The sequence below is a fragment of the Desmodus rotundus genome, chromosome 12 (genome assembly GCF_022682495.2).
Source record: "Desmodus rotundus isolate HL8 chromosome 12, HLdesRot8A.1, whole genome shotgun sequence".
NCBI classification, from domain to species: domain Eukaryota; kingdom Metazoa; phylum Chordata; class Mammalia; order Chiroptera; family Phyllostomidae; genus Desmodus; species Desmodus rotundus.
In genome coordinates, this window is record NC_071398.1 from 35913195 (window position 1) to 36199544 (window position 286350).

General features: G+C 45.0%; 5 protein-coding genes, 1 non-coding gene and 2 pseudogenes across 12 annotated transcripts; 4 read left to right on the forward strand and 4 right to left on the reverse strand.

The window, feature by feature from the left end:
- Positions 1 to 2819: 2819 nt before the first annotated feature.
- On the reverse strand, positions 2820 to 3769 carry LOC112320043 (large ribosomal subunit protein eL34-like; annotated as a pseudogene).
- A 7424-nt stretch (positions 3770 to 11193) lies between these two features.
- On the forward strand, positions 11194 to 65181 carry RHPN2 (rhophilin Rho GTPase binding protein 2). 2 transcript variants are annotated; one of them, XM_024577547.4, is made up of 15 exons: positions 11194 to 11333; positions 23974 to 24089; positions 38772 to 38900; positions 41287 to 41362; positions 47072 to 47149; positions 47501 to 47625; positions 49554 to 49720; positions 51587 to 51774; positions 52177 to 52333; positions 53807 to 53926; positions 55292 to 55486; positions 58128 to 58204; positions 58718 to 58864; positions 59149 to 59304; positions 63854 to 65181. In XM_024577547.4, the coding sequence occupies exons 1-15, from the start codon at positions 11265 to 11267 to the stop codon at positions 64115 to 64117; spliced, it is 2064 nt and encodes a 687-aa protein (XP_024433315.1). In that variant the 5' UTR covers positions 11194 to 11264; the 3' UTR covers positions 64118 to 65181. The 2 variants fall into 2 exon arrangements, with proteins under 2 accessions (XP_024433315.1, XP_045041287.1); XM_045185352.3 differs by lacking the exon at positions 23974 to 24089 and having other exon boundaries at positions 11213 to 11333.
- On the reverse strand, positions 46838 to 46963 carry LOC112320281 (small nucleolar RNA SNORA76). The gene has a single exon (XR_002976413.2). It is a non-coding gene; the product is annotated as a small nucleolar RNA SNORA76 (small nucleolar RNA).
- FAAP24 (FA core complex associated protein 24) lies at positions 65178 to 70621 on the reverse strand. 2 transcript variants are annotated; one of them, XM_045185353.2, is made up of 5 exons: positions 70571 to 70621; positions 70273 to 70389; positions 70015 to 70154; positions 67680 to 67832; positions 65178 to 66380 (listed from the first exon to the last, which is right to left on the reverse strand). In XM_045185353.2, exons 2-5 carry the CDS (start codon positions 70376 to 70378, stop codon positions 66132 to 66134), a joined length of 648 nt encoding a protein of 215 aa, XP_045041288.1. In that variant the 5' UTR covers positions 70379 to 70389; positions 70571 to 70621; the 3' UTR covers positions 65178 to 66131. The 2 variants fall into 2 exon arrangements, with proteins under 2 accessions (XP_045041288.1, XP_024433250.1); XM_024577482.3 differs by lacking the exon at positions 70571 to 70621 and having other exon boundaries at positions 70273 to 70562.
- A 215-nt stretch (positions 70622 to 70836) lies between these two features.
- CEP89 (centrosomal protein 89) lies at positions 70837 to 155758 on the forward strand. Of its 2 annotated transcripts, XM_053914503.2 has the most exons (20): positions 70837 to 70998; positions 74683 to 74789; positions 81494 to 81652; positions 84672 to 84858; positions 91503 to 91608; positions 100229 to 100257; positions 101000 to 101042; positions 104065 to 104283; positions 105665 to 105807; positions 110532 to 110582; positions 110735 to 110818; positions 113036 to 113139; positions 115599 to 115714; positions 118563 to 118743; positions 130381 to 130548; positions 131142 to 131283; positions 135061 to 135150; positions 146650 to 146819; positions 154511 to 154605; positions 154824 to 155758. In XM_053914503.2, the coding sequence occupies exons 1-20, from the start codon at positions 70960 to 70962 to the stop codon at positions 154877 to 154879; spliced, it is 2289 nt and encodes a 762-aa protein (XP_053770478.1). In that variant the 5' UTR covers positions 70837 to 70959; the 3' UTR covers positions 154880 to 155758. The 2 variants fall into 2 exon arrangements, with proteins under 2 accessions (XP_053770478.1, XP_024433246.2); XM_024577478.4 differs by having other exon boundaries at positions 70838 to 70998; positions 154511 to 154861.
- Positions 155759 to 163896: 8138 nt separating this feature from the next.
- Positions 163897 to 188542, forward strand: SLC7A9 (solute carrier family 7 member 9). 4 transcript variants are annotated; one of them, XM_024577670.4, is made up of 17 exons: positions 163897 to 163981; positions 164437 to 164513; positions 166263 to 166575; positions 166855 to 166941; positions 167570 to 167682; positions 170024 to 170171; positions 170465 to 170707; positions 171089 to 171214; positions 171459 to 171558; positions 172541 to 172585; positions 173092 to 173215; positions 173999 to 174102; positions 182330 to 182426; positions 183417 to 183566; positions 184489 to 184663; positions 186453 to 186565; positions 188139 to 188542. In XM_024577670.4, exons 5-16 carry the CDS (start codon positions 167596 to 167598, stop codon positions 186515 to 186517), a joined length of 1464 nt encoding a protein of 487 aa, XP_024433438.1. In that variant the 5' UTR covers positions 163897 to 163981; positions 164437 to 164513; positions 166263 to 166575; positions 166855 to 166941; positions 167570 to 167595; the 3' UTR covers positions 186518 to 186565; positions 188139 to 188542. The 4 variants fall into 4 exon arrangements, with proteins under 4 accessions (XP_024433438.1, XP_045041506.1, XP_045041507.1 ...); XM_045185571.3 differs by lacking the exon at positions 188139 to 188542 and having other exon boundaries at positions 163898 to 163981; positions 186453 to 186845; XM_045185572.3 differs by lacking the exon at positions 188139 to 188542 and having other exon boundaries at positions 163898 to 163981; positions 166389 to 166575; positions 186453 to 186845.
- A 940-nt stretch (positions 188543 to 189482) lies between these two features.
- On the reverse strand, positions 189483 to 256055 carry TDRD12 (tudor domain containing 12). Its single transcript, XM_053915818.1, has 31 exons — positions 256032 to 256055; positions 251550 to 251708; positions 250488 to 250624; positions 248506 to 248625; positions 243926 to 243981; positions 242369 to 242454; positions 237331 to 237520; positions 224149 to 224246; positions 223287 to 223363; positions 220380 to 220460; positions 218869 to 218929; positions 218406 to 218513; positions 215769 to 215954; positions 214114 to 214270; positions 213266 to 213393; positions 211760 to 211951; positions 211388 to 211516; positions 210276 to 210393; positions 209543 to 209682; positions 209202 to 209422; positions 207275 to 207374; positions 202195 to 202382; positions 201247 to 201457; positions 199514 to 199606; positions 197273 to 197445; positions 192120 to 192235; positions 191100 to 191160; positions 190892 to 191005; positions 190651 to 190804; positions 190500 to 190566; positions 189483 to 190079 (listed from the first exon to the last, which is right to left on the reverse strand). Exons 1-31 carry the CDS (start codon positions 256053 to 256055, stop codon positions 189988 to 189990), a joined length of 3837 nt encoding a protein of 1278 aa, XP_053771793.1. The 3' UTR covers positions 189483 to 189987.
- On the forward strand, positions 226921 to 228490 carry LOC139440414 (ribosomal L1 domain-containing protein 1-like; annotated as a pseudogene).
- Positions 256056 to 286350: the final 30295 nt, after the last annotated feature.

A 286350-nucleotide genomic window follows, 5' to 3' on the forward strand; every position in this document is an offset into this window, starting at 1 on the left:
GGGTACTTTCTCAGTGAAGCCTTCTCTAACCTTACTTTAAAAACAATCTCTTTTTGCTACACCTTCCTTCCTTGCCCTTACCCTACTTTATATTTTTCCAAAATACTTATTATCTTTAACACACTATATAATTGGATTTGCTTTATTATACCTAATGTCTTTGTCCATTGGAATGCAAGCTCCCCAAGAACATAGACTTGGGTTAGGTTTTCTTTTCTTTGCTATATCCTCCGAGCTCAGAATCGTGATAACCAGGTAGTAGGCACTCGAATAATTTTGAAAACAAGAATGTATACCTAGTTAAATGAGTCATGGTTACATGACTTTAAAAAACAGAAGTTTTTTTAAAAATACAGTTTTTAAGACATAGTCTCAGAATTGTTTGACAAGCCTCCCATCAAGAAGTGGAGTCTAGCAGTAGGTAACACTGGGCAGGGGTGCGTTATTGAGACACAGACCGCTGTGTGTTAATGAGTGGTAGTGGGTGAGGGGTGCCTGGAGAAAACAAAGTCATTGTTCCCTTCTTTGAAGGAAAACTAAAACCTGAAAAAAAATTGTTCAATAAAAACGAGGTAGAATTTCATTGTCCCTAGATGCAAGGGTCCAGTTCCACTGACAAGTGAACAGTGGGGACTCAAAATTCTGAAAACATTTGGGGAAAGGGAAAATTGGCTTTGTGTTAGCTGGCAAATGTTCCAGTGGGGCTTTTTGTTTTCAGTGGGATGTGTGATGCTGTCTGTGCACATATGGGCTGGAGTCTCTGCTGAGTTTATAAAGTTAAGGAAAGAGGATCAATGAAATCTTGATTTTTGTTATTTATCTCAGTAAAAGCCCACTGGGACTCCAAAAAAAAAAAAGTGGCATCTATGTCCTCTCCTCTTGAGTCTAGCCACTATAACCACTTGACCAAAAGAATGTAGTGAAAACACAGGGGGCGAGGGGAGGTCGAAGAGGGTAAAGGGGGGATAAATGCTGTTGGAAGGAGATGTGACTTGGGGTGATGGTGAACACACAATACAATATACAGATGATGTATTATAGAATTGTACACCTGCAACCTACATAACTTTGTAAACCAATGTCACCCCAATACATTTAATTTAAAAAAAGTTTTAAAAAGAATATGGTGAAAGTGACAATACAACAATTCCCACATCCAGCTTTTAAGAGACTGGCAGATTCCATTTTCTGTTTCTTGGGATGCTGGCTCTTGGAATCCAACCTCCTTAGTTCCAACAAGATAAAAGGAACTGAAAAACTCATTCTCTGGGGCATTTGAGGTCTTGCTTCCAGCAATTGTCCTCATTTTGGCTCAAATGAAATCTTACAAAAAAAATATTTGTAGGTGTGGACAGTCTGACATTTGTACAACTTGAACACCAAGTGCCCTTCCTTTCCTAGTCAGTTATGCAAGAAGGTGCAAGCCTCAGAATCGTATGAGGAGACTGCCCATAAGAACGTGAATTTCTTCCACATGGTCCATGTATCAGTGCCGTGTGCAGTGGTGACTCATGGCACATTAAGAAACCCCTTTCTAGCTCTGGCTGGTGTGGCTCTGTGGCATGAGTGCCACCCTGGGAACCAAAAGGTTGCTGGTTCGATTCCTGGTCAGGGCACATTCCTGGGTTGTGGGTGTGAGGGATCCATGTATCTTTCTCTCTCTCTCTTTCTCCCTCCCTTCCCCTCTCTCTAAAAATAAATAAATAAATCTTGAAAAAAAAAGGGAGAAAGAAACCCTTTCTATGTGCTTGGGAATCAACTTTGCTTATTTGTTCATTGTAGTTTCCTATTGAAATATAACGTGTACAAAAAAGTGCACAAATCATAAGTACACGGTTCTTTTCATTGTCACAGAGTGAACGCACCCACGTAACAACAAGCAAATCACAAAATAGAAAATGTCCAGAATCCCAGAAGCAATAATACCAGAATGGACTGATTTTGTCTGTTTTGTACTTTTTATAAAATGGAGCCATACAGTACTTTGTCTGGCTTCTTTTGCTCAACAACGTTTTTTGCGCAAATATTTTGCTCAAAACATAGTTGTCACTTATAATAGTAACGTATTCATTTTCATTTTCATTTTGTAAACGTTTTTATTATGTCAGTATGCCATAATTTATTTGTCCATTCTATAGTCAATGGTGTCAGGGAGGAAAATTCTTCCTCTACCCCTCAAAGCTCTTCTGTCTGATCTAATCAAATTAACATGAGGCAGATTAGCAGGAGAAAAACAAATTAAGGTTGAATAAGATCTGTATCTCCTGAATATATGGAAGAGACCCAGGAAAACTGAGTAACTCACCAAAATGCCAGAAGCCATCACCTTACGTACCACCTGCAGCTAAAGACAAAAGAAGAGCCCTGGCTGGTGTGGCTCAGTGGACCCAGTGTGAACCAAAGGGTCACTGTTTGGATTCCCAGTCAGGGCACATGCCCGGGTTGCAGACCAGGTCTCCAGTAGGGGCCACTAGAGAGGCAACCACACATTGATGTTTCTCTGCTTCTCTTTCTCCCTTCCCCTCTCAGAATAAATAAATAAAATCTTTAAAAAATTAAAAGGAGAAGGTGTTTGAGGTGGAGTTGGTTATGGGAGGTTACCAGAAAAAGCACAGGAAGCAAGGATAAGATTGCTCGCAGACTTAAGCTCATGCCTTCTCTATTGAGAACGAAGGCAAGACTAGTACATTGAGGGACACCTCCACAAACGGGGTTTTCCCTTATAAATGTAAATGTCTTTTTACAAAGGGTAACTCCTACTTGTATTTCTGAGCTTCTCCCACGTCCTCTGTTTCTTAAATTACCCAGCCTAAAATAATCAATATCCCAAAGAGCCATATTTTGGGGTGGCAAACTCTGCTCTCCCCAGTCCCACCTTCAAAACTTCAAATAAGAATTTTCACATTTCAGAAGCCAGGTTAATACATTGTACTATATCTCATTAAACTAGTTTCAGTCTTTTTGTTTGTTTGTTTTATTACTCAAAAGAACTTTGTTTTTTAATTTAGTTTTCTGACTCTAATTTAGTTTTCTGTGCTTGTGCCTTCAAAACTTTCACAATGAGTGCTAGCTGGTGTGGCTGAATGGATTGAGTGCTGGCCTGCAAACCAAATGGTGGCCGGTTCGGTTCCCAGGCAGGGCACATGCCTGTGTTGCGGGCCAGGTCTACAGTAGGGGGTGCATGAGAGGCAACCACACATTGATGTTTCTCTCCCTCTCTTCCTCCCTCCTTTCTCCCCTCTAAAAGTAAATAAAATCTTAAAAAAAAAAAACTTTCACAGTGATTTTCTGCTCCTCAATAAGGAAAGCATGCTTGATCCTATCTTGGACACACTTAGCACACACATGGACCTACTGACATGTATTCATTTTATTTATTTGTATTCACTGATTTTAGAAAGAGGAAGGGAGGAGAGAGAAACATCAATTTGTTGTTCCACTTATTTGTGTATTCACTGGTTGTTTCCTCTATGTGCCCAGACCAGGGATTGAACCCACAAACTTGGTGCATCAGGAGGATGCTCTAACCAACTGAGCTACCCAGTCAGGGTTGTTTTTTCATTTTAGACAACCTCATTTGAACTTTAGGTCTCATGGTAGGAACTCCACAGAGTTGGTTTAGGCACAAACTACATGCAGATTTTGGTGCTTTCCCGATCTTCTTGGTATAAAGGTAAACAATTTTATTACCAGAGGGTTGGGACAGCCTTCTTCTGTTAGAGGCTATATTGTAGGACAGCCTCCACCAGTATGTCAAACGCTGGACCATTCCGAGTGTCTGCAGAAACCATCCCCAGAGAAGAAAAAGGGAAGAAAATAAACAGCCTCAGTCTGAAGAACAGGTCAGTTTGAGTGTCCACCTTGGAACATGCCCGTGCCCTTCTCTGGGGCACACACTTTTTTAAACAATGGGGGTCCCCATGGGGGCAACTGTGCACAGCAAAACCCCTGAACCTGTCCCCAAGGCCCTCTTTCTCTGACTTTTCAGTGAGCCAACAGCAGCCCACCATGGCTCTCTCCTCCCTTCCTTGTTTCACTGTCCTCAGATTTAGTAAATGTACTCTCAAAAAAAAAAAAAAAAAAAAAAGAATAGGTCAATTTAGTTAAACAGTTGTGTCTCATTTCAGGAGGCAGGGATGCAGGTTGGGCTGCTAAAGTTAGGCCTACACTGTGTAAGCAAGCAATCAGGTGTTTAATGAGAGGCATTTGTATGGAAACAAAGAAAAGCAAAAGTTAGTGACCGAGCCAGACTACAGTCCCACTTTCTGAGTTCTGATGGCAAACAGTCCAGAAGATTTCTAGGTCAGGGTGGTAGGGTGGTAGCATCTTTTGTAGTTTGAATGTCTCAAATGATGTCATTGGGTATTCAGGTTAGCTCTCTAAGTGGCTGACACAGCAACAGGCATCTATGAGCTGTTATAGTTACTTCTTTGAAGGTTGTGTGGAATCGTCTAGCTGCACTTTGCAGGGTTTCAGGGAAAGGGACAGTTTTTGTTCCCAATGATTCCAAGTGAAAGGAAGGGAGAAATTTGGAAATATTAGTTTGGAGAGTTACAGCCGAGTATTTGAGGAAATTGGAATTCCAGATCCAGTCCAGTTTACAGATAAATAACAAAAACCTTAAAGAAGTAAATAGGACTAGAATTTAATATCGTAAAGTAGTATTGAGTCATACTTTTCTCTTTAAAATCACCCTCGTTTTTACTAAAGATAGCCAAATTAAGACTAACTTATTCCTCTGACCAGTGTGGCCCAGTTGGTTGGGCATTGCCCGGCAAAGCGGAAACTTGCAGGTTGGATTCCTGGTCGGGGCACGTGCCCCGGTTGAGTTCCGTCCCCTGTTGGGGTGTGTATGAGAGGCAACCAGTTGATGTTTTTCTCTCACCTCGATATTTCTCTCCCTCTTTCTCCCTCCCTTCTCCTCACTCTAAAATAAATACGTAAAATCTTTACAAAGATAAATGCTAGAAACTAACTTAAGAAGATACAGACTCCAACCTTCAGACACCCCAGCTCCGGGATATTTGCTGGCCTTCAACTGTGCCGCCGGGATGACATGAAGTCAGGACGACGCACACCGGACCATAACCTGCCTTGTCGGACTGGCCTGTGCCTGTCTGCATGTAGAGAACTTTTCAACCCCCTCCCTTGATTTCTTTGTTCTGCTTCCCCTCTCCCTCCTTATGAAAACCTCTGTTTACCTGCACTGAGATGTTAAGATGGGCCCTGGCTGATGGTGTGGCTCAGTGGATTGTGTGTGGGCCTGAGAACCAAAAGGTTGCTGGTTCGACTCCCAGTCAAGGCACACCTGGGTTGCAGGCCAGGTCCCCACTTGGGGGTGTGCGCGAGAGGCAACTGATCGACGTATCCCTTGCAGGTCGAGGTTTCTCTCCCTCTTCCCCACTTCCTTCCCCTCTCTCTAAAAATAAATTAAAAAAGAGACATAAGTCCCCCATCTTCCAGATGGCTCTTATCCGAACAAAACCACTTTCCTTTACATCAGCACCTGTATCTTGAGTATTGACTTTTAAAGAGGCAGGCAGCCCGGAGGCCTGCGTTAGGTTACAATAAGATAGTCTGAAATTAAACCATTTTAAGTCCCTGACAAAAGTCAGCCTATATCTTAATAGAGCCTGTCTTGTCTCTCTGCACCTATGATAACACACCTTTGGAATGTCGAGGTAACTTCCCTTTTTCCAAACCCCTCAGGCACAACCACCATTATTATTTTTGTCCTGCTCATTGTTGACTAACCATCCTGTACCCACCTCTGTAAAAGAAGTATGTGTCTATCATTTTACTCTTTTATCCAACCCCAGAGGTTCCCCTGCTTTGCTCTGCTTTCTCCCACCTCTCTCATCTATCACCAATGAATTTCATGTAATCTCCTTATGCCTCCTGTTTTGATTGTAATCTATAAAATAAGGTGCAATACTGCCATTATCTGGAGCATTTTCTCAGTCTTTTAAGGTTTTGCTTCCAGGTAATTGTCCTCAGTTTGGCTCAAATAAACTCATAAAAATTCCTACAAGTTTGGATATTTGCTTACATTGATAGATTACTCATGCAAACTTAATGAGATGTTAGGGGAAGTCAGCCATTATTTTAAGTTATTGTTTTTATGGACAAATTTATAAGCTTAGGTAGAATTGAAGTATTTTTTTTTAATTTATTGAATTTAGAGAGCAAGAGGGAGAGAGAGAGAGAGGAACATCGATTTATTGTTCCACTTATTTATACCTTCATTGGTTGATTCTTGTATGTGCCCCTGACCGGGGATTGAACCTGCAACCTTGACATATTGGGACAATGATCTAACCACCTGATCTACCCGGCCAGGGCCAGAATTAAAGTATTTATATCATGTTGATACCTATGAAGATACGTCTGTTTTTGTGAAATCAACAAACTAAATTAGCTTTAATTTTGAATATTTTTCCCAAGTCACATGAACATGAGAAGCATTTAGCTTAGGCTCTATATTTCTGAGAATTTTAGAATACCTAATTCTTAATTTAGATAAGCACTTGTTTGTTTTTAAGCCAAATAAATAGAGCTCTTTTACAAATCAGCAATACCATCTAGAGGCGGAAAATAACACACATAACACACACACACGTAGTCACACAGGAACATACAAACATGCAAACAAGAGACCGCGTGACTTCCGTAAAAGAAGTGGGATTTGTCCAAATGACGTTTCTCCCCCCCTGTTATTTATTTGTTTGTTTTTGAAGATTTCATTTATTTATTTTTAGAGAGAGGGGAAAGCAGGGAGAAAGAGCAGGAGAGAAACATCCATCCATTGCCTCTAGCACGCCCCCAGCTGGGGACTGAACTGGGGCTTGGCCAACCATGCAGGCCTGTGCCCTGACAGGGAATTGAACTGGTGACCTTTTGGTTTGCCAGTCAGGGCCCCCACACCCTTTTTAAAAATAAAAATTATCTTTTGGAAATTTGCAGTTTAAAAAGACAGCCTAGGTGAGAGTATCAGATATTTATATCCCCAAGTCACAGGGAAAGAAATTCAAGCTCCTCCTAAAAGGGTATTGAGACGAAGGGGGGAGATTTAGAGATGGTGAAAGGTTCCGTGCTCCTCTGTGGCACCATATAGCTTTAATTTCTAAGAACTTTTTTCATAGAAATTGCAAAATTGTGTCTGTTATCATGTCAACAATAAAAACATTTAAATGCAAAATCATGTTTATAATTTACAATGAATTTCATTCACTTAAGGATTACCTTGTAATTTCTGCTTTTAATTTGGTAAATTTTAAGAGGTTCTCCAAGGGAGGGTGCATGTCAGGCTGCTTCCCTGTTAACCCAAAACAAAGGCCAAAGTAAGGAGCCAATAGGTATTAATCTGAGAGCCAGAAGAATAGCTATTGAATTAGTGAGCACTGATTCAGACAGAAACCCAAATACCGTTTCAATTAGAAGGGAAAGTAGGGGTGTTTATGAGAAAGGGAAGTGGAAGAATTACATCAATAGAAGGAAAGCACTTGTATAGGTGCGGATAAGCTAACGTAGTGATCCCAATTCTAAAGAATGTTTTTAATCTTCAGTTCCTAGTCATGGTATCTGCTTTCCTGTTATCTTTGCGAACAGTTTTTTGGAATACAATGGCTCTTTAGGGCCAGTCCAGAGGTTATTTTGCCCAGTTTCAACATTCCGAAGGTTTGAGGAGTGAGGTGCGTGAGGCAGTTCCTCTGGGATGGCACCTCGGACTCCATTTTAAAGTGGCTCCACACACATTATTTTTCACACCCTGTGAACAAAGTCTGAGGAGGTGAGACTTGCATTTTATTTGGAGGAAATTCGTCCCTGGAAAGTCAATTTCTGGCCTCCGCCAGGTGGGAACAGAGCAGAGCAGCTTGACAAAACAGTTGTTTGCAGTTGAGATTTTATGCTTTGCCCATCTCGGGAAATCCCACCCCACTTTTTTTGTTAGGAAGACAGGGGCTCATGGTGCACTTGTAACACATGTCACCAGCCAGGTCGACAAGTAGGAAATTAGATGTTACTCTCCAGCAGCAGCTGTCATGCTTTTTATTTAGTTATTTTTTAAATTAAGTTTTAAATTTTTATTAATTTTGAGCCAGAGCTAGCGAAAGAGAGAGAAATGAAGGGAGAGAGAGAGAGAAACATCAATTTGTTGTTCCACTTATTTATACATTCATTAGTTGATTCTTATATGTGCTCTGCTCTGGAACTGAACTCACAACCTTGGAGTATAGGGACGACGTTCTAACCAACTGAGCTACCCAACCAGGGCTTATTTTATTTTATTTATTTATTTTAGCAGCTTTCATTCTTGGTTACAGCAGGATCGGAGATATGGGGTCAGGCCTGTGGGCTCCCCAGCAAAGAACCATGAGAATATCTAGTCCTGCATAGCCCAAGGAGTGATGCGTAACTGGCTCGCTCACACAGTCAGGAGATGCCGCTGGGAAACAGAGAAGAACTCCCATTCTTTCAAAGATGCTCAGGAGCTAGTCTTACAGTAGACTGATATGTCTGTTACATTATGTATCCTTCCTTCTCTTGCTCTCCCTTTTTAATCAAAGGAGCAGTTCAAGAAGGAAATGGTGTCAGTCTAGAATAAATAACAGATTTTAGTTTGTACTGTATTAACTTTCCCCCCTTTTTAATTTTAAAAATGGGAGAGAGAGAGAAACATCGTATGTTGTCCCATTTGTTTATGCATTCACTGGTTGATTCTTGTATGTTCCCTGACCCGAGATGGAACTCCCAAACCTAGAGTATTGAGAGGACACTCTAAACCAACTGACCACTTGGCCAGGGCCATCCCTGCATTAACTTTTATGTGTATCTCCCTATATGGCAAAGTACTGCTTGTTTTCTGCTTACAATTATGACATAGTTGTCTTTTAAAATAAAGTTTGTGCCTTTACCGGGTAGTTCAGTTGTTTAGAGCGTCATCCTGATAAACCAAGACTGCAGGTTTGATCCTAGTCGGGGCACACGAATAAATGAAACAACAAATCAGTGTTTCTCTTTCTGTCTCTGTCTCTCTTGCTTTCTCTCCCTCCGGCACTCCCTCCCTTCCTCTATCTCTAACACCAGTAAAATAAAAAGTAAAATAAAGTGTGTTTAAAGTGAGCGAATGTAAAGATGATTAAATCAACAATAATACATGTGACACATACACATAGGAGACAAACTGTAAAGGTGATTGGAGCTTCAAGGTGGTAGAAGATGAAAAAATCTGAAGCTGACAGGAAATGACTGGAGTCAGCAGGCCCGAATTAAAACTGATCTCAGTCACAGAGCCTTCGTCTTCTCAAATTCAGATTATTTAGTTCACTTACTTGCAGATGGGTCTTGAGAATGAAACATTCCATCTATACACATTCTGGCTGGAGTAGAATTCCCATTGATACCTTTATTAGTAGCAGTAGTAATAAGTAGTATTACAAATGTACATTAAATACACAAACACTAACGGAAACTGTTGAGCAAAAAGAAGGTTTTAAGTAAACTTACGATTTTGTGTTGGGCCGCAGGCCACCAGCCAGAGTCACGGTTTGGACACCCCTATGACCCACCAACCCAGGATTCCCCAAACGGAAACAACTGATTTTAACTCCCCACCCCGGGGGCTGGTACTTTTACAGGGCAATGGATCAATTATAGAATGACTGACATGATGACATTAGCTTGATACTTTTGACCCTAAGGGAGAAGGGAAGTTTTTGCATCTGCTGGAGTTTCCCCATAAGCTTGTTCCCGTGCTGCGCTGGTTAAAACTCTCCAGCTTCTTTCTTAGAATTAAGACAGTTCTTTCCAGAAACGCCTTTTCTTGTGCAGCACCTTGGAGTTGGCAGTGACAGGTGGATTTTTTGGACATTTACTTGGTTGCTGGTTCTAGGCTGTTGCTATTATTTATTTTAAAACTTTCAAACAACTAATGCACCTCCTTTTAAAATTTTATATAGTTTTATTTTTATTGTTTACACTATTACAGATGTCCCCATTTCCCCCTCATCCCCCCTTATTTTATTTTTTAAGAGAAGTAAACGCTTGGCTTGTTTTAAAATTAACTTGTTTTGTTCTACCTGTGGTATCTACCGCGACCGCCAAATGCAGTGGCAACTGCACAAAGGCGTCCCTCGGTTGGGGGAAGGGTTTTGTGACTGCAGGCCGGCACCCAGGAGGGGCCTGGATTCGCGGGCGGGGAGCTTCCGCCTTGGGCCCAAGGTTGTGGGACCCTGTTCTGTCCGATCTGTCCCGAGTGTATCCGTCAGCCGTGTGTGTGTGTGTGTGGGTGTGGGTGGGGGGCGTGGAGTGGGAGGGCGCCTGAGAGAGGAACGCGAACCCCGTCCCCGGAGCCCGCCTTTGGCTAAGTCAGGCGCGTCTCTTCACCCTGCTAAGAGCGTTTACGCGCACTTGCGTTGTAATACTTTCGACTCGCCAGGCAGACGGTGACCCCGGCCCCATTTTGCAGTTGAGAAAACTGAGGTTTTAAGTGGTGGTTAAAAAACGTGCCGAAGGACATCCGCCGAGTCTCGAGCACAACACCCTTTTGCGGGATCCCTTCGTGGGCACACCCCGCCTCCCAGAGCTGTCTGCATCTCCCAGCCGATCCGCCAGTCTCCGCAATGGGGGTGGGTACAGCGAGTTCACCGCCGCGCCAACGGATCTGAGTCACGCAGCCAAGACCCTCGGTGGTGCAGCCAACTCTCCCTCGGCGTCGCGGACTCGGCCCGGGGGTCCTTTCCGTCGGCAAGCTGTTCCGGACCGCTCAGCCCAGAGCCCAGCGCTCCAGCAGCGCCGTCGACTGGGCGTTGGGTCTGATCACTGCCCTCTGGAGCCTGCGCTCCTCCGGGGAGAGCCGCACGACTTTACTGAGCTCCCTGCATCTGCCCCGCGGCTCCAGATGAGGGGCCGGATCCCAGGCCTAGCCTAGCCGCAGACCACCCCGCCCCGCCCCTGAACCACAGAGCTGAGACGCGACGCCCAGATGAGTCCCCGGGTCTCTGAGAGGGAGAGCTTGGAGCGCAGGGGTCCCAACTCTCCGCGCGGCCAGCCACCAGCCCGGGGCGCCGGCTCCGCCCGGCCAATCAGGAGCCGGGGCGGGACCGGGGGTGTGGTCTCGGCTGGCCCCGCCGCGTCTCCAGGGCCAGTGGCCTGGGCCGGGGCGGGGCTGGAGGTGCGGCGCGTGGGCGGGGCGGGTCAGGGCGCCCTCTGCGGCCGGAGCGGCTGCCCAGCCTCAGTCCGCTCTCGGTGCCCAAACCGCCAGCATGACTGACGCTCTGCTGCCCGCGGCCACCCAGCCTCTGGAGAAGGAGAATGACGGGTACTTTCGGAAGGTACGTGGCTTCGGGCGGGCGGCGAGCTGCGGGCTGCAGGCTGCGGGCTGCAGACCTCCTTTCCACCCCGCGGGGGAGGGGGCTGGGGGGCGTGAGGCCGGGGTGGACCAGGCCAGAGCCGGAGGGAATGTGCTGGCCTGGGGCGGCCGGGGCGGAGGCTCGGGTGAGGACAGGTGGGGCGGCCGCGTAGAGCAGGTGGCTTCCGGGGCTGGGAGGGTCGCTTGGGGCGGCCCGCGCAGGTGCGGGGAGGATGGGCCGGGAGGGTGCCCCTGGGGAAGGGACCCGGTCCTCCGCTGCGCTGCGCGCTAGGACCCGAGCGCTTGGCCGGGCCACGGCTGGAGATAGAAGGACCACCCCAGGGGGGTTGGCGGTCTTCTTTTGCCTCTAGAATGCTTCCAGTATCCGTTTCTTTGATTTTTTAGAGGGTAGGAGAGAGCTGCTGGTGGGAGGTGACCTCGGGCGTCGCCCTGCTTCTCTACCCCAAGTCGCCTTGGAGGGGGTGAGCGCGGCAAACTGTGTGATTTATTTGGTTGTTGGAGAAACCCGGGCCGAGTGCAGGCTTCGCAGGAACGTGGCTTGTCCAGGAGACCCTCGGTATACACACAGGCCTCTCGCCCTGGAGATGAGTCCGCAGTCCAGTCCCTCAAAAAAGACCCCACCCCTCGGGGTGGGGTGGGGGGGGCGTTCGGGTGCCCGCAGGTGGCAAGGCCTGGGCTACAAAGATGCTTTTTGAGGCTGGAGTCACAGTGACTCCTGCCACTCTTCCTCCCTGCAGGTCCCTGCCAGTCTAAAAATAGCCTTTGGAGCTTGGCCAGGTTTGACTGTATGGGTTGATTGTAATTGTTTTTTTATTTTTAATGAGATACATGACCGAAAGTGTAATAATAAATAGGGAAGTGAAACTGTTTCCACAGAACAATCAATTCTTAATTGTTAAAAGCCTAATGATCCAGTGGTAAATGGACTTGGCATCTTCCTTCATATTCCTTGTGAGGGTTTTGCTCTCTGCTGAGGAGCAGTGGCCCCAGGGGATGGTCGGGAGGAGGGGAATCTGGAAACAGGTGAGGACAGAGTGGAGAAAAATTTTTTTAAAGTGAATTGCTTTTAGCATTAAAAAAGAAGTTGTTTTAAGGTATATTTAAGTTCAAAGATGTCATTATGGAATTACAGGATTATAACTTCTAATTATGTGTGGCATTTGGGACAGAGGATCACAGGCCATGGAATTGCAGAAGGAGGCAGGGCCTGGGAATCACTAGATCTTGGTCCTAGGGCCTCAGAGCCTGACTGCCACCCCCACGAAATTGCTCTGCAGCCTCCAGCAAGTTACTCCCTCTTTCTGGGACTTCATATCCTCTCTGAATTGTATCTCTGAACAGGCGGAGGTCTGAACCTACATCACCTTCTGGGGGAAATGACCAAGGGAGGGGCAGAAGAGATGGAGAACACCTGTGCGGGTTATGTTCCCAAGTCTTCCAGAACAGGTTTTCCAGGGGGAGGATGTGCACAGGAAAGAGTAGATGGCCAGGGAGCCGTGAAAGGATGTGGAGTTGGATGTTTTTTAGATGCAGTTTCTATGGTAGTGGATAAGAGAATAATGGGTGCAGACTACGATGAATCACTGGTTTACAGTGAGAAGCATCTCTTTTGAAAAGGAGACCTTGTAATGATTATTGTGCTACATCATACAAGTCCAAGGAATGTTCTTTGTATGAGGAAATAAGAGGTGCTGAGGTTGAACCCTTCCTGATACAAATGCTCCTTTGAATGAAAGATAGAGAGGGTTGAAGAAGGGGAGATAAAGCACATCAGGTAGGGGGAACAGCATGGACAAAGGCGTGGGATTGTGAACGCTTGTGGTGCAGAGGGGTAAGTGCTTCCTGGATACACAGGAAGAGAGCTGGGGATCCATCAAAGTGTTTAATGCAGGAAGAGGCATGTGAGTTCATGTCACAGAAGATAACTTTGACAGCTGAGTTGTTGTTTGGTGGGGTATTGAGAGGCAATGGTGGAGCCAGGCAAGGAGGAATTAGAGTTGGGAACCGAGGGGTTAGCCCACTGTGATCTCCATTTTCTCTACCCTTCCTACTCTGATGCATGGACTATTGATGACTTTTCAGTCAGTTATATAAAGTGCTGTTTATACCACTTTGTGGTAAAGTGCCTCACCACCCATCCTACCTACCAGCTTGCACCCCTACCTCAGACTGGAGGCAGTGATCGCAGTGAGGAGGCTGAATGAGGGCCTGAATAACAGCAGTGTCTGCAGGGAAGGGAAGAACTAATGGACAGGATATGGTCGGGAGATGGTGTTGACAGGAATCCAAAATATCTCCTAAGGTGTCTGAGTGGATGGTCATGTGCCTCACTGACGTGGGGGACCAAGGTGGTGGGTGTGGGAGCAGGTGGAATTGAGGCCTCCATGTGGTGGTCCCAGTGGGGAGTTCATTCCATGGACCTGGTAGGCCTGAGATCACCCTGGCTGGAGATGTGGCTTCTGGAGGGGGGCAGGAGGGGGCACCGGTGTAGGATATTGTGAAAAAGGACCCAAGACAGAAGGGAATAGTACCTCCACTTAAGGGACAGGCAGATAGATGGGAGGCAAACCAGGAGGGTGGCAGCAGTGTCGAGGAATCTGAGAGAAGGGAGTCTTTTTATTTATTTATTTTATTCTCTTCCAAGGACTTTTTTTTTAATTGCTTTTAGAGAGAGAGGAAGTGGGGTGGGAGGAGAGAAAGAGAAAGAAACATCCAGTATGTGCCCTGACCAGGAATTGAACCTACAACCTTTTGGTTTATAGGACAATGCTCCAACCAAATGAGCCACACCAGTCAGGGACTGGTCAGGGCAGAAGAGAGTCTTTTTAGTGGAGAGGTGAGGTTGATAAGTCAGAAGACTTAGTCTTTTAAGATTTAGGATTTAGATCTTTGGGGGTTGTTAGTAAATGAGTGGGTGGAGAGTTGGGACCAAATATTTGTGTGGCAGTTGCAGGGGGAAAAGGACAGAGAAGATAGCTGTTCGAGGGAGATGGGGTTAGAGAAGAGAGAAGAAGGCAGGTTTGTTTTAGAATGAGGAAGTCTAGAGCCTTTTTAAAGATGAAGATGAAAACATTGGGTGGGCTGGGTTTGCTGAAGATTCAAGGGGTAGAAGAGAAGCTGTGGGGGGTCCCAGGAGGAAAATGGGGAGGCCAGGATTGGAAGTAGCTGCTGCATTTAGGCTGGGTGAGCCAGCCGGGAGTGGTGAGGACCCTTCAGGCTGGAGGTGCAGCCAGAGCGTCATACAACTGCTCCCCGAGCAGGCTCCCCCGTTCTGTCCTTGGACTTTGGGGATTTTGCTCACCCTTACAGGACCAAATTAGTTTCTACTAAATTTGAGCTTCTCTTTCATCCTGTTGTCTGTATCCTACTTTCCTTCCCCTTCCTCTTTTCTTGAAAATGCCATTCTAGCCCTGGCTGGTATGGCTCAGTGGATAGAGTGCTGACCTGGGAACCAAAGGTTTGCTGGTTCCATTCCTAGTCAGGGCACATGCCTGGGTTGTGGGCCAGGTCCCCAGTAGGGGGCGTGTGAGGGGCAACCACACATTGATGTTTCTGTCCCTGTCTTTCTCCTTCCCTTCCCCTCTCTCTAAAAATAAATAAATAAAATCTTTAAAAGAAAAAAGAAAATGAAAATGCCATTCTGCTCCATTCTTTCCAAAAGCATTTATTGAGGGACAGCTCTGAGCCTGATGCTTGAACCAGCTTTGTTGCTTTAGTCCAGAAAGCAAACAATGGGGAGGGGGATGTCCACAGTCCATATGTACAGCTTCAGGTCTGTTTTGTGTGACTTGTACATGCAATGAAGACTAATTGCCTAGAAGTCCACTGTGCTGGCTGGGCCTGGTACATGAGTATGTGAGACAGTCATTGGCAGAGAGGGAAGCCCACTGGTAAGTCAGGGTCTTCTTGGGCTGTGCGTGACTTAGCTGTAAGAAACCAAGGACATGACACAACTTAGCCCCATGTCTGGCGTGGGCACTCCCCAGTACAGACCCTGGCGTCCTGGGCTGACACCACAGGGGTCTCTGGATTAAAAACAAAAAATAGAACACTGTCTGGTCTATGGTAATATGTCTCCGTCTTCTCTGGTTTCTCACTGTTTTTTCTTTCTTTCTTTCTCTACATTTGTAAGATTAGTACTACAAATTACTTTCTTAAAAGAACGACCAGTGGAAATGGAGCTGCTTTTTCCCCGGATTTCTATGCTCATCCTAATGAAAGTCTTGGAAGAACATGTGTTCTGGCCTGTAGTCAATGCAGAGTAATGCAGGCTTCTAACACACTGCATCCTGAGAGCAGGGCCCATCTCCAGGGCTTTCCAGGTGTTGTGGTCCCAAAACCCGAAGTAAAACCTGTTTTGGGCCAAGAAAAGCTAGAGAAAGCCGTTGCCTAGGCCTGCTGAAAGGGCCGAAATGAAAGGGTTCAGCACTGCGTGGAAGGAGAGCCCGCACAAAGTGCAGCGTTGTCAGGCCTTATCTCTGCCTGTCCTTGGGGAACGCTAATGACCCGAAATGAATTTAGCTCCATTGTTTTTGCTCAAGAGCTGGAGGAGAAGTTGTTTTTCGTTCGCAGAACCTCCCCGCTGGATAGGGCCCCAAGGTTCATGGTGTCCTGGTTTATGGCCACTGTTTGCGCTGTGCCTCCTGCAGGCTCCAGCACAGAAGGCAGGAGAGTTTTTTTTTTTCAAACCCAGAAGCTTCTAGTTCTTTCCCTGCACCATTCATCTTAGTGGGGTGTAACTTCATGTGATACATGTGTGTGGGGAAGCCTGCTGGGCCGATCCGCAGAGCACAGATACTGGGGGCTCATCAGCTCCAGCTTTACTGGGTGGGGATGATGTCCCTCCAGGTATTTGAACCCATCCCCTCGGAGCCTTGAATCCTTTCCCTTGGAGGGGGGGGGTGGGAGGCGGAGGGAGGATGTGAAGGGTTGTGATGCCGTCTCCTCCCCACCCCAGACCCCATGTGGTCAGAGACAAGTTCTAAAGCCCAGACTGCATGCACCTAGGCTGACCATGGCCTCGGTGACGGTCTGCCTAGGTGCACTGGTGCTCACCGACAGCCCAGAGGTGTGTCTGACAAATACCTTCTCACAGTGTGGGATCCCGGCCAGGAGGGGTCCCCTGGCAGAAACAGAATTTTCATGGTGACTCAGAGGAGAGTCAGTCTGATGAGCTGTAATACTATAAATGTCCCATGCTTCCTGGGGCTATTTGGACAGATTTCAAGACACCACCTGATGACACCGAGCATTGGCTTTAGGCTGATCACCACTTCCTCGTTTGGCTCAGGTACCAGAGTCTCGTGACACAAAAGCCTACGTTGGCGGTGGCCACAGAGCACAGTGAAACTGCAGGTGTAGCCCAGCCAGAGGACTGAGTGTTTGTCACAGCAGGCAGTGAGGAGTGCCAGCAGGAGCCAGGTGTCCAGCTCGTAGTCCCAGAGACAGAGAGAGATGCAAGTCCTTCTAATCTGGGCAGACCCACGAGCTCACTAGGGCTGGCCGTAGGCCCTCAGAAAACCCCCGGGTTCAAACTGGGATGTAAGAAGAAGAAAGGCAGGTGATCGAAAGCCACTTAAGAAGTAGTTATCTGTAACATAAATAGCTGCAGAAAAGGTCATTACGGAAGTGTACAAAACACACATCCAGCCCCCACCCCACTCCACCCCACCCCACCAGTCACCCTCTAGATAAGGACTCTTCACTGCTGGTGAGTAGTGGTTGAAGTAAGCAAGCCATTAGTTGGGTCTGGAAGTACATTGATTCATGGAAGTTTTAGTGATTGTAAATCTCTGTTATTCATTCGGCATGCTGAAAAATAACTGAGTGGCATGCGGTCGGTATTCACGAAGATTTGTGGAGCGGGCGGAAGGGAGCCTCTAGTCAAAGGTTATGGCTGAGTGCAGATCTGTATTTTGGGCGCGTGGGTTGAGGTGCTGGAGGCGGCACCTGGACCTCGGCTTGCAGCCCTGATGGAGGTCCGGGAAGGGCAGGAGGGCCCTTGACAAGATTCATGTTTTAAATTTTATGGATGTGCAAAAGCTGTCTTCTGTTCATCCAGCCTGCCCTGAATCTCTAGTGTGAGGTGAAGAGTTAAATGATATGTATGTGTGTATTGCAAGGTATTGCATATTATTTCTGTGTTTTCTGGTTGACGGCATCTGGCTAACTCATAAACAAACAATTCTGTTTTCCAGTCTGGTGTTTGAGTGAGGAATTTTGTAAGTAGGAAGGAGTGAGAAAGGTAGAGAAACTGTCTGCACTAGAGAAGCAGCAGAAAGCACCCGCTCTCCCGTGGCCTGTGTGATGGTGTCTAGCCAGGAGACCCTGCACCGCCATCCCTCATCAGTCTTACTTCTGGCCTGGAGACCCCAAGTTCGCACCGTGTCCTCAGTTTGCTGCAAACACACCTACATGTATGGGCTTTGTCTGTGGCTGCATGTAAGAAGGACCCCACTGGTTCTCCAGGTGGGGGTGGGGGTACCAGGCGCCAGGTGCTGCCCAGAGCGGGTCCCCCAGCCTGGGAGGAAAGACTGATCCATTCCTTCTGTGTCTGCCCTCCCGGTGGCCTGGCCAATTTACCTTTTCAGAGCCAACCTCTGCAGGTGTAAGTTAAGTATCCTTCTCTTTCTTTCAAATCAAGTGCCTCCAGTTTTTGCCGAGGTGCTGTCCCTCAGTATGTTTCCCAGCTGAGCAATCTGACTGTACGCTAAGGGCGTGCAGGTGTATGTTGACAAATACCGTTTTCACTCTAGGCGGGCTTATTCTAAGGTAGGACTTTTTAAGTTGCAGGTGCCAGAAGAATCCAATCCAAAATGGCTTAGGCAGATAAACACTGGTAAAGCCTCACCAGAATGAAATTCTACTCACACTGAAAAGCAACAAACTACTAAGTGCAATAAGCCAGACACGAGAAAATACGTACTGTGCGATTCAGTATATGTGAAGTTCTAGAACAGGCAAAAAGTCTATGGTGATAGAAACCAGAGTGTTGGTTGCCTGGCAGTAATGGAAATGCTCTATTTTTTAAAAAATTGGGGCAGTGGTTACACAGGTTTATACATTTGTCAAACTCAATGAACTATACTTAAAATCTATGTATTTTATTATATTTAAATTAAAGCTCAGTTTAAAAAGTGAATGCATTGGCTCCTGGCCCGGCTTGATCTAGGGCTCAAATGGTGCCATCAAGATTCAGTTTCTTAGCTCTGTTCCCCTGGGGTGGCTTCATTTCTGGGGAGACACTCCCCTGCTGTGGTAAGGTGGCTACCACTGCCCAGCCCCACGCCCTGCAAGGTTCACAGCTGCCAGGGAAAATGAAGCCTGAAGGGTTGTGATTGTCCGATGTCAGGTGCTCACCCTGAACCCTTGATCATCCAAATGCCCAGGCATGAGTCAGGTGTTCTTCCCCTTGGAAAGGAGGTGCGGGAGTATGGATTTACCACGTCTCACCATCCTGGGCTGTGAGGAGGGAGAGTGGAACACACGCCACTGTGCCCAAAGGATATACAGTGATGCTGGGCAGCCCTCAGCCAGGGAGCCTGTGGGGGTGTCTGGGTATTGGTAGGCGAGCTGCCCCAGCATTCCCACACATTCCTGCTGCTCACATTGCCTCACGGCCCATCTTAGAGTGCCAGAATGGACACAGGCTCACGTCCCATGCCCACCCTTACTGCCTCTACTTAACCTCTCAGTAGCTCACTTAACCTCTAGGCCTTAGAGTGTGGGATCTGAGATTCTGGGTCCACATCAGCTGTCTGACACATAGGAAATGCCCACAGAGCTAGTGATGGAGCTGACGTTTCACTTGCCCTTGAGTGTTGGCTGTTGGACCATCCATCCTTCCATGTTCTGAAACTGATGCAAATACCTGAACTTTAGTGTGGTGAGGGAACCGACAGACCCCACATGGGGGAAGGACTCACCTTCCTGTCAGGCTTGCAGACAGTGGTCCTGGAGGCCAGGACAATTCAGTTGCCCCTTCCTGCTCCAGGTGCCCAGGCTAAGCAGGTGCTGCCCTGGCCTCTGGCACAAACCCAGTTTTAGAGCAGCTCTACATCCTCTTGTAAACCAATCAAGAACTAAGAAGTGGGCAAGGACTGTGGGTTCCTGCCAGGAGAGAACCTCTGGAAGGGGCCAGTGGACATGGATGGCTAAACAGCCTCCGGTGACCTCGGGGGGTGGGTCTGTCTTGCTGTCTTGCCCAGATTCACTTCTCAAGGCTCCAGGAAGTTTCCCAATAACCCTTGGGCATTTCTGGTGTCTCCAGCAGGCCCAGTATTCTTACTTGTCAGTAAGAAGTAATTTCATTTGTGTCCAATTACTTAGTCAACTCTAATCCTAAACATTCCAACGTCTTATCTAGAAACTTGACCCCACATCTGTGGGCTGCTTAGGGTGTAGCAATTCCAGGCCAGCCAGAAGTTGGGTAAAGCATAGGAGCAAGAAAAGTTCTTGTCCAGGAGCTGGAATGGCTGCTTATCTTAGCTCTGGGAACGTACATAAAGGAATTACTTATTAAAGCTTCTCTGTCAGATGGAACACTGCTTTGATGAACCATGTAATCTGCGTCAGACTGAACTATCCCTCCCAGTAATTTTGGGAAGTGGCAAAGGAAAGAGGCTGGCAATTATTTTAGCCCTTTAATATTAAATTAGCTTAATATTAAAGATAGTTTACTCACATCTGAAAAAAGACAATTAGTTTTTTGATTTTTATTTTAAATCAGGAATCACTTAACAATTTGAAAGATACTGACTTTAAGATCATTCCAACTCAGGTTCTGAATGTCTGTGCACTTTGGAATTGGAGGGCTGCGTAGGGGACAGGTTACGGCAACAAGCTGGGAAGTGAGAATGAATAATCTTTGTGGGAGGAGAAACATAACTTGTTTCTGACTTACTTGTCCAAAGGCCACTGATATGGGGATCCCTGAGAAGGTCGGGGCTGTAGATAAACCACTTCGCCCTCCTCCAGGTGGAGGCCGTGGGTGTGGCGTGGGCAGAGGTGGGGGAGGCTGGGTGTGTGCGGACCTGCCACGGCAGTGACGCAGCTGGAGAGAAAGGGCGGTGCTCTCACTAATACTGCCCACCAGCCACTCCCAGTGCCTCACCACAGCCCATTCAGTGGGCAGAACCTCAAGATAAGCTTCAAAAAGGAATGGAGCCTTCACTCAGATCCCAGGGCTTCTACCTGCTGGGTGGGACGCAAACTTTTATTTGGATCTTAAACTTTTCAGAATGAAACATTGTAATCCAAATATCCCAGGAAATAATGGACAGAACAGATAATTCATTAAGAAATTCAAGCGATCAATAATATGTGAATAAAATGTTTACCTTCACTAATAATAAAGGCAGATTGGAAGCCTGGGGTACCTGTTTTGGCACACCATCTTGGCACAGGCTCAGTTGGTGTGGCTCAGTTGGTTGGGCATCATTCCGTAAATCGAAAGGTTCCTGGTTCAGTTCCCAGTCAGGGCACAGGCCTGGGTTGCGGGTTCAGTCCCCAGTTGGGGTGTGTGCAGGAGGCATCCGATCAATGTTTCTCTCTTGAATCAATGTTTTACTACCTCTTTTTCTCCCTCCCTTCTTTCTCTAAAAGTAAATAAGTAAAATTATAAAAACAAAAACAAAAACAAAACAAAACTTGGCACAGATTAAAAATAATACTTTCAACTCTACAAATAAGTTGAGACAAATAATCCAGTTTAAAGATGGCCAAAAAGCCCTGGCTGGTATAGTTCAGTGGATTGAGCGCAGGTTGCAAACCAAAGGGTCGCTGGTTCGATTCCCAGTCAGGGCACATGCCCCGGTTGCGGGCTATGCTCCCCAGTGGGGCCTATGTGACAGGCAATCACATATTGATGTTTCTCTCTCTCTTTCTCCTTCCCTTTCCCTTTCTCTGAAAATAAATAAATAAAATCTTTTAAAACAATGGGCAAAAAATCTGAATCGATATTTCTCCAAAGAATGTACACAAATGGCCATAAGCATACAGAAAGATGTTCAACATCATTAACTCTCAAGGAAATGCAAATGGAAACCACAGTGAGATGACCACACCCTGTAGGTTGGCTGTAATAAAAACGATGGACAATAACAAGTGTTGGTATGGATAAATTGTAACCCTTATACACTGTTGGTGGGAATGTAAAATAGTGTGGCCATTCTGGAGAACAGTGCGGCAGTGTCTCAAATGGTGAAACATAGAATTAACCATATGACACAGCAGTTCTACTCCTAGATATGTAGCCAAGAGAAAGGAAAGCATACAGCCACATGAAAAGTTACCCATAAATAAGCAACCCTATTCACAATAGCCAAAAAGTGAAAGCAGATGTCCATCAGCTGACGAACGGACGGATAAATGTGGTGGATCTGTACAGTGGAGTGTTAGGGACAAAAGGGAACGAAGGACTGACATGCTAGCCTCAAGGATGACCCTGGAAAACAGGATGCTAAGTGACAGAAGCCCATTACAAAGGCCGCATTTTGTATGATTGCATTTATATGAAATGTCCAGAATAAGCAAATACAATGTCCAGAAAGTATCCAGCCACGCGCTATGAAAAATAGAGACTTTTATTGAAGAAGATACAAGAAACATTGTACATAGGACATCAATGCCTCAGTCCCCTCCAAAGTAGGCACCCTGGGACCTCACACAGTTCTCCCAGTCGCCATCAGCTGCCCTGTCATGTTTTCCTGCACCTCACTGATGGTCTGAAATCTCTTCCCTTTCAAAGGTGATTTTAGTTTTGGGAAGAGTCAGAAGTTGCAGGGTAACAGACCTGGGCTGTAGGGTGGCTGAGTGACCTGGGCGATTTGCTGTTTTGCAAAAAAAATTCTGCACTAGGTGTGATGCACGAGCAGGTACGTTGTTGTGATGAAGTTGCCTATCACCAGTGCCATAGCTGCAGCTTTCTGAATCGTCCAAATACCGGTAGTTTCCATGGACAAATGTTCAAACTTAATACAAAATTTGATACAGATTTGTTGCTCTACTTGCTCAGCCACTTTGAATGTAACAGCCACGCAGTACACGTGCTCACTCAACGGCGTCTACTGTCCCCACTGATGAGTACAGTGAAGTCGTCATTGTTCACACATGTGCATTCCAGTCCACTCTCCTTGGCTGCCAGGTTCCATCCATGTAGCGCAAACCCTCAAACTGTTCTCGTTGTATTTAACAATGGCCGGAATTTTTCTGGACAGACCTCACACGTGCAGACACAAAGTAGATTAGTGGTTGCCCAGTGCTCGAGGGAAAGGGGACAGGGAATGGGGAACGCTTTTCTTTCCTGGAGAATAATTGGGCTCTGGTGTGTGGGGGCCACTAAAGAGGTTAGACCCCATCACACTACCCTAGAAATAAACTTAAAGAAAAAACTTGAGGTTTATAAAGCTTCATGTTTACAATTATACATCAAATAATTATATAATAGCAGATGCTTGGATACAATCTAACTGTCCAATTATACGGAAATAGTAAATCCTAAAAACGGAGTAGCCCTGGTTAGAGCATCATCCCGATACACCAAGGTTGTGGGTTTGATCCCCTGTCAGGGCACATACAAGAAACAACCAGTGAGTGCATAAAAAAGTGGAACTAATCAATGACTCCCTCTCTCTCCCCCAACTCCCTTCCTCCCTCTCTAAAGTCAACAAGTTAAAAAAGAGGGAGCAATATTATACAATCGTTAAAACCATTGTTTTGAGGGGCATTGCATAATACAGGAAATTTCCGTGACAGACTATGAAGTGAAAAAACATAACCTTCATGTGCCCTGTGAGGAAAGGGTTAACACAGCAGGCCTGAGGCTGCTGTCCTTGGGAAGGCCCGCTGGAGAGGTTGCTGCCTCCCACCCCTGCCCTGCCCCCAACCGGGCTCTTTGCAGTGTCGCCTCCTTCCCCTAACTGATAAATCTGGCTTACAGTGCCTAGACTGATGGTAAAAACCACGTGGTTTATAATGAACACCTGCTTGCCTTCTGGAAGCCTACACTTTTGGAGTTTTGGTATGTGCTGGGCAGGAGGGTGTCTTTACGATCAACCCCCAATAAAACCCCTGGGTGTTTATTCTCAAATGGGCCGACCTGGGCAGAGACATTGCATCCCTGGCGCTGGGAGGAGAGTGTGCTGTGCGTGAACTCTCACGGGAGAGAGCAAGCACAAGGAAGCCTGCACGTCGATTCCTCCAGAGCCGCCTGTGTCTTTCCCCCATGATCCATCCGTGCGCCCTTACTCAGCGGTGGTCAGAAATCTTAGCCGCGACTGCAACTACATGCTGCGTCCTGTGAGTCCTAGCGAATCTCTAAACATGGGGCTCATCCTGGGGACGCCGGCACAGCCGCTGATGTGGAGGAATAACATGTATATAAAATACATGGGGAGGAAGGAAGCCAATTTACAGTGGCTATTCTGGAATTGTGTTATAAGTAGCTTTAAAAAAAAATACTTTCCAGTATTTCACATGTTTTCCATGTTGTTACTTTTATTTTTAGAAAAATTTAGTTTTAAAATCATTTTCTGTTACATTAAATGTTGTCATTGATTTTAGAGCAGCTGACCTCTGACGGGGCATCTCTCCTTGTCCCATAGGGTTGTAATCCCCTTGCACAAACTGGCCGGAGCAAACTGCAGAATCAGAGGGCTGCCTTGAACCAGCAGATCCTGAAAGCCGTGCGGATGAGAACTGGAGCAGAAAACCTTCTGAAGTAGGTGTCTGCTGGCTCCACGGCCTCGGCTGGGAGCCTGGCCTCCCCTGAGGCCTGCCATCTATTTCCTAAACTCATAGGCCTGCCCAGTTTTCTGTCCATTTCTGAGTTTTAGCTTTGGGTTTCCTTCTCGTTTCTGGCACCTGGAGCAGGCCCTTGCTTGGCTAGAACTTGTTATGTTAGATACAGGTATTTCACCCAGCCTGTCCATGTGTTTGGGCACACAGGGCCCTGGGGGGTGTCCAATTATTGTATTCATGTTTCTTTTCCCTGCTTTCTGGGGGATGCGTCTACTTTCCTTACTGCCTAGCACTGTGCCTGGTCTAGAATCTCTATTAGTGAATGCGTGTTGAATGTATGAAGGAAGGGAAGGCAGAAAGGAGGGAATGGGGGTGTTTCTATTGCCAGTGTCCATCCCTCTAAGGAGAGGGGCCATCACAACCCCACACTCCTGGAGCACTTGCTTGTTATACTCTGGTGGTAAAACGGTTACTTATCAAGCAACTCAGCGAAGCCTTCCCTGTACACAGGCAGCTATAGCCCTGTCCACACCCTGCAGTGTAATGCAAGACCATGTGCCAGCTTCCTGTTCTGAACTTCCTTCAGGGTTCTAGGGCCAGTCCTTGTCAGCCCCGTGCCGCCTTCTGTATCTGGGAGTTGAGGCAGGCCCCATGCCTGCTGCCCAGGGAAGTGAGGCAGATGCCTCCCGGAGCCTCCAAAAGAGACATGGAGTGCTTGTAGGAGTCGGGAACCCGGAAACCTGGCAGGGAATCCGGGAGCCTGGCAGCATGTGGCTGTGGGTGTTCCCAGTGGTTCAGCCGTAGGGAGACCAGATGGCTCAGAGGTTGTTGGGAAAAGCAAATACACCCAACAAGGTGTTTATAAAGGAGCCACGATACTCTGGTAGTCACAGATACGTGTGATTGGCTGGACCAACTCCTCCACATAGGGGCGACTCACCTGAGCATTCAATAAACAGGAGGCAGGTTTCTGACCGTGAACTTGGGCTAAATTCATTTCCGAATCATTCTGCATTTGCTCCTCAGGAGAGGTCTCTGAGATATTAAGTAGGGAAGTAAAAGGTGCAGGACAGCATGCTGTGTGTGTATTTTAAAGGACTTGAACATGTGCTTTCGTTTATGCACAGACTATTTCCAAAAGGGATGAAAAAAGAAGCTGTTACTAGAGTTGGCTCTTGGGAGCAAGACCAGGGTTGGGGGGAAGGTGACTGTCCTTTTCATTTTACTCCCTTCAGTGTTTGAATGTTCTTTCCCAAAGTACACGAGCTACTTTCATTTATTTTTATTGTGGAATACCGCAGAGGCTCAGAAGAATCATATACCCGCCCCCGAACCCACCACTGGGTCAGGAGCGACAGAGCTGTGCCTGTGTTGGTTCTGTTACTCGTGGACTGGCAGAGGGCACAGGTCCTGGGGTGGCCAAGTGTCGGGAAACCTCTTCTCCAGCTACTTCTGTAATAGGGCGGAAGGGAGGTTGTTACTGGAGGCAACTGGGAAAGTATTGTAACACTTCACCTTTTAAAATGTTGCACAGTGTTCCTGTCCCCAGAGAAGGCTGGGGACTGTCCGGTCCATAGCACTGTGGACCGCATGCGGCTAGCGCAGCTCCGGAGAGGCCTCTGTTTTCAGGAGTGCCCACCATGTGCTGGGCTCGAGGTGCCGGGAAGGCCGCAGGCACGGTCCTTTGGTATGCTGTGGCTGCGGGTTTTGATTGACACTCTGACAGGCCATCGCTGTGGCCCAGGGGACAAGTGGGCAGCCCTGACTTTGTGGCTTCCCCAGAAGTGGGCTAGAATTGACTTGCCTGTTCATTCACCCCACAAATTGATTTGTTGAGCACCTACTAAGTGCCAAGCAATGTCTGAAGTGCAAGGACAAGGGTGCAAGCAATTCAGGTGAGACTGCTTTTGCGATGCTTGGTCTCTTGAGGGGGGACCCTAATGCCCCAGGAAGCAAATCCGATCGTGTCAGGAGGTGGTGTGTCTAGGATGTTGGTGGAAGGGAAATGTGATAGAGGTGGCCATGGCCTTGGAGACACAGGGTGGTCAGGGAGGCCCTCTCCGACCGGGGGACTTGGTGTTTCTAAGCTGGGAACCAGGCCAGTTCTCTCTGTCTCGCCCTGTGAATAACACCAGCAAACAGCCTCTCAGAGGCCCCTCGGCTGCGGCCCCTTGTGCAGTGGGCGGGGGTTGAGCTGGCGGGGGCTGAGGCAGAACGGTATTGTTAATGATTCTCACAGCGACCAAAGGTTCAAAGTGCCCCTCTCTGCAGAATGTTGTCAAAGGAAACCCTGCAGGTGTTTATTAATCTGACTCCCCGGGCACCAGTGGTTTCCCCCAAACAAGCCCGGCAGTCAGCTAAGCCGACTCTAGCCCTGTGGGTGTGCTGGGCTGTGGGTTAGGTGGCTGGCCCTGCTGGGAAGGGGTAGGTTCAGTTATAAATTGGGCACTGCTGCATGTCTGTCTGTTGTTGGTCTGTTCTCAGGTTCACACATGACCCATCACAGCCCCCAGATGAAGGCAGACCAGTTGGAGTATGTTTGGGGGCAGGACGTTTGGGAAGGTGTCCCCCAAAGTGCAGAAATGCAAGGGTCCCAGTCCTTACCTGCATTGGGAACGGGGCTTTGAGGCTGGGCAGGCACTGTGAGGAGCCAGGTTTTATACCCTTTCAAGGTCTTCTCTGATCTGTATCAGCCAAGAGTCCATGAGCTTCCTGGACTTTGATTAGGAAGATACTGGCTATTTTAAATACGCTTTTACAGGCTAAGCAAGGACAATATTCTCTCTTTTTCCTGCTCCCTTACCTTCCTTGAGAAAAGCTGGGGTAAAATGTGATGATGTTTCTCTGAAACGGAGAAGGTCTTTGTGAAATTTAAAACAAATTGCCATATAGTTCAGCTTTAATTGTTTCTTTGAACAAGGGTAGGTAAGTCATTTACCCTCTTTGGGCTTCATGGTCCCTCTCATACTGGTAGCTGTTGGGCTGGAGCAGGGTGGGCCACTCTGAGGCCTACAGGGTCCTGGTGGGCATGGAAAGGAATGAAGGGCTGGGACTGGTGCTGTGAGACAATAGGGAGTGGTAGGGACTGTGGCAAAGTACAGGACATATGTGTTCTTTGGAGGGGACAGCTGCAATTTGCTCTATGTGGAGGGCAGAGCCAGGGTTGCCAGGTCTTCACATTTTTGGGTCTTTTAGAAGAAGCTAGAGATCTGACCTTTTTAAAATTGTTAATCTTCTAATACTTGAATTTTTAAATCCTGGCAGGGGAGGGAAAGTAACACCCCGAGAGCCAAGTGGACCAGTCCCACAAATCTCTAGTGTGTGACCTCCAGGCCAGAGCGTCATGAGGCTCCAGGCTGGGGCAGCCTGGGCTGGCTTTGGCCACAACGAGAGTGACTTGAGGTTCGCAACTGCTCACACTGTCATTTCTGCACGGACCCGTGTGTGTCTGTGCAGTGGGGTGGGCGAGCTCTCCACGCCTCTGGGGCCTGCTCCAGCTCTGCGAACTGCCTCCCTCCATGAGAGGTGAGCTGGGGGCGGATGTCCCGTCCCACTGGCTGATTTGCTGCCTCAGCCCGGCGCCCACTTGAGGGCCCCAGGCAGCACGGGCTCCAGCCTCCCTGAGTCCCTGGCAGAGCAGGAAGTGGGGTCAGATGGATTAAGGCCAAGCTGCTCCACTAAGGCCTGTGAAGCTGGTGCAAGCCTGTGGTGCTTATTCCTAGAGGGACAATTTCACTAAAAGATTGGAAAAAATGACACTAAAACAAATGGAGATCTATGGGTTGGAATGCAAAATTCACGTGCATTTTTAAAGATAAAACATGGGGATGTTCAAGAAATTTTGGACTTGGCAGAGAAGCCTTCATCACATAGGGGCTTCTTATGGTGGAAAAGGCCTCAGAGCTTTTTGAAAGGAAAGGAAACCTCAGTTCGTGTAGATGTGGTCAGTAGCCCCAGGAGACAGCGGCATGTGCTTTCCTTCCCCTCTTCACACTCGGTGGGTTGATCACTTAGACAAAGTTGCACACCGTCTAATCCTGACTTTTGCAGTATGTGCCTGCTCTTCATGAAAAACCCGAGGGAGTAGGCCTTCTCTCGGTGGTCTAGGGGGCTGTGGAGACTCTCGCAGGGAAGGGCTGAAACTCATGCTGCCTCATCCCGGTTGGCCTCAGGGCCTCTTGGCTACCCGACCACGGGGGCCTCAGAAGATGTGCGCAGCCAAGGCAGAGCTGCTCCAGCACGCCCTTAGCAGCCATCCATTCTTACCTGGAAAGGCAGTTCAGGTGCAGGCATCAGTGTTGAGGACGCCAAGGCTCTGGTCTTAATTCCTAACTTGAGCTGATTCTAACCTTGTCTGTTGCCCCAAGCTACTCCGCCAGCCCGGGCACCACACTGAATTCGTGTACCTTACTGAAAACCCGCTTTCCGCCAAGTACTATGAATCAGTGAAAAATCATTACCTGTTCTAGAAACAGCTCAAACTCTATAGTTGATTTCTGAATCATCAGTGTACTTCAGTGACTTTCGACCAGTGTGCCACAAGAATTTTTAAAACATGCAATTCCTGACTGTTTAGTCAGGGGCACTGACCTCTATTCCCTTAGATTGTCAAATAAAAAATGGCAACAGCCAACAGAACAGTAGCCATCCAGTTTGGATGCCCTGTCTTGAACCATAAATATATAGGGCATATAATATAGTTGCATCTTATTGGTCATGTGACATAATAAGGTTGTGTCTGATTGGTTAATTCTTGGTACCAGAAATCCTTATATGCAAGTATATACACCTGCTTTCTAAAAAATCCACTTTAGCCCTGGCTGATATGGTGTAGTCAGACTCAGGATTGAGTGCTGTCCTGTGAACTGAAGAGTTGCTGGTTCAATTCCTAGTGAGGGCATATGCTTGGGCTGTTGGTGAGGTCCCTTGTGGGGGATGCACGAGAGGCAACCACACATTGATGTTTCTTTCCCTCTTTTTCTCCCTCCCTTCCCACCTCTCTAAAAATAAATAAATAAAATCTTTTAAAAATGTTTGTAAAAAGGGATAAACCTACATAAAAAAAAAACACTTTGGAGCAAAAAGGTGGTAATCACTACTACTATTATTATTTTTGTAAATGAATCAAGATTATACCTATTTTTTTGTCAGATTGACAAAATTATAACTTTTTTGTTGCCACAGAATTTTAGTAATTCATTTTTGTGTGCCATGAGATGAAAAAGCTTGAAAATCATTGGTCTGCCCAAAAGTCAACATTGTGGAAACCAAGTCCTGCCTGGCCACCAGCCCTTTCCAGAGTGACCCTCACAAAGAAGTCTAATTGTTGCCAAGTCGAGTGGGAGGAGTTGTGGCAAATAAACATGTAGAGGTGGAAAAACTGACGGCAGTTCGGAGGCTCTCCAGGTGTTTGGACAACGGTCTTAGGGTCTAAATTGTTATGTTTAAGTTGGACCCATTCTGCTGCCGAGAACCAGTCAGCAGCCGCCCCTCCATCTTTCCCCTAACCCCGCTTTTGCTTCTAGAGAGGAGTATTTATTCTGCCATTTGCTCTTTCGTCAGCTGAAATTTTATGAAAGATTCCCTACCACGTGGAAAAGACTATGGCAGGTTCCAGGAGAAATACGAAGAAATACAAGGCTTGTCATCCAGGAGACATGATTGTTTATCTTGCCTCATTCCAAAATGGGTTTGAGGCACCTTAACATACCTGTACATGTGAGATTAAAGTGGGAGTGAATGAGAATGTGGGGGCAGAGGAAGAAGAATAAAGAAGAGATTTAGCCAGAAGTAAGGGTAGTATATGCTACAAAACCCTGAATACTTTATTAGACGTGGGCCACAGTTTGTCGCTGAGCTTCCTGGAAAGCGGTATGAAGGAGGGAATGTGTTCTGGGACACATTCTATACCCATTAGCCAAAAGCAGACCAGTTGCTAAGAAGAAGCCATTCCCAATACTGAGGCCTGGGAGAATTTTCTTCCAAGCATCCTTGTGGACATTATCAGCTAGTAAATCAGTCATATTCTCAGTAACGTCTCTGTGGTACAGGTCTTACAAGTGGCAGGCAATGAAATTAATTCAGTGGGTTGCTGTCATGGTATAATGAAACGTGAATATTTGGTCTTCGTGCCTGGTTCCTGGCACAGAGCTCCTAAAAGCCCTGGAATCTGCAGTGTCTTTTGTACGCCAATGAGATGACTCGCGGTGGGAGGGGGGCCTTCAGGAGGGGGCACTGGTTGCCAGAAAGACCAAGCCTGAATAGAGGTTGGAAACTTTCAGTTCTGGACCTTCTGGGAGCAGGAGAGGAGCTGGAGATTGAGTTCAATCAACAGTGGTCCATGATTTAACCAACTGTGAAGCCCCCATAAAACCCTAAACAATGGGGCTTGGGGACTTCTGCGTCGGTGAACATGTTGAGGTGCTGGGAGGTTGGTATGCCCGGAGAGGGTGTGGAACCTCCAGGCCCCTTCTTGGCCTATGGATCTCTTCCCTCTGGCTGTTCCTGAGTTGTATTCTTTAAAATAAACCACGTTAAATCTAATTAAAGTGTTTTCCTGAGTTCTGTGGGTTGTGCTAGTGAATTATCTAACTTGAGGAGGAGGTATGGGAACCCTGATTTATAGCTGATTGGTCGGAAGTATAGGCACCCTGTACTTGGAACTGGTGCCTCAAGGGGGATGTCTTTTGGCACCAAGCCAACAGCTGTGGGATCTGTGCTAACTCCAGGAGTTGGTATCAGAAATGAATTGAATTGTTGGGCACCCACTTGGCGTCAGAGAATCAGAATTGGAGAGTTGCATACACTGTTGTGTTTAATAAAACAAGCGATCAGAGTAGAATAGGCTCTTGGCATATATCACATGTACGGCAAAGGATGGTTTTGTGAGAATTTCATTTTAGGGGTGTGTACATGTACTGCATTGAGATATAAATGTATTTGTTACTGGTGATCACGGCCAAAAAAGTCCCCAAACCAATGATAGTCACCAAGCTGGGCTTTCAACAATTCATTGCCTGGCTGGGGGAAGGGGTGCCCAGATGCCCTGGGCAGCAAGAGGGCAGACGCCATCCTATCTGCAGCCAGGGTCAGGTGGCTCTTTCCGAGGGGGCGAGGCAAAGTCTGTTGGTTGGTCAAGGAGGAGTTCGGTGAAAGGAGGGGGAGAGAAGACATATAAATACATAATGGAGAGAAACTGATGGGCCCAGATAGGTAGCGATGCAGACGAGCCGCCCCACTGGGTAGGGCAGACCGTAGGGGGAAGGTTAGCACTTTGCTCTTTGAAGGATAGGTGAACAGGTGGTGAGCAAAGCGGGCTGATGGAGGGGGCTGGGTTTTCATCAGTGAGAAGGGGGAGGTGGTCGGGTACCATCTCTCTGGTTGGAACTCTTGGCTGATGGACCTCAGACATCCTCATCCATGAAATAAGCAGAGATTCTAGTACTCCGTCTGAGCGGTGACTCGAGGCCCTGCCTGGGTGGTTTGTGGAAATGAGTGCAGCAAGGCGCGGCTCAGCACTTGGTTTTCATTGACACTTATTTTTACAGCGATTCCTCACCTGTAAAATGAGGGAGCACCTGTAAGTTCTTCAAGTCTGTGTCCAAACCTCTGCTGCAGAACTTGGGTATAGCTCTTTCCTTGGTATTGCTTAACACCATCCATTCTGTGGGTGGACCACATTTTGCATCTCTGTTTGCCAGTTAATGGGTATATGGATTGTTACCACTTTGGGGCTATTATGAATAATGCTACTATAAACATTGACATACACGACTTTGTTTGGACATATGTTTTCATTTCTTTCATATAGATCATAGGAGCAGAATTACTCTGTTAGATGGTAAGTTTATGCTTAACATTTTTAGAAACTACCCAACTGTTTTCAAAGCGGCTGTGCCATTTACATTCATCAGTGTATGAGGGTTCCAGGTTCTCTACATCCTCACTAACACTTGTGATTGCTGTCATTTTTTTTCTTTACTTTTAGAGAGAGGGGAAGGGAGGGAGAAAGAGAGGGAGAGAAACATCAGTGTGCAAGAGATACATCGATGGATTACACCCCCAAGTGGGGACCTGGCCTGCAACCCAGGCATGTGCCCTGACAGGAATCGAACCGGTGACCTTTTGGTTTCCAGGCTGGCTGGAAACTGAACACACCAGTCAGGGCAATCTTCCTTTTCTTAAATAAGGCCATTAACATTTCATGTAATAATGGCTTGGTGATGATGAACTCCTTCAGCTTTACCTTGTCTAGGAAGCACTTTATCTGCCCTTCCATTCTAAATGATAACTTTAACTGAATAGAGTAATCTTGGTTGTAGGTCCTTGCTTTTCATCACTTTGAATACTTCTTGCCAGTCTCTTCTTGCCTGCAAAGTTTCTTTTGAGAAATCAGCTGACATGGAAACTCCTTTGTAGGCATTTCTCTGTTTTTCTCTTGCTGCTTTTAAGATTCTCACTCTATCTTTAACCTTTGGTATTTTAATTATGATGTGTCTTGGTGTGGTCCATTTTGGGTCCAACATGTTTGGGATTCTCTGTGCTTCCTGGACTTGTTTATTTATTTCCTTCACCAAATTAGTGAAGTTTTCTTTCATTATTTTTTCACTTCAGTTTTCAATTTCTTGCTCTTCCTCTTCTCCTTCTGGCATCCCTTTTGCTAGAAGGAGAAGAGGATGTTGGCACTTTTGGAGAGGTCCCAGAGTCTTCTTATATTCTCCTTGTTTTTTTTTTTTTTTAAATATATTTATTGATTATGCTATTACAGTTGTCCCATTTCCCCCCCACTCCACTCCATCCTGCCCACCCCCCTTCCTCCCACATTCCCCCCCTATAGTTCATGTCCATAGGTCATACTTATAAGTTCTTTGGCTTCTACATTTCCTACACTATTTTTACCCTCCCCCTGTCTATTTTCCACCTATCATCTATGCTACTTATTCTCTGTACCTTTACCCCCCTCTCCCCCCCCCACTCCCTTAATGACAACCCTCATGTTCTAGTTGTTTGCCTAGTTTGCTCTCGTTTTTGTTTTATGTGTGGCCGTTAATAACTGTGAGTTTGCCGTCATTTTTACTGTTCCTATTTTTGATCTTCTTTTTCTTAGGTAACTCCCTTTAACATTTCATATAATAAGGGCTTGGTGATGATGAACTTCTTTAACTTGACCTTATCTGAGAAGCACTTGATCTTCCCTTCCATTCTAAGTGATAGCTTTGCTGGATACAGTAATCTTGGATGTAGGTCCTTGCGTTTAATCTTGGGTAATGTAATGATGATGTGCCTTGGTGTGTTCCTCCTTGGGTCCAGCTTCTTTGGGACTCTCTGAGCTTCCTGGACTTTCTGGAAGTCTATTTCCTTTGCCAGATTAGGGAAGTTCTCCTTCATTATTTGTTCAAATAAGTTTTCAATTTGTTGTTCTTCCTCTTCTCCTTCTGGCACCCCTATAATTCAGATGTTGGAACGTTTCAAGGCGTCCAGGAGGTTCCTAAGCCTCTCCTCATTTTTCCAAGTTCTTGTTTCTTCATTCTTTTCTGGTTGGATGTTTGTTTCTTCCTTCTGGTCCACACCATTGATTTGAGTCCCAGTTTCCTTCTCATCACTATTGGTTCCCTGTACATTTTCCTTTGTTTCTGTTAGCATAGGCTTCATTTTTTCATCTGTTTTTCAAATAGATTCAACCAAGTCTGTGAGCATATTGATAACCAGTGCTTTGAACTGTGCATCCAATAGGTTGGCTATCTCTTCCTCGCTTAGTTGTATTTTTTCTGGAGCTTTGAAGTGTTCTGTCATTTGGGCCATTTTTTTGTTTGTTTGTTTGTCTTGGCGCGTCTGTTACTTTAAGGGGCGGAGCCTTAGGTGTTCACCGGGGCGGGGTAATGCTGGTCGCTGTGCTGTGACGCTGTACGTGGGGGAGGGGCCGAGAGGGAGCAATGGTGCCCGCCTCACTCTCCTCCGGATTTCAATCTTTCACTCCGCTACCCACAATCAAACTGGGCCCCTCTGGTGCTGGTTCCCGAGTAAGTGGGCCTGTGCACACTCCAGGCCCCTGTGGGTCTCTCCAACAACCTCTCCTGTGAGGCTGGGAGTCTCTCCTGCTGCTGCCCCAACCCCCAGGGGCGCTTTCACTCAGAGGTTTGAGGCTTTATTTCCTGGAGCTGGAGCCCTGGGTTGCGTGGTCTGGCCGTTCGTCAGGTTTATCTGTGGGCGAATGTGGTGCCGCAGGGTGCCACCCGCCACTCTGCCTGCCCCGCTCTCCGCCACTCTGAGTCCTGCCCTCTCGGTTTATCTGTGCAAATGTGGGGCCGCAGGGTCTGCTAGTGCTCGGACTGCCTGCGCCATTTGTCCCACACTCCCCCAGTCTCAGTCCCGCCACAGCCACGCGAGTCCTCTCCACCCCGGTGCCCGTCTCCGCCCCTCCTACCAGTCTGGATGAATGTTTATTTTCTATTTCCTTGGTGTTGGTCCCCCTTGCTGTTCGATTCTCTGTCAGTTCTGGTTGTGCGAGGAGGCGCAGTGTGTCTACCTACGCCGCCATCTTGGTTCTCTGTCTCTCCTTGTTTTTTTTAATTCTTGCTTCTTTCAGTTCAGGTTGAATGTTTATTTCTTCCTTATTTTCCAAATCATTGATTTGAATCCTGGCTTCCTTCCTTTCACTGTTGGTTCCCTGTGGATTTTTCTTTATTTCACTTTGTGTAAACCTTCATTTCTTCCCTTATGTTTTTGCCATACTCAATAAGTTCTCTGAGCATCCTGATCACCAGTGTTTTGAACTCTTCGTCTGATAGGTTGGCTGTCTCTGTTTCATTTAGTTCTTTGTCTGGGGTTTTGTCCTGTTCTTTCATTTGGGCCATATTTCCTTGTCTCCTCATTTTGACAGCCTCCCTGTGTTTGTTTCTGTGTATTTGGTAGAGCTGCTTTGATTCCCTGCCTTAGCGCACCTGTTAAGTTGTGTGGGGCAGAGCCTTAGATGTTTGCCAGGGCAGGGCAACCCGCTTCACTGCTTTGTGGCTCTGTGTTGGGGGAGGGCTTGGAGACGGGACTGTGCTGCTGCCTGGCTTCTGGTGGTTTGTCCAGCACTCACTCCACTTCCAGTCCCTTCACCCACTTCCCGTATGCGACTGGCTCCCTTTCAGTTGTTGCCCAGGTGGTGATTCCCAGAGTGGGTGGGTTTGCGCTCACTTTAAGTCTGTGCGGGCCCTTTAAATGGATTCTCCTGAGAAACTGGCAGTTTCTTCTGCAGCCCCAAACCCCACTGGTTTTCGCAGCCAGAAGTTATAGAACTTTTTCTTCCAGTGCTGGAATCCTGGGCTGTGTGGGTGGCCTGGGGCTGGGCTCATCCCCTCCAAAGGTACCTCTCCCAATTTTTATCCACCACACTTGAATGTGGGACTGCCTCTTTCCCTGCCACCGCCACCTCTCCAGGCCACACTGAGTCCTCTCTGCCCTGACTCTGCGTCTCCGCCCCTCCTACCAGTCTGGATGAATATAGCTTCTTCAGATCCTTGGTTGTCAGACTTCCATGCCGTTCAATTTTCTAGCAGTTCTGGTTGTTTTTTGTTTTGAGGCTAGCTGTGATTCTTCTTGTGGTTGAGTGAGGAGGCAAAGCATGTGTAGCTGTGCCTCCATCTTAACTGGAAGTCTTGAGCATCATTTCATATGCTTATTAGCCTTTCTTCTTTATTATATATCTTCTTTACTAAAATGTTTATTCATGTCTTTTGCTCATTAAAAAATTGAGTGTCTTTTTATTATTTAATGAACAGAACTCTATATATACTGATACAAATTCTTTATCAGATAAATAATTTGCAAATATTTTCTCATAATATGTGGCTTATCTTTTCTTCCTTCCTTCCTTCCTTTTTTAATTTTTTTTTTATTTTTTACAGTCTTTGGAAGCACTGAAGTTTCAAAACTCAACAGAGTCCAATTTATCAATTTCTTTTTTATGGATTGTGCTTTTGGTGTGTAGTTAAGAATACTTTGCCCAGCCCAAAGGCGTGAAGATTTTCTCCTGTGTTTTCTTCCAGAAGTTTTTGACTTAATATTGGTGTGTGGTAAGACACTTAAATTGAGGTTTATCTTTTACCTGTTGTGGAGAAAAGAGGTATCATAGCAGGCCTGAGATGCCTAATCTTGGAAAGGCCTGCTTGCAAGGTGGACCTGTGGCTGGTGTCAGGAAACGTAGATTTCAGGAGAGTTCCCACTATTCCCAGAACTGGTAAGAGGGGCTCATTGTGCTAAACTGTTCATATAAATAATGTGACTTAGCCAAACATCTTTCTTCTGGAAGTCAAGCATTTTAGAACATGCAGGCAGGGGTGCCTACCTGACCAGGCCCTAGTGAAAATCCTGGATGCTCTGTCTGTAATGAGCCTCATTGGTAGATGCCATATTACACGTATTGTCGTAACTCCCTGCTGGAGCAATTAAGCTATTCTGTGCGACTCCCCCGGGAGAGGGGTCTCTTAGCCACCTGTGCCTGGTCTCCTCCAGACTTCACCCCACACCTCTCCTTTTGCTGATCTGCGGTGTGTCCTTTTGCTGTAATAAATAAGAGCCCTGAGTACAACTATCTTCTGAGTCCTCCTGGTGAATCACTGATCCTGGGGGCGGTCTTGGGGACATGGACATGCCCAGGAGTGTCCAATTGCTTCAGCACCATTTGTCAGGAAGCCTGTCTTTTCCCCCTGGAATTGTCTTGTCACCTTTGTCCAAATCAGTCGACCACAAATGTATGGATTTATTTCCGGTTCTACTCAGTTCTACTAAAGCCACGACCACCTTGTACTGACTGCTGTGGCTTTATAGTAAGTTTTAAATCCAGATGGCGCACGTCCTCCAACTTTGTTCTTTTTCAAAATTATTTCATTATTCTAGGTCTTTTGCATTTCCATGTAATTTTTAGGATCAGCATGTCAATTTTTACCAAAAAGTATACTGGGTTTTGATTGCAATTTTGCCATGTTGATAGAAAACCATTAGCAGAGAAGTGACAATAGTGAGTCTTCCAATTTATAAACATGATACTTAATGTCTCATCAATGTTTTGAAGTTTTTAGTATATAAGTATTGTGCTTTAAAAAAAATTTATTCTGAAGTATTTTATTCTTTTTGATGCTATCATGAATGAAATTGTTTTCTTAATTTCATTTGAATATTGTTCATCGCTACAATATAGAAATAAAATGATTTTTGTATATTGAATTGTATCCTGTGACCTTGCTAAATTTATTAGTTCTAGTATTTGTTTCATGGAGGCCTGTAGATTTTTCTACGTACAAGATTATGCCATCTGTGAATAAAGGCAGTTTTACTCTTTCTTTCCAATCTAGGTGACCTTAATTTCTTAAAAATTTTTTTTTTTATCTTGAGAGTACTTTATTAAAGCTGGGGACAGGAAACAAGGAAAGGTTTAAGATAGAAGAAGCAGCAGGAGAGGCTCGGCAGGGCTGGTTTGGCTCACTGGGAAGTCAGGGAAAGGGCTGTGCAGACGGGTTCAAGGGGTCAGCCCAGGATGAGCTGCTGCCGCCCTTGCTCCCTTGGTTACAAGTCTCGTGGGGTCCCTTAGAGTGTAGGGAGATGCACACGTGAGAGGGAAGAAAGGCTTGGGTGTGCTCTTGAGAGGGGAAGCCTCTCTCATTTCTTTCTGTGCCTTCTTGGCACTGGCTTGAACTGCAGTACAGTTTTGGGTAGAAGTGGCAAAAGGAGACATCGTTGATCATTCCTGTTCAGAAGGGGGAAAGCATCCATCTTTCACCATGAAGTATGATGCTTGCTATGTGTTTTCGTAGATGCCCTGTGTAAAGTTTTGTAAATTCTTTTATTCCTAGTTTGCTTAAAATTTTTATCACAGATCTGAGTTGGACTGTATCAACTACAGGCGAACCTTGTTTTATTGCTCTTCACTTTATTGCACTTCACAGTTGTTGCACTTTTTACAAATTAAAAGCAAGACCCTCCACCACCAAAAAGGTCATGACTCGCTTTGCTGAGATACTGGCTTTGTTGTGGTGGTCTGGAGCCGAACCAGCAGTATCTTCAAGATATGCCTGTACTTCTTCTCGCACCTATTAAGGTGATCATGTATTTTTTGTCTATGGTTATGCCACATTAATTGATTCACAGATGTTAAGCCAACCTTGCATTCTTGGATAAAGCCCTCTTGGTCATGGTGTATAATGATTTTTACATGTTGCTAATTTCAAGAGCTAATATTTTGTTGAGGGTTTTCTGCATGTTTACTTGGGAAGGATTTTGGTCTGTCAGGTTAATATTAGCCTCACAGAATGACCTGGAGAGTCTTACCTCCTCCTCTGTTCTCTCATCCATTTCCTTTTAAGAGGATAATTTATGGTCCTTTATGGGTGGCGGGAACAGTCCTCTATTCTCTTCACAAGGCTAATTCTTTGCAGAGCTGTCTTAGGATTTGTGCTTGGCAGCTCAGCGTCATTGTCTACATCCCAGGTCCAATTACTGGTAGGTGTGGCTCCAAATGGGGCAGGTGCCTGGCATCACTGAGACACCTCATCTGATCACATCTGGCACTCACACCTGCAGGTGGACCGGGAGAGCTTCCCTGTGAGGACTGGGGGTTCTGCTCACCAGGCAGCTGGGATACCTGACTGAGGCTGCTTCTCTCCCCGCTCTCTTTTAACAGAGCAGCCACGAACCACAAGGTACGTGAGCAGGTACGCCTGGAACTGAGCTTTGTGAACTCAAACCTGCAGCTGCTCAAGGAAGAGCTGGAGGGGCTCAACATCTCGGTGGGAGTCTACCAGAGCACAGAGTAAGTGGGGGTGCACTTCTTGCAGGTACTTTCTGAGCCCCAGCACAGGCCACACCAGGAATGGTGCACAGGTAGCCCCAAGGGTGTGGCAGTCCCCACTTCGGGAAGTGAGGAAATGATTAGGCTTGGGGTTGAGCAAGGTGCCAGGGTGGACCTCTGGAATTTGTTGCGGACACCTGGAGAGCTGGACTTAAAAAGATACATAGTTTTATGGGAGAACCGTGTGGCTGGGTCCAGGCATGGAGATGGCATCTGTCTCCTGGCCGCATGGCTCAGCCATAAAAATGCCCTGGGAGCACCTCCGTGGTTAGCTTTGAGAGCCGACCTGCCAGGCGGGGCCAAAGCTGCCCGCCTTCTTCCCGCTCAGCCTCACCAGCACACACAGAGCCTGGTCTTGGACCACTTTGTTGATTGAAGGCAAAAATGTCTAAACTGCTTGTATATCAGGGTTGGGGGGCTCACGCAAGCTCCCTACCTAAGGAGAAGGTACAGCTGCAACACTTCAGAAAGGCTCATTAAATATTTGAGGAAAGGATGTTTTCATTGCGAAGCGTCCCTTAGAGACTGTTTGTGGGAGGTGAAGTGTTGAGGTGTGGCCCTCAGAAAAGCTCAGGGGGTCTCCCACCCCAAGGTGGGAAATGTCCATCTTTAAGGAGAAATAACTTTGAGAAGCTTCAAAGAAGAGTTTACCTGATTTTCTATGTGGGGAAATGAGACTTCTCAAAACGTGGGGAGCCCAGGGAAAGCTCAATCAGAAAATTGCTCCCTGCGTGAACAGAAGGATGACATTTGAGAACCTCCAGGCATCTTTGGAATGTGCTTTTCCCAATTGTCCCCAACCCTGTGTACGGCATCCTGATTGTCCCCAACCCTGTGGACGGCACAGGTGTGTTTCTCAGAGCCAGAGGGGTACCCTGTGATACTTCTGCTCTTCCCCTTGTGCCATCCGTGTGGGCTCCCAGTGCGGTTTTGAACACCTAATCAGAACAAGTGAAAGCTTTCTCCCAGCCTACACTCTGGTATTAAACTCCAGTGTTGTGCCCCAAAGGTCAAAGGTCCTCGAGGAGGCAAGGCAGGGGCAAACTTTGGTGATAAATGGAGGCTGTTTCCCACCCCAGCTCAGGGATGTCCGCTGTAAAGGCCTCCCAGACACATGCAGTTGGGGCCCCAGTGTGGTCACAGTGTGGCTCTAGAGTGGCCAGTCCATCCCCAGGCCATTGGGAAGAAGGGAGAGAGATGTCCACGTTCATAGTGCCACCTTGCATTTGAATCCACCCCTTCCTGTTTAAAAAGCAGATTGCTTATTTCTTAGCACAGTTAATCTTTAAACACTTCTGTGGGGTAGACAAGAAAGAAACAATCTCGTGTGCAGATGAGAACACACGGGGAGATCAGAGGTTAGTCCAAGAGTGGGCGGAGTGTCCTGGCCAGGAGCCTTGGTTAGGAGACTGGCTACTCCTGGACAGTCACAGGGAGAGCAGACCTTGCCTCCAGCCCTGCGTGGGGCGGGGACAGGAGGGCGCTGGGGAACAGGGGAGAGGGCCATGGCCCATCCTCATCTCCTTCCAGCAGGGTCCAGCTTTCCCCGCGGCTTTGGGGAAGCCACGCACCCCTGTTGGATCTCACCTGCGCTGAGCACAGCCCTCTTGTTTTGTCTTCACCACAGTGGCAGTTTCAGCTTACAGACGCATTGTCCACTCGCCCTGTCTGCCAGCATTCCTGGCCTGCTCTGCTGGCTGGGCAGAGGTCTCCTGTTACAGGCCGGGGAGCTAAATCCCTGTTTGCAGAACACAGCCTGAGCCAGGTTCACTTCCTGTTGGCCCTGCCCCTAGGAAGTAGGCTCAGGGTACATTCCCAGGCAACCTGTGGGGTAACCAACTGGTTCCTGGGGGGCGAGGAGAAGGAAGGGAAGCAGCAGGCCAGGGCCTGACCCTGGCTTGGGGGCTGGGAGCACTTAGTTGTCAGATGGGGCCTCTGCCCTCAAGGCCTTTCTTCTGTAGGTGATGAGACACTTATGAGAGATACACCCAGAGGAGGAGGCAACTGAGAGCCCCGGGTTGGAGGGCTGCAGGAGGGAGGGGCCCAGGCGCAGGCCCGGGTGCACAGTAGGTGCTCAGCACAGTCACCGAAGGAAGGGTTGAGATTGGAGGGCTAAGCTAATCGGGATGGTAGTAGGCTTGTGTGTTAGGCTGGGACCCGGACCAGTTCTAGGACAGAGACAGGGATGTGACCAGAGTTGTCTTTATGGAAAACGAACTGGTGTGTGTGGGGATGGTGTCAGAAGGGCGTGGGGACCTGAGCCGGGCTGCTGGTGCAGGGGAAGGGGGACCGTGGGTGTGAGTAACCGGGACAGGGATGCTCATGAACGCTGCTGTGCTTCTTGTAGGGAGACGTTTACCATCCCGCTGATTCCACTTGGCCTGAAGGAAACCAAGGACGTCGACTTCTCAGTTGTTCTCAAGGTAAATCTCAAAGCTACGGGAGCTGGACTCACCAAATGGCCTTAGGCTCGATGGGCCAAGCGACAGTTGACTTCTGCAGGGTGACCGGAGCCCCCTTGACAGGCCACACGGGGAGCCTGGTGCACTCCTCTTCATTCTTTGGTCACTTTGAGGCTCCTCGGGTGCCTGGGGAGAGGGGTTGGAACCCCCTCCAGCCCACCCCAGGAGGCCAAGGCAAAGAGGGTCTGTGGTGGACATGCCTTGGAATTTAAAAATTGTATCCTATTTTAGTATAATTTTTTCTTAAATTTTTAAACTGATGTAGGTCATATTTTTGGAAGAATGACTAAATTTTTTTCCTAAGCATTTTATGAAAATTTCCAAACTTACAGAAAATAAAATTGAAAGAATTTTACAGCAAACTCCTGTGTATTCTCTACCTAGATTCTACCATGAGCATTTTACTATGGCCACTCTATCACATGCTTACCCATCTCTGCATCCGTTCTATATATTAATCCATCTTTTAAAAAAAACTTGATTTTAGAGAGAGAGGAGGGGGAGAGAAACGAACATTGATTTGTTGTTCCACTTTTTATGCGTTCACTGATTGCTTCTTGTGTGCCCTGACCAGGTGGGGAGTGGGGGATCGAGCCTGCAACCTTGGTGTGTCAGGTTGATGTTCTAACCAACCAAGCTATTGGCCAGGGCCAATCCATCTTATTTCTTTAGGCGTTTCAAAGTAAAGCAAAGGTGTTGGTTCACTCTCCTTACATACTTGAATAACTAGAGTTTATGGTTGTTGATTTTCCCCACCTAATTCCTGGGGATCTGGCCTCTGCTCTCTCCCATCCCCCCTCCCTTTCTCCCTTTCTTCCTTTCTCCTTTCCCCTTTCCTTCCTTCTTTATTTCTTCTTCTTTTTTTTTTTTTTTTTTAAATAATTGCTTTACCGAGATATAAGTTATATACCATACAGTTCACCTCTTCATTGGGAATGGTATCTGGCTTCCTCTTCACTGTGTGTGTCTCTGGCAAGCAGCTGACACCTGTAGGCCCACCTGTGCCTGTCACTGAGCTGCATGTTGGTGATGTCACAGGCCCTGCCTGGGGGACTGTGGCTCACTGCAGGGTTCAGGTGGAAAGTGGGAGAGATGCTCTGCTTGGAGGCAGCAGGAAATGCCTTGTCTGCAGGCTGGTGCCAGGAGAGGCCTCCTCAAGTCTGGAATGCCTTCCTGTTCCTCTTCTCTCCAGCTCCATCAATCTGTTTTTTATTTTTGTTGTGTTTTAAAAGATTTTATTTATTTATTTTTAGAGAGAGGGGAAGGGAGGGAGAAAGAGATGAAGAGAAACATCGGTAAGTGCTGTGACTGGGGACCTGGCCCGCAACCCAGGCGTGTGCCCTGACCGGGAATTGAACCAGCACCGCTTTGCTTCACAGCACAACACCTGACCAACTGAGCTACACCGGTTAGAGCCATCAGTCTGAGTTTTAATGAATCAATTCAACTTCCATTTAGGAGGAGAAAGTGGAGACGGGGTGGAAGGTAGTGCCTGCTCTGAGCTTTGCAGCACAGGCATGGTATATGGGAATTAATTCCGGCATCATGAAAAATGCTTCAAAGAATTATTTTTCTTTTTGTAGCACTCCTGTTAATTGACTCATTTTGGATTACTTTTAATTTAGAAAAGAAAAAATTATCATATGGCATTTTGGACACCATGGAATTTGTCCTTTTAAAAGCAATCTGTTAGCCCTGGCCCAGTGGCTCAGTTGGTTGGAGCATCGTCCTGTGCGCCAAAATGTTGTGGGTTCCGTTCCCGGTGAGGGCACCCACCTAAGTTTCAGGTTCGATCCCCAGTCAGGGTGAGTATGGGAGGCAACCAACTGATGTCTCTCTGTCTCTCTCTATGTCTCTCTCTTTCTCTCTATTCCGCTCTCCCCTCCCCCCCTCTCTCCCTCCCCCACCTTCTTCTTTCTCAAAAAGCAATGACCATATCCTCCGTTAGGATTAAAAAAAAACAAGCAATTGGTTAATGCTTTGAAAGCTTCTGCACTTGACTTCCATTCTGGAGCAGAGACTGAGGATTGCCTGACATAAGCCCTTTCACCCAGAGCCTTTTCGCTGCTACCTTGTTTAAATCTTGGTGTGGGTCCCTGGGAGTCTGGGGTTTGCTCTGGGGTTTGAGAAGCATGTTGGTGGTCTTGCAGGACCAGGGTCACCAGAGATTGGATAATGTGGGTAGAAAACAATCCAGGAGCCACAGCTTTATGCCAACTTTTCACAGGCTACTCGAACTTTTAGATGTGATACTTGTCACTGGCTTGTGAGACTCGGACATTGTGTCTGTGGAAATGTCTTTGTTGCTTTTGTAGAATAGTTTTCTTAAGATTTAATTTGTTGCTTGGTGCCAGAGCTGCAAGAGTCTGTAGGCTTTTTTTTTTTTTTTTTTCATTGTAAGCATTTTAAAGGGAAACTCCTGGAGAAACTTGGGGACTTTATGGGCATCTGTTAGGCTCCAAACGTGTCATGCACTGAATTCCACAGTAAAGCCAGTGAGAAAATCACGTGTTGCGGGCATGGCCAACTGCTATTCAGCTGAGGCTTCCAACCATGTCATTTTAGCTTAAAAGGGACTCTACAAATGTTAGTCATACAAAAATGAGAGCACTTGGGGACATTCTGTTTTCTCCCTTCCACGTTTGTGCTTCAGAGTAACAGGTGCTGAGAGTAGTTTGCTGACTTAATCAGGGCAATTCCAGTTGTCTTTCAAATCTGATGAGTACGTCGGGATGACGGTTAATAGTCCATAAAGCCTCACAATGTGATATGGTTTTATTTTAAATAAGTGGGCTTTAAAAATAGCCTCATTAGAAAGCATCTCAAAATACAGTCCCTTTCCAGAGAATTCAAGTTGTTTTCTTAAATTTTAAATAGAGCTTTATTTATTTTTCTGATTAAGAACAGTATTCCAAAATGTTCAGAATATACCAAGGTGTGTATGGCTCCCTCACAACCTACCACCTCCCCCACTGAGCTCTGGAACACGCTCAGCACTTCCTGTCTGGACACCAGGCTCTTCCCCTGGTCAGGAGCGCCTCACGAGGGTATGCGACTCCTCCCTTCGATGGGGCTCAGCGTGGTGTGTCTCCGTGCTAAAACCAGGTAGTTATTAATTTCCTTCACAGACATCTGCCAACTACTTGCTGTTGTCAGCAGCTCTCTACTGAGCATTTTTGCACACTTTGCTGAATGTTCCCTTTGGATACATTTCTGGGTGTGAATTTGGTAGGTCAGAGTACTTACTATATTATCTCACTTCCCACCAGAAATGGTCCTGCCTTCCAGTGGGTTTTATCTTCCTGCATCTTTGATTACACTCGGTATCACTCATCATTTCATTTTTTAAAAATTATCTTTTTGATTCTTGTGAAATCAGGTAAAAGTGATACTTTATTATATATAGTTTGCATTTTTTTGATCAGAAATAGAATTGAGTACATTCTCAATTGTATATGTTTATGTGCCCCTTCCATTTGTCCTGTTCAGAATGACTGTTTCTGTCCTTTGTCACCTTCCAGCTTTCCACAGTGTTGCTCTTATTACTTAAAACAGTTTTTCTTAACACGTGAAGGACAATAACCCTTGGTTATACGTAGTGCACATATTTCTCTCAGTACATTCTTTCCTTTAACTTTTGTTACATAAGCAATAACCAGTTTAAAAAGTTTATATATGTATTTTTTCTCCATATAAGTTTTATGTTTTTAAACTTATCAGTTCTTCCTTTTATAGTTCTGTCTTGCCGATATCTTCAGAAAGGCATTCTCTACAGCAAAATGTTATTAGTATTTTGGTATCGTTCCTCCTAGTCCTTTGTTTAAACATTTTTAACATCAAATCTTTAATCTGTCTAGAATTTGTTTTGGAGTAAACTGTGAGGTGTAAGGCTTTAACTTTTTATTTTCACCAAAGAGGCAGCCAGTTTCTCCTGAACCACATATGTAGAATCCATCTGCGGTGCTGATGGTGTCTCCTTCCCTCCTTTCCCCCACCTCCCACCATCCCATCATCCTTCATCCTGCTCTGTGCCAAGAGGCAGCAACAGGCTCCCGCTGTGAGGTTTCCTATTGGGTGTGGCCAGCGGGGAGGAGCATCAGCTGGAGATGGGAGGGTAGCATGTGAGGGAAGTTGGGCATTTATTCCTGGCTCCCTCACCTGGCTTCCTTTTGCATTCCTGTAGGGAAGGTCGCGGTGGCTGTTCAGTACCCACCTCAGGCAGCCACCTCTCTGGGTTTCCGAAGCTCCTTCCCCCCCCTCGACTCTTCAGCTCTGGGGTTCTAATGGCTCTGGAGGTCCCACGCCATCCACACCACCGTCCTGCTCCTCTTCTTAAACTCACATCAGTCACACTGTGTGTGCCTCTTCCTTCCTGCCTGGCCCCGTTGGATGCTTCAGCCTTTCCGGCTTCCGGGAGTTCTGGCTTTAGTTAGAGACCTGATTCTCGAGTCTGCCTCAGTCTGTTTGGGACCCATCTCTGGTTTCATTGTCCATTTCCCACTGTGTAATCCCTGTGCGTTTTAGCACTAAACAGAGAAAGCCTCCTTTGTTATTATGCTTTTCAAAAAGGTTTTAACTTTTCTTCCACATTTTTACTTTGATACTTTGTGAAGTTTTCCAAAAATAGTACTTTTGGGTTTTAATTGAAATTTCATTAGAATTATAGCCTAATTTGGGCAAAATTTCACCTTTATAATTTTGTACATTTTCAACCATGAATATATTTTTAATTGGTAATGTCAACAAATAGCACATTTGCGGGGGCAGGGACCACATCTGTCTTATTTAAATGATTTTATGACTTAAATGAAAGAATGAATTAATGAATGTCCTTCAACAAAGTTTAATAATTATCAGCTTAATTACATTATTTTTATCCCTAGAAATACTGTGCTTTTGTTGCTGTCGTGAAATTTATTATTCCTATTATATTTTTTCTCTTTTTCTTTTTAAAGATTATTTATTTATTATTATAGAGAGGGGAAGGGGGTGAGAAAGAGAGGGAGAGACACATCCATGTGTGAGAGACACATCGATTGGTTACCTGTCACACACCCCCAACTGTTACCTGGCCCACAACCCAGGCATGTGCCCTGACTGGGAATCAAACTGGCTGGCCCAGTTAGTTGGAGGATCCTCTCATATACCGAAAGGTTGTGGGTTCGATTCCTGGTTAGGGTATATACCTAGGTTGTGGGTTTGATCCCTGGCCGGGCCACACACAGGATGTTTCTGTCTCCCTTCCTCTGTCTCCAATATCAGTAAACATAGCCTCGTGTGAAATACACATAAACACAGTTCAGAAAATAAACCCCATCACTCAGAACATCACTGTAGTATACAATCTTCCGCAGGTTTCTATGTATTCTACATGTATTTTTATTTACTTACTTTTCTTTTTCTGTGCTTGCTTTTCTTTTCCTTTTTCTTTTGCCACCATGTGACTAAGGGCTACAGGGGGCGGGGTGGGGAGCACTAGGCCCCAGTTACGCGCGAGCACGTGCTCGGGCCCAGCAGCCTGACCCTGGCGCGGCGCCTGCAGCGGGGGCTCAAAGACAGTGCGCGCTGCGTGTGTTTTTAAAGGGAGCACAGGAGACATCACTCTTTTACCTCGTTATGGTTTTGAATGACACTCTCTCTCAATTTTATCTTATCCCATTTTCCTTACAGGATTTTATTCTGGAACACTACGGTGAGGAGAGCTACCTATATGAAGACGAAATAGCAGATCTTATGGATCTGAGACAAGTACGTTTCTGCAAGCAGCAGGGAGGGGCGGGTGGTGGCTGGAGCTCGAGTCTCCGGAGTATCTCACTATTGCACTTTAAATCTCATAGCATTGCAGGTGGTTGGGCTGTTTATTCATCTGTTCCACTTGTCACATAAGTCCACAGAAAGGAAGGGACCTGTCCACTGGCAGAGCTGGGGCTGGATTTGGAACGCCAGAGTTCATCCCAGCCTTTCCCACCCCTCCTAGAGTTCACGATGCCAGTAGCAGGGCCCCAGCTCCACAGAAAGACTGTGTGAGCACCTGCTCCCTTCCACTGCATCTGCTCTGTACCCGCCCACTCACTCCTGGGGTGGTTCCTTTCCTTTCAGGCTTGTCGGACACCCAGCAGGGATGAGGCCGGCGTTGAACTGCTGATGAGTTATTTCCTCCAGTTGGGCTTTGTTGAGAGCCGCTTCTTCCCGCCCACCCGACAGATGGGGATCTTGTTTACCTGGTAGGTGCCTGGGGTCTGTGAGGTGCTGCCCCACTGCAGCCACACAGGCTCCTCTGCGCTGTGGGGCCCCTCTTTCTAATTGTCCCCTTTGTACAGGACGTGTAGGTAAACTGGTGTTTGTGTGTGAAGGGGGCCCAAGGGGAGAAGGCTCCAACAGACCTTGCCTTTTTGCTTCTCAGAACAAGTGAGCTGAAGAGAGGAGGCATTTTTTCATGTTCATTTTATCATCAGGGCTCTGAGGTAGAACTAACAAGAAGCAGGATTCTTGTCCCAGATGTGGTGGGGGCAGGGAATCAGGTTTTGTCCCAGTGACAAGGGCTGCAAACAGAAATCAATTAAAAATGAAGCAGAATATCTGGTTCTTTCCAGAGCTGGTATTTTCTTTCTTCACTGATTTTAGAGAGAGAGGAAGTGGGGCAAAGATGGACAGAGAGAGAAACATCAATTTGTTGTTCTACTTATTTGTACATTCGTTGGTTGATTCTTGTGTGTGCCCTGATCCAGGATCAGACATGCAACCTTGGCATATTGGGACAATGTTCTAACCAATTGAGCTACCCAGCCAGGGCCAGACTTGATATTTTATATTTTCTTTTTTTAAGATTTTATTTATTTTTTAGAGAGAGGGTAAGAGAGGGAGAAAAGGGGGAGGGGAGATAACGATGTGCAAGAGAAACAATGATCAGTTGCCTCTCGTGTGCCCCCAACCTGGGACCAAACCTGCAACCCAGGCGTGTGCCCTGACCAGGAATTGAACTGGCTGCCTTTTTGGTTTGTGGTTTGACGATGCCCCCGTCCACTGAGCTACACCTGTCAGGGCCAGAGTTGGTATTTTCAAAGATTAGTGTCGTTTAAATACTTTAGAGATGCTCTACCCGCTGTCTGAGTGTGGGTGAGAGTAGGCGAAATCCCAATAGTAGGGATCATATTCAGGGTTAAATTACACCACAGGAGGCCCCTACGATGCCCGCCTTCTGAAAGGAGAGGCAGATGGCGGCCTGCCCTTGTGCAGGTTCTAAAGGTGATTTCACCTCAGTCTTGAGTTAAGGAGAAGCTCCATGTCTACATGCTGGTTGAAGTGTGAGCTTTAAGTCCTGATTCTTTTAGACTTGAGCCAGAATTATGAGGGGCTTGTAATTGCTGTATTTCATTTAGGGGAAGCCTTATATTTTTTGAGCAGTTTTAGGTTCACAGAAAAATTAAAGGGAAGGTGCAGAGATTTTCTGTAAACCCCCTGCCCCACTCACCAACAACCTCCCCCAACGGCAACACCCCCACCAGAGAGGCACGTTGGCCACAGTGGGCAGATTATCACCCAGAGCCCACAGTTGACAATAGGGTTCGCTCTCGGTGTTGTCCATTCTACATGGACCTGGTAACATATAACGACAGTACCTACTAATAGAGTGTGCAGAGTAGTCTCACTGCCCTAAAACTTCCGTGTGCTCCACCTATTTGCCCCTCCCCCTGCTCCCCTCCGAAACTTGGTAACCACTGATTCTTTTTCTGTCTGCGTTGTTTTGCCTTTTCTAGAATGTCATGTAGTCGGGACCATACAGCACGTAGCCCTTTTCAGATTGGCTTCTCTCACTTGGCCATATGCATTTAAGGTTCCCGCATGTCTTGTCGTGGCTCGGTAGCTGTGTTCTTTTTAGTGCTGAGTAATATCCCACTGTACGGATGTACCACGGCGTTTTCATCCCTTCACCTACTGAAGGACATCTTGGTGTGACCGCGTATTTTTGCCTGCGGTTGCGGATGCCTTCGGCACGGTCAGACCCATCGTCTTGTTTGGAAGTGAAACCCTTGTTGCATGTGCATCTTTGAATTTTACTGAAGAAATAAATTTTCATCATTTTTACCCCAAAATGGCATTAACTAGCCAAGTAATCTGTATTCTCACAACACATTGCATTTCTTTTAAATAGGTATGACTCCCTCACCGGGGTCCCAGTCAGCCAACAGAACTTGTTACTGGAAAAGGCCAGCATTCTGTTTAACATTGGAGCCCTCTACACACAGATTGGGACCCGGTGCAATCGGAAGACGCAAGCTGGGCTGGAGAGCGCAGTGGACGCATTTCAGAGAGCCGCAGGTGTGTCCCTGCGAGGGCTGCTGGGGTAGAGTCCCGGCCCTGTCAGTTGGCACTGGGTGCCTCCACCGAAGTGGGTCTGTGGGTCTGTGGGTCCTTCCCAGGCCCACGCATGGTCTCCTGGGCCTGAAAGGGCCGGGCCAGTTTCCAGTGCTGGTGTAATTTCCCACCAAGAGAACCACTTGCTGGTTTAAACCCTGTTGGCACGGTCCGGGTCTGGGTTATAGCTCGTGTACACAGTGAATCCTGTGGTTAACAATTAATCTTTTCCAAACGAGTGGCCTCAAGGATGGTAGTGAATGAAGTGTTCCTTTGAACACTATACTGAAGGACAATAAGTTTTTCCAAGTAGTAAAAAAGTAGGCTTTTTAAAAAATTATGTGTGCCGCATCAGTGCCCATGACTATTTATGCCTTTATATTTGCTGGTTCTGCAAAGCCTGCCTGCCCAAGGGTGCTGTTCTCAGCCCTTTGTCAAAGGACACTTAGCACAACGGGGGTCGGAGGCTTGGTGCAGTGGGTGGACCCGACGTGGCTCATGGGTCTCCAGGGGTCCTGCCTCACTCCCCTCCAGCAGGGCCTGTGTCTGGCATACTGGGGATGAACCAGTACGCTGATTCCCTGCAGGAATTGATTTCTTTCACTGTAAACCCTTTCCTGGACTCTTCATTTTGAGGAGTCTTGAGCAGGTACACTTTGTGACCTGTCTCTGAGATTAGAGATGTGGACAGAATGCAGCTTGAGAACAGAGTGGAGAGACCCAGAGAGGAGCACGCAGCCTGCCGTAGTTGCCATCCTTCTGCAAAGCAGTCTGTGCTTGGAGGCAAAACCGGGGGAACCAGTCAGATGGGATTCATGGTGGAGATTTTATTTTAGTTGCACGTTGATGTCTGTTTATGTTGCGACAGTTAAAGACAGTTAATTTTCTAAAGCGTAAAAAAAGTCAGCCGAAGGCTACAGCATGGAAATTTCTATTGGAATGAACTGAGCTGATCTGCCCTAGGGCCCTAGGGAAAAGCCCTACTTTTCTGAATGACCGAGGTGTTAAGTGTGAACCTGCCCCACTGAGAGGCCTCACTCATTCCCCCTGCCTGCTTTCTGCTCTGCCTGGCCACGTTTGGAATTTCTCAGTTGTCCCAGGAGAGATAGGAATGGACGGGAGCAGGCTGGTTTCCTTTCCTGATACAGATGTAAGTGTTTGGAGGAGAGTCAGACCTTTTAAACTGTGGCAAAAGATACATAATGACATGACCATTTTAACCATTTCTGAGAGGTCATCGGCATGAAGCACGTTCTCGGTGTTGTGCAACTCTCCCGTCCTCCCGAAGTGAGGCTCTGCTGCTGTTAAACAGTAACTCTCCACTCCCTCTCCCGCCCCAAGCTCCCACAAACACCATTCTGCTTTTTATCTCTACGAATTCCAGACTGTTCCAGTATCTCCTCTGGTGGAGTCACACTGTTTGTCCTTGTGATTGGCTTATTTCACTTGGCATAATATCTTCGTCCATATTGTAGCATATGTCAGAATTTTCTTCCTTTCTAAGGCTGAGAAATATTCTATTGCATGTTTATACCACATATTGTGTATCCATCAATCAGTCTGTCAACGGACATTTCCGTTGCTTCTGCCTTTTGGCTCTCGTGAAAGATGCTGCCGCGAACGCTGGTCCACACCTACTCGAATCCGTCCCTGCTGTCAGATTTTTAGTGTGTATACCTAGGAGTGGAATTGCTGGATCTTGCGGTAATTGAGAATCATGTTTTTGAAGATGCTCCACGATTTTGGCTTCAGTCAATTCTCTATATTTCTGAGCAGCATGGTGAAGTAAATATGGCCCCCAAATAATGTGCAAAAACTTTCCAATTGTAGGGGTTTTAAACCACCTGAAAGAGACATTTACTCACACACCGAGCTATGACATGAGCCCCGCCATGCTCAATGTGCTGGTCAGAATGATGCTTGCACAGGCCCAAGAGAGCGTGTTTGAGAAAATCTGCCTTCCTGGGATCCAGAATGAGTTCTTCATGCTGGTGAAGGTGGCTCAGGAGGCTGCCAAGGTAAGCCTTCCTGGTTCTCGTGACGTTCAGGGTGCGCAGGATGCGTCGGTACGGGCCACTGGAAGCAGAGGGGACGTCCCACCACCGCTTGCCCACGGCCTGGGCAGCATGCCCACCCCTGCCAGAGTGCTGGCTTGCACTCTCTTGGCAAGTACTAGTGTTTCAGATATGGATCGCCGACTCCATCTGCTGCTTAGCCTAAAACCCAGCATAATGACGGTTGCCTGATCTCCCTGTTAACGCCGACACTGACAGCATGAGGAACTCTTGGAGTCGCTCCCAGATTCTGGAGCAGCCTCTGGCAGAGGCTGCTGCATACAAGAATGGGCTCTTTTTCTGCAGCCTGGGTGTGTGAGGGCCCCTATGCCAAGCTCCCCCATCCCAACATCCCTTCTCTTACAGGTGGGAGAGGTCTATCAGCAACTGCACGCAGCCATGAGCCAGGCACCAGTGAAGGAGAACATCCCCTACTCCTGGGCCAGCTTGGCCTGCGTGAAGGCCCACCACTACGGAGCCCTGGCCCACTACTTTGTAGCCACCCTCCTCATCGACCACCAGTGTAAGGCTTGGGGGCTCGGAGGCTCTGGGCTTTGGTCAGGGCTGTGGTTGTCCTCTCTCCAGGAGACTCTGAGCTGAGTGGGAGCTGTCTGCTTGCCCGAGAAATGCTCACAGCCTGCGGACAGAGGTTGGGAAGTGCATGTCGGCCCAGGCAGCCAGGGTGGGATTAGGTGTTCTCTGTTTCCCCTGTGGTAGGAAGAAGGGAAGCATTACTTCTGCCCAGGATGCAGCAGACAGCCTCGTGATCTAGAACAGGCAAGGACCAGGGCGAGGACTCGGAGGCATTTGCCTCAGGTGCAGAATCAAGGGAATGCCCCCAAACTCAGCAATCAAGATAAAATTTTATTGTGACGTTTTACATGAATCAAAATTAATGCATTGGTAACAGTACTGTACTGAGCGACATCAGAGCCTGAAACAAACAAACAAAATTTAGATTTTTGTTAATGTGGACTTTTTGCATTGATTTTGATATTTAGAAACTTGTAAATTTCTTAACAATTACATGCCTTGATTGTTGAGTTTTTGTCACCTCCTTCAATTTTCAGCTGGAGGTAAGTGCTCCGATCTCAGGTCAGTGGGACTTTGGTTGTAATTAGTGGTAATCAAGACAGCTCCCAGCTTCATGGAAAGGACAACCCCTGGAGCCAGATTGCCTAGGTTGGCATCTCAGGTCTGCCATTTACTAGCTGTGTAACGCTGGCCAAGTTACTTAGCTGCTCTGTGCCTCAGTTTTCTCATGTCTAAAATGGGAATATGAAGGGAACCTATCTCGCGGGACTGTTGTGAAAACGGAGTGCCTGTGTGCAAAGCTGAGTAGTGCCTTGTATGTAGTGGGCTCGGCGCAGGTGTCAGCTGCTACTGCTGGTATTATTATGTAGGCTGCTTGGCGGGGCGCGTCGTGTAAACCAGTGGAAATACAAGAACTGCAGTAGAGACACCGGAGAGGCAGCCGTGGGACTCCCTGGGGTAGTCATGGGCAGTTTTTCATTCGAGTTGGACGTTGAGCTCTGAGGAGACCTTTTCCAGCTGGCCACGGCAGGAAAGGACAGCTAGAACAAGAACACTGCCTGAGCTCTGGGCGGAGGCTGAAAGTGTGGAGCGTAGTAGTGAGGGGTTTGGTGAGGTTAGAGGGGCACATGTGCCAGGGAGGGTGCAGACACAGAGGCCACCAGAGGCTTGAGGCAAGACTGTGCTAGAAGATTTGGGGAAATAGATGGTTTGGAAGGGGTGAGAGTGGGGCATCAAAGCCAAAATGTGAGCCTCAAGTGTACAAAGTCTTGTGGGCTGTGTTGCCTGGAGTGTGTCCAAGGGCAGGAAGGAGACATGTTATCCCAAGTGCCTTGTAAAACTGGAGAATAAAGGAACCTGAGGACATGGTTGAAAGAGAAGTCTCTAAGTGGGTCTGTGGCACTGTCTCCCAAGTCCTCACCATGGCCACGAGAAGGGACTTACCCTGTGGCTCTTGTTGCAGTGAAGCCTGGTACAGATGAAGACCACCAGGAGAAGTGCCTGTCCCAGCTCTACGACCACATGCCAGAGGGAATGACGCCCTTGGCCACCCTGAAAAGCCCTCACCAGCGCCGACAGCTGGGTGTGTATTGGCTCTCCTGCCCTCTTCCTCCTCGTGCCCCACTTGATGCCCAGCTGGTCCTGCTTACAAACAACCCAGATGTCTCCCCAGGGCAGGGCTTGGAGAGTTGGGGTGCAGAATCATTGTGGCCAATGCCTTCTAATCTCTACGGGCTTCCAGAGCTGTGCTCCCACGGGAACTGCAAGGGCCCAGGCCTCCCCAGTGGAGCTGGAGCTTTGACAGTCTTTCAGCATCTTTACTGTGGAAGGACACAGGGGTTCATTTTCTCGGGTCACACCTGAGAGCCGGTAATGAATTTCCCTGCTTTGGTCTCTGCCAAGTCTCAGAGTGAATAGCTGTTTCCGTGTGCAAACCTGTCCCCTCAAACTCCCATGTAGTTTCCCCATCTCAGTGATAGCAACTGCATCCTCCCAGGTCTGCAGGCCAGCGACCTTGGACTCACTCTGTGTCTCCCCACAACTGATTAGCAAATCCTATCAACTCTACCTGGAAAACCAGCCCCTGCCTACTACCCTCCCACCCCGGGCCAAGCCACACTCATACAGTGCTTGCTAAACTGATGTCGACTTGCTGAGACCTCATATGATCCTATGAGATAGGTGTGGCACGATCCCGTTTTCTGTTGCGGAAACCAGCCCAGAGAGGTTACACAGCTTGCTCAGCTTTTTGCAGTGGCCTCATAGCTGGTCTTCCTGCTTTCCTCTTTGTTCCTTCATGGTCCATTCACATGGCTCAGATCCCCTCAGCTCCTGCTCACACCCTGATGGGCTCCCACTCCTCCCGCCCCTGCTCCTCTCTGCCCTCGTTCCTTACCCTTCTCTGCCTAACCCCAGGCTCCGTGTTGCCATTCTCTCTTTCAGGAATGCTCTCCTGTCAGATATCCTCATGGCTGCTCCCTTACTTCATTCAGGGCTCTATCCAAAAGTTACCTGCAGAAAGGCCTTCTCTGATCGCCCATCATAGAAGAGCAGCTTTCCATTCCCAGTCTTTTCTCGCCACATCTGCTTACTCTGTCTCACATTCTCCGTAACAGGATTGCCCCATGTTCCATCATTGCTGCTTTGCTTGTTAATTATCTGTCTTCAGACACTAGCATGTAAACTTCATGAATGCAGAGGCTAGTTTTTTTCACTGCTTTATCTCTACTGCCTAGAACATTCAGTACATATTTGCTGAATGGTGTTTTATGGAATGTAAGTGAGATGTTGCATATGCATTTCAGAGGGACTTAAGCCGTCTGGGGAGAGTCTTCAGAAAAGAGAATGTCCACCTTTCTGGGCTGGCCCTTGGGCACTTTGACTCTCCTTAAGGTACTTGTGTTGCAGTTTAGGACATGTGTCACATGGTGGTGTTTTCTGTTGGCAGGCAAGTCCCATCTGCGCAAAGCCATTGCCCATCATGAGGAGTCCGTGCGGGAGGTGAGCTTATGCAAGAAGCTCCGCAACATAGAGCTGCTGCAGGAGGTGCTGGCCGTGGCACAACAGCGGTCCCAGCTCAAGTACACTCAGCACCAGGAGGATGATGACCTGCTGAACTTGATTGACGCTGCTGACATTATCTGTGAGTGCCAGGTGCCAAGTGTGCCCTGTGTGAGAGGCAGGGGAACTCGGGGTGCACAGTCATCATTTGCTTATTCTGTAGGGGCTGGGCAAACACTCGGGATGTGCTGGGTACCAGGAGAGGGCAAAGTGCTGCTCTTGCCCATATCCTTGTGCCTGAATCCAGGGGCGTCTTCATGGTCTTGTCCTCATCAACCACTTAGCGACTTCTGACTCCCCTTCTGCCCCTCGATACTCCTCCCTTGGTGTTGGGGCACCCTGCCACCTTGTACATTCCCACCTCCCTCCCTACCCCCTTTGTTGACTGTTCCTCCTGCCCAATCCCACCCACTCTTCCTGGCATTCTAAAGGGTCCACTCTTCCTGGTTCAGTTCCTCTAGATTCCTTTTCTTAAAGTCTCTTAGCTTCCTTTGGGGTTCCAGCCATCCCCTCTAGTCAGGAGACCCCTGAAACTACCTTTTACCTTGACATTTTTGCTACACTCCACACCCACCCACATTCCATCTGCCTTCTGGGAAACTGCACAGCTTGGGCTCCATGGTTTGAAAGCCAATGCATTCTTATTCCCTCTCCTAGGTTTGCTCTTTCCCCTGTTTAATTTGTCTTTTATTAGCACCAATGTATTCTTTTCTTTTAGGACAAAAATTATTTTATTATTAAATGAGAGGTAAAACTTTTCCTGATACAGTGGAACCAGGGGATGCAGGGGAAATACTTCAAAACCTAGCCCATTGTGTGTGTGTGTATGTGTGTGTGTGTGTGTGTGAGAGAGAGAACACTTAAGCTCTACCGTCAGAGCAAATGTTTAGTATACATAAGGTGCTGTTAACTGGAGTCACCGTGCTGCGTGGTGGAGCTCTAGAACTTACTCATCTTGTATAACTGGAGCTTTGTACCCTTTAACCACATCATCTCATTTGCCCTTCCTCCTGTTCCTCGCCCCAGCATTCTGCTCTCTGCTTCTATAAGCTGCACTATTTTAGATTCCACATGTGAGTGAGATTGCGCACCTGAGCCCTTTTTAAGGATTCCAAAGTGTTGAGCGTTGTCCTGGGTTTGGGAGCACAGAGGTGGACTGGACAGTTGTTGCTACCCTCAGAGAGGTGGCAGTCAGTTCTGCCCTGGAGGTCAGGAGTGGGAGGACCTCCCTGAGAGGTGACTTGACAGTGAGGAATGACTAGGATCTTTCCAGGAGTTAGGGGAAGGGGGTAGAGGATGGCCCAATTGAGGGAACCCCCTTTGACTATACCGCCTTCCATGCTACTTCCTAAATCCCTGTCCCCAGTCTTTGGAGTTCCACCCCCAATTTTCAGGGACCAGTTCCTCAGAATTAGCTAGAATCCTGGGCTTGTCTGCAGTAACCTTAGCTGATAGGATCTCCAAATGCATATGAGGTCTGCCAGGCACAACAGTAAGCACCATTTGTGTACAGAATCCTATTCAACTCTCCTTCCAACTGTATGAGAGAAGTACTGGTATTGTCCTTGTCTTAGGGATGAGACAGTCCTTGCCCCAGGTGACCAAGCTGATTGGTGGAATCAGGAATGGTGTTCAGGGAGTCTCTCTCACGGACACTATGGACACAACCTTGGCTCCCTTGTCCACACCATGTGCTCTGTGGCCAGGAGGTAGAGACATAACCTCCATCGAGGGAGGGAGACACGTGGCTTCTGGTGAGGTCCAGGGATGGTGGTACCATTCTTTCAGTGGATGAACAGCCTGTCCAAGCCCAACGCTGTCTCAGGCAGTTTGTAAGAAGCCACAGGGTCATCCTGTTACTGGAGGGCTGTGTTCTACCTTGGTGGTACTAGTTTGCTTCCTCAAGTTTTCTACAGATTGTATTTATTTATTTTTAGAGAGAAGGGGAGGGAGGGAGGAAGAGAGGGAGAGAAACCTCCATGTGTGAGAGAAACATCAATCGATTTCCTCTCATACACCCCTAACTGGGGACCTGGCCCGCATCCCAGGCATGTGCCATGACCAGGAATTGAACCAGTGACCAGGCCACTGCTCTGTCCACTGAGCCGAGGCTCAAGTTTTCTTTTTATACTGTTGTTCATGTATTCTTAGTCTGCTTTCTTAGTCTGCTCTGGGATCCTTTCTGAGAAGCCAACTAGCCTCATGGTAATGGTGGGTTAGGCCTGCCACAAATACGTGGAGATTTGAGCTATTGGCGTACACGATTTGGCAAACCCACTGCTTCCTGTGAAATCATCACTTTACACACTAATAATGAAAAGAAGCACATTTCTTCCAGGACTTTGTGCTGACAGACATGGTACTTCCTTCTGTAACAGCCACCTGTGCTTCCTAAAGCATAGGTAACTTCAGTGGAGTTTTACGAGGGCCAAAGGAAGTCCATTAGACTATAAATAAGCTACTTGAAGGCAGGGAATGTATGTCACTACTATGTCCCAGCCCCAGAGTAGGGTATGGCTCGTAGTAGGTACCCAAATGGAAGATACAGGTCACACTGGGCCGGGGGGTGACCAGTAGTCCATCTTCCGTACTACTTGTCTAAACCAAGAAGGAGCAAGATTTGCTTCCTCTTCCCTTCAGAGAGAGGATGTAGGCCTGCGTTTTCCAGGATAATTTTCAACTACAGAAACATGTTTGCTTTCCCTTTTCACCTTATTTTCTAGCTAAAACCGAGCAAGAGGTTGAAATTATACTGCCACAGTTCTCCAAGGTGACAGCAACAGACTTCTTCCAGAAACTGGTATGTTGGATGCTTATTACGTGACGGCCTTCAGGACAGTCTTTACATGTTGCAAAAGGCTATTTTTAGGTATTTTAGATTTTTAGAGATTTTAATTAAGACAATTTTTAAAAGATTTTACCTATTTTTAGAGAGAGGGGAAGGAAGGGAGAAAGAGGAGGAGAGAAACATCGATGTGAGAAACATCAGTTGGTTGCCTCTCGTATGTGCCCCAGCAGGGGACTGAACACGTAACCCAGGTCACTTAGTGGACCATGCCCAACCAACTGAGCCACACTGGTCAGGACTAGCTAAAAGATAATTTTATTTAAAATATGTTGGCTATTTTAGAGAAGTGGCAATTAATGTTCTCGTAGGACTGCTGTAGCACGCTTATCCCAGGTGGTGTCATTACCCCGGTCTCTGAGCAAGGCCGAATGAAGCCTGCAAGGACAGCAAGGCAGCATTTCCTGTAGTTTTCAGCTGCCTGGCTCAGCCTTCAGATCCTACAGCTAATCATGGCCTGTTCCAAAGGGCCCTTTGTCTATGTTTTCGGCTAACAAGAGATGGACACCTCCTCGAAGCATTCACTTCACTGCGGAAGAAGGAGACTTGGGGTTCACCTTGAGAGGAAACTCCCCAGTTCAGGTCCACTTCCTGGATCCGTACTCCTCTGCTGCGGTAAGTGTGTGCCCTTCCAGGTTGGGAGCAAAACTCACTGGCACCTTTGCAGGCAGTCAGGCTGGGAAAATACAAAGAAGTTGCGCAAGCAAATGTATTTGGGTGAATGAATTTAGGGTTCCTTTATGCAAAAGGCCTCTCATGGATGCTACATACCCAAGGAGAAAATGATTAGTTTATTGAAGCAAGCTTATGCAAACATTCATTTCGCTAATGAACTTGGAAACTGTTTCAGGAATTGAATGAACAGAATGTTGACCTTTATTTAAATCATACTTTTGTAGCTGGCAGGAGCCAAGGAAGGGGATTATATTGTTTCCATTCAAACTGTGGACTGTAAGTGGCTGACAGTGAGCGAGGTTATTAAACTGCTGAAGAGCTTCGGTGAAGATGACATTGAGATGAAGGTCGTGAGCCTCCTGGACTCCACCTCATCCATGGTGAGTCCTGACACCCTCAGCAGTAAATGGAAAAGTGGAGTGAGGCTGGTGTGAGTCCAGGCACGGAGATTTTTCCTGGGCCCTCTTTCTCCTGCCTGCAAATGACTGAACCCCTAATGGCTAAACATCCAAATATAAATGACTATGGCTTGTCATTGCCACAGTGAGCTTGGCTTGGGTGAGAGGGCACTGGAAAACTTTTACTTTTGATCCTGTAGGTAAAATAACCAATTGCTTTGTTTTTCTCATTATATCTTTTTTAATGACAAAAGTAATACAAACTCATGGTAGAAAAAAATATTGAGATGATGTGGAAGAGCTTGGCATGTTAAAGACCCTCTCCGTGTGTCAGAGACAGCATCTGCCGTTCCCTGCGATCTCGGAAAGTGTGTGATACCTGTGCAAGTTCATACGCACAGCTATGTCCTTTCTTCCCCGAGTGGGAGCAATCATTGCACACATACTCTTCACCACTTTGCTGCATTCAATAATGTGCCTTAGGCACTCCCCTCTGCACCAACATTCATTTATTCATTCAACAAATATTGATTGAGTATGAGCTGTGTGCCAGGCCCTTCTTAGGTGTTGGAGCTACAGCTGGAACTAGACAGATTAGGTCCCTGCCCCTGCAAAGCTGGCAGTAAATAAGCAAATAAGTGGTTGTGATTTTGATAAGTGCTGTAAAGAAGATAAAACGTGTAGTGTGATAGAAAGGCTGGGGATAGGGAGAGGCTCCTCTAGGCAGGGCTTGCACAGAGACGTGAATGGTGAGGAGGAACCTCTTGTATTTGAAGAGGTACAAGCAGGGCATGTGAGGAAGGGTGACCGACAGGTGCAGGGAACCTGTGGCAGGAATAAGCTTCCCCTGATAGAGAAACCAAAAGAGGGCCGGAGCATTGTGATGGCAGGAAATGAGGTGGGAGGGAGATAGGACCTCCTTGGCGGTGGTGGCACTTTGGAAGTCATTGAAGTTTTAAGAAGAGGAATGAAATGATAGGATGTTTATTTAGAAGGACGTCTGTGCTGGGAGGCTGGCCGAGTGGCAGCAGAGTAAGCTGGCTGTGGCAGCCATCCAGGCCAGTGACTTTAGGAGGAGTGACAGTGGAGGTGGATGCACCAGAGACAGACTTTGAAGGTAGAGCTGATGGAGATTTGTAGATGATTTGTGTAAAAAAGAGAGAGAGAGAGAGATGACTCCTGTTTTTTGGCTTGAACAGCGGCATCATTTTTGATGATGGTGGTGAACAGGGGTGGTGGAGAGGACAGAGAAAACAAGACTTGTGCTTGGACTATTGCATATGCCATTAGACATCCAAATATAAATAAATGTAAAGTAGGCCACTGAACGTTCAGATCTTCAGTTCAAGGGAGAAGTCGCAGCTATGCTGGAGAACCTTCAGCATAGAGATGGTACTGAAAGCTGTAAGAGACTAAGTGAAGTTGCCTGCGAGGGGCTGAGGGCTGAGGGCTGAGGGCTGGACTCGAGACACTGCAAGCACCTGGAGGTTAGAAGAGAAGCGGGTGCAAAGGAAGTTGCGAAGGCCAGTTCAGAGAGATCAGATAAAAAGGAGCTTCAGAATCAAGAGGAAAGTCCTGCCCAGAGAGTGGTGGGCTGTTTTGCATAAGTTAAGAGGTGAAGACAGGGAGGAGGAGCCGTGTCTATTATATTTGGCAGCCAGACAAAAGGACAAAAGGAGAGATGGCAACAGAACTCAGATGAGGGAGGGTTGGAAGCTGAATGGATTGTGTGATTTCACTGGTAAGAAATGTCCAGAATAGGCAAGTCCACAGAAACAGAATGTAGATTCATGGTTGCCAGGGGCTGGGGCTGGAGCGCTGGGGAATGGGGAGCGACTGCTCAGGGTACGGAGTTTCTTGGGGGGATGGGAATGTTCTGAAATTACGTAGTGGTGGTGGTCGCACAACTGTGACTACACTAAAAACCACGGAATTACATTAAAATAGTAGATTTTATGGTAAGTGAGTTACATATTAATTTAAAAAATAAAGAAGGCAAGGGGTTGTTCACAGAGTGCCTTGGAGAAGGGATGATAAGAAACGGTACTTTCCCGGGCACAATCCATAGAATTGCTGGACAAGTAAAGTCCCAACCAGAAACAGAAAAGCGGGTTGTCTGGAAGGTGGTGAATGACGGGCTGGAGTAGATGGCTTGCAGGGAGGGAGGCCCTGCCCCGCACAGAGACTGAAGACGCGTCGTCGTCCAGTCTGGCCCTGTCTTTGGAGGCGGCCAATGGATGCGATGGCTAAAGCAGATCAGACTGTCTGCATGTCAGTCCTGGCTCCGAGACCAGTTTTTGTGACCTCGGGCAAGGCAGGGAGTGGCCCAGCCTCAGGAAAGTGGGGAAAACAAGCGCCTGGCATGGAATATGTTTCAATTCAGAACAGATGTTACAATAACCATGATGTGGTTATTCATTTCCCCAAGGATTTTAGACAGTGTTTGAGCACTATTTTTAACTGCTGATCCTTTTCTTCAAATAAAACCAAATAATGAGAGTAAAGCTGAGTGCTCTTGCTGATTGCTTACCTGGTCCCCGCTCCCTGGAGCACAGTGGGGATCCCTGGGGATGCCTGTGGAGCACATTGTGAAAACTGCCGTGTAGGGGAATCCTAGGCTTAGGATCCAAAGACCTGGAATCAAGCCTTGTCTGCCATTAATAAGCTGTGTGACCTTCATTCAGCAGGTTAATACCCCTGCCTTGGCCTCAGTTTCCTCACCTGTGCAATGGAAGAGTTGACTAGGGCCATGGTTTTGAACTGTTCCGTAAAGCCCTGAGAGTTCCAGAGAGGTGCCCCAGGAAGGTGTGAGTGGGGAGCATGCTGGGTGAGGACAGGAGAAAAAGTAATGGGAGGAAGGGAAGACCTGTGAAAGGGAGCAGAGAATTAATTAGGGTGGCGGCTGGGAGTGGGGGGACAGACATAGGAAAGCTTTCACAGGTGGTGGTGGTGGAGGAGTGTGTCTAGGTAACACAGCAAGTTGGTGAGCTGGTGGGAAAGGCCTGGCGGGAGGAGTGCAAGGAGGGAATACCCGGAGGGGAGAGGGCATGAGATCCAGGTACACCAGAGGGTTTGTCTTTGGGACAGATGCAATTAAGTGTAAGGCAATGATATCAGGAGGGCCTGTGGGAGGCTTGATAGAGAGTCACTAAGAGAAAAGGAATAAAGTTACTAGGGAAATGTAGGAGTACCAGGTAATGGGGCGCCCAGTAGAGGTTTGAGGTCAGGGTTAGAAAGTCAAGTGAAGTCAGTCAGCTTAGTACATATCCCCCCTCCATCAACACGCAGCTGTTTGGATGCAGGCCTGGGGGGTGGGGGGGGGGCAGCAGATGTCGAACTACAGTTGACATTCATTGGTCGAAGTATGTTAAGAGAATTGAGGGTGTTTGTAAGGGAGGGGTTATTCTGCAAAATGGACTCTAAGCAGGTGAAGGTTGAAAAATGTTTGCAGGCATTAAACCCACCTCCAGGAGTTTTTGCTTTTAATGAGAGCACGCGTGTCCTGTAGAGCAGGTGGGATTAAGGAACGGCATTTTTCTAGAGAAGGGAGAAGAATTTCATCCAAAGGAGCCACACTCGAGAGGGACATCTTACAGTGAATACCCTCCTTTACTGGTGCGTCACTCAAATTCCCTGATTTGTATTATGGACAGTGTGCCCACCCCCCTAGATCTATGGCTTGCTGATATAAATGTCCTGATTAGATGTTCAAGAAACACTTGGTGAACGAAACCACCTCAATGGCAGGCAGATCTTACAAGCAGGAAGAACCCATGTGGCAGTGTTCAGAAAACAACTTTCTTCAGATTTCCTATCCGCGTCCTACAGTCCTTTAATAGCGGACAGTTGGGTTTAATAGGTCCAGGGTATTTGGGGAAGAGGATGACATTCTGGAGATGAACGGCGGTGATGGCTGAACCACCGTGTGAATGTATTTAACACCAGAGGACTGCGCCACTTAAATAGGGAAAAAAGTTCATGGTCTCCTTACCGTGGGTTCTGTATTGCCTTTAAAGAGAAGGAAGTTGAGCTATACCTAATGGCTCAGACTAAATTCCAAGACACGCTAAGTGAAGAAAGCAGACTGCAGACTAATCAGTGTGGCGGTGTATTCCTGTTAAGGAGAGACCCATGGTGACATAGACTTCTGCACATATCATTACCCGTATATGAACATTGTCTCCAAGAGTGTAACAGAAATGTCTACTCAGAAGGGCCTTGAGCCAAGGTAGGAGCAGCATCTGGGATTCACTGTATTTTCATACTGCTGACCGTGGGTATGTATTACTTTTTCAAATATAAGAACCTTAAAAACTGAGTAGTGTTCCTTAGCCTAAATTACTGCTATTGAGTCTATTCCTTAAAAATTGTCCTTGTTTAATTCTGTGTAAGCGTTAGTCACCTGAGTTTCAGAATTACATCAGTTCTAAAGAGGGTGCTGTAAGTGCACAATGTGAGTCTCAGACTTTGCAGTCACTTACTGGATATCTTGAGGGTTTCTAACACCCCTTTTCTTCCTTTTCTATTGCAGCATAATAAGTGTGCCACATACTCTGTGGGAATGCAGAAAACGTACTCCATGATCTGCTTAGCCATAGATGATGATGATGATAAAACTGATAAAACCAAGAAAATCTCGAAGAAGCTTTCTTTCTTGAGTTGGGGCACCAACAAGAACAGACAGAAGTCTGCGAGCACCTTGTGCCTCCCTTCGGTTGGCGTTGCCAGGCCTCAAGTCAAGAAGAAGCTCCCCTCTCCCTTCAGCCTTCTCAACAATGACAGTTCTTTGTACTAGTGCAAGGAAACAGAAACATTCAGGCCCAAAACATTTCCAGTCCCGACGAGGCCCTCATATTTGTGCCATCATGGAAAATTTCTTACTACTCTCAAATGCTGTTTTCTCACAGTATAAACTTTTAGTGGATGTCTTTATGAATGAAAGTAATGAGAAACCTCTAGAAATTTGTGGATGTCAGCATATTGCTGTAAGTTATTTATTATATAAAGTATTGTAAATAGGATAGGGATGGAAATATGGCTATTTTTGACAGCTACCATTAGGACTTTCCGTTACCATCAGAGTTCAGTTGGTGTTGCATACATCGGTCCTATTTGTAAGTTTCCAGGCCTGGGTAATATAATAGATCGTCCTTAACCCCGAACCCAGCTGAGCCCAAATGAAGGCAGGTCAAGGGACTCTAATGATGGAGGTAAATTAGTATTACTAACAAGTTCCAAAGAGCTGCTTTCTTTCTAAAGGGAATTCATTAACCTAAAATGAATTTCTAAGATTTTACTGTTATTTCTACATAATATGAATGTTATTTCCCGACAGAGTAGCATCACGTGGGCCGTGACTTATTAGAGAAAACAATTTCAGAGTAGCTTTTCTTCTAGTTACATGTCATTTATAAGTTGCTAACAGTGGCAAGGGTTAAATGAAGATGTATCTACAAGGTAGATAATGTACTGTTTGATACTCAAAACATTTTTCATTTTGTTTAAAGTAGAAAGCACATACTTGTATATTTTAAGAGTCCTTAAAATGAGTTGAATTTTATAAGGTAATGATGTAAATAATTCAAGTTTAAAGCTCTGACTTTTTTAAATGATTCTTACTCATTGATTTCTCATGCTATAAGTTGGATGATACTGTGATTCTAATAAGATTCACTGTTGACATAGTACAAATTATAAAGCTTAAAAATATAGCATTGAGATCTGATTTTGAGAGTTAACAAGAACTTAAAATATTCTCTAGTGTGAAATATCAAAAGGGAAGTAACGCCTCTGGGGAAGTGTATCCATTGGTCTTCGGGCCATTTTTGTATAAAAATTTAAATAAAGACATTCATTTGCCTGAGTTAATGTTTTTTTACTTTTTCACTTCTTTCCTTTCAAATTGTTTCTACCCTAATGCACAAATGATTTTATTGTTTGACTACTTTTAAAGTTACTAACATTTCACAAAACAGGACATTCAAGTTATCTTAGTATCTTTGAAAACATAGGGCATCTTTAATTGTATTTATTTTTGAGTGGGCAAATGTACTTGTTGATCCCCAGCCTCTAGGTCTTCTCTCTGGACCCAGCTGCCCCTGCCATTTCCCCGTGTACCTTCCCGTTGTGGGGCTGTACATTCACAAACACACCCTCACCCTGCTCCGCACACCCACGCTGGCTTTTCATCTCTCCGAGGGCACTCCACACTCCAGGCCTTCTCTGTTCAGATGTGCCCAATGATTATGAACAAACTGCAGCTACCGTGAAGGAAGTGAGCAAGGGAGGAAGTCTGTACAACGTTTATTTACACTGGCAGCAGCCCTGAAAGCACAGATATATTTAGACCAGACCTGAACAACAGTGGCTCTGCTGCCAGGAACAAGGGGCTTATGGTACAGTGCTTCATTGTAGGTTTGTTTCCTTTAGAAGGTCATATCAACCACCTGCAACTCAGTAAGACCTTTCCATGATAGATGCAGGTCAAGGTCACACATTCACATCCACCCAAGCTGGCTTTTTGCTAAATCTGAGAGTCCCTAATTCAAGTGATTCTCTTAGGAAGATCCCCACTGGCCTTTTTCACGGCAGCAGAGTCAGGGCAGCACCATCTGAGCCCACTGACTTAAATGCCTGCCCCCCTGCAAGCAGGGCAGGACAACTGGCAGATTCCACTCAGGCCTCGCCTCATCTTTCACTAGCTGCCGTGACAGAAATCATTCTTCCTGATTTTTAAATATAAAAAGAAAACAAGATCCTGTGTTCGTGGTCCAAAGGAGAAAACACAGGAGGTGCTATGAGGAGAGCTGTCACCTGGACTGTGTGAAGAACGCATGCACTTGCCGTGCCGCTGCACGCCCCATGACCTGCTCCAGTTCTTGGACAGACGCGTTACTTAGTAGCTGGATACTTGGGAACTTCTGGAGCAGAAGGGAAGCTTTAACTTTTCCAACTCCTGGGATCTGTTGCACAGTTCGAAGTAGGGATGGCTCAGAGATTCGAGCCTGTTTCTTCCTGAGAAAAGGGTTCTTACTTGGCTCTTTGGTTTGCTCTAGAACCTGAATGGAAATTAAAGAGCATGTGAGCACCCTCTAGTGGACTAACAGTCTTCTTAAAATTTGTTTGGTGGAAATGTTAGTTTTTCTCTGGTTCAGCTTGACTTACCACTACAAATGTTTTCACATGCCATGAATATAATTTTTCATCAGCAAAATTACTGAAAGATGACCCATACGACTACACAAAGGAGTAAGAGATGAAAAAAATAAAAACCTGGGTTTCTAGAATGCTTAGGATAAAAGCGATGAAAACATACTGTGAGGAATTCAAACATGTTCCTATGATCAATGAGGAAACATTTTAGTTGTATGAGGTTACATGATGCCTACACCTAAATTGGACCTGCTTGATAGAGGGTCTGCAGAGATCTTGCCGATCAAAGGAGGAACCCAGTCTCAGTTGCAGATACAGAAAAGGCAGGTAATAGCACTACATCAAGGGAAGTTAGGAATAATAAAACGAAGAAATGTGGTGGAGGGTCATGGAGGGATCTGTGAACACAGGACTGCATTTCTATTTGGGGGAAGATTTCAAATCAACAACAGAGTAACAAAAATTGATGCTTAGGCCTGGCTCCCGCATTCTGATTTTCAATTGGTCTGAGGTAAGGCTCATGTATTACTATTTTGAAAAGTTTTCCCACAAAATTCTGATGTATAGTCAAGTTGAATAATCTTATACTAGGTTTAAAAGCAACAGCATAAACTTGCACACAGTGCTGATGCTTAAAAGATACATGAGGCTGAGGCAAAGCAGCTGCTAGCTGACATTTTCACTGGTCTCAATACAGAATAATGAATGATGGAGTTATCACAGCCTGGTAGTTTAAAATCAAGCCTCCAACTTGTTCACTTTGTTATACACTTGCTTAGAATGGGTGTCAAGCTCAGCTGGTTGCAGAGGCAGGTTCTGAACTTAAATTCCTCAAAAACGTTTTATAACCCTGGCTGGTGTGGCTCAGTGGATTGAGCAACGCTGCAAACTGGAAGCAGGTTCTATTCCTGGTCAGAACATGTGCCTGGGTTGCGGGCCAGATCCCCAGTTGGGGGTGTGTAAGAAGCAACCTATTGACGTTTCTCTCCCCCTCTTCATCCTTTCTCCTCTAAAAATAAGTGAAATCTTTAAAAAAAGAAAAGAAAGAAAAGAAAAGGTTTTATAAACTAACAAAGAATGATTAGATTGGCTTGAGGGACTCAGGAGAAACCAAAGCAAGCAAGGACAGCCGCTGAAAGATCCGTGAAGGTCAGGTGAGAGTCCTCAAGGCAGGGCTATTGCGGAGGTGTAGAATCAGTACTTACTAACTGGACAATGAGGCAGGACGCTTCCAACTGGTTGGCCACTGGAAGCAACACCATCCCAAGGTCCAGCACAGTAAACTTCTGTACGGCCGGGAAGTACTGTTCACTCATCTGTGTTTTTTCAACTATTACTATTCCTTGAAGATTACTAGACTTCAAAGGAAAATAAAAAACAGTAAACCATTTTGTAACAAAATTCCTTTCAAGTTTAAGAAAGCTTTCACTCTGGCTTCCAGCCAAGATGGAGGCATAGGTAGACACACTGTGCCTCCTTGCACAACCAAAAGAAGGACAACAACAATTTAAAAACAAAAAACAACCAGAACTGACAGAAAATCAAACTGTATGGAAGTCCAACAACCAAGGAGGTAAAGAAGAAACATTCATCCAGACCGGTAGGAGGGGCGGAGATGGGCAGCCGGGGCAGAGAAGACTCGCAGCAAGGCAGCGGCTGGCGGACCCAGCGAGGTGGCGGATTGTGGAACAGGCCAGGCTGCAGTTAGCAGACCCCACAAGGTGGTGGCTGGCAGACCCTGTGGGCCCACTTTGGCGCATAGATAAACCGGGAGGAACGGCGGGGGAGCGAAAAAGACTGCGCCACCCAGGGCTCCAGCGGGGGGAAATAAAGCCTCAAACTTCTGATTGAAAACACCCATGGGGGTTGAGGCGGCAGCAGGAGAAACTCCCAGCCTCACAGGAGAGTTCGTTGGAGAGACTCACAGGGGCCTAGAGCCTGCACAAGCCCACCCACTCGGAAGTCAGCACCAGAGGGGCCCAATTTGATTGTGGGTAGCGGAGGGAGTGACTGAAATCCGGCAGAGAGTGGATTTCAGCGGTAACGCCATTGCTCCCTCTCGGCCCCTCCCCCACGTACATTGTCACTGCACAGCAACCAGCGTTACCCCGCCCTGGTGAACACCTAAGGCTCCGCCCCTTTATGTAACAGGTACGCCAAGACAAAAAAAAAAAAAGGCCCAAATGAAAGAACAGATCAAAGCTCCAGAAACAATACAACTAAGCAACAAAGAGATAGACAACCTATCAGATGCACAGTTCAAAACCACTGGTAATCAGGAAGCTCACAGAATTGGTTGAATTTGGTCACAAATTACATGAAAAAATGAAGGCTATGCTAAGAGAAACAAAGGAAAATGTACAGGGAACCAATAGTGATGAGAAGGAAACTGGGACTCAAATCAACAGTGTGGACCAGAAGGAAGAAAGAAACATCCAACCAGAAAAGAATGAAGAAGAAACAACTCGGAAAAATGAGGAGAGGCTTAGGAACCTCCAGGACATCTTGAAACACTCCAACATCCGAATTATAGGGGTGCCAGAAGGAGAAGAGGAAGAACAAAAAATTGAAAACTTATTTGAACAAATAATGAAGGAGAACTTCCCTAATCTGGCAAAGGAAATAGACTTCCAGAAAGTCCAGGAAGCTCAGAGAGTCCCAAAGAAGCTGGACCCAAGGAGGAACACACCAAGGCACATCATAATTACATTACCCAAGATTACACAGAAGGAGAGAATCTTAGAAGCAGCAAGAGATAAGGAGACAGTAACCTACAAAGGAGTTCCCATAAGACTGTCAGCTGATTTCTCAAGAGACCTTACAGGCAAGAAGGGGCTGGAAAGAAGTATTCCAAGTCATGAAAGGCAAGGGCCTACATCCAAGATCACTCTATCCAGCAAATCATTTTGAATGAAAGGGCAGATAAAGTGCTTCTCAGATAAGGTCAAGTTAAAGGAGTTCATCATCACCAAGCCCTTATTATATGAAGTGTTAAAGGGATTTATCTAGGAAAAAGAAGATAAAAAAATATGAACAGTAAAAATGACAGCAAACTCACAGTTATTAACAACCACACCTAAAACAAAAACAAAAGCAAACTAAGCAAACAACTAGAACAGAAACAGAACCACAGAAATGGAGATCACATGGAGGGTTATCAATAGGGGATTGGGAGGGGGAGAGAGAGGGGAAAGGGACAGAGAATAAGTAGCATAAATGGTAAGTAGAAAATAGACAGGGGGAGGGTAAGAATAGTGTAGGAAATGTAGAAGCCAAAGAACTTATAAGTATGACCCATGGACATGAACTATAGGGGGGGAATGTGGGAGGGAGGGGGTGGGCAGGATGGAGTGGAGTGGGGGGGGTGGAATGGGACAACTGTAATAGCAATATCAATAAATATATTTTTTTAAAAAAAGAAAGCTTTCACTCCAAGAGTACCTGGAATGGCCAATGGTTTTATATGAATTATTCCAAATATAAGACGGAAGGGGGTCTACAAGTCATTTTCAATGTCAGTTTCTTCAGTTCAGTACTTACATTTCTAACACGAACAAGCCTCTTTCGATAGCTATTTCCTGCCACCAAATCGGCTTCCTTGATATAAAGAATGCAGCATCTGATAGACAAGAAAAAATCTACCGGTGCCAGGCCATCCTCGAAAACAAGCTTAATTTTCCCTTAAAATGCACACAAGAAAAGTTCCATGAGCTTTGCATGAAAAGGCAGCAATTGGTAGACTTTTCTTAAAAATTGAGGTTGGGGAGAGAGAGTTTATGCAGAGGGCAGCCCACCGACCTTGCATGTCCTGTGCCAGCAGTGACCCACGCCATTTCTGATTGGCAATAATGTGCCCAAGAGGCACGTGCACAGGGCCTGTGCCATCCTCGGGGTTCCTTTCCATGGCGCCTTGATCTAGAAAGGGAAATACAAGACAGCATTTGAGCAAGCTGTCCTGTACACGGCCCCACATTCCACTCGGCTGGGTTTTTGGCAGGAGCCGCTCTACAGTGCTCTCTACAAGGCTGAATTATTTGCCAAAGTCTAAGAAACCAGGAGATTCCTGTCCTGGTAGCTCCTCCCTCATTCTGGTCACCTGCCTGGCCCCTGCCACCTCAGCTCTGTCCACGTCTTGGCTCCTCAATCCAGTCCTTCGTCTTGCCCGCCCTCCGCCTCCAAGGGCGTCAGATAGGCTAAGGCGTTAGAGATAGACATCTCCTCTGACCAATAAGAGAACGGGTGGCGTGAACAGTTTCCGCCCCGGAGGGAATTGGAGTGGGACCGGCTGGTTACCAAGAGCGACGGGTACGAAGTATCCTTGGCTCTAATTGGCAGGCGAAAAAGCAGAGCCAGTAGCAAACGTGGTTGTTGATGAGTCCCCTGAGTAGAAAAAGCGTCTGGGGCTAGGCCAGCGGGCGGAGGCCGGGTTGTAGTGAAGGGTTGCTGGTCGGTCCAGACACAGGGTGACCACTCCCCGCAGCGAAGATGCTCCTGGGGTTTCCGAGAGGCCGCAAGAGCCAGTTTGTAAGTAGATCCTCGCCCGGCCTGCGCCCGGACCTGGGGGCCAGGATTTAAGGGAGGAGGGCTTGGGATTTGGCCTGAGATCGAGGCAAGGTAGCGGCGGCACAAGAGAAAGCGGTTTTCCATTCAAAAAGCCGTGATATTTCGGGTTCTCTAGAATCTTTTATCCCAGGCTCAGCCTGAGTCGGACAGGAATCGCCCATTCTCCCCCACAACATTCGCTCCCGTTGTCAGGGAGTTCACTTCTGCCTGGCACAGACCTGCTCCACTGCTGGGTGTCCCCAGTGGGGAGTCATTCTTGATTCCTCCCCTCACCCACCACCGACAGCCCGTCAGAAAGTTTCATAGACTACTCACCAAATACATCTGGCAGCTGTCCTCGCCTCCATCCTGTCCTCCAGCATCTGCCTGGACTGAAACAGCAGCTCCTATTTCTCTGCCTTTTTTTTTTTTTTTTTTTTTTTTTTTTGCTACTTCCTTTAGTATCCTGACTTCGACAATCCATTAACACAACCCTTCCACACCCCACAATCAATCTATTGATCTTACCAGTGTTCTTACTGCTCTCCTTTCCAGCCCTAATTCTGTTTTTTAATCAAACTCTTCATTATTTATATATAACTTTCCTATGCTACATTTTACACTCCAGTTTTTTAATTTCAGTATGCTATTACAGTTGTCGAACTTTTCCCCTTATGACCCCCTCCACCCAGCCCAGGCCCCCTCCCACAGTCAATCCCTGCACCGTTGTCCGTGTCCATAGGTCATGCATGTATGTTTTTTGACTAATCCCTTCACTTTCAACCAGTCCCCACCTTCCTCCTCCCCTCTTGAAGTTGTCAGTCTGTTCCATGTTTCTATGCCTCTGCTTCTATTTTGCTTGTGATTTTATTTTGCTCATTATAAGTGAGACCATATGGTATTTGTCTTTCACCAACTGGCTTATTTCACGTAGCATAATAGTCTCCAGTTCCATCCATGCTGCTGCAAAAGGTAAGAATTTCATATTTCTTATTCCACAGTCAACCATTATAATCACTCTCCATACACTCCCCCAACTCCTGTGCTGCTATCTCTCTTGTCCATATTTACCTGGTGAAACTCCAAACCTACTTATATCCAGCTTTCCATAAACATAATACTTTAAATGCGGAGAAAGCATTTTGATAAGTGCGCTCGTGAACTCTGTTTCAAATACGAGTTGAGAAAACGTGTCGGACTAGGATTTCTGTTCTCAGCCCTCCCACCTGCGGCAGGCAGTTCAGACAGGTGGACTTTGAGAAGCAGCGAAAACATACTTATATTTTTGCGTTGCAATTTTGCATGGCATTATTGAGTTCCTGCTCTGTGTCAGTACCCACAATTGATTGACAGCCTATGGCCACACTGTCTAAGGATAGACAAACCCATAAGTAATTCAGCACAAAATGGTAATTCAAAAATCTACTGGTAAGGCGTGTTCTAGGGAAGAGGCAGCAAAGTCAGTCTGGAGAGCTGACCTGGGTCTTGGGGGTGTGGGAGGGATAAGGAAAGAGAATGGGGAGGGAGGCACCATATACAAAGGCCTGAAAAAGGCCTGGTGCACAGGCCTTTTGCTGTGTGGGAAATGGAAGGTGATTCTGAGTGCTAAGCGTTGAGTACATGTGTAGGGATGAGGAGAGCTAGCAGAAAATGAACCTGGTCCATTGGCAGGAACCAACAGAGAGCAGCTTAGCAGCCACACGAGACCATGCATCTGTCATTAAGAGAGTGAGGCTGCTCGTGAGGGGTTTCCCTGCTGGGTTGAGGCCAAGGCAGGAGGACCACAGTTCAGAAATTATTGTAGTGGTACAGTGAGAAATGTTCAGCAAACTATGGGAGATTCACTCTATCAAAAACAACCCCCACAAAAACAATGATAACAGACTCATGAGACCGTTCTGGAGGAGCTACTGGATACCAGCCCATGGGGATTCAGAGGTGAAGAAAACCCTTTTTTTCCCCTCCTTGGCAATCTCCCTGGTATGAGGGAGAAAGGCTGGGGAGTGGAGGAGGAGGCAGATATTAAATTGTCAAATTACTATTTATTAAAATTTACTTGTTTTTAGAAAGAGGGGAAGGGAGGGAGAAAGAGAGAGAGAGAAACATCAATGTGTGTTTGCCTCTTGTGTGCCTCCAGCTGGGTACCTGGCCCACAACCCAGGCATGTGCCTGACTGGGAATCAAACCAGCAACCCTTTGGTGTGCAGGCCAGCGCTCAGTCCCCTGAGCCACACCAGTCAGGGCAAATTGTCAGATTATTTGACAAATACAGGGTGGTTGGTGCTACACTGAGAGGGATACAACAGACACTGCTCTAAATGTCTGCTCTTGGGATTCGGTATGCAAGTGAAACTGGGGAGTTGGGAGGGACTACAGGAGACACCTGGAAGGTCTGTCCATCCCACACTCCCGAAGGGTCCCCAAAATTCTGACTCTTCCCCTTGATTGTACCTCCCTTGTCTATATGCCATATGCCTACCACTGCCTCATTAGTCTTTTCAGGGGCCAGTTTCAGTAGGTATTTCTCACTAGGCCACAGGATCCCCTTAGTCTGGTATTAAAACTCTTAAGTGGAAAGAATCCCCATTCTAACCCCCAGCCCGTTGTTCTAGCCTCTGTCTCTCAGATGTTTCTGTATTACAGCAAACTGGATATTTGTTATTTCTAGAGCACACCCACTAATGTCTCCCTTCATTTCTTTGTTCATGCTGGTCCTGCTTCCTAGAATGCTTTTCTTCATATTTCCCAAATACGAGAGCAGTGGCCATATTTGAAGACCTCGTCTAAATGTCTGGTTTTTTTCCAAGGGGCATAAGAGGTCCCCTCGCTTGTCCCCAGATCTGAAGGTCCCCACCCTCCCCCGGCCACTTCAGCATTTTGTCTTTATCTTTCCCTTGGCAGATTTCATAATTCTGTGTCATACAATAAGTATTTGGGTATTTTTCTTCTATTCTTCCTCCTTGAGGATGAGGACAGGGTTTCTTTATTGCTGTCCTGGTGTTTTTGCTGCCAGTAGATGTGAATGAATGAATGGCTGGTGCACAGAAAATGACTGGTCTCTACTCATAAAATTCTGAGAGACTCTCAGTTGCCTAAAGCAGGATTCCCCTACTTTCACTGTGTGTGGGAACTAGTTTTTGTTATTCTGCAACATCAGAACTACCTAAAATCATTATTAAGCCCTAATTTTATTAAGCCCAACACCAGGTGTTGGGCGATGTGCCAAGTGCTAGAGCTCAGGGTTGATAAAAACAAGATGGTTGCCTGCTCTCAGGAAGCTTCTGTTCTGCAGGGAGCTGGCAAGCGAGTAAGTAGGGTCATAAGAGGCAGTGCTATAAGACAAGTGAAGATGCTGCAAGGTGACTCTGGTTGTCAGGGAAGCTGCTCTGAGAAGGGAAGGGTGAGAGGGTCCCACTATGGGTAGCTGCAGTGGCACTCCCTGGGTGGGATGCTTGCCTGGCCAGATGGGGTTAGGGAATAGCAAGGAGGAGGAGCATGCCTTCTGGTGGGGCTAGATCTCTGGAGGGCCAGTGCAAATGTCCTTCTCAGGTCCAGGGAGGGGTGGTGGCAGAACCCAGGTGATTCCTTACACCAATGACCTGTTCTGGTTTATTTTTTTAATTTTTTTTATTGTTGTTCAATTTGTTCTGGGTTTTCTTTGTACAGAAACACATCATCCATGGCCTTCTACCTGCGGCCAGCATTGCACCGAAGCCAGCTGTGCCCCGGACACCTCCTCCCCGCAGCCCCAACCCCTCTCCCGAGAGACCAAGGTGAGTCTCAGGTGAGCAGGCACTGAGGTCACCTTTGTGCTCAGCCACCAAGTGGTAGGTCCTAGAACTATTCAAACACTGGCAAGATTATAAGTAGGCTGATTAGAATCATGTCCTTTGAAATATTTATCATGGTTTCATAATTTAATATGTTTTCTCTGTGGGATAATGGTCTGTCCCTTTCAAGTATGGACTTCTCACATTTTGTAATTAAATGCAGTTAATATTTTTAAAATATTAAAGCCCAAGTATTTGGGGTGATGGTAGGTTAAAATGAATTTGAATTGTACACATAATTTTCACTTTAAACGTAAGTCTGCCTTTCAAAAGAACTGCTTTGTAGGAAGGAAGGAGAAGTGGGTTCACTTCCCAGGGTCTGGGATTTGCCCCATCCTCCAGTGCTCCTAACACATCAGATATACGACTTTGGTTTACACTTAAGACCCCTGCCTGTACCCTCCATGATTTTAGACACGGGAGAATCTTAGACTATTTTTATCTGTAAGATACCTGGATATATGACTTGACTATTAACAATGAAAACAGACTTCTGGTCAAGATGGAGGTGTAGATAAACATGCCTTGCCTCCTTGCACAATTACAGAAAAAATTGCAACTAGACTATGAAACAAATATTACCCAGAAATGTCAGAAAATCAACCTGTATGGCAGACCGATGGCCAAGAATTTAAAGAAGCCACATTCATCCAGACGGGTAGGAGGGGCGGAGACGTGGAGATGCATGGAGTGGCGTGGAGTGGTGCAGAGACACAGAATGAGCTGTCGCATATTCACGTGTGGTGTATAAAAATCGGGAAGGGTGCCTCTGGAGTGAGGGATCCCAGCCCTACAGCAGGCCACGTAGCCCAGGGTTCCAGTGCCAGGAAGTTAAGTCCCAATAACTTCGGCTGGAAAAACCAGTGGGGGCTGGGCAGCAAAAGAAACTGCAGGACTCACAGGAGACTCCTCTTAAAGGGCCTGCAATGGACATAAGACTTACACAGACTCACTCCCTCTGGAATTCAGCACCAGGGTGACAGCTGGAAGGGCACCAGTGGCATATAAGGAGAAATTGAAGTGATTGGCATCGGGGTGAGTGCCAGGAAACAGCTTCCTCCCATGCAAAACTCCAGAGGCCAGGCAGCGGTATTGTGCCCTCTTTGAGCCCTCCTCCACATGGAGCCACAGAGCAGTGATACAGGTTGCCGACCCTGGCAAATGCCTAAGGCTGTTCCCCGTACAACTTACAGGTGCCTTTTCTACAATAGGCCACACTACTAAACAGGGAGTCAAAGCAGCTGTACCGAATACATAGAAACAAACACAGGGAGGCTGCCAAAATGAGGAGACAAAGAAATAGGGCCCAGATGAAAGAACAGAACAAAACTCCAGAAAAAAAAACTAAAAGAAATGGACATAAGCAACCTATTAGATGCAGAGTTCAAAACACTGGTTATCAGGATGCTCCAGGAACTCACTGGGTACTTCAACAGCATAAAAAAGACCCAGGCAGAAATGAAGGTTACATTAAATGAAATAAAGAAAAATATACGGGGAACCAAGAGTGGAGGGGATGAAGCCAAGAATCAAGTCAAGGATTTGAACATAAGGAAGACATAAGCATTCAACCAGAACTGTAAAAAGAAAAATGAATTAAAAAAAACAAGGATAGGCTAAGGAGACTCTGGGGCATCTTCAAATATACCAATGTCCAAATCATAGGGGTGCCAGAAGAGGAGGAAGAGAAGGAAATTGAAAACTTACTTAAAAAAATAATGAAAGGAAACTTGCCTAATTTGGTGAAGGAAATAGACATACAAGTCCAGGAAGCACAGAGAGTCCCAAATAAGTTGGACCCAAAGAGGAACACACCAAGACACATCATAGTGAAAATGCCAAAGTTTAAAGATAAAGAGAGAATCTTAAAAAGCATCAAGAGAAAAGGAGACAGTTACCTACAAAGGAGTTTCCATAAGACTATCAGCAGATTTCTCAAAAGAAACTTGGCAGGCAAGAAGGGACAAGCAAGAAGTATTCATAGTGATGAAAAGCAAGGGCCTACAATCTAGGTTACTCTATCCAGTTAAAGTTATCATTTAGAATTCAAGGGCAGATAAAAAGCTTCCCAGACCAGATAAAAGTAAAGGAGTTCATCATCACCAAACCATTATTATATGAAATGTTAAAGGGAATTATATAAGGGAAAGAAGCCCTGGCTGGTGTGGCTCAGTGGATTGAGCGCCGGCCTGCAAACCAAGGCGTTGCCGGTTTGGTTCTCAGTCAGGGCACATGCCTGGATTGCAGGCCAGGTCCCCAGTAGGGAGCGCTCCAGAGGCAGCCAGACATTGATGTTTCTCTCTCTCTTTCTCCCTTCCCCTTTTTAAAAATAAATAAATTAAAATCTTTTTAAAAAAGAGGAAAAGAAGAAGACCAAAACTATGAACATTAAAATGGCAATAAATTCACAACTGTCAACTGAGCAACAAGCAGAACCGAAACAGAATCAGATATGGGGATCATCTGGAGGGTTATGAGCTGGGAGGGGGAAGGGGGGAAAGGTGCAGGGATTAAGAAGTACAAATTAGTAGATTCAAAATGGACAGGGTTAAGAACAGTATAGGAAATGGATTAGCCAAAGAACTTATGTGCATGACCCATGGACATGAACTAAGGGTGGATAGGTAGAGGGAATGGGGTACTGGGTAGAGGGGGGCAAAGGGGGAAAAACTAGGACAACTGTAATAGCATAATCAATAAAATATATTTAAAAAATAAACAACAAATTTCATTCAAGGATAGTACCTTCTTTTTTAGTGTTCTTTGAAGTTAGAATATTGTATGTCTCTTGATTTAAAAAAAAAACACTGAAATATGTTTAGTGTTTGTTTTTTCCTTTAGTACGATCTTAATAATAAGAATAGCCATGTATTAGTATTTACTCTGTGCCAAAGACTCTCGTAAGTGCTCTAGAAGTATTATTTCATTTCCTCCTCTCAGCGACCTAGGAGGTCCTTTGAGCTCAAGTGTTCAGCATTTGCTTGAAGTGTCACAGCTGGCAATCAGTCTCTGCCGCGATGCACTTGAAGGTCTGTCCAGCTCTTCAGTGTGTGTGTGAACAACCATTAAGTAGCGTCATTAGAACTGAAATGTTTATGTAGCGGCAGCAATAGGGAGAGGGTCAGCTTTACATGCCATTATAAAGCGGAAGGACAAAAGAACATGTGTCCTGTCCTGCAAGCACGCTGTAGACTCACGAGAAAATCCCTGCAGTCTCCGTGCTTCGCAAGAGTATCGCCCTGGGTTGTAATCTTTATAAACCCGAACAACCAGCCTAGGTTTGGCGAACTTGGCATACTTCTAGATCTTCTTGTTTTTAAAAGACAACACTGAAATGAATCTTCAATACTATTCCATTTCATGTGTAGTATAACAGTACGAGCATCATAGCTATTTACCCCTGTTGCCTCCTTCTATCCTTTGTTATAAACATCATAGTGAAAATGCCAAAGGATTCTATGCGATATTATTACTACTTTTCATTTAGACAGTTGTTTTATCTTTTTAAAAATAGTTTCTTAAGATATAATGGACTACGATAAACTGTACAATTTAAAATTCAAATTGGTAAATTTTGACATGTTTATACCTGTGAAACCATCGCCACAATCAAGACAATAACTGTGCCCATCATCTCCCCAAGTTCCCTCGTGCCCCGCTCTGCCACCCCCACTCCCCGCCCAGCCCGCCCTCACCCCTGTTCCCAGGCAACCACGGATCTGCTTTCTGTCACGGCAGATTAGTCTTCATTTTCTAGAATTTTATGTAAACAGAATTACACAAAGTAATTAAGCTGGTGTCTTTTACTCAGTATAGTTATTTTGACATTCGGCCATGTTGTTGTGAAAGTCAGTAACTCAGCCTTTTTATTGCAGAGTAGTGTCCATTATACGAGTGCGCCACAGCTTGTTTATCCGCTCTCCCGTTGATGGGTATTTGGGTTGTTTCCAGTTTTAGGGCTACTAGAAAGGAAGGTGTTTGAACATTTGTGCACACATTTTTGCTTGGATGTGTGCTTTCATTTCTCGTCAGTAACTATCTAGGAGTGAAATTCCTCCATCATAGACTAGATATCGTTTCGCTTATATGCCATTCATTTGTGTTCCCACCAGCAGTGTATGAATTCCAGTTTCTTCACCTCACCAGCACTTGGTTTGGTCAGTCTGGTGTGTGTGGGGGGGTGGGTGTGTACTTGACAGTCAGCCGTTAGTTGTCATTCCCATTTACTGTCCGTATGATTTTTGAAAGTGGTGACAGGTGCTCAGGTAACGATGTACAGAGCTTGTTAGGTGAATCTTTGTCTTCACTGTGCTTGCTGGGCAGCCATACACTGGTAAGGTATGGAATAGCCCTTAGTATTTTGACCCATCCGCTTTGTTGAGCCTGGAGTCCATGTGCGTATCCGGAGTTCCTGTCTCCTTCCTGGCAAATGCTCGGATCCCTTTGAATGCCTCAGGGCAACATTTCCGGATGCTCACTCCATGGCTGCCCTTGGAATGTTGGTGGTGTGCCCTCTGGTTACCTCCTCATTGACGGCAGAATGGTCCCTCCTTCCTACCACCCTTCTTCATGGGAGGCATTCTGTCAGGCCCAATTTTTAAAAAATTTTGAGTAAACTGATGACATATGTTGCGAAGCACGATCTCAAATGCTCCCTGTCTTGGCCAGTGTTTTTAATTTGGGACATTCTAATAGGTGTGTAGTAGATCTCATTGTGGCTTTATTTTGCGTTTCTCTAATTACTAATGCTATTGAGCAGGTGCTTGTTTGCCATTTGTACATCTTCCTTGGTAAATGTCTATTCAAACATTTTGCCCACTTTTAAAAACTGAGTTGCTTGTGTTCCTGTTACTATATTTTGAGAATCCTTTATTCTGGATACAAGTTCTTTATCAAATATGTGCTTTGCAAGTATTTTCTCCCCATCTGTGACTTACCCTTTTATTCTCTTAAGAGTAATTTTAAAGGAACAGATCTTAATTTTTATGAAATTCAACTTGTCGATTTTTTCTTTTACAGATTATGATTTTAATATAGTATCTCAGAAATTGGTGCCTAATTCATGGCCAGAAAGATTTTTTTCCAGAAGTTTTATAGTTTTAGGGTTTATATTCAAGTATAATATCCATTTTGAGTTAGTTCTAGTGTGGTGCGAGGTATGGAGGTGTGGATTCAAGTTCCTTTCTTCTGATGTGGGTATCCAGTTGTTCCCGGACTGGTTGAAGGCTACTGTATTAGTTATCTGTTGGCCATGTAACAAATTACACCAACGTAGTGGTTTAAAACATAAAAAAACAGCAGTTTTTTAATCACACGTCTCACTATGTTCTTTCTTTAAAATTATTTTTTCTTCTCTGTATTTCATTTTGGTTATTTTTTATTGTCTTGCCTTTAATTTCATGAATATTTTCTGCAGTGTGTCCTATCTAGTGTAATTTTCATCTCCCGAGTTCAAGCCTTTTTTATACTCTTCCATGTCTCTACTTAGCTTTTGAACATACGGAATACAGTTACAATAACCGTCTCATGTCCGTCTCTGCTAATTCTAACGTGTTCGGTTCCAACGGGTTTTTGATTGACTCTGTTCATTATGGGTCGTGTTTTTCTCTCTTTGCATGCTGGTTATCCTTGATTGCATACTAGACATTGTTGTAAGCTTCATGTTGAACACTGGATATTTTTGTATCCCTTTAAGTCTTGAGTTTTGTGCTGGGACACAATTAAGTTACTTGGGACCAGTTTGATCTTTTGTGTCTTGCTTTTATGATTTGCTAGACGGAGTTCAGACCAGTGTTCAACCTGGGGCTATTCCCCACTACTGAGGCAAGACTTCTGGAGGACTGTACCCAACGTCCCATGAGTTATTTTTCCCGTGTGACTGTTGGGAACAGACACTGACCTCAGCCGCATGTAAGCACCTGGCACTGTTCCTCTAATCCTTACGAATGGTTCTTCCCCTGGTCTTGGGTAGCTTCCCCACACTCATGCACAGAGGAGCGTTTTGCTGAACACACAGAGGGACCTCCTGCAGTTTCCAGAGTTTTCGCTGTTCAGCTCTCCCCTTTCTGGTACTCTGCCCTTCAGAATCTATCTGCCTGGTATTCCTGGACTGTCTGCTCCTTCTACACAACTCTGGGAGTCTCTCTGGCCCCCACTCAGTTTCTCCTTCCTTTGCTGTGACCTGGAAATTCTCTCTGGCAGTAAGCTGGGCCATTTGTTAAGTCTCTTGTTTTGTTTTACATTTTCAGGTGGGAGGGTATATCTGTTACTCTATCTGTCCTATATTATAGTTTTGAATAATTTGCCTTTTAAAATCTTTTATGTATTCGTATATCTCCTTTTCTTTCATTCTGATCTTTTATTTTAATAGAAAAACCATTTAAATATAGATTCCCTGGATTAGAGACCTGGTTCCATCTCGTATTAGCTAAAAAATCTTGGGCATGTCATTTAATTTACGTAAAAGATGGAGGTGGCAATCATATCCACTCATACAGTTGATGTGCAAATGAAACGAGATTGTTTGATGGCACAGAACAGACAGCAGGCTGTGGTCCGTGGGTGTGCACTAAACATTGCAGAGTGGAAGCTATACCTTGACTAACTCATGGACCCTGACCATCTCACCAGGATGCTTTTGTCCTTAGATCTGCTCTGGCTGCGGTCATTCTAGCAACAACACTGACTGGCCGCACCGTCGCCCTTCCTCAGCCTCGTCGGAGATCCCAATCTGACAGTGACATGACCTACACTGAAAACGACAGCTTCATCAAGCCCTATGCCACCACCTCAGAGCTGAGGCCGCGGTAAGGACGGGATCTCTGGCTCTGCTTCCTCTCAGGGCAGAGGAGGAGCAGCTGGTGTGTGCGCATATGTGTGCTTGTGATTTAGGACTGGAGCTTAGTGGTCAGGTTTTCGTCACCGGGGTCAAAGGAACACTGTTCCGGGACATTGTTCTTGAACTGTATCAGAGTTTTCTCTAGAGTGGGTCTTGTTAAATTGTGGCTTGTGAGCACGCTGGTCGTTTTTATGGCAGCACAGAGCCGGTGAATTCAGTGCCTCTTTTAGGCCTTAGTAGGGGTCTCTGTGCCACAACCTAGAGGGTGAGAGTTGTCACTCACCACTTTTCATATACCTCCCCTCTGAACGTTCATATTTATTTGACCTTTGTTGGCATCTATACTATAACTTTCCTTCTTTAATGTCATTTCCTTTCTTGCTTGAGCTGGGTTAGTGCTAACATAGGGCTGGGGGGTCAGCAAGGCTTCCTCCTGAGGAAGAGGGTGTTGAGGGGACACCAAGCAGTTTACAGGAGTCACGTGGGAACAGCCTGAGGGCTGGGGAGATGGGCAGTGTGGGGCTGGGATGAGCTTTCTAGACCGAGCAAGAGGGGGCAGGACACGTGTGAGCAGCAGAAGCAGATGTTTGTGTCTGGGGGAACTTGAGCGAGGTGGGCGGTCATCTAAGATGGGGCGAAGCAGCGGGAAGGGGCTAGGCCTTTGGTGTTCGGCCTGGGATTTGGTATCGCCCTAGAAGCAGGAAGACACTGAGGGCTTTAAGGACTTGTGTGGGGGCGGAGGGAGGCTTGACCAGATTTGCCTTTTCTCTGTTGTGTTTATTCAATTTTGGGGTTTTTTTTTTTTTTTTACATACCAAATCCTCTGTATTTTTTGTGTAATAAGAGCTGTCAGTTTTGTCTTTGTAGTTTCTTTCCATCATAATTGTCAAATCTAGACAGGCCTTCCCTACAACAGCATGGTACAAACGCTCATGTGTTTTCTCCTGGGATGTGTTTATATTTTTGGTTTTTACATCTTATTTTCCTCGTGGTAAGAATTATACTTTGGGTGAATAAGAACTAAAGATGAGGACGCAACTCTAAAATGTACTGGAAAGAATAAGCAGATAAGACCATCAAATGAAAATCAGAAAGGAAGAACACTGACCCTGGGGGTAGGCTGCGTTAGCCCACATACCGTATTTTTTGGACTATAAGAAGCACCGGCCCATAAGAGGTACCTAGGTTTTAGAGGAGGAAAACAGGAAAAAAAAAACCCCACTCCACCGCCCCACGAGCCAGGTAAGCTGCATTCGGACTATAAGACGCACCCAGTTTCCTCCCAAATTTGGGGGGTGGGGGAGTGTGTCTTATAGTCCGAAAAATACGGTATATATTTTATGAGTTCTTTCTCTTTTTTTCTTTTTTGCTCTAGCCCTATTATACAGGGTCCCGCAGAAGTAACACCTGCTTGAATGTGGTTGGTAGGGTAATAATATGGGTGTTGTCATTTATAGTTTTAACTTGAACATTTCACCTAAAATGTCATATAGCATGCTTGAATGATAGATATTCTTATGTTACTGCATTACATGCTTATGATTTTGTAATAAAAGATTTTGCAATAAAAAGGGGTATTATTTGTGCCAGACCCTGTATTTTAAAACCTATAGTTGAAATAGTGAAAATAGAGGGGCTGGTTCAGTGATGCAGAGGTGTGCGTGAACAGCTGAGGGAACCTAGTGTTGCCAAGCATATTGAATCTCTAATAAAGGCAGCCCTACAGATCGAAGGGGAAGGGAGGATTCAACAGTATATTGATTAGCAGTTTTGGGGGAAAATCAGCTTTGAGCCTTGCCTGACTTATATACCAAAATAAATTTCTATTGAGTTAAAGGATTGATTTGTATATTTACATAAATAAGACCATGAAATCCTATTTGTCATATCAAATCTATTTACGCCTAAGCTAAGAATTGAGAAGGTTAAAATAAATTTTTAAAAATCATCTGTATGTTAAGTCCTGGTTGGTGTGGCTCAGTGGATTGAACACCGGCCTGTGAACCAAGAGGTTGCCAGTTTGATTCCCAGTCAGGGCTCGTGCATGGGTGTGGGCCCGGTCATGTGAGAGGTGACTGATGTTTCTCTTGCATGTCAGGGTTTCCCTCCCTCTCTTTTTCTCTTCCTTCCCTTATCTGAAAATAAAGTATTTTAAAAAATAAATAAAAATCATCTGTATGCTAAAAAAAATTAGTAGAATAGGAAAAAATATTTGTAGTAAATACAAAGGCAGGGTTTTAATACTAGAAGATAAGAAAGTTAATTTCAAATTGGAATGAACATACTAGAAACAAAGTAGGTAAGTGGACAAAGCAGGTAAATGAACAGAACAGACAGTTCACATTAGAGGAATGAAGGCTTGAGCACGGGTACATGGAAAAGTATTCACTCTCAGTCAGAGATGCAAGTTCACACAGTGAGATTTAAATTCTCTAGGCAAGTCTTAGAAAATTATTACCACTGCCGTCAGGTTGGAGAAATGACTTGGGAGGTGATTCTGTGTGATGCGCGTGTAGACCCATGGAGTGTTCGTACCACTTGACTCAGCGCAGTGCCATCGGCCGGTGGCTCTCTAGGACTGATCCCCACAGCAGAAGAGATTATTGCACACAGACGCCCAATGTACGGTTACTCACAACAGGGAAAATTGGGAGGCGGGCGCATGGTAAGGGAAATGGCTGACTAAACTGGTGGAACTACTCGAGTCTTTGTCACATCATGACTTTAAACAAAGAGGCAGATTGTACTTGTGTGCAGTGATAATCATTATAAGACCCTAGGTGAAAAACTAGAAAGAAATTTTAAGAGTGTACAGAGAGATGGGATAGTGGATGACTTAATCCTTTAGTTTCTATATATTTCGTAATGTAGTTAAAATACTTATATGGTGGGGGCTCAGAGGCAGTGCATTTTAATACGTATATATACCCTTGTGAAGTAAGTGGCTGGTTTAGTTACTTACTTTTCTCTTTAATGTTCTGACATAGGCCAAATTGGCAGAATGAGACAGGAAGAAGAACTTCTTTGCCATCCTTTGAGATGCTGGGCTATGGGGAGGAAGAGGACCCTGACTCGAGCCTGCCGTCCAGCTGCAAGGACTTGGAGGATGTCGGTGCTCATAAAGCAGAGGGAGGTCTCGGCGATGCTGTATATGCTGCACCACTCAGGAATCAGGTGCCTGTCACATGGCAGAATTGCGTCTGCATCTTGACATTAACCCATAGTAAATTGTGTATAAGTAAGGACTTTCGTTTCTCTCTTCTACTTTTGATGGCTTTCTTTTTTCGGCTTATTTTTTTAATGTGTCCAGTCTCATTTTCTATCTGGCTAGGTTAAAATTTAAAACTTTTTCTTTACCTTTCAAAGACAAACATCTTTACATGTTCAGTGTAGATTTTCATCTGATGCTAACTAATCCTGCTTTTTTCTTTGACCTCAAAAGATAATTTTCCTGTTACTTTTACAATATCAGTATACATAGTTGTAACCTTCCTTCAAATTCATGGCTGACAAAAGGAGTATTCTCGCTTGTCTCTATAGTAGCTGACACTATTTGAGTGGTTACCATTCAGTGAGTCTCTATTTCAGGCTCTTATGTGTATTTATCTCCCACTATCTCAGTGAGGTAGGCTGCATTTATGACCCTCTCACACGTGGGAAACCGAGGTACAGAGAGGTCGAAGGAGCCCATTTCTCCACCACTGTCCAGCTGCTCTGGTTTAAACTCTGTTCCTAGGGTTTGAAGACTGGATAGTGCCATTTCTTTAATTCAGCCGTCGCCCACCTTTTTGGCTCCAGGACCAATTTGTAGAACACAATTTTTCCACAGACTTGTGGGGCGGGATGCTCTCAGGATGATTCAAGAGCATTACCATCAAGCTCACCTCCTGCTGTGTGGCCCGATTCCTAACAGGCCCGGACTGGTACTCATTTGCGGCCCAGACGTTGGGGATCCTGTTTTTAATGGCAAAAGACAGCACCGTGACTTGTTTTTCCTTTCTCTTTTTCCACTATCACCATAATGTATGTTAAGCATAGTGAATTCACATACTGACTGGCAACATAAAGCTTTATTCATGTTGATTACTCTCTACTGTATTGAATCACATTTTAAATGGTCTTAGGGAGCTTATTTGGAGGAATCCATATGTGAGTGTTTCCTGAACTAACCATCACTTTCTAACATATATAGACCTCAGCACGCAGAGTAGGTTTCTTTACAGCAAGGAGCACTGGAACAGGCAGACAGCTGCCAGGACCCCAGAGGAGGGTCTTCTGCAGGGCTCTGAATTCCTGTTGCCCCTCAGTCTGCGCACTTCCTGGTAGTGTTTTGGACTGACACAATGCTATAGCCCAGTGGACAGAGCAATGCCATGGGCATTCAGAGACCTGAGTTCAAGTTCCAGCTTGTCTACTTCCCACTTGGACAATATAACTGTGGTAAGTCAGATAACCTCCCTGTGCCTCAGTTTCTTCATCCTGTATAGAACTATATTGGGGAGGAGGTTGTCTTTGGGCAGATAAATAATTCAACAAATGTTTATTGAACATCCAGTGAATACCAGGCATGTGCCAGGTGCTGCAGAAGCAATGTAAGACAGAGTCCATAGTCACACAATTAGTAGTAATCAATTACAATTATGAAAAGTGTTACAAGGGAAGGGTACAGGTGGCATGATACCCATGTGGCAGGGGATTTGACCTTTCCTGAGAGGACTGCTGAGAGTGACCGCGGAGGGCTAAGAAGGAGTTACAGCCTGCTTTACTTTGCAGTCACTCGACCTTTCTGCCTGATACCTTTGCAAGTTCGTTCTTTAGCCTTTGAAGTTTAGTATGTCACCAGAATTAATTGTGGTTCATTATTTTCTGTTACTTTTTCTGAAAATTATTTTATAATTTCATTCAGCAAAGGTTTTCATTTTTTATTTCCAGGGACTATTTCCTCCCCTATTTTATCTGTGACTACTTTGGTCATCTATTCATTCTGTTCTCCTTTGAGACCACTAGTTATGCATTTGTTGGGTGTCCTTTATTTGTCTTCCATGTCTATTATATTTTGTATAATCACTTGTCCCTCTTTTTTCTTTTCAATGTCATTTTATGTGATTTTCTTGTGTGCATCCTCCACATTTCATCACTTTGTCACTGTGTTTTAGTGCTTCTAGTGTAGCTTCTGCCTCTGTTGGTTTTATTTTTTTCTTTTGTTTTTTGAGTTCTGCCAACTTACTTTTCACATCTGCCTGTGGCCTCATCACTTCTCTTGATATCTTATGTCTCTTCTTTGGGGTCTTATGTCAGCCTGTGCTGTCTTTAATTTCTTTGAGAGTGCTCGGGCTGGACTGTGGACAGTGGAGGCAGGCTCTCCACAAGTGTCTTCCATCAGTTCCCCCTGCCTGGGGAGGACTGCTTCTCCTGGGCCAGTCCACACCCTTGCTCTCGTTGCACCCATCAGTGGACCTCTGTGGACCTGTAACTGTGACACTTAGAGACTTTGTGTTTTGGAGCATCTACATGCCTAAGGTCCAGCAGATTTTAGTTTTCTCCCTCTGTTCCAAATTTCATAGATTTGGCAAGTGTTTTTGCCAGTTTGTGGATTAAGACTATGGTTATTGACTAAGCATTTTTTCCCCCATTCTTCTGATTGATTTCAGTCAGTTTTAAGGGAGGAGACTACACGCCTGGTTACCATTTTCAAGTAGAAATCACCAACAAGACGTTACTGAAGCATTCTTGCTACTGTTTGTGGATTTGCAGGGCATCGTGTCGTGAAATGCTGTCTGTTCATTCACTTGTTCACTTGTTTATCCACCCACCCCGGGTTTATCCACCCTGCCAACAAACCCATATTTGAGTGTCTGCCGTAAGTTTGGGTGGAGACCCAGAGAGAAATTATTCATAGAGAGGTAAACTAGTTCTCTCTAGAAACTTCTGGAGGCCAAGGAATAGTGGGCATTCTTTTGCTGCTGTCGTTGAGGATTAGGAATGTTCCTTCTTTCTCCACAGTTAAAAAAATTTTTAATTTTCTTTTTGCACAAAGGTAAAACATGAATACACATTTCTTTTAAAAACGTTTGATGTCACACATAAAGCAAAAGCCCACCCTGAATCCCTGCTGTTCATATTGTAGTCTTCCTCTTCTCTCCAGAACAAGCCTCTGTGCTCAGTTGGGTATGTGTGTCTTTTTTTTTTTTTTTTTTTTTTTGCTGCAAATAAAGGAATAGACAAACATAAGGCTTAAATAATAGACATTTAACACTATCACCTAACAAAGTTAAGAGGTAGAAGATTCCAAAATTGCTTCAGCTGCCTATTGAAGGCTGGGGCCTAAGGTCCCCTTGGCTTCCTCTCCGTGGTCACCAGTGGGTAGGGCAGATCCTGGTCCCTAAGCTGAAGGAGGAAGTGGGGAAAGGTCCTTTTATCAGGATGCTCTGTGCTCATTAGGGAGAACATTTTTTCCTGAAAGCCTCCCAGCAGGAGGCTCGTTGGTCACGTGCCCATCCTTTGACCAATTGCAGCCAAGGGGAAGAGGATCATCATGATTCATCCCCTAGGGCTGGGCCCATTTGCCCCAAACAAAATCATCCTCAGCAAGGGGGGAGGTGCTGCTGTGGCTTGACTCCTGCATCGCCCTCCCGAGGTTTACGTATCCACGCGCACGTGCAGGGGGACATGCCCACTGTCAGTTCATTTCATGTAGGCTATCACTCTGCTCTACCAAGGCAAGCACTTCTGCGTGAGCTTGACCCCCGCTGGTAGCAGTAGAAGGCCAGGATAGCAAGTCAGTTGCCAAGCCGCCACTCCGGGCAATTTGCAGAAGCCACCAAGAGAGTGAGCTTTGCTATCTGTCATCTTTTCAGTGTTCGAGTGTCCCGCATGTAACAGGTGAGATTCACGAACCCTTAGTTTATTTACCCTAATGTACCAAGTCAGGGGAGGCCCATTATTTGTTGGGGCCCACAAGGACGCGGGGCAGGCCCGAGCAGTCCCCTGCCAGAGTGATCCCTCAGTTTACTGCACATTTTTACAACACTCTTGCCCGGACTTAAACCCACGGTGGAGCTAGCTGGCACCTCCTATTGCTCCACCTGTAATGACTGTGTGAGCACTCTGGGGTTCTTCTGTTAGTGTCGTTACTATGAAGAAAGATACCTGGGAAGGTGACCGTCCCCTTCTCGGCTGCAGCCTGCGCGTGATTAGGTCAGTCACTGCTGGATGTTGGTGGCCTGTCCCTCTCACAGTCACGAGAATCTGGACACTGCAGCTTCCGTGCTGTGCTCTCAGGTTTCCCCGTATCTTTTGTCTTGAAGTATTAGGGCGCTTCTGATGTCACAGAGTAAACTTGCATGTTTGGAACTTTATATGCATGAAATCGTAGAACACGTATTCTTTTGCATCTGACTACATTGTTAGATGTGTACAAACTTAAAACTGTATCTTCCCGGTAAATTGAATGTTCACTCACCACAAAGTGAGCCTCTATCTGTAAAAATGTGTTTCGCCTTACGTCTGTTCACCCGACACCCTCCACCTCCCTTTTGTTTGATACTCGCGTGGTCGATTTTTTCCATTCTTTAGTTTCAACTTTCTGTGTCCTTATGTTTAGCTGTGTCTTATAAACAGCATACCATTTTTTAAAAACAAGTTTTAAATATATAATTCACATACCATACTATTCACCTATTTAAAGTATGTATTCAGTTTAATGTAGCATATAATTTTGTTAACTGAGTTTGACAAACTTTCTTCGTCTTTTTACTGGACCATTCAGTCCTTTTGCATTTAATGCATGTAAGGATCCACCTGAGTTTGAATTCGCCATCTTACTTTACCTCTTCTGTTTGCCCTGCTGTTCTGTATCTCTTTCTTCCTCTTGCCTTCTGGTGGGTTGATGATTTTTTCAGTTCTATTTCTTTCTCTGTACTAGTTCGCAAATGACAGCTTTTTCTCTAATAATTACCACAGATACTGTAGCATGCACACTTTACTCTTTAAAATCTCAGTCAGTTCACTACCCCAGCAAGAGGATGAAGGGACCTCGAACAAGTGCTGTGGACAGGTGAGGGAAAGGCCCTTCCGTCACCACTGGCGTCCAAGCTGGGGCCAGGCTGGTCTGCCCTCCTTCCTCCTATCCTTCAAGGCCCAAACAACTGTCATTTTAGTTGCCAAGGTAATTTTTACAGTTAGAAGTATTTGGTGGTTTAAAAAATTAAAATGAAAACAATTAAATTAGAGTGTTGTTTTGAATAATGTCACAATTCTTTGGTTTATTTATCGATGTTGTAAATATACATGGAAAGTATATAAACCATAAGTGTACAGCTCAGTGAGTTTTTACAAAGTAGTCACCATCCCTATTTTTTTTTTTAAAAAGGAACATTATTAGTACCCTAGGAGTTCCTCTGTGTGGCCAAGAAAAGGTCACTGCTTCCCCCAGAGTTAACCACTGCCCTAACTCTGAGAGTAGATTAGATCTTAAAAAATAACCATAGATTCGTTTTGCCTATTCTGAACATTCTGTGAATTTAATCCCACAGTATGTATTCTTTGGGGTTTTTGAAAGTCTCCAGTTACTATGCATGCAGTAGTTGGCTCATTCCTATTGCTGTATAATATCCCATTGTACAACTATACCGTCTAGTTACTTACGCATTTGACTGATGATGGGTATTTGGTTATTTCCTGTTTGGGGCTCTTAGGAATAGTGCTGCTATGAACACTTGTAGATATATTCCCAGTGGGGTGTATAGGAAGGAGTGAAGTTTACAGTACCAGCCTTAGTAATAGTAGGTACCGCCCAACAGTTTTCCACAGTAGGGGATCTTTATGATGACATTTGAGACCCTTAGCACTTTTCACACTTCCTTGATAGTAGGGAGTAGCTTAATGTATCTCTGACAGGGTGAGTGAAGCATCTGGTTCTTAGGGGATGAAAACTGAGCGGTCATTTCTATCCTCTTCCTTAAATGATGAGTGGGAGACCTATCTGCCGCTGCCGAGCTGGGTTGCTTTGGAGCCACTCCAATGATGAGTGGGCCCATCGGCCTTAGCTCTTGGCTCTGCAGTGCTCCAGTGCATCTTGCGGGTTAGTGCCAACACCTCCCTGCCAGCCTCGGGAGGGCCCTTCTCTGCCTACAGCATTGCACAGCTAAGATAAGAGGATCACGTAAGTAAGATTTCAGTGAAGAGCCAGGATAGCAGAAGAGGCACCAACCAGAGAGCACCACAGTTAGCTTATTGGACGCTTGGGTTGCTTCTGTCCCCACTTCCCAGAGCCCTGGCAGTGAAACTGCCTGCTGCTCACCAGGGTGGTCCCATTCCTGGCCCACAGGTCTGTAACAGACAGCTCAGCAGCCCTGCCACCATTCATGATATCTGTATGCGAGATGTGCACAGGCAGTGGGGAGAGGGTTAAACGCCACAAGGAAACATTTCCAGTGGACTCATATAGCCAGTGAACATGACGGACCTCAACCCCACACAGTTGCCTGACTGTGGATTCTCACAGTCGACAGCCCTGGTCCCACATAGAGGTGATAACACAGCATCAGTACCAGGGTGGGCTGGTATTGAGTGCTATGCACAGCAGGCCAGGTGCAGCCCCTTTTTCTGGGCTGGTCCCTGGCAGGAAGGAGACAGAGAGGCTGCTGAAGCCGCATGGGTGGGTTATGAAGGAGCCCAAAGTTTCATCCAGCCCTGTCAGGCATGGTCCTTTCGTGTCTCAGAGAAGGAGGTGGCACTGGAGAAAGTGTGGAACAAGCCGTTTGCATTTACCAGGAGGAAATTTGCTCATATGTTTGTTCCTTTGTCTCTTCTAACAGAAGGTTTCATTGTCATGTGGGGTGGACACTGAAGATGAGGAACATATTTCTGAGCAAGATGGGTTTCCAGACTCACCTCTTATACCACAGTGCACACAAGAAAAAGGTAAAAAAATTTTTTTCAAATATTAAAAACTTTTTGTGGCAATAAATATTGGTTAACTTGGGGGAACATATAGCCATTGCACCTCCATCCTGTGATTCTGTTATTACAAGTAGGAGTATTTTAAATTTTACTTTCACTGAAGATTAGTTACTCTGAAGTCAATTGCGTGGATGTTAAGTCGTGCTGACTTCGGAGTCCATTTCGTCAGTTCTGTCAGCCCAGAGAGGGTTATGGCTCAGGCTCTGAGGCTCCACTTGCTCTTTTCCCCTGCTCCCGGGTGCCTGCGGTTGCAAGGGGCTGGCCGGTGCACAGCGGCCTCCACAAGGTGAACGATCGAAACTTCATGTCTTGTCCACCGTGCTATCTCCATTGTTTGGTTACCTGCCTTTTTAAAATCTGACGACACACTTCTGAATATCTCTCCTTGTTCTTTCATGTCCATCCACTTTCTAATGTCTGTGTTGCCTGTGGCCTAATGTGTCACCTATCAGTCAGAATCCAACCCGGAGACAGAAGGCACATGATAATTTGAACAGGGAAAGTTTAAAATAAAAAATTATTGACATAACAGGACTGCCTACTAAGGGGTAGAGAGAAGTCTAAAGAATACAGGAACAGCAGATAGAGGGAACAGCTGGCTTCTCCCTCTGCAGTTTACACAGAGCCCCCCCAGGGAAGAAACACATTTGGAGAATCACCCAAGGCTGAGATGCAGACACTGGAGAGGGTGCAGCTGTGGGCCACTGGCTGATGGAGAAATTAGCTGAGTGCTAACAACTCACCAGGAAGCTGTCTTCAGGGGGGTTGCCAGGAGAAAGCACTCATGGGGAAGTGCTGTTGGCCACCTACAACAGGGGAAGGAGGCAGGAAGAGAAGGAGGGAGGGAGGTAGCACACTGAAGTGAAGAACCCAAGCCTCTTCTCCAATGTCTTCCCCGCGCCCTCTATTGACGAAGCTTATATTGCGGCACCTGGCAAGTAGAAATACTGCAGTAACACAAGCAAGCAGTGAAGGCGGATTTGGAGCTAACAGGCAGTGATAACTGGCACACTTGGTAACATGAACTTGGAGCACTTCCGTAGTGATTTTTGCTTTGTTATGGCATTAAAAGCCTCTGGACACTTGTGAAAAAGGCCCCACACCCACCCCAAATTCTAGTTCAGTGACTCTGGGCTGGGGCCCAGAAGTCTGTAATTTTGAGAAGCATTTCACAGAGTCTGATGGCGATGATCCTTGGACAGAACATTTGAAACCCTGGTTTCTAGTGGTTTGGTTCTTGACTCTGTCATTTCCAGGTGACAAGATGCTTGGCTTAACCCCACCTCTACTTAGAGTGTGAATGCCTCTCATCAGATTATTATAAGGACTAAATTCAGTCACGTGGGAAGCACAGTGCCTTCCATAAATGCTAGCTGATAACTATCGTCTAAAATAATATCAAGCACTAAAGCCATCAAGCTTGGTGAGCCTGGTGCGCCTCTCCGCGCTCTAGCGGAACCCAGCCAGGAAGACCAGACACTGAAGTCTTTTGGTCCAGGTACCAGTCCCCTGGCCAGAGCTGCCAAATCCTTGCTGATGGATGGCATCTGACTCCCTTCCTTGATCCCAATAGTGCCCTCCCACTGGTGCTTTTCTTTCTCCTCCACAGCCAAATTTGCCAAAAGACATCTCCACACACCTTCTCCCTTTCCTCATCTGACGGTGACTTTTCCACCCACGCCAGTTTGGCCCCGACCCCCAGACCAGTGACCTTCATTCTGAATACAGTGGATGGCGCATTCCACACAGATGAGTGCTCCTGCTGTCTTAAAATAACCTCTCCTCTGGCTTTCTGAGATCACACTGTCCTTGCTTCCTCTCGCCTCTCGGGGGGCCCCTCTTCATCTCCTTGCAGTCCCATTTTCCTCTACCTGTCCATAAACTGTTAGAGTTCTCCGAGTCCCAGTCTAGGCCCTTTTCTCCATCCTTCTAAGTCAGGGGTGTCAAACTCATTTTCATCAGGGGCCACATCAGCCTCGCGGTCGCCTTCAAAAAACCAAAACCATTTCAGAACTGTATAATTGTAACTACTCCTTAACTGTTAAGGAGTTGAAATTATATTCAGCCCTTTGAAGGCAACCATGAAGCTAATGTGGCCCCTGGTAAAAATGAGTTTGACACCCCTGTGCTAAGTAATCACACCTGCCCCGCTGCTTCCAATACCATTTACTGTGTGAGGCCCAGGTTTCTCCTCTCAGCTCATGACTCCGTGTAACCAGCTGCCTGCTGCTTGATTCTGTCTATTGCTTCACCAGCCGGCAGATATATGCCTAGATACGGAGTGCCCACTATGTTTTGGCACCATGGTAGCAGCCAGAGCAGCCTTTTCAAACATGAATCTGGTGCTGTGCCTCCATGTACCCTCACATAGTTTACTTGGATCTCTTCATTGGTTTCCCACGGCAGCCAGACCTGGCAGGCCTAGGTCTGTGCATAGACCTGTACAGTTGATGTACAATAGTTTCAGGTTTACAACCCAGTGATGAGACATTTATATGACTTACTAAATGATCACCCTGTTAGGTCTAATACTCATCTGGTACCGTATTTAGTTATTACAGTATTATTAACTATATTTTCTATACTGTACTTCCCCATGACTATTTTGTAACTACCAATTTGGACTTAATTCCTTCATCTTTTTCATCCAGCCCCTCATTCATCCCCCCTTCTGGCAACCATCAAAATGTTCTCCATATCTATGAGTCTGTTTCTTTTCTGTTTGTTTACTTACTTTGTTCTTTACATTCCACATATAAGTGAAATCAAATGGTATTTGTCTTTCTCTGACTTATTTTACTCGGCTCAGTGCCTTCTAAGCCCATCCATGTTGTCACAAATGGCAAGTTTTCATTCTTTTCTATGGCTGAGTTATATAGTCCATTGTCTACATGCACCACTTCTTTATTTGTTTACCTGTCGATGGACACTCAGGTTGCTTCCGTATCTGGACCATTGTAAATAACGCTGCAGTGAACATATGGGTGTATAGGTCTTTCCATGTATTTATTTATTTATTCATTTAAAAAAATACATCTTTTCAATGTAGTGTTTTTTCCTTGGATAAATTTTTCCTTGGATAAATACCCAGAAGTGGAATTGCTGGATTCTTCTTTATCTCTTTTACAGCCTTTGTTTTAAAGTCTATTTTGTGTTTGGTATAAGTGTTGCTACCACAGCTTTTTTTGTTTCCATTTTCATGAGTACCTTTTTCCATCCCTTTACTTTCAGTCTGTGTGAGTTTCTATGTGGAGTGAGTGTCTTGTCAACAGTATGTATAGGTCTGTTTTTTATCCATTCAGCCACCTTTTGTCTTGATTGGAGCATTTAAAAAAAAATTTTTTAAGGTTTTATTTATTTTATTTTTAGAGAGAGGAGGAAAGAGAAAGAAAGAGAGGGAGAGAAACATCAATGTGTGGTTGCCTCTCACACACCCACTACTGGGTACTTGTCCTGCAACCCAGGAGTGTGCCCTGACTGGGAATCAAACCAGTGACCCTTTGGTTTACAGCCCAAGCTCAATCCACTGAGCCACACCAGCCAGGGCAGTGATTGGAGCATTTAATCCATTTGCATTTAAAGTAACTATTGAGCCTTGGCTGGTGTGGCTCAGTAGATTAAGTACTGACCTGGGAACTGAAAAGGTCATAGGTTTGATTCCCAGTTGGGGCACACGCCTGGGTTGCAGGCCAGGTCCCCAGTTAGGGGTGTGCAAGAGGCAACCAACTGATGTTTCTCTCGCACACTGATGTTTCTTTCCCTCTCTTTCTCCCTCCTTTCACTTTTCTCTAAAAGTAAATAAAATCTTAGGAAAAAAAATAAAGTAGATATGATAGATATGTATTTCTTGCGATAAAGGTCATTGATAGATATGTATTTATTGCCATTTGGTGTTCATATTTTTGATCTGTTTTTTTTTCCTCCTTCTTAAAGAAGACCCTTTAACATGTCATGTAATATCAGTTTGGTGGTGATCAACAATAACTGTTTCTTGTCTGGGAAGATTTTTTCTATGTCCCTCGATTATAAATGACAGCTTTGCTGGGTAGAGTACTCTTGGTTGTAGGTCTCTGCTTTGCATCAGTTTGAATATTTTGTGCCAGTCCCTTCCTGTTTGCAAAGTTTCTGTGGAGAACTCAGCTGACAGTTTTATGGGAACTCCATAACACGTAACTAACTGCTTTTCACTTGCTGCTTTTAAGATTCTCTCTTTGGGAGAAGCTGAAAGCTTCCAGAGCCAGTGGAAAAAAGAGAGGGTTGGCTCTCTCTAGCTGGAAGGCTCTCTGGCTCCTGAGGTGGGGCTCTCAGTCTCATGCTTTCAGGCTGTTCTTCCATGGATGATTGCGCTGCAGCTGCCTGCATTTGCCAGTGGATCGTATTTTCTATGGGTAGGAATTCTAGGCAAAGCCTAGGGTCAGGCTGGCCTGGCAGAGGGTAGCAGGTTTATTTTTTCGGTGTTTTCCAGGGAACAGGGTCTGAGGCGGAAGCCTGCCATTCTTCCAGAACTGTGTAGTTTTTGTATGTTATGTTGTTTTTAGTTTGTAAACTAACCCTATAGAAACCAGACAACTATAGAAACTAACAGGGAAAAGACAGGACAACTGAGGTATTAGAGTTTAGCCTTAATTGATAGGTTTAAGTGATTAAAGCTGTGACTTGATAGGCTTCAGTATCTGCTTTTGAATAAAGACTTCTTTCTTTTATCATCAAACCTTTGTCTCTGAAATTTTTGCCTCTGGAGGGTGGCAGGGGGCAGCAGAACCCAAAGTGAGGCTCGGTAACATCCCTATTTATTGCAGGGTAATTTACAGTAGCCAAAATTTGTAGGCAGACTTAGGACCTGTCAGTATAGGTCCTAAGAATTACAGGTCAGTACAGGTCCTCAGGCTTTTTTCCCCTGCCAGGGGAAAAATTGCCTGAGTAATTCTTTTTATGTTCCTTCACTTATTTTGTGTACAAACACAGTTTGTGGTAACAGCAATTACATTTGAAGTTTCCTTTTTTTATATAGCTGATTCTAATTTCCTACAATTTTGACCATTGTTATCTTAGTGATATTTTTAAAACACTACTTTAAAAGAAAACTATTGTTATTTAACCATTTTATTCCACATTTAACTCTCAAAACAGCCCTCTGAGATAAATGCTTTTTAAAATCACATTATTAAAGATTCTCTCTTTGTCTTTAGCCTTTGGCCTTTTAATTGTGATGTGTCTTGGTGTGGGCCTGGACTCTCTGTGCTTCCTGAACTTGGGTATTTCCTTCACCACGTTAAGGTAGTTTTCCATCATTGTATTTTCAAATAGGTTTTCAATTCCTTCTGGTACCCCTGTGATGCAAATGTTGGTACACTTGATATTGTCCCAGGGGCCCCTTAAACTATCCTCATTTTGGGGGGATTCTTTTTCCTTTTTGTTGTTCTGATTGGGTGTTTTTTGCTTCCTTCTCTTCCAAATTGCTGATTTGATCCTCTGCTTCATCTACTTTACTGTTGATTTATTTCACTGTATTCTTCATTTTGGTAATTATACTCTTCCTTTCTGACTGGTCCTTTTTATATTTTCTACCTTCATATTTATGTTTTTGTCTCTTTGTTGAGTTGATTTATTCTTTTCTAAGTTCGTTGAGCATTCTTATAACTAGTACTTTGAACTCTGGTAGATTGCTTATCTCCATTTTGTTTGGTTCTCTTTCTGGAGTGTTGTCCTGTTTTGTCATTTGGGACATGTTTCTTTGTCTCTTCATTTTGGCACCCTCCCTGTGTTTGTGTCTGTGTATTAGATAGAGCTGCTATGTCTCCCAGGCTTTGTAGAGTGGCCTAGTGTAGTAGGTGTCCTGTAGAGCCCACTGGCACAGTCTCCTTAGCCACCCAAGCTGGGCACTTCAGGTGTGCCCAGCCCCCTGCAGTGTGGGCTGTGTGCACTCTCTTGTTGTAGTTGAGCCTTGATTGTGGTTGTCCCATCAGTGGGAAGGATTGACCCCCCAAACCAATTGGCTGAAAGGACTGGCCAAGACTACAACAGATGAGTTTTTGTGCAGGGGCTGACCCCATGGAGCAGGACTTGCTTCAGTGGGGCTTTGGTGCCAGATGAGTCTGCCCCTTGAGTATGTCACTGGTGGAGGTGGTTGGGTAGTGCTCTGGTGTGGTCTGAAGCTGTCCACTGAATGTACTGGCTCTGGGGCCTCCTGGGAGGTTCAGGCCAAGGTTGGCCACTCCTTGCGTCATGCCTGGGGCCACCTAGCATGAACTACAGAGTAGTCTGCAGATGGTTGCCACTTGTGCTAGGCTTGGAGGTGCCCAGGAGAGGCTAAGCTGTGAACTGAGGCTGGCTACCCCTAGTGCCAGGCTTAGGGCTGCTTAGCAACAGGGGCAGGGCATGCTGAGGTCAGATGCTGCTTGTTTGGGGTTTATGAACCTTTGAGATTTTCACAAAGTTCAAAGTGTGAGCCAAGATAGGCTGTTTAAATGGAAACACCACTGGAAGTGGCTTGAGTGGGTCCAAAAGTTGGGTGGGGTGGGTGGAGTCTCAGGGCATCCAGAGAGGAGTGAACAGTGTGAGTCAGGTGGATGGAGACTCAGATACGGTGCTCACCTGCTGGCTCTGTTGGGAGAGGCATCAGCAAAGGAACAATGCCTTCTGCCAGCACTTCTCTCTGGGAGAAAGCTGCCTCTGCAGCCCTCACCCCAAAGCCAGACAGTTCAGTTCCTACCCCTATGTCTCTGACCCCTTTCGAGCTGCTGCCCTGGCACTGGAGCTCAGAGCAAGTGAGTCCATCAGAAGTAACTCCATGTGCGGGCCCTTTAAAAGGAGTGCCTGGGACCCTAGAGGCCCTCTGTCTCACTCAGCCACAATCCCCACTGATTTTCACAGCCAGAAGTTATGAGGACTTCTCTCTCTGGCACTGGAACCCTGGGCTGGGAGTCCTGGTCTGAGGCTGAGACCCCTCACCCCTTAGGGGGGACCTCAGAAGCTGAGCTATTCCTCTTGATTCTTAACTCCCTATGTCAGTGTGGGACCTGACTGTCCTGTATTTCTGTGCCTCTTACCAGTCTCCATGTGGCTTCTTCCCTATAGCCTAAGTTATAGGACTTCCGTTCAGCTAGACTTCAGGTGGTTCTCAGTGATGGTTGGTCTGTAGTTTAGCTGTAAGTTTGAAATGGGGATGGGAGGATGTAGGTGCTGCACTTACCTACTCTGCCATTTTGACTGGAAGCCTGTTTTTCTTCATTTAATTCCATGCCCTCCCCCAACTTTATTTTGTGAAGAATTTAAGGGGGACATAGGAGATTTCATTAAATATGAAAGCAGTAGATCTGCTATAGCATTGTAATATACCAAATCAAGACTGTTGTAATCGAGTTATTAAAAATGTAAGTTATTTTTGTATCAGTTTAAACATTGCTCATCAGAAATTTATTCAGCACCTACTATGTTCCAGAAATGATGGAGCCACAGGCTTTATCCTCACATTCTAGTTGAGAGGGAGGATAGGCCGCAGGTGAGCTGCGGGGCGGAGGTGGACACAAAGACCAGAGCGCCGACAACATCGCCTGACGGCTGTTGAAAGTAGCAGGGAGAAGGGGCGTGAGGCTGGAAGGACCAGGTAGGGTTTCACCTGATACCCCAGTCCAGGCTGCCACAAGACACTTAGCAAAAACAGTTTTATTAATTAATGAATGTCAACTTTAATTAGAAAAAAATTAAATTTAAAAAGGAAAAGGAAAATAAGCAATTTGGTAAAAGATAGTGGATTAGGTGAGTGTTGGTCAAAAATAAGCTCTTCATTGATCAGTTGTTCAAGTGTTGGTAATTGTAATCAACCGAGAAGTAGATTTATAATCCTGTATGCATCTTTAAGCATTTTTTCTGAATTTTCCTGAATTCTATTAAGTTTTTTCTACTTTTTTGCATATTTGTTTCTAATTTATTTCTTAGCCAGTTATTTCTGTTCTGCAAATTAATCATGGAAAGTTAAAAGCAACCAATTTCTAAAAAGTTGGAAGTCCAACTTTTCACTGCAACAAAGGGTATGGGCAAACTGGGTTGTAAGGTCGCCCACTTCAAGGAGGATCTTAATCACGAATGTGTATTTGTAAGTCGAAAATGAGTTACTGGGCAAGATTTGTTATCATCTGTGTCACTGGGGCAGTTTGCTTCAAGGAACAACTACTTTTCTGACAAAGTCAGATGCCACCTCCAGGCAGAGTAGGCCCAGCCCATTTGGGGAATGGCAGGTGGGCCGTGTGGAGAGAGCACAGGGGTGGGGGACATGTTGGGAAGTTGGAGAGGAGCCCTGCATGGAGAGGGCTCAGAGCCACTCTGAGGAGTTTGTCCTTGGTTCTCCAATCCTGTGAGCTGCTGAGGGTGCTCAGGAATGAGCAGCACAGACAATGATGGACAGTTCAGAGCGAGCTCCCTGCCTCGCTCCAGGACCATCTGCCACAAGACCTTGCAAACCCTGCAGGCGCGCCTTGCTTTGTTTAGCTCGTCTGTAGAAGGTGAGTTTCTGTGATTGTGCTCGCAATTGTCAAATGTCTTTATCTGTTTTTAAATTGTTTTCTTTTCTTTTTAAAATCAGATGGTGAATATTCTGTTCTGACTTTAAAGGTAAGATTACTTTTTTAAAACCTGGTTTTCTCAATAGATTGAATTTCCACCATAATTTTTAAACCACTTTTGTGATTTGTGGAGAAAAAACTTCCCTTAAGAGTTCTTTCTGATTGAATGTTTCTTCTTAAATACTTAAAAAACTTGAAGAAACTGATATTTTCCACAGTTTAAAAGTGAAAGTAATGTATTGAGAGTTTAGAAATCACTTACGTAATTTATGGAATGAATAGACAATAACTAATTTTCAAACATAGAAATAGTTCTAATTTAAATTTTGTGTGATGTCATAGGAATTTAAAAGTTAAACATTTCTCAGTAGAATTAATTTATAACCCCATCTACTTTTTCAGCAGAAAGTAGAAGCTTAATATTAGACTGATGCGTAATGGAAAAATTAACAAAAGTTCAAAGGTTTCCCTTTCTTCAAAGTTTTGTGTTGAAAAACAAGATCTTATATTCTTTTCTGAGCACCCTGAAAACATGCTTCTCTGCAGTTTATGGGGTCTTCTTGCACACCCCAAGGAGAAAAGGCCTGGTTGGAGTTTGTTTTGCACGTCTCTGCTCAGCACTTGCCGCCGTATCACATGGTTTAGCGTGTGAACTGAAGGCCCGTTACCTGTGGGACCTACATATAAGGACACAGCAACTGTCTGAACTTACAGGCAAAAAGGCAGAAAGTTTGAATAGAAGATGCTAAGACTCTCAATTTATTAGGCTCATGTTATTTCTCCCCACCCAGGATGAAAAACCACCATTATGTGGAAAACCTCCACCCTCCCCAGGTATTTACCTTTTGATTTTCATTATGATTGAAAAGCTTATAGTTTTATAGAATACACAGAGTAATCTCATCTAAAAGAAAGGTCTCTTCCTGGCTGGTGTGGCTCAGTGGACTGAGTGCCTGCCTGCGAACCAAAGGGTCGCCAGTTCCATTCCCAGTCAGGGTACATACCCGGGTTTCAGGCCAAGTCCCCATTAGGGGGCATGCAAGAGGCAACCACACACTGATGTTTCTGTCCCTCACTTTCTCCCCTCCCCCTCTGCTTAAAAATAAAGTAAATAAAATCTTTATTAAAAAATTAAAAAAATAAAATAAAGGTCATTTTCCCCCCTGTAAAAGCTGCCGCATCTGTCCCATTACTGGAATTGGGAAAAGGTTGCAACTGTTCAACTTCCACCTTTGCCTCAAAAGAGGGGGTCCAGCCCTGACTGTCATGGCTCAGTTGGTTGAGTGTTGTCCCACAAAGCGAAAGGTCTCCAGTTCAGTTCCCAGTCAGGGCACATGCCCGAGTTTCAGCCTGTCTCCAGTTGGGGTGTGTGTATGAGAGTCAACTGTTCAATGTTTCTCTCCCTTTTTTCCTCCCTTCCTCTCTTTCTAAAAATAAATAAAATCTTTCTTAAAAAATGAGAGAGGGTCCAAACATTCAAACATTGGATGGTGGAAGTATGTCCCCAAGGATGTGGTCAGATCCTGGGTGATGGTGGGTAGAGGGACCTGTGGGGTGCGCTTAGATGCTGGGAGGGTGGGTATATGCAAATAAGCGCTCTGCTCTGGGGCTTGGAGGCAGAGTGTGTGGTCTAGAGATGTTTGCTGATGTACTTTCCGTTTTGGGAGCTTCAGTAGCTTTCAAAGTGCATTTTGTAATTTTTGCCTATTATGCCTCACATCACTATTTGAAAACCATATTGGACCCTTTTCAGTCTGTCCTCCATGTGGGATTGACTTGACTCTCACCCATTCTTACTGTTTCTGGTGCTATATTGTGGGAGTTTGCTAGGGCTCTAACTTCTAGCCCACAGGGTCATTTGTCATTGTGTGTATTCTGCCACTCAGCCATCCTTTGAATTTATGTATTATTTAGGATGTTTACATGATTTCTATGAAGTATTGACAAGCATCTCTGAGAATATTAAGTATACTCATTCCAAAATCTTATAGTCTTTGTGCCAGCCACTCTCTCCTGTTAACTTGACTTTGGGGCTTCTCTTGGCTCAGACACTTGACAGTTCTTGGTGGTATGCCCGCCTTGGTTCCCGAGAGTCCCTGTTGGTCTGCCCGGGGATGCTGTATCAGCTTACTGCAGGCTTCTCCAATGGGGAAGCCAGCCAGGCTGCCAGTTTTACAGCCTGTTTCCAGTGACTGACGGGCCTTTGAGCCCGCCCTGCCTCTCAGACCTCAGTGCCTGTAGGTACTGCCTGCCAAGGGGCACGCATCTCTGCTGTCAGCTGCCTGGCCCGGGGGGGGTGAGCCCCATCTGGTGCTCTAGCCAGACTCCTCATCAGTCCTTTCTAAGCCACTTCAGTTCCCACTTCCTGCCAGGGCAAGGCATCCTCACCTTTTGTAGCTGACATCTCCTGACATGTTTTAAGCTATAGCTTCTGTCTTCAACCTAACCTCCATTGTATTCTTTCTGGGGTTCCTCGTGGTCCCCCTCTCTTTCTCAGTGTAGCTGTGGAGTTACTCACTTCTTAGCCTTTCCTTTCATGTTCTAAGGACCACATATATATGCATCAGGGGCCAGGGGAGGTTATCTGGAGTCACAGTCCCCTTCTAGCCCTTGTCTGTCCCCTGGGGTGTGCATTGAATCTACCTACTGTCTGGAGCCACCAGCCCTCGTACCCTTGTCAGTCCACAGAAGCTCTGCTTCTGTTTCCACCCCCAGAAGCATGCCCTAGCCAGGGAGCTCATTGTAGCTTTCACCTTTTTTGACCTCTCTGAGTGTATCTCAAAATGTAGAACATCACTCTCTGTTTTCTTCTTATCTTTCTTACTATTTCTTCTTAAAATCTTTTCTTATTGCTGGTTTTCTTCTCTCCCTGGTGCCATCAGGTCATGCCCACATGCTGGTGGCGCCCGTCTCTTCAGCTGAGGCTGCCTTCAGAGCTTTGGGCCCGTGTCCTAAACCAAGCTTACCTCCTTTGCTCCACTTGTGTTCTTTGTCTGGCTAAGTGTCTTCCAAACCACAGATCTTGTTGCTCATCCTTGATTTTCCTCTCCCTCACTGTCCACACCTAGGCAGCTGTTGAGCCCTGTGCAGTCTTATCCCTGAATCCTTCTTTCTTTTTTTTTTTTTTTTACTTTCGTATTTCCTTGTGATTTTTTTTCAATTTTTATTGTTATTCAATTACAGTTGTATGCCTTTTCTCCCATTCCCTCCCCCCACCCCAGCTGAACCCACTTCCCTCCCCCACCCCCACCATCCCCCCCGATTTTGTCCATGTGTCCTTCATAATAGTTCCTGCAATCCCCTCTTCCCACTGTCCCCACCCCACTCCCCCCTGGCCACTGCTAGACTGTTCCCAACGTCAGTGTCTCTGGTTGTATTTTGTTTACTTTTTTCTTTTGTTGATTATGTTCCAGTTAAAGGTGAGATCATAATGGTATTTGTCCGTCATACAGCCCTTCCTTTCTATCCCCACCATCGTGCTGCCCCTCAGAGCCCTTCTGGGCCGGGCCTCATTCATTCACTTTCTTTACTGCTGGCCTGACAGATTCATCTGATAGTGGAGCCTTGTGCTTTTCACACATTTGCCTAAAAGGCTTTCTGGCTCCTGGTGGCCTCCTCTGGTTCCTGTCTCCCCCTCTGTCACCTCTCTTCCTGTCATCCACTGTAGTCTCATCAGACCACTCATTCTTTCTCATACAGCCATTCTCTTTCCCAGGACCAAAGAACACAGCATGAGGCCTGACAGGAAGTGGTTGCACACATGGTTTTTCAGATGAGGTCTTGTGTAATGTTGATGTAAAATTGTAAATGTCAGTTAATATTTTAAAACGTTTTCCCTTTCCCTCTACCTTTTCAGATATAACTGGTAAAATACATCAACAATGGATAGAAATAACCAAAGAAAAGTTTGAGGAATTAAAAGAAGAAAATTTGCATGTGAACAGTACAAACCAAACCCTTATTTTTGAACTTAACATGGTAAAACACGAAATGAAAAAACTACAGTTAAAACTTAAGAGAATGCAAAAAGAAAATGGACAGCTGAAAGAGGCTGAGAAAGCATCCTCTCAGGAAGGTGGGGACAACTACATAGTTCTTTTATTAAAGGAACAAACAGGCATTACTCATTTTCTTATTTATTTTGAGAGTTAATATTTTAGGTTATAATATTTGTTATTAATGTTCATATTTTGTGTTATAATTTAGGTTCTTTCATTAATATCCTTATACTTGTAATTTGATTTTATCTGCTCTATCATTATTGTTGTGCTAAAGAAATTCCAATACTTCTGGATCCGATGCTTAGGAGAGTAACTTTACATATAGTTCATATCGGTTTTTATCCCACTGAGCAGCATATAAAGTGTCTTTTACCACATATTTACCAATGATGAGGATTATATTTTTCTTTCTAATTTGATAGCACAAAAAAGGGATCACATTTTAATTTGTATTTCTTTTTATTATTGATGAGCTTAGATATTCACATCTTTGCAGGTCACTTTATTTTTCATTTTTAAATTTTCCCATTTTTGCCCTGGCTGGTGTGGCTCAGTGGACTGAGTGCCAGCCTGCAAACCAAAGGGTCACCGGTTTGATGCCCAGTCAGGGCACATGCCTGGGTTGCAGGCCAGGTCCCCAGTGAGGGGTGCACAAGAGGCAACCACACGTTGATGTTTCTCTCCCTCTCTTTCTCTTTCCTGTCCCCTCTCCCTAAAAATAAATAAATAAAATCTTAAAAAATATCAATTTTCCCATTTTATTTTAAGATACTTGGCTTTTTCTCATGGTTTGTAGGAGCTCTTTATGTATTAAGGATATTAGCCTTTGTCATATATGTAATATTTTCTCTGTTGATAATTTAACTAAATCTATGAAATATTTTTTATGATTTGTACCCTATTTACCTGTAAGATTATATAAATATTTACTAATGTTGTCTCTATACATTTATCTGTCTATATAGGACTAATATTATCGCCTGAAGAGAGAGGTTGTCATTTTCTTCATATTTACTCTGCATATTTCTTGACTTATGTACATTTATTTCTAGATACTTTATATTATTTGTATTATTACTTTGTGGGGTCTATTTTCTATTATGTTTTCTAATAGGCATTGCTATTATTTCGAAAGGTTATTCTAATATTACATTTATTCTGTATGATTTGCAAGGCATATATTTAGATATCATTGGAAACAATGACTTTTCCTTTTCACTGTAAAGTTTTTATTTTGCCTTAATTAATTGTACATGTAAAAACTTCCACAAACTTCCAAAGTATTGACTACTTAGTATTAAAAAAACTTAGAAACTGTTATTCATTTATACCTATATATTTGTCGTTCAGTGCCTCTGTGAGCCTAAAAGGAAAAAGGGCAGACAGTTAGCAATTTATATAAACTCTTAATTAATCTGATACAAGTTCTTATAGTGTAATATTTTTTTTCAATAGTTGCTGCACCTGAGTTACTTTCTCTAAGAAAACAAACTCAAGAACTAGTGGATGAAAATGATGGGTTGAAAATGACTGTCCATCGTTTGAATGTAGAACTGAGCAGATATCAAACAAAATTCAGGCATTTGTCCAAGGAAGAGGTAATGTTTCCAATTAAGAAAAATTAGTTTCCAGATGTTTTTTTAGCCCTTCCTGTTAAATTTGATTTCCAAACTTGAGGGGGTTCATATGTATTACAAAATTTGGTGTAAAAAGACAAAGCACAGTATTTCTAGGGACCTTTCTATTTACTTCTTCCTTCCACCTCCTCCCTTCGTTTTCTCCCTTCTTCTCTCCCTCTCTCACTTCTTCCTTTTCTTCCTTCCTTTCTCCTAACAAAGGCAGTAAAGGCTCTTTATAAAAAAGTAGGACTGCCCTAGCCAGTGTGACTCAGTTGGGTGGAGCATTGTCCTGTAAACCAAAAGGTCATGGGTTCAATTTCCAGTCAGAGCACATGCCTGGGTTTCGGGTTTGGTCCCTGGTCAGGGGTGCATGTGCAAGGCAACCAATCGATGTTTCTCTCTCACATCAATATTTCCCTCCCTCTATCTCTCTCCCTCTCTTTTCTTCTCTCTAAAATCAATAAGCGTGTTCTAGGGTGAGGATACAAAAAAAATCGGGACAATACAGAAGTTTATGCAAAGTTAAAGAATGAAAGTCCATATAGCCGCTCCATTCTCAGTCCTGGTCCTCAAGTTTACAACTGTCATTTGTCCACTAGCTTGCAAAAGAAGGCAGACTCGTTTATACAAACCTCAAGTCACCTAACTGTAGTCAGTGGGGCTTGCATTTATGAGTCCCACACAACACAGGTTTACAGCAAACAATGAAACAATTTTTAAATGGGCTCAGCTACATACCCAGGCTCAGCACAAAGAGAGCAGGCAAAAATGACCATCTCCCACCTTTTTGCCTGAAAGAGGTATAATTGCATACTTTCCTAGCTGCTCCCTGGCTTCTAATCATCCTACATCTAGGTGCAGACTGCATTCGCCCTCACTGGGACACTGGTGGGTCTTGGTACACCCTCAACTAATGGGAACCACTAAGAACAAAGACAGTGGACAGAGGTTTGAAAGGTAACCAGGAGCTCCAACTGGGCTGATTGACAAGGTTCATCTCCAACAAGAGATCATTCATCTGATTGATGAGATTTATCTTTACAAGAGACCATTCTATCAAGCCTGGGAGAGGAGGCTGTAAAACCAACACAGAGGGTCAAGGAACATAAAGAAAGAAGTATGTTTCAAACAGAAGAACAAAATTAATCTTCAGAAACCAGTCTTAATGAAATGGAGATAAGTGATTTACTCAATAGAGAGTTCACAGTAACAGTCATAAAGATGCTCATCATAGTCAGGAAAACAATGCATGAACAAGTGAGAATTTCAACAGTGACAGAACATAGAAAAAGATACCAAACAAATTGTAAACCTGAAGAATACAATAACTCAATTGAAAATTTCAATAAAGGGGTTCCACAGCTGATTAGAGCAAGTGGGAAAAGGACCAGTGAACTTGAAGACAGAGCAGTGGTATCCATCCAGTCAGAGGATCAAAAAAAAAAAGAATGAAAAAAGTAAAGATAGCTTAAGGGACTTACAGAATACCATCATGCAGAAGAATATACGTATCACAGAGGCCTCAGAAGGAGAGGAGAGAGAGGGACAGAAAGCTTATCAAAGAAACAATGGCTGAAAACTTCCCTAACTTTGGGAAAGAAACAGACATCCAGATTTGGGGAGTCCAGAGCACCAAATGGGATTAATCTAAGGAGACCCACACCACAACACATTATCATTAAGTTGTCAAAAGTTAAGAGAGAATCTTAAAACAGCAAGAGAAAAAAAAACTCTTCACAAGGGAACCTCCATAAAACTGTAAGTGGAATTTTCAGTGGAAACTGCAGACCACAAGAGAGTAGGATGCCAACTAAGCAGTGGACCAGCCTTACAAGAAATGGAGTTCTTTAGGCTGAAAAGAATGGGTGCTAATTAGTAACAAAACCATATGACGTTATAAAACTCACTGGTAAAGATAAATATATAGTTAAATTCAGAATACTCTAATATTGTAATGGTTGTGGGTGTATCACTTATAACTAGTAAAAAGGTTAAAGACAAAAGTATTTAAAATAACTATACAATAATTTGTTAATGGGTACACAATATAAAAAGATATAAATTATGGTATCAAAAACAAAATGTGGGGTGGTGGTAAAAACATAGTTTTGTGTGTTTGGTGTTTACCAAGACCCACCAGTGTCCCAACAAGGGGGATTGTAGTGAGCATGTAGATGCAAGCTGATTGGAAGCGCAAAGTGAAGTCGTCATTAGCTTAAATGACTGTTAAAAGATGTTTTATGCAAGCCTCATGGTAGTCACAAAGCAAAAACCTATAGTAAATGTATGCAAAAAATAAACAGGGAATCAAGAATCACAGCATACCACTGCAGAAAATCATCAGATCACAAAGGAGGAGAGCAAGAAAAGGAAAAATGAAGGAAGGAACTACAAAACAGCCAGAAAACAACGAACAAAATGGTAATTAAAAAGTCCATACTTAATAATTACTTTAAATGAAAGCGCTAAGTTCTACAATCAGAAGACACAGAGTGACAAAACAGGTAAAAGAACAACAAGACCCAACTCTAGGCTGCCTACAAAAGACTCACTTCAGCTGTAAGGACACACTCAGACTGAAAGTGAAGGGGTGGAAAAATATGTTTAATGCAAATGGAAAGCAGGAGTAACTGCTTACATTAGACAAAATAGATTTTAAGTCAAAACTGTAAAAGAGACAAGTTTATTAAATAATGGTAGTTCATCAAGAGAATATAACAATTGTAAATATGCAGCCAATATCACAGCGCCTGTATATATATAAAGCAAATATTAACTGAAGGGAGAAACAGCAATAATAGTAGGGGACTCAATACCCCAGCAATAGATCATCAAAACAGAATATCTGTAGGGAAATACTGGACTTAAACTACATGTTAGACCAAGTGGACCTAATACAGAACTTTTTATCCAACAGCAGAAGAATATACATTCTTCTCAAGTGCACGTGGAACTTTCCTTAGGATAGACCATATGTAAGGTCACAAAATAAGCCAATAAATTTTAGAAGATTGAAATCTTATCAAGCATCTTTTCTGACCACAGTGTATGAAATTAGAAATCAGTCACAACAAGAAAACTTACAAACATGTGGAGATTGAACAACGTGCTACTGAACAACCAAGATGTATAAATAGCATTTGACAAAATTCAATGCCTTTCGCACCATAAAAACTCAACTTTGAGAAAGAAGAACAAAGCTGGAGGCATCACACCTCCTGATTTCAAACTATATGACAAAGCTATAGTAATCAAAATAGTATGGAACTGGCATAAAAATGGGCAAATCAGTGGAGCAGAATAGAGGGCCCAGAAATAAATCCATACATATGTGATTGATTTATTTTTGATAAAGGAGCCAAGGATATACAACAAAGAGAGGACACTCTCTTCAATAAATGCTGTTTGGAAAACTGGATATCCTTATATAAAAGAATCTTATGCCACACACAAAAATCAACTCAAAATGGATTGAAGACTTGAATGTAAAACCTGGAACAATAAAAGTCCTTGAGATTGGCCTTGGCAATGATTTTTTGGATTTGACAAAAAGCAATCAATAAAAGCAGAAATAACCAAATGGGACTGCATCAAAATGAAAATCTTATATAGCACATGTAACCATGAACATAATGAAGAGGCAGCCCATGGGATGGGAGAATATATTTGCAAATCACATCTTTGATAAAGGGTTAATATCCAAAACATACAAAGAACTCATGTAATTCAATAGCACAAAAACAAACCATTTTTTTAGTGGGCAAAGGACCTAAATACAACAGATATTTTCCAAAGAAGACATATAAATGGCCAACAGTTCACATGAAAAGTTGCTCAACACTATAATCATCAGGGAAATGCAAATCAAAACCACAGATACCACCTCACACCTGTGAGCATGTCAGTTATCAAAAAGACAGACAAGAAATGCTGGAATGGGTGTGAAGAAAAGGGAATCCTTGTGCATCGTTGATCGGAATGTGAATTAGAGTCACAATGGAAAACAGTACGGAGGTTCATCGGGAAATTAAAAATAGAACTACCATGTAATTCAGCACGCCCACTTCTGGATATATATCCACAGGAGACAAAATCACTATCTTGATACCATGTACACCCGTATTTATTACAGCATTGTTCACATTAGCGAAGGTATGGAAGCCTATGTGTCTGTGGGCAAAGAAAATGTGAGACGTGATTTATGATATATGTGTATGTGAAGGATTTGCATATATATATGATGTAGCATTATTTAGCTTTTAAAAAGAAGGCACCCCTGCCATTTGCAACAACATCGATGAACCTGAAGGGCTAAAGTGTGCTAAGTGAAGTAAGTCAGACAGATGCTGCATGGTATCACTTACATGTGGATTCAAGAAAAGAAAAGAGAATAGGTGAAATTTGAATATATTCTATAGATTAGAACATAGTACATCACTGTTGATTTCTTGATTTTTATGACTGTGCTGTGGTTGAGTGAGTGAAGGTTTTTCTTTTTAGGAATTATACACCGAAGTATTGCAGGAAAGGAGGCATTATATCTGCAAATTATTCTTAAATAATTCAAAAGAAATTTTTCTCATATATATGTGCCTACATATATAGATGCATAGATTGCTGATACATAGTAGACTAAGAACATCTAAGGCTTGCAATTTCAGGAGTGTTGTTTAATTTGTGTTCAAAATGTGTTTTGTTCTTAGAGTATGAATATTGAAGGCCTCCCGTCAGAGGGCCCTATACCACCCTGGTTGGTGAGTGAAAGTTATTTAATTTCAGGCCCGTATATTTGAATAGCTATTCATATCTGTTCCAGATTAAGTGTATTTTCTCATCTTTTAAAAAATGTACTGATTGTGTTTAGAAGTAAGAAATATACTAACTGTCTTTACCCCATTATCTTCAGTTGGATATAAAGTATCTATCACCCTTGCTGCTGGCTTATGAAGACAGAATGAAAGAGAAGGATGAGCTCATTGCCACCCTTCAGGTAAGTTGGCAGATGTCTCAGAAGAGGCAAGGTTTATACAAAATAAGACAATTTCAAACTTTGAAGAGACATTTTGAAGTAGATAGGCCCACCATCTAATAGGTTCTCAAATGTTTGGTAAAGGAAAGGAAGAAGGGAGTATAGCATGGTAGGAGGGAGGGAACGAAGGAAGAAGGGAGGCAGGATGGGGGTAATTAGTGGAGCAGGAGGGGGGACGCAGGGAGAGATCGGGGAGGCCTGGAGGGACAGGGTGGTGCTGCATTAGAAGTTTCACAGGCAGGCAGCTCCCTAGGGACTGGGGTCTCCATGCAGAAAAGGCAGCAGTGGGAGGCACCCCTTTCCTGGCACTCTGCAGCTGCAAACACCACTGTGAGAAGGGACACTTGGGCAGACCGGGGTAGGCAGTAGGCCAGGGGTGCTTTACGTGGACTTCTTAATTCAGTGAGGAGCCGACCCCAGGGAAGTCCAATTACTGAGCTGTTGGGAACAGTGTGGAAGTGAGGTTTTTATTCATTTCTGCCTTGTTTACCTCTGTTTTATGGGAATGGCTTCTGGCAGTGGAGCTCATTCTGATTACACAGGAGACAAGTCCACATGGGTGTTGTAGATACATTCATGCGTTTCCATGCTATACCCCTCCATGTTCCTCCGAGCGGCCAAAGAGGTCTCTGGAATTGGAATGATCCGGGGAGAGAAGTGTTGGTTTTTCTGGGATCCCCAGCTGGAAGGGTCTCTTAAGACCAGCCTGTTCTTACTACACTGTCTCATGTATATGGCCCACGTCATGCAGTTTTGAACATTTTCCTCTAGAGGATGAATAAATCTTATACTAATTGGTGAATATCAATCCTGATAATTAAGAAAATTATTAATTTAGTGTTCTTTCTAAATCAGGGGCCAGGAAACATTTTCTGTAAAGGGCCATTTAGTAAATAATTCAGGCTTTGCAGACCGTGCAGTCTCTGTTTTACAACTATTCAGCTCTGCTGTTGTAGCGTGGGAGCAGCCGCGGACCCGTGTAAACAAATGGGCATGTCTGGGTTCCAGTACAACTTCATTTACAAAACAGGCAGCTGGCCGGAGGGCTTTAGTTAGCCTGACCCTGTTCTGAAAAAGAGCCAGTGGACTGCCACCAAGTGGGAGTGTGTCTGAGCTGAAAGGTGAGGACGAGAAGTTACGTGGCATTGTTTTGAGTTAAACAGGTATAAGCATAAAGGTTAGCTGGGAGAAGAATATGTAGAAGAAGCATCTCAAAAAATATTGGTACCTAAGATTCTCACTGAAGGGCGGCACAAGACACGGAAGCTGGCCAAGGGCTGGCTGAGGAAAGCTGGGACGGAGGACACCCCGCAGAAGTGCCACAGCTGTACCCCTGAAAATAACATAAAATAGTAGTGAATGTTAACTGTAATTAAAATTGCCGTTAAGTGCCACGTACACAGACTTTGGAGTTGAAAACTGAGACCAAGCAACAGTCCTTGAGTTGGGGCTAATGACTGATGAAATTGTACCTACTGATGGCTTTAAGAGAGGCTTTCTTGGGAGTGTAATGAAGCCGGATTAAGAGATTTCAACCTTCACACTAACTAGTCTCTTGAAAAGTTCTTGTTTTTTTCTAAAAAGCTCCCTTTTATTCTCCAAAGTTATTATTTTTTTTTATTGATTTGAGAGAAAGAGAGAAAGAGACAAGGGTAGAAAAAAAAGAGAAACATCGATTTGTTTTTCTATTTATTGATACATTCATTGGCTGACTCTTGTATGTGCCCTGACCAGGGACTGAACCCACACCCTAGGTGTATCAGGATGACGTTCTAACCAACTGAGCTTCCTGGCCACGGGCTCCTTCAAGGTCTTTAAACAAAGGAAAAATTCGTGTTTACAAGTATCTCTTCTTTTCTCATGCCCCTTTTCTCTTTTCAAGTATTTGGCAGTTACACAAAAATGGTATGAAATTAGGAATTGAATGTTTAAAACCCGTGGTTCGGTGTCCCTGGTACTCAGCATTGTAGTTGTCTCTCCAAACTCACCAGACTGTGAGCTTCTTGAAAGCAGATGCTTGGTGCTGCTACCAAGTTTCAGGCTGCTGTTACTGGGAGACTTCTGAAAAGCCATTAGCATTTGATTTTAGCCACAGCAACAGCACTAGAACTAAGAGATATAAATGTGTGTGTGTGTGTGTGTGTGTGTGTGTTGCAATTTACATAACTTTTATTTCAGGAGGAAATGAAAACGTTCAGGATTCGAGTCCAAGAAGTGGTGAAGGAAAACAAAGACCTGCACCAGCAGTTAAATAAGAGTCGTCCTGTCACCACTGAGGAATGGCAAGTGGGGTTGGATTTCTGGTATTTTACTGATTTAAAAGAAAGATAATAGGAATAAACTTTATTTGGTCATTAAATACATTTTCTTTTTTAAACTAAAATATGTTAAGGGAGAGTTTCTAAGAAATTAGTAAGGTACAATGAAACTCTAGTAGTTCATTTCTAAACTTGCATTTTAAGATTAGTCTGAAATTCTAAGTAGGTTTTTAAACCTGAATTATATTTGCTTTCCCCACTTTTATTTCCTGAGGTTGTATTTTTCTAGGGTGCTTTCCCTACCCCAAACCTGTTGGGTCACATTCTTTCTGAGACCCCTGTGATTGCTCCAGGGCATTTAGAACAGTCAGCCCAGGATGAGGCCCTGCACAACCAGCTCCGAGGCTCAGCCGCCCTGCCCTGTCCTGTCTGTTCCATGCAGGCCTTCTATTCCCTGGCAGCCAAGTGCTGCCTCACTTCCACCCTGTGGCTCATACTGCTGCCACCCCTTGAATGCCCCATCTGCACTGCTGCTCGTACATTAGTCCCCTCTGCCCCTCGAATGCGGCTGGTCAGCAGTGCTTCCTATACGCAGAGTTAATCACTGTCTTCTTAGTTTCTGACCTAGCCTTAAACACACATGTTCTAGTACCTGCCGCACACCGGCAGCCTGTGTGTTCCACATTCGTCTTCTTTTTCTCCTTTTTGAGCTCCTCAAGGGCAGGGCCGCGTCCTGTTCATCCAGGCAGCAGCAGACAATGCCTGTTCAGTGAATTTGAGAAAGTAAACGTCTCCAGAAGTCTAAAGGGAATATCCAGGCAGGACTAAGCTAAGAAAGCAGAAACTATTCAGATACATCTTTTTTGCTTTGTGTAGGTATGGTATGTTTAGTATGTTTTAAGTATGTCAACATTACTGCAAAAACTTAAATATTTCCAAATGTGAGATTCAGAAATTTGGTAGTGAGTCAAAAGCATTCTTGCTGGTATGTCAGTTTCCCCTGATTTTATGATCACTGGTGTGTCAGCTGGGACCGGCCCAGGCAGCTGCTGGATCTTGGTGCACTGTGGCTTCTCCTGCTGAACTTGGATTTTCTTCTGTCAGGTTTCCTACTGTGTCTCCCTCCAAACCCTCCTTGAGTAGCTCCCTGGAAAGCAGGTCAGTTAGACTGGGCCTCTCGTGCCTCCACGCGTCCTTGTGAGAACCTGGCACCTCTATACTTTCTCTGACCTTGTGTATAGGTGTAAGTCAAACCTGTTTAGTTCCCCTTTTTAAAAATAATTTATGAGTATTTGTTTATTTATTTTATTTTATTTTTTCTTTACCATTTAGTCCCCTTATACCTTTCAGCCTCTCTGCAATCACCACGCTGTTGTCCGTGTTCATGAGTCTTTTTTCCTTTTACTCAGTCCCTCTACCCCTTAACCACCCTCCCCAAAGCAGTCTCCTGCTCTCTACAAGTCTGTGTCTATTTTGCTTGTTAGTCCAGTTTGTTCATAAGATTCCCCATATGAGTGAAATCATATGGTATTTATCTTTCTCTGACTGGCTTATTTCACTCAGCATAATGTTCTCCAGGTCCATCCATGCTGTCAACAAAGGGTAAAAGTTTCTTCTTTTTTATAACAGAGTAGTAGTCCATTGTGTAAATGTCCCATAGTTGTTTTTTTCCAGCCATCTACTGAGGGACACTTGAGCTGCTTCCGTAACTTGGTGATTGTAAATAATGCTGCAGTGAACATGGGGGAGCTTATGTTCTTTTGAATTAGTGTTTCGGGTTTCTTCACATAAACACCCAGAAGTGGAATTGCTGGGTCATAAGGCAGTTCCATTTTTAATTTTTTTGAGGAAATTCCATACTGCTTTCTACAGTGGCTGCACCAGTCTGCATTTCCATCAGCAGTGCAAAAGGGTTCCCCTTCTCCCCATCCTCGCCAGCACTAGTTTGTTGATTTATTGAGGACAGCTATTCTGACCAGTGTGAGGTGATACCTCATCGTGGTTTTAATTTTCACTTCTCTTACTTTTCCTTAAAATAAAAATACATAAATAAATTTTAAAAGAAAGACAGATCTTCCTTTCAAACCCAGTGAGCCATGTTCCCAGTGCTGTGTTTACTGCCATAGCCCAGTGGTGGGGGGATTGGAGTTCTGTGTAAATGAAACAGGACTGGCCATTTGATGATTGTTCGGGCTGGCTGTTGTATACATGCGAGTTCATCATTCTGCTCTTTCTGCTTTGGTATATGTTTGAGATTTTACATCTTGAAAGTTAGTAAGAAGTTCATGATTCAAACTGCATTACTGTCCTTTCTCCCAATTTAATGCCCATGGTGGGATTAACGTGTTAATAACATGGTTAGCAGTAAAACATGTACAGATACCCATGCCCTACAACATCGGTTGCTTTCTTTTAGACTCGGAGCGTCTCTGTAATCATCCAGCACCTGACTGGCAGTGTTTAATTCTGTAAATCAATTGTAGGCATCAGCTTCAGACTCAGGCGGAATTGGTTTTAGAGGAAAACAGGCTGTTGATAGAGCAGTTGGAGGTTCAGCAAAGAAAAGCCCGGGATACCCACCAGGAGCATCTCCAGGAAGGTGAGTTGTCCTTCCAGTGAGTAATGGCAATGCTGTGAAGTTGTCCTTATGTCATTTTAGACTTGCACCCCCTTTCTAGTAGGGTCCCCCCTTCAGATTGAAAATAGAGGAAATCATGTTTTTAAGAATATATTTTTCTTTACTGAAATGCAGCTGTTCATGTTATAACATATCCAGGCACTGTCCATAAGGAATTGATTGCTTTCTCTTAGACTCCACAGTGTCGCTTTAATTAGTCTGTGTATTTTGTAAATCACTTGTAGATGACAGCTTTAGACTCAGCAAAACTGGTTTTAAGGGAAAGAGCACCACATAAAGAGGAAAAATTATGTGAAGTGAAGATTTGAAACAACACAATGATCTGTACCTGAATGTTTGTTAAATGAATAAATGAGTGGAACCATTTGGTTTCTAAACAGCTTCTCTGTGCTCTTGCCCTTTCTTCAGAGCCGTGCGTGCTGTCGGAGGCAAACCTCTGTCAGATACTTTTGTGATCACCCCCTCTCCCTTTGTGTTGCCCCCTCTCCCTACGAGCCTCACAGTGTGTAAGAGTGGACTTGGAAGTGGGTCAGGTTAAGAGTCATTTCTTCTGCTTTTATTAAAACCAAAATTTATGAACAAAAAGATAATGGCATTTTTTCCTTTTGCTTTACTGATTTTTCTTTTCCGGTGAAGAATAATGCAGGACAGGAGGCTGAAATACAAGCTCTCTTGCATGAGCTGATGTAACCCCCACTTTGTTCTACTTTCTGCGCCTGATAGTTGAGCCACTCCCCCTTCCACACTGAGGAAGAGTTAGCTACCAGCCTCTGCTGTTGCTGAAGCTACTAGGCTAGCACTTCACTTGTTTCTGATGGCCAGGTCAGGTTTAACAGTGAGAGCGCCTCTCAGAGAGTCCGACAGGAGTTTCCTCCACAGGACTTCTCCACTCCCCAGTCTCTGCGCGGCACAGAAGTATGTGCTCTTACTCTGGCGTTATTGGCAGGGGGGAGGGGGAGAGTGTTGCTGAGCCTCCTATCTTCACTTTCAAGATTAGAGATAACAGGGAAAATTAATTTTATATTTACTAAGCTTACTTTTCTCAAACATAGCAGATCTGAACAGGTGTGAGGATTCTTCTGGTCATGTGGAGCAGAACCAGCCTTTTGGCCTTGATGATTCAGTCAACAGCCTATGTTATTTTTCTATTTCCCAAAAATACCTATTCATTTTGATTAACTAAATGGGTTTTTTTTTAATCCTTATCCAAGGACATGCTTATGGATTTTAGAGAGGGGGAAGGGAGGAAGAGAGAGGAAGAGAAACATAGATGCAAGAGAGAAACATTGATTGGTTGCCTCTCCTACACGCCTGACCCAGGACCAAACCCACAACCTAGGCATGTGCCCCAACCAGAAATCAAACCTGTGACCTTTTGGTTCACAGGATGATGCTCTGACCAACTGAGCCACAGTGGCCAGGGTGATCAACTAAATGTTTTTATGGAGTAGAAGTGTTTAAAGTTTTACCCTATCGTACTTCTATGTACTAGTTTCAACAGATGCCCAGGAAGTATCTTATTACATACTACTGTGTCACACAGGATGAAGTATTTATGATTTACTTTAGATACAGGACATAAAACATAAAAATTTAATGAGAAAGGGAAGAAAAATAATCAATTTGAGTCTTAGTTTGTGTTACTGGACAGTGTGTCCACTCAGCGCCAGCAGAGCCAAACACTAAACACGGAGAATTGCAGTGGGGAAAGGCTGTCCACTTTATTCAGAATGGCACCATCTAGGAAAAATGGGAAGATGGTGCTCAAAAGCCTGAGCTAGAAGGTTTACAGACAAGGGCTTCTATAGAGCAAAATCACAGTCGTCCTGGGTAAGGGATTTGGGGTCATGGGTCTCACTCATTGGTTGAGAGTGAGGTAAGGCCAGTAAATCATAAATTTAGATCTTAAAGTCAGCTTTGGAGTCCCTCAGTCTGGTTTCATGGGGACATGGCCAGAGGTCATTGTTCTTTGGAACTCAGGAGCTGAAACTGAGGCCACTGATGTTATCTTTAGCTTAATGGAAACCCCTATCTTGTGACCCTTAGTCAAGGCTGGGCCATTGTTCTGGCTGCCTCAGGGGGTTAATGACAGTAGGGGAAAGGGCTAAGGCTTGACTCGCATGCCCTGAAGAAACTGAATAGGGTGCCGGGTTCCATATGAGATCGACATCTACGTTAAATTAGGGTCCTTCCTTGCACTTGGCCGTGTTTGACATCCTTGAAAAGCTCGCAGTTTTAGGGACGACATCATGATGTGTGCTGCATACCTACACACGACTTAAGTCTTTGGAAAGTTCTTGAAAACTAGAATCATGTCTTACTATATGTTTAACAATTATATCAAGATATTGAACCTCAGTAAGAAAGTTTGTTTTTAGTTAATGCTTAATTATAAGGACAGCAATTTTTAAGAACAAGGCCTTTCATAGTAATTTATAAATCTCCAAAAGATTTTTAAAAGATCATTTTTTATGAGTTGCCTCTCATTAGTATTAACCTAGTAATCAATAATCATGTATTGCCCTGACTGGTGTGGCTCAGTTGGTTGGGTGTCGTCCTGTGAAATGAAAGGTCGCAGGTTGAATTCCCAGTCAGGACACATGCCTGGGTTACGTGTGGGGTTCGGTCCCCGGCGGCGGTGTGTTTGAGAGACAACTGCTCAGCGTTTCTCACGCTGATGTTTCCCTCTCCCTGTCTTTCTCCGGCCCTCCCCCTCTCTCTAAAAATAAATAAATAAATAAATAAATAATCACGTATCATTAATCAAGTTTCTTGTACCAAGTCTTTATTCATCTCTTTTGTTTTTCAGTTTCTAAACTGACTAAACAACTAATGCTTCTGGAGACTAAAACACAGAGCCAAGAAAAGGAGCTCACTAAAAGCAAGGAGCAGTTGGAAATTTTAAGCTCTGAACGCCAAGAACTGAAAACACAGTTGAATGGCAAAATAGCAATGAAAGTTCATGCTTCGATTGTAGATGAGTTGGAAAGGTAAGGGTTTAGCGTCTTTTCAAGTGTTAATGCGTCACAGTGTACGTTGTTACCTGCAGAGTGGGAAGAGATTGCTCTGCTTTTTTTCCTTTTAATTTTTTGTTCTGCCTTTTTCTGAGTCTCTTGGCTACATGAGCACAGGTGTTGCAGTCTGTGAATGGTAAATACTTTATTAAAGTAGAATACGGCTGTCCCTCAGGGCTACAGTCTGCACTTTTTATGTGTGTGTGTATAATTTTTTCTCTGCTGTACCAGCCCATATTGATTTTAGAACCAGAGATAATTTAAAGGAGTGGAAGTCTAGATATCCAGTAATAAGGAACTGGTTAAATGAAGGGATACAACCATAAAATGGAATAGAACACTCATTAAATAAGTAATGTCACAAAAGATTACTTTTCACACAAAAAAATAGCCTATAGTGCTAAATATTTTTTATTTGATACTATACATAAACTACACAAAAATGCCTTTCATTAAGTAAAAGACATATTTTAGATACAAGGGATTTTAAAAATATATTTTATTTATTTTTACACAGGGGGAAAGGGAGGGAGAAAGAGAGGGAGAGAAACATCAACGTGTGGTTGCTTCTCGCATGCCCCCTACTGGTGACCTGGCCCGCAACTCAGGCATGTGCCCTGACTGGGAATCAGACCAGCAACCCTTTGATTCACAGGCGGGCGCTCAATCCACTGAGCCACACCAATCAGGGCATAGATACAGGGGATTTTTTAAAAGTATATTTTATTGATTATGCTATTCCAGTTGTTCTGTTTTTTTCTCCCTTTTATCCTCCTCTGCCTTGTACCCCACCTTCCCTTCAGCATTCCCCGCCCTTAGTTCATGCCCATAGGTTGCACATATAAGCTCTTTGACTTCTTCAACTATTCTTAACCTCCCCCTGTCTATTTTATACCAATTATGCTTCTTATTCGCTGTACTTTTTACCCCATTCTCCCCCCTTCCCTGCTGTTAACCCTCCATGTGATCTCCATTTTTATGATTCTGTTCCTGTTCTAGTTGTTTGTTTAGTTTGTTTCTGTTTTCATTTCTTTTTTAGATTCAGTTGTTGATAGTTGTGAGATTGTTGTCATTTTACTGTTTATAGTTTTGATCTTCTTTTTCTTAGATAAATCCCTTTATCATTTCATATAATAAGGGCTTGGTGATGATGAACTCCTTTAACTTGACCTTATCTGGGAAGCACTTTATCTGCCCTTCCATTCTAAATGAAAGCTTTGCTGGAGAGAGTAATCTTGGATGTAGGACCTTGCCTTTCTTGACTTCGAATACTTCTTTTTCATCCCTTTTTGTTCTATTTTTGAAGCTTTGATCTGTTCTTTCTTTTGGGCCTTGTTTTTTTGTCTCAGTGCACCTCTTACATTGTAAGGGGAGGAGCCTTAGGTATTCACCAGGGCAGGGCAATACATCACTGCGTTTTGGCGCTGTGGGGGAGTGGTCCCAGAGGGAACAGTGCTGCTTGCTTGACTCTGGGAGGGCTTTCAGTCACTTCCCCCACTAACTACCACCTTCTGTTGCTGATTCCCAGGTGGGTGGGTTTATGTACGTTCTAGGACCCTGTGGGTCTCTCCAGCGAACTCTCCTGTGAGGCTGGGATCTTCTCCCGCTGACACAACCCCACAGGTTTTCACAGCCAGAGGTTTTGAGGCTTTATTTCCCCACACTGGAACCCTGGGTTGCATGGTCTTTCTTGCTCTCCTATTATTCCTCCGGGTTTATCTGCACCCAAATGTGGAACCACCTGGTCTGCCAGCCACTGCCTCGCCCACCTGGTCCTCTAGTCCCTGCCTTGCTGTGCATCCTCTCCACCCCAGCTGCCTGTCTCTGCTCCTCCTACCAGTCTGAATGAATGTTTCTCCTTTAATTCCTTGGTTGTTGGACTTCCATACAGTTCCATTTTCTGGCAGTCCTGGTATTTTTTGTTTTTAAATTTGTTGTCCTTTTGGTTGTGTGAGAAAGCAAAGTGTACCTATCTACCTGTGCCTCCATCTTGGCTGGAAGTTTGTATTATTTTTTTAAAGTCTATTTTGTTTATTTCTATTCTGATCTTTATTATTTTTTTCCTTCCTCTCATTTTGGTCTTTGTTGTTCTTTTTCAAGTTTCTTTAAGTGTAAAGTTAGATTGTTTATTTGAGCTTTTTCTTGTTTCTTGAGATAGGCCTGCAGTGCTATGTTTTTCCCTCTTAGGACTGCTTTCCCTGTGTCCCACAGATTTGGGGTTGTTGTGTTCTCATTTTTATTTGTTCAAGGTATCTTTTGATTTCTTCCTCGATCTCACTGGTTTTTTAAAAATTATATTATATTGATTATGCTATTACAGTTGTCCCAATTTTTCCCCCTTTGCCACCCTGCACCAAGCACTCCCACCTGCTCAGGCAATCCCCGCACCACTGTTCATGTCCATGGACCATACATTTAAGTTCTTTGGCTTCTCCATTTCCTATACTGTACTTTGCATCCCCATGGCTCTTCTGAAACTACCTATTTATGCTTCTTAATCCCCTCACCTCTTCACCCATCTCCCCACACACCCCTCCCACCTGGAAACCGTTAAAATACTTTCCATATCCACGATTCTCTCTCCGTTATTCTTGTTTGCTTAGTTTGTTTTTTAGATACAATTGTTGATAGATATGTATTTATTGACATTTTATTATTCATAATTTTGATCTTTTTCTTAAATAAGTCTCTTTAACATTTCATATAATAATGGTTTTGTGATGATGAACTCCTTTAGTTTTTTTCTTGTCTAGGAAGCTCTTTATCCGCCCTTTGATTCTTAAATTATAGCTTTCTGGGTAGAGCAGTCTTGGCTGTAGGTCCCCACTCTTCATGACTTTGAATATTTCTTGCTAGTCCCTTCTAGTCTGCAAAGTTTCTTTTGAGAAGTCAGCTGACAGTCTTATCAGAACCCCGTTGTAGATAACTAACTGCTTTTCTTTTGCTGCTTTTAAGATCTGTCTTTACCTTTAACCTTTAGCATTTTAATGATGATGTGTCTTGGTGTGGTCCTGTTTGCATCCATCTTGTTTGGAACTCTCTGTGCTTCCTGGACTTGCATGTCTGTTTTCTTCATCAAATTAGGGAAGTTTTCTATCTTATCTTTTCAAATAGATTTCCAATTCCTTGTTTGCTTAGTTTACTCTTTCTCTTCTCCTTCTGGCACCCCCATGATGTGAGTGTTGGAATGCTGGAAGTTGTCTCATAGGCTGCTTATCCTATCCTCATTTTTTTGGAATCTTCTTTCTTCTTGCTCTGATTATTTGTTTTTTGCTTATTTATGTTCCAAATCATTGATTTGAATTTGGTTTCATTCACTCTACTGTTGTTTTTCTGTAAATTGTTCTTTATTTCAACTAGTGAAATCCTTGTTTTCCATCTGGATCTTTTTGTATACTATTGAGGTCCTCACTAAGTTCCTTTGATGATGCGGATCCCGGCCCATGGGATCCGTGTGTTGTGGCAGCAATGGACAAATACACATGGACTACAGAAATCCTGTGTAGAAAAAGGGACAGCATGGCCACTCTCTAAGTGAGAGAGAGGGCAAGAGGGCCAGAGAGAGCCCAAGCCCTGCCTGGACAGGCTTTTATTGCTTTTCTGGGTACATTACATCGAGGATGATCCTCATTTACTATGCACAGGTTTGCTGTAGGTGATTACCTTTTACAGATAACAAAGAAAAGAATGTTGCTAATTACTTCAAAGAGAAGGATGTTACAGATCAAGGGGAAAAGTGATTGAACTGGTTACACTCCATACTTGGGAGGTTTAGCACAGACTTTAGGAAGTTAAAGATATTCAGTAAACATTTGCTGCCTCAATTCAGGGTGAGGGAGTTTTAGCAAAAGCAAGTCTCATAGCAGCCTAGGGACAATACAGGCCTGATTCCCCACGGGAGAACCTGTCCATGGGCGTGGGTCCTGTGTGCCGGACCTCGAACCCCACTGGCTTTTTCGAGTGGGAGCTGGACTATATTTCCCACACATGGAACGGTTCCCTATACTTCAGCATCCTTACAACCAGTGCTTTGAAATCTTTGTCTGACAGATTGCTTATCTCTGTTTTGCTTAGTTTTTTTTCTGGAGGTTTGATCTGTTCTTTCATTTGGACCATGTTTCTTTGTCTCTTCATTTTAGCAGCCTCCCTGCGTTTGTTTTTATGTATTAGGTAGAGCTGCTATGACTCCAGTCTTGGTAGCATGGCCTAATGTAGTAATATCCTATAGAGTTCAGTAGCACAGCTTCTCCTATCACCCAAGCTCGGTACACGATGTGTGCCCTCCATGTGGGCTGAGTACATCCTCCTCTTGTAGTTGAGAGATGGTGATGTCGGCAGATCATCGGGCAGGATTTACCCAGGCCAGTCAGCTGCAAGGATTGGCTGTGACCAGTGATCACCAACCTCTGCCCTCTGTGGAGGATCAGCTGTGCAGGGTCAGGGTGGTGGTACTCTGATGTGGTCTGTAGCTGTCCACTGGGTGTGCAGGCTCTCGGGTTTCCTGGACGGTGCAGGTCAAGTCATCCCCAGTCATCCCCGACCTGTGTTCTGCCCAGGGTCACCCTGCATGAGCTATAAAGCAATCTAAGATGGCTGTTACTTGTGCTGGGCGTTGAGATTTCCAGGGAAAGCCAAGCTGTGAATCTAGGCTGGCTGCTGCTAGTGTCTGGCCTGGAGCCATATAGCAAGAGGTCTGGGGGATTGGGGGTCACTGAGGCTGTTTGGGGCTTGAGAGGATTTGGGAAGTAATAAAGCATGAGCCAAGACCAGCCATTCATATGGAAAAGTCACTATTAACAGCTTGAGTGGGCCTGTAAGTTTGGTAGGACAGAGTCATATGTGATGTCAGTGCAGGGCAAATAGTGTTAGCCGTGTTGATGGAGTTTCAGATATGGCACCTGCCTGCCTGCTCTGTGGTTCTGTGTGGGGGAGGGTTCAGAAAAGGCACAGTGCCCTCTGTCCACCTTTATGTCTGGGAGAAAGCTGTCCCCTAGCTCTTGCCCTGATGCCAGACACTTCAGTTCTTCCCCGTATGCCACTGGTGCCTTTCAAGCTGCTATCCTGGTGCTAGAGCTCAGAGGGAGTGATTCCGAGGAAGTCTGTGTGTGGATTCTTTAAGAGGAATGCTTGGGACTCCAGAAGTTTCTTCTACCAACTCAGTCCCTGCTGGTTTTTGCAGCCAGAAGCTATGGGGACTATGTTTCTGGGCCAGGGGGCCTGGTGTGGGGCTGGGACTCCTTGCTCCTGATATATCTCTCCCAATTTTTATCCACCACAAGTAGACATGGGACAAGCTCTGTCCACATCTGTGCCCCTCCTACCATCTGGATGGATGTGGTTTCCATTCAGCTCAATTTCTCATGGTTCTTTGTAATGGTGGTTCTTTATTTTAGTTGTAATTTTGATGTGGTGTGCAAGGGGGTGAGCTGTGTTTACCTATCCTGCCATCTTGACTGGAAGTCGGGTCTTGTTTTCTTATCCGTTCAGATACCATATGTCTTTTGATTGGTGCATTTAAGCCATTTACTTTTAAAGTAATTATTGATAGCTATGTATCTATTGTCATTTTTTAAAAACCATTTACCTCTGTTTTTCTTTCTTTTTCTTCTTAAAGCAAGCCCTTTAACATTTGTTGCAATACTGGTCTGGTGTTCACAAACTCTTTCAGCCTTTTCTTTTTCTTTTGTCCTGGGAAGCTCGTTATTTCACCTTAATTTTTAAAAAATGTATTGTTTTATTACAGTTGTCCCAATTTCCCCCCATTGCTCTCCCCTGCCCTGCCCAGCACTCCCCTCCTTCAATTTTAAATGATAGCTTTTCTGGGTAAAGTAACCTTGTTTGTGGGTCCTTGCTTTTCGTCACCTTGAATATTTCATGCCAATCCCTTCTGTCCTGAAATGTTTGTGTTCTGAAGTCAGATGATAGTCTATGGGAGCTCTTTGTAGGAAACTAAATGCTTTTCTCTAGAGCACAGGTGGCAAACACAAGGCCTGCAGGCCGAATCCGGCCCTCTACCTTGTTTTATCAGCCGGGCACCTTGTTTCTACCTGGCGGCAGCACTGAGCTCCTTCCCCCTAGTTAAGGAGCAGCTACATTTATACAGTCCTAAAATTACATTCAGCCCTTTGAAGGCAACTGCAAGGCTGATGTGGCCCCCAGTGAAAATGACTTTGACACCCCTGCTCTAGAGGTTTTTAAAATTCTCTCCTCGTCTTTAACCTTTGTCATTTTAATTACAATGTGTCTTGGAGTGGACCTCTTTGGGTTCATCTTGTTTGGGACTCTCTGCACTTCCTGGACTTGTGTGTCTTTTCCTTTACCAGGTTAGGGAAGCTTTAAGTCATTGTTTTCAAATAGGTTCTTGATCCCTTGCTCACTCTTTTCTCCTTATGGTTTTCCCATGATGTGAATGTTGTTCTGCTTCATGTTGTCCCACAGGTTTCTTAAACTTTCCTCATTTTTACAAATCTTTTCTTCTTTTTTTTTTTTTTGCTGCACTGCTTGGGCATTTTTTTCTACCTTGTCTTCCAAATCACTAATTCTATCCTCTGCATCATCCAATTTACTGTGTATTCCTTCCAGTGTATTATTTATTTCAGAAATTGCATTCTTTATTTCTGACTGGTCCTTTTTTATGATTTCCATGTCTTTTTTTCATGCTGTTGCACTTATAATCATTACTCTAAACTCCATATCTGATTAATTGCTTGCCTCCATTTCATCTAGTTCTTCTTGAGAATTCTCTTGTTCTTTCATTTGGGGCCTGTTTCTTTGTCTTCCCATTTCGGCTGCCTCTGTGTTTGTTTCTGTGTATTGGGAACATCTGCAAGGACTCTCACGCAGACTTACGTCAGACGTTCCCTGTGACTGGCCCTGTGCAACCGGTTTAGAGTTATCAGCAATCCACAGCTTGTGGCTCCCTCGCTGGGCCTGGGTGTGTGCAGACAGAACCAAGCAGTGCACCATGGCTGGTTTTACCAGCACTGGGCCTGTGGGAGGGTCAGCTAAAGTCTCACCGCTCCCAGAGGTCCAGCTGTTTGCAGGCTTTCTGATAGGCTTAATCAAGGAAATAGCCTCCAGCAGCACTCTTCAGCAGCCCTGTTTAATCTCCACAGAGGGGCCAAGTAAGTCAGTAGTGGGGCTATTGGTTACCCCCAGGCTGATGCTGTAGGGAGGGGAGTGCACTGCCTGAGAAAGATGACTTCTGCAGTGTGGGGAATGACTAAGAACAGGAACTCTAGTGCCTGACCCTTCAGCTCTCTTTCCTGAGCCACCAAACCCAGACGCTTTTTGCATGGCTGTAGTCTGCTCTGCCCTCCCTCTGCCGGCTCCCAGGGTAAGTGGATACAAACAAAATTTTGTGTGTTGGCCCTTTAAGAGACTCTGTATCACTAGTTGTCTCTGCCTGGTGGACAGAAACCACACTGCTCTTCACTGGTAGTTATCCTTTCCCAGTTCTGGTGCTCTAGGCTGGGGAGCCCAGCTTGGGGTTTAGAACCTGTACTTCTCAGAGGGGACCCAGCCAGCCACTGAAATATCCCTCTGGAACTTCAGCTGCCACCAGAGGAGCCCAGCCAGCCCTCTCGTGCCTCCGTACTTCCTATCAGTCTCACTGTGGTGATGTGGTTTCTTCCATAGGTCCTGGGTTATGAGGCTCTGTCCAGCGAGTGTTCAGTTGGTTATTCAGGATGATTTTTCTCTAATTTAGTTGTAATTCCAGTTTGGTCCTGGGAGGAGGTGAGTGTAGCTTCCACCTACTCTGACACCATCTTGGGTCTCCCTCCACTGGTTACTTTCTAGTGCTATGTCCTCAAATTCACTGATTTTATTCTGTGGTAACTAAGCTGTTTTTATTCTCATCCAATGTATTACTTACTTCTCTAGAACATCCACTTGAGTCTTTTTAAAATTTCTATTTCTCTTATCACGCTGTTTTTGTCTGTTGTCTTGAACATATGGAACATACTTATAATAGCTGTTTGAAAACCTTTGCCAGTGCCATCATCTTCCTCACTCCTGGATCTGTTCTGTCGATATTTTTCCTCTTGATTATAGATCATATTTTATTGCTTATTTCCATGCTTGATTGGATGCTAGATACTATACATTTTGTGTTCTTGGGTGGTAGATTTATAGCATTGCTTTAAAACAGTATTAGATTTTGTTCTGGAGCACACTCAAATTACTAGAGAATAGTTGGAATCTTTGAAAGCTTGCTTTGGTTAGGAGAGACCCACAGCAGCCTTTAGTCTAAGGCTAGCTTAGCCCCACTACAAAGCAGTAGTAGCCTCTGAGCGCTCTCTCTAGTGTCTCATATCATAAGGTCTTTCCACTCTGGCTTGAGCTCATGTACTCTTCCCAGTTCTCTGTGAATTCGGGAATTGTTCTGCCTATTTGTGTTTTAGATTCTTTCCTAAGCCCTCGGGGAGTTTCATCAGAGGCCTGTATAGATCTGTACTGAGCCAAAGACTTGTGGGGACCTTCCTGCAGGATCTCCAGAGCCCTTTCTCTCTCTGTGAAACCCCCTCCTCTCTGCCGTGCAAGTCTAGCTGCCTTGCCCTTCCTCATCTCCGACCTCCGACTCCCTCAGCTCCACGAGTCAGCTGGGCTCTGGTCGGGTTTTCCCTCGCTGTGGACTGCTAGTAATCTGGAGCAACTGCAGCACTCACATTGTCGTTCCCTCTTCCCAGGGATCACGGTTCTGCTTTGTCTGTTTTCCAAAGTCTGAAAGCTGTTGTTTCTTATGTTGTGCCCGGTTTTCTAGCTGAAGAGTAAATCTGTGACTCTTGGCCAGAAGCAAAAGTGTTTGTATTTTCAACATTCTTCTTTAATTTTTTATCATTAATTCAGTTCAACAATTTATCCAGTGAAATAATAGTTAAATTACTTTTTCACGAAAGAAATGAATTCTGTATTTTACGTTTCTTAGTTACAATGGACAATCTCATGCATTGTTATGTATTTCTGCTGCACAAGACCACGTGCTGCCCTCTGCAGGTTTGGAACATGCAAGCCGCTGTTCAAACATGTTCACTCATCCCACACTGCACAGGTGTCATAGCAATGTTAAATTGCTCATAAAAGTTTTGAAGCCATTCTCTATGTTTCTGTATTTATCTTGTGAACAAGTGGAGACTAACCTCCATCTGAGGACCACATTTTGAGCAGCAGTGCCCTAGAGACTCCTGTGAGAGTGTGCAGGGTGAGTTCAGCAGGAAAGTGGTACAGAGAGTTGGTATACTGATACAATCACATATTTTACAGCCACACACATCACGAATGAGTGAGTTGGGGGCATAATGATGCTAGAATACATGTAGTCCCTCAGTACACCGATCATACATCTTGGTTCCCTTTACACGTACGGTTCCAGTACTGCCAAACCAAACTACACCACAGTGATGCACAGACATTAGGCGCTGACATTATAAAGAAGATTAGGGAGGAGTCCTGTGACGAGGCAGGACACACAGGAGCTTCTGGGTGTGGAAACTGTTCTGTTTCTTGACCTATATGGTAATTACATGGGTGTTCATTTTGTAATTGTTAAGATATTCATGTATCTTTAATATGTTTTATGTATATATAAAGTATATTATATATAATAATTATATATATATATCATAATTTTAAAAAGTCATGGTTTCTCACCAGAACTGAAATCAGAAATGGCTGGTATAGCCCAATTGGTTGGAGAATCCTCGTTCAATTCCCAGTCAGGGCACATACCTAGACTGCAGGTTCGATTCCCAGTTCAGGCACAAGCTCATGACTCCTTGTCTGGATGCATAAGATCCCCGGTCTGGGCACTGTCCCCAGAACGGGCCTGTATGGGAGGCAACCAATCGATGCTTCTCTCTCTCCCTTCCTGTCTCTCTAAAAGCAATGAAAAATATGTCCTTGGATAAGGATTATAAAAAAGAGAGAAAGAACAGTCAGTAGAAGTGTCCTCTGGGGAGTGAGACCCTAGCAGTGGACAACACTAGAAATTTTTTTAACATTTCTTTCAAAGCAATTATTTTTCCCACCAAATGGTAACTGTTAACTTTCTTCTTTGGTATGAATTATTTCCACCTCTGTTGGTTCATTTTGCTTAAGAAACAAATTGTTAGAAATATAGCTGAAGCACCTTTTAACCACTGTTCTTAGTCCCCACCCCCACTTTCCAAAAGCAATAACTGTCATAAACTTGGAACTGTATTTCCAATCTATTTTTTAATTTTTACATGTTTTCATGAATAACATGGTGTTTTTGGTGTGTTTTAAGTTTACATAAATGAATTCATGCTTCTAATATCTTGACTTTTTGCCCTCAATTTTTAAAGCAACTTTCCCTGTTGAAATAGATATAGAATTTATCCTTTTTAACTGCCGCGTGGTGGTATTTGATCATATGAAATACCACATTTTACTTAGCTTATCAATGGACGTTGAGACTGTTACTGTGTTTGCTCCTTTAAGCATTGCCAGTACACTTTCCTGTACGTGTCATCAGTTTCCCTAAGTGCACGCCTAGAGGTGGCATTGTGGGCCGGAGAGCAAGTGCGTTTTCTAGGCGTTGCTCTCTGAAGGGGCTGTGCGCACCTGCCAGCACCTTCCCAACATTTCGTGTTGTCTCTGGTTGCTTTTCATTCGGCTTTTTTTACTGGTTGATTTGGTTTCAGGTAAGTGTATTACTTTGGCAAAAAGTACTTTTAAAATAGAATTTTAAAATCAAAACAAAAGATAGAAGAAAAATGATAAATTAAAAGATAAATTAAATTAAAATGATCTTTTTGTTTAAAAACAAAAACAAAACCTTTTGTTTTTTGTCCAGGTATATCCTCTGCTCTTTGATTGACTAAAACTTATAAACTAGAAAGCAAAGGAAACCATCTGGAAAATTCCTGACTGGTTGTTCAGGGAGCGCACCCAGGCTGAAGTCACTGAACTTGTATGGCAAGTGAGGCAGCCCCCAAACACGTGCAGCCAGAGGCTTGTTCTCCAGCCAGCCCTCGAGCCAGGAACCCCAGCTTGTGCTGGAGAGCCCCCATCGCTCAGAGTGCTGGCAGCGCTGTGCACGTGGTTATTCCTGGTTATTCAATTCTTTCCCGGTTGTTATGTGAACATTGACCACCACGGCCAATGAAGAAGTAACTCCTTTCTTGAGCGTCATTTTGCCAAAATTATATGTTGGAATTGTGTGCTCTTCTTATTCTTTTTTTATTATAAGAACATGAAATTACTTTAGTGTATAAAATTTATTATAGAGTAGAATTTGAGGGGGAGCAGTTAAATAATTATGTAAAAATTGAGCTGTCTTAAATTCTTTCTGGAAGGAATAGGGCATAAATAAGTATATATACATGGACATAAGCAAAAACTGTGGGCAGAAAAAGAGGTTAAATCATTACTATCAAAGAAGTGTGTGCCAGCCACACCCTTTTTCCTGTTCTCTAGGAGCTCCGTCCCAGGTACTCCAAGGGCTGGGGTGGGGAGACGTCGGACAGAGGCCTTGTGAAAAAATACCTGCTAGGGCTGGAGGGCTGGGCTGTTTATCACTTGCCTGGCAAGTGGCTCCTCAGTGTAGCCTCCGTGTACTGGATACAAGCCTGTGATGTTTTTGTCCATCAGCCAGTTGCAGAAGGAAGACGACAGAGAAAGTGCTGAAATGGAAGAGTTGCTGGAAAAGGTGGCGGTCCTGCAAGTGCAGAAGAAGAGCCTGCTCTTGGAGAAGGACAGTCTGACAGCCAGAATCGAAGTGCTGGAAGCTGAGCTCGCACGGGCACAGAAAAGAAATAGGTTTTTATATATTTTTTTCCTTAAGCTTTTTTTAATAGTTAAAAAAAGAATTGGAAAATACTCTTTATCTTTTCTTTTTCTAATATTGGCTATAAAATAGAAAAAATAATTGACATTATTGGATATCAAAATAAAGTACAGTAAATGCTGTAGGCCACTAGTAACATGTTTCTAGTCAATAGTCCACTCACATACTGTTGACACTTAAAATGATGACTCTAAGACTCTGAAACTTCTAGGTGTTCTTTTCTAACCATTTCCTAAAAGTCTACTGTGGGATTGCTGAATTCCTTTTCAGAAGTGTCTTTCAGAACCTCAGCCCAAAATTTAATGGAATAATATGTAATTAGCCTATTAATTGTGTTAGGGCATTTTTGATTTCTATTGGCCTGACTTTGTGTCAATAATTATTCTTGGCTTAAAATTAAATTCAGTTGCCATTTCTCACCTTGAAACTTACAGAGTTAGGTGGCTGAAGAATGCCATTTAAGTGCTATGCTAACATGCTTGCTGCTCTCCCGGTGCCAATATTCACTGTGCCCTAGCCATTCAGGCTAATGTTTCTTATTTCGCCATTTGGTGGAACTCTTTAGGAGATCTCAAAAAAAAATTGACGTCCTCACAAAGCAGGTGGAGAAAGCCATGGAGAATGAAATGTCCGCTCACCAGCACCTGGCAAATGTCATTGGCCTGGCAGAGAATGTAACTCAGGAACGCGACACCCTTATGTACTTGGTAAGTTTCCTCAGCTACTTCAACTGCACTGCAAGCTAACCTGCAGGCACAACTTAGGAGGTTCTTTGTTTTTGTTTTTGTTTTTTACAAAATCATTCATAAACAGCTTTATCTTTTCAAATTTCAACAGCAAATTTTCATATTTTCTAAAATTTTATCTTTCAACCATGGAGGGAAAAACATTTTTAAAAAGGTGAACAAGCCAAAACTTGAAATAACAGCATATGGTATTTTAGAAGGTAAGCTAATGGAGTTACCCCATTTACCTGAGCAGGAACGGTAGTCACCGGGCGCTTATCACACATATCGTGGAACCTTGGTTCTCAAACTTAATTTGTTCCGGAAAACTGTTCCAGAAGTGATTTGTTCGAAGACCCAGCCTCCTTTATTTGTCAGCGGAGAGACATGTGACTGATCGATCATGCAGGCAGCAGCATGACAGGGTGGTCGGGGTGAGAATCGGGAACCTACATTTTATGGGACAACCGAGGCATTTTTCTGTGAACAACTTGGTCAGGAACTGAATTGTTCAAGAACGAGGACGTTTGGGAATTGAGGTTTGATTGCGTAGATACACCTTTATCTTCTCACTGCGAAGCTGAGTTAGTGTATTCCCTGTGTGAAGATGAAACATAGGAATCATGGGTTACATGGAGTGCATCCGAAGGACAGTTTAAAGGGCAGTGGTGTTCATGCCAGGTTGTGTCTAGCGCACCAGTCCCAAGGAAGGGCAGTGAGGAAATTACTGGTAGTCCTGGCTGTGGAGCTCTGTCCCGCCAGTGGGAGTGATGCCACAGGCATGATCCTCGGCATCTGCACATTAATTTTAGCAGATGTCTACAACAGGCTGTGCAGCGAGAGAACGCAGATGCTACGCCAGGCCGTATGCTTTGAGAGAAGTCCGGTAGGACTTACCACAAAAATGCTACAGTGAGCTACATATTCAAGTGGTGGGATTACAAGAGATTTTTTTTAAATCGTGGTAGAATTAAGAAAAAAATTTTTTTAATTTTATTTATTTTTAGAAGAGAAGGGAGGGAGAAAGAGAGGGAGAGAAACAGCAGTGTGAGAGAGAACATCGATCAGTTGTCTTTTGTATATGCCCTGACCAGAGACTGAACCTGCACTCTAGGCATGTGCCCTGACCAGGAATTCAACTGGTGGCCTTTTACTTTGGGGGATGATACCCAACCAACTGAGCCACACTGGTCAGGGCAAGAAATTTAAAAATCGTTTAATTTATCTGCATTTTATGATTTTTCTACATTGAACATGTATTGCTTATGTGCTTTTAAACATGTTTCCTGAAGCAATGTTGGTAGTGTAGGGTCAGAAGTTTAATGGATGTCATTACAAAAGACACCTGAGGACTGTCTTAAAGTTAGAAAATGGCGAACTTGGTAGTGACTTGGCCCTTCTCCAGGTGAATGAGGTGTGGAGAGTCTGTCAGGAGGTGTCACAGGCTTGTTCCCCTTTGCTACAAGGATTTTAAGTTCCTACATAGAAAAGTGCACACAGGCCCTGGCTGGTGTGGCTCAGTGGACTGAGTACCGGCCTGCAAACCAAAGGGTCTCTGGTTCAATTCCCAGTCAGGGCACATGCCTGGGTTGCAGGCCAGGTCCCCAGTAGGGGGCATGCGAGAAGCAACCATATACATTAGTGTTTCTCTTTCTCTCTTTCTCCCTCCCTTCCCCTCTGTCTAAAAATAAATAAATAATTTTAAAAGAAAAAGAAAATGTGCATAGGTTTTAGCCATTGTTTATACAAGAAGAAATATAAATAGTATCCAGCTCTTGGAGGGAAATGTTGATCTTTACCTGTGACAGAAAAAATTCTCATTTAGCCAGTCTTGAGGTACCATTCTATACTGTTTTATTACTGTTAGAAAAAAAAATTAATTATAATAGTTGCTAGTGGAGTGTGGTAAGCCTGGTTATACATTACTGGTGATTTCTAAGTTTTTCCTCAAGTCTTTTAGAAGCCGTTTGACAGCATGGTAGGAGCCTTAAAAGCAGGCAGACCTCCTGACCCAGTAGTTCCTCTTCTGAGAAGTCGCTGTCGCAGCCCCAGTGCCAAACTCTGGCATTCTCTGAAGCAGCGCTGAGCACCTTGTGCGCTGCCTCCTGGGCTTACGCAGCGAATGGTAGCTCCAGAGGCAAACAGAGAGCTTGTTGAAAAACATAAAGTGCCAAACAAACCCATTCGCCTAGCACACATTCATGGGGACCCAGCTGCCACATGTCATTGCCACTGTAAAGACACAGCCGTCCTGTTTGCAGGGCAGGACACATAGGACTCAGGCCCATGTGGGCCAGAGAGCAGCCCAGGCATCCATGATCTTCCATGAAGTCCAGATCTTCCCTGCCCCTCAAGTGGACCCTTCGGTCCACCCCGCATATTTGTGAGTCCAGGATGGAAATATAAATGGATTGTGGGGAAGAGGGGCGTAAGGGGGATAAATGGTAATGGAAAAAATACGATTAAAAATAAATAAGTAAAAGAAATATAAATGGAGGCCATATACTGTGTGGTCAAATACTTACAAGTTACAAATTATGACTTAACGAAATGTGTTTTCTCCTCCTGCGCTGACCTTTATTTATTACTATGGCCTGAAAGCCAGGCCTGAGTTTAGAGTCCCCAGACCCCTCAGACGTGGGGAAAGAAGCTACTCTCGTCCCACCCTGAGGGGTCTGTGTACACACAAGCACTGCTGTCCCCTTGGCCCTACAGGGTTCTTCCCCTTGGGAGCCCCGAGGCCAGCCCCTGTGGTAGGGGTTCAGGGGTGGTGCTGGCCGCCCCTGAGTTCATTGTCCTGAGACTGTGAGCCATGCACCCCCACCTTTCCTCTTCCTGGTCTGTGAGCTTTGTGAGAGCCCCTTGTGTCCTACTTCATTGATATTGGCATCTTAATTTCTGATCTGCCTATTGGATGGGTTTTTTTATGTGACTTGTAGCAAGTCGTTTAACTGTCTTTGTCTTATTTTTCCTTTATGATAATCAAATTGCCACTACTAGCCTACTTTAGAAGGAATGCTCCCTTTTACAACATTTGAAACAGTCAGTGTATAGTGCACAGTAGTTTATGTCCCGTATAGATATTAATCTAGGTAACTTAGTTTCAGATGACATCTGTCTCGGAAATTACTGCCTCTGACATTTGTTTGGAGAATGGCATTGTGCATTCATATTAAGTGACCCTTAATTTTGTAATTATTCAAATAAATCAAGTTAAAGTTTACTTGCATCTTGCACTCATTCTTTGGATATGATTGAAGGAATGCTGTGTTCCGTAAGAACAGAGAAATGTGCTAGAAGCCCTTCCAACCTCCCCCATGCCCCTTGTCCTGGGGGCACAGGCCTACTGTCTTGCCCGGGAGGGACCCAGTGTGCTGTACCAGTGCCAGCCCCTCTCGGCGGTCGGGCCAAGTTCTGCCCCCTCACAGGGAGTGGGAATCCGAGTGGGGGCAGAGCAGTGGGGCCAAGTTCTGCCCCCTCACAGGGAGTGGGAATCCAGGCGGGGGCAGAGTGGTGGGGCCAAGTTCTGCCCCCACACAGGGAGTGGGAATCCGGGCGGGGGCAGAGTGGTGGGGCCAAGTTCTGCCCCCTCACAGGGAGTGGGAATCCGAGTGGGGGCAGAGTGGTGGGGCCAAGACAAGTGGCAGAATTGTGATCATTTGTGAGTAGTAATAATATTCTTTCAGGAGAACTTTTTATTCTTTTAATTTTTCTGTAAAACTAAGAACCCATTATGTTCCTTTTCATCTTTCCCCTTAGGCCAAATGTTTAGAAAGTGAAAAACATGGAGTTCTTGACAAAATTGTAAAAGGCAATATTCGCATGGGAAAGTTAGAGGAAAAAGTCAAGGTAAGTGGTCATTTAGTTTTAAAAGCTTCCCTTTTCAAATGGGAACAGAGGCTTACTGGGTACAGATTCCCATGTTTAAGGAATTGATACATGTTTCATGTATCTGATGCTAGTCATTCAGAGAGTAAAGCAGTACAGGGTTTCACTGGCAGAAATAGTAGCATCCTTCCACTCACCAAATAAACTTCTCTTCATCTACACAATAAGATACAATGTAGATGTTTTTTAAAAAATGCAGAATAATCTCCAGGCTATATCCTTAATGTCCAGGCTTTATGATCAAGCGTAGTTCATTTGTTGGTTCAATTAGAGAGCAGCGTCGACCTGCCTCTCTCTTGTTTATTCATGATTGGCCCAAGAAAGCCATTCTCATTGTACCGACTCTCACACCTGACCATTCTCCCCGCCATCGTCTGCATTCTGACTGCCGTTCTCTCAGTGTGCACCCTCAGCCCCACCAGCCCCACCGATTTCTTATGGACAGAGACCAGGAGAGCGCCAGCAGGCTAGAGGCCTGAGTGGAGAGCAAGGAGCTCTGTGGATTTCGAAGAGGAGGGTACTCCGAGGGCATGAAGCTCCAAGTGTGGGCAGTAAGATCGAGGACCTCTGGGCTCAAGAGCGTGTATTCAGGACAGTGATTGAAAGTGTCTGATAAGTGGGTAAATAGCTTGATGACATTTGTTTGATATGTTGGAAAATTAACAAACCAAGACAAGCAAATGGAAACATTGGCTGGCTGTGTGTACATACTCATAGTCCTGGGTGAAATACATATATATTTATATGTATACATATAAAAATGTAAAGATATGTTGTGAGTCTGTTATTTTAGCAGCCATAAGGTTTAGTCCTGAATTATTTACTTTTAAAAACTTAAACAAAATTGAACTGAAAATTGCTCAGACACAAAAGTGTCCTAATGCAATGAATAGATTTTATTTTTCCTATGTTTCATACATACTGAGTGAAAGAAGCTCAACACAAGTAAGTGTCTATAATATGACTGCATTTATATAAAGTTTAACACAGGCAAACTTACACTGTGTGGTGCCTACATAGACTATAAACCAGAAGTGAAAAGTAAGGAAAGGATTCTATCAAAAATGAGATTAATGATCGTATCTAAGGGATTGGGACACTTGGGGACTTCCAGGTCTGATACTGATAATATTCTGTTAATGTTCTATGTATTAACTTGGGTGATAGTTACACGGTGTTTGCTTTATTATTATTAATTGTTCATATAGATTTTATAATTTTCCCCCCAAATATCAACATGTCACCTTACCAATGAGGCAGACTTTGACTACTTAAAATTGTTAGTCATCCATTCTTTCACACTCCTGATTTTCATTGCCTAGCTTTATTGTTTCTTCCAAAGACAAAATCACCTTTAACAGACTGTGTAATTTATCACATTTATTGGTTATTGTCTGTCTCACCTGACCATACTATAAACTCAAAAAGGGTGGGGATTCTTTTTTCCTCTTTTTATTCACGGACATATTCCAAGCGTCTAGAACAGCATTGAGCTCATAGTATTCAGTAAATTCAATAACTATTTGGGAAATTAATTAAATATGTAACGTATAATAATGTATTTTACAATTTTAAAAATTCAACAACATCAGAAGCAGTATACAAAACATTATCTCAACTCTGCTCAGTAAGGCTGGAAGAAATGCACCATACTGTTAATGATAGGATTCTGCACAGAAGTATTACGAGTAATAATGAGCAGTTACAGGTTTCTGTTTTTTTCCTGGTTGGCTTTTATTTCCAAAAGAGAAGGTCCGATCTTTGGGTGGTTGGCCATGTCTTGGAAATTCATCTCATTTTTGTTCATCTGACTAGGAATGGTAAAAAGGGCCCACCCAGCCACTCTGAGAGGAAACTTATGAGTTGGGTCCAGGTTAAGGAGGGCAAATCTCTGGGTAAGTGAAGATACCTGGGAAGGACTTGAGAAAATACAGAGGTGACATCTCATGAAAACCCTGTGAAGTATGACTTGTAAAAGTAAGGACATCACCTTGAAATCAGGGCTGGGATGATTTCTAGGAAACTCGGACTGCAGGAAGAAGCCCTTCTGAACATGGCTGGGTTTAGAGAGCCAGAGGAGAAGCTGTAAGAGAAGAGGTATGTAAAGCTTGGAAGGCTTCCCTGACCCGACCAACCAGTGCTCCCACCCTCCACGGAACCTCATCTCATCCCAAATGATCCAGTTGGGCATACAAAAATACCTCAAGGAAAATAGAGTAACTTCCCTATACATGATGAAAATGCATCAAAAAACATTGCCACAAAGGAGATCAAAATTATAACGTATACTCCAAAGTGGATTGATGGCAGGCAGGTAGGTAGATAAGTAAGTAGGTAGGTAGACAGGTGGTATGTAGCTAAAACTTAGGAAAGCAGTCAAAGGTAGGAAGAAATACCACAAAGCAGAAACACAGTACCCGAACGACATGGCCAGACGAAGGAGGATGTGAAATGGAACTGATACAACATGGGAAAGAAATAGAAGGAAAAGAGAAACCTTTTCAGAAATGTGGACTAAATTGCAAGGAGAATATGTTCATAAAAGCACAATGAGAGACATAAAGGATAGAGAGGAAAAAGGCGAACACCATGTTGCATGGACTTCCAGTCAAGATGGCAGCATAGGTAAACACAGCTCGCCTCCTTGCACATCCGCATCAAAATTACCACTAAACTATAGAACAACCATCATTCAGAACCATCAGAAATCGAACTGAATGGAAATCCTACAAGTATGGAATTAAAGAAGAAACCACATGAATACTGGTAGGAGGGGCAAGGATGCAGAATGGGCTGGTCCCACACCCATGTGTGGCAGATAAAAATCAGGAGGAATATCTCAGGAATGAAGGGTCCCAGCTCCACACCAGGCTTCCCTAGCCCAGGGCTCCAGTGCCAAAAAGATAAGCCCCATAACTTCTGGCTCTAAACACCAGTGGGGATTGAGGCTGTGGAAGATAGAAACTGCTGGAGTCTCAGGCAGTTCCTCTTAAAGGACCCATGCACACTTACCTAGACTTAAACTCCATCTGAGCTCTGGCATGGGGTCAGCAGATAGCAGATTAAAAGACATCAGAGTCAGACGTGTAAGAACTGAATTGTCCACCATCAGGGCAAGAACAGAACAGAGGGGCAGCTTTCTCCCAGACAAAAGTACTGGCAGAGGCCATTGTTCCTTTTCTGAGCCCTCCCCTCACAGAGCCACAGAGCCAGGATGTGGGAACCATATCTGAGACTCCATCAACCTGGTTCACACAATTTTCCTTGCCCTGGTGATTCCCTGAGGTCCTGCCCCAACCAACTTTTAGGACTACCCAAGCTTTTTCCAGTGGCTTTTCATACAAATGGCTTGTCTTGGCCCATGCTTCAGATTCTCCTAAATTCTCTCAAACAAGCAGCATCTAGCTTCAGCGAGCCGTGTACCTCTCACTCACTTGCCCCAGTCCCAGCACTAGCAGCAGCCAGCCTTGGTAGCCTTGCCTGCCAGCCTCTAAGCACACACAAGTAGCAGTCACCTGCAGACTGCTTTGTAGCTTATGCTGTGTGACCCTGACAGAACACAGTTGGTGGCAGACCTTGGATGTGCCAATGGCAATCAGGGCTAAACTACAACAGGGGGGTGTACACAGCCCACACCCTGGCTGCACCCTGAATACCCAGCATGGGTAATAGGGGAGGCTGTGCCACTGTACTCTACAGGATTCCTACTACAATTAAGCCACTCTACAAAGCCTGGGAGACATAGCAGCTCTACTAATACATAGAAACAAACACAGGGAGGGTGCCAAAATGAGGAGTCAAAAGAAACATGTCCCAAATGACAAAACAGGGCAAAACTCCAGAAAAAGAATTAAACAAAATGGAGACAAGCAATCTACTAGATGCAGAGTTCAAAACACTGGTTATGAGGATGCTCAAGGAACTTAGTGAGGACCTCAACAGCAAAAAAAGATCCTCAGAAACTAAGAATATTTAGTTTCCAGGGAATCAACAGTAAAGTGGGTGAAGCCAAGAATCTAATCAACAATGTAGAATATAAGGAAGCAAAAAACAAACATTCAGAACAGCAAGAAGAAAAAAAAATTTTTTTTTTAATGAGAATACTGTAAGGAGCCTCTTGGACAACTTCAGGCACAGCAACATTCGCTTCATGGTGGTGCTGGAAGGAGGAGAGAGGGGAAGAAATTGGAAACCTATTTGAAAAAATAAGATAGAAAATTTCCCTAACTTGGTGAAGGAAATAGACATACAATTCCAGGAAGCCCGGAGACTCAAAACCAAGATGAACCCCAAGAGGCCCACACCAAGACACATCATAATTAAAATGCCAAAGGTTGAAGACAAAGAGAGAATCTTAAAAGCAGCAAAATAACAAACAAAAAAAAAACAGTTAGTTACCTACAAGGGAGCCCCCATGGACTGTAGGCTGATTTCTCAAAAGAACCTTTTCAGGCCAGAAGAGATTGGCAAGAAATATTCAAAGTGATGAAAAGCAAGGACCTACCACCAACATTACTCTACTCAGCAAAGCCATCATTTAGAATTGAAGGACAGATAAAGAGCTTCCTAGACAAGAAAAGCTAAAGAAGTTTTTCACTACCAAGCCAGTATTATATGAAATGTTAAAGGGTCTTCTTTAAGAAGAAAAGATAAAAAAAATATGAACAATAAAATGGCAGTAAATACATATCTATCAACAACTGATTCTAAAAAAAATAAAATAATCAAACCAGCAGAACAGAATTATAGGTGCAGAGAATGTTTTAATGGCTGTCAGATGGGAGGGGAGTTGAGTGGTTGGGTGAAAAAGGTGAAGGGATTAAGAAGTACTAATCTGTGGTCACAGAATAGTCATGGGGATGTAAAGTACAGCATAGGGAATAGAGTGACCAAAGAATGAAAATATATGTATACATATATATATAACTCATGGACATGGACAGTGGTATGGGGACTGCCTGAGGGAGTTGGGGCACTAAGTAGAGGGAGCAAAGGGGAAAATTGGGACAACTGTAATAGCATAAATAATAACATACGTAAAAAATAAAATGAAATTTTAAAAATTAAAAAAAGAAAAAAAGGCAAAGACAAGAATGTAGAAATAGGAATGTAAGAATTCAGTGGAAAGTGATAGAGATCCAATATCCCTATTGTTAGAAAAAAGAAACCAAAAAATGGAACTTATTCCATTCTAAACCATAATTTATAAAAATTTTTCTGAGATAAAAGAAGCCTTGAATCTACATATGGAACGTATGGAAAGGGCACACTATGTGCTCAGGACAAACTGATCCAGATGGACCCAGAAGATTAACATCAAGACCTATGACTTTAAGATAAAGAATACTTTGGACACTCAGAAAAAGTCCAAGGCCTAAGGAAAGAAAACATGTTGGCATCACACTGTTCAGTAGCAACACTGAATGCCAGCGATCAGTGCATTGCCATCTGTAAATATTTAAGGAAAGAGAGTATGAGCCAAGGATATTTCCATCCCACCGAGCTGCTCTTCAGACGGTTTTGACCATGTAAGAACTTTCCCCTAAAGATCAATCAACCTGAGTTTAGCCAGTCAGGAAATGGTTGGGCAGACTTTGGAAAAGTATTAATAGTGAGAATATATTTAACTTAAAGCAGGGATAAGATTGGTGGAATAGAATGTAAATGTTCTCTGACAACGTAGAAATAATACAACCAAAGAAAAAATGATAGGTGAATGGGGAAGGAAGGTAGAAAGTAGAATAAACTTTCTGAAGCAATCAGAAAGTTTATTCTACTAAACTTTATTCTGAAGTTTAAACTTTCTAATAACCTGAGGCAAAGGATATCATTTAAATCTGAAAAATCAAATAGTAAGAGCTGAAGCATATTTAAGAGGGGAAGAGTGAAGAAAGGGGATAAGCTAATATATTACTTTTCATAGGGAATGAGTGGATAGTATCAAAAGTGAGGGAACTAAAGAGATATAATATAGAGGATAAGAACATAAGAATAAAAGTAACCACACAAATCAAGAGATTCATTCCTAAATAGAAGAACAACAGCAAAAAAGAGCCAAGAAAAGGCTACAGTAAAGTCTTTTAAAAGTTTGTAGATTAAATAATAAAATAAAATAAAATTGAAACCAAACAATCTGCCATAAATAAGTATAAATGAGCTTAATTTAACCATTAAAAAAACAATTTTTTTTAGATTTTGTTGTAAAGCAAAAACACTCTTCCATGCTAGAGCCAAGAAACAATCTGAAACAAAATGTTTCACAAACCTTAAACTAAAAGGATGAATGGAGATAATCAGATTTATGCAAAGAAAAAGAAAACAAGGGTGTAATCTTCACAACTGCCAAGACGGAAAGGCCTCATAATGTTAAAGGCTGCAGTTAATAATTAGTAGTTATGAACATTTATGTGCTAAATAACACAGCAGCAAATTTATAAAGTATAAATAACAGGAGATACAAAGCGAAATAGAATCTTCATAACATTAGGAATATGAATCCTCTTCTTTTGGTCCAAGGCAGATCAAGAAATTAAACAAAGTAACTAAGGACATAAAAGATTCAACAGCATAATCTGTAAGGTTCCTTTATGTGTGTATATACACAGAACTGTCACAAAAATTAATTATAAATTAGGTACAAAAAACCTTCAATAAATCAATAAAGTAGAAATAAGGCAGACAATTATTAATCAAAAATGTGAAAACCAGAAATTAATAAATAAAATTAGAAAGCAAAACTATGTTCTTTCACCTGGAAATGCAAAAACAATAGAATAAACCAATTCTTGGGTCAGAGGGGATGTCATGATTTTTTTACTTTGACTTTAAATTTTTAAATTTTGAATACCTAACATTATATTAGTTTAAGGTGTCCAATAAATACAGTAATTCAACATTTGTATGATCACCACACTAAGTTTAGCGCTTTGGAAACTTACTACAGTATTACTGACTATATTCCTCTTCACTGCTTTACCATCCCTCGCCCCCCACACACCTGCCTGCCCTGGCAAACACCCCTCTGGTCTCTGTTCTGAGTCTGTTTTTGTTTTTTCTTTTTTTTAGATTTCACATGTGTAACAGTCTATTTTAAGCTGATAGGTGTTTAAGTTCAAATGTATTCAAAAAGCACTACATTTTTACTCCCCCGTCCACTCTATGTTTGGACATCGTGTTTTCTTGTTTTCTGTATCCCCTGACTATTTATTGTAGTTATAATTTTGCAACATTGTCTTTTAACATTCATGTTAGCTTTTTAAGTGGTTGATTGACTATGCTTATTATATATTTGCCTGTACCAGTGAGAATTTTTCTTTCCTGTGTTTCCTTATTTCTGATTATAGCCTTCTCTTTCCTGCAAAAGACGACCCTTTAACGTTTCTTGTAAAGTTGGTTTAGTGGTAGTGAACTCTACTCTAGTTTTTTGCTTGCCTGTGAAACTCTGTCTCCTTCAATTCTGAATGATAGCCTTGACGGATACAGCATTCTAGGCCATTGGTTCCTTTTATTTATTTATTTTACTTTTTAAAATTATATTTTATTGATTATGCTATAACAGTAGTCCTGATTTTTCCCCCTTTGCCCCCCTCCCCACCACACTTCCTCAGGCAATCCCCACACCATTGTTCATGTCCATGGGGCATGAATATAAGTTCTTTGGCTTCTCTGTTTCCTATACCGTAATTTACATCCCCATGGCTATTCTGTAGCTGCCTATTTGTACTTCTTAATCCCCTCACCTCTTCACCCATTCCCCCCACAGCCCCCTCCCATCTGGCAACCGTCAAAACGCTTTCTGTGTCCATGAATCTGTCTGTCTCTGTCCTTCTTATCTGCTTAGTTTCTTTTTTTAGATTCAATTGTTATAGATATATATTTATTACCATTTTATTATTCATAGTTTTCATCTGCTTTTTCTTAAATAAGTCCCTTTAACATTTCACGTAATAATGGTTTGGTGATGATGAACTCCTTTAGTTTTTTCTTGTCTGGGAAGCTTTTGCCCTTCGATTCTAAATGACAGTTTTTCCAGGTAGAGCAGTCTTGGCTCTAGGTCCCTGCTTTTCATGACTTTGAATATTTCTTGCTAATCCCTTCTAGCCTGCAAAGTTTCTTTTGAGAAATCAGCTGACAGTCTTATGGGAACTCCCCTGTAGGTAACTAAATTCTTTTCTCTTGCTGCTTTTAAGATTCTCTTTTCATGTTTAACCTTTGGCATTTTAATTATGATGTGTCTTGGTTTGGTCCTCTTTGGGTACAAGTTCTTTGGGATTCTCTGAGCTTCCTTGACTTGTATGTCTATTCCCTTCACCAAATTAGGGAAGTTTTCTTTCATTATTTTTTTAAAATAAATTTTCAATTTCTTGTTCTTCCTCTTCTCCTTCTGGCATCCCTATGATTCGGATGTTGGTACATTTGGAGATGTCCCAGAGGCTCCTTATGCTATCCTCGTTTGTTTGTTTGGTTGGTTTTTAATTCTTTTTTCTTCTTGTTCTGGTAGAATGCTTATGTCTTCCTTATGTTCCAAATTATTGACTTGAATCCTGGCTTCATGCCCTCTACTGTTGCTTCCCTATAGATTTATCTTTACTTTACTTAATGTAACCTTCATTTCTTTCTGGTTTTTTTTTTTATGATATTGCCATACTCAATGATTTCTTTGATCATCCTGATCAGCAATGTTTTGAACTCTGCATCTGATGGGTTGGTTATCTCTGTTTCATTTCATTATTTTTCTGGAGTTTTGTTCTGTTTTTTTCATTTGGGCCATGTTTCTTTGTCTCTTCAACTTGGCAGCCTCCCTTTGTTTATTTCTGAGTATTAGGTAGAGCTGCTTTGACTTCCTATCTTAGTAGCGTGGTCTAGTGTAGAAAAGGCACCTCTAAATTTTGTTTGGCAGAGCCTTAGGTAAGTGCCAGAGCAGGGCATCCCACTTCACCACTTTGTGGCTCCGTGTGAGGGGAGGGCTCGGAGAGGGGACAGTGCCGCTGCCTGGCTTCTGGAGGTTTGCCCAGCACTCTTACCTGTTTCCAGTCACTTCACTTACTCCCCATATGCCACTGGTGCCACTTCCAGCTCTTGCCCTGGTGCTGAATCCCAGAGGTGGTAGGTCTGCATACGTTCTAAGTCCATGTGGACCCTTTAAGCAGAGTCTCCTGAAAATCTGGCAGTTTCTCCTGCCTCCCAAACCCAACTGGTTTTTACAGCCAGAAGTTATGGGGATTTATCTTCCTGGCACTGGAACGCTGGGCTATGCAGACTGGTCTGGGGCTGGGTTCGCTGGCTCCCAAGGTATCCTTCCCAATTTTTACCCACCACATGTGAATGTGGGTCCACCTGTTCCGCTGCCGCTGCCTCTTCACGCCACACCACACCACACCACACCACATCTCCATGCCTCTCTGCCCATCTCCACCCCTCATACCCATGTGGGTGAATGTGGCTTCTTTAAATCCTTGGTTGTTGGACTTTCATACAGCTTGACCTTCCGATGGTTCTGGGTGTTATTTGTTTTGAGGTCTAACTGTAATCCTTTCTGTGGTTGCTCGAGGAGGCAAAGCATGTTTATCTGTGACTTCATGCTGACCAGAAATCCCAAATATGCTTTCTGCCCCTTTCTCTCACTGTTGTCCTCCTGGAATCCCTGTAATGTGGATGAACATTTAATGTTGTCTTTTATACCCAGAGGCCTTTTATACCCAATACTATCCTCATTTTTTAAAATTCTTTTTCATTTTGCTGTTCCGATTGGGTGATTTCCACTATTCTTTCTTCCAGGTTGCTAATCCATTTCTTACTAACTAATCTGACTTCAGTTCCTTTTAATGTATGCTTTGTCTCTCATTGGTTCTTTATTACATTCTCTAACCCTTTATAGAAGTGCTCTCTGAGTTTCTTTCAAGTTTGTTGAGCATCCTTGTGACCATGTCTTGAATTCTTTATTAGGCAAATGAGTTATCTCCATTTCATTAGAGTTTTTCTCTAAATTTATTTTTAATTGTTCCTTCACCTGGGACAGATTCTTTTATCTCCCCATTTTGTTTGACTTTCTGTGTTGTTTCCTATGAGTTAGATGAAATAGCTTTTTCTCTTAGTCTGTGTGCCTTAGTCTGTGTGCCAGGTGTTTTGGGGAGGGCAGCTCTAGTCAGGGCAGGCACAGGCAGGCAGTGCCTGGTGGCCAGAAGGAGTGGTTCTGGTAGCGCAGCCTGGTGCATGAGTGCTTCCTTGCCCTTCTGCGGTGAGCAGGGCTGTGCAGTGTGGCTGTGCAGTGTGGCTGTGGGCAGGGCTGTGCAGTGTGCCCTGTTGCTTTGTTTCTTGCCTGAACCGGACCTGGGCAGGCTCCTCTGAGTGGATGTGTTGCAGTGTCCCACTGCCTCCCACTTTCTCTGGGCGGGGCAGCCCCACGTGCACATATAGGAGCTCCCCACTATTTTCACACTTTCTCTCAACGGGACAGCCTTGCATACGGGTACTACTGCATTTTGCTGGTTTCACACACTGAGCAAGGGGTGTCCTGCATGCATGTGCAGCCCAGTACACGCATGCTACAGCACCCTGCCACACCCACTGGATTCATCTCCAGGTGAAGGGGCCCCATGTGTGTGCGCTGTGGTGCTGACCTGTCCTGCTGGATCTAGTTCTCAGAGGGGTGGCTGGAGATAGGCTGCAGCAGCCCTGCAGATTGACCAGAGACCCTGGATAGAGCTCCTGCCCACTATCCACGTGCAAAGAAGACGCAAACAATGTTCCTCCCTCCTGGACAATTCCCTCAGCTCCTAGAGAGCTCCCAGGCTTCCCCACCCTTCTCTATGCAATCTTCCTCTGTTTGTTTGTTTGTTTGTTTGTTTGTTTGTTTGTTTTGGTGCAGAAGCGGTTCAGTTGGTTCTTAGTGTCTTACAGGAGGAATCGCGCTACATAAAGGTGTAAATTTAATGGGTCTGCAGAGAGAGTGAGCTCAGGGTCCTCCTGCTCCACAATCTTGGACTCACATCCAAAATGTCCTAACTTCCAAAGAAAATTGAATCCTTTTAAACTATTATTTATAATTTATGTAACAACAGTTTTAGAACTGCTCAGAGGGAAATTTGTAACCTTAAATACTATGCAATAAAAATGTAAGTAAGAAAATAAATGAATTAGCCTTTTATCTCAGTCATTTCTTTGCCAATAGAGTATGACAAATCTTTCAAAGTCCTTCTCTTTTAATTTTATTTATTGCGTATAAAAATGATTTATAGCATGATATAAATTAGAAATTTGGTTTTATTGTACTTGAAATTTATTTAATAGTTTACATGACTTTTACGATCCAGACTTGCCCGACCAGATCAGACCTGTCCAGGGCTTACGCAGCTCATTGGTCCCTGGCGGCCTGAGGAAGCAGGTAGGGAATGCACCCAGGAGGTTATCGAGCCTGCAAGCAGCCTCGCCTCACTCACAGAGTCCCTCCTCCTCCACCAGGGGTACAAGAAGCTGGCTGCACTGAAGCTGGATGACATTAGTCACTGTCTGACAGAACAGCAGAAGGACTTTGCTAACAAGACAGCTGAGTACCAGCAGGAGATGCGGCACCTCCATCGGATGCTGCAGGACAAGCAGGACGTCCTGGATGAGGCTCTGCAGCAGAAAAGGTCGGGCTGCCCCAGTCCCATATCATGTGTTCATTTTTTGAATGTTTGGTAGAATTTTCCAATTAAACCCTTTAGATCTATTTTGTTTATTTGATTGCTTACTTTTGTGTCTGCATTTTAGTTTTATCTGCATTTAATGTTGACCTTGATTTTTATTTGCTCCTTATTTTGTTTTCTTTTTAAAATTTCCCCCCAGCAACTAGCATGTAACGTGTAAGTTTAAGGCGCACAGTGTGAATACTTGGTCGGTGTATGGATGAAGAGTGACCACCACAGTCGAGTTAGCACAGCCTTCGCCTCACATAACTACATGGTGGTGGTGGCGTGTTGAGACCATTTCAGACCCACCCTCTTACCCACGTCCTTGTACACAGCACCGCGTTGTTAACTGCGGTCACCATGCTGTGCACTGTGTCCCCGCCCCTCGTCTTCTGTGATCCCTCCTTGAACAATTTCTGTTGTTTGAATATTGGGCTTCCTAAATCAGTTTAGTCCTCTGACTCTTCTTCCCTTTTTTCTTCTTTTCCATCCCTTTGATATTTTTGTTTCACTCAGTTTTGTTGGAAGATATTATTGGGTTGGCCTAAAAGTTCACTTAGGCAAGTTTCTTGCCAAGTTTTTTCCACATGACGGCTCTAGTCGTCCTTGGTTGTCTTCAACTTCATTCAGAACAGTCTTGTTAGACTGTGTTGTGACAGCTGTCATATCAGCATGCACTTTTTTAAAGCCTATCAAAATTGGTGAATTTTTGTGTAGCCATTTTAATTTTGAAGATGGACGAAAATACGCAACTGAAATGCAAAAAAAGAGAAAAGGTTTGTGCAACATACGGAGAAGCTGCTGGGACTGATCGAACATGTTAAAAGTGATTGTGAAGTTTCTTGGTACTATTGACATTTTGGCCAAATAACTCTTTGCTGTGGTGCTGTCTTATGCCCCACATAAATAACTAGAAGATGTTTAGCAGCACCCCTGGCCTCTACCCACGAGAAGCCGATAGTGGGAGACAGACAACATACTCAGAATATCCAAATCAATACAGCTATTGATGAAAATGAAAAATGTGTATTTTATTTTATGGAAAAATTAAATGAACTTTTTGGCCAACCTAGTATTAACTTTTGATTAAATGTTTTATTTCTTTATTTGTTTTCATCCCCAAGAACATTAAAATCTCCCTTTTTGGAAGACCATAATCATCAGACTAGAGAGGCATTGTGTTCTCTATGGAAATAAGGCACCATATCATTTATACCTTTTTTCTTTAAACTTGTGACAGAGGAGATATCACCAGTGTATGAGAAACATTGGGTAGTATCACATGTTTTGTGAAGGTGAACTTGGTGGTCCTTCACACTGCAAGTCCGCCTTTTCAGAACGGCCGCGTGCCTTTGACAGGCTGGAATAGAGACGGATGCTGCAGAAGGGTAATAGTGATGCCCAGGTGTGCTTTCTTCAAATTGTAGCAGGATCCATATGTCTGATGTCATGAAGAATGCAGTTATCTGTTTGTTTTCCATTAGTCAGATGTTTCTTAATGTCAAGCAAAATGAACTCTTACGTAACCAGGTTTCTGTGGTCACAGAAGTTCTTATCGCTGTGAATCACTTTGGAAAGAATTGAGCTGATACCAAGTTTCTGGCCAGACAGGAGGTTTGGAATTGCATTAATAGAATGGAATTTTGTGTTTCACTTTCTCTGCATTCCATTTTTTGCCCTTTAATTGTTTAAAAGTTATATAGTCTATTTTTGTTGTTTGAGTAGCTATCCTTAAAATTTCACCATGGATATTTAACATTAAAAAATATAAATTTAATCAACATCTCTACATTTCTCCCCCATGCAAGATCTAATGCTTTACACTGATTATTTCCCCCTCAGTTTTATGCTGTGATCTAGTGTCACTAGATAAAACTACATGAAGAGGATGCGGAAGATCTATTTTCTCGTTATTTTTAGCCACCCCAAATTAAATGTTAATAGTTTTTATATAGTTGTTTGTTTTGCTTTGCCTACAGTTTAACAATTTCTTTGCTTGCTAATTGTTAAAAATAAAACAACAGGCCCAAAATGGAGTTGCTTATGTTAAACCGCATGTCACCAAACCAAGACTGAATTTACAATTTCAGCTCTCCCGGAAATGGAGTCTTACAGGAACCACCTGATCAGCACTAGTCACGCTGTTGACCTGATAGGCCCCTTTCATCAAGGACGTAGCCTCGTGACAACCAACCCACACTTTCCCCTCATTTAACTTCCTTGTTCCTGCTAGTCTGCCTGTGAAGCCTCCGTCAGCTCTTTGGAGCCTTTCTATCGGCCAGATTGGATGCTGCCCCATTCAAATTGATTTTTGTTCAAAAAAACCTCAAAACTTTTATATGCCTCCGTTTATCTTTTAACATATTTTTTCTCAGACCTTATTTCCCAGATCAGTTTCCTTGTTACTCAACTACATTCTTTAGAAGTTTCTTTAGTGATAGTTAATTGGTAGTAAGCTTTCTTAGTGTTTGTTTATTTGAAAACACTGGCTTTTGACCCCATTCTTGTAAAATTGTTTTTGCTGAGTATAAAATTGTACCTTGACAAGTTTTTTCTCTCAACATATTCCATTGTCTTCTCTGTTTCATTTTCCTGTTATGTTTGTCATTTTTTTAAATATGGTCTACCTTTTCTCTTGCCTTTTTTTCTTTTTTTAAAGTATAGTTTATTGATTATGCTATTACAGTTGTCCCATTTATCCCCCCTGTATTCCCCTCTGCCCTGCACCCCCTTCCCTCCCCATCCCCCCCCCCCCCTTAATTCATGTCCCTGGATCGTACATATACGGTCTTTGGCTTCTCCATTTCCTATACTATTCTTACCCTCCCCCTGTCTATTTTGTACCTACCATTTATGCTTCTTATTCCTGTACCTTTTCCCCCATTCTCCCACCTCCCCCTCTCCACTGATAACCCTCCACTGATAGTGATCTCCATTTCTGTCATTCTGTTCCTATTCTAGTTGTTTGCTTAGATTTTGGTTTTGTTTTTTTAGGCTCAGTTGTTGATAGTTGTGGGCTTGATGTCATTTTACTGTTTATAGTTTTTGATCTTCCTTTTCTTAGATAAATCCCTTTAACATTTCATATAATAAGGGCTTGGTGATGATGAACTCCTTTAACTTGACCTTATCTGAGAAGCACTTTATCTGCCCTTCTGTTCTGAATGGTAGCTTTGCTGGATACAGTAATCCTGGTTGTAGATCCTTGCCTTTCGTGACTTTGAATGCTTCTTTCCAGCCCCTTCTTGTACATTTTTAAAATCATTTTGTTCATAGTTATTTTATGTTCTGTGTATGGCAATTCCAATGTGTGAAATTTGGGAGAGATTTAATCTGGTTTTGTTAACTTTTGCCCTATGTGGCTTATAGTCTTCTATGTATGGTAATTATTTTTTACTCTGAAAACATATGTGGTTGAATTTACTATGGAATCCTGATTGTCTGGATTGAGGATATTTTCCTCCAGAGATTTGCATTTGCTTCTCTCTGGTACCAAAAAAATTATTTCCAACCTGGAGCCACTTTTATTTTATTAATAATTTTTTAAAGACTTTATTTATTTTCAGAAAGAGGGGGAGGGAGGAAGAGAGAGAGAAACATCAACGTGTGGTTGCATCTCGCACGCCCCTAGCTGGGGTACTTGGCCCACAACCCAGGCATGTGCCCCAACTGGGAATTGAACCGGCGACCTTATGGTTCTCAGGCCTGAGCTCAATCTACTGAGCCACACCAGCCAGGGCCAGGGCATAATTTTATTAGTAGTTTTTAAAATAGACTATAGTAATGCTTTTGTAAGAAATACAAAAGGGTCTTTGATGCGGTGATATCAGCAGCGTGGCAGCATGAGAAGTTTGTCCAAATCTGTCCCCTGGAAGTTACAGTTCAACCCAGCATTCCCTGTTCAACACACAGACATGTCCGAGACATCACACAGAGACCCCTGAAGGAGGGAGTATCTAAGCGAACAGCAGAGACGACCAGGGAGGGGAGGGACAGAGACAGAGCCACGCACAGGCTTGCTGCAGCCTCAGCGAGCGCGAAAGCAGTGAAGAGCCGGGGTGCAGCCCGCACTGGGCAGACCACACCCAAGAGGCAGAAACACCAATCGGGCCTGGGTGGCTGGCACACACTGAGGCTGGGCCCAGTGTCGGGGGCAGAGAAATGGTGCAAAAAAATTACAGCACTCGAGCATTGAACAAAGGACTCCACACACAGATAATCACCCAACCCACACCTCTGTGGCCCCCCAGGCAACAAAATCTTCTCTCAACATATCGCAAAAGGGCTGGAAAAAACTTTCCAGCCTAAATGGTCTGTATTCATTGCAGCAAAAGCCACGAGGAAGAGCAGAACCGCAGACCTGCTTACTTGCTCCACCTTTCCCCCACTCATCCAGGCACAGCCCGTAGTAGCCTTTGTCAACTCAGAGCAGCCCTGCAGCGGGTTCTGGCCACAGGAAGGTGGCTCCAGGATCACAAAACACTGGAGAGGCAATACCTGCCACCCCATTCTATGAGACCATCATGACCCTGAACCAGCCCCTGGCGAGGACAACATACACAAAAAGGGAAATTGCAGACCAATGATTCTGATGCAAAAATCTTAATCAAAATACCAGCAAATCAAATGCAACAATACATTTAAAAAGTAAAACATCATGATCAAGCAGGGTTCATTCCAGGGGATAAAAATCGTGTGAGCACATCCATAGATACAGAAAAGTGTGTCTGATAAGATACTGCATCCATTTATGACTGAAACACAGTGAGTATAAAGTAACCCAATGTAACAAAGGTCATATATGGCAAACCCTTGACTAATATACTGAATGGTGAAAAACCGGAAGCTTCTCCTCTAAGATCAGCAATAAGACAATAACGCCCGCTGCCCCCAGTGATTCAACATAGTATTGGACGTCAGCGCCAGAGCAGTCAAGCAGAAAAAGAAATAAAAGGCGTACAAATTAGGAAGGAAGAAGTAAAATCATCAGTTTTTGCAGATGACATAGTTCTTTATGTAGAAAACCCTAAAGACTCCACCAAAAAGCTATTAGAAACAAAAAAATACAGTAAAGTTGCAGGATACAAAGTCAATGTACAAGAATTCATTACAGCCCTGGCTGGTGTGGCTCAGTGGACTGAGTGCCTGCCTGCGAACCAAAGGGTCACCAGTTCGATTCCCGACTGCGCACAGGCCTAGGTTGTGGGCCAGGTCCCCAGTAGGAGGGGCATGTGAGAGGCAACCACACATTGATGTTTCTCTCCCTGTCTTTCTCCCTCCCTTCCCCCCTATCTAAAAATAAATAAATAAAATCTTTTTTAAAAATTCACTGCATTCCTATATACTAACAAGGAAATTTCAGAAAAATAAATGGGGGTTTGGGGGAACAGTTTCATTTGCAATTGCAAAAAGAATAAAATTCCTAGAAATAAACTTAAAGGATGTGAAAGGCCTTTACACTGAAAAAAACGCAAAAGGACTTCTAGATACCCACAATGCCGTTACTGCATTTCTAGTGTACAGCTCACTACCAGCATATGTCTTTCTGGACTGCTTTCTGGCTGACTCTCTCTGCCCAATGTCCCAGTTGGTAATATCACCGATTTCCTCTTTGGCTGTGTCCAGTGTACTGTGCGGGCAGTGCACTGTCCAAAACCATCCATTAGGCTTTTTCCCTCATTGTCTCAAAAATGGCTTGTTACTCTTGGTGCTCTCCAGTCAGGGCCTGGGGGTGCCCAGTCATGGAGAACAATATAGACTCAAACTCCAGATGGGTTGGAGAACAGGAGATTCTTAGCCTCACAGGGTGGGTTTGCTTTGAAGGTGGGCACATTTGCCCCCAAACCATTCTTGCTGTGAGAGTCCTCCAGGTGCCTTCACTTTTCTCCCCAGTTCTGGAACACATAGTTCAGAGTGTATCTGGCAAGAAGAGGAGAAACAGGGATAGGAGAGAGTTTGGGGGTTTTGTCACCCCCTGTTTTCATGGGCCCAAGACCTCATCTTTACTCCATAGAAAGTGAGGTCCCTGGCCTGGGCTTTTGTCCTCAAAGCAACACGGACGTTTTGTTTGCTGACCTCTGTGGTTCCAGTTTAGTCCTCGATTCTTTCTCACGTAGAGATTTCCTGTTCTTCGTGTTGAGTTTAACCCTACATTTACCGTGATTGCTGTAACTTGTCAATCATCTAGGTGTGCTTATTGTTCTAGAAAACAGAAGTCTGGGATTTTTTTTGGCATGGTATACTTAAATGGGACCCAGCACTCACTGGGCTTCGTGGGACTTGGAAGGAAGCAACGTTCACAAGAAAAGTGAATACTGGCCCGGGCGGGTGTGGTTCAGTCGGTCGAGCATCCTGCAAACTGAGAGGCCACCAGTTCAGTTCCCAGTCAGGCCACATGCCTGGGTGGTGGGTTCGGTTCCCAGTCAGGGCGCATGCACAGTGCAACTGATTGATGTTTCTCTCTTGCCTCAGTGTTTCTCTCTCTCTCTTTCTCCTTCCTTTCCCCTCTCTAGAATTAATAAAAAAGAAAGAAAAATTTAAAAAAGAAAAGAAAACTGAATACTGAACAGTGGGCTTGTCACTGGCCTCCCTGAATCTTCAAAGCAGTACTGGGTGCTAACTGCACCGGTAACCAGTTTCTGTCAGTTCCCGTAGCCACCTGGCCGTGTGAATAGAGGAGCCGGCCTCCCCAGCGCTGCCGCCCTCCACAGGGCCTGCCCCTCCGCCCATCGTGAAGCTTGCTGTTCTCTCCCCCGTGGCCCCCACGGGGCTCATCATCCTGTGAAGCGGGGGTTGGCATCCTGGAGGATGTGGATACCTGGGTCTGCCATTTCCTCGGCACCCCACGCAGTCGTTCCGCAGGAAAACCAGCTTTGCTGCTCTTTCCTTTTCTCATAAGCCTGGTTTCCCTCTGAGCACTCACCCTCCCGGCACATGGTCTAGGCAGCCTTCTCTGTGCCGGCTGTGAGCCCCACTCCCCTGTGGTTCCCTCCTTACTCCTTACTAAATCTTTGTGTCGGGGCCCATAGGTGGCTGTATGGATGGGTGCCTGTGAAAGGTGCCTGAGTGTTGGCCAGGTCGCAGTGGGGACACGTAGAGGGGACAGAGGAGCAGCCTAGAGGGCCCCCGCCACATGGGTGCCCTTGGCCAGGCCAGTGTGCTGTAGGTCAGCACTTCAGTTCTTGTATGTCATTTTGTTTTTATGCATGCTGGTTCTATAGAGAAACAAAGGTATGTGCATCGATGCCAGAATAAAGGAAAAGGCAACATTGAGAGATGAAAAGCAAGAAATTTTCAGCCTGTGCCTTTCTATTTCCAGGGGATGCTTGTGCTTCATTCAACACTGGGAGTCTTTGCTTTATTAAACGGGTGTCCAACCCGCAGCCCACAGGCCACGTGCAGCCCAATACAAAATCACAAATTTACTTAAAACCTTTTTTTGCTCATCAGTTTTCGTTACAGAGTTTGTGTATTTGATGTGTGGCCCAGAGATGCCAAAGGGTTGGACACCCCTGCGCCTGATGGGTTCTGTTCTCTGGCGTAAAGCATGCTTCCATCTGAGTTCTTGCTACTTTAGGATTCGTAAGGCTCTATGAGTATTTTTTAATTGTGCTATTTTAAAATTTTTCCTTTGTTTTGTTTATTTCTGTCAGAGCAATGGAAGGGGAGCTTGAAGTTGTTTGGGAGTCTACCTCCAAGGAAAACCAAAGAATCCGAGAACTTCTGCAAGCCACCCTGGAGAGGACAGGTGTGTGGGACCACATCAGAAAAATCGAGGATCCCTGCCTCGGCAGCATCTCTCAGGGAGACGTGCTAGTTGGCTGCAGCTTCAGCTACTGCGACATGAAGCCGCCTCCCACCACCCGCCAGAGTCTGTGGGAGCCCCTGGGCTAGGGCTCCTCAGCCTGAAAGGTCTGCCTTTCAGGGCAAACTCCCACCTAATGCTGCTGTGTTTTTTCTCCTCAGGGCAAGGAAGAAATAAACCATCTCAGAAATTTAAAAAACATTTTGCTTTATTTTAATGGTGTGCTACTAAAGAGTGTCTCGGCCAGTGCGTGTCTTCAGGCCACATTGCCATGGAGACCCATTGCTCAGGGAACAGGAGACCTGATGAACTGGCCCTCCCTGGGCTCCTATAAAGCACCAGAGGGAGGCTGGGCTCTCAGCCTGTGTGCCCGTGGAGTTTGATCGGATGAGCCCGTCCGTGGAAGCAGCAGGGATGGTGTCTGTGGGTTAGCTCTGGGTGTCCTTTTATTGTTTGGTAGGAGACAAGGTGCTGGTACATGTGTGCCAGTAAGTTCTACAAAACCTGTTCTGCCTTCTCCCTCAACCTTTCTGTATCCTCCTGGGAAGGGAATTTTTCAAGGGTCAGATCATTCCCCTCCCCCTTTGAGAGCCCTGACTCTGAGCACCAAGGTGGGGGTCCCTGCCCACTGCCCGCCGAGACGGATGCCAGGGGCCGTGGTTCTGCTCCACTCTGTGCCACTTCCTCAGGTGGGCCATCCCAGCCTCTCAGGACCATTCGCTGGGACTTCCAGATGAGTGTGGCAGCTAACTGGGGCTACATGTCCCAACATACTGGAGGAACCCAGGGACATCAGGCTACAGGGGACCCGCGACAGTGGTGTGGAAGGGGAGAATGCTGGAACACATTTTCCAAACAGCACCCCCTCCTTGAGCTAAGGCCTGCATCGTTTCAGGTGAACAAATGGCCCTCGCATTGGTCCTTGGTCGTGTATAAAAGTTAGGTATGAGCTCTCTGATTGCTGGATGGGAAGTTGAGATAAAATAGCATAGATCTTTTACATTTTATTAAATTTGTTCAACAATTAAACAGTTGTGTTTTGTTATCATTTTTCAGGGATAGAAAGACTCACCAGGATTTAAAACCATGTATCAATCATCTCCCTAGGAGATACCTTAGCAAATAACTTTATTGTTTCACGGGAATTTGTGCCAACCGCCCAATAATCTGTACACGGGATGGGAGGTGGCAGCAGCCCCGCGGTCCCTCACCTCCGGACCTGTGCTCAGAGGGTGGCTTGTCTGGGGGAGCACGGCAGGGGTTACATCGCCTAGAGAACCACTTTTGTCGTCCCTGTCTTTTCCCTGCCTCCCAAGAAATCATTTTATTCCTTGAGAAGTGAACATTTTTACATTTCTGCTTTAAGTTTATTACAGATTGTAAATGTCCTTTGCAAGTGCAGTGAACCCTGGTCCACACGGCCAGGCATGGGTGTGCCACTGGGGCTCTGCCCGCCCCCTGCTCAGAGGCCAGGATGCAGAGGAGGGCGAGGCAGGCAAGGCTTCACGACCTGGCAGCTGCGGCAGGGAACAGACTTGGGATGCTTCAGGAAGGAACTGGAACGCCCTGGGCCATGCAGAATGGACGGGGGCTTGGGAGCTGGAGGAGGACAGAGGGCAGTGAGCAGAGGCAAGAACTCAGCAGCAGAGGAGGGGCTTCAGGCCTGGAGGTTGGAGGGGCCACGAGGCCAGACTGGTCCAAGGAGCTTGGACAACTGGGAAGGGCATGTGCTCCGGTTTGTCCTGCAGGTTTCCAGTCAGAGCTGGGCCCGGTTCCCTTCTTTCTTGGTCCTGGTGAGGCTCTGTATGGCCTGGGAAGATCCTGATCAGGTTGAAAGTAGCCCAAGGCAAGTAGTTATAAAAGGAGCCCCACTGCCTTTGGCATTACTAAAAAGCAGTTCCATGAAGGCAGGACTGAGTGGAGAGAGCGGGTCGGGGCACAGTGTGGGTGCAGGTTGGGCGTGAGAACAGGTGAGAGGCTGTCTGTCCTCAGTGGTCCATATGACCTGGGCAGAGCGGAAATGGGTCCTTTGCCCCTCGACCTGGGAGAAGAATGGGAGACACCACCCTTTCCCAGGAGCTTCATTCTCGTTAGAGCCGTGGGGTCATCTAACTCTGCAGAGAGAGGAGAAAGTTCTGAATTCTGTTGCTTCTGATTTGTTCATTCAGCCAATATGCAGTAGGTGCTTCTCCCTGCGCTGCTCGGTGAGAACAGCAGCAGCCCCAAAGGCAGACGCGTTACAGCCACCAGTGCCTGAGGGGAAACAGCTAGGACAGGGCCCCAGGGCTGTGAGCTCACCCCGCAGCGGGCCTGTAGTTACAGGAAAGCTGTTGTGCATTAGAGCCCGTGGGTTCGCCAGCCTGACTGTGCTGCTATAAATTTCATAAAGTCTAAGTACTGATTAGGCATTTCTGATGAAAATAGCACCAAATAGAAATGTGCTATAAGCATAAAATAGGCACACGATTTTGAAGACTTACTATGAAAAACATAATGTAAAATATCTCGCTAGTGATTTTTATGTTGGTTATATGTTGAGATAACATTTTGTATTTATTGGATTAAATGAATTATTAAAATTGATTTCACCTTTTTTTTTTCTTTTTAAAAAGTGTAGCCACAAGGAAAGTTTAAATCGTGTGTGTGTGTGTGTGTGATGTGCCATTGAGTCGCCTCTGACTCCTGGCAACCCTGTGGGTGCGTGAAGACCGTGGCGTCCTGTCCTCAGCAGCCCTGCGCAGCCCCTGTGGATTCAGGCTTTGGGGGTCAGTCCATCTCATACCTGGGCTTCCTCTTTCCCTGCTGCTTTGTTTCCCCAGTGTGTTTGTCTTTTCCAAGAACCCCGCCTTCTCAGGATGTGCCCAAAGGAGAATGGCTTCAGTTGTGTCATTTTTGCCTCCAGCGACGTACGTTCCTGCAGCGACATTTCAGGCCTAATGTGCCCTGGGACCCACATGTCTGTCTTTCTGGCAGTCCGGGGCACCCACGGAGCTCTCCTCCAGCACCCCACCTCCGGCTCGACCCTGCTACCAGCCTCCCTCCCTGTGCCACTCACATCCACACACAGTGATTAGGAATGCGAGCTTAGCCTTGGTCTCTAATGACACATCTTTGCTCTTTTTTAAAAAAGATTTTATTTATTTATATTTTTTAGAGAGGGGAAGGGAGAAAGAGGGAGAGAAACATAAATCAATGTGTAAGAGATACATCCAATGGTTGCCTCTGCCACACCCCCAACTGGGGACCTGGGCTGCAACCCAGGCACGTGCCCTGCCTGGGAATCGAACCACAGACCGTTCTGTTTCCAGGCCGGCACTCAATCCACTGAGCCACACCAGCCAGGGTGGCCTATCTGTGCTCTTGATGGTCTTTCCTAATTCTTCCACTGCTTCCCTTCCAAGTCAGCCTTCTCAGTTTCCTCGCTGTAGTCTCCATTTGAAGGCAAGCACAATCTGGCTCACGTTGTATTTCTCTAGTGCTCACTTCAGCAGCACATATTCATTCTATTCCTCTTGGGCAGTGCTATATATAGAACTAAATGTGAAAAAGGAAACTAAGCTGCTAGTATCTTATTTTTTGATTTGTGGAGGGAGGGGGAGGGAGGGAGGAAGAGAGAGCAAGAAACATCTATGTGAAAGAGAAACATCGATTGGTTGCTTTCCTTATGCACCCCAGGGGACTGAACCCACAACCCAGGCATGTGCTCTGACTGGGAATCAGACCAGCGACCTTTCAGTTCGTGGGACAATGCCCAAACAACTGAATCACTCTGGCTAGGGCATAAAATTAAGTTTCTAGAAGATAACTAATAACTTTGGGTCAGGGAAAGATTTCTTAAGACAAAAAGCTGTAACCGCAGAGGAGAAGAGTAATACATTTAACTACATTCATATAGAGAACTATTCACCCGAGTGGAAGGACAAGCCATGGAGTGGGGAGCAATACCAGTAGCTGTCAAAGGCCGTTAGTCCAGAAAACGTGAAGAAGTCCAGGAAGTGAAAGACAGACCTGTAGACAAACTGAGAGGCATGGACAGGCATGTCGCAGAAAAAACATGGACGCCACAATGCCACACCACTTAACCTGTTGGAAATGTAAACATGCTCAGCAAGGCCAACTTAGCAAGTTCGGGACACAATGTCATTATCGGCAGGATCGAGAGTGTGCATAGCCACTACCCCAGCAATTCCACTCCTGGGCGTACGTTCTGTTCCAGAGACGCTGGTGCGTGTGTGCACAAGCATGGTCAGGAGGGTGTGTTCGTAACAGCCAAGAAATGGAAGCCCCTGAAACGTCCTTGAGGCAGGAAGGTGGATGGCATGTGTAGAACGAAGCACACACTCAACAGAATCATTCTCAGACGGTGCCAACACAGTGAGTCTCAACAGAGTGCAGTGTGAGTCCGATTGTGTGATGCTCCAAGCTGTGCAAAAATAAGCAGCATGATTGTGTGTGGTAAGACTACACAGAAGCGCAAGGTGATCACAAATCGGAAATGCAGCTCCTGGTTACTCGGGAGGCATGGGTGTGGCTTGCCTTGAGCTCAGTGGTCACTGCGTCCCACTTACTGTTTTTGAAATACGCGTAGACATTGGATGATCTCTGCTTGAGCGCTTAAAAGAATGAGTCAAAATTTGCATAATAAAAATTCCAGTAAATTTTTGAAAAAGTAAATGGGCCGTGAGACTACAAATCAAAGGCAAATTCGGAAGCGTTGCTGTCAGGTGTTGGGGAGAAGTGGGCCAGCACTGAGGGTTCGGGGGGACTGTGGGAGACGGGAGTTTATGAACGACGATGAAAGAGCGTAGTGGGAGAGGGCAGGAATAGGGCTCCTGCTATGGCAGGAGAGGGGTGGGCCCTGGGGCAGTTCTGGAGCTGGGACAGGGGCCCCTGATCTGTGTTCCCAGGAGGGAGGGTGGATGCTTCCAGATTGTAGATGCGGAAGGTGAAACTCATGTTCTTCCATGGTCTCCACCCACACTGAGCTTCTAATCAGGTGAGGGGGTGGTGGAGAGGGGAAAGGTGCTTCACTGGGACATACAGGCCTGCCTGCCCCACAGCCCATCTGCGTGCTTCTCTCCAGTAAAAGTGCCCAGAAGGTGCCCTGGCTGGTTGGCCCTGTTGGTTGGAGCATCCTCCCGTGGACCGAAATTTTGCAGGTTCAATTCCTGGTCAGGGCACATACCCAGATTGCGGGTTCGGACCCCAGTTGGGGCACAAATGAGAAGACAACCAGTCGATGTTTCTCTCTCTCTCTGAAAGCAACAGAAAAAAATGTCCTCAGGTGAGGATTAAAAAAACGCCCAGAAGGTGAATGACTGCCCAGGTTGGGACTCTGCAGGCGGTACAGGGCGGGAGAGGAGGGCATCCGCCTAGGCGTGACCAACAAAGGCCACAGACAGCAGCGGGAACAGGCAGTGAAACCCTGCCCCTGGGATCCCCCTGCTCAGAGGCAGCCACTTTCCCCCCTCTTCTAGCTATTTCTCCTGCAATTACTCCTGCTATTCTTAACAAAAAGCTTGTCCATTTACTCCCCTAACCTTTCCAACAAGCCCTAGATTTTACCAATAACCCGGCTGCCCAAATTCTGGGGCAAAGTAGGGAGTGGGGCTCTTTTTCATTCTTGCCTCTCTCCAGTCTTCCACGGAGTCTGGGAGCACCGCAGATTCTCCGGAGAATAAACCTGCTGTCTCTGGAAGAAAAGAAACCAGGGTTAGCTGCCTTGTGTCACAGTCTGGGGCAAAGAAGGGACTGTGACCCAGCCCGTTTTCACCCCGCCCTTCTCCTCCTCTGGGGCTGAGACACCTTACTGACTGAGCCTCCCAGAGGGCCTGCAGGAGACTCCACCCATCCTCAGGGCCCGCGGCTGGCCAACACAGCCTGCCCCCTCCTGTCCACCCAGAAAAGAGGGCAGACATTTCTCACTGGGCCCACACCCAAGCGTCTCCAGTCTCGGCACAGGCTCCGTCCCAGCTCTGCTCTCCTGGCGCTGCCCTCTCCTTAAATGCAGGGTCCTCGGCCCTGTCTCTTCTCCCCCCACTCTCCCCTGGGGGAGAGCCCCTTCCAGCCCTGGTGACCTTCAGCGTGGCCTCTCCTCCCACCGCTGGGCAAGGGGCACACATAAGCAATTTAACTCAAGAAGGAAGGCATTCCATAAACACAGAGAGAGGATAATAAATGTATCACCAGCTCCTGATAATCAGAGGACAGATCTCCGCCAGGCCGCCCTGTGTGGCTGCGTGATTTGTGCTCGGGCCACAGGGACCAGCCGGCACCAGTGGGGCCGGAGCCCTGCCCCGCCTGCACTGGCCGAGTTGTGTGTGCTTGGGATGACACGCCCCGTCCCCCACCAGGCCATGAGGCCACAGTGCCGTGATCCTCAGAGGAGGCTTCTTTATAAAAAGGCACAGAAGTAGACAACTGTATTAATTGTATTTACTTTTTAAATGTAATTTTATCATCGCCCTGCATCTTCCTAATCCTCAATTCTGTCATGTTAATATTATTACTACTGCTGCTGCTATTTCATGTCAAGGGAACAGGCTTTACCTTTGGAGGCCCTCAGATGTTGGAAAGGTGTTGTGCTGTGTGACTTTGGGTCTTTGTTCTTAAAATGTTGGTCATGTCAGTCTTTCTAGAAGCATCACTGAGGAACTGCTGCCGGGCTCAGGAGCAGGAGACCAGCCGGGCCACCCACCCACTGCGCCTCCAGCAGCGCCCCGTCCCACCACCTGGGAATCATCAGGGAAATGCAAATGAACCACAGAGACACCACTTCACACCTGCTAGAGGGGCTGTCATCAAAAAGACGAGAAATAACAAGGGCTGGCGGTGTGGAGGTTTTCCTGGGCACTACGGGGGGACGTGCAGAGTTGCAGCCATTACGGGAAACAGTAAGGAGCGTCCTCCCTCAAAAAACTAAAAATAGAACTAGCACACGATACACCAATTCTACTTCTGTGTATTTATCCAGAGAAAATGAAAACACTAAATTCAAAAAAGATGGATGCACCTCCCTGTTCACTGCAGCACTATTTACAGTGGCTGAGACACGGCAACACCCTCGGGCTCCAGCAGTGGCTGAACGGAGAAAGAAAACGTGTTACAGCTGCCCTTTGGCACCCACCGGGGACGGGTTCCAGGGCCCCTCGGAAACCCGGATCTGTGGATGCTCAAGTCCCTCCTGTAAAATGGGGTAGCATTTGCACATAACCTACACACATCCTCCGGCGTACGGTAAACCGCCTCTAGATGGCTTATAATGCCTGACACGGCGTAAATGCTAACAGTCGTTATGCTGTATTGTTGGGAATGAAGACAAGGAAGGTGCGCCATTGCAGGCAGCGGTGTAACTGTGCTTCAAATGTTTTCTATCCATGGATGACTGTGTGTGTGTGTGTTATACATATATGTGTATGCATGTATATATACATATATACAAATACTACCCATGAAAAAAAGGAAATCTTGCCATTTGTGACAACATGGATGGACCTTAATGAGATTATGCTTAGTGAAATAAGTCTGACAGAAAGAAACAATTACATCTGATCGTCCTTATATATGTCTGGGGTGGGACAGGATAGTAAGAAGCTAGGAAGATTCCTTGGCAAGTAAAATGGGAAAACTGAGGCAGACGGCTGAAGGAACTGGCCGAGCAATTTACAGTTAGATACCGGTCAGAGGACAGAAGGACCCAAGTGTCTACAACAGGCAGACCTGGTGCCAGACCTCCCTCCGGGGCAGCCTTCCCTCCCCGCACATCGCTGGCCGTGCACTTGAGACCTCTGACTTCGCCTCCCCAGAGACAATGGCTGGGTCTCACTTGTGTTTCAGCTCCTGGCCCAGAAAAGCAGCAAAACCTGATGGACAACACCAGGACCAGTGGCAATGACTGGTGACCCCCTGCCCTGGCACCAACCAGTCAGTGGAGGCCACGACCCTGAAAGGACACCCCCGGAAAACTGATAAATATTCTATTGACACCCTCCCCTGAGACCTCCCCTAAAATCTCTGCCTTTGGGAAGAAGCTAAAACCCCTCAAGACAGAGAAGCCGGTTCAGGGTCTCTCTGGACCACCCCCATGCCTTATGCTGGGCGTGAACGTTTTACTTTCTGCTAAACTCTAAGGGTCCCCATTGCAACCAGGGGAGCAATGGGCAGAGGCAGCTCACCCCTGGCTCACCCCCTGAACCCCCCCTTTCCTCAGACTCTCCAGTGAGCTGACAGCAGCCCCACCACAGCTCACTTCGTTTCCACGACGTTTCTCGAGAGCCAAAGCAAAGCACCACCCAGGCTCTCTCCTGTCCGAAGCCCTTCCTGGTTTCCCTCTCCCCAGCTTTAATAAACGTACTCTCAGAATCGCCTGGACTCGTGCTCTGAAATCTTTCCTGCATGAAGTCAAGCTCCCACACACTACACGCCAGCGGGAGGCAGACCTACTCGAGGCCCAGGCCCTTTCCTGAACAGTGGGATTTAAACACACACACACACACATCCACACACACACCAAACAAACCACACTCATAGAGAACAGATTGGTGGTTGCCAAAGGCGGTTGGGGTGTGGGTGGTGGGCAAGTGGCTGCCAGGGTCCAAAAAGTACAACTTCCGGTTATAAAGTCAAATTAAGTCCTGGGGATATAACGTACAGCACGGAAAGTCGCCCCGTACACAAAAGGGGTGCAGGCTCGATTCTTAGGGCTCCCCGGTCAGGGCACACCCCGAGGTTGCACGTTTGGTCCCAGTCGGGATGTTTCTCTCCACTCTGATGGACGGCTCTCTCTCTCTCTCTCTCTCTCTCTCTCAAGTCAGCAAACATATGTTGGGATGAGGATTAAAAATATATATTAAAAAATACTAATGCTGTATTGTATATTTGAAAGTTGCTGAAAGAGTAGGTGTTGAAAGTTCTCACCACAAACAATTCTGTAACTGTGTGGCTGGCAGAAGTTAAGCAGATGTATTGTGGTGGCCGTTCTGTAATGTATACGGACACCGGTCATTATGTCCTGCACCTGACGTGAGTGCAATGCTACGTGTCGATTACATTTCAGAAATAAACGGGCAAAGTTCAGAGGTAGTATTGCACAGTTCCAATAGTTCCCAGAAGTAATAGATTTAGATTGTTTCCCAGATAAGAGCTTTTAAATTGTGTTCTCCTTGCAAATTGTTTTATGGTTAGACTGTTAAGTCCTTGACACTGAGAGACTTTGCTTATTCCGCACAGGGGCCTGGCCCGGAGCGGGTCTGCCTCGGGCCGGCCTGTAGTGTGGGGGTTCTTGACTTCGTGCAGGAAAGACTTCACTACACGTGTCCAGGTGATTTTGAGAGGACATTTAATTAAAGCTTCTAAAGCGTAGAAGAAGCAACAGGAGAGCCTCGGCAAGGCTGCTTTGGCTCACTGGGAAGTCAGGGAAAGGGCTGTGCAGACGGGTCAGGGGGTTAGTCTGGGACGAGCTGCCCCTGCCCATTGCTCCCCTGTTGCATGTCTAGAAGGGACTCCGCGTTTAGGAGATACTTGCTGAGGGGGAAGGAAAGGGAGGGAGAGGGGAAAGGGAAGGCGCAGCGTGCTGGGTCCTTTGTCTTCAAAGGCTGAGGGTTTAGGGAGGTCTTAGGTAGGGGAGGGTCTCACTAGGACATTCATCAGCTTTATGCTGATGTGCCAAAGTGAGACTTAGTCCTTTAACTTCTGCCGTCCTTGGGTGTGGAAGGTAGGACTTTGCGATTTACTGGGTGGCTATAAACAGCTTGGCCATGTGACTGTCTGTCTCAGTTTCCCGTTCCACTTGCCCTGGCTTCCTGGCCCGCCTCACACTGACTCCACACGTTCTTCCGGTGGGAATCAGGGAGGTAAGTGAGCACCTGCTGCCCAGTCGTTGGGGCCCCCAAAGCCCTACTGCCAGCACATACGAGAAGGAATAGAAGGCCGAGGGAACTGAGGAGCAGAGGGAAGTCTGAAAACTCAGAAGCAGGTCTGGAACAAGTTTCGGGCAGTAAAGGAAGGTCCAGCATCCGTCGGCATGTCTGGCTGTGCCTCTGTCATGGAGGGGGACTCGGGGCACGAGGCCGAGGGGCTGTGGAGAAATGGGTTTGCACTGCCGGGCTAGACACGTCTCTGAAAACCATTCCAGGAGAAGGGAACCGACCCAAATAAAAGAGGGTAAAATAAAATGCAGACAGTGTCGAGATCTTCAAGCTGCAAGCACCATTGCCATTGGAAAAAGCGCAGTTTGAAAGTGAAGGTCAAGAGCTTTAGCAGAAACTTATATAATGGAGTTTATGGGGGAAAATAAGGTAAAACTCCCTAGGAAATTAACTGTAAGAGGGAATTGACTGCAATGAGGTAAGACTTCAGCCACGAGGTAGAAGAACAAGACACAAAATGAGCCGCAGGTTTTGAAGAAGATTGGGGAGTGGGGGTTACGTATGTTTAAAACAAATCCAGAGTGTTTTCCTGGGGTGTGGGGAGACTTAGGATAAAATTGGTTGAGTGCTCACCCTGCTCGGGAAAAACAAAAAAAGGAGAAACAACAGCCCAAAGAAAAGAAATGCCTACAATGGACCAAAACTTAACTGAAATAAATTTCTGACCCTCAACAAAGGATCCTCACCCCCAGGTGACCCCAACTCAGGCCTTGACAGAGGCCCCAAAACACAGGGAGCCTCTGTGCTAACAGAGGCTGGGATGGCGTGGGTCTCCTGCAGTCCTCACGGGTCCACGGGGGCTGTGCCCCTAGCAGCCCCTTTTGCAGATTCGGAACTGGATGCTTAGAGAGGCTAGGTAACCCTGAAGTCACGTGCCTGGGGGAGGCTTCCCACCCACACTGTACCCTGCCCTCCTCTCTTGGGTTCTGGAGGCAACCTCGACACAGGGAGCATCCTGTAGAGGTTTGTAAATACAGGCGGGCTGCGTCTGAGTGCGGCTGTGGGCGGGCTCTCACAGGGCCTGCAGGTCCGGCCCTGGTCTCTGGGCTCCATGCTGCAGGTGCAGGAGCCCATGAATGAGCCCTCTGCTGGGGGCTCTGGCGTTGGTGGGCAGAGGAGCGGGCGCTGAGCAGGCGTGGCCTCACTCAGGGGCAGGCAACAAGCTTCCAAATGAGGGACAGCAGGCGTCCTCACTTTCTCCAGGTGGCTTTCAGAGACGGCCTTGAGAAATCTGCCCTTCTGCTAGATCAGCCTGTCCCAAAATGCCCCCAAAATGATCCCCAGAGACTCACTTAGCTCTGTTCTGTGACCTTCAGTCTCATCTGGATATTCTGAAGGCTGTTAAAGGTACCCCAGAGCACAGCTGCCCGGGAGGTGGCTGTGACAGCAGCAGCAATGCTCCAGGCTGGGCCCTCCATCCCAGGGGAAGGCCTTCTGTGAGCCAAGGGAGTACAGCTGCCTCTGGTGGGGAGGGGTGGGTCTGCTCCCCGCTGGAGGCACAGCAGGAGCACCTCTGCCCCCTCTCTGAGACCGCGGGAGAGCCAGACTTCTGGGGTCCAGGGCCAGAGCTCTGTGGCCTAGATGCGCTTCTTTCCCTGTCAGGGCCTCAGTTTCCCCATTAGGTAAGTGAGAGTGTGGAGCTGATGACATTTTGAGCCCCTTCCCACCCTGCAGCACAGCCGTGAGCACAGGATCGGGCTGCTTTGACAGCAGCACCATCGGACTGAACGGCCCGGCTCCAGGCGCAGGCGGCAGGGACCTGCAGGAGGCTGCATGTGCCAAACTCTGTTGTGGTCCCAGGCGGTGCCCAAACCCAGTCGCTGGCAAATGTGAGTGAAAAGGATTTGCCACCCTCTGGCCAGCTCGTCAGACCGAGGCATCCAGGAGAAAATTCCTGTGAGGCAGAGACAACATCTGTTCCAGTGGATGAGTTACAAGCTCCGGGGTTTGTGCTGCCTGACTGGAGTTGTAAATATGGCCTATTAAGGTAATAAAAGAGTTGGTTCCAAAGTTTATTTCCTCTGGTTCCAATCCTTAGAGAGGTTTCTTCTTACGGGATGTAGCTAATTTGGGGGAATCTAATTAAGGAAAAGAACTTGATCGAGACACGAACAAAACAGAAATGTCTCTGGAGAGAAATTGGCTTGTCTGACCCTCCCCTTTTGTTGTGGTGTATCCAAGCTTCATTGCTTTAAAAATAAAAGTGTTTAATAATTACCCTTGTTGACCTCTGTACCTTCTGGCTTCCTCCACTCCTGGGCACAAGACATGGCCATTCCTGGGGCACGACTGAGCAGACTCGGGCGCTCCTGCACACGAGCAGTTCCCTGGGCTCCGCAAAGCCAGGACGCAGGTAAGACCGATGGGTGATGGGCAGGCTCAGCCTTTCCTGGCCGGGGACTGGAAAGGACTTTATTTAGAAAAAGAGTACGGGACAGGCCCATCAACCAGGGAAGCCTGGAAGTGATTGTCCTCAGCAGTTTGTTCATTCCTTGCACCACTCAAGGGGAACATCTGCACAGTGGATCTGTTACGTGTGAGGTGCCTTAATCGTGGGAAGTAACGAGGAAAGCATTCCTTCCTCGAACTTGGTTCTACTAAGTATGTTCCAGAAATTTTACTATTAAATACAGTACTTCTTTTTGTTTTGGACAAAAATATGAAGCTGGGCCATGGAGGTAGAAGGACTTTCCAAGTGTGTCATTGCCGAGGATGAGGAGCCCAGAGGCCCAGGCGTCTGACTGCCCAAGAGCCCTGATCCTGAGGCCTGAACAGCACCATGAAACATTGTTATTCCTGGGACTGAGCAAATTATCCCTGATGGGTCGACACCTGTCCTTTCCTAAAACTAGCTGGTAATCTGCTTCTGGAGTCAGTTCCCACAACCGAGTGTGTTAGCAAAGAAGAGCTCTCGCTGAGCTCCCGTTTGCGTCCTGTCCGCTAGAGCATTTGCTGAATCAAGGCCCGTGCTCTCCTTGCAGCCTCCTAGAACTGGCAGGAGGGAAAAATGGAAGAGACAAGCCTGAGAAAACGGAGAGAGGACCAGAAGTCCATCCAGAGTAATGAACCCAAGACCACAAGTCTCCAAAAGGAGGTAAGGTGGTCCTTCCAGGCAGGCCCCTCCCAGGAGGGGCGGGGCGTGTTAATGGGGAGCTGCCCTGTGAAGTCCCCGCTGACCTCTGATTTGTAAAGTACATCTCTAAATGAACATGTTTTTTTGCACTTCATTTCCTTCTCTCTTACCAGTGAGCTCAGCATATTCTTGTGAAGTTAATACATGCGTGCTTCTGTGCACTGGACAAGCCTGGGTGGGGCTGGTGTTTGCTCAGCCCAATGTCCCCTTCAGGGACGTTGGGAGAGAACCTTGTCAGATTTGAGTCCCCTCGGTAGCATCTTCATCAAATATCTGTCCCGCTTATGTTGCAGTAGCTCCAGCGATAAGAAACTCCCACTCCTGCTGGGTGAGTCTGGTGGGGTGGTGACTCCGACGTGGGCGCCCGGTAGGTGAGCCCTCGGCGATGGAATGTAGTGAGGGCAGGACTTGGAGGTGCCTGCAGCCTCGGGGGGCCTGCGTCCTGTATAAGACGGCGCCTGCGAGGCGGGGGCGAGCGAGCAGAGGCAAAGGGGGGGTGGTGCTGCACACTGAGCAGCACTGGTCCCAGGTGGGTGGTGGCTGCAGGGGGCGACAGGGGGCAACAGGCTTCAGGCTCACAGGGTGGGGAGTGGGGCCCTGAGCCAGAAGATCGGGCGGCTGCCAGCGCGGTAGAGGCCGGCTGAGCGCTGGGCAGAGGCTCCGGGATCTCCCACTCGCGGCAGCACAGGGGACGGAGGAAGGATCTGGGGATTGATGGGGGTGGCATAGCCTGCCTGGGGGTTGGCCTGGGATCTAGGGTCCCCGGGAGTCGACTGAAAGGCAGCAACCCCCTCCCTTTAGGCCACGGAAAGAGCACAGCTGAGCTAACCCCAGCGAGTCCTAAACGCAGGCACTGGGGGTGAATCCAGACCTCAGCAGGAGGTGGATTCTGGGGGACCCGGGGCGTCCCTGTAAGCCGCCCACCATCAGAGGAGGGAAGCTGAGGCTGAGGCTGCCCTGGGAGCTCCCCATGGCCCGGAGGCAGGAAAGGCAGCTGACGCTCTCCCTGGGGCTCCTCCTTCGATTGTGGGTGTCCCTTGGTGGTAAGCTCTGTTCTCTGGGCTCTAACCCTGAGCGCAGCCTCTGCCCAGACAGGCAAAAAAAAGCATGTTCACCTCGGGCTCCAGGAATCAGGCTGGTGGCTTCTGAGGGCTGACGTTGAAAGTAGGGGCCTGAATCAGACCTTTTCTTCCTCTAAAAAAGGTGTTTTTCTTTCTTGATTCCTGTATAATTCACACACAGTGGAATGTAGAGATCTTCAGTGTGATGAGTTTTGACAAACGTATCACCCCCAGAAAGTTCCTTCCTGCCCCTTTCCTGGCTGCCCCTCCCCCTGAGTTCTATCCCTGCAGATTAGCGTTTCCTGTTCTGGAGCCTCATAGGCAGGGAATCAAACGCGTGTTTCTGAGCCGGGTCTTGTTGGCTGGAAGCATCAGAGGACGTTCACAGCCCCCCAGTGTTTCTGCCCCTGAGGCCTCCATTGCTCGCCTCTCATCCCACCCATGATGCCCCAGGCAGGGACCCCAAGCCCTGATTTCACTATGAGCTCTGGGGGAGAAGCTCCATTCTGCTCTGCCCAGCTAACAGGCATGCCCGTAGAGCTTTTCTTTTTTCCTTTTTTAAAGAGTTTATGTGTCAATTACAGTTGACATTCAACATTATTTTATATGTTTCCTGTGTACAGCGTAGAGGGTAGACATTTATGTAATTTACGAAGTGATTCCCTGATTAACTCCAGTACCCACCTGCCACCACAGTTTTTACAGCACTATTGACTACATTCCCGATGTGTACTTACATCCGCATGCCTACTTTGTAACGGATTGCCAGTTTATACTGCCTAGTACCTGCAGCCTTTCTTGTTGCGATTGTTTCCTAAGCAGCCTTTACCCTCAGAACCCCTCCATCCAGGGCGGTAAGGGCAGTGTAGGAGCATGGGAGCTAAGCCAGGTCTACCCACACTGGCCACATAACCCTGGGAAGGAACGTAACCTCTCTCTGTAAATGTTCTCTTCTGTAAAATGGGTATGACGTGGTGTTCCCGACTCATGAGGCTGTTGTGAGGGTTAATGCACACAGTGTGAGCAAAGCCCCAGGAGCAGCACCCTGGTGTTACTATGGCAACAGTGCTGGGTGAAGCCCTGGGAGAGGGCTTTGCTTGGGGCTGTGCTGGGGCACCGGATGGAGGGAGGGAGGGAGGGAGGGAGGGAGGGAGGGTCCGAGGAAGGGAGGGGGCTGGGACTGGCCATCTGAGTTGGATCAGGTGCAGCATTAACTCTCCTCTCCTCCCTCCACACCCAAGGTGGGCCTGCTCAGCGGCATCTGCATTATCGTGGGCACCATCATCGGCTCTGGGATCTTCATCTCCCCCAAGGCTGTGCTCAGCAACACGGGAGCCGTGGGGCCCTGTCTCATCATATGGGCGGCATGTGGGGTCCTCGCAACACTGGGTAACAAGTCTCCCTGGCCAAGTCTCCTGTGGCACGTGGGGCCAGGCTACCTGGGCTCCGTCCTGTGCCCAGGCCTCGCAGCTGCCGGTCCCTTTCAGTGCTGGCACGCAGTAGGTGTGAGCGAGGCTGCACCAAAATGCCCAACAGCCAGAGCCCAGCGTGATCCGATGAGGGAGCACCGTGGTGGGCCCCTGTGAGCAGGGCCCTGGCCAAACCCCTGGAGGGCAGGAGGGCTCTCTCACCCCGGCAGTGCCTCACCAAGGGCCTGGGGTCCCCTGCTCTCTGTGTTCCAGGTGCTCTGTGTTTTGCGGAGCTCGGTACGATGATCACCAAGTCGGGGGGCGAATACCCTTACCTGATGGAGGCTTTCGGCCCCATCCCTGCCTATCTCTTTTCCTGGACCAGCTTGTTCATCATAAAGCCCTCATCCTTTGCCATCATCTGCCTCAGCTTTTCGGAGTACGCGGCTGCTCCCTTCTACTCGGGGTGCAAGCCTCCCCAAGCTGTCATTAAATGCCTGGCTGCCGCCGCCATCCGTGAGTGCCCAAGCCTGAAACCCTGGGCAGGGGTCAGAAAAGCCCTGGCACAGAACAGGTGGGGACGCTCCAGCTGCGGCTCCGGCACATCCAGAAACTGGCCAAGTGGGCCTGGAGGGAGGCGGGAAGCGGGGCAGTGTCTGGCTTTGGCCCAAAGCCTGTCGCCCTTTGTCATCTGGGCTCTTTGGCTGTGGGAGCTGTGGGGGGGGGGGGGGGGGGCGGGTGCAGGCTGTCCAGGGCAGCACTGGGCTGGGGCCTGCCTGCTTCTTCATCACCCGCAGACGTCCAAGATCATTGTTAGCGGAGGTTGGGGGGATAGAAAGGAGGCTTAGGAACGGAGATACAGAACCCTGACACAGAATGTACCCCCCTCCTCCCCAGTACTCATCACTACGGTGAATGCGCTGAGCGTGCGGCTCGGTAGCTACGTCCAGAACGTGTTCACAGCGGCCAAGCTCGTGATCGTGGCCATCATCATCATCAGCGGACTGGTCCTCCTGGCCCAAGGTGACCTTCGGCGGTGGGGGCGGGGCGCAGTGATCGCCACACACACGGGCCTGATTTTCCTCTGGGGGTCTTACTGCTAAGCATGCCCCTGAGACAAAAACTCAACAGAAAGAATCTTTAGTTTCCCAGCTTTTCTGGGTTTGTTCAGTAACCTGAGGTCATAAATCTTCTTCCACATGGAGCTGATGCAAAGTCCCTCTCTGGTCAGCCGACAACAACTGTTTACTGTCTGGCTCACTTACAGGAAATACAAAGAATTTTGAAAATTCTTTTGAGGGCACGAAACTGTCTGTGGGAGCTATCAGTCTGGCATTTTACAATGGACTCTGGGCGTACGACGGATGGTAAGGCACGCCGGAGTCGGCATGTCTGGTTGTGGGTTCTTGAGGCTTTCTTATCTGCAACTGTGTGGGAAGCAAATCCCTTGCTGGGATTTGGTGGGACCCTTCGCATCTCCCTTTTAAGCGCTGCACCCCTTCTGTTCTCTTCGAACCCAGACACACCTGCCCCTTTCCTTTCCTCTTGTGGCACTAGCCCTTGACGGAGTGCCTGGGGGCAGGCAGCGGGGGGCCCCCAGTGCCAGAAGCTTCCACAGGAACACACAGGCTCAGCCCCTAGGGGCAGTCAGAGCAGCCCAGGCCCTTGACAAGGCGAGAATACTAGCAGCACTTCTATTTCCCCCTTGAAAATACAAGGTTCAGTCCATGAGACTCTGCTCACGACCTGTGAGGAAGGAGTGTGGCCGTCCGTGACGCTGGTCTCTCTCTCAGGCAAAGCACCCGCAGCATTCTCTTTTCAAAGAATTTTCCATTTTTTCAAAGAACTGTGGGGACCTGTTACTGCCAGTAATTCTTGAAAATTCACGTGGTTGCCATGGAGGGTAAAGACCAACTGACGGACGTGCAGACCTCTGCAGCCCTGGCATCGCTGGGGCCTTCTCTGAAGGAAACCACCACAGAGCCCTGGCTGGGTGGCTCGGTTGGTTGGAGCATTGCCCCTGTACACCAAAAGGTTGTGGGTTCGATTCCCGGTCAGGGCACATGCCTAGGTTGTGGGGACCATCCCCAGTCGGGGCACATGCAGAGGGCAACGGATCGATGTTTCTCTCTCACATCAGTGTTTTTCTCTCTCCCCCCCACTTCTTCTCTCTCTAAAGTCAATAAAAACATATCCTTGAGTGAGGATTTAAAAAAAGAAGAAATTACCACAGAATTCCTGCAGGAGAATTTCCCTACAGTGCAGAATCTTAAATGAGGCTGACATTTATTATTTTGTGTTTCACAATCTCAGCAAATTACGTTACTCATGTTACTTTTCTTTCTCTAGGAATCAACTCAATTACATCACAGAAGAACTTAGAAACCCTTTCAGGTGAGAAAGCCAAGTCAGGGCGGGAGACAATGGGCAGGCAGGCGATTTCTCTCCTCCCCAGCAAAAAGGGGACGGGCACCCACGGTTGCCCAGGCCCCTTCCAGACACTGAGTGGCCCCCTGTAGTCTCATTTCCACTCGTTGGAGTTCCGTTTGGTTTGGGTCGTGGAATGAATGGTTGCTGAGAGGAAGGAAGAACTCTAACGTCATCTCTGGCTTATGTGGCTTATAGACAATTCAATTTTACTGCCTGGGATGCAGAGAGAGAGAGAGTTCTTTCTTCTCTGAAGATTTCACATGTGCCTGCTGGGCTGTGCTGCTTCACGAGTGCCCCACGGGGTGGGCCTCAGGACAGGCGGCTGCTGCGTCCCCAGCCCAGCGGAGGGAGCAAAGGGAGGGCTGGTCAGGGAGGTAGGAAGAAAAGACTGAATGAAAGCAGCAATTTTGCGAGTCTTTCAAGGGGTGCTGGGGTCTGAGCCTGGCTCCCCGGGCTCCCACCCCTCCCAGGAACCTGCCCCTGGCTATCATCATCGGGATCCCGCTGGTGACAGGGTGCTACATCCTCATGAACGTTTCTTACTTCACTGTGATGACCATGACGGAGCTCCTGCAGTCGCAGGCGGTGGCTGTGGTGAGTGCTCAGGCCGCGGTGGGAGGGGGACAAGCAAGGCAGGACCCTCACAGGGGAGGAGGGGCTTAACGGGCTAGGAGATGGGGAAGGCGAACAGGTGAGGGAAGCACCGAAGACCTGCCTGAGGCGAAAGGCTGCCCAGCAGCCCACAAGAAGGTTCCCTTTTGGGCAGAGCAGTGGCCTAGGGCGGGGAGGGCGCTTTGACAGATGAGTGCAGGGAGAGAAAGTGCAAGGGAGTTGCTGAAGAAGGGACTCACAATAGTGCATGGGGGGCATTAAGCTGGGTAAGAAGGGAAGCGAGGGAGAGAGTGAAGGGTGTGAGAGACAGTGGAAAAGGTGGGTGGGGCCCATGTGCTGGGGGACTCAGAGTTGGGGCAGGACAGGAAATCAGCTGGGAACTGGACAACCAGGTGACAAGGATGGGGAACATGGGGAGGTGTGTTCACCCCTCTGAGGTGGGAGGGAGGACAAGGTCATTCTGACTGAGGGGCCAAGGCAGTGAGAGGCCAGGGTGTCCAAGGGATATGGAGGTGACAAGGAATGATGACAGGGAGAGGGGGAGAAGAGGTTTTGTTCCCATCAAAAGACACTGAGAGACTCTGAACAGCAGAAAAGAGGCCCCACTCTTCCCTTCTACTTTTCCTCTGCAGGAGGGGTCAGAGGCCACTTTCTCCCCGAGGGTGGGGGCTGGGCCCTCTGGGACAGCAGGGCAGCTTTCTGGGGACCCATGGCTCCCGGAGACCCATGCCAGACTCTCAGGGATTGTCGCATTTCTCTCCCCAGACGTATGGTGACCGAGTCCTCTATCCAGCCTCTTGGGTCGTTCCTCTCTTTGTGGCGTTTTCAACCATTGGCGCTGCTAACGGGACCTGCTTCACAGCGGGCAGGTAGGGACCCCCAGCACTCACTCCCGGGGACGGGCCACCAGAGCTGATTTGACAGTTGAGGAAGATAAGCCTCAGGGCCAACATCCTTAGGGCTCTACAGGCTAAACCCTTCCGCACAAGCAGGAAACCTGAGTCCAGGGAAGGGAGCGGAAAGCATGGACAGGCTTGCACACAAGCCCCAGACAGGGCTGGCCCTGCCGAAGAGAGGCCCACAGTTCCCCTTAGGGGGTAGCAGACTCAGGCACTAGGCAGAGTTTGGTGACACAGGGCGAGAGAGGGATTGGTTCACACATAGTACCTTCACTTTGTCCCTTTTTTCACCTAATGATATTTCTTGGTCATCATCTCCCGTTAATACAAACACAGTCCAGACCGGGGATTGGCAAACTTTTCCTTAAAGGGACAGATAGTGAGTATTTTAGGCTTACAGGCCCAAACTCTGTCTTTGCAGCACAAACAGGCAGTTTGCCACCCCCACCAACCCTCGTGATCCTCCCGGCCTAGAGAGAGTTAACAGCTGTGCTGTATCCTACTTTGTTAAAAAAGATTTTATTTATTTACTTTTAGAAAGAGGGGGAGGGAGGGAGAAAGAGGAGAGAAACATCAATGCGTGGTTGCCTTTTGCATGCCCCCAGTCGAGGACCTGGCCCAAAACCCAGGCATGTGCCTGGACCAGGAGTTGAACCGGCGACCGTTTGGTTTGTGAGATGACACCTAACCCACTGAGCCATGCCAGTCAGGGCTGTATTCTACTTTCTGAGGTAGCATAATTCAGCATGACCTCCACTCCTGGGCTAGGTGGCGGTTGTTTTCATACACACTGCTCCAGGGGATTCCTTTCTTTTTCTTTTCTTTTTCTTTTTTTTTAAAATTTTTATTGTTATTCAATTACAGTTGTATGCCTTTTCTCCCCATCCCTCCACCCCACCCCAGCTGAACCCACCTCCCTCCCCCACCTCCACCCTCCCCCTTGGTTTTGTCCATGTGTCCTTTATAGTAGTTCCTGTAATCCCCTCTTCCCACTGTCCCCGCCCCCCCGCCCCCGCCCCGGCTATTGTTAGATTGTTCTCAATGTCTCTGGTTATATTTTGTTTGCTTTTTTGTTTTGTTGATTATGTTCCAGTTAAAGGTGAGATCATATGGTATTTGTCCTCACCGCCTGGCTTATTTCACTTAGCATAATGCTCTCCAGTTTCATCCATGCTGTTGCAAAGGGTTTAAGCTCCTTCTTTCTCTCTGCTGCGTAGAATTCCATTGTGTAAATACACCATAGTTTTTGGATCCACTCGTTTGCTGATGGGCACTTAGGTTGTTTCCAGTACTTGGCTATTGTAAATTGTGCTGCTATGAACATTGGGGTGCACAGGTTCTTAGGGTATAATCCCAGCAGTGGAATTGCTGGGTCAAAGGTTTCTTTTTCTAATTAAAAAAGTTTTTTGATTAAAGTTGGCATTCAATATTATGTTAGTTTCAGGTGCACAGCACAGTGATTAGACATGTGTATAACGGACAGTGCTCCCCAGTCAGTCTAGCCCCCACCCGGCGCCACACGTACTTGCTACAGTGTTACTGACTGTATCCCTTCTGCTGTACTTCCCGTCCCTGTGACCACTTTGTAACTACCAAGTGGTACTTCTCAATCCCTTCGCCCTTTTCATCCAGCCCCTCAACCAGCTCCCATCTGGCAATCATCAAAATGTTCTCTGTATCCATGAGACTATTTCTGTTTTGTTTGTTTATTTTGTTCTTTAGATTCCACGTATAAATGAAATTAAATGCCAATTGTCTTTCTCTGTCAGAGTTATTTCACTCAGCACAGTACCCTCTAGGTCTGTCCTTGTTGTTGCATGTGGTAAGATTCCATTCTTTTTATGGCCAAGTAATATTCCACTGTATACATGTCCAACGTCTCCATCCATTCCTCTGTCGATGGACACAGGTTGTTTCCATATCATGGGTATTGTAAATAACGCTGAAATGAACACAGGGATCTGAATATCTTTTTTTGATATATTTATTGATTATGCTATTACAGTTGTCCCATTTCCCCCCCCCTTCACTCAACTCCATCCTGCCCACCCCCTCCCTCCCACATTCCCCCCCTATAGTTCATGTCCATGGGTCATACGTATAAGTTCTTTGGCTTCTACATTTCCTACACTATTCTTACCCTCCCCCTGTCTATTTTCTACCTACCGTTTATGCTATTTATACTCTCTACCTTTCCCCTCTCTCGCCCCCTCCCAATCCCCTATTGATAACCCTCCATGTGATCTCCATTTCTGTGGTTCTGTTCCTGTTCTAGTTGTTTGCTTAGTTTGCTTTTCTTTTGGTTTTAGGTGTGGTTGTTAATAACTGTGAGTTTGCTGTCATTTTTACTGTTCATATTTTTTTATCTTCTTTTTCTTAGATAAGTCCCTTTAACATTTCATATAATAAGGGCTTGATGATGATGAACTCCTTTAACTTGACCTTATCTGAGAAGCACTTTATCTTCCCTTCCATTCTAAATGATAGCTTTGCTGGATACAGTAATCTTGGATGTAGGCCCTTGCCTTTCATGACTTGGAATACTTCTTTCCAGCCCCTTCTTGCCTGTAAGGTCTCTTTGGAGAAATCAGCTGACAGTCTTATGGGAACCCCTTTGTAGGTAACTGTGTCCTTTTCTCTTGCTGCTTCTAAGATTCTCTCCTTCTGCTTAATCTTGGGTAATGTAATTATGATGTCCCTTGGTGTGTTCCTCCTTGGGTCCAGCTTCTTTGGGACTCTCTGAGCTTCCTGGACTTCCTGGATGTCTATTTCCTTTGCCACATGAGGGAAGTTCTCCTTCATTATTTGTTCAAATAAGTTTTCAATTTTTTGTTCTTCCTCTTCTCCTTCTGGCACCCCTATAATTCGGATGTTGGAATGTTTCAAGATGTCCTGGAGATTCCTAAGCCTGTCCTCATTTTTCCAAATTCTTGTTTCTTCATTCTTTTCTGGTTGGATGTTTCTTTCTTCCTTCTGGTCCACACCATTGATTTGAGTCCCAGTTTCCTTCGCATCACTATTGGTTCCCTGTACATTTTCCTTTGTTTCTCTTAGCATAGGCTTCATTTTTTCATCTACTTTTCGAACAAATTCAACCAATTCTGTGAGCGTCTTAATAACCAGTGTTTTGAACTGTGCATCCGATAGGTTGGCTATCTCTTCCTCGCTTAGTTGTATTTTTTCTGGAGCTTTGAAGTGTTCTGTCATTTGGGCCTTTTTTTTTTTTTGTCTTGGTGCGTCTGTTACTTAAAGGGGCGGAGCCTTAGGTGTTCACCGGGGTGGGGTAACACTGGTTGCTGCGCTGTGACGCTGTACGTGGGGGAGGTGCTGAGAGGGAGCAATGGCGCTCGCTCCACTCTCCACTGGATTTCAATCACTCCCTCCGCTACCCACAATCAAATTGGGCTCCCCTGGTGCTGGTTCCCAAGTGGTGGGCTTGTGCACGCCCTAGGCCCCTGTGGGTCTCTCCAACAACCTCTCCTGTGAGGCTGGGAGTCTCTCCTACTGCCGCCCCAACCCCCATGGCGCTTTCACTCAGAGGTTTGAGGCTTTATTTCCCGGCTCTGGAGCCCTGGGTTACTCGGTCTGCTTCGCTCCCTGCCGTTCGTCCCAGTTTATCTGTGCGCGAGTGTGGGGCCGCAGGGTCTGCTAGTGCTCGGACTGCATGCTCTGTTCGTCCCACACTCTGCCAGTCTCGGTCCCGTCATGGCCACGCGAGTCCTCTCCGCCTCGGTGCCTGTCTCCGCCTCTCCTACCGGTCTGGATGTATGTTTCTTGTTTATCTACTTGGTGTCGGACTTCCTTGCCATTCGATTTTCTGTCAGTTCTGGTTGTGCGAGGAGGCGCAGTGTGTCTACCTATGCCACCATCTTGGTTCTCCGGAATATGTATTTTAAAAAAAATTTTATTTATTGATTTGAGAGAGAGAGGAAAGGAGAGAGAAACATCTATTTGTTGTTCCACTTATGTCTGTATTCACTGGTTGATTTTTGTATGTGCCCTTTACTAAGAATTGAACCCTGAAGCTTGGCTCTGCGAGAGGACACCCTAACCAACTGAGCTGCTTGGCCAGGGCCTGTGACTTATTTTGGTGTGAGGTACAAATCTCTCTGCCTCCCCGCAAACACTTACCTGTTTCCCAGAATTTCTTACTGAACATCCCACCCTTCCCCCTGCTGGTTTGAAAGGCCGCCATGATCATCCCTATGTACTAGGTTCACTTGATGTCACCGATAGGTCTGGTCTGGTGCTGGAATGCACTCGTGCGCTCCACAGCTTCACTAATGTCGAATCTGGTAGGCCTAGCGCTCCCATGCCGGTCTTCTCCGCACCCGTTTGGCATTCCAGATGCTCTCACAATGATTTTGTCCCGATCCAAAAGTCCTATAGTATTTTGAGTGCGTGGAGTTTATATATCGGTTTGTGGAGAGCTGCTCGACTTTAAAGAGGGAATTCACAGCATCATCCTGAGTCTGCGTGCCCCCGCCCACGCCCGCCAACAACTCCTTTCCTCCTGCTTTCACTGGCTGTTCTGGGAATTAACTTAATGTTTTTATTTTTCAAAGTTCAAATATGGAGTTTTAAACCGATGGTCCTTTTTGGCCTTTGTATTCCTGGAGTCTGATTCTATGATACTGTCGTCGGGGTATGTGGTCTTTATGCTATGGCTTCCTCGTAAATTTTAAGACTTCCCTTACTGGCTTACTGCATTTTTTCATAAATGTTTCCTATGATCTTGAAAATAACATGTACTTTATTAACTTCTTGTGGATTTTATCAAGGTTTTAACTTGACTGTTGAACTCTCCTGCTATAATAGTGGACTTGTCAATTTTTCCCTTTTTGTGGTAGTACCTTCTTGGTAGTCTGTCCCTTTATTCGGTGCAAACTCTCCATCTCTTAGCCTTAAATGCCCTTTTGTCTGATACTCATGTTGCTCACTTTGCCACCTTTAGGCTGCTGTTTTTGGTAACATGTCCCATCCTTTTCATCTTCAACCTGTCACCATCATAGGGCTGTGGCTTGTGTCTTGTCTCTTTGAGCAAACCCCACCCGAGCGGCCCCAGCTGTGCCAGGTAGGCCCAGTCACACTTCATGTCACTGCTGCCTGAGCTGGGTTACTTTCTAACAAGTCCTTTGAGTTTTCTTGGTCTTTTAAGAATCTTATCCTGATTTCCCATCAAATTATTTTTCATTTTTTCCTTCTGCTGATATGGAAGTTATATTTTTACTCTTTCCACAATTACCCTGAAATGTGAATATGCAATAGAGTATCAGAATCCTCTTCCTGCTCCCTGGCATGTGGCCTACTGTGTCAGCTACCCCCATTCATAAACCCATCCCTCCAAAAAGTTTATCATGACAAAAATTAAAAATCCAATACTTATCTCCATGTCAATCCAAACGTGTTTTACTGCTGTTCCTTAACATCGTTTCTTCAACCAACATCTGCTGAGTCCAGTTTCTTTTTGTGTTGTAGACTTGTTAATAGTTTCCAATGAGGACTGAAGAATGGTAAATGTCTCATAGCTATTATGTACCTAGAAATACATTTATTTTGCCAAGTCTCTTTTAAATGTACTTTATTGATTATGCTATTGCAGCTGTCCCATTTCCCCCCCTTTATTCCCCCCCACCCTGCACACCCCTGCCCACCCACATTCCCTCCCTTTAGTTCATGTCCATGGGTCATACATGTAAGTTCTTTGGCTTCTCCATTTCCCATACTATTCTTAACCTCCCCGTTTATTTTGTACCTACCAGTTATGCTGCTTATTCTCTGTACCTTTTCCCCCCTTCTTCCTGCCCCCTGCTGATAACCCTCCCTGTGATCTCTATTTCTGTGAATCCTGTTCTAGTTGTTTGCTCAGTTTGTTTTTGTTTTTTGTTTTAGGTTCTGCTGTTGGTAGTTGTGAGTTTGTTGTCATTTTAATGTTCATATTTTTGATCTTCTTTTTCTTAGATAAGTCCCTTTAACATTTCATATAGTAAGGGCTGGGTGATGATGAACTCCTTTAACTTGATCTTACCTGAGAAGCACTTTATCTGCCCTTCCATTCTAAATGATAGCTTTGCTGGAGAGAGTAATCTTGGATGTAGGTCCTTGCCTTTCATGACTTGGAATACTTCTTGCCAGCCCCTTCTTGCCTGTAAGGTTTCTTTTGAGAAATCAGCTGAGAGTCTTATGGGAAGTTCTTTGTAGGTAACTGTCTCCTTGTCTCTTACTTTTAAGATTCTCTCCTTATCTTTATTCTTGGATAATGTAATTATGATGTGCCTTGGTGTGTGCTTCCTTGGGTCCAACTTTTTGGCGACTCTCTGAGCTTCTTGGATTTCTTGGAAGTCTATTTCCTTTGCCAGATTGGGGAAATTCCCCATTATTTTTTCAAATAAGTTTTCAATACTCAGCCATTTCCGTGAGCATCCTGACTACCAGTGTCTTGAACCGTGTGAGTCTGATAAGTTGGCTACCTCTTTGTCGCTTAGTTGTAGTTCTCCTGGAGCTTTGATCTGTTCTTTCATTTGGGCCTTTTTTTTTTTTTTTTTTTTTTTTCCTGTCTGGTGTGCCTGTTATGTAGTAAGGGGCAGAGCCTTAAGTATTTGCCAGGGCGGGGCAAACTACTTTGCTGCATTGTGACACTGTATGTGGGGGAGGGGTCTGAGAGGGAATAGTGCCTCTTGTTCAGCTGTCGGTTTTCTATCACTTTCGCTGCTACCCACAAGCAAATTGGGCCCTTCTGGTCCTGATTCCTGGTGGGTGGGTTTGTGTATGTTCTAGGACCCTGTTGGTCTCTCCACTAACTCTCCTGTGAGGCTGGGAGTCTCTCCTGAAACCACAACCCTCAAGTTTTTTCAGTCAGAGGTTTTGAGGCTTTATTTCCCTGTGCTGGAACCCCGGGTTGTGAGGTCTGTCTCGCTCCCTAGTTGTTCCTCCTGGTTTATCTGCACACAAATGTGGGACCCCTCAGGTTCTCCAGCCATCGCCTTGGCACGAGTCCTCTCCACCTGGTTGCCAGTCTTCACCCCTGTTGCCGGTCTGGATGAATGTTTCTTCAACTCCTTGGTTGTCAGACTTCCATACAGTTCAATTTTCTGGCAGTTCTGGTTGCTTTTTGTTTTGAAATTTGTTGTTGTCCTGTTGGTTGTGCAAGGAGGCACAGTATGTCTACCTATGCCTCCATCTTGGCCAGAAGTTCCCAGGAAAATGAGCTATTTTGCCAACAGTCTTGAATGATAGTTTAGCTATAGAGAATTGTAATCTGAAAATCCATTTCCCTCATCACTGAAAAAGTGATTTCTCATGTCTGCTATTGTTCTGACTGTCCTACTTTTGTAGGCTTTTAAATTCAGTAGCTTTAATTTTTTTCCTGTTCTCCTCCTACTGTAATATTCATATCTGGTTTGGCATGTTTGTATTTTCCTAGAGCTGGGTTCAGTTTGAAGGCATAGCTGGTCAATTCTGTAAAAGCTCTCCACTCTTCTCTGAATTTACTTTGCCCCATTCAATGTTCTCAAGCTTCTTCCTGTTTCATCTCTCAACTTCCTGTCCACAGTTTCCCATTTCTCTGCTTCAAACTTAGATCTACCTTCTAATTTACTTTTTCACTTGTATTTATCATTGTTGACTAAATTTTAATTACGGTAACTATATTTTTGGAAATTCCTTAGCTCTTCTCTTTTTCTCTAACATTTACAGCTTCAGATCACTGAACCATCAGTTCTGCTGGGCCACTGCTTGCAGCCGCTGACTTACTCTCAGCTTGCCTGCTTTTTTAAAACTCGCAAGTTCTGGATTTAGGAAGTGCAAGGCATCTCCGTGCTTGCTCCTGTCGGGTGCTGCAAGCACTGGGGTCGACAGGCCCTGGACTACTTTTCACATTTATTTCTTGCATAACTTTCATAACCCTGCTCAGGTAACACCACCCTGCTTAAAAGGGCCTCCCCAAGCCACACTACCCTTCCCCTGCCTTAGGTGACTCCGCTGCACCAGGATGCAGTCCTCGCTCACTCACTCACTCACTCACTCACTCACTCACTGCTCCAAAATCCACCCACCTCCAGAGGCCAGACTCCCACCTGAATGCAGCAGGGCCACACCTCAGGCCTTCTCTGTGGCCTGGCAGGGAAGCGGAGGACACTCTGGCCCGGGGACAGCACAGCAGCTTGCTCTCTCACCAACTGACTTCTGTGTTTTCCAGGCTCGTTTATGTTGCAGGCCGGGAAGGCCACATGCTTAAAGTGCTCTCTTACATTAGCGTCAGGCGCCTGACACCAGCCCCTGCCATCATCTTTTATGTAAGTAGGACTTCCACCATGAATGCACCCCCTTGCAGGCAGAGGCTCCCTCAGTGAGGGTGCTGAAGCAAACCTGTGTTGCTAAGCTCAGTGATTACAAATGACCCAGTTTCCCTTAATCCTCGACCTGAAACAAGTGTATTTAAAAAGGCTGAGACAATTCAAACAATTTACCTAACCTCTGCTTCTTGTTCTGAATTTATCTGTGACATACTGTCCCCTCTAAACGTCTTACATGTGCGCCCTGGGTCCCTGTAACAAAGCACAAACTTACAGGGAAGGAAACCAAGGTGTTTTCCAAGTTGGCACCGGCAACAGTTTCTCATTACGGTCCGATAACTTAGAAGTCGTGGGATCGTGGTGCAGTGATGGCCCTTTGACAACATCTAACTGGAGTTTCTCAGTGGGGGGTAGTCCTCGGTTGTGTGCGACTGTCTTGGGTGCCCCTGGACCACCCACCGAACCTCAGGGCCAGACTCCTCCTCCCGCCACCACAGAGGAGAACCACTGTCCTCTGCCCACCACTCCCCTTGAAGATGAGGAAACAGACCCAGCGTTACAAGGCCCTGGTAATTACAAGGTGCAGATAATGCAGGTCAAGACCACGCCTCGACAGCCTCAGTTCCACAGCCCAGGGCCCTTTCCCTGGATGAACACTCTCTGGAAGAAAAATTCATAATTAGGAAGCTGGTGCAATACACACACGTTTACATCACCCCCCCCCCCAACACACACACACACACACACACACACACACACACAAAACTGCAGCTTCAGAGTCACAAATTTTCCAAGCCCTTTCCATCAGGCTCAAAGAGAACGCCTGTCATAGCCAGTCTGCCTCAACATCCGGACAGTGGGACGCGAGAGTTCTCCTTCACGCTGAAGTGTTCACCCATAGGGAGAATGGCTTCTCCCGTCCTCTGTGACGCAATCAGGGTGGCGTTTTCATGTACCGATGGCCTAAGAATTCATTCTTCTGTCTGCTAGGGTATCATCGCCACTATTTATATCATCCCTGGTGATATAAACTCGTTGGTCAACTACTTCAGTTTCGCTGCGTGGCTGTTTTATGGCTTGACCATCCTGGGACTGATCGTGATGAGGTTCACAAGGAAAGAACTGCAAAGGCCCATCAAGGTGAGTCTAGTTCCCCAAACGTCGTGAGTGCCTTCGGTTTCTTGAAATGAGTCAGAGGCAACTGTTTAAAATTCCAGGGGGGTGCAGTCTCCAACCTGACTCTTCTCTGGAGTATCACGTTGTAGAGTGGAGTTGGCTCTTCAATTTATTTCATGTAGTTTACGACCCCAGCGGCCATCTAATTATTAATTTACTAAGTTATCAATAATACCTGTGACCTGTCTCTCTAACAGTCCTCGTATCTCTCAAGCATTGACTTTTCATAGACTGATGGGGACCCCAGAATTCTGGCCTAGGCCCATTCCTGCACACGTGACCACTCACAGTCACACCTGCAATCTGCTTGGCCTCCCTCCCACCTCCCTGCGAGGCTCAGGGAATCCAAACCTGGCGGACTGAGCGCCTATCCTGCCCCTCACTGACTGACTCAGAAGTGGGACAATCATTCATTCATTCATTCATTCAGTGCCTCGGATGTGGTAAAAAAGGAAGTGCCAGTTCCCAGTACCAAGTGTTCTTGCCTCCAGATCGAACCACCGGCTTACAGGAAATACGAGGGGGAAGGGGAGCGAGTTCCTAGGCAAAGCTAGGGTTAAAACATTGTATAGGGTGAATTCCTACAACAAATCCACAACAGGAAAATAAGGGTTAACAAAAAAGTCCTAATCAGTTAGATGTATACTGAGTACGCTGTAGGTACAATGACATGAAGCCTGTCATTTTCTTTGTATTCCAGGGAAATGGAAAAAAGGTAGATGAAATGAGATTGGCAACATTACTTCCATGTCACTGAAATGGGAGGCGGGGCACATGGGGTTTGTTCATTCTTCTTTCTGGATCAGTGTTTTGGTTTGAGTAAGAAATTTCCAAAAGGAAACGCGTGCACGTGGCCCAGTCTGACCCCTTGCTGCTTTGCCCCCAGGTGCCCATCTTCATCCCCGTCTTGGTGATTCTCATATCCGTGGTTTTGGTTTTGGCCCCAATCATCACCGAACCCGCGTGGGAGTACCTCTACTGTGTATTATTTATACTGAGCGGCATTATATTTTACTTCCTTTTTGTCCACTACAAGTTTGGATGGGCTCAGAAAATCTCAAGTAAGTATCAACAGCGGGGCAGCTCTGCCCCTGTGAAGCACAGACAGGCGTCCTGCAGCCGCGCCTGCCCTCCTCCTACCGGGCCTGTGCCGGGATCCCAGGCAGCTAGCGAATTTCACTTCCACCCTCAAGTGTGACACCTCTGGGGTCCTCCTGTGGCCTCTCCTCTGTTTTCTCAATTACTGTAACAAGCAGAAAGGGAAAGCACCATTTTGGGTTTTTTTAATTGTGAAATACACATAAAAATTACCATCTCAACCAGTTCTAAGCGCCCAGTTCAGTAGCGGTGGGCTCACACACACTGTGGGGCGCCCATCTTCGCAGCGCCACTTTCTGAGGCCTGACACACAGACATCATCTGAGAGGCTCACGAGCACTCCAGGGACACCCAGAAAGTGACAGAGTTGAGACAAGGGCCACGGCTCTTGTTTTGCACTCAGCAATCCTGGTTCCTCATCTATTTTAAGACAATTGTTTAAAAATTTAGCTACACAGCCACTTTCTCTTTTTGAAAAAGCAAGCTGTGGAGCCGAGGTACACCGAGGAGACGGCACTACACCGGTGTTCACAAGGTAGTGGTGTCTACAGCAGACGCCACCGCCGCAGGGGCCTCCCAGGCCCCGAGCACCCCAGCACCCTCACCAGGCCAGCGGTGATCCGAGGCCTGCTTCCTGGTCTCCCTCCCTGTAGCATGAGTTCCTAGAAGGCAGGAATCGGGCTGGATCTATACAACAGCCACTTAATATTGAATGTGATTAAACGTCTGCCTCTCCCTTTCTCCCTCAGCTTGCCTGGGGCAGGAAGTACAACCCTCAGGCACTTCTGTGTGGTCATTTACATAGTAGGTGCGCATATGAGGTAGGAAAGCAAAACCCAACGGGCAGGCAGTGGGGCTGCTCCGGAGGTGATTTAGATGGAGCCGGCAGGGAGCAGGATGCCTTTCTCCAGCTCCAGCCAGTTTCAGGCTCTCTCTCAGCCTGCATTTCTTCCTCTGGGGGATGAGGTACCACCACTTACCTGACAGTGGTGTTAAGAGGCGAGAGAGGATCTGTTTCTCGTTGATGAACGAAGTGAAACCCAATACAAACCGACAGCGCTATCGTTTCCAAGGACCGTTTTCCTTTCCTGTAACAGCTGCCCCGCCCCAGCCTCCTTACTACATCTCACCCTTAGCCGAGAGAGGGATTGCAGGCACACTGCAGTAGAAAGGAAAGGATGCATTACTGTAAGAAAAACAGCCATTTTTTCCATGCTTCTGAAATACACTTGGGGTTGATCATACTGACAGAATCTAGCCAAGATGACTTAGAACTTAAAGGCACAACATGTGTCTTTCCCCTTCTCCCCACTATTTCTTTATTTTTTAATTGCATTTATTAGGCTGACACGGGTTAATAAAATTTTTGAATTATGCAGGCTTTGGGTGGACAGCTCTATGGCACACATCTGTGCACCGCGTGTTCACTGCTCCGAGCCTCCTTCCATCTCCGTTTGCCCCCCACCTTCTTCTTCTTGCCATCAAACGTCTTCTCAGCTTTACAACACTGAGCCAGGTTGCTCCCCACAAGAACTGAGTAGAATTAAGCAGGTGAACAGAATGAATAATCTGCATTTTCACAAAACCACTGGAGCCGCCAGGAGGGCTCTGGCCGCCTCCAACCACCGAGCCCCCGAGCGCGGGTGAACGGGCCCCACACGGAGTGACAGCAATATCACCGTCACCAGTAAGCGTGGCAAGACCGATTTAATCAGTCTCCTGACCGCACCTTCTGACCGATCTCTGTTGCAGAGCCCATCACCATGCACCTGCAGATGCTGATGGAAGTCGTCCCGCCCGAGGAAGCCCCAGAGTAACTCGGTCGGTCTCCTTCGCCAAGGCCTGGCTGTGATGGATTTATTTTTGTAAGCTGTGTTTGTAGTTATTTCTTTCTGATGTTTTTAAGAAAAAATGTATTCAGATGTCTATAATACTAGTATTTTTAGATATTCTTAGTTCTCTGGGTGGGGGTTCTAGGTAGGAGGAGTGACAGGTGTTTGCTAAGTCAGCAGGCGAAGGTGTCACCAACAGACGGCAGATGGCTGGGGAGGAGGGGCCAAAGTAAAAACTGCCACCATCACGACAGCGACCCTTCAACCGGGAACACATCACACCTGCTTCAATAAAGGGCATTCTTTAAACTGAGTGACCAAAAAGGTATCCATATGTTTTACATAAAATTGGTGAAACTTTTGCTTTGATTGAAAACAGATTTTTAAATACTCAAGTACAGATGTTTACTACTTGCCCCGCTCCTCCCAAGACTACTGCCCCCCTTGGTCAGCCTGGGACATGCCTGGTGGGTCGATCCCAGGGTGAATGTTGGGGCCCCTGCTGCAGAGCTGAGCCCGGAAACCATGAGGTGCAGGGCAGCCTGCGGTCAGCACCAAAAGGCTCCCCAGCACCCTTCACTGGCATTTTGGTCAAAACAGAAATCACAGTGAATAAAATTCTAGTCTGCATTGGGTATTCAGCAAAAATACTGTCTAAAAAAGTGTAAAAAGTAACATTTCTGACAAAAAACTGTAATTTTATTGATACACTTCAAAAGTCATCACACAACTGTGAGCAATTTTAGATGAATAAAGACAAAGTACATTTACCTTGCTTTTCAGTACTTTTCCCAAAACATGGAATCAGCACATATTAATAGAACAAAAACCAATTCGTAACTGTTTGTATTTCCCAAGTCAGTGTCCTCTGTCCTACAAAGCTTTATTTAGAGCTTCAAACAGCAAACGCAAACATCTGGAAAAAGGGACGGAGATGAGTTTAAGGCACAGCCCTCCTCCCGGTACACTCACGCAGCTGCTTGTGCACCGCACAGGAGTGAGCGTCACATCTTCCTTGAGAGCATTAGCTCTTGGGAAACACACATTTGTGCACCTCTATTACTTGCTAGTAGTATTTGCTGTGTTTTACAAGAGAGACTGAATACAACTGAACAGAAACTGCAGGTGGACAACGCCCACAGGGCGAGCCGGTGGGGCTCAGGAGGTGGGCCACCACCCCAGGGCCTCCCCCAGCCGAGCAAAGGCTGTATCTGCAGAAAGCGACCCCTCGTGAGCACAGGAGGGGAGCTCTGCAGTCAAGAACTTTGCCAGCAAAGACACAGAGCTTCCTACTTCCTGAAAAGCCTGCCCGATTTAGCCAAAAAAAGGAAAATCACCACGGTGCTTCTTGTGCCAATGTAACACCTGCCAGTCCACCCCGAGTTGGGGCGGCCACAAGGACGTGCACCTGGCCGCAACAGTTCAGGCTGCGCACCACGTGCTCCCACCAGAGGGCGGCGTCTGACCTCCATCACGGAGCTCCCTCCCCTCCACCCCCACCCGGCAGGCAGAACAATGCCCCGGCCCAGAGGCGAGGTGAGGGGCTGGAGGGCTGGGGGTCACCTCCTGAGGATAAGCTGTGTGGTGAGCAGGTCTTATTTTCCAGATGAGGAAACTGAACCACAGTGTGATCCAAACCTGCTCATGGGACAGCCTGGTGACAAAAGTTTACCTCCCTTTCAAGCAGTGACTTATTCCTGGGACATCCACAAACCCGACCATCTGTGCTTTCTGGCTATGGAAAGAATAAAGACGGTGGGGGCAGGTCACAGCCGTCCTGGCCTAGCAGCGCGCTTTTCCGCTGCCAGGCACGGCCGCCAGCCACACACACACTGAGGGGTGCACAGCATGCACACTTCCCGGCAACTCTCCTTTCTCCCTTTTCCAACGAACACGAAAAGTCAGGCTCTGGGCACTCCCACATGTAAAGGGAACCGGCACTGCACTCCCCCCGACTACCTCATGAGGCTGGGTGCCACAGCCCCCGAATGGGGTCATGAATGTTTGAGGGGTCATCACCTCCAGGTGTCCTGAGGGTTACCTGCAGGCATCCACAGGTCCTTTTCAGTGTCCGCTAAAGGGAAACCTCTGTCCTGCGTGCCCAGGATTCTGCAGGTTCTTCAGAAGCAGCAGCTTACCTCCAGAAAGCCTTGGGTCTGCTGGTACTGCTGAGGCCACCCCTTTTATCCTTGGACTATCTTCATACGAAGTAAACCTACCCAGAGGAGCTACCGGTATCTTAATACCAGAGACAGTTGTTGAATCCCAACTAACTCATGGGTGAAAGGTCGAAAGGCTCTGTTCAACACTGCTGAGTACTGATTTGTAAGATGGAAACTTCGATTTCTATTCACAAGATGCTTTTAGGTATGTTATCAGGTTGGCCAAAAAGTCCATTACGTATTTTCCTAGTAGTGCTTAGTTGTCTTTAACTTTGTTCAAAACAATTTGGTTAGATTGTATTGTGTCAGCTGTCATACCAGTGTGAATTTAAAAATAAATCAAAATTGGTGAATGTTTGCACAGCCATTTTAATATTGAAGATGAAAGGAGATGTGCAACATTTTAAGCATATTATGCTTCATTATTTCAAAAAAGGTAAAAACTCAACTGCAACGCAAAAAAAAGATTTGTGCAGTGTATAGAGAAGGTGCTGTGACTGATCGAATGTGTCAGAAGTGGTTTACGAAGTTTCCTGGTACTACTGACATTTTGGGCAAATAATTCTCTGCTGTGGGGCTGTCTCATGCATTGGAAGATGTTTAGCAGCACCCCTGGCCTCTGCCCACTAGAAGCCAATAGCATGAGATAGCTGACATCCTCAAAATATCCAAGTCAATAAAGTTATTGGTAAAAATGAAAAATATGTCTTTTATTTTATGGAAAACACTATAAATGGGCTTTTTGGCCAGCCCAATACCCAACATAGGTTTAAATGAAAGAAACAAACAGACGAGCTCCCGACAGCACAGCGCATCATCTGCAAGCCACCGGGCGCTGTCACTGCACTGTCCTGACGGGCGGCACGGGAGGCGGCGAGCTGGGCTCCCATTAGACCACACTTGCTGTCTCTGCTCCCACCCGCCTTTCACAGTCTCATCTTCAGCCCATTTCTTTTAATTTTTATTTTTTTTATTGATTTGAGAGAAATATCCATTTGTTGTTCTAGTCATTTATGCATTCATTGGATGATTCTTGTATGTGCCCTGACTGGGGATCAAACATGCAAACCTGGCGAGTCAGGACAACGCTCTAACCAACGGAGCTATCCGGCCAGAGCCTTCAGCCCATTTTTAAACCGATTCAGAACTTCTGATCGTCACCAGTCCCAGTGCCACAAGACGACGCTCAGCAATAACAAGTTTTGAACGCCGCTGCTCGTTTTCTCAGCCTCCAGCCACACAGCGGTGCCCACTTCCGCTCGCCGGTCAGGCCCCAGGATTTGCTTCACCTTCTCATTCGCTCTCACTTCCGTCATCCTCCAAAGTTTGGTCACTGTCCTCAGTCACCTCTGCCACTTTGCAGGACAGGTTTTTAGCATGTATGACTAAAAGAGATATTATGAACATATGTTAACTACAGACTAATAGCGCATCTTTCTCCCTCCCATTATTTTGGTCAATGCGGAGAAAGTCTCTTCAGTTCTACTACCTCTATTTTGCAAACCATTTCATATGTTCATTATTTTGGGCAAGAAATGAGCAGATGAAATTTGTCTGCTTAGAAATAAATTTTTCTGCTAAGAAAGTTAGCTGTGAAAGTGTCATAAGAAGACATGTTTACAATGAAGAGCTGTCACCTCCTCAAGCAGGACGTCCGGCACCGAGATCAACCACAAGAAGAAAACTAACTCCTAGGGCTTTGCACCAACGAGTCACTTCCACCAAAGCCCCACTCCTGCATCCGCTGAGCGGCGACGGCCCCCGTGGCACTCGGGACCCACCGCCAGGCTGGTGCGCCCCCTTACCCTTGGAGAAGTGGCTCTCCTCTTCACATTCTTCCCAGTGGTCAAAATCAAAAGCCACATTCGGATTCTGTTCAACAGAACAGTTTACATTAAGTGAGAGAATACAACATACTCAGGCTGTTAAGACCGGCCGCAGTTCACGTCCACTCACCCTCCGTCTGAGTAAGCTGCGCCAAGGTTCCCTTCTCTCTTTCGCAAGAGTGATCACAGGTTCATCATTTTTAATTACACACGTGCAATCATCTTTTATTATGTTGGCCTGCAGCTCCAAATCAGCCAAGTAAAATTTCTCTCCTACCCAGGCACTAGGTTCATAAAAAGATATAAAGCCAGTTTAAAAAAAAATGTTAGGAATTATTTCTATTTTACTTTATAAATTCATATAAGCCTACCTGAAAATGACTCTATCTCTAAAATATCTGCATTTGTAATCTTTCACATTCCTCATCCGCATCTTCAATATGACCACGTCATCTTTTTGGAACCACTTTATCTGTGGGTGGAAGCTGGAGAACAAGAAAGAGGCTCCTGTGCTCGCCGCCCCTCACTCAGGGGCCAGGGAGGAGGGCAGACTGGCTCTCCAGCAACAGGCAGGCGTACCTTTTCAGAGGCTCTGTGGTTTTGCTAATGGAAGCATCTCCGGTGTTTTCAGGTGAAGTTTCTGCAAAAAAAGTCAAGTTTCCCGTAGATTATTTATATGGAACTCCATAACGTACGCACATTATGTGCTTTTTTGCACTCCATGCAACTTGTAGCTGAGGAAGTACTCTTTAAGAGTATAAACTTCACAGCAACCCAAGTATACAGTTACAAAGGAGAGAAAAAATTAAAATGCACATCACTTAGTAAAGTTAATTAAGAACAAGCTTTGACAAATACTACAATTGAACAACTGGGAGACGAAGGTTACGCGCTGAAGCGCGTTCGCATTACCCGGTGGCTGTAGGGAGCCAGTGCTCAGGGCCCTCTGCTCCCCTGGGCGGCGGGGGCCGCTAAAGACGGCCTCCTGCTCAAGGAGCGATACTAAACATAACATTTTCTAAAACAATACAACCAAATTTCTCAATCTGAAGTATTTGAAGCTTCCACCCAAGGATGTGAGCAAGAATGTTCATAGCAGCTTGAATACAATAATCAAAAACTGAAAACAACCACAACATCCATCAACAGTGAAGTGATAAAGTGTGGTACAGTCGTATCACAGAATAAACTCCGCAATGAAAAGTACCACTGCTACACAGTGACCTAGCTGACTTCCGCCATCATGCCGTAGAGTGAAGAAGTCACAAGGCGTACACTTTGTATGGGGACAGTCAACAAAACTGATGGGGACAGAAGTCAGAACAGGTGCTGGGGAAAATAGGCATATGTAAAATATCTCACGAACTGTGCATTTAAGGTCTGTGTACTTTCCTGGATGAACATTGTACCTCAAATAATAAAAATGAAAAAAGGTACCAAAAAGAAAAAAACACTGCAAGCCTATCTGTCAAAAATAGGAAGTTGGGTGGTATCAGGTTAGGTCACCTTCTCTATTAATTCACCTACAAGTGGAAAGCCTACTCATTAGAAAATTTCTAAGAACTAGTGATGCTGTTAACCATCTTTTAAGTAACCAACCATGCTTTTGGTTTTCTGCGTCTGTCTCCGAGTCAGCACGTCCTTCTGAACCCCTGTCCGAATCCTCCTGCTGTGTGCTTCGCAGGCCGGCAGCGTCTTCTGCTGACGGAGGCACTCTGCAGAGAGGAGGTGGAGGTTACCTCGGAAGAGGGAGGCACAGTCTGGCCTCTGCAGGGACTTGCTGGCCAGCAGAGAGAAGCTGGTAACCAACGGCCGTGACGTGCTCCCTACCACGAGTCAGACCCACGCGGAGTCGGAACGCATTCACAGACACCTGGAAGGCCAGCCAGCTGTTCACGCTGCACCCCTTGCCTCTAGCTCAGAGTAGAGGGTTGACATGTATTATCAGATAAATGCATTAACAAATTTACTAACGTAAGTTCCCTTTCAAACCATTTCACTTTGAGAATAACACACACTGCCACACACTTCAAACAGGCTAAAAGGGCAGAAAGTGAAAGCCACCTCCTTGCCCTCCTGGTCCCTCAGCTCCTCTTCCAAGGGATCCCGTTACCAGTTTGGGTCTGCTTCTAGAAAGCCTCTTTCTAAAAAAGCAAATATTGCCCCTGCAACTTTCTATCTCACACCTGCGTGCAGGTTTAAACACACGGAAACCTACTAAATTCACTTTTCTGCCCTCTGTTGTACTGTTCTGAATACCCAGAGAGTTGCTCCCTGGAGGACTGACGGCCTCCTTTCTCTAAAATTTTTAAATTGTGCTTCTCTTTTGGTTTTCTGAGAAGGTAATGACATTCATGTGGTTGATAAATATGAACATCTACACAGTGATGAATCCCCGTCTCACCTTGGTGCCCAGCCACTCAAACTCCACCCTCATGGGTGACAAAGTAATTCATCTTCCATGCACCCTCTGAGAGCTCTGGCCTAAAGGAGCAAACCTATGCAAACACGGTACAGCTGTGTACACCCCCACCATGGGGCGGGGTCTGTGTGTGGCTCCAGGGGACCCGACCAAAGAGCATGAAGCCTATGGCACGGCACTGCCCCAACGGGGGAGGGCAGACATGGCAGGGACCGTCTTCAGACCTCCTTCCCTCCCGGGGGTGCAGGACAGTCCCCCATCATTCACCCTCTTCCTCCACCATGGCTCTGACCTCCTTCATTAGACCCTCATCTACTGGGTTCTGTCCTTCCCTCTCATGCGCTTCCAAGTTAAGACTCTTCCAACACCTGGAAACCAGAGCCTTTCGGCAGTGTTGTCCCAAGTGCCGGGCTCACAGCGTCAACAACCTAAAATGTAACAGGCCCCAAACCAGCACCTCATCTCCACCACTCCGAGGGGCTAGCTGCTTCCAGACAACACCCTCTAACCGCCAACCACACCGGAATCCTCTCAGTCATCAGGGCGCAGGGTTATGGAGTCACACTCCTCCATGTCTGTCAGTCACTAAGCCCTATGGCTTCTGGATCTACCGGGTCCCCAGGATCCGTCCTCTCTCCCGGTCTGCTGTAAGAATGGTGCCCTTCCCCTCGCTCCTAATCCAGGTTACCGCCACAGTGCCCCAATCCAGATCCTGAAATGGAGTCTGTCTTCCAGGAGCGCTGCCTCTGCAGACTCCTGTGGTCCTCTGCACCTCTCTACCTGTATGTATGACCACAGGTGTGTGGTACTCCTGCACGGCCACAAAGCGAAGTGTGCACAGCCACCCAGCAGAGTGCTTTGTACAGAGCTGGGGCTCAAGAACTGTGTTTCAGATAACTGATCAATCCCGGTTTGATTAAAGCTACTAAGCTGTAATGACATCTTTTTATTATTTTTAAATTGCTTTTATTTTTAAGTATATTTTATTGATTATGCTAATACAGTTGTCCTATTCTTTTTTCTCCCCTTTATTCCCCTCTGCCTGGTACTCCCATTCCCTCCAGCATTCCCCCACCTTAGTTCATGTCTGTGGGTCATGCATGTACATTCTTTGTCTTCACCATTTCCTATACTATTCTAACCTCCCCCCATCTATTTTCTACCTACCAATTATGTTTCTTATTCCCTGTACCTTTCCTCCATTCTTCACCCTCCACTCCCTACTGATAATCCTCCATCCATGTGATCTCCATTTCTGTGATTCTGTTCTTGTTCTAGTTTGTTTTTGTTTAGGTTCAGTTGTTGATAGTTGTGAGTTTGTTGTCATTTTAATGTTCATAGTTTTTTATCTTCTATTTCTTAGATAAGTCCCTTTAACATTTCATATAATAAGGGTTTGGTGATGACGAACTCCTTTAACTTGACCTTATCTGGGAAGCACTTTATCTGCCCTTCCATTCTAAATGATAGCTTTGCTGGATAGAGTCATCTTGGATATAGGTCCTTGCCTTTCATGACTTGGAATACTTCTTTCCAGCCCCTTCTTGCCTGCAAGGTTTCTTTTGAGAAATCAGCTGACAGTCTTATGGGAACTCCTTTGTAGGTAACTCTGTCCTTTCCTCTTGCTGCTTTTGAGATTCTCCCCTTATCTTTAATCTCGGGTAATGTAATTATGTGTCTTGGTGTGTGCCTCTTTGGGTCCAAATTGTTTGGGACCCTATGAGCTTCCTGGACTTGTATGTCTATTTCTTTTGCCAGATTGGGGAAGTTCTCCTTCATTATTTGTTCAAGTAAGTTTTCAATTTCTTGCTCTTCCTCTTCTTCTGGCAGCCCTATGATTCAGATGTTGGAACATTTAAAGATGTCCCAGAAGTTCCTAAGACTCTCCTCATTTTTTTGAATTCTTGTTTCTTCATTCTGTTCTAGTTGAAATGTTTACTTCTTTTTGTTCCAAATTGTTGATTTGAGTCCTATTTTCCTTCCTTTCACTGTTGGTTCCCTGTATATTTCCCTTTATTTCACTTTGCAAAGCCTTCATTTCTTTCTTCATTTTGCAACCATACTCAGCCATTTCTGGTTGAGCATCCTGATTACCAGTGTTTTGATCTCTGCATCTGGTAGGTTGGCTATCTCCTCGTTGCTTAGTTATTTTTCTGGAGCTTTGATCTGTTCTTTCATTTAGGCCATATTTCTTTGTCTCAGTCCACCTGTTAACGTTGTAAGGGACAGAGCCTTAGGTATTCGTCAGGGCGGGGCAACCCACTTTGTGGTGCCGTGTGTGTGTGGGAGGGGTCAGAGAGGGAACAGTGCTGCCTACTTGGCTCTCGCCCTGCTTTCAAGTGATTGGCAGTTTCTCCTGCTGCCACAACCCCGACAGGTTTTTACAGCCAGAGGTTCTGAGGCTTTACTTTGCCTGCTCTGGAACCCTGGGTTATGTGGTCTGTCTCACTCTCCAGTTGTTCCTCCCAGTTTATCTGTACACGAATGTGGGACCAGCCAGTCCATCAGCCGCCATCTTGCCCGCATGTCCTGTTCACCCAGTTGCCCGACTCCGCCCGTCCTGCCAGTCTGGATGAGTGTCTCCTCTTTAACTCCTTGGTTGTCAGACTTCCACACAGTTCGACAGTTCGATTTTTCTGGCAGTTCTGGTTGTTTTTTTGTTTTTCAATGTGTTGTTGTCCTTCTCTTCGTAGTGCGAGGATGCGAAGCATATCTACCTACGCCTCCATCTTGGCCCAAACTTTTTTTCATTTTACCTCTTCATTTTTAAAAGACTCTCTTATAAGTATGAAGCAAATTATTTCCTGAATGTGTGTAGAAACCCACATGTATCCTAATCTCATAGGTACCCAGTTTTATTAAGATAGGAAACCCTGAAATCTTTAGACTATGAAGTATTTTCATATTTGCAGTATTTTTGAAATCCCCCTACTTCCAGCAGTTACTTAGGACTCTTTCCAGGTCACCAATGGTCACATCACTGAATCCACCAGTCAGCTCCCAGTCTGTACCTCACTTGGCCTCTTGCCAGCTCTGTACAGCCCATGGCTTGCCCTCTGGCGCACCCTGGACACCCCTCTCCCAGGCTTCCCTCTCTGCTAAGGGCTGCTCTCTTCCTAGGCTCCTGTCTATGTCCCTACAGCTGCCTCACCTCCCAACACCAGAGGCCCAAGGCAGTCCTGGGACCTTTACACTCACTCCTTCAGGGCCCTCGTCCAGCATCCTAGCTCTCCATACCTAGGAACCACTGACAAGACTCCATGGGACCACAGGCTCACTACTCACCACCAGCTACTTCTCACCGCCTCCACAAAACCACCCAAGGCTGGGCCACTGTCATCCTGCCTGCAACTTGGCACACCCTTTGTCCCCGACTCCAGTCTATTCTCAACACAGAAGCCAAGAATCTTTTATTTGTCTGCTCAAAACTCTCTCACGGTTCCACTTCCTCAGAGTGGGAGCTTAATCCCTGCAAGATCACAGGAGCCAACAAGATCCAACCCCCGGACTGCCCCATCCTCTGCACCTGACCCCAGGACTGCTCCCCGCCCCCCTCTGCACCTAACAGGACCTTTCTCAGAGTGACCTTCACAGTCTCTACTGCTGGTGGAAGAGGAAACTGGTACAACCAATCTGGAAAACTGGTGGGCAGTGGTTCTAATGACGACTCAGCAGTTCTATTCCATCAGAAACTCATTCGTACGTGCACCAAAACACATGCAGGAGGCTGGTTAAAGGACCACTGGGCATAGCCCCGAACTGGGAACTCCTCCCATCAGCAGTAGAGTAGGTGGATAAATTAGGGCGTGTTCGTACAGTGGAACGTAGTGCAGCAATGAGAATTTATGATCTACACCTACATACACAATACAGGTGGATTTCACAAATGATGCTGAGCTACAGAAGCCAGATACAGAAGAGACACGCTGCATGATTCCGTTCAGAGGACAAATCAGGGAAGAGCCATCTGTGTCGGGAGAGCACGGCCCCTGGGAAGGGACAAGTGGGCCCTGTGTCGGGTCCTACTTCTGAGCGGGGGCTAGTTTCTGGGCTCAGAAAACCCACCAAACTATACTTACAATGTGCACGCTTTTCTGCCTATGTGCCAGCTGCCAACAGAAAGCTAACAGAATTCATTCTGTAAGAAAGACACGGTGGGAGGCTGAAGTCTGGATAAAACAAGATTCCCAAAATCTTGGTAATGACTGGAGCTGGGTGATGGGAACGTGGACACTCGTTAAATGATTTACTTTAAAGAAATCTCTTTAACACTTTGAGATGTATTTCCACAGAACAGCTCTTCCAAAAGGGGAGACAAAAATCTACTTACAGGGTCTGGCTTAGGCTTTCTTGGACAGCTGGCATTTTCGCTCCTTCGTATAATTTTTTCAGTTCTTCTATATGTTCTGAATTATCAATGCCCATTCCCATTGACAAAATTTCAGTTCGAACATTGTAATCAATGACAGAAGTTTTCAAATTTAAAAGTTTCGTGATATGCACCTTGAATCAAAGAAAAAAATACAACATTTGCAGGAATCAAACTTCGAACTTTAAATGAACCCCAAGGACGCCCACATGGCCCATCGGCCCATCGGCCCAGCTGCCGTGCTCGATGCTGGCGGGCATGTGCCACAGCGTGCCCGGGCCTCCCACTCACATCCAGTCCACTTGGTGACCAAGGTTCGGCCAGAATCTTCCAGAGCCCAGGCCCACCTGCAGAAATATGATAGGTCGGGGTTGGGCCCAAGGTCAAATCCTGGAACAGAGCCCCAGACAGGAGCGCTCTGTAATGCTGTAAGCACACACATGAACCGTGGATTTTTCTGATGTTGCTGCGGTACTTTCACGTCTCTTAACGAGGAAGACCCCAGCGCCCGGAGTCTCTGGGTGCCTGGAGCGGCTCTCCGCCAAAGCCCTCAACCCCGAGTTCTGGACAGTTTCCTCCACTTGTCTTTTCTGCAACCGAAACATTCTCACCATTTCTATTTACACAAAATTAAGTAAAACACGAAATCTGCAAGTTGGATTCCTGTTAAAGGGAGATGCGCACCCAGACTGGGCATCTCTTCCGTGGCATGGGGAAGGTGGGCCAGGCTGGCACTGCCTGAGGCGCCGTCCGAGGAGAACCCTGGGAACGTGCTCCCACCTGGGAAGGGCCTTTCTCCACTCACGCCGGGGACCGAGCTGGTCCGGGTGGAGAAGGCCGCCAGTCTGCACTTGTGGAAGCATATTTGCCAGGGTTGGGCTTTCTTTTTTTCTTTTCTTTTCGCTTCATTCTCTTGGTTAATAAGTTTCCATTTTCTCTAATAATGTAGAACCACGATATTGACTATTACAGCACCAACGAGTAATCTCTACCTTCTCTTCTGAAAATCATTTTTCCTCTTACTCTTCAATCTCACATCCATCCCAAACTCCTTTTAAAGTTTTAAGGTGTTTCCAATCTTAAAAAAATAATCTCTAGCAGAAATTTTTACGAACTGAAGCCCTCTCAATCTTGCCAGTAATCATAATTGAAAAGTAGAGTTCCTGTGGCCCAGGCGGAGGGGAGATGGTGCCGGCATCGAGGGGGTACACAGAGACCCCGTATTTTCATGTCCTGGTCTCACAGCTCCCGACCCCCCACTGCCCCACGTCAGCTCCACAGGACAGGAGTCCCTGTTCGCAAATGGAACCTAAGTGTCCATACAGGTCTTACCTAGCACACAGTAGGCACTCAATTTTTAGTGACTGAATGAAATAGAAACTGTGAACATAATAAAACCTTTTATTTTTATCCTTACCTGAGGGTGTTTTTTGGGTTTTTTTTTTTTTCATTGCATTAGAGAGGAAAGGAGAGAGAGAAACATCGATGCAGGAAAGAAGCAGTGACTGGTTGCCTCCCGTAGGAGCCCTGAATCTGGACAGGGGACTGTACACATTCAAATCGGGGATCAAACCTGCAACCTAGGTACATGCCCCGAAAGGGAAGTGAACCCATAACCTTTTGGTTACGGGACGGCGCCCCAACTGAGCCACACCGGTCTGGGCCGATAAAACCCACTTTTGAAAGGCCAGGGACTGGAACCCCCAGCATCACCGACCATGTGCTGGGGCGTGAAGCATTGACAACACCAGACAGACGGACGGCTGTGCTGCTGCAGGGCTGTCCCCGAGCTCAGGCTTCCCCACCCGAGTGGACAGAGAGCTGCGAAACCCACCGAACGGTGCACAGCCAACACTTGGAAAGCGGAAGAGAACAGAGTTGTAAATGTCAGACTGCCACACGCAGTGAGGGCAGGGCCATGGAGCTCCTGTCCTGGCTGCATGTGTGAGTGAGTGTGCGAGTGTGTGAGTGCACACTCACGCCTGTTAGCACTGGGTTACAATGGAAAAGATTCCCTGAAACAAAAACCCACAAACAAATTTATGACCCAAATAACATGAAAAAAGCCCTCCCCCTAATTCAGAGCCCCAAATAACCCTCCGTTTATGCGCGGCAGAAGGAACGCAAGCAACAGGTTAAAACAGTTCGGATTACACCAGAGACCCAGACACAAATTTCTTTTTAGGAAAACTATATACTTACCATTGGATCAATCCAAACTGTATTTCCTAAAGTCAGTATCACTTTTGCATCATGCAATTTGCCAATAATTTTGTGATGAATGTATCTAGTAACCTGAAAAACACACTGAAGTAACTCATCTGAAGCTTTAAGATAATACCTTATTCTGTACATGCTACACAGTTTTGCAAAGAACTCTTCCAGGTATGGCAGTACAGCCTCACCCCACCCCAGGAGGCAGGTTATTCAGGCCCTCGGCCTCTTTTGTTGACGAGGGTAACTAACAGCGGACTCTGCAAGCACAGATGCAAAAGCTGAGTTCCAAGAACAGGTCCACGCCTCTGGACCCCTAATTCTGCGTCCTTCCCACCATGGACAGGTGTCCCCACCTCCTCTGTCAACTGTCCACCTGCCTTTAAGGTATGGACGTTCATTTCCTTGGAAGTTCAATGGGAGTGAAGTCCAAGTGCTGCACCAGGGGAAGAAGGCACAGCAACGGACCTGCTCTGCACCAGGGGCCCTGGTGCCATTTCCTGTGCCCTTCCTGAGTGCAGGGCTGTGTCCCCCAGCAGGGCTGCCGCAGGGGAGCCCTGCCTGAGCGCTGTTTCGGATATATCTCTACTCTGGTAGAGCCGGACAGGAGGGAGCTGGCTCCTCGTGACAGGATTATTTCCATCTCCCTTGAACTTTGCGAGTTAATTTGGAAGAACACACACAGGAGAACTTCCCCCATTTCTACAGAGGGCTCCTCTCCCACAAATACTTGTGGTTGACCATCCTGACGGCCGAATGCCTCCTGAGGGCGAGGACCACGGCTTTCTTGCTGACGGCCGCATCCCCAGAACACACGTGGCACCAGCACACAGGACCCTCAGGAAGCACTTCCCACGAGGAAACAAGACTGCTCCTTAACAAAGGCTATTTTCACTAAACTCACCACAGTAAGGCTGCACGTTCACCCTTTACTGTGGGAACAGTCACCCACGTATTTCCTGCATAACGTTCGACCTTGTGCATAACCCAAACTGTTTCTACTGTGCCAACTACAACAACTTATTTCATATCCTACTCATCAGATTGTACCAAGTGTGACCTTCCCTTGAGAGCCAGGACTCTCTGCCCTGGTGCGGAGGCTGCCTGTCGGGCCTCCACCCGGGACGGCCACATGAGCCCCCGCCAGCCACTCTTCTGTGCTCCCCGCCGTGGCCCATGTTGTCTTCTTTGCTCTAAGTGCCTCCGCTGGTCTACTTGGTGACATCCTAGTTACCCATCCCAAAGGGCCCCGAGGAAACGTCCCTTCCTTGGGAGCTTTCTGGACTCTGTCCTTACCCATCCTCCCAACCCCAGTGGAATTACCTGGCCTCTCCAGAAAGTAGTCATCACCCATGCCCCCCTTCGGCAGGGGTACCCATTTTGTAGGTGCTTATTATACTGTTTCTCCTTAAGTTGACAGCCAATTCATTTTATCACGACAGATATTTTATGCCAGCGCTGCTAAGTCTGCGAGTGCTGACATGATGGCAACCAGCGCCTGGAAGACAGCGGTGCCTGGTCCGCGGCCAGGGCTACGCAGGGCGGCTGTGAGTGCGCGCCCACCCCTGTAGGGATCCGTGCAGAAGGCGCTCACTGCTCAGGAACCTGAAGCATTTTACCCAAACTCAGTACTCTAAATTCAAATACACCACAATTCTTGTACATTCTGGGTTAAATGCATTCTAAAAGTCAACAAACTAAAAAAAGCCAAAATAACTCACCTTTGGATTCCATTCAATTTCACCGTCAGCAGGTTTCACTCTACAAACAATGAACTCCACTGCCTGGGGGGGCAGGGGGTGGAAATTTTCTGGGAGACGCAGCAGCTGGTCTCTTGTGACGAGTCCAGTCCTGCCTTCATCTATAAACTTCACCAGGATTTTATCCAGGGCCCAGCGGTCTTCTTCCTGGCCCATCTCCAGCACTTGGACTCTGGAGAACAGGGCCATCAGTTTAACAGAGATTCTAAAATGGAAATAACCTTTGCCTCAACTTACCCATTAAATGCTAAATATATAGTAAGACCCCTAACTGTGTAGTTGTGCTCCATACTAGAAATAAAAGAATGAGAGCCGTCAAGAGCTTACTTAGCAATGGCTTAAAGTACATCTAAGTATAAACAGAGTAAATATTTGACAACACCTTAAAAACTAATGTAGCAAATTAAAATCTTCAAGGTTCTCGATCTAGCCTACCACCAAGTGCAGGCCGGTGCGGCACTGCAGAGGGGCCAGTGCCAACAGGCGTGTGAGTCAGACGGCCCGGGTGGGAACACTGAGCCGTGTCCTGAGCTGACCTGAGACAAATCACACAAGACTCAGTTCGCTTATCTGCAAAACGGGAATAATGCGACACCGTTTGGGAGAATCGAGTTAAAGATGCATGTGCACGCAGCACACGGTGGTGGCTCCAGAATGCCGGTGTATACATGCTGCATGTCACCCATGCTGTGTGTGACCCATGCTGGGGGCCTGGGGTCAGGTTGAGTCCCAGGTGTAGACCTGTGTGCAGGGTGTGGGGTCGTGACCCTGCCACCACCCTCCTGGGAGGCAGCAAGCCTCACACGGCAACAGTGGGCCCAACGGACAGAGGTGAACATGGGGGCTCAATAGCAGTTAAAGTTACCTCATGCTTCCCAACTTTTCAAGATGAAATAACAGACATTCTACCTGTAAAAAAGTGTTTTTTCTGCTAATCCGTATAGTCCAAATTTTTCCACCTGTTCAACAGTTGTTTTATTACTGGCATCCTCAAAATACTCCTTCATTTCAGCATTAAGAGTCGCATAAAGATCCACATGCTTATCAACTACACGACCAAAGTAATTTGTCGCACTCACAATGTAAAAGGGTATTATCTGAAATGTAGAAACATATCCAGAAAATTACGTCACGCTAAACCCAAGACCTGTCTGTGAAAACCAGCACTTGACCTCAGAGCCCAAAGCACGTGAATGGGTGTTTAAAACTAAAGTAAGAAACTGGCCAAAAAACAAATGAAATAAAATAAAAATGTTACCATATCCACAAATAACGAGAGTTTTAACAGAAGTTTTTCTGGATAAATCTTATTACTTTAAAACTGCATTATTTCTTGTTAAGTGTTCTTTGTTTACTTTTTAAAACTGCACTTTATAAAAATCTTAAAATCGCACCCCTTCTCGTTTCTGTTGGTGTGACAACAGGCATTTGGCAAGAGCTGCTGTGTGCGAGGCACCCATAGGGCCCCCCAGCCGCCCACGAATGGACAGATCCGGCACAGCCACAGCATGCTCGAGAGGACGACCCTTGGCAGGCATGAGCATGCGGGGTTACTGGTGTGTGAGGGGAGCGCTGGCGTGCGTCTGTGTTAGCAAGTGTGTGGGGCAGGTATTCCAGGTGGAGGGAGCGAACAGTGGGTATTGGGGCAGCAGCCCTGGCTGCCCAGAGCGGAAGGAAGGAGTGAGAACGGGTCACTTGGTGGAATGGTGGACAGGGTGGTGCTGACTGGGAGGTAGGCAGGCAAGGCAGGAGCAAGGTCACCCCGTGTGAGCAAAGGCAGTGTCAGCTCTCACCAAGCTGACAGCCGGTGGCCCCCCAGCCCTCCTCTGTGGCCCCCTCCAACTTCACTGCCTGCCCCTCTCCCACTCTCACTGCCAATGAGCCTTGCACTGTTCCACAAACACTCCACATTAACTCCTGCCTCAGGGCTGGATCCTTCTTATCTGGTCCTCAGTGCAGACGACCCCTCCTCAGAGAGCCCCTCCCTGCCGAGAATTTCCAAAGGTTCCCTTGCCCCCTCAGCACACCCCTAGTATTTCACTGCCTTTCGTCCTCCTCCTAGCCCATCCTCCTTACTCCCCTGACTGCTGTTGACCACCCCTACTGGAACATCAGCAAAAAGAGGGCAGGTAACACGTTGGTCACCGTTCCTGAGCCAGGCATTTTCCAGCACCATGGAGAAAGCTGCCTAAGCAAACCCTCAGAGTGCCCTGGCCGGGTGGCTCGGTTGGTTGGAGTATCAGCCCATAGACCAAATGGTTGTGGGTTCGATTCCTGTCGGAGTGTGTACAGGAGACAACCGATCCATGTTTCTCCCTCTCTCTCTACCCATCCTCACTAATCCCCCCCCCCCACCGCATTCCTCTCTCCATAAATCAATAAACATCTTCAGGTGAGGATTTAAAAAATTAAGTAATTTTCAATTTAAAAAATAAATAAATCAATCAATCCTCAGTGCTTACTCAAGCCCACCTCTGCCTCTGGCAGGAGTTCAGCATTCCTTCCTGCCTGGCAGCTGACCCTGCCCCAGGAGTCTCCTGCCCTGAGGTTCAGAGGCCCCAACAGCCTGGCATTCCATTCGTTAGCCCACTTGCTGATGGCAGTCAGTGATTGTGCGGTAGTTCAGAGGATGAGAAAAACTCTCACGACAATGTTATGAGAAAGTAGGGCATAATAATACAGACCAATAACAAAATTTGTTTAAAGATGCACCATGAAAAATGACAGAGTAAATAAAATGCTAATGGTGATTGTTTTAGGATGATAGGAATAAAGGGGAAAGTTTCTTTTGCCCTGTAGTTCCCAAATACGAAGGCTGTATGTTAAGGAAAGAGGCCTCAGCACGCACAGGGAAACAGGGCGCAGGCCTGAGCTGGCGTCAGTCTGGGCCGCCCCCTCTGCACGTCACCAGCACATCTAAAGCCATAGTAAATTGGCAGAATGGAGGCCGCAAAAAGCAGCTTATGGACTGTGCTCTCACGACAGGAAAGCCTAAGGCCTCCAGACAGGGGAGGGTGGTCAGCTTGTCCTGGTTTATCTCATTCTGTCCCCGTTTCAGCACTGAAAGTCCCACACGCCAGAAACGCCCTCAGTCCTGGGCACACTGGGAGGATCCCTTCTCACCACGTGACCCCTTCCCCCCGCCGCCTGTTTTGAGTCCACTCTCCCCAGGACCCATGGACACAACTAATTCGATCTGTTATGGTCGCTGGACACAAGGCCAGGATACAAAAATTAGCTGCATTTCTAAAACAACTGGAAAATGAAGCTTAAGAAAAATCACTGACAATAGCATCCAAGAACATGAAATATTAAGGATAAATTTAACACAGTAAGTACAAGATCTGTCTCCTGTGAACTACAACACATTGCTTAGAGAAATTAAAGATGACCTAGACAAATGGAATAGCACTCCATGTTAATGGACTAGAAGACTCAGTACTGCTTCAATGTCCACGCTTCCCGTATTAATCCACAGGCTCAACGCAATGCCAGTCAAAAGCCCAGCAGGCATCTAAGCAGAAATTGGCAAGATGAATAGGGGACACTGGGAGGTGGGGAGGAATACAGAGGAACTCTCTGTATTTTCTGCTCAATTTCTCTATAAGCCTAAAACTGTTCTAAAACATAAAATCTATGAATTTGAGCAAGTACGTAAGAGCAGATGAGGAAAGACCGTTCGCAAGACCTGATGGCGTCACTGTCTGCGCAGGAAGCAGCAGAGGGAGGAAAAGAGCGAGTCCTGCAGACTCAAGGACTGAAGTCCCCAGGACGCAACAGGTACTCACTGAAGACACATGGGCCAGCGAGGCAAGAGCTCCTGACAGTGGGACGGTTTCATCTGCTCCGCTGGTGGCTGAAGGCTGATGCCCCTGGGAAATCTCCACACTGTTCATCCAGGGACGAGAGAGATGAACAAAGAGAAAAGTGGAAGAGGGGAACAGAGCCACGAAGACCCACAGATCTCAGAGACCAGGTCTCTGTCTTTTTTTTTTTTTTTTTTTTAACAAGACACGGAAACAACAGAAACTGGAACTCTGTGAAATTAGAAGTTACCCTAATCTGCAAACTTCCTTCTAAAATTTAAGGAAAATAAATTTTATCTAAAAATAATCAACAGTAGGCCCTGGCTGGTGTGGCTCAGTGGACTAAGTGCTGGCCTTCGAACCAAAGGGTCACTGGTTTGATTCCTAGTCAGGGCACATGCCTGGGTTGTGGGCCGGGTCCCTAGTAGGGGGCTCGCGAGAGGCAACCACATATTGATGTTTCTCTCCCTCTCTTTCTCCCACCCTTTCCCTCTGTCTAAAAATAAAGAAATAAAATCTTTAAAGAAATAAAAATGATCAATAGCAAAGTATAAGGGTCAAATCCCATATTAAGTTGTAATAGTAAAAAAGAGAATCAGGAACAGAGTAACAGCCTTTACAGTCAACGAAAGCCATTGGAAAGATGCGTCCACAAACAGATCAAACCGCACCTTCAATTTCAAAACGGGCTTTTAGCTTGTCAAGACAACGGTATGATGTAACGGAACAGCCCGAGTCAGAGTCAGAGAACTTCCCACTGAGGTGGCACAACTCAGGAAAGGGTCAGGAATTACAGCAAACAATCATTTCTGTAATGAAAACTGGAGTGGGTTGAGTGCTGGCCCTCCAAAAAGTTATGTCCTTGTGCAATCGCCCCGAGAACGGGTGCCTGCAACCTTATCTGGAAAAAGGTCTTTGCAGGTGGAATCCGGTGTCTCCAGACGAGGAGATGATTCGGACTTATCTGGGTGGGCCTGTTGAGAGCTAGGAAAGAGGGCTAGACAATTATAAGCATTGCTAAGCAGAAAACCTCTTGAAGGTCACTAGAATGGACAAGGAAGAGAAACAAATCGTCATCCGAAATAAGCTTATCAACAGGAGACAGACAGATGGTTCCTATCAACAGGAGACAGACAGATAGTTCCTCCTGAACCCAGAGCAAAATTCCTCCAGAGCCAAGAGCTATGCAGAGATAACAGCAACTCCCGCTTTTGTAACTTGTTTGCTTGCTTCTCACTGTATAAAAGAGCTAGCCTGTGAGCGTTCGGCGCGGCTCTCATCTGCAGCTCTTCAGAGCACCGTGTCTCTGGGACACATCGAGAGTCCGCCCCTGCGCAGGTTAAAAGAGTTGGCCATTAAAGTAACATCTCTGTAAACGTCCTGAAAGTCTCCGAACATCTGTTTCTTGCGTCAGTGGGTGCAACAGGCCCTATCCACCCAGAGGAAGAAGTGTCCCTTTAAGAGACAGAGAGGAGAACTGACGCAGAGACGGAGACGGACACTGGAGTGGTGTGGCTACATGCTAACACATGGAGCCGAGAGGTGCTGGAGGAGGCAGGGGAAGAACTGTCTGCCCCAGTCCCTGGATGCAGCGCCGCCCGCAGACACCCGCATTTCAGACCTCTGGCTTCCAGAGCGGTGAGAGGATCAATTCCTTGTTCTGAGTCACCCAATCTGCAGTATTTATCACTGCGCCCCAGAGAGCGAGCACAGCACAACAGGTATGCCGTAAGGGAAGGGAAGGTGAAAAGGAAGACAAACTCAAAAAGAAAGGAAGAAAGTAATAAAAAAGGATTCAAAATAAAGTGACAAACTCTTAACTCAGCAATTCTATCTGCATCTCAGCATTTTCCTCAATGGAATAACCACTGATTTTCTGAAAAGATTCACAGTTACTGCATTATTTTTAAAATTCCTCCCCCCAAAACCAACGTTCTTTCTGAAAATACAACAGAAAGTCCCCAAATTGTTGAAGGGGTTCATCCACTTTCCCAATTTGACCTTGGTTTCCTAAATAAACTGGGGGCCTTCTAAGGAGCATGCCTATTACCGGATTGAGTGTGGCACATGAATGCAGACCACTGGGGGTCGTAATCATAGTCCACTAAGATTTTGCTGCTTAAAAAATACGTTCACTAAATGACCATTCATCATTCCACAAAAGGGTCTTTAAGAGAACTTACTTTAATGTATCCACACGTTGGTACAGGCTGGTCGGATAACTTCCTCGGCATATCTATTTCTGGATTCACATGGTGTCGATCGGGACAAATCCTTTTGTCTCTGAAAAAAGGTATCTGGATTTTAAAAGCTGAAAAAAGTCAATAATTGAAATCAGAGAATTTTTACTTGAAACACTTTAAAAGTTAAGTGATCATATTAAATACTTCAGATGACACTAACAATACATAAAGAAGTATAAAAGGACCCTAAAATTTAATTAGTGCTGACTTAAGGACAGAGTTACTTCATTATTTCTTTAGAATTCTTAAATGCAACACATAAGTGAGCAAAATGGACTTCCAAAATAAAGACTGGATCAGAAACACGTCACCATAACCCACAACAAACCGGAAGCCATTCCTTAACCGAAACTTATAAATAGTTGAAGTTTCAGTTTCAAAAGTCAACGTTCTATTTAAAGGCGTAATGGAAACTGCTGACAATAAGCTGTTTAATGTTAACAAATTTAAAAAGTAAATGTTAACAGTTATCTTAAAATTAAATTCGGCTTAACAGACACACAGCAGATACCTACTACCCAGTCCCTGCCACCCCTTTATCAAGCAACGGCACGGCGTGTGGAGCAGAGAGGGGCCCCTATGGCCGTTAGGGCCTCCGTGTTCTCCAAACTGACTCACAGAATCCATGCAGTTGCTACCAAAGTTCCATCAGGGTTTTCCAACAACTTGACAAACCTGTTCTAAAATGTATATGGAGATGCAACAGGCTTATAATAGCCAAAACATCCTGGAAGAAGAACAAAGTTGGAGGACTTACATACCAAATTCCGTGACTCATTAGAATATGCGCTACAGTATTTGAGAGAAAAGGAAACTGGTGTAAGGATAGACAAACAGACCAACGTTACAGGAAGAGTCCACTAATGGGCCACGTACACCATCATCTGGTTTAAATTAAAGGCGCCAACTCAGTGAGAACACAATGAGGATTGAAATAAATGATGCCGGGGCAAGTAACCATCCATCTGGGAAAAGGACACCATGCCCTGGATCTCACGTTACACGCACCACTCAGGTCGGTGTGGACTACACATCTAAATGTGAGAGCTAACACTACAGTTTCCAGGGGGAAATGTAGAAAACTATCTTCAGGACCTACAGACACACAAATATTTCTTCAAGGATACAAAAAACAGCAGCCATAAAACACTTAACCACAATTTAGACGGTCTGCTCATCAAAACATTATTCAGAGTGAAAACACAAGCCACAGACTGGGAGAGGATATTCTCAATGCATGTATCTGGCCAAGCACTTGTATCCAGAAAAAATTAACCCTACAAACCAACCAGTAAGAAAAAGATAAACACTCCTTTTAACAAGTGGGCAAAGGACCTGAACAGGCAGGCACATCACAAAAAGAGGATGGACTAATGTCCCACAAGCAAATGGAAAGACATTCGACACCATTAATTATTAGAACACAATGAAAATCACAATGGTCTACCACTACACCCCGGACACTCAGTGTTGGTGAGGATATGAGGCAACTCAAACTTTCTCACACGTTACTGATTAAACCATAAAGTGGTCGACCACTTTGACAAAGTTAATCATATGTTTATCCCATGACCCAGCAATTCCACTCCAAAATATATACCCAAGAGAAATGGGTTCGTGTTTCCACACAAACATAGGTACAAGAATGTTCACAGTAGCTTCCTACATAGGAGCCCAACCAAGCTGGAAACCACCCACGGGTCCGTCAGGAGAAGATGGCTACACACACTGTGATACATGTATATTCTTCAGAGCTGGGTGCTGTCCTGCACGGATGCGTACACATGTAACAATTCATCCAGCTGTGAACTGATCGTCTGTGCACTTTACTGTGTATGTCAACGACAAAAGGGGGTGACTGGCTTACTTGCAAAATCCAAAAGCCTTAAGATATGGACAAAGAGGCCTTCTGGCTTTTTTCTCTTCCTTAGCTTCCAGAACCCCTGCAGTAAACTGATACAGCTCCGACGGGATCTTGGCATCCGCTCTTTCCAAGTAGCGCAGAACACCAACGGCATGGCCCGCACTCCTCTCCGTCAGCAGCAAGACAGATCTGGTTTTTGTGTCTCCCTGTTTTGCAGGAGAACCCTTAAAATCAGGGTGAATAAAGGAAGTGGGTCATCCATATCAGACTCAGGGCAAAACTTGTGGACTCCAAATTTTTTATTACACAGCAGAATATTTAAATGTAATAAAAGTTGATCAAACCTGTTCAGTTAAACTCTGAAAATGATCAGACATGCAGTAGAGGCGTTCACCAAAAACCTTGGGCGAGGCAGGGAAGCTGAAGTGAATGACCCGCGTGGCGTCGGTGATGGCCAAGAGGGGTGTGCAGTCGTCCGGCAGGGCTGGGGAGAAGGACCCGGCAGCGTCAGGCGAGGCCAGGGCTCTGCGGCACCACCCCCGCGGAGCAGTCTCAGCGACCGCGCTCCACACATTCCTCTACTGCAGTTCACATTTTAGATGCAAAGAAACCTCTTTCTCATTTTTTCCCAAAAATGTCACAACCCACAGTGATTGAATTCCAGGGAAAAGTGGTCTTCTTTTAGCTTAAAAAAATTGCCTCTTTTTATTACAAATCTAGGCTGCCCATGCCTATTTTACACTCTACACATTCTGACTTCTAACCTTAACAGTCATTTATGAGGGGCACAAGTGTACACAGGAATGGGACAGCGTCCCTCCGCCGGAACTGCAGGGAGACTGCTCGGGCTGAAGGTGGCCGCCTAATGACCTGGGGCCACGGGAGCACCTAGATCCACTTCAACAGTAACATTGTTATAGAGGTGAAGTTTCATTCTGAAATTAAGATGACTAATAAATTCTCCATAAACCTGGGAAATGGTAAGGAATTTGGAGACAAGGTCTCTAAATGAATGGAAACACATGATTCCTAAACGCTCAGCCTTCTCTAGATACGAGTAGAAATTAAAACACTTACCTAACACAATGTGAGAGCCAGAACTTAACTTCTTGTTCCACTGTTCTAATACACTTTTTAAGTCAAAAACCACTTCTTTATGCATTTTCAAGCAAAATACCGAACAGCTTTCTACTACCTAAAGACGGAACCAAAAGGCCAGTTCATAGTCAAGAACGTAAGCTTGGAGTTAACTGTTCTATCAGCAGCCAAGATGAGCCGCCTAAGACTATCTGTGAGGGCATTCTCTCACCGGTCAAGTAGTTCTTATGATTGTTAAGTTAGATAACCATATTTCCAAAGCTCCACAGTTTCTATCTAAAAACTTGCTTAAGTGAAACAAACATCCTTTTCCTTCCTTTCCAAATAATGCACACGCACACACTGTGTGCACACACATGCAGACGTTTGCGTGTACAGTGCACCCTTGAACAACACGAGTCAGGGGTGCTGACCCCCCCACGAAGTCAAAAGGGCACCTATAACTTTTGATTCCTCAAAAACATAATGACTAACAGCCTACTGTTGACCAGAATCGTTACTGGTAACATACACAGTCAATTAACATGCATTTTGTATGTTTTACGTATCGTATACTATATTCTAACAATAAAGCCAGAGGAAAATGTTAAGAAAGTCATAAGGAAAACGCATTCTCAGCACTGAATGTAGTCACTGGGAAAACCCACGTGTAAGCGGCCCTGCAGTTCACACCTGTGCCGTTCGAGGATAGCTGCGTGTGCACACATCCACCTGCGGCACTACTGCCTTTTTAGCTACACCTGCTAGGTCACCACTGCTCAAATGTGGAGGTACTACTGATTTTGTTATTGCATTTTGTATTTGGCCTCATTTCTACATTTTGGTGTTAATTTATATACAATTAGATTAAATAAATCTCTAGCCAACTTATTTGGCTTTTCTGGCTACATGATGATGTGTTTACTGTTAACCTTCTGTATTTTCTTAAATAAAGGGTGCAGAAGACGTTGGCATTTCTTCGTGAATAGGATCCTTTCATTGCTTTGCCAAGACTAAACCTGAAGCCCAGCTGAAACCTGAAAGGCTGCTCCACCTCCTTGGCTCCTCTCATAGTTTAAACAGTGAGAACATTTTATGCGTGGAGGGCTCACCTTACACACTGTTTCGGTTTCAGCTACAGAGCAGGTAAAGATCAAGGTCTTCTGTGCCTGACTGGGGATGAAATCAAGAGTTTGGAGTAAAGTAGAGGTTTTTTCACTTTCTAGGCAAAGATGTACAACCTAGTAATGAAATATAGAAACAATGTGATTTTTAAAATGTTCAAGGTGCTCCAGTTTTACTTTTCATAGATATGATTTTAATAGAAACGAATGTATAGGAAATCAATATAAATTTAAATTCACAATTACAGATTCATGTACAAAGTTAAAGCTTTGTAATGTTAATCTTTTAACATTAGTATTAATCCATGAAACAAAAGCTACCTGCTGGTGTCGAGGAGCCCACCACACCCGACGCATTACCTGCTGAACACTGCCCCAGAGCGCGGCCTCCTCCATGGCAGTGATGACCACGCAGGGCTCGGTCATGAACTCCCTGACCATGCGCTCCAGGTGCCGGCTCCAGCGGACGCCAGCTGCGACAATCTGGTGTGGTGCGGATTCCCTTTCTTCCACTTCCATATTTTTTTTAAAGTTATCTAGTATAGCAAACACCTAAAAAATTAGCATAGTTTCATTTTTATTTCAAAAGAATAATTCATTTGACAGAATATAACACATTCTGTTTTCAAAGTGGGGAAGGTCTTTACAGACATAAAAGTAAAGGAAAAAACAAAAAAGGGGGAAATGTTATGTGTACACGAAACTAAAATATTAACATCTGGGTAAATATGCATAACAGGTGTAACAAAGGATTAACATCCTTACACAAAAACTTTAACAAACTAGTTAGAAAAAGATAATCCAAGAGAAAATAAGTAATAAGCCAGCAGCTTTTGGAAGAATAGGAACAAGTGGCCAATATGTAATCAAGGGAATACAGATTAAACCAATCAGGTGCCATGTTTAATCATTAGACCAGAAAAGAAAGCTGGACCGAGGTGCCCCCTGCCGGGGTGCAGGGGTGCAGCATGGCAGCACACTGCCCCAGGGAGCATAAACTAGTCCACGTTTTCAGAGAGGCAACTGTACAATGCGGGACGCCAGTATTAGTTCTGCAATAAAAACTGAGATTGTAGAGGCGTTCAGAAACCCTGCACAGGCTCCCAGACCCAGTAAGTAACAAAGCTTGGACTTAAACCTGCTCCCAAATGAACACTCCCAGTCGTCATGTTACAATGCTGCCAACGAATGCCTGATAAAAATTCAGTCTTTGATCTGTGATCACCCTCCTAGGAATTTACGCCAAGGGAAATGTGCTAAAGAGATGTTCTTTACACACACACACACAAACACACACACACATGATGCTGTCTAAAAATAAAACGACCATAAAATAAGTTGTTCTGTCCATAGGGTTCAATGCCATATGGCCAGTAACGATCACACTGCAGAAGAGTAACAACACAAAGCTACTGACTGAAGAACTCAAGTGATAAATTCACACATAAAGGTGCTGACTTGGTTAATTCCCCTCTCGACAGACAGAGGAGTTACGAGAGACACACACTCCAATGCAGTAAAACAGGGATTCCCTCTGAGTGTGCGATTCCGGACGCTGGGGATTTTCAAGTGCTCTCCTCTATTTCTCGAAATTTCTAACATACAAATTGCTTTTATAATTTGAAAAATATTAATTAAATAATTTAGAAAACCTCCATAGGAAGAACTTTTGCTTTTCAAAGAAAACTCTAACACTGGGAAGAATAAACATTCTCTTTTTAATTATAGAAATTAAAGGGAAAACATTTTAGATTAATCAGCTTCTACCCCAAATACATATTCTTCTTGAATCCTAAAAACAGTGAAGACTTTAATTATGTATCTATTTCTGAGCAGTAATGACGACTAAATGGATGCCTTACTTACTTGTTCATTAGCTTCAGAGAGTAATACTTCCACCTCGTCCAAAATGAGGTGGCAGAGTCTAAGAAACAGCAAGCTTTGACATTTGAAAAGTCTCAAGAGGCTATGCGGTGTTGTAACAATTACATCACCTATATTTTAAAAGAAAAAACATTAACATCTTAGACTTCCCATAGGTTTTTCTAGCATTTCCTAAGACTTCAGATACTCTGTAGAAATGCCTTCTAAGAAAACAGAAAATGCCCTGGCCGGTATGGCTCAGCTGGTTGGAGTGCCCTCCCATAACTGGAAGGTTGTGGGTCTGATTCCTAGTCAGGGCACATACCGCCTAGGTTGAGGGTTCAATCCCCAGTCAGGGTGCTCACGAGAGGCAACTGACTGATGTCTCTCTCTCACATCAATGTTTCTCTCTCTCCCCCCACCCCACCCTTCCTCTCTCATGTCCTTGGATGAGGAAAAACAAAACTGTTTTTCTTACTCAGGTGGGCAGGGCAGAAGTGTACCTGCCCAGCTAACAACCCCTCTCATTATCTGATTAAATACCTGGGCTCCCACCAAGTTTTGCACTTCCTGAAAGACAGGGAGGGTTTTAGTCAACATCTAACAAACAGTAGGTGTTCAGTAGACAGTTGATAAATGAATGAAATCACGTAGTGTTCTTTTTCTCACAGAAGGAAGCCAAAATCAAACCTCCATCATCTACACCCATCGGTAATTAATGGGGGGCAGTCTGAACTAGTGACCGTCAGCTGCCGCCACACAGCCCTGTGCCGTCTGCAGCTCCCAGGCGTCCTGGGCAGGCTTCCACCGTGTTCTGCAGGGAACACCAAACAACTCTGAAGGATGCTTACACCCCCTTGGAAGCTTCATATTTTTGGCTTCGTCTTTGTGGATTCCAATGATTAACACCATAGGATGAAGAGGCCTGGAGGACACGCTATACTCTCCCAATAATTCAAAAATAAATTGGGCCTTTCTCCACCCAGGACACACGATGACTGCCAGAGGCTGCAAAGACAAACAAATTCACATAATTTTGGACAAAAGTTTGGAATCGAACACAGTACCTGTGAAGCATGCAGAACATCTCCTTGTACAGAGTAAGCACTACATAAATTTTTATCATCGTTACGATCACGAATAGGTCAGAAAGTATATAATTGTATTAAAATGGATTTAGACACATTGACTCAGATTTTCTGGGGCTTGAACTAAGCACTTCCCCAGTATCAATGCAGTTAATCCTTAATGCCCTCCTACAGGATAGGACCTCTCACTACCTCATTTCCCAGAGGCGGTGTCTGAGGCGCAGAGATGTTAGAGAGTTGCCTGAGAATGCACAGCTAATACTTGGTGGCAACAGGGTCTGCAATCGGGCAGTCTGACTCTGGGGCTCCTGCTCCTAAGCACCAGGGTGAACTAACTGCTTCCTGAACGGGGCTTTAAAAAGGCTAACATCTCTTCTGTAGGAGACTGCATTTTCTGCCCTGCACTATCCCACAGGTATCTCCTGAAGGTGCACAGCCCGCCGAACACCTTCCTGGACACCTGCCCTCAATGAACTGAAGACAAGAATGAGTCTCTGCTTTCCAGGTGAGTGCCAGCTTCCAGGTGTCAGGCCTAAAAGCAGGCTGACCATGGAGATGCAGAGAAAGCAGAGTGGACGCAGGAGACAAGACCTGGACATCCCTTCCTGGCCCAGCCAGGGTTCTATCTCCACACAAGCTGCATCTCATCCACATGGGCCAACTACTATCTAACTGAGGGATGTAAGTGTATCCATTTTATTTTATTGAATCAATATACAATAATTTAGCCAATGAAGATTTCCAAAGGAAAATCATTAAACCACCTAGCATAATTAGAAAAATAAACTAGTTATCTTATGCAATTCTAAGTATCTTTTTGCACTGCTAATTTTCACCTTATCCTGTGTGTCCTTTGGGCCAGGGTCCAAGCAAAGGCCTTACGCACACCAGCTCCCCTAACGGCCCAACCCAGCAAAGCAGAGGTCACCACCCACTACCATCTGGTCCCCACACCCCAGTTCTCTCCTCTCCATCACCCTTCCCAGCTGTTTTCAGGGAAAACCCACACCCTCGCCTCACTTCCTGTCACACTGGTCAGCTGCTAAGAATTTATCCCGGTGACTTTTGGTAAATTTAATGCTCCCAGTTGTAAAATGGTGAAAAGAATCCCTGGCCTGACCATCCCACAGGGTTGCCATGACTATTACATGAAATCAGTGAGGAACTTTTTATAAACTAAATATCTGTCTCTACAGGCCAGGTCTCTTCCAGCAGATGCACACAAGTGGGGGCCGAGGGGGTGTCTGTGTGAGGGAAGCAGTGACTGTGACATGAGAAAAGTTCCTCACAGGACAGTGGCTGTCCTGCCAGCACGAACACCACATGAGTGATGCAACCTAAGGTTTCCCGAAGGCAAGGCGAGAGACTTCCAGTAAGCATTCAACCCACTGCATTGTGAAACAAAATGGTCAACTTACTCCGTTTCTACTTGGTAATGACTTGTAGCAGCCCCCTGTCTGCAAGATCGTAAGCACTGGTGGAAGGTACAACAAAGGGTCATTTCCACACTGAGAAATGACAACCACATCACAGCCACGTGCTATGGGAGGCCAAGAGTAAGATTCAGTGTGGCTAGGTCCCAGAAACTTATTTCTTTGAAGAGCCTACAAAACATCAACAACAACCAAAAACCACGATAAAGTAAACTAATTTTTAAAAACCCATCTCATTGCTCATTTACCCAAACAACATGCATACATTGCTCAGTCTGGTATTTTCCAAGACCTAACTCTGTAAGCCCCACTGAATCTTTTCTAGCACCGAACTCCTGCCAGAAGGTGCTGGCTTTCCTGGGCTCCAAACTGAAGGATCCACTGACCAACCAGGTGCTTGCAGCTCACCACAACAAGGCCATGGCTGCTTCTCCTCCTCCTCCTGAGAATCTGCTGGGACATCAGTTTCACTTGTAAAGCTTTTTAAAAACATGCCTTTATTTGTTTATCTTCTATGTTACTGTCACTAAAACCTCCCTCCTAAAAGTTCAATACTGTTTTCCAAAAGGCTGACTCCATCAGCACCATTACCTCCATGTAGTCAGTCCCCCCTCCCCCAGGCCCTGAACCCCACTGCCATCAGGACTGACTCTGAGCTGCACCTGGTATGCAGCTGCCACCTGGGGGCTCCCTGCACCGTCATCGCCCTTTGTCTGCAACTCAAGCTGTCTTCTTTCTTGCCTACGTTCTTGTGTTGGGGGAGAACATATTTCAGTAGCTTCTTGACAAGGGAAGGGGTAGGAGGAAGTAAATCTGGGGACTCTGCATGCGTGACAGTGTCCTCCTGCTGTCCTCAGACCTTCTTGAGAGCTCACGTGCAGACCTCTAGGTAAGAGATAACGTCCTGACCCTTTGTGTGCGCGGGACCAGTTGCTTCTCTCCGGGATCTACCAGGATCGCCGACTCCCTCCAGTCAGGCGCTTCACAACAACGTTTACGGTCTCGTGCCTCGTTGTGCCGGGCCTGCCGTAGGTAAAACCTCTCAATCTGCACAGTCACGTCCATGAAGTCTAGAAATCATTCACGGTTACTCTTCTTCAAATTTTCTGCCCTCTCCCTTCCTTTTAGAAATCCCATTTCAGCCATCAGACCTCAGACTGACACTCAATTTCTCTTTTCTCCCCTATTTCCACTTGTCTTTTGTTCTATAACACTTTCTGTTTATTAGCTTCGGTTTGACCTCTCAACTCAGCTACCGATTTTTTAAATTTACATTAACATTTTGAATTTCCAAGAATCTCCAGTGCCCTGTTATCGTTAAACCGATACAGTGATATATCCTATCTCGGAGGACGTTTACTTTCCAATGTGTGCTTCTACTCCCTACATTGTTTACTTCAGAGTTTGTTTTGATCTCTTTTCCCAGGGGTGAGGGCTTTCCCCAAATACCCAACGGTCCCTGACGTTCTGCTCACATGGAGGAGGACACTAAGAACTGGCAGGAGATGTGTGAGCAGGGCACAGCTCAGCACCACGTGAGAGTCACATCGCTGCAGGAAGGAAGGGCAGCAAGCACACATTCTTACTGGGAGAATTCCAGACAGCATCATCTAAAGGTCATTTCTGCCCTAGTTGGTGTGGCTCAGTGGATTGAGCACCAGCCTGCAGACCGAAAGGCTACCAGTTCAATTCCCAGTCAGGACACATGCCTGGGTTGTGGGCCAGGTCCCCAGTCAGGGACTTATTGATGTAGCTCTCGCATGCTGATGTTTCTCTCCCTTTCTTCCTCCCCTCCCCTCTCTCTAAATAAATAAAATCTTTTAAAAAAAAAGACTGTTTAAAGGTCATTTCTAGGGTCTTTCAGTTCTCAGAAAAAGCCTCCAACCTCCTTCCTGAGAAACTGGCTGGCTATGGATGTTCAGGAAAGTGTAGAGAAGTTCAGACCCCCACCCACTTCACCCCTTCCTCAGGAACGTCCCTCACATTCTGCTGCCTGCTTTCCGTTGCCCCAAACTTGTGGAAGGCTCTTGTCCACTAAATTTTGCTCTCATTCTATCCACCCTTGTGGTTTTATCTTTGAAAAAATACTTTAAAACTTCTTTTGTATCAAGAGGGAAGTAAATAAGCATGTATGATCAATTTACTAAGTGAAGCCACAGGCCTATAAAGCCATTTGGAAAATAATGCTAAGAAGTCGGTATCATAACTGCCCTGGCAGCTTGTTGCTCCTTCCAAGCCCCTTTCCACAGGCCCATCTGAAAACTTATTTCAGAGAAGCACTTACAGTTACACAATGGTTTCCCCACAACACAATTATTCACTTGTAAGAAGTTAACCTGGACTTAAGAATAAATCAAAAATTAGGAACATGCATAAAGGACCCATGGGCATGGACAACGGGGTGGGGATTGACTGTGGGAGTGGGCGGGGCAGTGGGACAACTGTAATTGAACAACAATTAAAAATAATAATAAAAAGAATGAGTAGTAACAAAAGCTTAAAAGAGAATTTCAAAAGCAACGAAATTGTACAAATGCAACATTAAGAGAAGCGTTTATTTAAAATCCTTTTACATTCAGGCAGGTCAGTACTTCTTTAGTTCGGTTTCAGGAGCACTTTTACCTTTTTCAGGCCTGCCGACAGCGGTGACGTGTCGATGGACAGGCAAGGCTCCACCCTGTTCCGGAGCAGGGCAGAGGGCGGCTGTGTGCCCACCTTCAGCTTCTGCAACTAGAGAACACACACGTGAGCCAGCTCTGCCCTGTGCGTTAGCACAGAAGATCGGGAGCTTAATGGAAATGAAAAAAAGAAAAGGATTTGATTTCGATAAAAACCTAGGTATATATGCTTATCAAAAACCACCAAAACCACCAAAATGGAAGGAAGATCTTCTATTACCACCCCCCAAAAAAACCCCATTTCTCTAAAGCACTAATTCACTAGACAGTTTCTAAGAGGATGTCCTCAGGGGGGTCTCCAACCAAAAGGGTTTCTCTTCCCATCTCAAGTTTAGAAGGAGCAAGAAGAAGGATTTACAAAGTAAACAGTTTTCGTTTTTTTTTACTTTTTCTTAGCATTGTAATACCTGCTGCAGATCAGAGATTCCGTCAGTTCTCAGAGGATCAGGATTTAAAAACTGCAATAATCTGTAAAATAGTTAAAAGGATAATTTGAAGGAAAAAAAGAGTGTCTATTTCTTCAATTGAGTTATTGCTTTAATTCCTCCTCGCCCTGTGGAGTGAGGTAAAGTGAACTACACAGCCCAGAGCACAGCTGTGAAATCCCTGCTTGTTCTGCTTTGCCTTGTTCGCTGTGCTGCAGAGGCCACTGTGGTCCCACTGGTCTCGTGCTTCCCCCACCCCCGCCCCCACCCCGGGCTGCAGGCTGTGGATACAGAACCGCCAGTGCCAGGACTGCTTGCTCTGATGGCATGATCACCAGGTCGTCACAGGTTCCTAAAAAATCCACTGGCTCCTTCCTTCCTCGCTGTTTAATCTTGAACACTTCCTACGCTCCCTGCAACCCACAGTGGACTGATGTAGTTTAATCAGTGGGTTCTGAATAAAGGGCATTTAGCCAAACAGAAGACAAAATACAACCTTCCAAATACAAAAACATAAGGTAAAAGAGTTATCTCAGGGTTAGCTTACTAAGTAATACTTCATGTAATAAAAGAAAGAAACGAGCTCCCTGGACAATGCAACGTCTTTTGTTCTAAGGAAAATAACCGCTGTAGCGCCACATCTTTCAGGTATAGCGCAGAGGATGCCCTGGGAGGAGGATGTCGATCTGGGTGCCACCCAGACCTGTGGGCGCCACAGCAGCCTTCAAAGCTCCTGGCCTTGAAGCACCATGAGGCGCTCTGCTGGAGGAGGGACTGTCACAGAGCCAGTGTGGCCTCTGGGAAGCTAGGGAGCAGGATGACTGCGTGGTCGGCACCCTCTCCCTAGTCATCCCGAGCTACCCAGTGAAGAGCGTGACCTACAGCCATTCTGAACTGTCTCAAAGTCTCGGTCATGCTCGTAGCTTCAGAGCAGCCACAGTACTTGAAATGTAAGAGGGCTATGGTAAGAAATCTTAACTGTAGGTAAGAAAACATTGTGTGGATTGAACAAATATAAAATGAAGTTATTATTCTATGATTAACAACTTGTAGTGAATAATTTTTTAATCTGGCAGGACAAAAAAAAATCCCCAAGTTCCACACTGCAAATAATTAACAGTTTCTCCAGTAGGTGATAAAACTATTTAACATCAGAAAACCGGAAAGAAAACCACCACCACCCATATAAAATCAACAGCCCCACAAGATCAACTGTATCTAATTTGTTTCATAAAACCGGTCACTTCACCAAGAGAATCAGGAAGGGGAGTTAGGAAATGTCTATTTAAAGGGGAAGAGAACTTTCAACAGAAAAATCTACCCTATGTAAATGGAAAAGAAAACTAACTTCAAAGCCTACAGAAGACCCGTGTGTGTATTTTTTAATGGGAATGCAGGTTTGACATTTATAATGAAATCATACATATATTCTGCTTAGAATTTCATCACAATTATTTCAATAAAAAAATTTAGGCCAAGAAAAAGATTCATACTTTACACAGCCATTCTTCTCATTGTGTTCTTTCTTCTCGGCCCGTCTCAGTGGTTTCTCATCCGACTTCTCATGTAAAGCACTGGAAGTAAAAAACATTCATTCAAATTTCTAAACTCATTTACCCCAAGCCTGAAAAGATCTTTATTTCCTGGGACAAAACTTTCAAAGCACCGCTGAGGAACAAGCCAATCTGCACAAGTGAGTTTATGTGGGAATCGAAGCTGAGCCCGTTCAGTGTAAACACCATCTTGACAAGTTCTGGTGCTGGCCAGCAGGGAGTGAGCCCCCTAGAGCTCCCCCCTCCTCCTGATTACCACTAGAAACTCTGGGCAAGGAAAAAACTACAAGGGCCAGAAGTCAAGATGTGAAAACCAACCAAATCATGGAGATTTCCTAGGTTTTTACCTTCCTCCACAGCTTAGTGGTGAACTGAGGATGGCCCAAGACTTGGGGCTGTATGGGAGATACAGACAAGAAAAACCTCAGAGAAACCCTTTATTTCAAGTTAGAGAACTGGGAAGAGAAGCGTCATGCAGACTGTGGGGAATCTGATGGATTTTTCCTCTTTTTTCTCTCCAGGTCCTGCCCAGGACCAGCTCTGATCCTCATCAAAAAAATGAGGACAGGCTTAGGAACCTGCCCCACTGATAACCCTCCAGGACATCTTTAAACATTCCAACATCCGAATCATAGGGGTGCCAGAAGGAGAAGAGGAAGAACAAAAAATTGAAAATTTTTTTGAACAAATAATGAAGGAGAACTTCATTCATCTGGTAAAGGAAATAGACTTTCAGGAAGTCCAGGAAGCTCAGAGTCCCAAAGAAGTTGGACCCAAGGAGGAACACACTAAAGCACATCATAATTACATCACCCAAATTAAAGATAAGGAGAGAATCTTAGAAGCAGCAAGAGAAAAGGACACAGTTACCTACAAAGGGGTTCCCATAAGACTGTCAGCTGATTTCTCAAAAGAAACCTTGCAGGCAAAGGGGCTGGAAAGAAGTATTCAAAGTCATGAAAGGCAAGGACCTACATCCAAGATTGCTCTATCCAGCAAAGCTGTCATTTAGAATGGAAGGGCAGATAAAGTGCTTCCCAGATAAGGTCAAGTTAAAGGAGTTCATCATCACCAAGCCCTTATCATATGAAATGTTAAAGGGACTTATCTAAGAAAAAGATCAAAAATATGAACAGTAAAATGACAACAAACTCACAGCTATTAACCACTGAACCTAAAAAAAAAACAATAAAAGACAAACTAAGCAAACTAGAACAGGAACAGAACCACAGAAATGGAGATCACATGGAGGGTTATCAGTGGGGGAGTGGGAGGGGAAGAGGGGTGGAAAAGGTACAGAGAATAAGCAGCATAAATGGTAGGTAGAAAACAGACAGAGGGAGGCCAAGAATAGTATAGGAAATGTAGAAGCCAAAGAACTTATATGTATGACCCGTGGACATGAACTAAAAGGGGGAGTGTGGGTCAGGGGGATGTGCAGGGTGGAGGGGGATAAAGGGGGGAAAATGGGACAACTGTAATAGCATAATCAATAAAATATATTTTTAAAAAAGAATTCTTTGCAAACTGCAAAAAAATGAAAATTTTGGAACTGACAAAATATATATATAAAACAAAAAATTCACTGGATAAGCTCAACAGCAGAATGAAGATGATGAAAAAGTCAATTAAGAATAGATAAGCACAATTATTCATCTGAAGAATAGCAAGAAAAAAAGGCTGAAAAAACAAACAGAGCCTTAGGGACCTTTTGGACAGTATCAAAAGGTCTGACATTTGTCTCATCAATCTCAAAAGGAGAGGAGAAGAGATGGGTGTAGAAAAAATATTTGTAGGATAGCTGCTGAATATTCCCCAAATTTGATGGAAGACAGAAACTTACAGAGAACACTAATGAACTCGGAGCACAAAAACGTGAGAGCCATGACCCCAAGGCATATGATGAAAGGAGAAAGCCTTAAAGGCAGTCAGGGAGAACTCGACGGTGCATTTGCACTGGGAACATCGCAAGGGAGCCGCGTGTGGGGCCACGTCTTTAACGCAGGGGAAAACGGGTTGTCAGCCTGCAACTACACAGCTAGCAGATATATTTTTCAAACAAGAAGCTAAAATAATTTTTCAGACACACAAAAGCTAACGAAATTCATCACCAGCAGGCCCACAACACAAGAAATAGTAATGAAGTCCCTCAGGTGGAAGGAAAATGACACCAGACAGAAGCCTGGGTCTGCACAGAAAGCAGAGAGCATTCATGACATCTACTTAGGTACATATTTAAGACTATTTTCTTCTCATTTATTTAAATCTCCCTAAAAGATAACTGTTTAAATACAAATGACTACAGATTCTAACATTTATAACAAATGTAAAAATAAAATGTGTAACAAGACTAGCATAAAGTCCAGAAGGAGAGAAACGAAAGCGTGCTGTTTTAAGACCCTTCACTATGTACGAGGTGGTGCAATACTACATCCTGTCTGTGACTCCATTATCACCACTGACACGAATGTTAATGAGGGCAGGGTTACAGTCCGGTCTTTGATACTCATCCTCAAGGAGATAACCACCATCCTTTCCTTCCCACCAAGCGGCGTTGCCTCCTGGCCCACATCTGCCCACACCTCTCACCAAGACAACCTTGCTGGACCTACCTTGTGACAACTTTGTCTGACAAGGAAACACGAGACTCTAGAGCCACTGCCAGTTTTCGGTCAACTGTGCTGCTGACCAGTTATCAAAACATTTTTCTTAAATTATTGTATGTTTAACCAAAATTTCCAGGGCCAGTCAGTTTTTGAAATTGAATACTTTCCTACCATCGATCTCACACAAAACAGTATTACGCTTAAGATTCTAGCCACTTAACACTAAATTTGCAAATCATACCTGGGTGCTGGTATATCTGGATCAGCATATATGGTTATGCCTCTTTTTGCTGGCCAGTACACTGAAGATTCAACACACTGTAAAAACAAATTTTTCCAGAAGAAATATATATGCTAGAAAAATAGAGATTCTTGAGGGATCAAAATTCCAAGGGAATTTTTCTCATCAACAACCATCCCAGACAATTTTCAGGCAACACAGATGCGGAGAGACAAAGAACTGATGATACTACTGCTACACCCACTAGACTGAAGTGGCCACATGGCTGGGAGCTGGCATTCAGGTCTTTAAAATGTCCTGTCATTGCTTTCACCAATCTTGTCAAAGGGACTGGAAGGCTAGGTCAGTTCTGAACTTAACTATTATAGTGTCCCATTATCCCAGATTTTTACACCCTTGTTAAAATGAAGACAAATACCAGATTTGTAGAGGCCACTAGGCCAAGAACAAGGGCGGACCTGGAGTTCTTGTTCTTTTGAAATAGAGCAAAAAAGCAAAGTACAGTTTTTCATGAAAGGAACCACCATAGCCAAGGATTTTTTTTAAACAGAAAACATTTTTGATACCTAGATTTTAAAAGAGAATATTCTATTTTTCAAAAATTTTATTTATTTATTTTTAGGGAGAGGGGAAGGGAAGGAGAGAGGGACAGAAACATCTTTTTGTGGGTGTCTCTCACATGCCCCCTACTGGGGACCTGGCCCACAACCCAGGCATGAGCTCTCACTGGGAATCGAACTGGCAACCTTGTTTCCCAGACCGGCACTCACTCCACTGAGCCACACCAGCCAGGGCTAAAAGAGAATATTCTAAAATTAACATTACATGAACTTTATGTTTAATGAACATTTAAAAATACAACCTTATTTACATCTTTTAAAGAGATGCACTGTTGTTTCTCTTCAGATTTTTTTGTAGGTGAACCAGTGAAGGAATCCATTTTATATTTTATAGTTTTATCTGAAAAATAAAAATAGTAATAAAAGTGTTATTAATAAATGGTAAACAGGACAAAGGGATTATAATTAAAAAGTATAATCATAAAATCTTAATACATAAAATTATTATGGAATAGGGTTCTATATTAAATCTTGAGGGGATTAAATTTTTAAATCTTGTTCCAACCCTTATTAAAAAAATGCTTGCTCTAAAAATTCCTTTCCTGGCTTACTAAGCACTAAACATAATGTGCTGCCATAACGTGGCGTACTCTACTTTCCAAAGAGGGTCATAACACACCTCCTGACACACAAGCTCTCTGCCAGTGTGACTCTGACACTGCTCCCACTGAGAAATGAGCTCTATACTCCCTTCCCATGCGCGGGATGGGCTGACAAACAACACTGAAGTGGCATTATGTAACTTCTAAAGCTAGATCACAAAAATGTCATGTACTGTGACTTGCTTTCCTAGATGCTCACTTCTGAAACCTGGCCAACATGTTATGAGGAAGCCCACGCAACCACATGAAAAGGCCACTGTAAATATTTCATATGACAGGCCAAGTTGAAGTCCCAGCCAAAAGCATCAGCTGTCAGACATAAGACTGAGTAAGTCTGTGTGTATCTTTCAAATCCTGAGGTGGGTCTCTTGGGGGCAGCACATACATGGGTCTTGCTTTCTTATCCATTCAGCTACCCTCTGTCTTTTGATTGGAGCATTTAAGCCACTTACAGTTACAGTGAATACTGACAGGTACATATTTATTGTCACTTTTTCTTTTAACTATGTTTAACCTTCCTAAGACTCATGTCATTAACCTGAAATGGACCGTAGAACTAAACATAAAACCAAAAGCAGAAAACACAGGGAAAGGAAAGATCTCTTAGAGTAGACATAAAAGCATTAAAATAGAAACTTGGTAACTTAGATTGAGTAAAAACTAAAAATCTTGCTCTTAGAAATATACCGTTAATAAAATAAGCCACAGAGAGAATATTCATTCATGATACATGTATCTGGCAAATGACTTACTTCCAAAACATATTAAAAACTCTCAAAGCATGTAACAACAACAAAACCCAGTATTTAAAAAATGGCAGAATATGTGAACAGGAATTTCACAAAAGAAGATAGGCAAACTGCCAATAAACACATGAAAACATGTGAATCCTAAGCCATCGGGAAAATAATTTTCAATCCAGAAGTTAATTCTTGCCAACACACCTAGTGTACAACACTTGGGAGGCACAGTCAGGCACACGCAAAGTGAGAATATTCACCTCCCCCATGCCCTTTGCGTAAGAAGTTACCCGAGTAGTGCTCTAGCCAAAGACGCAAACCAAGGGAGGTGTCGCTGGGGATCCAGCACACAGGCTGCAACTCAAGAGAGCAGTGAGGAGGAGCCCCAGTGTTAGATGGGAATAAATGGCAGGAGGAAGCGTTCTGTTACAGGAAGATCAGACAATATCATGATAAGATACCACACATACCAGACTGTGTGAGGTTCAGAAAAACTTTGGTATTGAACCCAAGTCACCCATAACTTTTGGAGAAATAAGGATAGGGAAAACTGCTCATGTTCTTACTACACAGACATAAAGTCAGCCAAAATAAAGCTGGCATTTAATCAAATGAAGCAAAATCTCCAACTGAAGATGAACTGTGAGTGTCCCACTCCAGAGAGAGGAAAAACTGCACGTGTAATTCAGGTAAATGCTAACTAGAAGCAGAAGCCCTGAAGGGCTTGGGAGGAAGGGCTGGGGGAATGTTGGGAAGGGACTGGTTTGAGCTTCAAAGAGCTGGCTGCTGCAGAAAGCATCTAGACACTGCCACCCAGCTACTTCGCACACCGACTAGCCAGTCAGAATCTTCTGGGTTACAAACCATGCACAGCGGTACCTCAGGACTCGTTAATTTGTTCCGGAACTCATGGCGAGTGCCGAAACCGGTGAGTACTGAGCAGGTGATGAGTGATGACACATTTTCTCTTGCGGGGCAGCATGTGACTCTCACAAGTTCTAATAAATTGACAAGTTCTGAACCAGCACTGAGAACTGAAACTTTTTTTTCTCCTCAAATGCGACGAACACAGGGCTTGACCAGTTCTAAAGCCTATGAGTACCAAAGTATGGCTGCAATCTCCAAGAATGTACATTGGCTAAAAGAGGGATGTACCAAGAAAAAAGAGAACTTTGGAGATATAGCAGCAAAGATATTTCTCCTTCCAGCCAAGATGAAGTCACAGGGACTGAACTTGCCCTTCCAAACAGAAACAAGTGTAAAACCAAACTAAATACATGAAACAATGCTTTTCAGATACTGGCTATTGGCCAGTGTAGGACAGTGGTCCCTAAGAGATGGGGAAAGGGAATGAGTTACTATGATTGCCCCAGCTTACTGCCTGGGCAGAGCTTCAGGATGCAGAGGAGGGGGACACATGTGGAGCCTGGCAGTTTCCTTGAATCAAGGACACAGAGACATGGGGTCCAAATGCCAAGGGGGCCACAGTACAAGAAAGGGAAAAGCCACAAGGAGAGTGAGTTCCTCAGATCTACACTTGAGTTCTAATGCCCACTGAATCCAACCTCAACAGCAGGGGCCAGAAAACGACTTCATAAACAATCAGGCGTGTGCACAAAGAGTCAGCTGTGGGATCCTGCACGCGGGTCTGCACGAGGTGAGACACAGAGAGATGGAGGACTCGGCTTCAACTCCCGTCGCAATCTCAACCGCAACCTCAGCCTCCACCTCAGCGGCCCAAGCCGCACTGGAACAAGCTGGGAACGGGCAGATCAGAAAGGCAGTGGAAGCTCTGTTGGCACATTCCAGGTCCAGGAAAAATGCGAATGATTGCTTTTGAACGAGAAAGAAAATTTCTTCTTAATGGTGGGATCATGGAAAATTCCCAGTAAAGAACTAAGGGTCAGACTGTCCTTGCCTCATGGTATTTGATCAGATTTAGCAGATATCTGTTTGTTTACTAAGGATGAACCCAATGTAACACCTGAAAAGACAGATGGTTTTATAAGAAGCTTCTAAACAACCATGGAGTTAAAACCATTTCTCAGATTATCCCCTTCCGAACTTTAAAGAAGGATATTAAAGCCTATAGGCCAAACTCCGCCTCCTGGGTACTTTTGACCTCTTCCTTGATGCAAGAATCAGGCGGCTCTTACCCTCACACCTTGGGAGACATTTCTATAAGAGAAATAAAGTTCCAGTACCTGTAAATCTTAAAGCCAAGAATATTTCCAAGGAGATCAATGCATAGATAGGTGGAACTGTCTTAAACATCTCTAAAAGTGGTTCTTGTAGCACTATACACACCAGTCATACTGGAATGCAGGCTCAGCACATCACTGAAAATGTTGTTGTCACGAAAATGCTTTCACAGAAATTGCCGGAGAAGTGGGAGAGGGTGAAACTCTTGTAAGTGAAAACTGAGAGATCAGTTGCCTTTCCTGTCTTTTTTTCATTTGTCAGCAGTCGGGATGAAGCCAAAGGAGTGTGCACTCCTAGTCAGAAGAAAAAAGTAGCAAAGAAACAACAAAAGCGAAAAGAATATAATGAAAAACAAAAGAAGAAATGAAACAGAAGGCTTATGAAACAGGCTAGAAAGGCTACATCAGCCCCAACCACAGAGGAGGTGGCCCCTAAAACTAGCGGTGGTCCAGTAAAGGACCCTGGAATCCACAAGAAAGAGACCCTCAAGCCTGAGAAGAGCCCTGAAGAATAAAAGCCCCCCCCCCCAAAGTGCAAGACGAATCTGAAGAAGAAATTCTATTACTGGTTCCAACAGGAGAAACTTCCACCAAAGAAAACAGAGAAACACAAAAACATGCCATAGGGAAGAAGTCTCCAAAAAAGAGTCCTGGTCCCAACACACCTCGTGGGAAGAAGAGGAAGTCCATTCCAGTTTTGGAGACCCTGAAAGCAGCGGGGCCCAAGAGTCCAGGTAAAAGCCCAGGGAAGAAGCCAAGTATCAAAGAAGAGGTAGAGAAGGAGAGAAACTCTCAGTTGGGGAAAATAAAACCCAAGACAAAAAGCCAAAGGCCAAGTTCTTCACTACAGCTAATAAATCTGCAAGGAAAGCTCCCCACACCCCCAAACAATGGCCAAAAACCCCCCAAAGTGCTCCCGTCAACCTAAAGTCAGTGACTCAACCAGAAGGAAACGTCAGAGCTGCCTGGAAAGCTTTTGGAAAATACCAGGTCCTGTCACAACTTTCTCCAAGAGTGAGGCTGCAACTTACATGTGTTTAAACCCCCCCAAGTGACTCTGATGTATGTTTGTGGGTGTAAGAACTGTAGTTTGAATCCATGTTTTCAATTGCTCTTCTGTGTATTTGCCAATATAGTAGAAAATACAGTGCTTTTATTAAAGTGTAACATTTGCTTCTGAGTAAACTATTCCATATCTTGTTTGTTTAAAAAAAAAAAAATCAGACAGTAAGTTTTTTGGCTTTGTGAGTTTCTGTCACAACTACTCAACCCTGCCACTTAACATGAAAGCAATCACAGACTTAGGTAGACAAACTAGCACGGGTGTGTCAAATAAAAGTTTATTTGTGGATGCAAATTTGAATTTCTTATAATTGTCATATATCAGAAAATACTGTGTTTTTAAATTATTTAGAAATGGAAAAACTACTAGCTTACACATACGGGTTATACACAAACAGGCACAGGCCAGATTTGGCCTGCAGGCTGGAGTTTACTAACTCCTACTCTAAATAACGATACCCAAGATTTTTAGCTGGGCACCCAGCAATCCAAAAGGAAGGCAACATCCCAGGCCTTCCCCTCCAACTAACACGGCTACATGAGAGAGTTCTGGTCAAAGACACGGGAGCAGAAGCATTGTGTGTAACCTCTGGGTCATGCCTTCCTTTCTCCTTTACCCCATCCGACTGGCTAGACTGGAGACAATGTGACAGATCACCATGGGGCCCTGGCCGGCTGGTTAGAATGTTGTGGCCATATGCCAAGGCTACGAGTTTGATCTCTGGTGAGAGCACATATGAGAACCAACCAATGATGGAGTACATGCATGAACAAGTGCAACAACAAATCAAGGGTTCTCGCTCCCTCTGTGTGTGTGTGTGTGTATCAATAAATGTTAAAAATCCTTGAGGAACATGAGTACATCAGCAAAATCCAAAAATGACAGTGCCAGCAGAGAGGAAAAGCCTGTGCTCTGAGGACCTACCTGCACTTCAGCACATGTTGAATAATTAAACTTCTCTCATTTCAAAAGAGGGGGTGGGGGAGGAGACACAGAAAAAGAGAGAAAATGATAATGTATTCTGGGATTAATATCATATATAGAATCAAAACATATCACAACAATGAACAAAGGGGGGGAGAGAGGAGATGGAAGGACCTGAAAGCAGAATCATGAGTAACGATATGTGCTGTAAACCCTAAAGAAACCACTGAAAGCACAAAACAAAAAGTCAAAGCTGACATGCTAACAAAGGACATGTGAAAGAAGCACAAAGGTACAAGCATAAAATCCCAAAGAAGTCGGAAAATTAGGGGAAGGGGAACAAAGTACACATGGGTCAGACAGAAAATGAATACATGGTCATTTTAAACCCCAAAACTTCAATAAATTACATTAAATACAAATTATTTAAACAAGCCAATTAAAATGAAGAATAATAACTGCAAGACCCAGCTATGCCTGCCTGCAAGAAACACTCTTGAAATACAGAGTGTGAAATAGGTTAAAAGTAAAAGGACAGAAAGAAAGATACCCTACGCTAACATTAATCTAAAATCTGCAGGGGCTACATTAATGTCCGCCAAAGTAGACTTCGTCTCAAAGAATATTATCTGAGATAAACAAGGTCATTTAATAATTATGACAGAGATCAGTTCATCAAAAAGACATAAAAATTCTAAGCCTTTATGTTCCTAAATAACAAAGTTCCAAAATGTATAAAGCAAAACTGGTAAAACCGAGAGAAGAAATAAATTATACGGCTGGAGCTCTCAACCCTGCTCTCTCAAGAGAGCAGTTGATGGGAACCCAGTAAAGACAGAGACCTGAGCGACACTACCCACCATGTGACCCAGCAGACAGGCACAGACCACTCAACCCAACAACAGCAGAATATACATTCTTCTCAAGTACATACAGAACATTTTCCAAGAGAGACTATAATTTGGGTGTGAAAAATGAGTAAAGGAAACACCACTTAAAATGGAAACGGGATGCCTGGAGGGGACGCTCTCATGCACTACTACCTGACATCAATTACACACCCCACCAGAAAGAGACATCCATTACAGACCCCACCAGGAAAAAGCGAACGTACCTTACATTCCCATCAGGAAGTCTCTACTTCACTGCCCGAGCAGGAGGAACGAAGACTTTCCTACTTACCCAGCAACCAGGGCAGCCACTGAGCGCCATCACACTGCAGTCGATGAGAAGCCGTACCACCCTGAACTCTTGCTTCCCTAAAATGGACTTTCATTCAAAGCACCCTTTCCCAACTTCCTCATTTTTCTCTATAAAGTAACATTCCTCTCCTTTGCTTGCTGGACTTGTCTGTAATTTCTGTTATAGCATGCTTGGCCAGAATTGCTCTTCTCAAATAAACCCATTTTACTGGTAAAATAACTGGCCATTTTATTATTAAGGGTCATAATGGGTCATAATACAAGTCTCAATAAATTTTAAAAGATTTGAATCATACAGGGATATGATACCAAATTGAGAATCTGGAACTTGGAGCTGCCTCCAAGAGACCCATGCCAGATCAATAAATACATATGGACTAAGAGTAAAGGGATAAAAATATATATATTTCATGCAAATGGGAAGGAAAGAAAGAGCTGGGGTAGCAACACTTAATATCTGACAAAATAGACTTTAAAACCAAGGCTATAGTAAGAGACAAAGAAGGACACTACATAACGATAAAAGGAACAACCCAACAAGACGATACAACCCTAGCAAACATATACGCACCCAACAGGGCAGCACCTAAATATGTGAAGCAAATCTTGATGGACAAAGAGGGAGAGACCAGTGGAAATACAGTCATAGACAGGGATTTCAACACCCCATTCATTTCAATGGTAGATATTTCAGTCAGAAAATCAGTAAGGAGACAGCAGTCTTAAATGACGCACTGGATCAAATATATTTAATTGATCATCTTCAGAGCATTTCACCCCAAAGCAGCAGAATATATACATGCTTCTCAAGTGCACATGGAACATTTACTAGGATAGACCACATGTTAGGACAGAAAATAAGTCTCAATAAATTTAAGAAGACTGAAATCATATCAAGCATCTTCTCTGACCACAATGCTACAAAACTAGAGATCAACCACAAGAACAATGAAAAACACACAAAGCCATGGGAGCTAAATAATGTGTTATTAAACAATGAATGAGTCAACAAGATGAAGGAAGAAACCAAAAGATACCTTGAAACAAGTGAAAATGAGGACACAAGACTCCAAAATCTGAGGGACACTGGGAAAGCAATCCTAAGAGGGAAATTCACAGCATTACAGGCCTATCTCAAAAACAAGAAAAATCTCAAATAAACAATCTAACTTTACACTTAAAGGAACTTGAAAGAAGAACAACAAAAAAAGCCCAAAGAGAGAGGGAAATAATAAAGAGCAGAGCAGAAATAAACAAAATAGAGTTTAAAATGATACAAAAGATCAATGAATCCAAGAGCTGCCTCTTTGAAAAGATAAACAGGATTGACAAATCTTTAACTAGACTCATCAAGAAAAAAATTGAGGACTCTAATAAATAAAATCAGAAATGAAAGAGGAGAAATAACAACTGACACCAAAGAAATACAAAGGATTGTAAGAAAATATTATGAACAACTATATGTCAACAAACTGGGCAATCTGGATGAAATGGATGAATTCCTAGAATCATACAATACTCCCAAACTGAATCAGGAAAAATCAGAGAATCTGAACAGACACATTACACCTAGTGAAATTGAAGCAGTAATTGAAAAACTCCCAACAAACAGAAGCCCTGGACTGGATAGCTTCACAGGTGAATTTTACCAAACATTCTGGGAAGAACTAATACCTTTGCCTCTCAAACTATTTCAAAAAATTCAAGAGGAGGGAAGGCTCCCAAGCTCATTTATGAGGCCAGCATCATCCTAATTCTAAAACCAGATAAAGACACTACAAAGAAAGAAAAATGATAGGTCAATATCACTGATGAACAGATGCTAAAATCCTCAATAAAATATTAGCAAATGCATCAAATACAGCGATGCATCAAAAAGTAAACACACCATGATCAAGTGGGATTTATTCCAGGAATGCAAGGTTGGTACAATATTTGCAAATCAATAAATGTGACTCATCACATAAACAAAATGAAGGATGAAAACCACATGATTATTTCAATAGATGCAGAAAAAGCATTTGATAAAATCCTGCACCCACTTATGATAAAAACTTTCAGCAAAGTGGGAAGAAGGGAAACATACCTAAACATATTTAAGGCCATGTATGACAAACCTACTGCTAGAATCATACTCAACAGGCAAAAACTACAAGCATTCCCCTTAAGGTAGGGAACAAGACAGGGATGTCCATTTTCACCTCTTTTTCAACTTAGTACTGGAAAGTCCTAGCCACAGCAATCAGACAAGAAGAAGAAATAAAAGTTATCCAAATTAGAAGTAAAACTGTCTGTATTTGCAGATGACATGATACTGTACATAGAAAACCTGAAGATTCTACCAAGAAACTATTAGAACTGATAAATGAATTCAGCAAAGTAGCAGGATACAAAATAAATATCCAGAAATCAGCTGCATTTTTATATGCCAATAATGAACTAACAGAAAGGGAAATTAATAAAACAATCTTATTCACAATTGCTTCAAAAAGAATAAAATACCTACAAATAATTTAACCAAGGATGTAAAAGACCTGTACTCAGAAAATTATAGGACACTGAAGGCAGACACTGAAGAAGATACAAACAAGTGGAAGCACATATCATGTTCATGGGTAAGAAGAATTCACATCATTAAATGTCCATACTACCCAAAGCAATCTGTAGATTCAATGTAATTCCTATTAAGATTTCAATGATGCATTTCACAGAACTAGAACAAATATTTCAAAAATTTATATGGAACCACAACAGTCCCCACACAGCAACAGCAATCCTGACAAAGAAGAACAAAGTTGCAGGAATCGTGGTACCAAAGCTGCAGGTTCAACCCCCCGTCAGGGCACATACAAGAAGCAACCAATGAATGCATAAATAAGTGCAACAACAAATGGGTGTTTCTCTGTTTCTTTCTCTCTCTCTAATCAATTTTTAAAAAAGAATGGTTACTTATATAGGAAGACTGATCCAGTAAGTAACTATATTAAGGATAACAGGAGGTAGGAGTCTCCCAGTCACAGAAGGGAGTTACAAATTTGGAAAGGCAGAAAATTAGAATAAATCCAGCAGCAGGACTGCAATTGGAAGGATTGGTATGAACTGGTTTTCAGGCCAGATCACAGGTAGATATAAAATTGATACAATGCATGTATACACACACACATAATATACCCACACAGTCCCTAGCTCTGTCTGCTGAAAGGGTCTGGGAGCGACGACACCCAACAGCAATGAACACACCTGGCTTCTAGAAACTTGTATTCTCGTTCTCCATGAAAATCCCCTTCTCCACTGAAAGGAGCCAGGGCAACACAGAGCTCTACTTCAGGGTTTCAGGCAGGAATTCACACTAATACGGATTAATGAGCAAAGAAAAAGGAATGAGATGTTTACGTTTCATAGTAGCAGCTTACGACAAGTTTACAAGAGTGAAAGAGTGACTTTCGGTGGAGAAGCCTGGCAGGCACCACCTTAACAAAGTGACCAAAGTGTGGTCTGTCAGTAATGGGACAAACCGAAATTTTGTGCACCTGATAAGATGGAATGAGAACACAGTGTCCTTTTGAGGTAATCTAGCCAAAGATGCATAAAATTAATCCTATCATGACAAAAACATCCGTTAAAATTGAGAGACACTCTACAAAACCACTGGTCTATAATTTTCAAAATGTCAAGGTGAAAGTCAAGTGAAAGACTGGGGAACTGCTCCAGGCGGACAGAGACTAAAGAGATGTAACCGCTAAATGCACAAGTGATGCTGAGTTGCATCTTTTTGCCATAAAGGAATTGTCGGGACAACTGGCAACACCTGAATACTGTCTGAGGGTTCGGTGGTCACACTATGTCAATGTAATTTTCTGATTTTGATATATGTGTTGTGAGTATTTTTGAGAATATCCTTGTTTCTAGGAAAAACACACTCAAGTATCGGGGAAGGTATCTAGTCAGTAACTTATTCTCAAATGGTTTAGGAAAAAAAGTGCTTTGTAAAACTTTCCAACTCTTTGTAAGGTTGTGATTATTCTAAAATTAAATATTTTATTTAAAAATGGATGCAAACCCTGTAAAAGCAAAGACTTCACTCCCTCCCCTGAGGGTCCCTATAACAGCAGGCACTTGATGACTGTGGATGGGGCGTTGAGAGCTCCTCTGTAACAGGGGTCAAGATGCCGCCTAGACTAATCAGTCTAGGGAGAGCAAAATAATAATCAGGATTATTTTAAAATTTGGAGACAACTGCCAAAATAAATGACTAAGAAAACAGCCCAGAAAGGAGAAAATCACTTTTTATTATAGCTTTTCTGTATTATTTGACTGTTTAACCAAGTATTAAAAAGTACCAAACTTTGGCTCTGGCTGGTGTGGCTTAGTGGACTGAATGTCGGCCTGCGAACCAAAGGGTCACCAGTTCGATTCCCAGTCAGAGCACATGCCTGCCTGGGTTGCGGGTCAGGTCCCCAGCAGCGGGTGCACAAGAGGCAACAACACATTGATGTTTCTCTCCCTCTCTTTCTCCCTCCCTTCCCCTCTAGAAATAAATAAATAAAATCTTTAAAAAATTTTTTTAAAGTATTAAACTTTGATTGAAAAATAATATAAGGCAACTTCACAGGGAAGTACCAAAAATTTAGCTTAAAAGGCAAAAGAAATCTTTTCTTGGATAAATAACATTTAATAATTTCGGGTTTTTTTACAGACAATCCAGTAAAATCCCACATTAGCTCTCTTTTGTTTACCATCAACTGTTTCCTTTTCAAAGACATGCACAGTTGATTCCAACACTGATTGTAATACAGAAAAGTAGGACACAATGACTATCCAGCAATCTGGGGCTACTTAAAGTAATGATGACATACTAACAAAATGGAAAGCTGTGCAAAGATTAAACACGATGTAAATGCCTGGTGTTTTTCCTGCTGCAGTAAAAATGAAAGGAACACAAATAGAAAAGGTACATTCGCACCAGGGGTTCCTGCCAGCAGGAACTCTCATCCAGGACTCTACGGGAGGCACATCGGAATCGGGGGCGGGGCCACGGGCACCAGACTCGACCACAGGCTCTGGGCCGTGCAACCTCGGTACATGGATGGCCCACGTACCAATTCAATGGGACAGGAGTGATACCTCCCCATGTCACAGAGGAGGCAGTGGGACTGACATCCCGACAGTCTCACGTCAGAGCCCATATCCTTAAACCCATGTTATACCAGACACACTTGACCTAGAAGGAAGTTCAGCCACATATTAAGTGAAAAACACCACACAGAGGTATGTATAGTGGGATCCCATTCCTGCGAAACAAAAATTGTATGCACACCCTTACGTCTGGAAATCTATGGAAAATAAAACACTCTAAAATTTTAATAAACAGTTATTGAAAATGACAGGTATTTGAAATTTTCATAATTTGTATTTTTCTATGATGAGCAACATTACCAAATTAATTAAAAATAATTTTAAGTGTAGGGAATAGTTTAGTTGACTAAAGCTTTAATTAAGTTGAGGTTTACTTACTATGAACATATGTGAAATATTATACCCATAGGTATACATACACCCAATGCAGTAATAAAACCGTGCGGGAAGTACCACAGAGGGTGAGCCAAGCATTGAAGATGCCGGCAGTTTCACCCTTGGCCAACAACTCCAATTCATTTAACATCCTGGAGATACAAAATTAAAGACGGGGTGTTTCTGCCCTCATAAAGGTCTCTTTCTTATTTGTATGCTTCCTGTCACATAAAGCAAAAACCAATCATAAATACATATGTATACTCTGAGGGTAAAGAATAATCACTGGTCTACCTCTAGGCTGCAGTAAACCAGTCCTACTTGAACATGTACCTGTTATGTTCCTTACATCACAGTCAAATGTGGACCACAAGGCAAATCGTCTTTGTCAGCAAGACATCATACACTGGCTCCATTAAGTTAAGAAAAAAGAGAGTTACCACACCCCTTCTAAACAAGCCTTACAAGTTTCAAGTCACTAAGAGTGTTCTTTACGCTGCCTATGAAATGAAGTGAGCAGGGAGAACTCAGCTGGGATCAGGGCTGTTGGCCCTGGGTCACCCACAACACACTTGGGTCACGAATGCTGGAGAGACTGCGCCAGGAACCTTAGACCATGGGACTCTGACCGAACGAGTATGTTCCATAATTAACGCATAAAATAAAACCCAAAAATACAAATGTGAATTCTCTGGTATACTTCTGCACTCGCTTTTTACTGTAAGGTTACAGGTGACATTGCTTCTCAGCGAGGAGCAACGTGGGGGGGCTGAAGAAAACAACGTAGAGAGAGACACGTGACATTGTTTCCATGGCCATGACCAGCTCTTCCCACACTGTCGTGATGATAACTAGTTCTTTTTAAAAATATCTAAGACTGTCAACAAACAAAACCTTGTTTTGGTAGTATCTTTGAATTATGAACATGTGGATTTCTGAAAACATAACTCCACGTTAATAAGAAATTGAGAATAGTTTCCTCCTGTTCTCATAAAAACAAACTGTAGCAGCTTTAGCACCTCAAAACTTGTAATGAACTCACTAGGATTAAAAGTAAATATTAAATGCAGGGTCCAGGTCACTATCTCTGCATGGGGAAACATCCACACAACTTGTATCAAAACACTGAGATGCCTATAAATAAGTTCAAAGGAAATACACATTGGAGCAAAGCTACTCACTTTCCATTCCTTGAGAGTCGTTTCCTTGCAGAAACATTGGCCAAAGAGCAAGTGCCGGGTTGAATTTATTGGGAAAGGGTGCTGACTTCATATTCAAGCCTGGTTTCTCTGAAGAATCAAGGCTTTTATTCTCCATGGGTGGCACATAACAAGCGAAGTTCTTTGCGACCAGATCATCATTAACACAAACCTGTACAATTTTAAACATTTCATGAGTAATAAGACAAATATGGTCAAATGAGTGTTCAGAAAATATCTCAAAATCAACCACAAATTTCAATCTTCAGGAAAATGATTTTATAGAACATAATTTGGTAGAAATTGATTGCCTGGTTGACGCACTGGTGATGGTGAGCTAGATACATCTGACCAACCTTCCTGGTAAGAAATACAGTAAGAATCTGCATGAAATATAAGAAATATCTTCTGCCCTGGCTGGGTGGCTTGGTTGCTAGGAGCATCGTCCCAGGCACCAAAGGGTTGCAGGTTTAATTCCTGGTCAGGGCACGTGTCTAGGTTGTGCATTTGCGCCGCGGTCAGATGATCAATGTTTCTGTCACATCGATGCATCAATCTTCCTCTCTCCCTCTCTCCTTTCCTCTCTCTCTAAAATCCTCGAGTGAGGGGAAAAAAAAAAATATATATATATATATATCTTCTCAAAAGCACTAGAGAGCTAACATGACTTTGCCAGGCAAAGATCTGTGGAGAGGGCAAAGATAAAAAAACACAAATCATAAAAGGAAAAACTGATAAATCAGACTTTGTCAGAATTTAAAGTTTCTGCTGTTCAAAAGACACTTAAGAACAAGCCAAGGACAGAAGAAAATATTTCTAAATATTGTAACTGAATGTATGCATACCCAGAATAACATAAAGAACTCTCACCCTGACCGGTGTGGCTCAGTTATAGTTGGGGGTCATCCCACAAAGTGAAAGGCTGCCGGTTCAATTCCCAGTCAGGGCACAGACCTGGGTTGCATGTTTGGCCCCCGGTCCGGGCATGTACAAGAAGCAACCAATCAATGTTTCTCTCTCACTCATGTTTCTCTCCCTCTCTTTCTGACTCCCTTCTCCACTCTCTAAAAATAAATAAAATCTTTAAAAAAAATAGAAGAATTCTCAAAACTCATAAAGAAAACAAATAATCCATTAAAAAATGGGTGAAAGATAATAATCAAAACAGCATGGGGAAGCACTTTGTGAGGTGTGTAACTGTCTCATCACTGTGCTGTACACACGAAACTAATACAAAATAATACTGAATGAAATCTGTAAAAAACGTAAATTTTAAGCAGTATGGTACTGGCATGAAAACAGACATATGGGTCAATGAAACTGAACGGAGAGCCTGGAAATAAGCCCACAGGTGTAAGTCAATTAATTTATGACACAGGAGCCAAGAATATACACCAGAGAAAGGACAGGACTTTCAGTAAATGGTGGCGGGAAAACTGGACAGCCACATGCAAAAGAATGAAACTGGACCTCTATCTGTTATCATACAGAAAAATTAACTCAAAATGGAGTAAGGACTTGGATATAAGACCTGAAACTATTAAAACTCCTAGAAGAAAACCTAGGTGGGAAGCTCCTTGACATCAACCTTGGCGATGATTTTTATTTGACACTGAAAACAAACAAACAAAAAGCAAAAATAAACAAGTATGACTGTATTGAACTAAGAAGCTTGTACACAACAAAGTGAAAAGACAACCTACTGAACTGCAAATCATTTATCTGATAAGGGGTTAATATCCAGAGCATTTAAAAACCTCATGTAACTCAGTAGCAAAAAACGCTAAACAATCCAATTAAAGAATGGGCAGATCTAAGCACTTGAACATAAAAGGACAACATGGATGTATCTTAAAATAACGTTGAGTGGCAGAAACCAGGCAAAATGAGAGAACACCCTGGGACACGTCCCTGTGCCTCCTTTGACAACTGGAGAAGGGCTGTGGGGCCCTATTTCTTACTTTCTGGCAATTAGGACTTTGTGCATCCACTGTGAGTTCTCTCTGCTTAAGCCTGCCTTCTGTGCTTCGCCACCCTGCAGTAAGAGCAAGCTGTTCTCCACATACAGCCACACACACGGGAAGAGAAACCTGCTCTTGAAAAGCAAGCAGCAGCAGGTTAGCAGAGAGCTTGTTTAAAAGATGTTTTCACAAGACTGGTCCCACAGCCAACATTTTGGCATTTTTACCAGGTAGTAAAATAAGTAATGAAAAGTCACAGTAAAATGAACAAGAATGTGGGGGAACCCAAAATACAATACAAAAAGTAACAAACTTCACTAAAAATGAATAACATAATTGCTCTGAAGAGGTTGGGGGAAAAAAAGAACAAACCTGTTACTTTGGAAAACAGTGTTTTGGCTACATTCCGTAAGGCTTAAGACACTTATTTTTTCACAGGAGTGAGGGTTAGCAACTCTGAAATTACCCTATGTGAATACGAGGAGACAGATGTCAGGAATGAGGAAAGGGGAGGTACTGGACTGAAATTAGAGGTACCAGAGCTTTTAGTATTTGCACAGGTGGAGAGATCTAGAAACCAGAGTAGACGCATGTGCGAGCTGGTTAGCATCTAGACGCGGATCTCCCGCCTGGGGGCGGGCCTACAGTTGATGACGCCCAGCAGCATGAGCACCCATACGGCCCTGATCCTGACATCTAAACACCATCCGTCAATAAAAGCAGCTTCCTGGAGCAGTAGTTGCTTCTAGGCCTGGAACTGGAAAATGACCAAATGAGCCAGGAGTATGCTGTGCAACAGAAAGTAGAAAGTTTTCAACAATGATGGGGAATATAAGCTACTTTAAAAAAGCTCCTAATGGACAATTCTGTGACAATTTGAGCAAGAAAATGATAGTAATGGATTATACCACCCAGAGTAAAATAAATATTCAGGAGTCAATACTAAGATAAATGAATTATTGAATCAATTAATAAATGGGGGAGAAGGGATAGTTCTTCCTTATAGAATTCCAATTTAAAATGTAAAAGGCATGATAGAAATGGGCAAACACCACAAAAATAAGCTTTACACGCAAGGATAATTGACAGATATTTGCACAGTCTCAAAGTACCACCCCCACCCCCCACCAAGATGCTTAATCATCTCAGGAGGAAAAAAACAGTAACTCCTTAGAGGAAAAACCTAGTAGATACCACCTTATCCAGTCAATCGAGGCCAACATGACTAGTAATGAGATATACCGACATCGTGAACCTTCTCCTAGGGTGCACTGAGAAGGGTTCAATGTCGCTGCTGTAGTGTTCCTGCTACAAATGTTGAACCTCAATCTAATTAGAGAACAAACTGAGTGACAGCCTACAAAATAACTGGCTAATACTCTTCATAAGTGTCAAGATGAGGAAAGACTGAGGAACTGTCTCAACAGACTAAGGAGATGAGACAGTCATATGCGATGAGGGATTCTCGATCAGACCCTAACACAGAAAAAGGAAATTAGTGGGAACACCGGCAAAATGCAAATAAGGTCTGTATATTTTCTGAAAATAGTATTTTGTTGGGAACCGTCCTGCCTGGTTGCAGAAGCTGTAACCCCCCATAGCTAAGGCTGAGAGAGAGATCTTGGGACCATAAGCCACTAAGGAGACAAAGCTTATCTCCCTGGCAGGAGAACTGCCTCTGCCCACTTTACTTCACCCTGCCTGGCCCCCAGTGCATGACCGGTTAGCCAATGATGGGTAAGATTCCTCAAGGGAGGGACGACCTAAGACAGGCACAGTCACAAAGAGGCCCTCAGGGAAGGACTTGGGGGGCTACAGAAAAAGGGGGTGATGGACCCTGCCCCTTGGCTTTGACATAGCCTGAGTCCTCATTCTGTCTTCAAGAAGTCTCCTAATCTCTCAGCTGCCTTACTTCCCCTGCCTGACTTAAGCCTGAAACAATGACAGAGGGCAGTGCAGTCCTGTGCTGGAAAGGGCGGGTTCCCCGGGGAGATCAGGCCTAAGACAGAATGCATAAAACCCTATGAAACCTGCTTTGCTAAGAATGCCCTCAATTTTCTGATAAGGGTCCAAGCATGAAATGAGTTTGTTTCCCAAAGTTTTACAGCCCTTGAGCTAACTGACTCTGACTCAGAATAAGCCCTTGTAGTTCTTTGAATGTTACCTACTGTTTGATCCTTACTGCCTGACAATGACTGATGAGCTTTACCTGTATTCCTGTGCAAACTGAACCCAATAAAAGCCCATTGAGGAAAAGGCTCCTGGCCCTTCTCCTTTGAGAGACTGGCCACCTTTCCTCCCAAAGCAGATCATGTGTTGGTAGACTTATTCTCATCCGTGGTGGCCTGGGGGTCCCTGCGGGGGGGAGCCCCCCCACAGTATTTTATCAGTGTTAATTTTCTGGTTTTAATCACTGCACCATCGGTTTGCATGGTTAACATTAGGGGAACCCAGGTAAAGCATATACAAGATTCAGCACTATTTTACATCTTGTCTGTCATTGTAAAATTATTTCAAAATAAAAATTTTAAATAAATGGATGGTTTAGATAACCTGTGGGCTCCAAGCAGCCAGGTCGGCACTTCCACCAACCCCCACACAAGGTGCAGAGCTGCACTTGTACCACGCTTCATAAAGGTGAGCAAACATTAACAGCTTATAACTGGTATGGGGGGGGCTCACGTGTGATGCCCACTTCCTTTCTACTTACATTATCTGAATTTATGATGAGCACATATTACACACGATGAGAAAATTATGAAGGGGGGAAACAGTGAACCATATCAAAAGTATTTATAAAAATTATGGCCTCTTATGAGAAAATAAATTTCATATTCATCACTATAGGAATAACTTCTTGCCCATTACTAATTAAAACACTGTCTAAATAAAGCACTAAAGTAATGAAAAGAAAATAGTCTCACTAACTTCTGAACAAAGCCAGACCTTGAAAGATTAAGAAAATTTCTATGTGAATAACATTGTTTCCCTTATTCTTTATTACAATAAAAATTTTAAATAATGATAGAATATTTTAAAAACACAATTATTTCACTTACTTTTTCATTTTTTATAGTTACATAAAGGTAAACCTCAAAAGTATCTTCTTCCACAGCACATAATTTGGCTTCCACCTGGGTAGTTGCTAAGTGGCACAAGAGAAAACATAAATTAGCTGACATTAAAAGTATATTTGAAACAATTTGGCGATTTCCCACCTATTAATCTCTGCTAACCACTTAACAATTATCCAGCACCGCAATGTCCAATGTCTTCCTCCCACTGGTGGGCCTCAAGGCAGGTGTCTGGGGCTGGGCAAGTCGAGGTGAGAGCTCTCCTGCATGGAGTTGGCTTTGCATCCTCTGTCCCATCCACAGCCTCCTCCTCCTGCCACCCTGTGTTACCTCCTCGAGCACAATGACTCCCAAATCATTTCTTGTCAGTCTTTCATCTGAGTCCTCTCTACCTGCCAAATGCCCATGGAGCAGAGCTCTTAGCTACTCAGAGACTCACGCTAATCCAAACAGCAGCTCCATGTATGGGCACCTATTGGACATTATGCGAAGTCCTTTACAAATTTTGTTGTATTTTGTACTGTACTGTATTTGTACTGTATTTTGCCATGTAAATGCACACTTTTTGCCCAAAATTTTTAGGGAAAAACAAAGATGGGCATTATACATGGGTATAATGGTTACATAATAACGGGCATAATAATCCCTTGTATAAATCACACAAAAACATGGGTGAGCATCATACACAGTAAAACACAGTATTTCATTTCATTCTTACCATAAGCTTTGAGGGTCGCTGTACAGGTGAAGAGACCAGGCTCAGAGAAGGTCCCACAGAAGCAGGCAGGGCAGTATGCAAACCTAAGCACACTGCCTCTTCCAAACCCCTGTCTCCCAGCATTCCCCAATGGGCTCACAAGGGCCAAAACTCCAAAACCAGCAACCTCGCCCCCACCATCCCACTTCTCCCAGATACAAAGTGCCCAGTGGTTCCTTTACCCAGGCAGTGGGGCAGCAGAGGAGAAGGGCCTGGACCAACATGAACAGGCAACACCACAGGCATTTCACACCCACTACTCCTCAGAACAGCCCTAGGAAGCAGGCACAGTTACTTGGCTCTTGACTGCCAGGAGTTAGGACAGATGCCACAAATGAGACTCTACGTTACAGTCAACAATATAAAGACAGTGCACTACACAGGTCTGCGACATTCTATACATCTTGAATTAGAAATTATGATTACACAGTAAGTTACATTTTTCACCAACTGTCAGTTCAGTGAAATGTACGTACAGTTATTTTGCAGTGCCCCAGCTTCTATGCAGACTAAGAGGCAGGCACTGTTACTGGGTAAGGGTCCCTCAGCCAAACATCCCCTTTCTAACTTCACCTGTCAATTACTGATGTCCACTTGCAGCCCCCAAATTCCAGGGCTGCAGATTCCCTGTGACATTGGGGTGGGTGAAGCCCTAGGTAACTTATAAACCCATGAGGAGGCTCAAACAGCTAAGCACACACATCTCAAGCCCCTCCCCAACCGAAGGTTAAACCACCTTGGGCGTCAGTTCAAAGCAGGCTGCAGAGACTGCGCACTCGCCTCACCTTTTAGAATGTTCTGAAAGTACTGAATAGCTGCAGTATCCCACTTCTTGGCGCGTCTGCAACAGTGCACAATGCAACTTCATTAATAAAAATTGAGGTAGCACACTAACACCATTTTGTAAACCACACACTGGACATTCCTGACATTCCTGTGGAGCCTGTGATGCGGGTAACGGGGCGCATGGCTCTGGCTGTGCTCGGGTGGTGCTCCCGGCTGCACTGGCAGCAGGCTCCTCTCACCACTGCCCCCTGCACCTGTGCAGAGACTCGCCATGCCCACCACCATGGCTCCGTCTGTCCCAACACCATCGTCCCCAGTTACCTGGGACATATCTGCCTCCCCAACCAGAATACAAGCTCCCTGGGACAGGGGTCCTGAGTGTGCCGGGTTCGGCACAGGCTGCCACAGAGAAAGGCTCCAAACATGCTGGTCAAATGCACACGCTCAGCGTGTCTGTGGGAAAGCCAGCCACTGTGCCTCACGCTCCCCTCCCTCTGCCGCCCACGCCCTCTCCCTGTCACCCATTCTCTATCATCTTGCCCCTCCCTTTGTTTTGGAAAGAAAATCGCAGGAAATGCTGTAGGCAGTGGAAGGTCAGGAGGAGGTGGTATTTGGAAGCAAGGAACAAAAATAAAACAAGGTTAGAGTGAAATGTTTTGTTTCTCCACTGGCTTCATTTCTCAGTGATGCCACCACCATCCCCCAGGGAGGTTTCAGGTAATTTACATGAGCACGTGGCCCAGTGCCTGGACTAAAATATTATTTTTATTTTTACTAAGAAAGATACAAAGCATATTACTTCAAGAGAATTACAAGGGGTTTCTAAGAATAAGACAATGGTTCTAAAATCTTGCTACATACAAAATTACCTAATAAGCTTTTTTAAAAATAAAAAAGACTAGTAGCATCCTAATTTTAAAAAGGCCCACGAGAAAAATCAATTAGGCAATGAACAGGTAAATCAGTCTCTCTCACACGTAAATCAATAAGCTTGTGCATGTGTCTGAGTGTCTGTGTGTCTGTCTGACACACACCACACATGGAATAACCACGATGGGTACCCAAGTTTACAAGTCAGGAAAACACAAACTAAAACAAAGTATCATTTTCACCTAGCAAACGAGCAAAAATGAAAAAGGCTTTTGCCTGATGATATTCAATGTCGTGTGGGGAAAGTTGCATTTTCTGCACCCAATGATAGAAATAGAAATTGCTGGTCCTTTTGAGGGGAAATTTGACAAAATCTATAAAAACTGTAATATGCATATTGATCACATTCTAGATGAAGGACACATGTCCAAGAAGGGGATCAAAGCCCAATGAGATCACTTACTTAAAGCCCTTCACCTACGCTGAGGGTACCCCAGGGCTGGGTGTGTCCAAGGCTGAGAAGGTCCCTGAGGAGCCCTGTATGCTGGGAAAGGGGCAAGGCGGGGGGGAGGGGCAGGCTGCCTCTGAGGGAGAGCTGGGCATGGACAGGTGGGCACCTAAGTCACCCCAGGAGGGTAAGCAGTAGCTGATCGGAAAGAGGGACAAGGGAGGAGGCAGGGGTTGCTAAGTGACCTGGCAGGGTGCAATGGCCTCAGCACAGACAAGCTGGCTTGGTATCTTCCTAGTGCAGATTCCAAGGCCAGCCACAAGAGTGATGCATTAGAACCAAGATGGCAGCGTAGGTAGACACACTGCGCCTCCTCGCACAACCAGAACTGACAGAAAATCAAACGGCAAGGAAGTCCAACACCAAGGAAATAAAAAATAAACATTCATCCAGACTGGTAGGAGGGGCGGAGATGGGCACCGGGGCGGAGAGGACTCGCGTGGCCGTGGCAGGACCAAGACTGGCGGAGTGTGGGACGAATGGGGCAGGGAGTCAGACCACTAGCAGGCCCTGCAGCCCCACATTCGCGCACAGATAAACCGGACAACGGTGGGTGGGCGGGGAGCAAAGCAGACCACGCAACCCAGGTCTCCAGCGTGGGGAAATAAAGCCTCAAACCTCTGAGTGAAAACACCCGTGGTGGTTGGGGCAGCAGCAGGAGAGACTCCCAGCCTCACAGGAGAGGTCGTTGGAGAGACCCACAGGGGCCTAGAGTGTGCACAGGCCCACCCACTCGGGAACCAGCACGAGAGGGGCCCAGTTTGATTGTGGGTATCGAAGTGAAAGATTGAAATCCAGAGGAGAGTGAAGCGGCTGCCATTGCTCCCTCTCGGCCCCTCCCCCAGGTACTGGGTCACAACGCAGCAACCAGAGTTACCCGGCCCCAATGAACACCTAAGGCTCCGCCCCTTAAAGTAACGGACGCACCAAGACAAAAAAAAAAAAAAAAAAAAAAAAAAAAAGGCCCAAATGACAGAACACTTCAAAGCTCCAGAAAAAATACAACTAAGCAAGGAAGAGATAGCCAACCTATTGGATGCACAGTTCAAAACACTGGTTATCAAGATGCTCACAGAATTGGTTGAATCTATTCGAAAACCAGATGAAAAAATGAAGCCTATGCTAACAGAAACAAGGGAAAATGTACAGGGAACCAATAGTGATGAGAAGGAAACTGGGACTCAAATCAACAGTGTGGACAAGAAGGAAGAAAGAAACATCCAACCAGAAAAGAATGAAGAAACAAGAATTCGGAAAAATGAGGAGAGGCTTAGGAACCTCCAGGACATCTTGAAATGTTCCAACATCCGAATCATAGGGGTGCCAGAAGGAGAAGAGGAAGAACAAAAAATTGAAAACTTATTTGAACAAATAATGAAGGAGAACTTCCCCAGTCTGGCAAGGGAAATAGACTTCCAGGAAGTCCAGGAAGCTCAGAGAGTCCCAAAGAAGCTGGACCTAAGGAGGAACACACCCAGGCACATCATAATTACATTACCCAAGATTAAATGCAAGGACCTACATCCAAGATTGCTCTATCCAGCAAAGCTATCATGTAGAATGGAAGGGAAGATAAAGTGCTTCTCAGATAAGGTCAAGTTAAAGAAGTTCATCATCACCAAGCCCTTATTATATGAAATGTTAAAGGGAGTTACCTAAGAAAAAGACGATCAAAAATAGGAACAGTAAAAATGACAGCAAACTCACAGTTATTAACGACCACACCTAAAACCAACACGAGAGCAAACTAGGCAAACAACTAGAACAGGAACAGAACCATAGAGATGGAGATCACATGGAGGGTTGTCAATAGGGGAGTGGGAGGGGGGAGGGGGGGAAAGGTAAAGAGAATAAGTAGCATAGATGATAGGTGGAAAATAGACAGGGGGAGGGTAAAAATAGTGTAGGAAGTGTAGAAGCCAAAGAACTTATAAGTATGACCCAAGGACATAAACTATAGGGGGGGAATTTGGGAGGGAGGGGGTGGGCAGGATGGAGTGGAGTGAGGGGGGGGAATGGGACAACTGTAATAGCATAATCAATAAATATATTTTTAAAAAAACTTCAAAATAAATTTGATGTAAAAAAAAAAAGAGTGATGCATTCACCATCTCAAGGCAATTGTAGGCGATGGGAGTTGGAGGAGTGGGAACAGGAGGAACTCCACAGACCCCATGAAACATCCACAAGAGGGGTGGCTTCTGAGGTCAGAGAACACAGTGCAGCATCACCAGCATGTGCAAGCAGAGCAAGCTGAGTCAGAACCGTGCTCCTTCTGTAGCTTTTCTTCCCACGATGCCACAGTCCAGAAGGGAGAGGAAAGGATCCCAGGTGGAAGGATGGGGCTGCCCCTAGGACCTCAGGTAGTGTTCATTCAAGACAGCAAAGATCACAGCCACACCCCCACACAGTACCGCCCAATGCAGTGACTTGTTCTGTATAAATGCTGGCAATGGGGCCAAATACTAGGGGGAGAAAGCAAAGCTGGGGTGTACGTGATGTGTGTGGATGTGCATATACACATGTATACCTCTCTACATCTATATATTTTGTATGAATGCATCTATATTCTGATGGAAATGTACAGTGTGACGTGGTCTGGAAGCAATCTAGCTGGCTATTAAAAAAAGGAATGGTTAAATACAGCAAGTATGCCATTATATTCACCCATGGGAAAAACTGAAAAGTAGAAAGGAGTACTAAGAACTTCAACATACATTAAGTTAAATTTGCAAATAAAAACAGTGTGCTCGAATTTTCATTAAAAGCTCCACGTACATGAATGTGTATAAAAGCACTGAAAAAGGTCTATAATTTCAGAGCCTAAACAGGTCACAGGGGCCTCCCAGGTGGGAAGAAGTGAGGCTGGAGAATTCAACGGACTTTGTTTTAATGAGCCACATCCTACCTATTATTACTCTCTGCAATTAATTTATTACTTTTTTTAAGTTAAAAATAAAGAAGCCAAAACGCAGAGTTCAGGCCCTACTCTACATCCTCCACTGCAGCCTCGGTGGATGGGGCTGCCCAGAGAACCCTGCTCCCGACGGGGCTGACGCACACAGACCCAGAACACACGTCCTGAGGAAGACAGAGACCGTGAAACCGCTCAGCACTTCTCAAGGGGAATTGGTTCACATATGCATCATATACTCAGTCAAGACTTTCACTGATGACTAACATGTTAGGAGCAGTACTCACACAATCTTAGCACTGTCTTCGCAGAAGTCAACGTGTAACGTAACAGGCTTTGTGCAGTACAGTCTGAACTTTTTCGCTCTATAGGGAAGCTGCATAAAAGTTTCTACTGCAACTCGGACGCTTTAACAGTGAAAGAAACAGATCATAAAGAAAAATAATACTTAACATTTCTTTAAAGTACACCAATATAATTAATACACTTAACATAAAAATAAAACACACAAAAACAAATTATTTGTTTCTAATACAGCCACCAACAACAAATACTTGGAGACATTTGCCCAAGGTAATGAAAATTAGTTCCCGTGAGGGGTGGAAATCTTACCCTTCTACGTATAAAGCACAGATATACGTATAGTAAATACACAGATACTCAGTGTATCTTTGCTGTTAAAATTTCATGGCATGGGAGTGGGAGGGATTAGAAAAATAATGTCTAGTGAGGCTCCTTTGGTTGAGAAACACAGGATAATAATGATCAAACCTGGGAAGCAGATTCTATTTAAGAATTTTAAGTATCAAATTCAATACATGGCCAGAATTATCTTAATGTTTCTGTAAATGAGCAGATGTTTTAATAATTAGTGTTTGCCAACTTTGCACAAAAAAGCTGAAGGGCTGATACTTGATAAGTTGTTCAATGTTTTTATTTTCCTTCTTTCAGGCAAATGACAGACTTTAACACCATTTCAGCATAAGTTGGTGATGAAGATGCCCACATGGCTGTCTAGGCCCCTTGTATGTGTGTGTCTCTCTCTTTCTCTCTCTCTTTTTCATCCGAGGATACTTTTTCCAGTGCTTTTAGAGAGACAGGAAGGGAGAAAGAGAAGCATCGATGTGAGAGAGAAGCACCCATTGGTTGTCTCATGTACACTCCCAGACCACGTGTTCGGCAGGGATCAAGGATCAAACCGACGACCTACACGTGTATCCTGACTAGAAGTCAAACCTTTCAGTTAAGGATGATGCTCTAACCAACTGAGCCACACCAGAGAGGGCCTTTTGTCTCAGGTTAGAACACGGGGGCTGCACTAACTGCCCCTCAAGGCCTCCTTGTGCTCTATTTAATCATATGATTCTCTTGTCCAAAACAAACTAAACTTAAAATACCAAATACTAAAAGAAAATATCCCCAAACAGTTAAACACAATAGTTTTTTCTAAACAATTATGGTTAGAAAGGTAGAGAACCACAAGCTAGAAATGCATCTTTTTTCTTAAGCATCTGCAAATTGTCAATGTCTGATAAGCTCCTCTGCCATGAGATTCTCAAGGTAATTCAGTAAGGTAGATCTCTCACTGCAGGTGAAGTCTATGTGGTGTTGCTCTTTCGGAAGAAGGGTCCTTATATTTATTTATTTATTTATTAAACTGATATCCTCTTATGCTGGGATAGGAAACCATGAAGAAAGTGCCACCAACACTTGTTGACAGCAATTTCTAACGAACTGTGACATGTGGTCCTGGAATCAGTGAAGGTTCACTCTGCACCATCTCCTACGGTAAGTAGCGGTCACAGCCTCACTTCGTTAGGCAGGACAACCAGGAATATGTACTTGAATGTATGCTCTGCTCTCTGCCACCCGAGGCTACACCCCTTCAAAATGCCCCTTCTGTGGAGACAGGAGATTCTCTCTGCCTCCTGGTAGGATCTTTCTTGCCGCCAAGCCTCCCTAAAGTACCTGCTCGGACACGTGAACAAAACCAAGAGGCCAGGTGAGGTGAGCACCTGCCCTTTCTGGGTAGGAGGGGGCTGGGGGCAGGAGGGATGGAGCTGCCTGCGAGTCTTCATCCTGAGCATTTGCTCCTACATTCACTGCATACGGAACTGGAACCTGAAGCCTGCAAGAAGTCTTCCCTTCTTGAAGCTAAAAAAAACCCTCCAGCTTAAAACCTCTAGCCCCTTACTTTGAAAACTGACACTCTCCTTTAAAACTGACAGTTGTCTTCTTAAAGAGGAGGCAAAACAAAATTCATACGTACTTTTTCAATTTCACTGGAATGTACTTGGCAAAATCCACAAGGAAGCACTCTGCCAGGTAATGGTCTGCTGAAGACACGATCGACTTAATAACAGCCCGGCACCAGCACCTGAGTTCCTGACAGAAAACCACACACACCTACACAGTGAAAAGACAACGTGAGTGTTAAAGCCTTTAGCCACACCATGGGAGAACTAAAAGGTCCTCTCACAATCATCTCAGCCTACACTTCACCTTTCAGGAGAGGAAAGAGATTCAAGGGGGCTGACCCTGCCTTGTCATTCTTGGGGGGTGGAGGCGTAACCCTAAATCAAATCAAAGCTTTATATTTCTCTATCAGACCATAGAAAATACAGGGGAAAGAGGGAAAGTTCACCGCCACCACCACCAGGAAGCCATCAGGCTACCCCAAATGTGGAATATTGTAAAAGGACATGGCCTGCTTTCATTTCTTAAATAAGTATGGGGAAAATAAATGTGATTAATGATGACTTTTGAGAGGAAAAGGAATTTACTTTCAATTTTTCTCACAAAGAGTTTATAAATCTTTTCCTATTGTGCTATTAGAAAAATTCAAACTCTTCTGAGAAATAACTGATGTGTAGACAGTCAGACAACGGGACTAGGAATTGAGGCTGCAAGAAAGGAAGGAGGGACAAAGATTCAGGGTAAGGGAAATAAGGAAGCTGGAGGTAGCCAAAGCCACGAGCAAACCAAAAGGGAGGCAGCAGCCCTAGACTGAAAACCCCCATGCCCTCTCTGCTGAAGCGCCGGCATCTGTGATGAATCCAGAATAGTCCCTCTGGTCTCTAGCCACAGGAGGATGGTCCGAATGCCTAAGTTTGGATGACAGTCCATCTCCTCTAGGCCCCCATGACCCTTATACAACAACTGCACGTTCCACGATTAGTCTAAATCCTGTGCAACCAAAAGAACTTAATACCAGCCAATGCTTAAAGCAATCAGAATATGCCCAAAGCTTTAATTATCTTAGTTGCCAAAATATTCTACATTTTGGGTAGGATTTCAAGAAATGGTGCTTAAAGCACATTTAGATACATACCTGCCCCTCCTCCAACATCAATGGCTTTATTTCTATGTCTTGACACATGGTATTATAGAAGTCATTCATGGCTCTGTTAAGCTTTTGATAGTCAACTTCATGATCTAAAAAGGGGCTACACCCTTTTATAATAACCCAGAAGCAGCCTGGATCCTCAATCTGTAAAATGGTTAAAAGACAGACAAAACAACACATGATTTAAAAGTAGAACCCTAAAATAATAAACCTTAGAACCACAATGACTATTTCTAATTTAAGTTGATCTAACAAATTCTTGATAAGCACCCCTGTCATAAATGGTCAGACCAAAGATAAAAGACCCTGAACATTTATGCGTATCAAATCATCAGGCTGGACACCTTAAACTTACACGACGTTACATGTTAATTAGATTCGATAAAGCTGTAAAAAAGATAAAAGACACAAAGACAAAATCCTAAAACGTGTCACCAAGAATATGTAATTCTTAATTACGTGTTGTGGCTCCAAAAGCAGAGATCAGTGTCCTTGAGCTCCTGTCTTTTGAAAATATCCACAATAAGATGTAAAAGCAAGGTTCAGAACGCTGGTTTTAGTTTCCAATGTCCTTCATTAGAAAGAGGAGATACATTCTGCTCATATTAAAAGAAATAAATGATGGCAGATAAACCAAATCAAATACAAATTATTACCTAAACGGGAAGCCAGAAATGGAGTAGAAAGAACAGGGATGAAAGTCAGACTCCTCTGAGTGTATCTTATCTTACAAACTAAGATTTTCATCATTAAAGGTACAAATACAAAATGGAAAGTTAAATTTGAATTGAAAATATCAATAGGAATTCATGTGGAAAGGGCCTACAAGGAATGACATCCCAAGATCTTGGATTCTAGGTGCCAGGTGGCAGGAATTACAGGTGTTCCCATTGGTATTCTGTTTTTCTGATGTTGGATCATTCCAATAAACAGCTGGAAAAAAGAACAGCTGGCCATCTGGCTCCAGTAATGGCAAAGTAGTTTATGCAGACTAATCCTGTAGCTGACAATTATAAATCCTGGAAAAAATACAAAACAACCACTTTAAGACCCTGAAGAGATACCAAAAGCAGGTACAAACTGGAGGGGACTTAATCCTTCAGAAGAGGACCTGTCACTGAGTGAGATCCATGCTTCTCTGCAGCTTTCCCGAGAAGCCTCCTTAGTCCTGCTGGTGCAGAGCAGCTACAAACTCAAGCAGAAAGCCGCAATGTCTGTGGCTTGAGGAGCCAGAGAACAGGGCATGGGCGTGCCAGAGCAGCTGTTAATTAAGGGGAGAAATTCTGAAGGAGAGTCACAAGAGGGAGAGGCCTGAACTTTGCATCAGAAAACCCATCAACTCCTTGGCAGTCCCTGAAGGGCACAGATGGGACTCCAAGGAGTCCAGGGAAAAGCAACAACTGGAAGGCTGGAAGAAATAGTTTTATAGCTGCCGCCCATGAGAACTCTCCGCACACAGGCTCGTCCCAACCTTTACACTAAGAGGCCACCCAAACTCTAGCATGGCTTCCAGCAGCATAAGGCTCTATCCCTGGGATGACCCCCATCCCTCCAAAATGCCTGCCTGGGGAAGCTCAAGGCTCCCAGGAGAATTCACTGCATTCTGGTCAACACCTGACAGAGGCCCCTGCCCTCCCATTACTAACCGGCTTACAGCTGTGAATCCTTCCTGTCCTTTTGAGATGTATGTAACCCCAGAACCAGCTCAAACTGGCCTTATCCTGTTTCTAATTCGATATGGAGTTGTTTTTCAGGGATAACGAAAAAAAATGTTAAGTCATACAGCCATAGCAAACGCAAAGGAGAGAGTTTTGACCTTCAGTAACACCCAGAACCAAATAAACTAAACCCCCCACCTCCAAGGACCCAAAGAGTTAGGACTTCACTGAAACTGGATCACCGGAAGCCTCTCAGGAGGGAAGGGTTCCTTGTCCAAAAAGATCTCTGGCTGAGGCCCTCCAAATGAAACCTGCCTCACCAGTGCTTCCGCATACCCGCCCATCCTTCCCTATGCCCTTAAATCCCACCCCAAACCCTCCATGGGGAGACAGATTTCAGCCTTGCCTCCCGTCTCCTAGTCAGTGGACCTCACAATAAAGCCTTTTCTTTTCTCAAAAGCCAAAGTCATGGTAATGGCTTCTACGCGCATGGGCAGCCAGCCCTTCTGGTCTATGCAGCTCCTAGCACTCAGGGGAAAGTCTTTCTCAGGGCCTTAAAGCCATTCCTTTGAAATGTAATCATCAGGAAGAATAAGGCTTCCATCAAACCTACTAGAATGGATAAGATTTGTAAAACCGACAATATCAGCACTGATGAGGAGGTAGAGCAACTAGAACTCTTATCCATTTCTGGTAGGAATGCAAAATGGCAGTTACTTTGGAAAACAGTTTCTCATAAAGTTAAGCAGAGAGGTAATGATAACCTATTTACCCATGAAATAAAAACTTGTGTTCACACAAAAACCTGTATGAAAAATTTATAGCAGCTCTCTTTACAATCTCTAAAAATGAGAAACATCTCAAATGACCTGCAACTGGTGACTGCATAAACCAACCGTTCCTTATCCACACAATGGAATACGCCTCAGCGTGTGAAGCAGAAATGGACACGTGCCACGACACAGACGAGTGGGAAATGCATCACACTAAGTCAAAAAGGTCAGACTCCCCGATCGCCCCTCCCTCCAGCCCTGGCAACCGCCCTTTTCATTTCTGTCTCTGTGCATTTGATTACTCTAGGAAACTCATATGGTGGAATCATACAGTATTTTTGTATGTGGCTTATGTCACTTAGCCACATACAAAATGTTGTTCTCAAGGTCCATCCATGTTGTAGCCTGTGTGAGAATGTCCTTCCTTTTTCAAGTTGGAATAATATTCCATTGTATGTATATTCCAAATTTTGCTTACCCATTCGTCTGTTGATGGATATTTGGGGAAAAATATTTCACCCATGGGCTAAATTAATCCCCTGGGCTAAATTAATCTGGAGAGCCACAACTGTTATTTGCACCACACTTGGGGGAATAAATACTCCTATACTGGATAAAAAGTTTGCTCAGGGTGAGCACGGTAAGAGCAGACAGTGGGGGCAGACCAGAGCTGAGGGGACAGATGAAAGGGTCCCCGGATCCAATGAAAAGAAAGGGGTTCCCAAGCTCCAGGCAGTGAGAGCGCAGCTCCTCCTGCCAGAGTTCTGCCCTGACGGACTGGCGTGTGCAGGATCCGTGTCCTCCGAGGAGCCCTATCTTTCTACAGGAGAAATCGTTCTAGCCCACTTTAGGACTGATGGTGAAGAGGAGTTTGCCAGATAGATCTGGAACCCCTAAACGTCTCAGAGGAAATCCTCTGTAAGAGTCAGTTTGTGAATCTCAATTCATATAAATACACGACATAAAATAGAAACAAAGTTTGGTTTTTAAAAAAATTCCATTATTCGCTAGGGCTGTGTCTTCTGCCCAATTAAATGTGATTTTTAAAACTTATTTAAATTTCCTTTTCTCAATAACAACCCCCCCCCCCCCCCCCTTTGCTCGATTTGTAAACTCCTTCCTCCAAGTAACAGGGAGAACGGAGCATGCCTTCCCAAGTCTCTGGCATCGCCAAGGAGCACTCACCGGACTCAAAGACGAGAAACTGCAGCAGTCAGTCCCCACTCAGCAGGTCTCACACGAGCGAGCCCCCACCCCAATCCTTGCTCCAAGGACCCGAGACGGGTAGCGAGCGGCAGCCAGAGCACTGGGGCGTGAGCCGTTTGGAGTCCCCACGAATAAAGATGAAATGCGCATGTATGCAGGGTTCGAGGAAGGGAGATACAGTTCATCCCCGCCCCTGTCCAACAGGGGTGGTGACCGACTGGAGAGGACCCATGTGGGGGGTCAGGTCAAGCTCTCCGTACCCACGACCTGGGGCTCACAGGAACCCTCAACCAGCACGGACCCGGGTGGGGTGCGTGGGAGAGGGGGGTTACCGTCCGTCCATTCCCCTAAGGTTCTAGAGTTAGGAAATACAGGCCACGCAGTTAAATCTTAATTTCGGAAAAACAACTAATAACTTCTTACGCTATATCCCAAATACTGCATGGAACACCGCTAAGCTAAAATGTGTTGCTTTGCTGAAATTAAAAGTTCGAGCCTTTGGCTGGTGTAGCTCAGTGGATTGAGCGCGGGCCTAGGAATCAAAAGGTCGCCAGCTGGATTCCCAGTCAGGGCACCCGCCTGGGTTGCAAACCAGGTCCCCAGAAGGGGATGCATAAGAGGCAATCACACACTGATGTTCCTCCCTCTATTTCTCCTTCCCTTCCCCTCTTTCTAAAACTAAACAAACTCGTTTTAAAAAAAAGAAACGTTTGAGCTTTTGTCCGGCACCCCTACCCGCAGTCAAAGACCGGCATTCCAAGCCGGGAGGACGTGCAAGGGGATGGTTGGGTTGAGTCAACCGCCCGGCCCGGGGCTTCGCGCTCGCTCACCTTCAGCACCACTACCTCGAGCATCTTCCCAGCGCCTCGCTGGCCGCCCGCAGGCTTGTCCTGCGATGTTATGCACCGTCGCAGCCGCTCCCCTTTCCTAGTCTTCCCGTCGCTGCTCACTCGGACTGCACTTTAGGGGCGAAAGTGGAGCCTTTAGCAGTGTCTGCCTCGCCCTCCGTGGGTGCCGCGGACTCCGCGCCCAGCTCCGTGCACCCCAGGTACACGGCCTCGCAGCCCAGGCCCACTACGCACCGCGGGTGACGCTCTCCGTCCTCTCACCCGGACGCCTCGGCGGGTGCGCTTGGGGCTTCGACGGACCCACACCTGTTCAAGCCGCCAGGCTTCCAGAAACCACGTGATGCGCCAACGGCAAGGACAACGGCCAGCGCCCAGCGCACAGCGCCCCGTGCGGCGGGCGGGGCGGGGCAGGGCGGAGCGGCGGGACGTAGGGGGAGGAGCTGGGACGCAGGGGGAGGAGCTGGGACGCAGGGGGAGGAGCTGGGACGCACAGGCGCGGAGCACGCAGGGGTCAGGTGCTTTAAAGAGTCTTGGGGTTTTAGTGGGTCACAGACCTCCGACGGCCTGGGGACTTCCACGTCCTCCTTCTAACCGGTCTGGAGGGGCAGAGTGGCCGCCTGTGAACCGAGTTAGTTCGTAGTAGACTTCCAGGAGGCCCTGCCCTCCGACTGCTGAGCTCCAGTGAGGAGAAAAACAGAGCTAAGTAAATGAAGCTTACCCGTTGCTGAATTCCACTAATCAGGCCTCACTCTGAACGGAGTCACCTGGCAGTGCCAAGTCACCTGAAAGCCCCTTGGGGTCTATACCTCGCTGTCTCTTGGCACTAGTCACTGGCTATGCCCAGCTGGGGGAAGGAAACAGGTATCTGGTGGGTTGATAAGCCTGTTACTAGGTAAGTCCCTGGTTTACAGGACCAAAAGCCCTCTGCTCCGCCATCTTGGTTCTTTTGAACCATGTGAGATTCAATTGGCGCTACTTCGTGTGTGGCGAGGCTTTGTGATGCAAAATCCCAGCCACCTGCAGGAGGACCTGTTAAGATTACTTGCTCTGTTCTTGTATATGGACTTATGGTTCCAGTTGTGTATATATCTTACGGTTTTTCTGTGTTAGTTTTCTATGTTTTTACTGCCGATATAACTCTGCTTTGTAAAAAGAAAAAAAAAGGCATCTTTTCTGGTTCCATCGTTGGCTAGTAACCATAGGAGCAGCAGCATTTATCCTGAAAGGCAGTGGCCTCACCCACATTTTAGCCAAGAAGAAAATGTTTTTGATGGCAGTACTGCCCGGCCTATGTATATAGTTGATTTTGGGGGAAAAAACAGCCTCTGAGTGATTCTTTGAATTATTATACTCTATTACAGCTTGAACTCTTTTGTCAGGTTCTGGAAAATGCAATGAAATCCCATATGTACAAGTCTGTATGTCTCTACATAATCAGGATGCAGCAAAAAAGGAGACAAGTTAATGGTACAGAGGGCAGGGGAACCTAAAAGTCTCTCCTACCAGACAGAAAAATTCGGGAATAAGAAAAATAGAAAATGAGTCTTTTAAATACCCTAAATCCTCCACCTGGATGCCTGGGAGCTGTTGCAGTCCTGGGAACGTGAAGGGGGGGGACAGATGAATGCCACCCCATGCAGAAGCAGCCAGGCCGACTGCCCCTCCTCAGTGTGCAGGAAAAAATGGTGCTTTTAAACTCAAGCCGCTTTCCACCCTCCACCCCCCACCTCTTCCTCAGCCTCCTTAAAAGTCATCAAGGATGCCAGGTAATTAAACAGCTCACTTTTGAGCCCACTAAAGGAATGCAATAATCACCAAGAATCCAAATGGGTAATTGATGTCTTTAAAAATTATTAGCATGGAATATATATTTACTTTTGCCTGATTTAGAAAAAAAGGTAATGTTACCTCTGTTATGCCCTTTAAAAATATGTGTATTTGCCAATGAGGGAAAAAACTGTTTCTGAAAGTTATGAAACATGTTCATGAAGTTGGCAACTAAATGTTAGAAATGCACAAGAGGTTGGAGAGGGAGAGGGGATGTGGACGCGGATAGGCCCTTGTGGTGTGGCCACCTCCCGGAGGGTTAAAACAGGCTGAGGCCTGTTGGACCTGGTCCTTTGAGGGGAGGGATCTGAGATAGCGTCAGGAGAGGCAGGGGATTCATAGTCTGAGGTCTGGGCCCTGGCCTGGCCGGGGGAAAGGGAGGAGGGGATGCATAAAGAGGGGGAATAGTCTTCGGACAGATCAAAAGATGTTTCTGCCTGGGCACTGGGAATAGGCAGATGTTGTTTGGGAAAGGGAGAGCTGAGGAGAAGGATTTGGTAGGTGGAACAGGTCTGGCTTAGGGAGGGGCACCTGCGCAGCTCAAAGAAGGCCTGGACATATGGGACTTCACTTGCTGAGACACTGACAGAAATTGTCAAGGGCCGTGAGGATTTGAGGGTTGAGTGTCCTGTTTTCTAGCCAGATGGATCCATTATCCAACTTATATTTCAGCCAGGCAGTGTTACAGTAGGGAATAAGCCTCTTGGGTTTTAAGTTCATTTCTAGACCTAGGTCTTTCAGCTTCTGAGCAGACACCCCAAGGGAGTGTTGCAGGAAGGAAGTGTTTGGCTCCCACCCATTACAAGGAATAAGATTGAGGGGAGAAAGGAGCAAGCCTAGTCTTCTTACCCTAGGACAAACAAGGAGGCATCTCATCCTTGAGTGTCTTAGGGTCATAACGGAAAGGGAGGAGAGGAGGGAGGCGTCCCGCTGTCCTTCTCACTTCTGAGGTCCAGGACCTGTCAGGCAGTGACTGTCACCCAGTGTGGGGGTTTTCTAGATCTTTTCCAGGACAACAGCAGAACAGAGGAGTGCCAAGATGAGGGAAGGGGATATATTCCTTACCCTAGTTGATTTTGCTGGTGTGGATGCACAGGTCAGGCAAGTGGGCTTCCCCAATCACGGTCCTCCCAGGTTTCAGCACCAAAATGTTAGAAATGCACGAAAGATTGAGACAGGAGGAGCCGATAATCTGAACCAAGTGCCTTTACTTGAAGCTGCACTTACAGGTGGGCTGAGTCTGGACAGACTGCAGCAGCAGAGGGAGGCAAGAATGGGGGTTTTAAAAGAAAAAGCACAGGGTTGTGGGGGGTGGCAGGATAAGGTAGGGGTTAGTCTTTTGTTCTTCTGGATTGTTGCCTCAGGATGTGTGAGTCAGGACTATGGGTTAGGTAAAGGTCCAGGCTGTTCCCAGGTGCAGGAAGGTCAGTCTGACCACCAACCATTGCGGCTGGCATCAGATGTCTATTGTGCCAGGTAGGAGAGAGTTTCAGTTAAGCTGCAAGCTGCAGGCATTCAAGTGGGTTGGGATAGCTGAGTCATCAGCAGTCTGGCAGTTCAGAAAACTGGCCTGGCCCTTTCACTAAAGAATGCTATTCCTTACATTTAGTTGTTACTAAAGGTTAAGGCTTCTAAGAATTAAGAATTCTAATTAAGTTGGAAAAAAAGTATATGGTTTTGGTAACATAAAGTTGAAAGTAAGTTGTTCTTATTTCTGAATGTGCTGAAAGGAAACTAAAATGGCCGCGTAAGTTGTAGAGGGTCTGTGCAACTTAAAGGACTGTGAAGACAGAGGAAGTGAAAAAAGATAGAATTGACAGGAATTGATGAAGTGAAAAATGGTGAGAAAAAAATAAAAGAAAGAAGCATACATATTAAAGGAAGAAAGGATATTGGAGGAAGAAACTCAGTAACGGAAATGGAAATGGGAAGATAGAAATAAAGAAATGGAAAGGCACCTAGATAGATGGCAAAACAGCATGGCGATTTTATGGAAAGGCCTGGAAGCTCCCTCTAGTTTTTTAAAGCCAGTTGTGATTTCCCCACAAAAACCACAGGTACAATTCGCAGTGGAGAACAAATAATTGATTTCTTAGTATGAAATAACTTTCATTTGTAATTCTGAGTGTTTTCTTAAAATGTTGTTATAAAAAAAGCAAATTCCTTTGTCAACTGCATTGTCATCAGATCTATAGCCATGACATTTTAAATATTTTTTGTCCCTTAAAAATATTTTTATATTTTTTGTCCCTGAGACAGTCATTGTTTTACTCTGATGCATTTGCTAAAATGTTACACCTTCAGGGAGATCCACAGAAAGGACTCTGACTTCTTCTAAAATACGAATTTCTGCGAATAAATTACAGATCACACATTTAAACTAGATGGACTTATAGGACTCTAAGAAATAACCGAATTCAGAGAAATACTGGCAAATAACCAGGATAAACAGGAATTAATTATGGGCTAGTGTGGCTCAGTTGGTTGGGTGTTGTCCCATAAAGTGAAAGGTCACCAGTTCAATTCTCAGTCAGAGCATATGCCTGGGTTGCAGGTTCAGTCCCCAGCTGGGGTGGATATGAGAGCAGTTGATTAATGTTTCTCTCTCACATTGATGTTTCTCTCTTTCTTTATTTCTCCATTCCCCTCTCTCTAAAATAAATAAGTAAAAAAATGCTTTAATGTTGGGAACCACCCTGCCTGGTTTCAGAAGCGGTAACCCCCCCATGGCTAAGGCTGAGTAAGAGACTTTGGGACTGTAAGCCACTAAGGAGACAAAGCTTATCTCCCTGGCAGGGGCACCACCTCTTCCCCCTTTTACTTCACCCTGCTTGGCCCCAGATGGATGACTGGTTATCCAATGACAGGTAAGATTCCTCAAGGGAGGGACAACCTAAGACAGGCCCAGTCATGAAGGGTCCACTAGGGAAGTACTTGGGGGGCTATAGAAAAAGGGGATGATGGACCCCCACCCCTCAGCTTTGACATAGCCTGAGTCCTCATTCTGTCTGCCAGAAGTCTCCTAATTTCTTGGCTGTCTTAGGTCCCCTCCCTGACTTAAGCCTGAAACAATGCTGGAGGTGGGTGCAGCCCTGTGCTGGAAAGGGCAGGTTCCCCTGGGTTATCAGACCTAAGAAGGAATGCATAAAATCCTGTGAATCTGCTTTGCTAATACCCTCAATTTAAATGATAAGGGTTCAAGAATAGAATGAGTTTGTTTCCCCAAAGTTTTATGGCCCTTTAGCTATCTGACCCAGACTTAGAATAAGCCCTCATAGTTCTTTGAATGTTATCTATTGTTTGATCCTTACTGCCTGACAATGATCAATGAGCTTTACCTGTATTCCTGTACAAATTGCACCCAGTGAAAGCCCATTGAGGAACAAGCTCCTGGCCCTTCTCCTTTGAGAAATTGGCCACCTTTCCTCCCCAAGCAGATCATGTCTTTGTAGACTTATTCTCACCCATGGCAGATGGGGGAGCCCTGTGGGCAGAGTACCCCCACATAGCATTAGCCCTAGCCCAAGCCCTAGCCATAACCCTAACACTAATGCTAACCCTAAATCTATCCTTAACCCTAACCCTAATCTTAATTCTAACTGTAAACCTGACTCTAACCCTAACTATGGATCTATCCCTAAACCTAAATCTAACCCTAGCCCTAGCCTTACACTACACTTAACACTAGCACAAGACCAGGCCCTAACTCAAACCCTAGTCCTAGCTCTAACACTAACCATAGCCCTAACTCTACCCCTAATACTAGTCCTAGACCTAACACTAACCCTAACCCTAACACTAAACATTTCCCTATCCCTAACCCTAACCCTGGGCCTTGCTGTAATCCTAACCCTAATCCTAACTCTAGCCTTAGCCCTAATACTAACTCTAAGAACAATCTTAACACTAGCCCTAGCTTTAGCCCTAAATTAGACCTAGACCTAGACCTAGCCCAAGGCCTAGCAGTAACAATAATCCTACCCTTACCTACAGCCTGACCTCACCCTAGCTCTAGCCATAACCATAACCCTAACCCTATTCTACCACTAGCCATAGCCTTAAAGCTAACCCTACCCCTAGCCCAAGTCCAAAATATAATCAAAATTCTAACCCTAACCCTAGCTCTAGTCCTTGCCGTAAGGCTAACCCTAGCCCAAGCTAACCCTAACCCTAACGCTAACACTAATACTAATACTAGCCCTAACCAAACAGTAGCCCTAGCCCTACCCTAACACTAATCTTAATCATAACCCCAACCCTAAACCTAATCCAAAACCTAACCCTGGATCTAACCCTAACCCTAAACCTAATCCTAAACCTAGCCCTAGCCCTAGCCTTAGACATAACCATAACCCTAAACCTAACCCTAAACCTAACCCTAACAGCAGCCCTAACCCTACCATAAACCTAGCCTTAGCACTACATCTAGCCCTAACCCAAACCATAGCCCTAGCTCTAAATATAACCCTAGCCCTAATACCAACCCTACACCTAGCCCTAGCCCTAAACCTAACCTTAAACCTAACACTAACATAGCCCTCTTCCTAATCCTAACCCTAGCCCTAAACCTAACACAAACCCTAACCCTACCAGTACCACTACACCTAAATCAAAACCTAACCATAACCTTCATGCTAACTCTAAACCTAGCCTTATCCATAACCCTAACAACTGGGCTTTGTCCTAATAATAACTCTATCCCTAACCCTAACCCTATCCCTAACACTAACACTAGCCCTTGTTCTAGACCTAAACCCAGCCCTAGACATAGCGCTAGCCTTAGGCCTACCAACAACACTAACCCCAGCCTTCAACCTAACGCTAGCCCCAGACTTAAAAACTAAGTCTAAATCTAACCATATCACTAGATTTAGCCTAGTCTTAATCCTAACCTTAACCTTAACCCTAGCATAATGCTAAACCTAAACTGAAACTTAGCCCTAATACCAAACCTAATCCTAAATCTAACACTAGCCCTAGCCCTGGTCCTAACCTAATCCTAATGCTAACCCTAGCCCTAGTGGTAACCCTAACCCTAACCCTAACCATAGCCCTTGCCCTAGCCCTAGCCTTAAACCTGATCCCAACCCTAAACTAACCTTAGCCCTAACCCTAAACTTAACTCTAATCCTAACACATGCCCTAAACCTCACCCTACCCCTTGCTGTAGTCCAAGCTCTAGCTCTAGGCCTAACCTTAGACCTAGGCCTAGCCATAACACTAAACCTTACTGTAACCCTAACCCTAACTTAATCATAATTCTAACACTAAACCTGACCCTAGCCCTAGCCCTAGCCCTAGTCCTAACCTTAACCCAACCCTAGCCCTAGCCTTAGCCCTACCCTTAACACTAACCCTATCTCTAAACATAACCCTAACCATAAGCCTAATCCTAGCCCTAGCCCTAACCCTAACACTGGTCTTTGTCTTAATCTTCGCCTGAAATCTAACCCTAGCCCTAACTCTAACCATAATTTTAACCCTATCCCTAGACCTAGTTCTAGCCCTAAATCTAGCACTAGACCTATCCCTATCCCTATCCCTAGGCCTACAAGTAACACTACACTAAACCTCACCCTAATCCTAGCCTGAGACCTAACACTGACCCAAACCCTAACCCTTACACTAACCAAACGCTAACCCTAGCCATAGACCTAACCATACCCTAGCCCTAGTCCTAATCCTAAACCTAACCCTAATCTTTTTTTTAATGTTGTTCAATTACAGTTGTCTGCATTTTCTCCCCACCCTTCCACCCCACCCCAGCCAAACCCACCTCCCTCCCTTGCCTCCACCCTCCCCCTTGGTTTTGTCCATGTGTCCTTTATAGTAGTTCCCCTAACCCTAATCTTAATCCTAGCCCTAGTCATAGCTCTAGCCCTAATGCTAAACCTAACACTAACCCTAGCCCTCACCTTAACCTTAAACCTAAACCTAAACCTAGCCCTATGCCTAATACTAGCCCTAAACCTAACCTAACCAAAACCCTAACCCTAATGATAGCCCTAGCCCTAACCCTAGTGTTGGGGACCACTCTGTGGTTTTGGAGATTGTAGCCCTGTGAGAGCAAGCTCTGAAAGGGGCTGGTAAGTCTCCCTGGAAAACCAGGTCATAGCGCAGGTGGCAGACATGACTCGACTCTAACACCGAGGGTCCTGTGAGAATCAGGCCTGAAATGTATGTTTTTGTCTTTTGAAGCTGTCTCTGCTCAGCAGTAAGCCCTGTTGGTATAACCCAGATGTTTGAGTTCAAGACATAAGGAGCGAAACTCCCTACTTCATGATACAGACCTTTACAGACATCTGGCACCTGCATGTCTCACAGACCCCAACCTGAAAAGATTTCTGTGTTTCTTCAATTGTTATCTATAGACAGTGTTAGTTTTTTATGACTGTAGCTTTTTGGACATTGGTTGATAAGCTATGCATATGTGCTGTATTCCCCTGCACTTCCCAACCCTAATAAAAGTCATGTTGGAGAAGTTCTTGGGGCATTCTCCACTACAGGGAATCACCAACCCTTCCCCCCAGAGCAACAAGATTGAGTCTGGGATGACTCTTGATTTTCACCTGCGGAGGCCCGGGGAACTTTATGGGCTGAAGTTCCCTTCACCCTAGCACTATCACTAGCCCTAATCTTAACCCTAATCCTAACCTAGTTCTGGCCCTACCCATAGCCCTACGGCTAATCCTAAACATATCCCTAGCCCTAATACCAAGCCTAACTCTAAACCTAACCTTAACCTTATCTATAATCCCGATCCTACCCCTAAATCTACAGAAAACCTAAACCTGGACCTAACCCTAACTCTAAACCTAGCCCTACCCCTACCCCTAACCCTAACTGTAGCGATAACACTAGCCCTAACCCTAAACCTAACCTTAAACCTAAACCTAAATTTAACCCTAGCCTGAATCCTAAACTAAAACCTAAACCTAAACCAAACCCTTGCCCTATCCCTACCCTAAACTTTACCCTAACCCTATCCCTAACCCTAACCATAAACATAACCCTAGCCCTAGGGATAGCCTTAGCCTTAACCTAACCCTAAAACTAAACCTAAGCCTAATCCCACCCCTAGCTCTAGCCCTAACCCAAATGTTAACCCTAGCTCTAGACCTAGCCCTAGCCCTAACACTAACCCTAACCCTACCCTACTCCTAACCTTACTCCAACCCTAGACCTAGCTTGAGCCCTAGCCCTAAATGTAACCCTAACTGTTACCATTAAACTAACATTAGATTGAACTCTAACCATACCCTGTGCCTTGTCTTAACCTTAATTCTACCTCTAGCCGTTGTCCTAGTCCTAGCCCTGGTCTTAAACCTAATCGAAAACCTAACCCTAACACTAACCTTAACTCTCGGCCTTCTGAAACCCTAACAATAACCCTTACCCTAATCCTAAACCTAACCCTAGCCCTAGCCATATCCCTAGCCATAACCCTAACCTTAGTCCTAAACCTGTCCCTTACCTAGCCCTACATCAAGCCTTAAACCTAATCATAACCCTAACCAGAACACTAACCCTAAGTCTGAGCCTTTCCCTAACCCTAACCCTAAACAAAACCTAAAACTAGCCCTAGCCTTAACTCTAACCCTAACCCTATCCCAACCCTAGCTCTAGTCTTAGTCCTAGCTCTAATGCCGATGCTAACCCTATCCCTAAATCTAATGCTAGCCAAACCCTAACCCTAACCCTAACCCTAACCCTAGCCCTATCCCTAAACCTAACAGTGGGCCTTGCCCTAACCCTCACCCTAACTCTAACCCTAACCCTAAACCTAATTCTCACCCTAACCCTATCTCTAGCCCTACTTCTAGCCCTAAATTCAGCCCTAGACCTAGCCATATCCCTAGCCTTAGGCCTAGCATAACACTAACGCTAACGCTAACCCTAACCCAAGCCCTAGCCCTAGCCCTAGCACTAACCCTGACCCTACCCTGGACCTGGCCCTAATCCTAAACCTAATTCTAACTTTAACCCTAACCCTAGGCCTAAAGCTACCCTAACCCAAACCCAAAACCTAGCACAAGCTCTAAACATAACCATAACTCCTAGTCCTAATCCTAATCCTAATGTTAATGCTACCCTATCCCTAGCTCTACTTGTAATCCTAACCCTTACCTAACCCTTGGTCAAGTCCTAGCGTAGCCTTAAATCTAATGCTAACTGTAACCCTAAACCTAAACCTAGACATAGCCCTAGACCTAGCCCTAAATCTAAACTTAACCCTAAATCTAAAGTAGCCCTAGCCCTTACCTTAAACCTAACCCTAACTCTAAACATAACCCTAGCCCTAGACCTAATGCTAACCCTAACCCTAACCCAAATCCTAGCCCTAATGCTAACCCTAACCCTAACCCAAGTCCTAGCCCTAGCCCTAGCCCTAGCCCTAACCATGACCCTACCCTAGCCCTAATCCTAAACCTAATTCTAATCCTAACCATAACCCTAGCCCTAAAGCTACCCTAGCCCTATCCCACACCCAAACGTAACCCTAAATCTAATCCTAGCCCTAACCTAAACCTAAACTTAACCCTAAACCTGTTGCCCTAAATCTAACTCTAACCCTGGGCCTAACCCTAAACATTACCCTAACCCTAACTCTAAACCTAGACCTACCCCTTGCCCTAACCCTAACTCTAACTGTAGCCCTAACCTAACCTAACCCTAGCCCTAACCTAGCCCTAGTCCTAACACTAAACCTAACCCTAACCCTAACCCTAAGCCTAACTGTAGCCCTTGCCCTAACCTTAACCATAACCTAACCCTAATGCTAGCCCAAACCCTAACCCTAATCCTAACCCTACCCTAGTGCAAGCCATAGTCCTAGGCCTAACCCTAACCTGAAACCTAACCATAACCCTGAGGGTAGCCCTAGCCCTAGCCTCACCTAACCACAGCCATAGGCCCTAACCCTAACACTAAACCTAGCCCTACACCTAATCCTAACCATAATCCAAACCCAGCTGTATCTATAACCTAACCACATCCCTAAACTTAACCCTAACCAAAACTCTATCTCTAATTGTATCCCTAATACTAGACCTAGCCCAAGCACTAGCCCTAGTACTAACCGTAACCCTCACCCTAATCCTGACTCTGCTGCAAATCATAACCCTAGCCCTAGAGATAGCCCTAATCCTGACCCTAGACCTTGCCCTATCCTAAACTTAACCCTAGCCCTAGCAATAACCCTAACCCTAACCCTAAAACTAAAAATCACACTAACCCTAGCCCTAGCACTAACTGTAAGTTTAACCCTGCTGTAACTCTAGATATACCCCTAACTCTAAACCTAACCCTAGCCCTAGTCTTGACACTAACTTTAACCCTGACACTAAACTGAGCCCAAGATCTAACCCTAACCATAGCCCTAGCTCTAGCCCTAGGCCTAGTCATAACCCTAATCCTAACCCTCACCCTAACCCTAAACTGAACCCTAATCCTAATCCTAATCCTAACATTAGCCATAGCTCCAGCCCTAAACCCAGCCTTAGACCTAGCCCTAGACCAATCCTAGTCATAACACTAACCCTAACCCACACTTTAACCCTACCCTAGTCCAAACTCTAAAACTAACCCCAACCCTAAACCTAAGCCTAACCCTAATGTTAACCCTAAACCTAGCCCTAGCACTAGACCCAGCCCTAACCCAAACCCTAACCCTAGCCCTAACATTGACCCTGGACCTGGCTCTAGCCCTAGCCCTAGCCTTAAACCTAATCCTACCCCTAAACCTAAACCTAACACTAAGACTAAACCTAGCCATAGCCTTAGACCTAGCCCTAACCCTAAACAGAACCCTACCCCTGAACCTAGCCCTAGTCCTAACTCTAAGTCTAAACCTAGCCTGAAAACTAATCCTAGCATTAGCCCTAATCCTAACCCTAACCCTACTTTAGCCCTAGCCCTAGCCAAAGCCACAAATCACCCCAACATTGTTCCATTTTTTCTTTTTTTATTGATATTCGAATGCAGTTGTCTCCATTTTCCCATCACCACTTTCCCCCTGCCCAACCCACTCACAACTCCCACCCTCACTCCTACCCACCTTGGCTTTGTCCATGGGTCCTTTATACGTGTTTGTTTATGACACTTTCCCTACTTTTGTAGGTTATTTCCCTCTCCCCTCCACTCTAGTTACTGTCAGTTTGTTGTTAATTTCAATGTCTCTGGTTATATTTTGCTTTCTTGTTTCGTTTGTTAATTAGGTTCCACTTATAAGTGAGATCATATGGTATTTGTCTTTCATCATGTAGCTTAATTCATTTAGTATAATGCTCTCCAGTTCCATCCATGTTGTCACGAAGGGTAGGAGCTCCTTCTTTCTTTCTCCTACATAGTATTCTATTGTGTAAATGTACCACAGTTTTTTGATCCACTCATTTACTGATGGGCACATTGGCTGCTTCCAGTGCTTGACTATTGTAAATTGTGCTGCTATAAACACTGGGGTGCATAGGTTCTTTTTAGTGTTTCATGGTTCTTAGGGTATAAGCCTGCAGTAGAATTGCTGGGTTAAAGGGCAATTCCATTTTTAGTTTTTTGAGGAAATTCCATACTGTTTTCCACAGAGGCTGCACAAGTTTGCATTCCCACCAACAGTGCACTAAGGTTCCCTTTTCTCTACAACCCTGCCAGCACTTATCGATTTGTTTATGATGGCCACTCTGACCGGTGTGAAGTGGTATCTCATTGTGGTTTTAATTTGCATCTCTCTGATGGCTACTGATGCTGAGCATCCTTTCGTATGTCTGTGGGCCCTCTGTATGTCCTCCTTAGAGAAGTGTCTGTTCAGGTCCATTGCCCATTCTTTAATTGGATTGTTTCTCTTCCTGGTGTGGAGTTGTGTGAGTTCTTTATATATTTTGGAGATCAAAGCCTTGTTGGAGATATCATTGGCAAATATATTTTCCCATACATTTGGTTACCTTTTTGTTTTGCTAATGTTTTCTTTAGCCATGCAGAAGATTTTTATTTTGATGAAGTCCCATTTGTTTATTCTTTCCTTTATGTCCCTTACACTAGGGGGCATATCAGTGAAAATATTGCTGGTTGGAATATCTGAGATTTTCCTGCCTATCTTCTCCTCTAGGACTTTTATGATATTGCAACTTATATTTAAGTCTTTTATTCATCTTGAGTTTATTTTTATGTATGGTGTAAGTTGGTGGTCAAGTTTCATTTTTTTGCATGTATCTGTCCAGATCTCCCAACACCATTTGTTGAAGAGGACATTTTTATTCCATTTTATGCTTCTGCCCCCTTTGTTGAATATTATTCAACCACAGAGACTTGGGGTTATTTGTGGCCTCTCTATTCTGTTCTTTTGATCTATGTGTCAGTTCCTATGCCAGTACCAGGCTGTTTTGATTACTTGTAATATAGTTTGATTTCAGGTATGGTGATCCCACCTACTTTTTTCTTCTTTCTCAAAACTGCTGCAGTTATTTGGGGTCATTTATGGTTCCATATACATTTTTGAAGTGTTTGTTCTGTCTGTGAAATATGCCATTGTTATTTTATTTGGGGTTCCATTGAATCTATAAATTGCTTTGAGTATTATAGACATTTTGATGATGTTAAATTTTCCAATCCATAAATATGATATATGCTTCCATTTATTTGTGTCTTCCTTAATTTCTTTCTTTAGCGTTGTGTAGTTTTCTGAATACAGGTCTTTCACCTCCTTGGTTAGGTTTATTCCTAGGTACTTTATTTTTCTTGTTGTTATATCAAATGGGATTTTTTCCCCTGATTTCTGTTTCTGATATTTCATTGTTGGTGTACAAAAGTGCTTCCAATTTCTGAATATTGATTTTGTATCCTGCTGTTTTGCCAAATTCATTTATTAGGTTGAGTAGTTGTTTTTGTTTTTTGTTTTTGGAGTCTATAGGGTTCTATGTACACTATCATGTCATCTGCAAACAATGACAGTTTTGCTTCCTCCTTCATAATTTGTGTGCCTTTTATTTCTTCTTCTTGTCTTATTTCTGTGGCTAGGACTTCCAGTACTATGTTGGATAGAGTGGTGAAAGTGGACATCCTTGTCTTGTTCCTGATCTTAGTGGGAAAGCTTTTGGTTTTTGCCCATTGAGTATGATGTTGGCTGTAGGTCTCTCATATATGAATGATCTTTATTATGTTGAGGGATGCTCCCTCTATTCACACTTTGCTGAGTGTTTTTATCATAAATTGGTGCTGTACCTTATCACATACTTTTTCCATGTCTGTTGGTATAATCATGTGATTTTTGTGTTTCCTTTTGTTTATGTGATGTATTATGGGTTTTGATTTGCAAATATTGTACCATCGTTGCATACCTGGGATGAATCCCACTTCATAATGGTGTATGATCTTTTTAATGTATTGCTGGATGCGGTTTGCCAATATTTTGTTGAGGATTTCAGCTTCTATGTTCATCAGCGATATTGGCCTGTAGTTTTCTTTCTTTGATGTGTCTTTTGGGATTAGGATGATGCTAGCTTCATAAAAAGAGTTTGGAAGTCTTCCCTCTTCTTAGATTTTTTGGAATAGTCTGTGAAGGATAGGGGTTAGGTCTTCCTTAAAAGTTTTGTAAAATTCTCCTGTGAAAACATCCAGTCCAGGGCTTTTGTGTGCTGGGAGTTTTTTGATTACTGCTTTGATTTCATCAGCTGTTATTGGTCTGTTCAGGCTTTCTGCTGCTTCTTCATTGAGTTTTAGATTATATTTTTCTAGAAATTTGTCCATTTCACCGAGTTTTTCAAATTTCTTGGCATATAGTTCTTTGTAGTAATTACTTACAATCCTTTATATTTCTGTGGTATCAGTAGTAATCTCAACTTTTTCATTTCTGATTTTGTTTATTTGGGTCCTCTCTCTTTTTTTCTTGATGAGTCTGCTTAAAGCCTTGCCAATTTTTTTTATCTTTTCAAAGAACCACCTCCTGAATTTATTCATCCTTAGAATTGTTCCTTTAGTCTCTATGTTGTTTCCAGCCATATTTCTAATCCTAACCTTAACCTTAATGCAAACCCTAACCCTAGCCCTAGACCTAACCCTAAAACTAACCCTAACCCTGACCCTAAACTCAGCATTAACCCTAACCATAGCTCTGGGTCTTGCCCTAACCCTTAACCTAACTCTAAACCTAATCCTAACTGTAACCCAATCCCTAACACAGCCCTATCCATAATCCTAACCCCAGACCTAAAGGTAACTCTAACCAAAACCCTACCCTAATCCCAAACCTAATCCTAAATCTATCCCTAACCCAAGCTCTAAACATAGATTTGTCCCTAAACATAGCCCTAACTGTATGATTAGCCTTTGCCATAGCCCTAGCGCTATCCCTAAACCTAATAATCCCTTACCCAAAACCTATTCCCTAAACCTAGCGCAAGCCCTAACCCTAACCTTAACCCTAACCCTAACCCTAACCCTAGACCAAGCCCTAACACTATCCCTAACCCTAGCCCTAGTTCAAGTCCTAATCACAGCCCTAGACCAAGACCTAGCCCTAACCCTAGCCCTAGTTCAAGTCCTAATCACAGCCCTAGCCCTAGCCCTAACCCTAGCCCTAGCAGTAACTCTGTCACCCTCACCCTAATCCTAACCCTAGCTAGGGTAGGGTTAGGTTTAGCGTTAGTGCTATGACTGGGGTTTTCTTTAGGGTTATGGTTAGGGCCAGGGAATGTTTCTGATTAGGGTTAGTGATAGGGTTAAGGTTAAAGTAAGGATTAGTTTTAGGGTTTGGGTTAGGACTAGGGCTATGGCTAGGGTTAGGTTTAGGACTAGAGCTAGGATTAGTGTTATGGTTAGGGTTAGGGTTAAGGTTACAGTCAGAGTTACATTTAATGTTAGGGTTAGGATTAATGTTAGGGTTAGGATTAATGTTAGGGTTAGTTTTAGGCTAAGGGTTGGGGATAGGGTTAGGGTTAGGGTTAGTGTTACAGCTAGGCCTAAGGCTAGGGCTAGTGTTAGATATAGGGTTAGGTTTAGGGCCAGGGTTGGGTTTCAGGTTATGTTTACTGTTAGGGTTAGGGCTAGGTTTATGTTTATGGTTAGGTTTAGGATTAGGATTAAGTTTAGGGCTAGGGTTATATTATGGCTAGGCCTAGGGGTAGGGCTAGGGCTAGGACTAGAGCTAGGGCTCAGGTTGGGGTTAGGGTTAGGGTTAGGGCTAGGATTACGGTTAGGGTTAGGGTTATTGTTAGTGTTATGGCTAGGCCAAGGGCTAGGTTTAGGGCTAGAGGCAGGGCAAGGGTTAGGGTTACATTTATGGTTAGGGCCAGTTTTAGGATCAGGGTAAGGATTAGGGTTAGGTTTAGGGCTAGGGCCAAGGCTAGGGCTAGCTTTAGGGTTAGGGTTAGTTTAGGGTTAGGACTATGGCTAGGATTAGGGTAAGGCTAGGGCTAGGGAAGGGCCAGCATTAGGATTAGTGTTAGGTTTAGGGTTAGGGTTAGGTCTGCAGCTAGATCTAGGGCTAGAGTAGGTCTAGGGTTAAGGTCAGTGTCAGGGCTATGGCTAGGGTTAGGTTTAGGGTTAGGATTTGGGCTAGGATTAAAGTTAGGTTTAGGGTTAGAATGGGGGCTAGGGCTAGGGCTAAGGTTAGGGTTAGGGTTAAGGTTAGGTTTAGGGCTAGTGCTAGGGTTAGTGATAGGTTTTGGGTTATGGTTAGTTCTATGGCTAGGGTTAGGTGTATGATTAGTCTTAGGTTTAAGGTTAGTGTTAGTGTTAGGGCTAGGTGTCTGGTTAGGGTTAGTTAGGCCTAAGAATAGGGCTAGGGTAAGGTTTAGGATTATGGTTAGGGTTAAGGTTATGTCTAGGGCTAGGGCTTGGGCTAGGGTTAGGGTTTGGGTGATGGTTGGGGTTAGGATTTTGGTTAGGTTTAGGTTAGGGTTGGGGTTAAGATTATGGATAGGGCTGAGTTACAGTGAGTGTTAGGTTTAGGGTTAGGATTAGGTATGGGGTTAGGTTTAGGGTAAGGGCTAGGGCTAGGGTTAGGTTTAGTGTACAGATCACATTAGAGTTACTGTTAGGTTTAGGGTTCGGTTTTGGGTAAGGGTTAGGGTAAGGGTTAGGGTGGTTAGGTTTAGGGCTATGGCTGGTGTCAGATGAGACTAGGGCTAGGGCTACTTTTAGGGCTAGAGTTAGGGCTCAGGTTAGTTTTTGGGTCAGTGTTAGTGTCAGTTTATGGCTAGGGTTAGGATTATGGTTAGGGTTAGGTTTAGGACTAGGGCAAGAGTTACAGTTAGGGTTAGGGCAAGGCCCAGGGTTAGGTTTAGAGTTAGGGCTAGTGCTAGGTTTAGAGCAAGGGTTAGGGTTAGGGTTAGGTTTAGAGCTTGGGCTATGGTTTGGTTTAGGTCTAGGTCTAGTGCTAGGGCTAGGTTTAGGTTAAGGTTAGGGCTAGGGTTAGGGTTAGGGTTAAGTTCAGTGTTAGTGTTAGGGCTAGGTTTAGGGTTATGGATAGGTTTAGATCCAGTGTTAGGTTTCCGGTTAGGTTTAGTGTGAGGGTTAGGGTTTCAGTTAGGAATAGGGTTAGTGTCAGTGTTAGGTTTAGGTTTAGGGTTAGTGTTAGTGCTAGGGCTAGAGCTAGGGCTAAGGCTAGGTCTAAGTGTAGGATTATGGTTAGGGTTAGGGTCAAGTTAGGTTTCTGATTAGGTTTAGTGTAAGAATTAGAGTTAGCATTAGGGTTAGAGTTAGGGTTAGTTTTAGGGTTAGTGCTAGAGCTAGGGCTAGGGTTAACATTAGGGCTAGGGTAAGGTTATGGGTAGGATTAGGGTTAGGGCTAGGTTGAGTGTTAGGGCTACAGTTAGGAGTAGGGATAGAGTTAGATTTAGGGTTAGGTTTAGTGTTACAGTTAGGGCTAAGGCTGGGATTATGATTAGGGCCAGGTCTAGGGATAGGGTAGTGTTAAGTTTAGGGTAAGGGTTTGGGCTAGGGTTAGTTTTAGGGTTAGGTTTAGGGTTGGGCTAGGGTTAGGTTTAATATTCTGGATAGGGTTAGGGTTACATTTAAGGTTAAGTTTAGAGCTAGGTATAGGGCTCAAGCTCAGGCTAGCATTAGGGTTAGGGTTAGGTATAAGTTATTGTTAGGCCTAGGTCTAGGGCTACAGCTATGGTAGGGATAGGGTTAGGGTTAAGGTTAGTCCTGGGGTAGGGCTAGGTTTAGATTTAGGGTAAGGTTTAGGTTTAGGGGTAGGGGTGGGGCCAGGGCTAGGGTTAGGGTTTGGTTGGGTTTAGGGCTGAGACTAGCACTAATGCCAGTTTTAGGATTAGGGTTACAATTAGGTTTAAGGCTAGTGCTAGGGCAGAGGCTAGGGTTAGAATTATGGGGAAGGTTATGGCTAGGGCTAGGTTTAGGGTTACTTTTAGGTCTAGGGTTAGGGTTAGTATTAGGAATAGGCCTAGGTTTAAAGTTAGTTTTAGGTTTAGGGTAAGGCCCAGGGTTAGGATTAGGGATAGGACTATGGTTAGTGTTAGGATTAGGGCTAGGGTTAGGTCTAGGTCTAGGGTTAGTTTTAGGGTTAGGGGTAGGTTTAGTGTTAGAGCTAGGGCTAGATTTTGGGTTAGTGCTAGGTCTAGTGCTAGGGCTATACTTAGGGTATTGTTAGGGCTAGGGTTAAATCCAGGGTTAGGTTTTCAGTTAGGTTTAGTGTTATGGTTAGTGTTAGGGTTCACAACAGGGTTAGGGTTAGGTTTAGGGTTATTGTTAGTGTTAGGGCTAGTTTTAGGTTTCAGGTTAGGTTTAGTGTTAGGGTTAGTGTTAGTGATATGTTAGGGTTAGGGCTGGGATTAGGGTTAGGCTTAGGCTTAGGCTTAGGGTTAGAGTTACAGCTAGGTCTATGCCTAGGTCCAGGGCTAGGTCTAGGTCTAGGTCTAGGGCTATGGTTATGTTTAGAGTTAGGGTTAGTATTAGGTTTAGGATTAGGGTTAGGGTTAGAGTTGGGTTTCAGGTCAGGGTTAAGGTTAGTGTCATGGGTAGGGCTAAGGATAGAACTAGGTTTAGGATTATAAGTAGGTCTAGGGTTAGGGTTAAGGTTAAGTTTAGGGTTAGAGCTAGGTTTTCATCTAGGGCTAGGTTTAGGGTTAGGGTTAGGGCTAGGAGTAGGGCTAGGTTCAGGGTAGGTTGAAGGCTAGGGTTAGGGCTAGGGTTAGGTTTAGGTTTAGGGCTAGGCCTAAGACTAAGGATAGGGCTAGGTTTAGGGTTAGGTTTATGGTTAGAATTAGGATTAGGGTTAGGTTTAGGGTAATGGTTAGGGATAGAGTTAGGGTCCGTGTTAGGGCTAGGGGTAGGGGTAGAGTTAGAGTTTGGTGGGTCAGGACTAGAGCTAGGGTTAGATATGATTAGGGTTAGCCCTAGTGCTAGGGTTAGTGTTAGCATGAGGGTTATAGCCAGGGTTATGTTTAGGGTTACATTTAGTGAGAGGCATAGAGTTAGAGTTAGGATTAGGGTTAGGGTTAGGTTTAGTGTAAGGGTTAGTGTTATTGTTATATTTAGCATTTGAGTTAAGGCTAGGGTTAGGGTTAGGATGAGGGTTAAGTTTAGTGTTTTGGCTAGGCCTAGTGCTAGGGCTAGGGCTAGGTCTAAGGCGGGGTTTGGGGGTAGAGCTATAGCTAGGATGTTAGGGTTAGATTTAGGATTAGTGTTAGTGCTTGGGCTAGGCCTAGGGCTAGGGCTAGGTCTAGGGTCAGGGTTAGGGTTAGGGTTAGGGTCAGGGTTAGGGTTAGGGTTAGGGCCAGGTTAGGTTCCTGATTAGATTCAGTGTTAGGTTTAGGGTTAGAGTTAGTATTAGGGTTAGAATTTGGGATAGTTTTAGTGTTAGGGTTAGGTAGCATTAGGGCTAGGGCTAGATTTAGGCTAGGGCTAGGGTTATGGCTAGGATTAGGGTTACTTTTATGGTTAGGGTTAGGGCTAGGGTTAGTTTTAGGGTTAGGTTTAGGGTTAAGTTTAAGTTTGGGGTTAGGGCTAGGGTTAGGTTTAGGGTTAGGATTAGGGTTAGGTTTAGGGTTAAGGTTAGTCCTGTGCTAAGGCTAGGATTAGGTTTAGGGTTAGGTTTAGGGTTAAGTTTAAGTTTGGGGTTAGGGCTAGGGCTAGGGCTAGGGTTAGGTTTAGGGTTAGGATTAGGGTTAGGTTTAGGGTTAAGGTTAGTCCTGTGCTAAGGCTAGGATTAGGTTTAGGGTTAGGTTTATTTTTAGGGTTAGGGTTAGGGCTAGGGCTAGGACTTAGGTTCGGTTTAGGTTAATGGTTGGGCTTAATGCTGGGGCTTGCACTATGGCCAGGTTTAGGGTTAGGAATAGGTTTAGGGTTAGAGTTATGATAGGTTCAAGGGTAGGACTAGGGCAAGGTCTAGGGTTAGAGTTAGGAGGAGGGCTAGTACTAGCATTAGGGTTAGGCTTATGGTTAGGCTTATGGAAAGGGCTAGGGGTAGGGTTAGGGCTATGGCTAGATCTAGAATCGTGTTAGAATTAGGGTTAGTATTAGGGTTAGGGTTACTGTAGAGTAAGTTTTAGGGTTAGGGTTATAGCTAGGGCTAGCTCTAGGGCTAGGGCTAGGACTAGGGTTAGGGTTCATGTTCATGTTTGGGCTGGGGTTAGGGTTAGTGTTAAAATTAGGGGTAGGGTTGGCTTTGGGTTAGGGCAACTGTTAGGGATAGAGGTAGGGCTAGGGTTAGGTTTGTGGATAGGGTAGGGTTAGGGGTAGGTCTAGGTTTAGGGCTAGGTTTAGGGCTAGGTTTAGGGTTTGGGTTAGGCTTAGCTAGGGTTTCTGGCTAGGGATAGGTTTCAGTGTAGGGCTAGAGCTGGGTTAGGGTTAGGGTTAGGTTTAGGGTTAGGCTTAGGACTAGGCCTAGGCCTATTTTGGGGGCTAGGACTAGAGTTATGGCTATGTCTAGGGTTAGAGTTAGGGTTATTGTTAGAAGTAGGTTTGTGTTAGTGCCAGGGCTAATTTTAAGTTTAGTGTTAGAATTAATGTTAGGGTTAGGGTAAGGACTAGGGATAGGGTTAGTGGTAGGGCTAGGACTAGGGCAAGTATTAGGACTAGTGTAGTGCTAAGGCTAGGGTTAGTGTTAGGGTTAGGGTTATGTTCAGGGTTAGGGTTATGTTGAGGTTTGGGGTTTAGGGCTAGGTCTAGGGCTAGTTCTAGGATTAGGTTTATGGTTAGGTTTAGGGTTAGGTTTAGGGTTAGGGCTATGGCTATGACAAGGGTTATAGCTATCTCAAAGATTAGGGTTAGGTTTAGGGCTAGGCCTATGCATAGGGCTAGATTAGGTGTAGGGCTAGTGTTAGGGTTAGGATTAGTGCTAAATTGGGGCTAGGGTTAAGGTTAGGGTTAGGGTTAGTTTAGGGTTAGTTTTAGGTCTTGGGTTAGGGTTAGAGTTAGGCTTATCTTCAGGTTTAGGGTAAGGGCTAGGGCTAAGGCTAGGGTTAGGTTTAGTGTTCAGGTCACATTATGGTTACTGTTAGGTTTAGGGTTAGGTTTTGTGTTGGGTTAGGGTTAGTGCAAGGATTATTGTAAGGGTTAGCTTTAGGTTTAGGATTGGGAGTAGGGGCTAGGGTTAGGGTCAGTATTAGCATTAGGGTTAAGTTTAGGGTTACCTCAAAGGTTAGGTATAGGGTTAGAGTTACCGTTAGGGCTAGGCTTCGGCCTATTTTTAGAGCTAGGACTAGGGTTAGGGCTATGGCTATGGTTAGGGTTAGGGTTAGGTTGAGGTTTGGGGTTAGGTTTGGCTACAACTATGGCTATGACAAGGGTTATGGCTAGGGCTAGGGTTATGGTTAGGGTTAGGGTTAGGGCTAAGGCTAGATCTGTCACTTGAGTTAGGGTTAGGATTAGTGTTAGGCTTCGCGTTAGGGCTAGGGCTAGGTTTAGGATTACAGTTAGGTTTAGGTTTAGGTTTAGGTTTCGGGTTAGGGTTAGTTGTAAGACTTAAGTTAGGGTTTGCATTAGGGTTAGAGCAAGGACTAGGGTTAGATTTAGTGTTAGGAATAGGGTTAGGTTTAGGGCTAGGTCTAGCCTAGGGTTTAGTGTTTGGGTCACATTAGGGTTACTGTTAGGTTTAGGGTTATGTTTTAGGTATGGTTATGGTTAGGGTTAGGATTAGGGTTAGGGTTAGGGCAAGGTCTGGGTTTAGTGCTGGGCTTGGTTTAGTGATGGGGCTGGGGCTAGGGCTAGAGTTAGTTTTAGGGTTAGGGTTATTGTTACAGTTATGGGTTAGTGTTAGGGCTATGGCAAAGGCTAGGGCTATGTCCAGGGCTAGGTTTAGTGTTAGGGTAAGGGTAAGGTTAGGGTTACAGTTAGGGTTATGGTTAGGGTTATTGATAGGGATTGGGTTAGGGTTAGGGTTAGGCTTAGTTTTAGTGTTAGGGTTTGGGCTAGGGCTTGTGCTAGGGCTAGGGCTAGGGCTATTTTGAGGGCTAGAGCAAAGTACACATTGTAGCAAAAAATATGAAAGTACTGTCTTAAGTTGCTTTAAATCTGTAAGTTGGTTAAGTTTATGAGGAAAATGTATGTAGAGTAATCTGCTGACTGTCAGCCTGCTTTTTCTTTTCAGAAAGTAATAGTACAGTGTTTGAACACACTTAAGTTTAATGCATACCTGGTGAGGTTTGGGAGCGCTCATCATTAAACACAACAATTCATAGATACCAACTCTTCTCATTATTTCTTGTCTAGAGTTGCCTTTACACAACATAAAACATGATTTTTTAAAACACTTTTGATGGTGTCAAAAGGAAAGTTTTTTAAAACCAGACCTGTGTTTGTGTAAATCCATTCATATAAGCCTTGTTCAACGAAACAGTATATGACTGAATATGGATTGGAAGATAAAATTCTTGTTACTCATGCACCTCAGAATGTTAATAGACAGACAGAGGGGTTGGCAGGATGAGTTTTCTTTGTAAGGTTTGGAACACAGGAAATTAATTACTGTGTTGCACTTAGTGTACTATTTCTCTTCATGTCATCAGAACTGCAGTTACACAGAGTGTACGGTTCAGTCAGCTGTGTAGGAAATACTGGGAAGGAACTGAAAACAGACACAAGATCTTGGGTGAACCAAGGGAGCCTAGATTTCAGATTGCAGTGTATGTACAACTTGGGCATCTCCGTGGCTTTTCCAAAAATGCCTCTCCCTGGCCCACTGCCCCCAAAATGTTAGTTGCCATTTTCTCTGCCACCAAATATTTGACAAAATGTAATTTAGTCCTTACATATTTGTGGAAATGCTAGAGAAAACACTGTCTTGTTTGACTTCACAGCACACCATATGTTTCTTGATTTTGCTTTTGTATCAATTGTTTGAACTACCTGCCCCAGATAAGGCAGCTCTAGTGTAAATCCAGACATTCTCCAAGATGTACACATAATCACATTTAATACAAAGGTTTATACGAGGAAACGGGGAGTAAAAATCAAGCTATGCTATGGGTTTCTGTACCACTTTTTAACTTCCAGACTTGGAACCCCTAGGTCAGGAGCTGTTGCTCACTTGTTTCATGATGTATCATACAGAGACCATTGGCCACAGTGATGAAATTTTTCAGTGTCATTAGAAATTGTGATTTAATTCAGTTGCCACATCAGCAGTTCTGTTGGGGGCATCTAAAGTGTGTCCTTATTGATGATATTAGTTTGCTCAGGCTACCAAAATAATACACTATGTGAGTTGGTATAAAACATAGATATTTAATTTTTTTCAATTCTGGATGTTACAAGTTTGAGATCAGGGTGTGGGCAGGATTGGATCCTCCCCAATGAGCTCACTAACTTTAATTTCTAAAAAACTGTCAATCCAAATACAGAAACACCCAAAGTTAATGGGTCATTAGACTTCAAACTGTGAACATGTGGAACAAAATTTAGGTTTTTAAGATATGCCAATTTGGGGCTGAACAGTATCACAAAGGAATGTGCTATTGGTACAAGGATATGAATATGTAATGTTTTCTTATTTTTACATCAACAGCATGTTCCAAACCAAAACGACTGCAGCAGTGACATCGCCACCATCACTCTCCTATTATGGCTGCTTCAGTGCACTCAGCCTGACTGGGAATTTATCATTCTTTTCATTTTATACCCACCTGGTGTCAGGTTGTCCCTGCTCTCTCAGTGCTCCTTTATAGGCACTTTGTTTCACTGATACTTTGAGTAAATTGTCAGTTGTTTATGGGGCACCAGAATTTGCCTATTCCTGAGTCATTTGCTCAGATTCATTCCCTGTAATGGGCTGTCTTCCTAAGTAAAACATTAAAGTAATTACCCTTTTGCTAAATTTTAAAAGTTCATAATGAACATATGAAACCTTGATTTAATGTAAAGAAAGAATAATCACTGTCCTTATTTTAAGTTTAAAAAGTTATTATACTGTGTCTTTTATTTGTATAGTGTCTCTAAATTGATAAGGGGTGACATTTTCCAGATTATTTTACTCCATGTCAGAGGCAGATCAAGCCAAAGTAGTTTAGAGGGAATGTGGAGACATGCATTTTAGAGGGTTGTCAGTTGTGACCTGAGGGAGTTTGGGCAGCCATTCAAATCCATAAGCTTCTGTATTCTTGTCTCTATAATCAGGTTCTTTCTTGCAGACTTGCTGGGACAATGCTCTTAAGACAAGCTATTCATACAGGAAGGTCTGTTTTTCCTCACCTAACGAAATACCCTGAAAGGAATGGTTGTATATATTTTTTCAAACTAGTAAACACAAATTGTACATTTATAGCTCAGAAGATTTTTATGTTAAAAACTTTTGTTCTTCCACCCATGTCCGTAAAGAACTGAGAGATCCTGGGTGATGTTAACACCTTGACCTTTTGGTGGTACCTAGGGGTGTTGCCTACATTACATCTCTTATCTTTCTACTTAGTGTGAAGATAACACCAGCTTATCTGTGAATGAAACTTGTAGCTTGAGGGCCCTCCAGGAAGCAAAATAAAGAGGTGTCCCATGTATCTGTGGTACTAACTTTTCAATGTATAATAACCATGTACATGACTACCTACCTAGCTGTTCAATTATCTGGCATTTAATACCACACAGTAGTATATCCTGTACCAGCTTTTCACTGGGTGAGTACTGGCTTTCTCCTTGGCACAAGGTGAACCAACCTACATTCAGCTTCTATCTGGAAATATTCATCATCTCTTTGAGGCTCAATTTTCCTCTCTGAAAAGTGAGTAGTAAAAAAATTAATTTTGTATAATTTTTAGTGGGATCATTTGAATCAGCCATGGCCAGTGCATACCTGGTGCTTTGTTGTCCATAATATACTGGTGAACTTGCTCTGGTTTTTCATATTTATAATTTCTACTTTCTTATGGAAAGTTCTCTGCCTCTTTCCTCACTGGCCTGTGGCCATTCGCAGTGTCAAGGCTGCAAGAGTTTGGAAAAGCATATGGAAAACAACCTGTTAAGAAATTATATATGCTATTTTTCTTCTCATGGTTTTTGCCTTTGTTGTGGCCAGATTAAGAATCTCTGCAGGCTGCAGAGAAGCCCCAGACTCAGATATTTGGTACATTTTGGGTGGAGTTTATTTATTCAACTACATATATATGATTCCTTATGCTAGCTGCAGGCACTTTCTGTGACACAGCATAACCCATGAAAAAGTTGCACACAATTCCAGAGCTTGTTTTAGTAGAAATTTAGAGAAACTAGACATCATTTGGTTCTCTTCTCCATGTGGCACAGATGGTATCTTTGGAGCCTTCTATGTATCTGGAGGCATGTTCCCAACACTGCCCATAATGATGGATAACAGGAACATTTAACAATGTGATTAATCTTTGACTTTAGAAAAAGGGCCTCATGTTACCACAGAGCATGTGTCGGAAAGAAAAGCCTTGTGTTGTGAGTGAGGATGTCCCAGTCCAAGTCTGGATTCTGTTCAAGCCTATGTTGTGGTGTAGACCATTTTTATCCCTTCCACTGCAGCTGATGGCTTTGTTTTTGTTCCCTTCACCCTCAACTTCTTCATTACTGGCCTGCGCCAACCTGTCTGTGAGGCCATGTTCTTTGAAGTTCAGCTCCACAAAGATAGTTGTACAAAACATTATGAGACTCCTGAGAAGAATGCTCCTATTTTCCCCACATTCTCTGCACTAACTGAGTTTTGTTGCTACAGTTTAAAAAGATATTGAGGGATAATGTGGCCAAAAATTTCACGTAAGAATCTAGAAATTGTCACAGGGCACAGAACTTGCATTTTGGCTTTTTTTTCTCTAATAATGTGATTTTAGAAAGCACTTATCTCAGAGGGTTGTTTTGAGAGTTAAATATGGTATAAAATGGTTAAATAACAGTAGTTTTATTTTAAACTACTGTGTTTTAAAAAATATTACTAAGATAATAATGGCCTAACCTGCCACATTAGACAAGTTTGACTTGATAGAAATGAATGGAGCATTTCATCCAAAAGCTCCAATTTACACATTTATTTCTGTGGTACTTGAAACATATTCCAAAATAGATTATGTGCTTGGCTACAAATAAGTCTCATTAAATTAACAAAATTTGAAATTATATCAAGTATATTTTCTGACCAAAATGGTAGGAAACTAGAATAAACTGTATGAGAAAAGGAAAATTCAAATATCATTGCTATTACCACAAACTGTGTGTTCTAGGAAACCCCAAAATTGTAAACAAAATAAGTGAAGAAGCAAACTTAAAAAGAATTCCTCAGGCTTTTTCCTCCACTCATGTACTGATGTGCTCTAAGTCTGACTATAAATCGTGGCTACTGTAAATCACATTGCAGTAAATAGGCATCTTACCACACGGCACTTTGGGTTCTGCTGCCCACTGCCCCTCTCCAAAAGCAAAGATTCCACAGGCGAAAGTTCAGACCCAAAGTTTTGATGATAAAGGAAAGGAGTGTTTATTCAAAAGCAGATACTGAAACCTATCAAGTCACAGCTTTAATGACTTATGCCTATCAATTAAGGCTAAACTCTTAACACCTGAGTGGTCCTAGCTTTTCCCTGTTAGTTTCTATAGTTATCTTGTTTCTGTAGGGTTAGTTTACAACTAAAAACAACATAATATACAAAAACTACACAATTCTGGAAGAATGGCTGGCTTCTTCCTCAGAAGAATCGCTGTTCCCTGGAGAACACTGAAAAAATAAACCTGCCACCCTCTGCCAGGACAGCCTGACCCCATGCTTTGCCTAGAGTTCCTACCCATAGAAAAGTCCATCCTTTGGGAAATGCAGGCAGCTGCAGCATGATCATCCAGGCATCCTCAAGGAAGAACAACCAGAGTGCAAGCCTGATAGTGTGAGTCTGAGTGTGTGAATCTGAGAGAGACAGCTCAGGAGCCAGAGAGCTCCAGCCAGCACAAGAACATCCCAGTCAGAAAGACCCAGCCCTCTTGTTATTTCCATTGGCTCTGGAGGCTTTCAGCTTCTCGGACAATCCTAACCTAGACTGCCAACATTGTCTCAGCAAATCCCTCCCACAGCCCACCCCTACTTCCCCAATGATCTGAGTTATATTAATAAGTGATCTGAGTTATCTTAATCAGATATGTATATATATATATATACAAACATACATATATTTATCCATATATATGGTGAACATATTTTTTCAAATTAGTTTTTCAAATTGGTGTTTTCTTCATGTACAATTCCAAATGTGGAAATGCAGGGTGTCTTGCAGCCTGTCAAAGCCAGGCAGGTCACTTGAAATTTGGGCAGATGGAAGCAAAGTCACAGAGCCACTGGGAATTTTGACATGCCTTTATTCAAGGGTGGGCGATCCATGCAGGCTGCATGTGTATCAGGAAGCCCCTAAACCCTTATATACTAAAAAGAAACAATCCCAACAGAAAGCCAAAACAGGTTGTATAACACAGTGAGATTCTGAGCATGTGAGCCCTCTTAAGGTTATGGGGATACTTATCAGGCCCAGTGTCAAGGCTGCGAGAATACTACTTGACTTCCAACCAAGATGGAGGCATAGGTATACCAGAGGTGTCAAACTCATTTTCACCAGGGGCTACATCAGCCTCACAGTTGCCTTCAAAGGGCCAAATGTAATTTTAGGACTGTACAAATGTAAGTACTGAAGTTAAGCAAGAGCTTGGCACTGCTGCCAGGTAGAAACAAGGTGCTGGACCAAATAAAACAAAGTGGGGTTGGATTCAGCATGAGGGCCTTGTGTTTGCCACCTGTGGTATAAACCCTTTGCTTCCTGACACAACCAAAAGGAGGATAAAAACCAATCTAAAAACAATAAACAACCAGAAATGCCAGAAAATCAAACTGCATGGAACTCTGACAACCAAGGAATTAAAGAAATAGTCAACCAGACCAACCAGACCGGTAGGAGGGAGTCAGGTAGCCAGGTGGGTGGAGAGAACCCATGGCAAGGCCATGGACTGCGTGGTCAGAACTCTCTGAAAGGACTGCCCGGTGAGGCAGGCAGCTGGCTGAGAGAACCTGTGGCAGGGTGGTGGACTGCATGGGTGGGGCTGGCTGAAAGGACCCACTGGTAGACCGTGTGGGCCAAGCTGGCTGTACAGGAAACTGAGACTCAGAGCTGGCTGTGGACTACAGCAGGGGTTGCCACAACAGGAACTCTCCCAGTCTCATATGAGGGTTTGTTGGAAAGTGGGGCTAGAGCCAAGCAGGCGAGCTTCATTGTTCCCTCTCTGACCCCTCTCCACAGACAGTGTCACAATGCATCAAAGACCCTGCCCCTTTATAACTTAACAGGTGTGCCTAGACAAAGAAATATGGCCCAAATGAAAGAACAGAGCAAAACTCCAGAAAAAGAGCTTAGCGACGAGGACATAGCCAACTTATCTGATGCAGAGTTCAAAACGATGGTAATCAGGATGCTCACAGAACTGATTGAACTCAGTCACAAAATGAAAGAACAAATGAAGGCTACCCCAAAAAGAAATAAAGCAAAATATTCAGGGAACCAACAATCACAGGAAGAAAACCAGGACTCAAATCAACGATTTGGAACAAAAGGAAGAAATAAACCTCCAACTGGAACAGAATGAAGAAATAGGATTTCAGAAAAATGAGGAGAGGCTTAGGAATCTCTGGGACAACTTTAAATGTTCCAATATCTGAGTTATAGGGGTGCCAGAAGGAGAAGAGGAAGATCAAGAAATTGAAAACTTATTTGAACAAATAATGAAGGAAAACTTACCCGATCTGGTGAAGGAAATAAACTTCCAGGAAGTCCAAGAAGCTCAGAGAGTCCCAAAGACATTGGACCCAAAAAGGAATATACCAAGGCACATCATCATTCAGTTACCCGAGATTAAAGATAAAGAGAAAATATTAAAAGCAGCAAGAGGAAAGGAGACAGCTACCTACAAAGGAGTTCCCATAAGGCTATCAGCTGATTTCTCAGAAGAAACCTTACAAGTAAGAAGGGGCTGGAAAGAAGTATTTGAAGTTATGAAAGGCAAGGACCCACATCCAAGATTACTCTATCCAGCCAAGCTATCATTTAGAATGGAAGGGCAGATAAAGTGCTTCCCAGATAAGGTCAAGTTAAAGGAGTTCATCATCACCAAGCCCCTTGTTATATGAAATGTTAAAGGGACTTATCTAAGAAAAAGAAGAAAATCAAAAATACGAACTGTAAAATGACAACAAACTCACAACTATCAACAACTGAACCTAAAAAATAAACAATGAAAATAAATACTAAGCAAACAACTAGAACAGGAACAGAATCAGAGAAATGGGCATCACATGCTGGATTTTCAGTGGCAAAGGGGAGGGGAAGAATATGGGGGGAAGGTACAGGGAAGAAGAAGCATAATTGGTAGGCATAAAATAGATGGGGAGAGGTTAAGAATGGTATAGGAAACAGAGAAGTCAAAGAAGTTATATGTACAACCCATGAACATGAACTAAGGTGGGGGGGATGCTGGAGGACTGGGGGTGCAGAGCTGAGGGGTGATAAATGGGGAAAAATGGAAAACTGTAATAGCATAATCAATAATATATACTTAAAAAAGAAAGAACACTACTTACCTTAGTTATCCAGACATGCGGGAGAGGAAGCCAGATTGCCTCCATTTACCCAACACTGGGTCATTAGGCAAATCAATTCTTAATTTTTTGAGGAAACTACCTGGAGTTTTCTTTGATTGCCACAGTAATTCACATTCTCAAAAATAGCGCATGAGGACCTGGCTGGTGAGGCTTAGTGTATTGAGCACTAAACCAAACCAAAGGGTTGTCAGTTTGATTCCCAGTCAGGGCACATGACTGGGTTGCCGACCAGGTGTCTGGTGGGGGGCTTGCGAGAGGCAGCCACACATTGATGGCAATCTCCTCTTTCTCTCTCCCATCCCCTCCGTCTAAAAATAAGTAAATAAAAATCTTTAAAAAGGGATATGAAAGCATTTACACAATTCAATACTTCTTGACCATAAAAAAGAAGAAAATATATCTTTTGTAATGGCATCGATGGATGTAGGGTGTATTATGCTAAGTGAAATA

Coding starts and splice junctions, on each gene's coding strand:
- RHPN2 (XM_024577547.4), top strand. CDS start 11,265: ATGACTGACGCTCTGCTGCCCGCGGCCACCCAGCCTCTGGAGAAGGAG. Junction 52,334..53,806: donor CCTCCTCATCGACCACCAGT/GTAAGGCTTGGG, acceptor CTCTTGTTGCAG/TGAAGCCTGGTACAGATGAA. Junction 59,305..63,853: donor TGGACTCCACCTCATCCATG/GTGAGTCCTGAC, acceptor TTTCTATTGCAG/CATAATAAGTGTGCCACATA.
- FAAP24 (XM_024577482.3), bottom strand. CDS start 70,447: ATGTGGGGCCGTGTACAGGACAGCTTGCTCAAATGCTGTCTTGTATTT. Junction 67,833..70,014: donor GGCTTGTTCGTGTTAGAAAT/GTAAGTACTGAA, acceptor TTTCCTTTGAAG/TCTAGTAATCTTCAAGGAAT. Junction 66,381..67,679: donor CCTGCCTCATTGTCCAGTTA/GTAAGTACTGAT, acceptor ATTTCCATTCAG/GTTCTAGAGCAAACCAAAGA.
- CEP89 (XM_024577478.4), top strand. CDS start 70,960: ATGCTCCTGGGGTTTCCGAGAGGCCGCAAGAGCCAGTTT. Junction 113,140..115,598: donor CCTGTCACCACTGAGGAATG/GCAAGTGGGGTT, acceptor AATCAATTGTAG/GCATCAGCTTCAGACTCAGG. Junction 118,744..130,380: donor ATTGTAGATGAGTTGGAAAG/GTAAGGGTTTAG, acceptor TTTGTCCATCAG/CCAGTTGCAGAAGGAAGACG.
- SLC7A9 (XM_024577670.4), top strand. CDS start 167,596: ATGGAAGAGACAAGCCTGAGAAAACGGAGAGAGGACCAGAAGTCCATC. Junction 172,586..173,091: donor GAACTTAGAAACCCTTTCAG/GTGAGAAAGCCA, acceptor CACCCCTCCCAG/GAACCTGCCCCTGGCTATCA. Junction 183,567..184,488: donor AACTGCAAAGGCCCATCAAG/GTGAGTCTAGTT, acceptor CTTTGCCCCCAG/GTGCCCATCTTCATCCCCGT.
- TDRD12 (XM_053915818.1), bottom strand. CDS start 256,055: ATGCTCGAGGTAGTGGTGCTGAAG. Junction 248,626..250,487: donor ATTCCAGTGAAATTGAAAAA/GTACGTATGAAT, acceptor TCACTGTTAAAG/CGTCCGAGTTGCAGTAGAAA. Junction 218,514..218,868: donor GAATCTCTGATCTGCAGCAG/GTATTACAATGC, acceptor TGTGTTCTCTAG/TTGCAGAAGCTGAAGGTGGG.